The following is a 288,358-nucleotide window of genomic DNA, read 5'->3' on the forward strand; positions in this document are numbered from 1 at the left end:
TATAATTTTTGTTCATGTTTTTTGTTAATTTTCTAAACACATAGTTTTAGGGCATTTTGAACACAAAATCTGTAAAATATATATATGTATAAAGAAAATTGTAGTATTTTTTGTTAAGGCGGCTTCTTTTGTTTTCGACATAAACTTATTGGCCTGATTTTTATTAAATTATATTTTTTTACCAAATTATGCATATTTTTATGAAAGCAAATAGATGATGACTGATTGTTTTTTGCTAACAATGGAACAGTTTGCTAAATTACTTTAGCTGCTGTTTAAAATTAATGAATTGTTTGTTGGAATAAAGGATGAGGGTATTTTCTAATTATTACTCTGTGAATCAAATTAACGAAATTGTGAAATTAACTCGAAAAAGTTAATAATTTTATGTAAACGAAAATATACAGTGATATAAAATAAAAGAAACACTGTGCTACAAATTAAAAAAAATAATTTGGTGGCAATACAAAGTACTATTTTTAATTTTATTAAATTTTTTCTATTGCAGGTATGGAAAATTGAAAATTTTAAATAGTAATATGTACTTAAGTACTTTTGAAGTACTAAACTAATTTAATAACTAGACTATAGGCTAAAGTATAGACCAGACTAGACTATAGAATATACTTTATAGACCAGTCTATAGGTTACTCTATATATTATACTATATACTAAACTATTGACTAGACTGTAGATTAGACTATTGACTAGACTATAAACTAGAATATAGACTAGAATATAGAATAGACTATAGACAAAACTAGAGACTAGACTATATACTTTTCTACTGAATACTACATAGAGTACTTATCAAAATTTATAAGTCAGAACAAGTAATAGTTCTTAAATACCTACCATCAAATTATATGCGGTGAAAGGAAAGTTCCCTTTTAAATAAACTCTGATAGTTTTGAATCTATGCTTTTGTTAGTTTCACAACAATTTTCTCATTTATAAGATTAATGTTTACTTTTTTATCATAAGTATATCGATATAAATATGAACATCAGGATAATACTTTTTATGAGTTCCTAAGTCAATTATGGACCGAGCTCTTCTGAATTAAAAATATTAGTTTTTAAAACAAATTTGTTTTTGTTCAATTTTTATAACCATAAACTGTTTTTTGTAAGAATTTGGTAGGAAGATTTCCTCTTCTTTAAATATTGTTTCTATCCAATTTCAATACTGAACTCGTATTTTTAAGCCAGTAAAGTCATTTTATGAATGGGACCTTAAATGAGTGTCATCATAAAATTTGGTAGAGAGATTTTGGTTCGTACGAAACTTGTTTACGCAGAATTTGATCGTTATATTCGTATTTTTAAGACAGTAATAGCGTTAAAGTCATATTTTGAAGGGGACCTTATCATAAAATCATCATAAATGGTAGAGCAATTTTGATTGCTATAAAACTTGTTTATGTCGAATTTCATCGCTATGAGCTTAACGCTCAATTTATTAAACAGTTATGACTGTTAAAACTATTTTCCGGGGGGCCTTTTGTATGGAAGCTAAACGATATTGCACATTTTCAATACCAAACAACTTGCAGTAATAATATAAAATTGTGGAAAATTTCAGCCCTCTAGCTTTTCCCGTTCAGACTCTATCGTGTTTTCAACAGACGGGCGGATGGCTGGATCGTCTTAGAATCTAATGAGGATCCAGAATATATATGTATATTTCGATGTGTTAAAAATAGAATGAATAAACAATATTTTCAGCGAAATTTAACGATTTTACACCCAAATTATCTGACAACCAGCGTTGCCATAATTTTTTTTTCAAAAACTTCAAATTTAGAGAAAAAAAACTGATTTTCAACTGAAAAAACTGCCAAAAAATTTATAATTCAGTTCATATATTTTTTTATTAAAACATAACAAAACATAACAAAAAATAACAAAAAATAACAAAAAATAACAAAAAAATAACAAAAAATAACAAAAAAATAACAAAAAATAACAAAACAAATGAAATTAAATACATATAATAAAAAATATAAATATAATTCAGTTTTATAAAAAGTATTTGAAATAACATGCATTTTCGTAAATTGAGTTTATTTCTCCTGGCACTTAATACTAATTAGATTTGTACATTTCTTTGGTAAATTTGATTGCCATTTCTTTTGATTGCACGAAATTGCTGCAATTACTGTTATTTTTTTAAGAAAATCTTTAGTTCTTAAAATGCCACACAGTGTTGGCACTTCTAATCTGTTCCTAGTTTTATTTTTATTAATATTAATTTGTGAAAAAATTCTTTCAACATTAGCAGTTGCAACAGGTACTGACAAAATTGCATATACCAGTTTTTTTAAATTAGGAAAAGCTTTAGTTCCGTCGCCACGTTTTGTTTTAAATATGACTTCCCAAAAGGTTTCAATATTTTCTTCTTCTAATAAACCCAAGTCTTCAAAATTAATGTGCAGTAGTTCACGCCACTCATCATCTGTTTCTTGAATGTAGTTCATTTCTACTACATTTGGCACAAAACTACATAATTTAAAAATACTTTTATTGTTATTTTTCACAATATTAGCAGGTGCTATGACCTCAACGCATTCTAAAAAATCATTTTCAAAATCAAACTTTTTTAAGAGTGAATTGCAAAGCTCAACGTAAAATTGTAAGCAATGATTTCTGAAGTCCTTTTCGCGTTCCTCAGATAATTTAGTTAGAGCTAAGGAAACTTCCGCACCTAAATAAATATCCTTTGGATCTTTTAAAAATGTGGAATTGTTAATATCAATCTTTTTAAATTTCTTAAAACATATATATTCTTCCTTTACTATACATTCAAAAATTTTTCCGTATAAACGGTTTATTGTACTATTTAATAAATGTATTTTTGGGCTTTCGTTTTGAAATAGACGGTTTAGTTTGTTAATATCACTTAATATAAATTTTAAAAATAGTAAATATAATTCAAATTCTGGATTATGTAAATAATTTATTATTCTTTGTGTAGAATCAAACTTTTCTACGTCTTCGTGTAAAAAAAATAGTTTTAAGACTTCTAATCTGCTCAAAATCTGATTTACAGTAGCTTCGAGCGATAGCCAACGCGTTTGGGAAGGGTGCAACATTTTTCTGGGATTATAATCCAGCAACACTTGTAATTCTGAAAATAATTCAACTCGTTTGGGACTATTTTGAATAAAATTGTATATATCCCTCGCACCACCTTCAATATATTTCGGTAAAAAATTACATGCTGAATTTGCGCAAAGAGCGAACGAGTGGCAAATACATTTAAATATAATTAAATGTGGACAATCTTTTTTCAGCAGTGTAGCAACAGAATGGTTACCACCAGTCATTACATTGGCACCATCCGCAGCAAAACCTATTAAGTTTGTTTTATAATTTATATTATTATTTTTGAAAATATTTACTATTTCTTCATAAATCCCTTTGGCGGTACAATTACGCACTTTAACCAAATCAAAAAAAAAGTCACAAATTTTTTCTTTATATTCAACTCTTACGACTAGAGATAACAACTTAGTAGTTGATACGTCCGTTGATTCATCGACGCACAAAGAAAACATTTTTGCACGTAGTATACTACAGAGTTCTTCTTGGTGAGTCTCGCCTATAACGTTTTTCACTATAGATGTTGTCTTTGTTCTAGCACATTTTGTTTTCTTTACGAGCGCCGAATCCTCAATAGTTTCTTGGAGTAAAGGAACTAGATGATCCATTGCCGAAAATGGAACATTATGTTCTGCGCAGAACGCTGCTAAATGGAGTTCAATATTTGATATTTTGGCACTATACTTTACTGAATCGCTTAGTGATACCTTAGAACTTTTTTGAATTTGTACAGCTGTTGTTCTTTCAACATGTTTAGATGTCAAAGCATGAGCCTTTAAATCTGACACTCCAGCTAATGCTTTTAGCTCACAACAACAAACTTTACAGTACGCCAAATTATTATCGCTTCTCCTGATCCACGATTTAAACATTTCTTGCTCCTCCCACGATTTATTGTAACCACTCAATTTTCGTTTTCGATTTTTACTTGAGCGAGGTGGGGATTCTGCAATATGTATCACATCTGCCCGCAAATTTTCAGTTTCTTTATCTAGTAAATTAATGCTTGTTATTTAATGTACCTACATATAAAAATAACAGTTTTCTTACCATTTCTTACTAAATATTTATCCATATTAGTGGTAAGTTAAAGAAAAATATTTTGTGAGTTGCATATGCAGAAGAAACCTTAGTATTACTTTGTGAACTAAACTAACAAACTATAATAGCAAACTCCATATAGAGAAACATAACTTTCTTAGACATAAAAATGTGGGAATTCCCTCTTTCTTTGTGATCAGTGGTGCAAAAAATAGTATGTATATGATAATTACATTGTCGCATTAAAAAAGTATGAGTAAAATTATGGCTTTAGAAATTGGAATTAAAAAATTTAAAGGTAAAAACTGCAAAATCTGCATAATTTACAGAAAAACTTACTTTTTTAAACAAAAAACTTTAAAACTTTCAATGCTTAGAAAAACTGCAAAATGCAGATAAATCTGCACATTTGGCAACGCTGCTGACAACTATTGTCGTAAAAATCATATTGTGGAAATTACAAACTCACAATACATATGTATATCCTGCTCAAAAAATGAATGGTATAAAAATAAAATACTGAAATGTATACTTCAATGTCGGGACGGCGCGAACGCCATTCCCGGCTACCAAAAATTTTACGCACGAGTTATTCACATTAGGAATAATCGCGGAGGTCAACTCAATCGTAAAGTGCAATGATCAAGCCTCACTCCGGGGGAACCGCCTTCATGATCACGGTTAACCCCTACGCCAGGTAAGTATGCTTTTCTCATCTCAACTAATACCAAGAATTATAGAAACATAGATTGCGCATTCAGCATGTAAAAAAATGTTCGTTCTGCGCATGTACGTCATATCAGCCTAGAACTTGAGAAAAAATAAAAGCAAAACATAAACAAAGTGACATTTTTGGAAAATAAAAAATATTTCGATACAAATAAAATACATATTTTTAAATTTTAAAAATATTTATTTAACAATTAATGTACATCAATGTTTTAGTTTAATGTTTTATTGATCTTGCGTTTTCTTTGTTTGGAAAATTCAGAAATTTCGTGGTTTAGGGTTCTAATTTTAAAATACATACGAGCACGAAAGAAAAGTTTTTTAATTTTTTCGCTACAATCTATATTTTGAGCCAACTCCATGTGTTTTTTTAAAAAGCCTTCAGTGATAAGCAAGCCCTCGTTGTTTGTTGATTGAAAAATAGTGTGAAGTGCTTGTATCTTACACATCATTTCTTCAGTTGGTTTTGATAAGCCCCCTTCACTGAGGTGATCGATCCATGTATAAGGTTGAACTTGCAATTCATTTCTTGGCACAGAAATATTTGATTCTTGATCTTTCAACCTATGGCATATGTAACCAGCTAGGTTTTCTAAGCCATCATACGCCAAATCATCTAATTCTTCCGCCTCAACGTTTTCTTTGTCATTATGTGGGGGATTTATTTGGCTAAATATAATTCCTATAATATATGTACATTAATGAAGCCCATTGCAGTTTCCTAATTATTTAAAATATAAAATATATTTACCAGTAAGCGACTTTTGCGTTCTTTCCAAATCGGGTGTGTCGTCGACCTCAACGTTTGCTGCATTGGACATTACACCATCGTTGCGACCAAGTACATATGACCTTAAACGGTATCTGAACTCTTCTTGGTCGGGGTGATCATGCAAACCACCTTTAGATCGAATTATACCAAAAAAGTTTTCGAGTACGTCTTGATTAAGGCGATAGGTCAAAACATATTCACAATTATGCTTTGTTTTTAAACTCGTATAGAGACCCTTTAAGGCATTATTTGACTGTATAATACCTATAATTTAAAAAACAAACTTAAAAGATTAAGTGGTACAATGTAAGATGACGTTTTACCCTTTTGAAAAGGAAGTAATGACTTTCTACCCACAGCTCGCATGTTCTTCATCAAGTTTGTCATTTCATCAAGAATTCGGTTTTGTTCTTCAATTGCTAAACCATATGCATGACAACGGGTTCTAGCATCCGCTCTCGGTACTCTTACGTTCATAGTGTCAAACCAATCGTTAGTCTAAGTAAATATAATTCACAATTTCAAACTATTATCTAATTATTTAGGACTTTTACCACTTTAAAAAGCTGATGGCATTCACTCCAATTAAGCCCATCTAAAAATCCATGACTAGCAGCCCGTGTTATAGATTGAGCAACTGTATGTGAAAATAATTTTGTTGCCAATTTAACTTTCTGTCGCTGGGCTCCTGTTACATTTAAATTTGCTACGGATATTTTGTGCGTTATATTTACATCTCCTGATGACACCTCCAAAAGCTTTGTAATTATATCCTTTTGAACAATTTTCTGATCGACAATAAAGCCACTGTCAATAAAATGGTTGCGCAATAGTTTTATCATATGCGGAACATCCGCAAATGAAAAAACTTGTTCATTTTCAAACAAAAACCTGAACATAAATACAAATGGTGATTTAAATTGTTAATTAAGAGTGTTTTGTTTTACCATGGGGCCTCTTCAGTTACTCCAAGTTCATTTAGTAGCGCTCTGTTTCCACCACCCAGATCAGAAACCATTGCAACAACTGTGTACCCACATGATTTTAGCTCCTCTAGAATTTCAAACAAAATAGTTTTAGTCATTTGACAGTCAAAATTATAAAAAATCGGCTGTTTCCATTTGGAAATGAGTCCTGAAAATTAAAAAAGGCAATGAAAACATTAATTTAAACATTTTGTAATTTTAATTTACCTCTGACCATAGCTACTTGAGCATAGCTAACTGGACCCAATGTAGTATCTGTTGATTTGTTATAACAGTATGACTTTTTAATTTTCATCTCACCAAAACTTAACACGCAAAGTTTTTGAATGTCAGACATATGATTTGACTTTGATAAAACTTTAAAAACTGGTTTTAGCAATCCTTTATTTAAATCTACTTTCTGCGCCTAGCTTTGTAAAGTACGAACTGACGGAAGAGGAAAATGTTTGCGGTATAAAAGTTTGTATAGCTTTGCACTTGCGGCGTACAACGTTATTGACTGCGTTATATCTTCTTCAGTCCATAATTGTCTTTTCATGCCATTCTTTAGTTTTGCTATTTGTCCGCGAGTAAATATTACTGAAAGTTTTTGCTCTATATTTTCAAGCTCGTAATTTGTTTTTTTTATCTGAGTTTTCAACTCTTCAACGTCCTTTTGGTGTAATTGTTTTAGTACCAAAATTTCTTGGTGATGACTGCTTATTTGTGTGTTATTATCGCTTTTTAAAAGTTTGTTTTCATTCCGAAGATTTTGTCTTTAAATTAAAAAGTCATTGTCTATAAATTTTGAATGAATACTAACGCTACTTACACCTCGGTCCTTAAATTTTTAAGTTCTTCCATACATAAATATGGTTGAATATTTTCGGAACCAATGTCTTCAATAATTGTTTTAAAATTCCCGTGTTTTTGGACGTCATCGGTGATATTTTCTTTTTGTTCTATATTTTTAATGCAATTATATTCTTGGAGAATTAAAGCTACCATCTTTTTGTTTTCTTGTTGTTCAATTATTGATAATTGTTCTTCGCCTAGTTCTTTATTTTCAAATGGGGCATGTTTTATGGATGGAACAGTACCGGGTTTTAAAAGTCTCCTTTTAGCGAACCCTTGGGTTAATGCATATTTTTATAAATATTTTTTTTAATCAATGTTATATACCAACCCATTTCGTACTGCAACCTATTTTCCACATCTTCATCTTTAAAATGTAGCATGCATACGTATGATGTTTTGGGATTTATTTGTTTCTCACGGTCACAAAAACTTACCCATTGCTTCTGAATGGAAGCGTCCGTCGGAAATAAAAAAAAAACTAATTTCGCACGCCTTGGAGTTGTTGGTGCTTTTGCAATTTTTCACAGCGCATTTCATATTTAAAGTATTTTATTTTTACAAAATTTTGTAACGTTTTTAAAATTTTTAAAATTTTTTTTTAGACGTCAATCACTTTATTTGCTGATGTGACGTAGCACATCGAACACCTGTTGATTTAAACCAAAAAAACCTGCGCAATGCGTAATCTATATTTTTATAATTCTTGAACTAATACTACTTATACAATTTTTAGCATTAACTAAATGAGAATTATAAAAATAAAAATAAGAAGAAAAAAATAAGGGTAAGTTTACACTAAATATTACACCGACATATACATCAGGGGTTACTTTAAGCACCACCGTGTTTTTTCAAATGTTTGTTATTTGAGGGTAGTTTTTTTTTTCTTTGTCATTTTGAAATGTTTGGTAAATTATGTACGTAGTACGTATTATAGCTATGACTGGCATGTTTAATGCAGATTTATTAAAAAATAACGAATATTTGTTTCTTTTCTGCTTAATTTTATATAATTATATAAATGCGAGTAACAAATAATTTTTTTATTTGCAATTAATTGAAGTAATCATGATTGAAATTCTTAAGTGTCACACATGAAATCCAAAGAACATGACAACATTTTAAACAAAACTTGTTCATTACAAATGCTTGAAGCTTTAAGATTAATTTTGATTTTAATAATGTTTCAAATCAATCAAATAGTATAATTTTTTTAGCGCATTTGTCTATTAAGTGTTAATTTTACGAAGAATAAAAACCAAAACGAATATTATTATAAAGTTTAATGGATATGATGACCTTGATCAAAAGAACTCTAACAATGAGTAAAATTTTTATTATTGTTTGCAAAAAATTCTATAGTTTTGAATTTCATTAAAGAGGGGATTTATTTGCAGAACAGACAGATGCTGCTATATTTATACAAATAATAATTAATCTTAATACTTTACTTCAAACATTTCTTAAATTGAATGTAATTAAATACTTTTTAGAGTTTGTGTTCCAAATCTTTTGTTTCCTTTTTTTTTGTCTATTTAATCCATGGTATGTGTCTTAAGTCTTTTGTTTTGCAATGCAAAATATTTTTGTGAAATTTAATATTTTATTTATTATTTATTTAATGTTCTAAATTTTACATTGAAGATGAGTTGTGGATATCAGTTTTTGTTCCTTTTTACACATTGAAATTTTTTCAAAGTTATTTTAGTTTTTGAAATACACTTTTTCATTTTTGAAAATATATGTATACGTGCAAATTTAACCATAAATAGCGCCAAATATAACAGTAAAAGTATGTAAAATATTTGATCACACAATATTATAAAACCCAAAATTACTTCCAAAGTATTTAAGGTTGCCTTATGGTCATCTAGCCACAAATCGTTTTTTTGCTGAGGAACTATGGATATTAAGTTATTTTAATTACAATAAGTTATTCTCGGCTTTGCCAGTTATTTTACTTACTTTTGAAGCTGGCTAACTCTATGGTGGAATTGGCCTCAATATTTAAACAGCTAAACACCTCATCCCAGTGGCCTTGGGAGGACAATTCTTTCAATGATTTACAAGTATGTGCCATAGTTTGTTGTTTTTTTTTTTTTTGTTATGTTTAGAAAATTTAAAGAAATTAAAAAATTATATATTTTGACAACTACATACATGTAGGGTTACACACATTCCTGTTTGATGTTAAAAATTTTGTTCTTTCGAAATCATTTAAAGTAATCGTTAATCATTTTATTTACAATATTTTTATATATTTTATTTAAATTACGTCATCTGGACAAATCAGTTAAAACATTTTATTGTTTAAAAATTATATTATTTTTTATTGTTTACAGAATTAATTATTAATTTTTATATGACTCTGGGTTAAGTGAACTTTAGTTATTTGTATTTTTATTTGATGTAAGATAAATTACTCCTACACTACAACATTTGAAGAGTGATTTTCTTACAAAATGATTTATTTATCAAACAAAGAAAATGTTGTCATAAAAAGTTGAACACACATTGTTAAATACAAATTGTTCTCACTTAAGACAGACAATCAAAGTCAAACCACTAATGACATTTTTTAAAACTAATTTTAGAATTTTTTTAAATTAAAACCATACAAAAATTAAAAAACTTCAATTATATTAAAAAAATTCATCTATTATTTAATATGTATGACATTTAAAAAGTTTTTATCGGTGGTTCGTTAAACAAAGTCGTAATTGACTAAAGTCAGTTTCCATTACAAATAGTAACGGTTTTCGAGAATGTTTAGCAACGACACAAACCATTTGAAATATACAACTAAAACAGTGTTGTACAATTTAGTACTACATTAATAATATAGTAAGGTAAATTTTATTATTGTTATTTTAATTGTATTAAGAATTGTCCACTTCTGCTTTAAAACTTCAACAAAATTTTAAAAGTAAGTTAATAAGGAAAAATATCTGCCTCTTAAAATAATAAAAATAATACTAAAATACTACTCATTAAAACCAATTAATCAAAAGAAATTACAACACTGCAATGAAAAATTAAACACAACCCTGTTGTTGTCAAAACAGCTGCAGTCGTGTTTATATTTTCATCTCTCTCTCTGTCTCTCTCTGAATGCTATTTATCTCTCTTTACACTAGACCAGTACTAACTGAAAATACTAAATATTCCTCTTGCAAAAAAAAAAAAACGTTCAGTTTATTATTTTCCGTCGTTCGATTTTGTATTGAAAAATTTTACGAAACGTGTGTGAGGTTTTCTAAATAGAAAATAATTATAAAACGAAATTAGCACTGAAGTGAAATCATTTAAATACTTGTGTCAATGTCTATGTGTTTTTTACATATAAAAGGAAAAAAATACCAAATTTAAAATAAATTATAATAAAAAGCACGCAAAACGAAAGTATTTTTCAAAGGAAATTCACATCACAGCAAAAAAGCCAAAGTAATAATAATTCAATAAAAATATGTTAATACGAATGAAATCATTAAACTAGTGCTGGTACCAAGAATGAAAATAAAGTGGAATTGTTGATAAATAAGTGTTAAATTAAATTCATAAACAACAGGTTTTTAAAAAAAATTATTTCACAAATAACACAGACGGGCAGAATTTATTTCAGTCAAAGATTTGGATTGTTGTTCGGGTCGTGTCTGTTGTTTACTTAACTGTCATTCACTCTGAAATAGGAATTGTTTGTCCTGTTAACGGGAGATTGTGCAAATAACAACAAGAGGAAAATAATAATAAATACACTGGCCAAAATAAATTGACAAAATTAGAAAAACAACATTATTTTGTCTGTGTGTACACAAGATGCCAAAGAAAAACAAAGTTGCATAATCTAATATATTTCTTAATAACGATGACGTCAATTTCAAAGTTTGTTTAATTTTTTTGGAAATTATTCTTTTTATATTTCAATCTTCTTACGTGTTTGTAAATTGTATCTTTAAAAATATTTATACTTTTGTTTATTACTTTACGAAAAGCGCCTGCGTAATTGGGTCAATTTTATGATTTAGTGTAGAAATAGAATAAAATACGTTTTTCTTAATGAATGACGTCATTTTGCTAAATTATGTTTTCTTTGAGATCATCATTGTTCAATACACAATAAAAAAAACTACAATAATTCCTCTAAAACGTTTTAAGCAGATGTAGTGCTATTCTTTTTATTTTATATTTTTTGTTGAAAATCAAACGGTTTTAGTAATTCTTTTTTATTTCACACCTTTTCATTATTTTTCTTATAATTGTGGTTTCTTTTTAATTAGTTAGCATTAGTTAGCACAATGTGATGATGAGCATCGTTAAACAGATACAAATATACTTGTGCTGTGTTGACATACATATATAAAGCTTTTATCTACTTCATTTTAGCGATTTTTTTTTTTTTTTTTTTGGTAATCATGTTTGAACGTTTTTTAGCTTATTTAGCTCAATAAGGAAGTTTTCCGAAATCTCTATACCCCATTAAGTCTAATATTAATTATCCAGAAGGAAGAAATTGTTAACCAGAAACAAAGTTACAATGCCCCTGTAAAGGACAGTCATAACCCGAAATGATAGGTAAAATCACTGGTTCCACAAATATTTAAATATGATATGGTTAAGAATATCAATATTTTGGATAAATCTTGCTCTGCTATCCTTGAAACATTAAAAAAGTGTATTATGATATTTATCGTTTATTTCGGACTAAGTCAAAAATTAATTATCATTGTTCTGTATCGCATTGACTATGATGGCCTCATCAAAGTCATTTTCAAAGTTCATTATCTATTGATGGCCAAACCTAAGTCTCTCAGAGAAATTTGAACTGTTTTCAAACTTTTAAAATCCAGTAGAATTCTAACATTCTCGAAATTTCTTCCAATTCTTTCAAGTTAACAGCATTGACAAATAGAAAACTTTATTTTTTATTTATTTATATTTTTTTGTATATTTCTACTCCATTCAATTCTCTTAGGTATCATTTATTATCATTTAGGCTGACTTCCAAAACGTACCAATACAAAGTTTGAATACAATTTTATTGCGGTATTTATATCTAGTACACATGTAAAGTTTCAAAACATTGCAACGATGCTTTGTTTATTTTCACGTTCTAAAATATAGAAGATGCAAAGTATTGTTTTTAGTAAATCAGCTGTTTGTGTAGTTTTAGCAAATAAGTTCAACAAGCATCAACTTTAAAACTGATGCTCTGATTGCCATATCGCTGCGTTTCTAATACTTGTCGATGACGTTTTGAAACAGTATGCATTGTCAATATTTTGTACTGCGGCGTTATGAAACACTATACTTTGTTCGTACACAAAGCAACTGACGTTTTGGAAGTCAGCCTTACTCTTCATGGCATTGCCTTCATTCTCTTGATTGTTTTTATTGTTATTTATGTATGACTCTTTGTTCGTTTGTTTTCGTAAAGTTGCTATTGATTCCACAATCAAAGTATCTCGGTTGGTTTTTGCCAATTTTGGCATGTTGCCTTTATCAAACAACGAGTTTTTATATTTTCTAACTTCAGAACACATATTTTTTATCGTTAAACATAAATAGGAAATCATATTTTACACAAGAAAAGAATCAGTGCCATTTTGCAAAGTAGATGGAGAAAATTATTGTGGGTTGATATTTAGGAAAGTGAGAATATTTTATAAATTCTTTAAACATTCATTAACGATGTAGGTTTTATTAGTGAGTGTAAGTTTGTTTTGATTTAATATTTTTAAGCTTATACAAAAGAATTCTGATTTAAAAGGTTAATTTTTAAATAGTTGAAATGCTTGTTCATATCTGTTAGTTCGCATTTTACATTAGATGTAGGTATAATTTAATGACTTTATGAGTCGATTTTGCTGTGTCCGAGCGTATGTAAGTCCGTTATTACTCAATTACTTTTGAAGATCAAAATTCACTTATAAACGCTAATATCACTATGAAATTCTGCATAAATAACATTAATGTACGGTCAGTTGCAGAATAATCCTCACTAAATTCCGTTAAAGCTGTTTTTCGGGGGTCTATGGGGTCTACCTAAAAACGTGGACCGATATTACTCATTTTCAATACCAAAGAAACCTTATTTAGCTTCTCCTGTATGGTCCCTGTCGCTATTTCAACAGACAGACGGACGGACATGGCTTGATCGTCTTAGATTTTAATATGGACACAGAATTATATACTTTTGTGGGTCCATGACCAATAATTCGATGTGTTACTACAAACGGAATGACAAAAACAATATACCCCCCATCTTTTTTGATGGTGGGTATAAAAACGTACATTTTATATAAGAAATAATGAATGCATACATACATATATTTCGATAAACAGTCCGGGAGATTATTTATATCTGAATCAATCTGCAATAATTACGAAATATTTTTATTCATAATTTCGTTGGCTCAATTAATTTAATTCGGAGAATTTTTTCTTTTAACAGCTTTGTGTTATGACTTTTCCAATAACATGATCATTTAATTACTCCGTTCCCATTTTATGTATTTAGTTAATTACGTTATTAACTAAATATAATTTCATACTATTTTACAAACAAATGATGTAAAATATAGTATTGTTGTTTGTATTTCTTAGAAATTATCATTATTTATGATGAAAATTGATTGCACAAATGAATACATACCATCAGGCAGTTTATAGACACTTGAAATATCTACATATGTATATAACGAAATACAACTTGAATATCTACATATTTGACTTATTTTGACTTTTAAACAGGGATGTGATATATAAATAATATTAATTCATATTATTTATGCATAAAGGTACAATGTATGTATACGACATTAATCTACATACTAAATGTAACTATTGAATTTTATATTAACCCAGCTGTTTTAAAAGTGACAAATACATAGAAACTTTGCCCCCAATTAAAGTAGATTATATTTTATAGAATAGTTATAACAAAACTTGCAGTAATGCAATTACAAAGAGAAAAAGGCTCAATTAGTTGTTCCTTCGATGGCATTACCCATATTATATTTTCCAACTAAAAATATTATGTATTTTGAACGTTATTTGGTGGTAGTTTTCTTATTAGTTAACAAATTCAACGTTGCGGAACTAGTTCAATGAACTACAGGGTATATACGAAATTTGTCCGATATGTGTTTATATAGACACAAAAATAAAAGTACTTTTACAACTACATAGTACTTATATACAAATGCTATGTATGTATTTGTTATAAGGTTTATAGGTATATGTACAAATAAAATAATTAAGTAATGTAATATGTACAATAAATGTAAATTACATTAAAGAAGTGGTATACTTTTCGCGACACAGACTACAAACCGCAAACAGTTTTATTAAACTATGTATATATGTATAAACAAGTAAGAAAGTATAGTCGGTCATGTTCGAGCATATAATACTCTACACCAGTTTTGAAGTATTTATAATGTTTTTTTGATACAATGATTTCAATGTTTATCAAATGGGCAATTTTATGTCAAGTGACCCAACTCAAAAAATCGAGTTTGATGAAATTTGCACCAAGGCCAGACACATATTTTCAGCTCTATCGGTCAAGCATTGCCGGACTTAGAGGGGATCAAAGTTGGACATTTTTGTCCTACAGGGTTTTATTCAAATGAGTTTAACTTCTCACCTATTGGTCCTAGCAAAGGAGTTCAGATAGCTATTTCTTCACTTTTTCAAAAAAATAATATTTTTTTTTCAATTTAGGCCCTTTTTGCTCAAAACAAAGATTATACAATTATCCCATATAAATGGGATGCGGGTGGAATATCTATCAAAAAAATATTTCTTAACTCAAGAATGAGATTTTTTCAATATATGGCTCAATAAGAATAGCTTAGATAATTTCCTTTAAGGTCTTTGTGCTTACTTAGTGGGGACCCAAATTTGAGTCTGGCATACTATCCAATACTTATAACCTTGGTATAAATTTCATCCAAATGGGTCACTTGACACTTGATCTCTATCACAGAAGTAGTAGCAATTTAATAAAATTAATACTTGCAATTGTCATATTCGTTTAAATTATTCATAATTTATAAACTAGTATTATTAAATGTATTAATCATATTATTTCTTATAAATGTATTAATCATATACATAATTTCTAAAGAAAAGTAAGAAAATTACTCAATAGTTTTCCTTTCAATTTACATGATTAAATATGTAAATATTTTATTTGTCTTTAATATCGATTTTTTGCATTCATAGTTTCAAGCGTTCAAACACCTTTTGTACTAAATACTTAGTTATAATAATAATAATATACTGTTATTAATAAAAAATAACGAAACTATTGCCAGTAATTCCAAAGTTGAACAAAGTTGGTTTTGTAAATAACAAAAAATGCATAATGCATATATGAATGTATGAATGTATATAAAATATATTTATAAATAGGTACAATTTTATTGTATTAATGCTTCTACAATATAAACAAAAATTAAATATATTATTTTAAATCGCAATTGGTTTCATTTGTGTTGTTAGAAAACAACGATATAACACCGGTTGTGAATTGCACACTTATTAGCCCCATATTCATAAATGCTTAATAAAGTTATTGATGGTTTATTGTAGGAATTTTGTATGATAATTGTGATTGCATATTTAATATTTGTAACTAATTTATTAAATTAATGAAATTGTTTGGCAAAATGAAAAAATTTATGATATTTATTATTGAAAAATACTTCGTTGTTATTTTGTCATATAATCTGTAATCAGTATATTTTATTAATTAATTTTTTCGCTTTTATCTCTTCGGTATTCCCATACAGTTGTCTTTGTTTCAAAACAAAATTCGAGATTCAGTACAAAACACGAAATTATTTATTGTTATAATCAGGGCAGCGATTTTCATGCTAATGATATATATTTTCCAGATTCATTTAAATGCTTCTTTAATTGAATTTATTATTTACATATAAGACGAAGGATGTACATTTTTAAATTAAAAGCATTTTTCCATATTTTAATTTTTAAATTCAAATAAATATAAATTTTGTACTTTTACTCAATATCGGTCCATTATTTCACCTAGCCCCGATACAACTGGACCGCCCAAATAGGGCTTTTGACCACATAATAATGTTAACGTTATAGTATCTCTAAAAAATGGCAAAACTTAATTTTAAGTCTAAATACTGCCGATGTTCGAAATGATCGGGCCTCATCAAATGATTTGAATGTACACAATTTACTAACAAACACTACTATTAAGATGAAAAGGATTGGACCACTTTTTGTCCTGGCCCCCATATAAATTCTATTTCAAAAAGCCAGTTTTTATACACTACAACACTATAAAAGAGAGGGTACTATTCGTTTGTGCTGATGTTTGTAACACTCAAAATATTTGTCCTATATCCATCTTAAGCTATTTCCGTCTGTGTGTCGTGTAAACCTTGTGCGCTCGCTACAGGTGGCTGTAGGGCAAATATTTTTTGGAAATACAAACATCAGCACAAACGCATAATACGCTCCTCACTATAGTTATGTGGGGTGTATAAAATGTACTAGTTTTAACACACTTTTTAAAAGATTTAAACTGGTTTACAATTCATGTTTTTAATTTCTTAGATTTTTTATATTTTTCTTAAAAGTACAATAAAATTTTTTGTTTACGTTACAAAATGTAAGAATTAAATTAAAAAAGCAGCAAAACAAAATTTATAAACATTTTAATCTAATTATTATTAGAAAAATTAGTTTTTTTTTTCAAAATAAATTTAAAAATTTGCTGTAATTTTATTATTTTAGATGTGTGAGTTATTTTATTGTTTGTCATTTAATTTAACATTTTTGTTTATTTCTTAAATGATTTAAAAATATACATAGCTCTCTGCTCTCTAACAAAAATTAAACATAATTTTGCAAGGTTTTTTTACAAAAATTATTTTAATTTTTAGCTTGTATAATAAATCAGTTTTATTTTTCTATTTTAAATAATTTTATTAAAAAGACCTTGTAACAGAGCAAAAATAAAAGTGAAGATGAGAAGAAAAGGTCAAAGTTTTAAATATAATAAACATAATTTTGGTTTTTGTAAATTTTGTAATAAAAATAAAAAAAGATAGAATACAATTTTTCTTTTAAAAATATGTACTCTCTCACCTTCTCTTCTATGTAGCAGGGGTGGATATGCTTAAAGAGCAAAATTGTACACTTTGAAGATTGATAGCCCTAAGTCATTAAAACAATTTGGCTCTTTATAAAAAGAAATTTCATATACATATCTACATATTGATAATTATGGGCCAAATGTTTCTGAAATTCAGAGTAAAAAATGCGATATTTTGAGTTAAAACACGTACAAGTGTAATGAATTGTTTACACTTTTCTCTTTTTCACTTGAAAACTCTCTCATCTTGATTTTAAATGCTCATCATTTAAATTTTTTTATTTATTAATTATCATACGAAAAATTGTATTTCATTAATTTGTACATTAATGATGTCATTTTTTGTGAGACGATAAGAATTTTTTTAAAAAAATCTTAATTCTTTGTTAATTTTTAAATGTATTAAACATTTCTAATGTTCATTTGTTTTACAACATTTATTGTAATTGACATTAAATTATTTGCGTGACAAATTTAACTGAACTGGTTGTTTTTGTTTATTTGGTATAAAATAATTATTACAAAGTACATGTTGGAAGTAGTAGTTGTATATTTTGAATTTAAAATTGCCATTTTAACATCGATTTGAAAATTAAAATTTTTTGATAAGTATTTACATGAAAATTCCGTTAGTATTTCCATAAACAAAAGCGTTTGTTTAAAACTTGTAATTTCTATAAATATTTACATTAGTTGAGTAAAATATTAGACATTCTTCTAAACATTTCCTAAAAACATACATATATGTATGTGGCAATTGAGATTTTTACACAATATGTAAATATTTTTGTCTTAACTTTCACATTTTAAAATAATTAACAACAAAAAACACCCAGAACACTAAATAAATCAAATTCAATTAAATTTAAATTTTCTGCAAACATACATATAAAAATCAAATAAAATTGAATGAAAGCCTTGAGTTCCATGCCATCATAAGAGGTTTTCGTACAAAAAAGTCAAAGTTTTTTAAATAGGTAACATTCGATGGGAAAATTTGTTTGTTTTTCGATTTGAAATCTTTTTGAAATCTACACAAAAAAATGGACGTACATTAGGCTGGCCCCTAAATATAATGCTGAAGTTCCCGCCTAAACTGAAAATTTAGTTTATTTTAAGGTATAATTTCTATTTTTTTTTTTTTGTTCTGACGTCATATTCGGTGAGCTGGATCAATGAATAAAAAGGTCCGTTTGAAGGTTTTTATGTGGGAACATCAGTACCTTATTTTTTATGAATACAAATGGGGCGACCCTAATATACATAAATAAAATCTTCATTGTACAGATATAAAATTGGACGTCTTCTACATTAAATGTTTTTAAATGACTCATCAGGTGAATGTGTTGAATGTACTCGTCTCGTAGCATCCATCAGATGGCCACAGTTGGAAAATACATAAAAGATAGGGTTTCTATAAGGACAGACAATTATCGAGATTTTTTTAAATCCCTGAATTTATTTTCGGTACTGTAATTGTTTAACCAACATTTAATTGCCTCTCTACCAGTCACCAATTGGTCCTATGTTGGTACTTTTAAATTAAAAAAAATAGTTCTATATAAATCAATAGAATTTAGATTTATTTCCCTAGTGCTAGTGAAAATTAATTATTAAATATATATCAACAAATAAACTTTTCTAGGGGATTAAAACTATCCAAAAAATTGGACACCCTAAAAGATATTGATTCATAGAGATTCAAGCATACGTGTACTGGTTATATTCGTAGGAATATTTAGATACAAACATTCAGATACAAATTTAATTTTTATGCGAAATTCTATTTTTATTTGGTCAACAACGCGTCCAACATGTTTATTTTAGTTTTTTAGCTGTGAGATGTTTTTTGTTCTTGTTTTGCCCAATACAAATCTTAAATGTGTTAATAGTATGAGTGTGTGATTGTTTATTTAAAAAAATAATTAAATAACAAAAATAAAATGAATTTTTTTTGCATTCAGCATCCCAAAAACACAAACAAAAATTTATTAGAGAAATAAATCAATTCATTTATTTTTGTTTCATTTGAGGAAGTTTGATCCTTTAAATTTGCTTGAACTCAAAACCTAATTCTATTTCATGTAGATTTTCATTTTCTTTAAAATGTATTCAAATACACGCTTTTACTTTTTGTATTTTATCAATTGTATAAATTTTAATTAATTCCAAGTGGTACTCTAAATTATTACATATCAGGGTCATTGCAGGAATTATTTTTGCATGACTGTGACATCATATTTCAAAGGAATTATACACATGCACTGTGTCATAAATTGTTTTAAAAAAATTTAATTTTACTAGTGCGCGAGCCAAAAAAATGTTAAAAAAGTCATAAATAGTGAGTGTGAATATTTCTTTTTACATTTACAAATATGCAGCAATAACGAATTTTAGTTGCACTTTTCTTATGATTTTTATACCCAACCCTCAAAAATGGGGAATGGAATGTGAATATCGGTCTAATAGTCTTAATAGAATTGTCCTCCAGGAATACAGGAATAAATATTCAGTGGATTACATGGCAGTCGTAATAAAATTTGGCACCAACTTATAAAACAGTATAGTGAACATTGACCCTAGCCTCCATATAAACTCCCCTTCAGAAAAAGAGTTCTCAAACATGTTAAAATTATATTTCAGAAGTATCGGTTCTTAATTAACCCTACCCTTGCTCATATTTTCGTTATTTATGGACCGATTTTGTTATATTATAGAGTTATAAAAATTTGGATTCCTAAGATATCTGGGGAAGGGGAAAATTGATTTCAACATACATATGGATATATGGACAGACGGACATTTGAAAACAAACTCAACTAAAAAAGGAGATTTGTGTAGACGGACAGACGAATATTGCTAAATCGACTTCGATATCTATAAAAATTCAGAACACATATGAATATGCACCTACCTTATAACTTCCTAAAATAAAATTTTAGAACTTATGAACTAAATGGAAAACGTTCACCTTCTCGCGAAGGGTATTAAAACTGAATGTAACTTATTCATTTAAGCTTAAAGGTGCAGAGTTTTAAAAATGACAGAAATCAATTCAAGTGGTCGTATAAAAAACTTGAATCTTGTTTTTTTTGTGCTGTTGTGTGTGAAATGTTTTCAGTATTCCTTAACATCTTTTATTTAGTACATTTTGCAATTACAAAAGTACACATTTAACTTTCTCTTAAAGCAAAAAAATGAAAAATAACATAAAATCCAACAGCTACAGCACTCAATACTTATAAGAGGGTGTCATTGTCATGCAGATGTCGCAAAAAAATACTAGTACATACACTCATAGATACTCACTTACACTTACATAAATAAATGCGTCAATATTATATAAGAGTATTTGTTGCTAGCCATTGTATTAACTAGGTTCCCTGCAATTTCGAAATGAGTAACTTTCATTATTCTACTGGTCAGGAGGAAACAACAAAGCTTAAAAGGCTTTGCAGAAAACAAATAAATAACTCTATAATCATTGAAAAACAAAATATAAGATAAAAATCTTGTTTAATGCAAAAGACAATTGGAGCACCAGTCAAATGCATTATTTATATACATATGGGTAACTAGTGTTATAAGTAGTTCCTAATGATTCACAAATTCTCCATTGCACAACTTAATACATGTAATGCAGGTTTTCCATATAGTTGTCAAAGTTTTAGTATGTATTTAAAATTTTTACATCATGTTGTTTTCTTTAAAGAAGTAGGAGAGAAGGAGCAACAATTTTTTTTATATAAAACTAAATGACTTTTACTTGTTTTGGCGTCATAGTAAAAACAACTAAAACTCATGCATTTTCAACAAACACTGTTAGTTTTTCCATTATTCTTTCTGTTACTGTTGTTAGGAAACCACGTAGTTTGTATTTTTTTGCACTTCGTGTTTCGATAAAAAATAAAAAAGTAAACTGAGAATAGAAACAAAAAGGAGAGATATAATGGAGACAAAACTTGATACTTCCGTTTTGATTTTTTGTGTTCTATCATTACATTTTCGTTCTATGTTGGAGTGAGTCTGTGGAACTAAAAAATCATTACAACCTACAGTTAAGCTAGAACAACAATTCCTGTCTTTACTTTTATATTATTTATAGGTATGCCAAAGTTTCAAATAAAAAACCGCCCATACTTAAGTTAACCACCTTAAATTTGTTTGCGCTTAAATATAACTACAAAACATTTTAGAGATATTAAACAATGTACTTCCATACTTCAATATTAGTCACCCCATGTATTAAGTTTCTTTAAAAAAAAGTTGTAAAAAGGCAACTTTAACTTATTTTAAATGGTTACATTTTATAAAAATGGACTTTCCACATTTGGTCGCTAAATTAAAGATATGTACATTAGAGTGTCCCGAGGAACTGCTTTTTAAGAATCTCATATAGAAATACCTCTCGATCGATGCGTATTAATGTACTGGGGGAACTGGTTTTCGTACATCTGTCACAGATATTCACTGCATGCTTCAAATTGACATATACACCACTTAAATGATCGCATACCAGACACAGAAAATGTCGGAAACTTTGAAACGCTGATCGCAGATAGAATGTTTTGTTCAAGCGGAACATTAAAGCAAATACCAGTAGAAATTCGTTGTTACACGGATGGCTCTAAATTGGAGGACAAATTGGGCCTGAGATTCTATATTGAAGGTCCAGAAACAGAAATATACCACCGCTTACCTCAACATAACACAAGCTTCCAGGCAGAAGTCCGAGCAATAACGGAATGTGTAAATTGGATTAGAATAAATATGGCGCCCACAGCACTTAATATATTTACCGACAGTCGATTAGGGCGATATCAGGTGATAGAATTAAATCTAAGACCGTATTAGATAGTAAGAAAGCTTTAACTTAATACTCTCCCAGAGGTAAGGTTTACATCATATGATTACTAGACCACTCGGGAGTAGTTGGCAACGAAAGGGCCAATGTAATAGCTTTAAAGGGAAGGGAGCTCGATGTAGTTAACCTGACAAACGCAAAACCACCTGATTACGTGAAAAATTATTATAAAATAAAGTACTTTTGGTCCACAAAATGGTTTTTAGTGGGTTTGAGAGGCATATTTTTTGGGCACCTCCAATGTACATAACTATTATATGTTTATAGTTATTTCTTATTGCACCCATGCGAATATTTAAATAATTTTTTTATAGCTGTCTGAATATAAATTATTTAGATGATTTAAGTGGTTTTATTTAAAACAGACATTAATGATAATAACACAACTCAAAGTTGGATCACTTCAAGAGTCCCACATATCGAAACATTTATAACATCTTTATTTTCTTTTATCAGGCGTTATTTAATACCGATTCAATGCACCCTTTTAATAATATTTTTTCCGTCAGAGTGTGTTATATCAGTCTTTATGAACACGTAACACAAATGTCAAGATATCCTTTTTTATGGTCGCCGTAAACATGATGTTATATATGTACTATTAACTACATATTTCTTTCTTCTGACACCATTAAGCTTTTCCCACATTATGGTAGCAAAAGTTTAATTAATTTATTATGTATATTTTCTAATATGTATGTGGAAATAATATCATTCTATTATTTTGATGCAATTTCATTTGAAACTTGGTTCATTATATACATATGTATGTACATATGTCCACATTAGTTCATTGATTTTCTATTGAAATTTTTTTTATTTATCTATATAAATATTCTTTAATGTTAAGATTTAAAATCTTAACAGATAAATCTTGTTTATATTTCCATAAATACAATGTATTTTATATCCACAGACATTCATTTCCATTAATATTTCATACATTTCATTTAAAAAACAACCACATTTTCATTAAAATAACCTTTCCTTTCAACTTCTCTATTTTCTCCATTTATTTGCAGGCACAAAGTGAAAAGACTAAAATAAAAAGAATATTGCATTTACTGAGAAGTAAAATCGCATACCCGGTGTATTCCCTTGTCCCCAGCATACACACATAAACATAGAATAAAAGAAAACAATATATTCCATACGCAACGTTGCACAAGCTTCTAACAGATTTTTAATAAAAACTACAATAGCTGCAACATAAAATACGAGTACGCACAGGAACAAGCATAGAATAGAAATATAAGGAGAAATAAATTAATAAAAAGCCTTAAAGCACAATGAGTAAAGCAACGGGACCTTCACCACCACAATACACGTATGTGCCACCACCCTCGGCACCACCATCTTATCAGGAAGCTGTAGGTGGTGTTAAACCAGTGGGTCCTTTCACACCCGTCGCTGCACCCACACATGCTGCTGCTACCACAAATGCCCATATTGTTACCACAGTTGTGCCAATTGGTCGCACGGCTACACATATGATCTGTCCATCATGTCATGCTGAAATCGAAACAACAACACGTACTGAACCTGGAATGATTGCATACTTATCGGGCTTTGTAATTGCATTATTAGGGTAAGTTAAATGGAAGAAGAATGTCTTATTATACTACTCCCAAATTGTGTGTTGAGCAGTGATTGAGTTCAGGAATGATATTACATTTCTTCCATTACAGTTGCTGGTTGGGTTGCTGTCTGATTCCCTGTTGTATTGATGACTGCATGGATGTTCATCACACATGCCCTAATTGCAAGGCATACTTGGGACGTTACCGACGATAAACAATTTACAACTACTGGGTCATCGAATATTAAAAACATACACAAACACACACATATACAACCACTTAGATTACGCTTAGAATGTTTAAACAGAAGAATATTTTAAAATATGTCTTCAAAAATAATAAACCAGAATGGAATGAATACTTTGAATATTATTGGTGAAACAACTTTTAAAGTCGTTTATTTTCAATTAATTACGAAATAAAATTTATATATTGCAAATATCTTGATAAAATACATGAAAAATTTACAAAAATAATAAACGATATTTTTGCTTAAAATTTACAATTCTGAAATAAAGTTTCTTTGGTTAACGAAAAATATTGCTCAAAATTTCTTTTTTTATTTGGATTTGAAATAATTTATTTTTATGTTTGTTAACTATTTATTAATAACGCTTTAATATAACATACTTTAGGCATATTTTAATTTCTTTAATTAATTATAAAACCAACTTGGATTTGACAAAAAAAAAAACATCACTTAATTGCCTAAAACTATGCTATGCTACATTATTATAAAGCACATCTATCTACACTTCCACAAACACTATTTTATGTTTGGCTTTTTCAAAGTAATCCAATTTAAAAAATGCTTACAATTTATACAATTTGTCGATGTTGTTTATATTATGTTAAATATTTTGCAGTACATAATATAGTTAACATAATTACTTTAATTAAATTATATATTGCTTTCTTTTTTGTTTTTATTTGGGCTCCCGTTTTTATTATTATATACAATGATGTAATTATTATAAATTAATTAATATACGATAAACAAACTGATTATTACATACAACATAAAAACTTTGTAATGTAAAATTAATTTAAAAATTCTATATACTATGAAATTATTTCGTAAATAAATGTAAAATTTTTATGTAATCATATTTTTTATTTGCCTTGTGTAATGAATAAAATTTTAAGGCCGTAAGGAAATGCGACATAGGACAAAATTTGTAACTGAATTTTTTACTAGTCCCCCTAGATCAAGTTATATTCGATAAATTTTGAAAGCTGTTCAAATAGTCTCTAAATCATTAAAAATCTGAAAAAAATAGAAAACACAATTTTAGTTTTTTAGATTAATTTTGAACTTGAAAATATTTGAATTAATTTAAAAATATTCATAATAAGTAGTTCAGTTAGTTTCAGAATGTAAGCTTTTAAAGTTATCGCTCATAAATTTCAGAAGGGTGTACATAACTAAAAATTACTACCGTACCCGTTCCTAATCCAAAATTAAATTAGAAATTAGCTAAATAAAATGATAAATTGTGAACAGCTTAATAAAAATTTAGATTAGGTTGATAGGAGGTTGTATACTACATCGAATATGAAGAAATATATCTAGACCACTATCCGGCCTGTTGTGCGCTTCTTTCCATTAAAAATATTTAATGGTAAAAACAAAAACCTAATATAGCGATCAATGAAGATATTATTGTCCGCTGTTCAGAAACTCAGTTATATCCGGAATAATATCACTCCCAATATAATTGGGTCTAATTTTGACAATGACATAGAAAGTGATCCAGAGTTTAACAGTTCTATTCACGTGCTCTACATACGTCTAAATCCGCACGTCTCCCCATATGATATTTGTTGTTCTACCGACCGTTTCATTATTTCAAGAGGCCTTCTGGGATTATTTAAACTGTACTTCGGGGGCTCACTTGTATGGGGGTTAGGTGAAAGCTCATTTTCTATACCAAAGTAACCTTATTAATAGAGAATATTTAGGAAAAATTTCAGCTCCCTAGATCTTTTTGTTCGGTGCTTTCAACAGACAGACATGTATCTTAGAATTTAGTAAGGACCCAGACCGATTTTTCGATGTGTTACAAACGTATTTTTTAATAGTGGGTATAAAAGTATACACACTTTGATATTCTATACGAACATACATAATATGTATGAATCTCGTGGAAACGTAATGTTGAGAGTCGAATGATGTAGGCACTATGTGCCTTCTATATATGTAAGAATATCTTGGGAAGAGATGGGGTCTTAAACCAGGGAGTGAAATCATTCTTCCTTATGTAAGTACACTCAATATAAGGAAATGGTAATTCTAAGGCTACCACAATGGGCCACAAGTTCCCGCAAACTTGCGAGCAATCCACGTAACCTAACTATAGTTCTAAAAAGTGGATACAAGTGGATACTTGGATTCTGTTCCTAATTCACTTACATATATTCGTACTGAATATAGAAGTGTGGCTATATAAGGGTAAATTAAAAATTCTAAATATGGCAGGATAATCTTATGTTCAACTACCCTGCCAGCAACTCAACTAACTTTAAATACATTAAAAGCCGACTTTTTCATCAACTAGTTATGGTTGATTCTTGGATTATTTTTAATGGAGCCAACTGACTATTTTAACATGGCGATGTCATACGCAGTAGTCAATTGTCCGACTCTGCATGACTTTTCAACTAGCTTAAAGTTAGTTACTAAAAAAAATAGCTTAAAGGTAACTCTTTATTAACTAACTTAAAGTTAGTTGCAGAAAAGTCAAGTAATAGTTTTCTTTTGTATTCCCTACTGTATTAATTAATTACATTTTAATTAAATTTATTTAAAATTTAACTTCTAGTTATCTAAATTTCATTTCGCTTTAATACAAGTTATGGTATTAGTTCGTTAAAATTAATAGACATCAGTTTTCTGATGGGGAACTAATAATAACACCGGTATCCATAAAATTATGAATGATTTGTTCATTATTTCCATGATTCCCATTGATCCAAATCTAAAATAAATTTTAAAATGTTATGTGTAATGTTAACTGTTAATGTATTATATTTACAGTATTAATCAGCAGAATTTAGGGACCGAGTTTTGAAATATGTAACCTTTTACAATTAATTTTTCCAATTTACTGACTCTAATTTCACAACGTATGCAAGAAAATGACAGAAATGTAAAACAAAATTCCAAATAATAAAGAAACATAAGAAAACATGTCGAAACAAACTGCTCTCCAGACAATTTTGGGGTACTCCCGCATTATATGATAGTTAGCTACAAGCTTTAAAAGTCGGTTGTTTAGGTTAATAAATACCAAATTTTGAAACATTTCTGCATTACATTGTTGTTCGTTTATAGTCAGTCTACTAAAGTTAACAAATAAAATCATAATAACAGAGAAAACATGTTGAAATACAATTAATTCTCTCCAGATAATTTTGAGGCACTTCTGCATTACATTATAGTAAGCTTGTAGTTAGTATTTAAAAGTCGGTTCTTTACTTTGCCAAATACAAAATTTCGGGACAGCTCTGCATTACATTGTAGTTAGCTTATAGTCAGTCTGTAAAAGTAAACTAGAAGTGAATTTTTCTCGTAGTCGACTACAAAATTGCTGGCAGGGTACATACACAAACCGCACTCGGTCACATGTTGAGTAATTTTTGTCACACAGTGTTATATGTATAAAATAGAGTTATAAAAATTAAATATTTGCCACAAGTTTTAATTTTTAACAGAGTTTTAACTTAATTACACTTTGGGAAAGTGCGCGAAAAAACGATGACAATGGTGTTGCCGAAAATCAATTAAGTTGAATTTGGGTTCTATAATCGACTTTTAAATTATGGAAGAAAAAAGTAGAAAAATCGATTATGCAAATAAAAGTCAAAAAAAAAATCAAAAAAGGCAAAAAATCCAAAATTTTACGTATTTTTCCAACAAGTTAAATTATTTTTATTTAGTTGAATTGATTCACAATAAAAATATTAACACAATGGTAACACCCATTTTATCAAAACATTGTTATCGATAGTTGTGTTTACAATCCATTTGTCATCACTAATTGCAATTAATAAAATTGGAAATTATTCTAAGAGAATTTGTATTATTTTAAATGAATGCAACGAATATATACATACGTACATTTTGATTAATTTAACAAAATTAAATTATTGCACTAAAATTACATTAAAATATAATAAACGGTGAGGATTATAATTTAATTTTACATATTGCGACTTAAAATATTTGTTTACCAACAACTTTAAGACATGTCGTCGGACGATGTGGAAATCATTGGGGATAATGAAGAAATTATAGAAATAAGCGATGACAACGAAGTGGAGGATTCAAAAGATGTTATAGTTATAAATTTTGTGGAAGAAGATACTTCTGCAGAGGATAAATCAAACATTTGCATTGTAATTAAAGATGAACAAGAAGAAATACCGGTAATTATACCAAGTAACTCTGAAAATGCTGTTGCCAATTTGAAAGATCCAGGTGCAGAAGTTGTAAATTTAGATTATTGTTCTACTGAATCTGCAAATAATAATAAAATTCGACAAAAACGTAAAAATAAACGCAAACGGCGTTGTCAAGGACCTGGGGAAAATAGTAATAAAACAACTCACATTGCTGAAGGAGGGATCCAAGAATGTAACAAAGTATTAAAATCGAGCTTTACAACCGAGAATACTAATAACATACTAAATACCTCAATGCAGGAAAAAAACTCAGAAGTTTGTAATAATAAAGGCTTAAATAACATCACCCAAAATGAAAAGGAACCAACAAACTATAGTATTTCAAGCATAGCTTCTTCCACAACTGCAATTAGACAAAAACGATCTAATAACTATGATTTTTCAAAACTTAAATGGCTTAAACCTTTGAAAAATATTTCAAGTCCACCTCACTTGCAAATCGTTATAATTGATAGAAGTCACCCTAATTGGAGAATTACAAATGACAAATGGCTCATGTTAGAAAAGCGTTTACTTGAAGCTCTTAATTGTGAAATGTTACGAACAAATGATTCCAGCATTGGTCTCTTTGATGGCGCTAAATGGATGAGAGGCATAAAAATTGTGGGATGCCATAACAAAAACGCATTCAATTTCATTACAAAATTTATACTTAACTTGGATAAGTTATGGCATGGAGCAAAACTTGATGTGTTTCCTATAACTCAAATTAGCCGTCATACAGTTAAAGTTTATATACCTCCGCCAACGTTAGAAACTCAAGTAATGTTGTCCTTAATGCGATTACAAAATGCATCACTCTGCTGTGAAGATTGGGAAGTACTTAGAGAACGAGAAAGAGGAAATGACGGTGGTGTAGACATTTGGTTTAGTATTAATGATGAATCATTTACAGATTTATGCAGATTAAGAGGCGAAATTAAATATGGTATAAATCGTATTTTTTTCAAGCCTTCAGATTAATTTAAAAGAATTAATAAAAATTCCTTATTTTTGGAAGATCATTCACATGACTGCAAAATCAAGATCTAGATATGTAAATTATGTACATACCTACCTATATTAAATATTTCCTACAACATAAGCTTAAAATTTTAAACTGAACTTATTTTGTATATTTATATACATATATGTATGTATTTATCTATTTAAAACTCATTTAATGATATTTTGTATATCTACCTATTTTATATACACATGGGTATTTGAAGATCTTTTCTGTTATATTTTTGAATAATTTTTTAATTAAAATTTTGCCCTAATACTTGATTTGATAGATTTAAGAAGTTTTTTTTTTATTTTGAAAAAAGAAATTCAAATTGTACTGGTTAATTTTTTAAGAAGCAATTGTAAATCTTATATAAATATTGAAAGTTTACATCAAAATCTTTAAATTTACTAAAAATGCGTTTTTTGTATATCATAATTTTTAGGGTTGCCACTTTATATGTATGTAAATTTCCATAACTCGGAAACTGAAGGAAAGCGAAAAAAAATTTTACACATTCATGCTCACAAGAGAAGGTCTTTCCGAATATATATGAATATTAAATATATTCAAATATCTGCAGAATTGGTACTCTTAATTTATGTCAAGAAAAAATGTCGTTCCTATGTTTTGCACGAGCAAAAGAACGTTAATTTGTTAAAAATTATAAATACCTTTTTAAAATACATAGGTATTATGTATGTATATGTAAGTAATGATAAAGGAAAGCATGTAGGGTGTTTATGTTATTACAGGTATTTTTGAGATTTTGAATATTTTTTGCATAACGAAACACGAAATACTTAAACTTTTTTATTTGGACATCCATTTAGTGTTTCGTTTCTTTTAGTAAGAAAAAATACTACTCTACTATTGTTTTGTTTGTAATTCTCCTATAAACTCGCATTCGTAAACAAAAACATTAAATTGTATAGCACAACACAAGGGCAAAACACAAACAACAACAATTAACTTACGACGTCTGGCAAAAATAAAGCAGAATTGACTAGCGCTGGTTTGTTTTTATTAAAAACTTTGTTGTCTTTTCTCTTCTATTCTACTATTCCAACAATTTTTTATTTTCTTTTGGATGTTCTTTATACACATATGACACCACTACACGCACAACGTAAATGAGAGTGAGAAAATTGAGATAAGAAATTGAATAAATAATAAAAAAGGAAAGAAAATATTATTAAAATAAAGATTAGAAGAATTTTTCATTTTGACAAGTTAACAAGTTAAATGAAGGTGTACAAAAAATATTTCAAAAAAATTCGTATTAAAAATCAAAATAATTTAATTAAATAAAATTATACCTACCTATTCAAAATTAAATTAAACAAGTGTTGTAGTAAAAATTATTTTTTTATGATTTTATTTTGAGTGTTAGTGAATTAAAGAATATTAAAATAGAAATATTTTACCCACAAAAAACCAAAAAATAAGAAAAAAAGTTGCAATAAAAATGGTATTACGTTCGGGCATTATTTTACCATTTCAATTTCGAGACACCAAAAAATTATTAATGATTGGAGTGCCTGAAGAGAATCGCGATTTAAGCATTTGGGACTTGAAAAATGTCGGTGAGTGGTGAATAGATTGTTTTTTTAATCAAATTAAGTAAATTAAAACGTAAATTCCTTCTACAATCCAATTGCAAATGTTTTCCTGTTTAGCCCGTCGTACCGCTCTTCTTTCCTTATCATAATCATATATATACCGTCCATCTATACTTTTTACACCATGCCCCATAATAATAAAATTTTTCTTTAGACTTGGGCAATTCAAGTGTGTATTCAGTGCTATTAATTTTTACTGTCTTCATTTTGGTTCTGTATTTGTGTATGTCTGTCCGTCCACTCGTCGGTCTATTCTATAGTAGTTTAGTTGTTTTGTATTTTAGTTTGTTCGTTTTCAATGTTGTCAATTAGAGAGAATTACTCATGGTTTTTATTAATGATAATTTAGTTAAAAAATTTTATGTATTTTTTACCCAATATATTGAAATATATGAGCATACCAAGCGTCTGAGCATAATTTTGCTGTCAGTCTGTCGATATTAGGTACAGGTTGCAATTTTCAATATAATTTGATTAAATTTGGCATATAACGCGCATTTATAAAATTGGTATAAAGTTTAAAAAAACCCCGAATTTTGGTTTATACTAAAAACCAAAATTCGAGTTTTTCTAAAACCCTTTTTTCTCGAAACGGCATTTTTTGGATGCCAAAGTCTTGTATTAATTTAGGCCAAGGAAGTAGCCATATTCTGTTACGTTTCTATATCTAGTCCCTCACCCACACCGGCCTTACTACTCTCAGCGGTAGCATTCTCTGAGGTATATTCTTAACCCTAACTTGGACCGAGGCCCAAGCTACTAGCCTATTTAAAATCGGTACATTTTTATATACAATGGACCCCGTCTGGTGCTTTTGAGTTCATAATTATGTTTTTATTTTTATTTATTTATTTGTCCATTGCAATACAATTACAAATTATGTATGTATATACTAATCTAATTTACCGAGCAGGTTGATGATGACCATACGATCGTTGTAGTGTAGCACATCAGAGTTTCTGGTGGGAATCCAACCCACAGCCTCCAGACTGACAGGCTAGCATACTTCCAACTAGCCTACCGGAGAACCCATTTTCATTTTTATAAAAGCTGCGGTTTCTCGTAATTATTGTCTCCCATTCTACATTAGTTCCCATATCTTATTTTACTGTGAACACCATGTAAACCGTTCTTTATAAAATCAGTTTTTTCATTAGTGGTGGTCCGACTCTACTTTCTTTCTTGTTGCTATTGAATTTTAGTGGGGAAATTGACTTTACAATTTACAAGCTTTCAAGATTTGCATGCGTTTACCTGACAAGAATCTAGATCGTCTCAAAATTGTATAAACACTTAGGGCCTTTTATTCATAACAATTTCTCAAAGGTTAGAATATGTACATACATATACTACATATGTATGTAGGTATTTAGTATGTGTTGCAAACGGAATAAAAATCAATGTACCCCAATAAAAATCGAAATTCAAATTTAAACTAAATTCAATTCTAAAAACTTTTAAAACCTATGGTCGATTTAAATTTAGGCGTTTTTGAAAGCAATTTTAAGTGTTGTCACCACCGTTTTTGTATTGTTTTACCCGCGTTTTTATTATTTTTATATTTCGTTAGTCTGTCAAAGTTTATTATTGTCTGAGTGTGTTGTTTTTTTGCTTCTATTTTTAACTTTTTATTTTTAAGCTTCTATATTAGTGCTGCTTCTACTACTACTACTACTATCGCAACCACTACGGCTGCTATCTTTTCTCTATGTGTGTACATTTCTCGTTCTTTTTATTTTTGTTGTTTCTATCTCTTGCTCTTCTTCTATTTCATATATTGTACCTTGTGTTCGTTCGCTGTCTATTGTAAACACCGTCACAAACATTCACATGCACGTACACACATGTTTCTTGTATTATTATTTTGTATTTTTGTTGTTATTCGAGTTATTTGTACTTTTTGTAGAATAAAAAAACTGTTGATGTTGTGGGTTGTTGTTGTATTTATTAAATTTTTAACAATTTGTATTTTTTGTTGTTTTTACAGTACGTGCTGCTTTTGGTATTTACAATTTTGAGTTTCGCAACAAAAAGATTGGTTTCAATATACCCGATGAACTACTGTTGCAGTATTTAGCACAGCGTCACGATTTAACTAATTTCGTTATAGAAATTGGACAGGGTAAGTTTTTTATTAAAAAATTAAAAATATAAACATATGTATGTGGTCTAGTTTCTTATTAATGTTTTTATCAATTTACAATGCGTTTTAGAAGCCGGTAAATGATGTAAGATATTTATTTCAAAGAATTAGGTACACAAATTTTATTATTATAGGTACCTATTTACCAATATAATTCAGTTTAATATTAGAAAATGTGTTTATAAAAACTTTTTAATTCAAAATTTAAAGATGTGAATTGTAAACTGTTGATTTTCAAAAACAATAATAACAACACATACCTACATAGTACATGTAGTTTTGTCAATGGGTATAATTGTTCACCACAAATGTATTAAAAATGTATAAATACGACATTATCTTATCATAATTGTAATGAATTATTTATTGCTCACAAGGATATTTAGGTACCTACATAGGGTTATTACTAAGTACAGTACGTCAGGCAATCATGCTGCAACAACGATAACCGATCAGTTATATAGTATTTAATAAATACGTATGTCCTACATACTGTGAGCCCCAAAGAAAGTGTACACCAATTTTAGATCTATAGAAGTTTGTTACAGTACAGTTATTAATAATAAATAAAATTTTTATTGCAGTTTAGAAGACTTACATATGTACATACAGTGTCTCTCATAATTATTCGAATTTGGGTAAACTATAAAAAGAAACCAAATTTAATAATATATTTTGTGTGCAAAATAAATAAATTAATTTGTTATATTGTCTAGATAGTCCTTATGTTTGATATCACACTTTTTAAAACTTGAAAAATTTGTATTGACTTAAATTAATTGTGCTTTTTTAAAAAAAGTCCATGAAATTGCCTCACTAAAGTATACGAATTTTTCCTGTATTTCATATTTGATCATATTATACGCAACACAAATTTTAGAATCGAATGGTTTTTATGCGTAATATTGTTTTAAGGGGTTACTATCCACGGAAAGGATATATTTTTGGCCCATTTGGTCCACAATTTTGGGGAATTTGTACCCTTTTTTCATGTAATATCATTAAAATAGCGATTTTTGGCCATAATTGTAATTTTTTCTCCTTTTTTCCAGAGATAAAACAAAAATTTGATATTGGGACTTAAAAGACCCCTTGGGGTATCTAAAAATAATATCTTTTGTTACAAGAATCTGTATTTAAACGTTCCAAGATAAATTATTCGGATCATTCTTCTTTCGCTAATTCAATATATTGGAACTTAAGTCCATTTTTATAATACTAGGATCAACTATTTTCGGGGAAAGTTTTCTGGTATATATTCTTTTAGATATCAGCTTTTATACATTTTAAGTTTTCAATGTGTTGTGGAAGTGTACAACTCCAAAACATGCCTCGAAGAAACACCATTCAAAACAGTAAAATAATTATTTTTATATACCAATGGCCTCCATGCTGCATGGCACGATATCATTATGATCTAACTCAAAAATGTTGATATGTGTTTAAATATTATTTACTATGATCAAATTAAAATCAAAATTTTGGACTTACAGTGTTATTGTAACGGGCAACATAAGCGTGAAAGTTACGAGTAGTAAAAACTGAAATCTACTATATAGGATGACGTTTTGTTAAGGCATGTTTTGGGGTTGTATACCGCTATAATATATTGAAAATTTAAAATATATTAGTGCCAATATGTACATGAATATACACTAGACAACTTTGTCGGAAAATATCGTCCCTAGAGGTACGAAAAGGGACTTATGATCCAGATAATTCAATTAGAAACTGCAAAACGATAGCAAAAATACATCTTGGAACGTTTAAGTACAGATTCTTATAACAAAAAATATTATTTTTAGATTCCCTATGGGTTCTATTAAATTCCAGTATTAAATTTTGGTTTTATCTCTGGAAAAAGGGTGAAAACATTACAAATATAGCCAAAAATCGCCATTTTAATGATATTACATGAAAAGAGGGTACAAATCCCCCAAAATTGTGGACCAAATGGGTCAAAAATATATCCATGCGGTTGATAGTAACCCCTTAAACCCATATTAAGCATAAAACCATGCGATTCTAAAATGTGTGTATCGTATAATATGATCAAATATGAAATACAGGAAAAATTCGCATACTTTTGTGAAGTAGTTTCATGGACTTTTTTTAAAAAAAGCACAACTAATTTAAGTAAATGTAAAGTTTTCAAGTTTTAAGGGGCGTGATATCAAAACTAAGGACTATCTAGACAATATAACAAATTAATTTATTTATTTCCCACACAAAATATATTATTAAATTTGGTTTCTTTTCATAGTTTACCTAAAATCGAATACTTATGAGAGACACTGTATATAAAACGAATTTAACTGTGAACAAACAGCTACCCAAAGTGAAACACAGTCTTATATTATACGTACATACAGTGTCTCTCATAAGTATTCGAATTTATGTAAACTATGAAAAGAAACCAAATTTAATAATATATTTTGTGTGGAAAATAAATAAATTAATTTGTTATATTGTCTAGATAGTCCTTAGTTTTGATATCACGCCCCTTAAAAATTGGAAACTTTACATTTACTTAAATTAGTTGTGCTTTTTTAAAAAAAGTCCATGAAACTACTTCACAAAAGTATGCGAATTTTTCCTGTATTTCATATTTGATCATATTATACGATACACAAATTTTAGAATCGCATGGTTTTATGCTTAATATGGCTTTAAGGGGTTACTATCAACCGAATGGATATATTTTTGACCCATTTGGTCCACAATTTTGGGGGATTTGTACCCTCTTTTCATTTTTGGCTATATTTGTAATGTTTTCACCCTTTTTCCAGAAATAAAACTAAAATTTAATATTGGAATTTAATAGAACCCATAGGGTATCTAAAAATAATATTTTTTGTTATAAGGATCTGTACTTAAACGTTCCAAGATGTATTTTTGGTATCGCTTTTCAGTTTCTAATTGAATTATCTGGATCATAAGTCCCTTTTCGTACCTCTAGGGACGATATTTTTCGACAAAGTTGTCTAGTGTATATTCATGTACATATTGGCACTAATGTATTTTAAATTTTCAATATACATATTATAGCGGTATACAACCCCAAAACATGCCTTAACAAAACGTCATCCTATATAGTAGATTTCAGTTTTTACTACTCGTAACTTTCACGCTTATGTTGCCCGTTACAATAACACTGTAAGTCCTAAATTTTGGTTTCAATTTGATCATAGTAAATAATATTTAAACACATATCAACATTTTTGATGTGATCATAATGATATCGTGCCATGCAGCATGGAGTCCAGTGGTATATAAAAATAATGATTTTACTATTTTGAATGGTGTTTCTTCGAGGCATGTTTCGGAGTTGTACACTTTCACAACACATTGAAAACTTAAAATGTATAAAAGCTGATATCTAAAAGAATATATACCAGAAAACTTTTCCCGAAAATAGTTGATCCTAGTATTAAAAAAATGGACTTAAGTTCCAATATATTTAATTAGCGAAAGAAGAATGATCCGAATAATTTATCTTGGAACGTTTAAATACAGATTCTTGTAACAAAAGATATTATTTTTAGATACCCCAAAGGGTCTTTTAAGTCCCAATATCAAATTTTTGTTTTATCTCTGGAAAAAAGGAGAAAAATTTACAATTATGGCCAAAAATCGCTATTTTAATGATATTACATGAAAAGAGGGTACAAATTCCGCAAAATTGTGGACCAAATGCGCCAAAAATATATCCTTTCCGTGGATAGTAACCCCTTAAAACAATATTACGCATAAAAACCATTCGATTCTAAAATTTGTGTTGCGTATAATATGATCAAATATGAAATACAGGAAAAATTCGTATACTTTTATGAGGCAATTTCATGGACTTTTTTTTAAAAAAGCACAATTAATTTAAATCAATGCAAATTTTTCAAGTTTTAAAAAGCGTGATATCAAACATAAGGACTATCTAGACAATATAACAAATTAATTTATTTATTTTGCACACAAAATATATTATTAAACCAAATTTAATTTTTTATAGTTTACCCAAATTCGAATAATTATGAGAGACACTGTAGGTATCTAAATGTTTTCTAAACATAATGCTGATTTTAGGAGTTCGTTGAATAGGTAGGTATATCGGGGAAATGCTTAAATCTCTTTGAAAGAAAGTACTTAGGCTAGCAATGTTTTTTGCAGTTTTATACAGATTTTGCTACCCAAGTACCGAATGGTCAGGAATAGTCACTGAACAATTAAAAAATTATAGAAAAATGCGTATGATGTCACACGGTTGGGAATTATCGTTAACCAGGATGACTAAAATGGCTTCCTAATGTTGAAGAACAGCAAAAATCTTAAGGACTGAAGACCAATTCCCTGAATTATCAAAAAATATAACTGTTAAACCAGGGAACCTATAACAGTAAAACCATTTCAATTCTAAGATTATTTTAATAAATACTCTACATATATATGAGATTACCTCTTAAGAAACCTTACTTTCATATCAAAAATAAGTCAACGAATCTGGATAAAATTTACAAAAATGGGTTCAAATTCTGATCATTACTTCTGCAGATATACCTATTTTATTAAGAAGCAAAGCAATATACAAATATTTGGACCATTTAATTAATGTTTTATCAACAATTACACTATAACACAAGTTTTTAGACAAATAAAATAACTGGACACTTTCTTTTGACGCTCGCTCTACATTCCGAAAGTTCTCCAAAAAAATTATGACATGCAAGCAATTAGACTCATATGGTAACGTTAACTGGTGCCGCAACGGCTCCAAAGTTTTGAGGAACAATTACAACGCCAATTTTTTAGTTTTAAAATTTTATTTAAGGGGAATCGTAGTTTTCACAGAATAAGCATTTCAGAAAGATATAAAACTCAAAAAATGGTTGAAAAAATAATATTGTTGTACATACATATGTAGTATGTAGGTATTTACAGCTGTTCCTTTTAAGACAACGATAACTTGTTATCAGTTTTTGTCAAAAAAGTTTAATTTTTAAACGACCTTTTCAAAATTCCAATTTTAGTTGTTTTATGAACAAATATATTGGAAGATTTTATTGGGATTTAAAGACAAAAGATAGGGGAATGAAACAATAAAAAAATCAATACATCTTATAGTTTACCAGTGGAAAATAGAATTTTTTGTAATAATTTTATGTAATATTTCAAATACGTTTAATTATTTACTGTAGTACATTTAAAAAAAATATTTTCAGGGAATTATATATTAGTTATCTAATATAAAATATATTTTCCAACTTTTCGAAAGAAGTGTTATATGGGTGCAAGGATAACTAACTATGGGTCTATCATAAATTTTTCGTATAGGGATTTATGTAGGATATTAGTGTTTATAAGTAAATTATTTACCTTCATTTTCTGAAGAGGGCTTAGTATGAGGAGCGAGGTCATTTGTACTTATATAAAACTAAGTTGAGCTGATTTTTGCCGAGGCACTACTATATTAATTTTTTTATTGCACTAGGGTCAAATAAGGCCCGATTATTACAGTATCAATTATAATAATATAAAACTAAGTTGTGCGTTATTCTGAGGATGCGGTTGTGATGTTACAAACATCAGCACAAACGCATAATAACATTGTAATCGTGTATTTAAAACTTCAGAGTTAACGTTACCATATCAGTATGTTTATTTTTTTGCATGACATAGTTTTACAACCCACAGAAGAATTCTGGACCGTCGGACAATGCCCAATATGGGCATTTTCAAAATGTCGAACGCGAAATTACTAACAAACCATTTTTGTTAAATTTATCTTTTTACTTTAATTTTTTATTCGTAAACGATTTATTCATAATAATAAAATTAATCACTGTGGCGTGTTAGCTCTAACTATTTTTTATGTTCGGACCTTATGTATGTTATTGGTAAAAGCGCTAATTTCTGTTTAGACACTTACGGGAATAATATTCTTACCGAATTGAGTATAAATCTCTGTTGGTATAAAAAGTTCAAACATTTTAACGCTTTAAATAAATTGCCACTCGTGGCCCGAGCATGTAAAATAAAGAAACCCAGTAATGTAACAAAAACTCATTTGGAAGGTTTAAGTCAAACAACAGGTACCTATTGAAATTTGTACGTAATGCGTATCACGCAATTAATGGAACTAAGCTTTAATTAAATTGTTTAAACTTTAATTCAATATTGAAAGATGTTAAAACGCAGTATTGAAAATGTGTATAAAATTTTTAATAAAAATATTTGTTACAATTATGATGTTCTCTTTACTAAATAGAAAACTCAATATTTGTGCGCCAATATACAAAAAAGTTTATAAGAATCATCGAAGGACTTACACAAAATAATTAAAAAAGAATAACTACCATAAAACAAAAATATTTCGATGTTTTCTTTAAGTCCGTCCATCCCGTTTAATTATTGCTTGTAAGTCTAGAAGTTTATATTGTCTATTAAAACGCAGCATTTTAAAATGCTTTTTCTTACAGGTAACGATGACGCCATGCTTAAGGAGCAACTCAACTATGAACCGTCATGTTCACAGAAACTCATTGTACCTTTGCCTCAAAAATCAAATGAGTCAACATCGAATATGGATTCGCCTCTAACTGCAACGCAAATGCAACAAATGTATGCAACCAACAATAGCGTGGGCACAATAATGAGCAGAACACGCTCCCCCTTGGATGTGGTAGAAAATCACTCGGAACATTCGAGTAATTTAGAAACGGCACACAAGATTCGTGTGTCGCAGGTGTATAATGAAAATACGCCTGAATCGCTGACACAATCAATCGATCCTATGGATATAATACCGAAGGCTGAGCAGGAGGAAACGGAAATGATGGATTCGAGAGATTTGCGTTACGAAAGGCATCAAGATGTAATGCAACAACAAATGCAGCATCATCAACAACATCAGCAGGAACATCAGCAACAACAACAGCAGCAGCAACATGAACAACAACAGCAGCAACAACATGAGCAACATCCACATCAGCAGCAACAACAAGCTCAACACCAACAGCAGCAGCCACAACAGCAACCGTTACATCATCAGCAATTAGCGCAACATTTTGTTACCAACTATACACATCATAGCATGATTGCACCACAAAATAATACCTCAATATCAGCAGCTTCCCCACCACCTCCAACGCCTCTAAATCAGACTGTAGCTGTAATGCAACCAGCGGTTGCAAATATTCAACATTCAACACCCACCTCTCAGTCACAATATTCGCCGTCAATGATGAATCGCTTTCGAAGTAGGTTTGGATTTACTTGTTCTCTCTTTACAAATAATAATTTTTCATTCCATTTACTTTTAGGACGTGGTGAACGTATGTCCAAAGACCAAAAAGAGTTATATGTGAAATTTTTCGAAGACAATCCTTGCATGTTGACCCAGCGACGCAACGATGTTATTCTGGAGCCCTTGTGGAATAAATTGGCCAATTTATTAAATAGTGTTCCCCAGGGAGCCGTAAAAAACGTAGAAGAATGGAAACAGGTTACTAAAGAAGAATTGTTTTTTTTTATATAAATATTAATCTCTCAATGCCTTTTAAGACCTTTGATGCTTGGCGTTATCGTGTTTTCATGTATACCCGCTACAATTCTAAACTTGCTGGTGCTGCCGCCCAAAATCCCAAAAACTACAAACCTTTAACACCCACCGATCAGCGAGCCTACGCCATGTGGACGAGCCATAAGAGTACTGCACCTCAGGACTTCGAAAAAATGGAAATGTTTCCTAGCCTCGATGAGTCCCAGCCTGATTACGATTACTGATTCAAATTTAAATCGTTAAAAGAACTCTAAGTTCATTTATCTTGCAAAGCGTTTATGTTGAAACGTTAAAACACCACTTATTTAGAGAAGAAAAAAGTCATATTTTTATAATATCCTTTAGTAAATTACTTTATAGATTTACTTTAAAAAATGCACTTTGTTAATGAAAGTGAAATAAATTTGTAAATTGTACATAAATAAAATACAAAATGTACTTAAATAATTTCTGTATTAAATTAACATTGAAGTTTAGGTCAGATCTCTGTACAGAAAATATTAATCAAATAAAATGTTATTTGTAAAAATATAAACAATAATTTCAAATAATTGTAAAAGAAATTTCGATTTCCGATATATTTAATGCTGAATGTGTTTCGGAAATAATGAATCATAGGAGAAATAACGATTTTTTAGAGTCTTTTTTAGTTTTTTTTTTAGGCTATAATTTGTTTGTAAGTATTCTTTGTAATTAATTTTCTTTAATTCCCATTTCTAGTTTTTGATCCTTGTAAAGACAACTATCACGCTTTAATATCAAATTGTTTTTCCTGCCGCTGCGGTTCTACCCAAAAGCAAGCTCTAGATTTACACGAACCATCAAAAACTACAGCAACAAACACTGCCAACAATGGTCAACCACAGTCACAGCAACAACAACAGCAACTGCATAAACTTCACCAACAACAACTACAACAATACCCACAACAATCGAGCAGTGCTTCCAATTCACAACATTCACAAAACAATGATGATCCACCACCATTAAAAATACGCATTACCAATGTAAATACACTGCCGCCTTCGAGTACAATGTCAGTAGACAACACCACTGAAACAGAACAAATTGAAATTGAACCCAAAATAGATTACGATGAAGTATCATCACCGCCTCCAGTAACTCACTCTGCACTAGCACAACAACAGCAATTCGAACAAGAGCATCAACAGCAACAACTGCATCATCAGCAGCAGCAACAACAACACCAGCAACACCATCAGTCTGCTCTGCACGAATCACAAACTGCCCAAGCCACAACGACGGCCTTATCATTAAGTTCATCAACGTCTGCTTTGAATTTGCACAATAATCCTGATACCGATGAGGAAACTTCGTACATGGAAAGAGAATTACAAGAACAAGAATTGCATTTAGAACGTATGCATGAGTATTTTATGCAACAACAGCAACAGCATTTACAACAACAACAGCAGCAGCATCAACAACATCAGCCACATATAGATGCTCTAATGCAAGAGTCATCCTCCTCAAATAGCTTAAGACGTAAGTTGGTTGCAATTTTTTCATTTTTGTTTTTGTGATGAATTTAAATGCATTAACTTTGTGCTTTATCAATTATTTTCCAATTCCCTCTTAAGAACGTAAAGAACGCATGTCAAAAAAGCAAAAAGAAGTTTATGTGAACTTTTTGGAACAGCATCCTGTTATAAACGAACATAGACGTAATGATCCAGCTTTAAATCGTTATTGGATTAAATTAGCTGACATATTGAATTCCGTACCTCAGGGAGCTGTTAAACACGTAGCTGAATGGAAGCAAGTGAGTAGTATTGTTTTGTACGTGTGTGTGTGTGTGAATTTGTATTTTTTTTATACTATTACAAAAAGAAGATATTAAATTTTGGTATATTTACAGAAAATAAAATTTGAGTAGGAAAATTATTTTAGACATTCATTCCGGTACTCAAATTTTAATGTAATTAGTTGTTTTTTTTTTCTGATTAATTTTGACTATTTTTAACAAAAATTTAATAAATGAAGCATTCGTTGTAAATGATATAACTAAGTAAAATTTGTTTTTGTTATTTTATTGAAACTAGACAATTTATTAATTTTGTTTATTTATTATTGTAGACTTTTGATAATTGGCGTTATCGAGTCTTTCTCTATGCTCGCTACAATTCAAAAATATCCGGGGAGGAGGCTCTCAATCCCAAGTGTTTTAAGCCCTTAACACTGACCGACAAGCGAGCCTACAATATATGGATACGTAATCCAGATACAGCACCGCCCGATTTAGAACAAATGCGCAATGTTTTCATGAATCTGGAAGAAGCTCAACCTGAATGAATCGCTTTAAAATTAATAAAAACAAAACTATCGTGCTATATATTATATAATTGAACGCCATTTTTTCTTGTGCTAATATCACTATAATTATTATAAAATTACTATATATACTATTACTACTATAGTTGTTGTCTGTTTAGTCATGTAGTTAATATATTTTGTGTGTTATTTTATTATATTTATAATTTGTTTTAAATAATGTATAATGCTCAATAGTTGTTAAGATGCTTTTTTGTTTTATATACATATATTTATAAAGTTGAACAAAAAAACAAACATTTATGTTTAATAATCTGTACATATGAATTATTTTATTTGTTTTTGTAAATAAATGGAAATTATTTAAAAAAGAAATTTAATATAATTTATTAAATGAATTGTAAAACTGGTTCAAATTACAACCGTAACCAAAATTGATTCACAAAATTTCTTCAATTTTACCAAAATTTAAAAAACAGCATAGCATATGCTTGGAAATTCTGTAGCCTATGGTTGGAATTTCTGATGTATCTGATATACATGGATGAAAAACTAATCTTCTAAATAATGGGAGTTAGGATAAAATATGGGCCGATCGTCACAAAATTTAGAGTCAAATATTAGTTACGCTGAATTTCATCGCGATATTAATGTTTATAAGTCAATTATGGACATTTAAAGTGTTTTCTAAAGGTAAGGGCGCTAGGTGAAATAATGGACCGATGTTAGACATTTTCAATAGGTTTTGTCTTTGGGCCAATTCAGAAAGTGATTTTGAGTCGATCGGTATACTTTAAGGTGGGCGTAGGATCAAACGTATAAAATACCCTCCCTACTATGGTGGTGTTTGCAGTAGTTTGATACTTACTGACATTGTTCCAAATACTTTTATTTTTTGTCTAAATAATACACGAGTTAACATACATATTTCTTCATATACATGTATACATATTTCATTTTTTTTATTTTATATTTTTTTTTTCATTCACAACATTTTCACATAATTATTTTCATAATTTATTTCTTTAAAATATTTATAATTTGTTTTCTGTCATTTTCTCAATAATTTTTAATGAAATGTGTTTTAATTGTTAATTTAGCAAATCTTGCCAGTTTGCCCGTTTTATTGCATGATTTATTTGTGTTGTATTTTGTTAATTTGTATTTTATTATTTTTATTTTAGTATATGTATATAAATTTTATAGTTTATACACATTTTATGTATTTTATTTGTATTACTGTTTGTTTATTTAATCCTTTTTACAATAAATATTATTTTTTATTTGTTTGAGTTTAATTGCATGCATTCTTTTGTGTTTTCTGTTATTGTTGTTATGATTTTATAACTGTATTTTTTTTATTAGATTACTGTTTTTATTTCTGTTGTTTTTTATTTAAATCCTAAAATGTTGTTTTGTTTTTTATTAATTGTTTGTTGTATTCTTTGTATAAAAATGTTTTTAACTAAAAACTTAATACTTTTGTTATATTCACTGGTTTTTGTTATTGTTAAATTAATTTAAATAAATTAAAATGAACGTAAATTTTGTTTTAAAAAATATTGTTGTTATATGCTTATAGCTTAATAATAATTTTTATCCGTTTTTTTTATTACAAAATATACAAATGACTTAATTGTTTAACTATAATATTATTATTATTTATAATCTAAATAATTTCCGTATATGTATATTTGTTTTATATTACTTTCATGGTTTAATGTTAACATGGTTTTTCAATTATTTTGTTTTATTTGCTTCAATTGAATGATTTATTGTATTAATTAGTATAAAGTTGTTTGTTTAATATATTTTTTATTTATTCCATTTGTTTAACTACAGTTTAAGTTCGTTTCATTTTTTACTTGTTAAATTTTCTTTTATCTATTGTAACAACTTTTTTATTTAAAAAACATCTTTTAATTGATTTCGTTTTGTGTGTGTATGTTTAATTGTTAAGTAAAATGTTGTTTGTGTTCTAATTAAACATTTTTTGTTTTTTTTTTCCATTTCAATTTTCATAATTTTTTAACGTCTTTAGTATTTAAGGAAAATCAAGCATACTATTGCTTTTGTTCAAATAAGCTTTTTTCAAGACAATAAAAACAATAAAAATTATTAATTTTGTAAACAATTGAAATCCTTTAAAGGGACAGACTGAACATTTGTTAAAATATGTTTCAATTCCGTAATTATTATTTCTTCTGTTCGATTTTGTCAAGATTACTTATGTTAATTCACAAAAAAATTAACAATTTTGTTTTTAAAACAAGATTGAAGTTTTTAATAAAGAATTTGATTAAAATATTAAGAAAAGTTAATAGTTGTATACATACAAATCTCAATTTAAATTTATTCTTTCCAAAAGACATTTTCTGTTATTGTTTTTTGAAGAAGTAAAATGCGATAATAATTAAACATTCGATTGGAATGGAATTCTTTGATAGGCCTGTACAAATGCGTATTGTTGTTTTTATTAATTATGGAATAGTTTTAAAATTGATTAAAAGAACACAATGTTTCTTAAATAAATAATATTATTTGGAAAAATCAATTTAATAGACAACTGTAAACTAAAAATATTTAAGATTTGTTTCCAATATTTAAACAATTTTACTGAAAAGATTTACCTAGATGTCTCTCAGAAATTTTAAAGTTTTTTAATAATAAATATTAATTAATTTTCGTATAAAATCTATTGAAGGCTGTTAAACTTTTTCCGGTTTAAGAGAATTCCAGTTCTCTGACATTTACTTGCCTACAAATGAACTATACACTGGTCATTTCTTTCAAATGGAACTTAAAATGACTTAAGGAAATGTGCAAAAACAATAAATAATATTTTGAAATATAAAATTATATAAAAAAGTATTTTTTTAAATAACAACAAATATTTTGAAATAAAAAATCTCTTTGTTTTAATAAAAAAAATTATCTAAATTTAAAAAAGGGTTCTTAATTATAACTAGCCTTAAAATTTATAAAACTAATTACTATTACATGCAATAAAATTAAAAACAATTTATTTAAAAATTAATTTAAAAAACTATATAATAAAATTAATATTAATAAAAAAAAAATACGAATTCCTGAATATATTTTCTATTTAACATCATACATAATCAAAATAATTTGTAATTTATCATGTTTTTTTCTTTTATTCTTTCATTTAAATAATTTTACCAATTAGCGGTGGTCACAATTCACATCATCACAAAACAAAGTAATTATTTTGATTTTGAATCAAACTTTAACCTTATCTCTAATTACACAACTCACCAAACATTCCGTCCTTTACACACGCCTAAATACATACTTAAACTTTAAAACCAATGTTGGCTGGTGAGGAGGGCGATGATGGTGTTTTAACTAAACAAGCCTGCGATGTATTTGCTAAAGCTGCATCGTCTAAACTATCTAAATCTAATGCTGTGTCAATCATGGTGGTGTCGTGTAGAATACGCAAACGATTCGAACTCAAATCGTTGGTCGAAGACATTTGCAGTTTGACATTGTCCGTTGTGGAAGCGCTACATGTGCTATTCGAAGCTAAAGCCGTTGATTTGTTGGGCGTTTGCAAAACATCGGGCACAATCGAGTTAAAGGCAAGACGTGTGCTAAATTTACTTTTATCATTTTTTGGTTGGGCTACAAAAGAGGCTGAAACAGGATCATCCAAATCCAGATCATCACACAACAAAGTTGAGGGCAAGTCTAAGGGATTACTACTAATAGATGACACAAGACCCGCATGGGCTGATGAGGACTTGCTCCTGGAGGTAGCAAACGTAGTAGAGTTGTTGGAAGTGGTAGTGGTCGGTGTATTGACAGTGGTGCTGGTAGAATGTGTATGAGGATTAGATCTTTCATCGATTAAATTGGAATATACATGAAGATTCGACGTGTCTTGTTGTTGTTCTTTGTTGTTGGCAACATTACCAGATGTTGCTGCAACATTTGGTATGTTGCTGTACATGTTCTCCGTTTGCGATATTGATTTGGGAAGATTCTCCGTTAGCGGCGTTCCCATCATGGCAGCTGCCAATAAATTTGAGCCACTGGCCGATAGGGAAGGCATTTCTGCGAGTGGGGAAGTAGCTGGAGTGGTATTATTCGATTGTGATGTATCCAGATCACCATTGAATAAATTGTTATAACTATCTGATAGATTATGGCGTTCGCGCGCTTTATTTGTAGCCGCTATGGCAGCGACAGCAGCCACCACTTCGGTGGTACCCACCACCACAACTTCTTCATCGTCTAATGTTTCCGTACTTAAGGCTAAGTTATTGGTATTACCCAATTCTACATCATCTAGTTCATCGCCCGAACTACCATCGCCCAGTCTGTGCTTATGATGTCTAAAGCGCCGCGACTGATTAATGCCCTGGAATTGCTGATGTGCCGGTGTATCCATTTGGGATAATGGTATCTCATTATCTACCAAATGGGCTAAACTATTGGAATTACCTATAGGAGAATCGAATAGAAGAGAGAAAAAGAAAAAGTAAACAATTGAATTAGTAAAGTGTTTCTTTAAAATATGTTTCTATAACTAAGATTTAAGGTTGGATTTTGTTAAAATGTAACGCAACACTTTTTAAAATAATTGTATTGAGATATATTAGAAATTATGTACATGTGTATGTATATTTCAACATTTCTCATACAAGTTATTTACATTTAAATGCGTTCCATTTAATAAAATAATACTAATATTAATTGAAAATTATTTACATGAAAAACTAGCATTCCAATTATTTGTGTTTATAAAGAAAATAGGAACAAAATAATAAAATAACAAAGTAAAAGAAATTTGAATAAGCTGTAAATAAAATCAATACAAAATTAAACTTAAAAACTAAACTAGAAAAACAAATAGAGTACAAAAAAGCGGCAACTTAATATTTCAAATTGAGGCGGACACGGTTGCATATATCAAGGAATTGTTTTTTGCCAAATTAGATGTTTAATTATTTCTTTAGAAGCCTTGAATTATGCCACCGTGTTTACAAAGTTATTTATAAATAAATTTCGATAAAATCTTATAAATATGTAGCAGTTTTCGTACTGAAATTGTATGCAGCAAATAAAATAAAAAATTAATAAAATTTCGTTAAAAAAATTATATGTATACGCTCGCAAAGTAAATTACAATTTAAAAAAATATATTTTTTTTCATTGACATAAAATAGTTAATTACTTTAGAACAAATTTAGAAATTGTGAATTTAAATATTTATCTACTTGCAATAATTTCTATATAATTTTTTACATCCTCATTCAAAAACTTTGAGAACGTTCTTCAATTCCAAGTAGGGGTTCAACTAATTCAGGGGCTTAAATTAATAAAAAAAGAGGTAGAAGTCAAACAAAGAATAGAAAGAAAAAATACGAAGTATTAAAGTTTATAAGAAAATAGTTGAGATTTGAAAAAAAAAATAGCCGAAATGTAGAGGAAATACGATCATGTATTCAGTTTTGAGTATTGAAATAAAGTAATTAGAATAGCTTTTTCACAAAAAAAAAAAATTTAGAAACATTTAATAGTGGGTTTTGAAAATTTATTTTGAAATTATAAAAAGTTTTTTCAATGCTCCAAAATACCGAATGTTATTGTTAAATTTCATTATTTTGACAGGTTTATGATTTGACGTGCGAAACTACAAAAAATATGTTTTTTTGTTTATTCAAGTCATTAACTTAAGGTGCGTTTACACCTATCAAAAATTTATTGAAAATGACGTGACCCTTTAAAATCGATATTTTGATTTCTTTTAAATATCACTTTGAAATATCTTTATTATTTGTTTCGACATTATTAGCAATTACAAATATCAGGTAATATAAAAAAAGTACCTTAAAAAGCAATATACAAACGAGGACAATATTAAGGAGCGTGACAAAAGGTTTAATTACTTTATTTCCTTTTCAAACTCAAAACTAATCTTGAAATATTGAAAATGACATGAATTCAGAATACAATGAAATATATGTTTGGAAATGATTTAATTATATTTCTCATAATATGTGAACGTATTTAAAATGAAACGCGATAAGATAAATGACGAATTCTAAGTAAATGTCTGTATGTTCTTTCAATTTATATAAGTTTTAATTTAAATAATCTATAACAAAAACAAATGCAAAACTAAGTTTGAAATAAATTAAAAATATTAAGCAAAATTTAAAATTAAGTATTAAAAAAACGTGAAGCATTTGCTTAAAATTAAACTGAAATAACAGAAGAAGTTTGCCAAAAATACTTATTAAATGCAAACGAAATTTTAAAACGTGAATTAGAATTTTTACAAAGAAAAACATAATCAAAAGTTTAACATTTATTACAAAAACAAATTAACAAAAAAGAAAATCGTTTGAAGTTAAAGTATAAAGTAAATATTTCATATTTTGTAGAAAAACATAAAGAAACAATTTCGATATTTTTATTTTTACAAAGAACTGCTTTTAAACAATTCAATTAATTTTTGTTTAGTTTTTTAACTCACCGTTATAAAATTCTCAAAAATAACGTGTTTTTATTTTTAAACCGCTCAAAAATTTCACATTTTTATTTTGTTAATGAAGCATAAGTAAGAGTTAAAGAAAATTTAAATACGTTTTGGTTTTTAGAAATTCATTATGTCAAAAATAAAATTGTAAGAATAGAACGAAATTAAATTAAAAAAACAAACGTAATCGGCTAAAGACCGATTATGAAAAGTTTATACTATACACCATAGATTATTTGCGGAATTTATTATAACAGTTTTAGGAATCGAATTCTTGAAAATCCATTAAAAATACTTTACAGCTCTAAAGCGATGATCATCAAAGTAGTTTTGTTTATTGCAGAATGGCATATTTAGGAAGTCATTTGTTCACTTAAAATATGAGTTTTTGAAATTATTATTTATTATATTATTTATTAGATAGTCAGAATTGATCTCCAATAGCCGCCACAGAATCTAGTAAAATGTTTTACAACAAATCTGAAAACTATGGTGTAGAGCATAATAATTTAAAGCAGATGTTAAATTAAAATTTATAAGAAATATAATTAAAAAGAAGTTCAAGAAAAGGGTTTTTTTAAGAAGAATAAATAGAAGAGCTCTCCGTAAGAAAATTAAAACGAAAGGTTTGTAATAAATTTTAAATATAAAATCTTAATAATAAACAAGTTGCTAATAAAATTAAATGGCTAAATAAATATACCATAAATAAATAATTCAAATTATTAACTTAAAAAAATAATAATAAAGGTAAATAAATAAATTAACAAACTCTCTAATACTAAAGACGTAATAAATATATGATTGTAGTATGTAAACGCATGTATGTGTTTATGTATAGAAAATGTTTAAATCCTTTGTTCTTTTGTTTAATTTATATAATATTTAGTGTTTAATTCAGTGATTTGAAATATGTAGTTGTTGTTTCTGTTTTAAGATTATTTAAGATTTTAGTATTTTTATGTTCTTTATGGTTTGTTTGAAGCTTCAGCAACATCCATTTTGTTCCAGTACAGTTTGGTAATAAATCTATATATATATATTATTAATTTCTGTTTTGTTTTGTTGGTTTAAAAATATTACGAATGACAACAATTTGTTAATTTATTTATATTATTATTATTTCTATATTATTTAATAATAATTTTAATAATAATATTAATATATAAATACGTATAATTTCTTATTTACTTTAACATGTTTTGGTTTGGTTTTTATTGTTTTACTTTTAAATATTAATCTTTGTTTTCTTTTTTAACACTTAATAACTATTTCAAATATTTTAGTTTGTTTAATTGTTTATTATTTCATAATAATATATAATATGTATACATATTTTTTAAAAATTATTATTATTTGTGTAAAGGAACTTAAATATGAGTTTTTTTATACTTTTTTAAAATATCTTTATTGGTTTTGTTAAATTTTTTGGTTTATAACTGCAAAATAATTTTCTTCGTTTATAAGTATGTATTTTATTAATTTTATTAATTATTTGTTGTTCTCAATAAGTGTGTTTTGTATTTAAAATGGCAGTTTTTAGCTATTATTTTCTTATTGTTTATTACTAGTTCCAATACAATTTCTATTATAATTTATTTAATTAACTGTATAATTTCGTTTTCGATTTCTATTTTGTTTCGTTAAATTATTAAAATTTGTTTAGTCGTGTTATATAAACTCTATTTTTTTGTTTTGTTTTTCTTTTAACCATTTCAAATTGAAACCTCATATAAAAAAGTTACAAAATTTTCATTGTTTAACTAAATTTTGTTTTTGTTTTTTAAAAAAGTATTTTTTGTTATATTTTTTTCGTAAAAAACACAAATAATTTTTATATATTTTATATACTCCTTTTTATCTTTGTTTTTAACATAAATTATTAAATACCAATAATGAAGCACAGCTCTAAATAAAGTTTTTGAAGTAGGCAATTCCTTTCAGGTATGTTCACACTTATTAAATACTTGATAAAAAGTAACCTCTATTTTTATATATTTTTGATCTTGCCATGATTTTTGTCGAAATAAATACATAGTTATGGGTAATTTCATGTCCATTGGTAGTTTCATGTTCATGTCCAAATTTTCAGCTTCTTGACCGATAGAGCTGAAAATTTGTGTCTGGCTTACTACCCAATAGTACTAGTTGGGTCACTTGACATGAAATTGCCCATAACTATGTATTTATTTCGACAAAAATCATGGCAAGATCAAAAATATATAAAAATAGAGGTTACTTTTTATCAAGTATTTAATAAGTGTGTTTTCTTCATCAAATATTTGATAATGTTAACATACCTTAAGTCAACAAAATGTTCATATGAATTAAGTTCTTGCATTAGCTTTTGGAACGCTTTTTATGCAATCTATAGTCAAAATTCAATTCTTTTCAACATTTAATGTGTTAAATACTTCTGTTCTTAGTTTGATTAAGCCATTGCAATATAGAGCTGTGCTTTTTTATTCTTCTTGTTATACATATGTATACTTCTTAATATATTCTTTAAATATATATTAAATATAAACTATATTCGTTTTAGGAAGCGCTTTTGTATATCAACAAATTATTATACACATAAATTAATATCATACTTTGTTTCTTAAATTTCTTCGAATTTAATAAGTATTTGATTTTCGATTAAAGAAAATACGTTGTGAGTAAAGAGTTGTTGTTGGTTAGTAAAGTAGTTTTTAGTTGTTGTCACGTTCTTAGGACTTGGAGGTGGCGGTGTTGAATAATTTTTATTTTTTTTACATAAAACTTGTAATATCTTGGAAAATCAATGAACAGAAAAAAAAAACATAAAAAGTTTTTGGAATAAATAATTAATAATCAAATTTAAAATATAAATATACAATAAATCACTCGACTGGTAATATTTAGGAAAATGGAAATGCATCCATTTCGTTTTGGTATATTACCAATTAAGTGCTTTATATTTTGTTAGTTTGTTAAAGGATACTAGTATAAACACTGTGCTAGAGTAATGAAAAATTTAAATGAACCATTTACGGAAATAAAAAAAATAATTCAAGGTGTAAGAAGGTGGAGTAGGGGGTCTAACTACAAGCAAAATATTTAATTATTGGGGGGTTTTGTTAGTTGGTTAGTTTTATGGAAAGGAATATAGAGGTCTATATATACGTAATATACATAAATTTATACATAGTAGTAAAGTACTTGTACTTGAGAGAATTGGACTTGGGGGGAATAAATAAAAATTTTCTTGAACGAATAAAGCAAGCAAGTTTATATTTAAAGTAGGATCTGAAGTAATCCTTAATCCTTGACAGAAGGTTTCTGTTAAAAAGTTTCTACTTTTAAGTTTTAATGGGGATTCAAAATATAAAAAAACATTACAAAAATATCCAAAATTTTGAAGCAAATGTCTGATCAATACGTTCAAAGCATTTAAGATTCTTTATAGATTTTTTTTTTAACTAATTGAATCTTATAAAACGAAATACATAAACTCTTTTTAAGTTTAACGTTATGAATATTTATTGCAAAATGATATATTTTATTATGTATTTTACTTAAAAAGCATTTCAAATTAAATACATATTTATAACTCGTCTTTTTTTAATTAAACAAATAAATAAAATAAGTTAACAAAATTCATAATAATAAATTTTTCATACTTGAGGCATAAAAAGAATTCGAGTTTTAAATACATACATACATACATATTTATTTATGTATAAGGTATAAAAATATTAAAACTTGCTTTTCCAGAAAAAGTTTCATAAAACTGTGAAATAAAAATCACTCCAGTGTCACACCAACTGCTATGTAATGAATTCAAATCTTTATCAGAATCATAATATTAAACTAAACTATATTGTTTTTAAAAATATAAAAAAAAACTATTTTGTAAATTAAAACTTAATTTAATATTTCATTGTCGATTGTTAATTGAATTCATTAAGTAGCAGCAGTTTGATATTGATTGGTTTTCAAATATTCTATAATCTTTAAGTTTATTCAAGCAATACTGACGTAATAGGATCAAACTATTTTAGAACATCAATTTTAGCCCTGTTTTTCAATTTTCAGCCAATACAAAGGAATGTGGTTTATTTAAGCAAAATGGGATGAATTAGTAGTTACATACAATATCGAATTTTAGTTTCTAAAATATTTAGCAATATTTTGAAATAATATATTTTAGAAATCGCTGCTTTTAAGTTGAAGATTTACTTCTTAATTTGGAAAGTTTTTAGAAATTTCAAATTAGTTTTCTTGCAGTCTTATTTCATTAGATACATAATTATTTAGTTGAATAGTATAAATAATTTTATAAATATTTTCTTTAGATATTTAAAATATTATGAACACAAACAATTAATTCCTAACTATTTGTTTAAATGATTCTCCATAATATAGTTTTTTTTTCCATTTCGCCATTTCGTAAACTCTATTCCTCTTCTGATTAATTTTTGGCATTTCAATAACGAATTGTTTATCAAATTCGATTTGTTTTTAGAGTTTAGGTTTTAATTTGAAATTTAAAATTTATAACAAAGGCAACAGCAATAATAATAACAACAGAGATAGAAGATGTAGAAGAACTATTTTCATTAGACCCAGAATAGTAGTTATGGATTTCGTACTATGACGAATCGCTACCTGCTGCATCTTCTATAATTGAATTAAGATCAATATTGAATGAATATTCATAAAGATTTGAATAACGATCACGCTCTTTCCATGGTGATCGATGATTCATATAAAGATTTCGTTTACTAACACGAAATATTTGACTGTCTTTGATCGATTGATCGTCATCGCATGGCTCACCGCCACCACCAAAGTCACATTCGCGAATGGTCAGCCGGTTCGTGGGCGATTTCAGTTCGAACAGGACCTCCTGATGTTTGTAACGAGGGCGCATGGGCAGGGGTTGATAACCGGGAAGGGTGACCTTTTGTGAGTCGACCGATTGCGTAGACTGACGACGCATGCCACGCCCCTTGTTAAAGGGATAGCTGAGGAAAATGTTCGAGCTATTCGAACTGTGTTGCGGCGAATAGTATTTGTAGTCGGGGGCAGGCGGTTGAGGCGGGCCTGAGGTCTGCATGGTCGTCAGTGTTGTGGTACTGGCCGTGGGTGCTGCAGAGGCTTGCAATTGCAGTGTAGAAGGACGTTTTGGTTGTTGCAAAGAAACGCCTGTCGCCGACACAGGCGTTATGGCAGGCAGAGCTGAAGACGAGCCCATTAATGAGGCCGTCTGCTGTTGATGGAGCTGATGATGAGAGGGATGATGGTGATGCAACAGCGGAAGTGGCGAGTTGCGCGTATCGAACGACGGTGAAAGAGGTAAGTGTAGTGAACGCTTTAGATTTAGTCTATACGTCGAGGCAGCTGGCGAGTGCACCAACGAGGGTGTGGCTAATGCACTTGGTGTTGTTGACATTTGTTCAGGGTGTAACTGAAGCTCTTGTTGTTTTTGATATTTATTATTAAATTGATGAGCAGGTGGTAAAAGTGTTTGTAGTGAACATTTTTGATGTTGATGTTTTTGTTTTTTATGATGGTGTTTTTTGCGTGACTTACCATTTTGTAAATTGTCATAGCTGCGCGGCCTGTAAACGCCGCCAGCCGTAGCACTAGCATCCATGGCCGATGATGAGGTATTGGACTGCATATTTTAGTTTTGTTTGTTTTTCAAAAATTGTCAAGATCAACAAATGAATTTGTTGTGAGAAAATAAAACAAAACCAATATCACACCCACATGGCGAGAAGAATGGAGAGAATTTTATAAATAGAGTAGAGTGAGGATCATGTTTGAGTTTACAGTGTTTGATTTGGTTTATTTTATTGGATTGGAGATGATTGGATTGGAGATCAGAATCAAAAATGTAGTAATTATTGTTGTTGTTGTTTGAAGTGGTGGTGGTAGCATGAAGAATTTGATGAGTGTTGTGAGTTTGTTTAATTTGATTTGATCATTTTGTTACCAGAAATAAACAAGAAAAGAATAAACAAAGTGCATTATTAGAAGTAATTGGTTAAAGAAAAAACAAGTGCCTTAAATCTAATAAAATTTAAAATCGATCAAATTACACCGAGAGTTTTGAAATTTAAAAGAATTTATTTAGGAAAAAATCTATTAAAAGCATTAGCAATTAAGATGAAAATCTTACCTCATCATAGTATCTAGATTTTAAATCGGAGCCACCTATACTAATGCCACCGCCGGCTCCTGTTATAATAGGCTGAGAGGTAATCATGGCACCACTTCCCACATGAGTGGCACTTATCACATCACTAAGAGGATGACGAGGACTTGAATGTTGTTGCATTTGAAAAATGTATTCTTCCGTAGCAATACCACGTCTTTAAATATTAAAATTAGGTTTAAGAAAATAATACATTTCACTTATTTTGTTTTGACACTACTAACCGATCTATTAAGGAAGGTGTCATGGGTCCACATAATATATGACAACAATTTAAACATATATTCCCTCTAGAATATGGATTTAAATTACGTTGTCCACCTTTGGAAGAAAATGAACCTTTGAGCTGTAGTATTATAAAAAATATTATTTTAATATGAATTATAAAGAGTAAAGTTAATATTATACATCTTCATTTGTTGTTTGATCGCTGGTAGTTAAATATGTATGAAATCCCGCTAAACCGATCACAGACCAGATGGAAAAGAAACATATAAACACTACAACCACGGTGAATGGCGCCTTCTTTATAACTTCAAATACTTCCTGTTCAGTTTTCATTACTAAAAAATACAAAACCAAATATAAATAAAAAACAGGCCAACAAAATTTTAAAAAAGTCGAAACCCAAGGACCAAATTATAATTTTCTAATGAATTAAGCAGCGTTCAATCCGAAAGTCGATAGGTTAGGCTTTTAGATGACATAATAAATTTCATAAATAAAGGTGCTATAAAAGAGCGTAGGATCTGTTATAGCGTCTCAAATATGATCGAACATCGATTTTTTTAACTTTATCTTTTGAGTCACGATTCGGATTCAGCGTAGCTCAATTTTTAGAAAAGTATACTTTGCTCTCTGGGTTAAAAATTTGTTAGACTGTGTAATTATAATAATGTATTTTCTTTTTTTAAGACTATTTTGAATATAGTCATAATGAAATGCAATACTTACATAATACTAAATGCGTCACAGAGCATGAAAATATGAATACAGCTAAAAAAGCCAAAGAGACTAGAAACAAATAAAAGAAGCGATAATTACGTTTGCCCACACAATTTCCAACCTGAAAGAAAGTTGAAAAAATACACTGTAACAAAGTTTTAGGATCATTATGAAATGGTTATAATACATTAATAGAAATGTTAAATATGATTTAAAAATTCTACAAAAAAATAACATTTCTTTTTAAAGATCAAAGATTGGTCAGTCACTACGGTGAGGTACGACCGAAATTTGTTTATATACCTAATACAGCTGTATATACCTTAAATTTTTCCTAACTATCTTCATTATGTCTTAGTTTTAGTGTAGAAATTTTTGCAAGGCCAAGTTTTTATTTAAATTTAACGACAACATGTTCATTTTTTTGTGTAGGACCATTTTGTGAACAATATCTTTTTCGCATACTTAAAAAATACATAAATTCCAAAAGTCTTTTCCATTTCATTTATACCAGGGGCTATAATAACTAATGTATATGTGTGTGTTTAAGTGTATGAAGATGAAGAGATCTGTATAAAATATGAAAAATGCAATATATACTTAGATTTTACATACATAATAATTTTATATACAAAATTTGTAAAGTACATATGTTGGCACAGTAACTAGGCAAGTAAATTCTTGCTACTAACCACAACATAAAAAATATAAACACATTCCTATGTATCTAAATATATAAATTATTTTAAAAAGGGGAAAATTGTCAACACCTTAGGACTTTAGACAGCAAATTTTCTTTATACAAATTTTATTCGTATGTATATTGCTTATTTCGTTTTAAACTTATATTTCAATGGCAATTGCAAGAATAGTGGACCTGTTTTTTAGGGTCCCAACGATTTGGGTTCTCGGTGTAATTTTTTAAATCAATCGTCATTAAATTCGGAATGATTTTGTTTCTAAGTATAAAAATTTTTATAGAAAGATTTTCGTAGCTATAAAAGTTTCTTATATCAAATTTCATAACTGTACACGTATTTATAAGCCTAGGGTCAATTATGGACCGATGTACATAACATTTGGTTAAGAGATTTTGGCTTGCAAGGAATTTACTTGAGTCGAATTTCATTGCTATACTCGTATTTTTAAGCCAGTAATGAGCGTTAAAGTAATTTTCTGAAGGGGACCTCATATATGGGGTAAGGTCAATTATGGACCGATCAAAATTTGGTAGGGAGACTTTTGCTCATATGAAACTTATACATGTCGAATTTCATCGCTAAACTCGATCTTTTAAAATAGATATGCCCGTTTTCAATGGTTCCACTTGTATGGGGGCTATCCGAAAATGTGGAACGATATCGCCCATTTTCCAATAACAAACAAACCTTACCTGTAGAGAATATTTGTGGAAAATTTCAACCCTCTACTTCATTCCGTTCGCACTCTATCGTGCTTTCAACAGGCAGACAGACGGATGGACACGGTTAGATCGTTTTAGAAAGAACCAGAATATATAAACTTTTTTGGGTCCATGACCAATATATCGATGTGTTACAAACGGAATGACAAAATTAATGATCAATCAATCTGTTTTAATGGTGGGTATAAAAACTTCATCTTCATTTGTTCATTTCAAGTGAAAAGTTTTACATTTTGAAATTGTACTGTTTTTATTAACGACACCTGTACGTATACGTGTTAATGATTTATTGATATAACAAATATTAAGTATACGCCTAATATAGAGAACCACTTGAAATATTTTTTAACACGTAAGAAATCGATTTTAAGTGTTTTACGATTTTGATCTTGATTATAAAGTTTTTTTGATTTTATAGGTTCACAATTTTTGCTCCTTATGACAAGAGCTACAACATTGTCTCAGAGAGTAAATTTCTTTTTGGCTTCATAGTCTAAAAATATATATGTATATATTTATAAAATTGTAGGTCCTTTTGTAAAATTTGTTTTATATATGACCGGTTTTGTCTATTTTTCAAGTTCTGCATAGAAAACGGTTTTGTAGGAAACACATTGGTCGTAATTTTTTTAAATTAAACTATTTTAACATGAAAAATCATGACTCTGCTCATTTTATTATTATTTTTTTTAATTCTGTAATAATTTCTATATTTAAAATTCTTCTAGAGTATGTAATTGAAGATTTTAGTGATAGTTAAAGGACTGTAAAATAACCAGTAGTTTTTATTTTGTCTAAGTTTATAATGTTCTATTTTAGATGAAATGCATTTGCGCTAACGGACGGATTCTAAATCTGATTCGAGATAATTGTAAGGCTAATATCCTCATGAGTTAAAAGCAATATACACTCCTCATGAGTATTTTCAAAATATACATTTAATGAAAGGATTAAGTCTCTACCAAAATAGCACTGGTAAAGCCTACTCCATTGAGGAAAGGGTAAGTACTTATAGGAACACATAGACACACACATACTTATGTAAGTAGCCTCACTTGAAAAAACGGAAGCTGATAAAAAATGAACTCAGAAATGAATTCACTTCATACATTAAAAAAAAGTGGTATTAGTAGTAGTCGTAGTAGGGCTAGTACCCCAATATGAGTATATAACTAAGAAGTATCTAGATAGGTAAATGTGTGTTTATTTTACTAAATATACATATATGTACGTAAGTTTGTATATTTGTATTTTTATATACTGCAAAATAGTAGATATGACTAAATTTGAATGTGTGAGTGTATTTCAACATTCTACATTCATTCTATGGCATTGCACTGTGTAATATTTAATTTTTTTCCAAAGATTTTTTTCTTTTATAATTTCTCTATATATTTTTTTTCTTTAAGTTTATTTTTATAAAAATCTTTTTGTTGCAGTTTACAATTCAATGTAGGTTGAGCGTCTTGTTTGCTATTTTTTATTCTTGTACTTTGTATGTTTGTTTTTTTCTAATTTAGTTTCTCTATACAAACGCAACACTTTCACTTTAACACTTTCTCTGAAGGTCGATCATTTTATTTGAAAGGATTTTATTTTTTTATTATAATGAAAAAATATGTAGATGATAAAAGCGAGAAGAATGAAAAATAATCATAAAAAGTTTTATTTAGAAATAAAAAAGGCATGTTGCTGCCTGCCATTAGTATTATGTAAAATTTATTCATTCATTTTATTTGTGTTTTTTCATTTTGTATTTCTTTTCTTGGTATTTTTATTTTTTTGTATTTGTTTTTTTTTCACACAACTAATTATCCTTAAGAGAAAATGTTAATGATGTCTAACGTTGTGTGTGATATTTCTTTTATTGTTTGTTGCTCCTTTATACACGTCCTTTTTTCTTTTTTTGTTCGCAAGATGTTGATGAAATCAGACGTATATTTTCAACAATTAGGATTTGTAAAGTAGAAAAAAAAAACAAATTTTGTTGCACTATGGGTCGGTTGGAAAATAATATATTTCAAAGACCATGTCTAAAATTTAATAGAATAATCTCAAAAATCTTAGTTTGATTAAGATCACATGCGAATGAATGGATATCGTTAAATACTGAGTGCCCAATTTCAGCCTATTCGGGAACTATGGAAACTGCTTAAACAAATCAGTAAAAAGTTTGGACCTAAACCAACATTCCAATTAGAATAAAAGGTTGTAAAAATCACAAGCTCATTTCCTCTTGTCATCTACTTTTCACATTTAAGCAGCACAAACCCATGGTGAATTTAAATGAATAAACAGCAGAATCAACAAACGCATACACTCGCATAATGATGTTATACTTACGCACACAAAGGTGTTGCTAACAATTATGTTGTTGATGCTGTTGATGATGAGTTAAGAATAATGATGTTATTGTTATTCATGTTTAATTATTGCCCCTTGTTGTTGTTATTATTATTCCGACTGCTGCTGCTGTTGTTGATTTTTTATACCGTTATTATTATTTCATTTTTATTTACCTCCCAACAATTAACTGTTATTGGGAATAAGAACGGTTTGCGTCTGACTGTGTGAGTTTATTTTCATGCGAATGTATTATATGTATGGATGTGTGTGTGTGTGTGTGCATAACAGCAAATGGAAATTGTTGCTGTTGTTGCTGCTGATGTTAACCAGAGGCTTAAAGGCGTAAACACCTGTGGATAAAACGTTGCTTAATTGTGGACTCAATGAAAGGCACTTTCATTCAAATATTAAAAAGGATGTAACACTTTGAAATGCTTTTGTTTTTATTTTCACATTCGCATTCACTTTCAGTTTCGTTTTTATATTCTATAAGTAACAGAAGGCAACAACACCCAGGGGATGACCCACAAATCGTGTTTAAAAAGTTTTTTTTTTTATTTTTTATTATTATTTTTTGTTCAAGTATTGGAAATGTATTTATTTTTGTTTTATACTCGTACTTGTATAATAAAGTTGTTAAAAGGTAAAATAGGTCAGTGTTTTATGTATAAAATTAGTTTTAACGTTTCAAATTGTTAGCGTTATAATTAATAAAGGTTCAACTTTTTTATGCTGAATTCATTAAGATATTTTTATTTTGTTTTTTTAAATCTTTCGGTTCAGCTTTTTTATGCTGAGTTCATTCAGATACATATTTTAATTTTTTTAATCTTTGTTGTTAATTTGAGAACTTTTTTATAAGTTTTAAAAAATTTACATATAAAATTACAATTACACCTAAAGGAGTTAATTTTTCATCTTAAGTTTTTTTAGTGTTTGTCAATATTTGAATAAAAGATTCGGAGTTTAACAACATAAATAATGAAATGGAATATTTATTGTAAAATTGTATGCATGTATGTAAGTGAAGAGGATCTTATCCAAAGAAATCACTTTCTGCATAAATTAAGACATTTCCGCCTGTTTAGTTCTGTCCATCAAGGAATAAAGAAAATATTATAAATTAAGACAGCCTTCTACCGATAATCTCATTATAATTATCAGCTTAGGTACTTAAAAAATATTGGTTCATTTTTCACCTAAAACGGATATTTGCGGATAAACAGATAAAGGAATTTAAATTTGAATACTATTTTTTGTTTGTTTCACGAATACGACTACAAAATGAAAATTCAATATTTTTAAGCATTTTTATTATTACATTGGAAAATAATACTAATATGTATATTTAACTTACCCATGGACAGTGATGATCAAAACGATCCACACAATTGTCACACAAACTACAATGTGATGCTCTGGGTGGCCTAAAAATTTTACAAGTAAAACAATATTTCAGTTTTACTGTTTGACCTTTAACAAGGACTTCTTTTGTACGTGGTGGCGGTCGATATGTGGGGCTATTTAAAGAATTTGGCACTTCTGCAAAAAATATAATAGAACAAACAACAAAATAAATAAAAAAATAAATATGTTGGAATTATACAGAAAATACAATAATACAATTCAACAAAATAAAAAAAATTGGTAAATACTCGTACAAAACAATTGAAATTTTATATAAAACTTACATGTAACAAAATATAAATAAGGCCGGAAATAAAAATATAAAATCACCAGCATATTTTTTGTTTGTTTAATGAATGTAGGTGTTTTAACTATAAATTCATAATAACATGTTCAGTGGTATTGTACAATACTTACCAATTTGTTTTTCTATGTAGGCGGCCTCATCATATGAGGCACGTGGTATAACACCAGGATCTGTGAAGGTCGTGCGTAGCAAGGAACTCATGGTAAAAAAGTATAAAATAGCACCAACAATTGGTATAATGGGATTGATACGTGTGGCCAAAAAAGGACAACTGCAAAATAAATAAACAATTTAAATGTAAACATTTTATTTCTCTAGATAAATAAATTCCATGAAATTTTAAAATAAATTTTATTTAATTAAATGTGGCATACATTTTTGCATTGGTCTTCTTTTCCCTAATAGTTTACATGAAAAATATGAAGAAAAAAAAAGATGAAAAATCTAAAAACTCACATAAAATATTTATATGAAGTCTTAAGGGATTCTTGGTTCTAGAAAAAATATACACACATACACAGTCCCATTATCCTCTTCACTCGCTTTCGCTCTATTAAAAACATTAAATGTCTCAAAGGTCGTACTGTTCGTTTTATTTTGTTGCTGATGCCACTGTGTTACTGTTGTTGCGGTTCTTCTATACACTGGGATTCACTATTATTAACTTAAAAAATGCGTCCTTTTTTCAATTTACATACATGCGAACGAGGTCAGTATCAAAAGTTTTTTTGAAAGCATTATTATTAATTAAGAGCTTTATATTTCAATGCCGAATCTTAATAAAATTTTTAAGAAGTTAAAAATTGCTACTGGAAAAGGAACATATGTATTTAAAAAATAAAGGAATAACTCATTCTACAATTGCCCTCGTATATATTCACTTTCATGTATAGTACAAATAATAAACTTTTCCAAAAAAGAAACAAAAAAATTATAAAATTGAAGTGGTAGTAGTGGCATACTACCACATGTATTACTTGCCACAAAACATTATGAACTGCATTACTCATCTAGGCATTAATATGTGTATATGTTTGCAATTGTGTGTATTTCTACATACATATGCACACATACACATCTATTTATCTATGAATGCATATACTTACATACATATCTATGTACATACATATATATGTGTTATAAAGTTTGAGTATGAGAGTGTATTTTTCGTTGTTATTATTTATTCATAAAATGTTTAACATAGATTACAAACCAGCAGCATTTTGTAGCCGCAAGTGGCATGTCCTTTTATTGTTTGAGAAACAAACAAAAAAATACATTCAAACACATACATACATGCATAGGAACATGCAACCAACATTTCAACTGCACTCTCTAGTTGCTGTGAACTGCACAATGGGAAGCATACTCACAAAATATAAAGGAAATACAAATATGTTTTTGATAATTTTCAATATTTTATACAAACACCGTGTTAAACAAAATTAACATAAAATTTAAAAAAAAAATGTTATAAAAAAGTATTTAATTCATAAAAAGAATACATAGTTTCTTAATCATTCGTCCCATTGTCTTATTCTTCATATATAATGGAAATAGTCAGGGATGGTGTTTATGTTAAAGGGAAATGTCTTTAACATTAACATACGTAGTAAGTGTGTATGACGATGATAATGGTACTTGGAAAGTTCATGGTGTTTATATTCAAATGTACATATTCTTTACCACCATCACCAAGTGTCGTCTATTGTACTGGGCCCAGCTCAACACTGGCAAATTCAACATGCGTTTCTTGTCATGTGTTTAGTTTGTAGTTATGCGAATATGAAGTCTATTCTTTCTGTTTATTTTTGTTGGATTTAAATTTTTTGAATGGGAAAAATTGAAAGGGTGATAAACATCGGGGATTTTTTGTGAGTTAGTTTTTAAGGTTTTTTCTATTAGAAACGACAATGAAATTTTGAAATTTTCATATTTGTTTGGCATTTATGTATGCAAATGATTTTTTTTATTTATAAAATATTTACAACTTCAGCATGTTAAGGATTTATGAAAGTACCCTACTTGCAAATACATATAATGATATTTGAAATGTCCTTTTAATGCTGTTGAATATGATTGTTACGATTTATATTGCTAGAGTTAATAGTAAATATATAATACTGTTCTTAGCTAAAATAATAAAAAAAAAGTTAATTTTATTTTAATAAAGAAAAAATTTCCATAGTATTCTTGGGAGATTAGTTTATTAATCTAATGAAATTTACTTTTCTTAATACATTATTTATACAAAAATAATTTTAAATTTCACAAAACATTACTCAAAGAACAATCTAGTGATTCTTTCTTCATAGATGATCAATGAAAAATACGATATGTTTATTTGTATACAAAATGATTTCTCTTAAAAATCTATTCCAGATGTGAGCACATTGATAACAATTTCGCAAACAACATAATTAGACCAAGCTTATCAGCAACAATCATAGTAGTATGTTAGCTATTTTTAGTATTTGTAACGATTATTATTGGGATTATTTGAAAATTTTCTTCTAAAAGAAATAGTTCTAAGCGATTTTATTTATGTAGAGTATTAGAGCAATTTTTCAAAGTACGTATCTTTGAAATATTTACATGACTATGTAAAATCAAATGTATTTATGTATTTCAAAACAAATGTAAGTGAAGGGTATTTTTTCGTTATCTTTTTTTATGATAGTTTTTCTATTCCATGTATATTTAACAATACGTATACTGTAAGTATAAAAAATAAAGCGTTTTAGTTTTTTGTTTGTGATAGTTGGGTTTCATTTTTATGACTCAATTCCTTTTAAATACATTCCATTCCATTCAATGTATAAAACAGTTTTGAACATTTCAAAAACAAATAAGAATCTTTTTTGATGTTTATTATAGGGGAGAGTATCTGTATATTTATGTATGTAAGTGCGTTCATTTTGCATTGAATTGAATTGCAATCTGTAAGCCTAAATAGTAACGTACATATTCATTCGTATTCGCATTATTATTATTATTCTTCAGGGTTTATGTCACACATAATAATGTTTTTAGATTCTTTATAAGTTTTGTTTTTTTTTTATTGTTTTATATTTCTTTTGTCCCTTCATTGGGGGATACAAAAACTATAAAATTACAATGGATGGGTATATGTGCAACTATTTATGTGTGTGTTTGTGTCTAAAAAAACTATTGTATTTATGTGTAAATGATGGCTTTTCTGTTGCTGCTGCTGTTGTCGTTGTATTATATTCATAATTATATATTTGCTTAGATTTCATTATGAATTTTCATCACCATCAGCAAAATCTACAAAAAAAAGCTAACAAAAAGGGTCCAACACATCTTTTGTGAACATTTCTAACACATTTTCTATATAACATTCAATTTTAGTTATTTGAATTAGTTATTGGGCGGGTAAGCAAATAAATTCGTATAAAATTGGGTCATGTGAAATTGAAAATTGTCTTTAACAAAGATTTGAAAATATATTAAAATTAGTTACGCAAACTCAGGTTACTTAAACTTAACAAATATAATACGCTTAACATTAAATAGATTAGCGCATAATATATAGTAGATCTCACTACAACTCATGATAAATTTAGATAAAAAGATGAAGATTTATAAACATAAACTTCCATTAGACTGGTTGTCTAACATTTAATTCGACTAATTTAAAAGGCCGATTTCAGTTGGACAAATACTTTACATTTATATATTTAATTAATCATTTTACTATTTAATAAGTATTCTAAATGTAGAGAAATTGCTGAGAGACTATATCAAATTTTTTTTTTGATTTGGGCATTAATGTATTAAGTTAAAGATAAGACTTTTTCCCCTATTTAACAGAAATATTATAAAATGAACACAAAAGCAGAACAATATTTAATACATATTAGGATGGACCTCATATTTGATTATTTTCGATGCTACACAAGTAAGAAATTATAATGAGATCACTATTGATTTTCGTGGCCTAGGATGGTAGCTATCTATGTTCTAAAATGGGGGACAGTCAATATTAAAGTTAGTTAGTGACAGAAGTTTTAAGAATTTGATAGAATAACTAACTAATTTCTAAAAAGTCTAGAGTCAATTCCGGACCTATCGTCATACATAATTTTATCGAAGAGCATATCAATGCTAATATTTAGAAGTGAACTATGAATATGAAAGCACTTTTCTGAAATGGATCTTAAATAGGTATTCGTTCAATTATGGACCGATAAATATTTAAATCTGTAGTATCACTTCTTACCTATATAAATACCGAACTTTTTGCTCAAAAATTTATTAACGACTACCCTAATATAATGAAGTAAGAACTATTCTTTAGTTGTTTTTAAAAGATTTACATATGAAATTTTGCCTAACGTAAACTTAAGGTCTGATAAAAAACAACAACAACAAAATTTGCATTAGTTTTCAATGAATAAAATATCCTCAAAGGACTTGTTGAGTACTTTGTACTCCTACTTATGAACGACACGTCATATAAATACTCGTATGTATGTGTTCTAGTATAATTCTAAATGTTCTTTTCTCGAAAAAACAAAATCCGATTTCATAAAAAAGAGAGTAAATGTAGCTTGTACATACATACATATATGAGCCCAGATGTGTGCATGTGTTTTGTACATACTCCGGGCAACTTTTTGCAAACAATGTTCAAATACTGTTGCTTTTATTTAGAAGCGGATGCAACCCACATAAGCAACAGCAACAACTACAACAACATCTTTGTAATTTAGAAACAAAACACAAAGGCATCTTCACCAGCAGCAATAACAGTAGTAAAAGGAATAACAGGAATTGCTGCAACGGTGGCAAAGTTTGCAAACAAAATGGAAAAAAAGATCTACTTGGAACTGTTTATTCAAAGCGTTACTTACACACAATTTGTGTTGTATCGATGCTGCTGCAGACGATATGATGTATGTACAATATGATGATGGAGACGATGATTTAGTTTGTGTAATGGAAAGTAATTTTAAAAATATATCTTTATATCCGAAAGATTGAACAACTAAATGAATGAATGAGCGATAGTAACACGAACCAGAAATTGAACATTGTACATACATACATACATACATACATACATCAGCTTGTTTTCAACTCACCAGCCAGACAGACAGCACGTGTTTGTAAGCGAGTGTCTGCTGCTACTGCTGCTGTGTCTTTGAAATCATTGAAACTTCCCTTTTGTTTCGCATATCAAAAGTTTGTTTGACAACAACTTTTGTGAGTTTGAAAAATTGTTGCAAAATAGTCGAATAAAAATCAAAATAAAAAACAAGTAAGTAAGTATTCGTACGTACAATGTATTAAGTGATTTAAAAACTTTTATACTGAACTTTTAGAAAAAGTTCATGCAATTTTAAGAACATTTTCAGACTAGAATATACATGTGCTCTTGGAAATTTTTGTAAAAAGTTTTATTTTGTTATTTTTTTTTGTTTTTGTCGTTTTTTTTTTTTTAAATAGAAATTAAAAAAAGCATTCATGACTGTTTTTTATAAGAGATTTTTAAAAAGCCATTAAAAACTACATCATATTGAATAGTTTTCAATTATTGGTAAAACTTGTCCATATAAAAAGCAACAATTTCGTTTTTATAATAACTGTCTCCTTATATACTGAAAGAAATTGTTTGTTATAAAAATATGTATAATCAATATTAGTTGTGTTTTGTTGCTAACGTTCAAAGGCAATTTCATATAAATTTAAAATTTATAAACGTTAGGAGTTAACGTGTAAAATTATACAAGTTAATTTTAACGTTGATAAAAGTGCTACCAATTCAAAAATAAAAATACAAATATTATTGTGTTTATGTCAAACAATAAAAAAATATTTTAAAATAAAATTTAAATCAAAGAAAATTACCAAATAAAAAAACCTTTTCAAGAAATTGTAAATAATTTCAAGATTTAGCAGATTTCTTCTGTGGAGTGATGCCAAGTCAGGTAATGTTCGTTTTGTTGCTAACTTTAAGCGTTAACACTCATTGATAGCAACAAAACACAACTATTGTAGAATAGTGACAAAAAACTTTATTTTATAAATAAGAAAAATATTGAAAAAGTAATTAAAATAAATATTTATGAGAATATTGTGTGAAGATTGCACTTTATGTTGAGATTTTTAATTAAACTTGGCCATCCAGTAATTCTTTAGCGGTAAAAGAAAAATTCTTTAAAAATACATTTACATTTATATAACATGTGTCGAACATTTTAATGGGTTAGGTGTAGTTATGGTGGGAACTATGTACCCATACTTTACTTTTGCTAAGTTCTATAACGATATATTCAGTAGAAACATTTGTACGGGGCTAAACTAAAATATTCACTGTCAAATGACTTTGTCAATAGAGAATATTTGAGAAAATTTTCAATCCTTTATTTATCCTGTTTAACACCTATCCTGCCTTCAATTGATGGACATTACTAATTATTCGATAACTCTATGAAAAATTAGTTTGCAGTATATTTAATTAAATCAGAAAAATATATCTTTATTTTAAAAAAGCAGCGTTAATCGTCCATGTGAAATTTGAATGCTGTTTTCCGTCCTTTTAAAATCCTTTTAAAACCCTTGCTCTTACATGAACCCAAAAAGTATGACACACTCAACAAAATAAAGTTTGTATGTAAATCCCTTAAATAAATGAATATTCAAGACAATATAAATACATGAATATATACATATTTTTTCGATACTTACTCAAATGCAAAAAATAACGCACTTGTGCCCGTTATAAGAATACACGTTAAATAAAATACTCCCGTATGAGGAGCAGACATTAACAAGCCATCACAATAAAATTTATTACGTCCGGCAAATAGTTCCCATTTGCGTGTGACGCGTGTATTTGGTGCCATGTTACAGCAGCAGCAACAAAATAAATTCATTTAAGCCTTAACGAAACAATGTTGTTGTTTTTATTGTGTTGTTGTTGATGATGATGATGACGACGTTGGCCAGGACGAGGGTGAAATGGCAATTGCGTTTATCGTTGGCGAGTTAAATGTTCGTTTGTTTTAGTTGTTGTCGTAGTTGTTGATGATGACGACAACAACGATGGCGATAATAAAGTTGCAATAATCAGCAAGAGATGGGGAGAAAGTGTGAATCAGCAGGCAGTCAGACAGACAGATAGACGAAAAAACAAAACAAAATAAAATAAATGTTGGTTTTTTTATTTTTGTATAATTCTTGTTGTAATAGTTGTAGTTGTCGATTTCGTTATTCGTTGTTGTGCGATGTTTGTTAATGATGAAATTGTTGAGTGTATTCTAGTAGTTGTAAGTGTGCGTGGTGCATGTGTTTGTTGATGTTGTATGCGTACGTATGCCTGCGTAAGTGGGTGAGAGTGAGGTTAAGTGTGTGTGTTTGTGTAATTGTTTATGAAGCGTATCCAACTTTTTGTATCCTTGCATACACACCCATACATACAAACAAACGAACAAACAATGAATAATTGTTGGCGTTAAAATGATGTTGTTGAATACACGAAGACTGACGATTACTTTTGCTGAATTGTTGTTTGCTTGACTGCCCGGCTGACTGGTTGGCTGGTTTGTTGCTCAGTTGACAAGCAGACAAACTGACTGGCTTGATATTGCTTTAGTAAATGATAGTTGCTGTTGTTGTTGATGATGATGACGAAAAAGGGTGTTGGGTTGTTTACTTTACGATTACTCGCTTTCTCTCTCAAACACACACATTTATACAAAAATGAAGTATACACATGCAGGCAGGCGGTACACACAGGCTGATTGTTAGTGTTGTTGATGATGTTGTTTAAATTGTGGTTTAATCTTAAGGTTTTATAGGGTGTAGATTCCTGCTGTTATTATCGTTGTTATTGTTGCTTGTTTTGGTAGGAGTGTTGATGCTGTTGTTACTAATAATGTATCTTATTCTTCTTTCTACTCTTCCTCTACTTTCTGCTGTCTGTTGTGGTGTTGCTGGTGTTGTTATTATTGTTATCGCATGTCCAGTTTAACATACACTCTTACATCCATGCAAAATTAAATGAAATTCCTAGAAAAATTATTTTTCAAAAAATGGTTTTATACTTTTTTTCTTTTACGGATTTTAATTTTATTATTGTTGTTCTTTACTGTCTAATTTTAATTGTTGTTACTAGTGTAGAGGGATAAAGTTTATTTTATGTTTTTAATTCAATTTTCAGAAAAGGAATGGGTTCATGTAAAACCTGGATTGATATAAATTTAAAAGAATTTTATTTTTTTTACTAAAAAACTGAAAACTTAGTGAGAATTTGGTTTTTAGTATAAAATCTGCCAACTTTTTGTTGCAAAATTGTCTTTATTAAAAAACACTCAAGATTTTCAAAATTCTAAATTTTATAGAAACATTTTAATTTCAATAAAAATCTAGATTTAGATTTTTTTTTGTTTGTTTTTCCTTTCAAATCCAGATTTATCATGAACACATTTCTATTACTTTATCGTTTTATGCTGGTTAAATTCACCACATTTCTCATTTGTTGCGTTCTCAAACATTTAGCGAAAGTTGTTGTATGGTTGTCGTTGTTGTTGCTATACTCTATGATAAATATATACGTATGTTGATGAGAATCAGTTGCATGTCTATGAACTTCAGTGGACTATATAGTGAGTGGTGGTACGTCACTTGTTACGTACTGAATGAACGAACGAACGAACTAACAACCCGACACTTTTAACATCAAATTTGGCTAATTTTTTGTTAGCTAAAGTATGTTGTTTGGTTGTGTAGTAGTGTATGTGTCTGTGAATGACTGTGATTGAGTTAGTAAATGAATGAGTCAATGTGTTTTATTATTTTGTTTTTTTTCCTCTATTGCTTTCTATATGTTTGTATGTGAGTAATTTTGAATGGATGTGTTTGTCAGTGATTGTTTCGTGGTTTTGGTAGATCTGAATGAAATTTTTATAAAAAATTTAAAAGTAATGTTTTAATTTTGGTCAGTCGTTTTGTTTCCTTTTTTATTTTGTTAATGTTGTTTTTATGTTATTTCTTTTTTCTTTTTGTTGCTGTTATTGTTCACAATTAAATTTGTTATTTCGGATTAATCGTAAAAAAATTGTTATTGTTTTATTTTTAATGTTTTTTGTTTGTTCGTTTTTAATTTAAAGAAAAAAAGTAAAGAAGGAAACAATCAGGAAATAAAATATTTTTGTTGTAATTTCTAATGCTATCGTTGTTGTTGCTGTTGCAGCAGCTGTTGTTCCTTTTGCATATTATAGATTTTTGTTAAAATTTTCTCTTCAATTTCTTGTTCGCTGAATTTATTATTGTTATTTTTATTCTTATTATTGTTGTTGCTACTGTTATGTTTACGATTATTATTTTTATGTCGCAGTAACATTATGAAATTTCTGTTGTTCTTTTATTTTTTATTTCTCAATATTTGTAATAATGTTCTACGTTTTTAAATGTGTTTATTTTTTTGTTCTCTTATTGCTATTGTTGTTGTTGCTGTTTTTGTTGTTATTATTTGTTTATTGCTTTTTATTAAGTTGTGCTTCCAACTCCATTTTAATCTGCATATTTTTGGTTCGTCTACTTCCTTCTCCTGTTTGAAAAGCTTTCTTTGTTTATTATTGTTGTAAGGATTTGTACACAGACATTGTTGATATTGTTGGTGTTGTATAGTTCTTCCTTTTCTGGTGTTGTCGTTGTTTTTTTTTTTTTTTTTCAAGAAAATCATGTAAATCCTTTGTTTATTGTTTATTTACATTGTATAAAGTAGAAAATAATATGAGAAAACCTAAAAAGAAAAAAGAGAAAAAAAAACGAAATAGAAATTATTGAAATATTTGTAAATGTTATGTAAACAATAAATAGCAGATTGAAATGAATTTTTTAGTCAAATGGAAATCAATTCTATTGGATTTCGATTGAAGGCATGTTTGCAATATACATAGATACTGTAAAAAGTTAAAATTTATCGTTATATGACAAAATGCTTTCAATAGTCAGTAAATAACACTGAAATTTTAACTAAAAAATTGTATAATACAACTGTTTCAACTCTTCCATATATGTATGTACATTGGATGTTTTAGGGGAAAATATATAAAAATATTTGTGGAAATTTAGTTTTTGATGAAGATTATGCAAAAGTATATAAAATGAGTCCCGTGGTAAGTATGATTAATATGTTAATCATACGTAATGTTGTACTCTACCATAATTTTCTTATCTATACAAAATTATTTATAATTGGGCAATTTCCTGTCAAATGACCCAACTTTTAAAATCGATGTCTTCCGATTTGGATGAAATTTGCACTAAGGTATAGGGATAGTAGGTCAGACACAAATTTCCAGCTTGATCGGTCAAGAACTGCCGGCTTTAGAGGGGGTCATAGTCGGATATTTTGTTCATACAGGGTTTTATTCAAATGAGTGTAACTTTTCAACTATTGGCCCTAGAAAAAATTGTCTAAAGTAGTTCAGATAGCTATTTATAAATCCGACAATTCTTGATCGAAAGAGCTGAAAATTTGTGTCTGAACTACTATCCAATAGTACAGAGTTGGGTCACTTGACATGTAATTGATCATTTATTTAAAACTAAACATTTAAGATAATTTTTGAATTGAAAATATTTTTGGATGAAAGTAAGTTGCAAAAAGGAAAATGTAATTCATGTTTTAGCTAGACAATTTTGTCCTTTAATTAAATGTTGCAAAACATTATAATCTTTTAGAAAATTCCCAAGCTACTTGATACTTTATACAGTATGAGATGCTTAAATGAAATTATAATAGAGAGTAAAGTTTTTGCTTATTAAGTTTTCACTCATGTGAGCATTTAAGGAATAGACGATAATAAATGAGAATTTAATGCGCTGTAGTTAGGTAGTTATAAAAGTACAATTAATTGATAATTTTTTGCAGCATTTATTAGTGATAATAAGTATGTATTATATACTAAGAATATCATCGAATCTTAACACTGATCTTAATTTTTTCTAAATAGGAACCGATTTTAAAGTAGAATGTCTATAAACATTTTCATTGCTGAAATAAATATTTTTCATAAAACCTTAGTGTTCTACAAATATTACAAGTTTTTTCTTTAAATTATTTAAATTGAATTTTTGCCTAAAAAGTTTCAACAACATTTTCTACCGTTAAATGCAAAACTTTTTAGATCTGTTTTTCACATAAAAACTCAAGGACTTCACAAAAAATCCACTGCAAACGCTAGTACTAGAAAAAGTTTAAAAGTAAAACAAAACAAAGGAAAAAAATGTTAAACTGTCTTTTTAAGTTTAACGAAAATAAATTGCAATTTAAGATCCTCCTCCATTCTCTTATGTAAATAATAAATTGTCCATACTTGTATTGTACTCGTAGAGAACAGGAAATGGGAAAAAATACCATAAATATAGTAAAATATGTTTTTATGTTTGCAGTGGTGTATATTTAATATAGATATGTATATGGATGAGTTTGTTTGTATGAATTTAAACACATATGTTCGTTTTAACATGCTCTTTTTACCATGGAAAAAAAATATAACAACAAACCAACCAGAACACAAAAACATGATGACATATTATAGCTTTTGGCAATTCTTATGGAAATTGATAAGAAATACGAGATAAGAGTAAGATAAGACAACAATTTTCCTTTAAATGGTTGATAAAAAAAGAGGAAACAAACACTTTCATACATTTGTAACACATACATATGTATATAACAGTGTTGCCCATACACACACTGTTACACATTCATTTGTATTGGTAAAGCAGCAGAGAACAAAATGTAACCCAAAATAAAACTGTACTAATAAAATGACTGCATACTAAAAAGTATATTCTAACTGTCAAATTGATATTATGGATTTTGACAGACAGCGTACATTAAAGTTCATATATAAAAAACTATCAGCTGTGCTCTCTCATTCACCTACATAAATTCGGCTTTCTCAAAATTTTGTTGTTGTATTTCTGTGTGGATTTTAAAAAAGTTGCGTACAGATCTTACTTCGACAAATGCTGATCAGCAACTGAGTTGATTTTGTTTTGCAAGTTGAGAGATAATCAACTAGCACATGCTCAAATAAGAAAATACACAAGTAAGCTTATAGTGTAGGTGAGTCAACGCAACGTCAGCAGAATATTCTTGCCCTATCTCGCGTGATAGGGAATAGTGATTTTGGGCACCATTGGTATATAAACATATTGGTAAACATATTAAATAAATTTAAATATTAAATCATACAATATGTAACTACAGTAACAATTAAAACACATATCAAAGATATTGTACATATGAACAATTTATTATTTAAACAATAAACTATCTTTAGTTTGTCGGTCATACTCGTTGGTGTAGTAGTATGGTTATTCGAATAGAAATTATTCGAAAAATCGAGGAAAAAAATATTTGTTCCAGCTTATAAAATTGTTTTCACTTTAAAATGAATAATAAGTAGAACTATATTTATCGAATAATCGAACAATGGGAAATGGCAAAATTTAAATTTATTCTTCTAAAAAAACTGCAATATCCTAGAATGTTAAAATACTAGGTATTTCTATTAACTATAAGTATGTAAAATGTGGTTGCATTGAATGTGAAAAAATCGACCTTGAACCTTTTTATACACACCATCAAAAAAGATGGGAGTATATTGATTTTATCATTCCATTTATAACACATCGAAATATTGGCCGTAGACCCACAAAAGTACATATATTCATGGTCCTTATTATATTCTAAGATGATCTAGCCATGTCCGTCCGTCTGGCTGTTGAAAACACTATAGAGTCCAAACAAAACAAGCTAGAAAGCTGAAATTTTGCCAAAATATTTTTAGTTGATCCAGTTTGTTTGAAAATATGCAACAAAATGGGCAACATCAGTCGACGATTTAACCTAGCTCCCATATTAGGCCCTTTTCAGAAAATGACTATATCGCTCGTAACTAGCTTAAAAAAGTATGTATAGCGTTGAAATTCGACATAAACGAAAAGTTTTTGTCAAAGTTTATGAGGATCGAAACATAACTGAACCTACCTCTAATATAGTCATCCCAGAAGATGACTTTAAAGCTAAACAAAATTTTATACCCTTCACCTTCGTGAGAAGGGTATATACATATAAGATTGTCATTCCTTTTGTAATTTCTATAATATAATTTTCCAAACCTATAAATTTTTATAAATTGCAGAGTCGATTTAGTCATGTTCGTCTGTCTGTCCGTGTGTTTGTTGAAATCAGTAAAATTAAGCATGTAGAGCCTGGAATAAGTGAGAGCCTATAAGATACTTTTTCGTTTGAGTTTCTATAAAATTGAACCTGGAAACATTATAGAGCCCGGAGTAAGTGAGAACCTATAGAAGGGGAATTTTCGGAACTTTTTCCTTTTTCAAAAGGTACTTTTAGAATCTCTTTTTCATATAAAACCTAGAACAATAGAATTAAACACACAGGATCCTGATTGAATGAAAGTCAATAAAAGGAAACTTTGTGGTACTTTTTCGTTTTGCAGTTGGTATTTTTTGATTTTTTGTAATGAAATTCGTACTGACTGTACGTATATAAGATTCGGCCCTGCCGAATATAGAACACTTACTAGTTATCTTCAAACTATGGATTAAAAAGGGCTCATTGGAAATTTTTTATATTTAGAAGTACTTACATATTTCACTGTTCGTTAGTATGACTGTTTGCGGGTTTGTTTTTTTAATATAAATATCATTTTCTGTGAATTGTAGGATAAAATAAAGACAAATAAAAGTAACGCCTTCTTATTTATATTAAACATTTATCTATCATATAAAACCATAAAACATATTAAAAACATACTCATACACATACATATATATACTTAAAGTTATTTGTTCACAGTTTGTGTACACAATACGAATATACATAAATGCAAATACACGTATACTAACACACATGCATATGAATATACAATTAAATAAATGACTCATGTGTTAATGTCTGTATATATGAATGAGTGTTTCATTTCTATTCCTATTGAGTGGAAGTAGTAGTATGAAAGTTTTTCTACTTCCGTTGTTTGTCGAAAGAAATTTCAATTTTATTTACTACCGACATCTGCAATGGCAATTATACTTGTGTATGTGTATTTATAGAATGACTCTCTTTTAAACACGCATCTATTATGAGTCAGTGTTGGATAAGTCTAAATATTTAGAATTTTTATTGAGTCATTTGCCATATTGTTAAAATTTAGTAAATCCTATAAATTTCTGTTTAATAGAAAAGCAAAGAAAAGAACTTTTCGTGGCATTTTCGGATATTTCCTAGTTTAGAGAGTCATTAACCTAAGTCATTTATGTAATTAATTACTTAATAGATCTAGAACGGCCAAAATGTTAAAAGGAGAAATTAGGATTTAAAATTTCCATTACCTACAATTCATCAATTTGCAACAATAAAAATTATTCTTATGGCAAAAACAATGAAATTCACTCCTTTAAAGAACATTTCTACATGCTATAGAAAGCAATTTTTAATATGTATGTAAATAAAACGTGCATTCATATAAATAAACGCGTGCTTTTAAGTATCCGAATAGATGTAAGTATCATATAAATATAAATTTCTATATCTATTAATTTCATCCTTTTAACAATCAACTGCACATTTAAGAAGCCAACCAAACAGCCATCCATTTATTCAAGCATTTACGCACCACATACTTCAAGCCATACACCCACCCACAAATAAAATTAGTTCTTTATTTACAACAGAAATAGAAATATTTATATTTATTTTTCAGTTTCATATTTTTGTTTTTAGCATTTGTTTGAAGTGGAGTTCTATACTTGAGTATTTGGCCCCTTACACTTGTAAATCGTAGTAGAACAATCATAACCAAATGTTGTGTTCATTTGAGTTGTGTTCTGTTCTGTTACGAGCATTTTGGCTTTTTTGGTTGCTTGTATGTATGTAAATATGTCGGACTGTTTATTCGTTCGTGTGTTTGCCTGGGGTTTGTTGGGCTGTTGTAGTTGTTGTTTATTTGTTGATGATGGTTGGCTATTTATTATTCAATGCTTGCATTTTGTGGTTTTAATTGGCACTTGAATGGGTTTTAATGTAGTTAAATAGCTTGTTGTCATTTAATGATATTTACTGACACTACTATTATTATTGTTCTACAACAACAACAACAACCAAACGGCAGCAACTAGCAACTGATATTGCCACATCTGCTTTGATACGACGGACCAAAACGATAACAACAATAAACTGTCATTTCGTTGTAACTGTAACTGATTCTCTTTCAGTTTAATGGATGTGTTATTTTATTACTTCCTATTTAAACTCTATTTCTCATACCATTTCAATTCCGAACTCCCTTATAATCACTCTCATACTTTTGTATACATTTCTTACGTCTCATCTCTTCTCACTATTGCTCTACTTTAGTTATTTAAACAATTGAACCATATAATGACTTTGTTATTGTCAGTGTGTGTATAATATATGTATGTATGTGTGAGTGTGTATTGTTGTTGTGTAAATTGTGTGTGTATGAATATGAATATGTGTGATTTATTGAAATGTAATAAGTTTTATTACTATTGTTTTTTCGTTGTTGTTTTTGATTTTAATAGTTAATGCAGATGTGTTAAGTTGTCACAAATTAGTTTTAATTACTCATAATGTTTAAACAACAATCTGTAAAATATATTTTATTTTTCATGAGGAAATTATTTAAACAATTGTGGTATTTTTCGTTATAGTTTGGGTATAAATGAAAAAAAAAATAATAATAATAATAATTGCAATTGATGGGTATGTTTATTATACTTTGTATTTGAACAGTTCCAAAATGGTCAATATTGGTTGAACAAAATCAAAGTTATGGATTACTAAATTTTGTACATTGTTAATAAAAAAAACCGCAGTGCAAATGAACCAATAGTTTTGTTTGAAATCTTTCCCTTAAATATAAAAAATATATAATCTTTAAAATATATTAAAATAAAATAAATATAGTTAATTCTCATGTATTTCCCCCCGCTTAGTTCAAAAAAACACTATGAAAATTTCCGGTTAGCTCTAGTTTCCGAGATATTGCATTTTTATATAATCAAATGCGAAATACCTAGGAATTAGCTATTATTATTTAAAAGTATTTTCTGTATAGTGTAGTAAAATTAATAAAATTATTTACTTTTACTTTCGAACAAGCAGACCGATGGCGTATGTGAATTTAATGAGAAATTAAATATTACACATACGCACAGATGTCATACAATAACATATTAACAACTTAAAGGCAAATCTTTAATATGCATACAGTAGCTTAAGTTAGCTTAAACAACTGAGTAAATAATAATAATAATAAACATATTTGGAGGAATATCTCTAGAATGTACTGAACACGAGAAAAATAAAAAATTTAAAAGGTCCTCAGTTTCCTACCTGAAAATCTTAATATCAATACAATATGTTAAAAAAATGTTTTGCAATCTTTTCGAAATGGGTCTAAAAAACTCGGAAATTTTGAGCTTATCGCGGGAAAAATAATTAATATTTTTTAAAATAAGTTTAAGTATAAATGATTTAATAAAGTAAATAAATCGTATGTTATAAATAGGTAGTAATATTAAATAATAAACAGCCTTAAATAAAATTCACACAAAATTAAATTAAATCAACACAACAACCAAAGAAGACAATAAAGCTAAATGTGTAAATTACTTTAACGTGCTTCCAAAAATCATTTTGTGATCCAAGAAAACTCTACAAAAATTTTAACATTATTTTTCCCATAATCAGCTCGAAATTACGGAAGTTTTGAGACAGATTTCAAAAATATCGAAGATATTTAATTTTTCAAAAATTATACTAAGGTCAGGATTTTCAATCGCTGGTAGGGAACTAACAAAAAAAAAAAAATTTTATTTTTCTCATTAATATGATGATGTATTCCTATATGAAATTCTTAAAAAAGCTGATTCTCGGGACACTCTAATATACATATGTATGATAACAATAATACTTACTAAAGTCACTTCAAGCCTCATTTACTTAACAAAGAGCGAAGCAAAAAGATTATAAAATTAAAGTGAAAAATATTTCTTATTATCGCTGTTAACTATTTCACAAAAGCATATAACCTAGTTTAAAAATCATATACATATATATGTAAATACGCAAAGCCAAAACGATTGGGAACATTTTCCGGCTCTATTACTTGACCGATTTTCTTGATTCTTTTTTTGATGAATGTAGATTCGGGAGCCTCACTGCAGAATCTATATATGATAAAAATCGGTTCAGTATTTTCGGAAATATAAGCGTTTAAAATTTCTACCAATACACAATCACACAAACATGTGCTTGAATTAAAAAATAGAAAACAAAATAAGAAAGCAAAACAACACTGTTTTTTTTTTTTTCATTGTAGAAAAAAGAGAGGAGATTGTAAAAACATGTTACTTCTCTGTTGATGGTTTATTTTTGTATTTTGCAATGATATTTTTTATTGTTGTTTTTAATAAGATTTTTGTAAACTAATATGTATACAGACAGGCTTAGGCAAAGCGAAAATATGATTTTATTGTTTTTTATTTTTTAAAAGTGTAAAGTGATAAATTGTGAATGTAATAATTATATTATTGATGTAAGATACAAGAGGACGATGATGTTTGATCTGGGAAAACATTGCTTGGACAACAATTCTACATAAATGTTAGTTTTTATTGATTTTAATGATGGACAAAAACAAAGCCTGTTAAAATATAAGTAGGATAGTTTGTTGGTCATGTCGGTACATGATACACCGTAATAAATGAATCAGTATATCTCTAATACGTAAGTTTAGCACAGTGAGGATTTGATGATATTCTTCTTTTTCGGATTATTCTAACCAATTAGGAAAAAGGCGGTTATAGAAATAGAAGTGTAAAGTGAAAACTGTACTTTGTATAGGCGATGGTTACTTATATGTTTTATAAAAATAGAAAAATATTGAAAGGGGTTAAATACCAATCATGTCTTCTGGGTTGATAGCTGCTCTTACTTAAGGTGGTATTAGAGTAAAATACATGTCGTCTAATACCTCCTTTAGCAATTTATCGCTATTAAACTTACATACATATATTAATATAAGGCTGGAATTTATAGTTTATTAACGTTTTCTTTCAAACATTTCTTATGAAGTACTTAAATAATTATGAAAAATTAAATAATACCTAAATCATGGACAAACTCTTTTAGTAAAGAGGCGTTAAAGTCTTATTCTCCAGATATAAGAATTTGCAAAATCTCTCTTGCCTATGCACTTCTATGCGAAAGCTAATAAAATGCCAATTAAAAGGTCTTCGCTTAAAGGCCTATGAGTAGTACAGCCTCATAGAATATCTACTATTAAATTCTATTAAAAAACATTTAAATTTAAGCCAAATAAGTAGTAAGTCAGCTGAAAGAAGTCTTTATCGAGTGTTATAAGGGAGAATTTATACAACATAAACCTGAAGGATGGACTTTTTATACTAAAGACAGCAAAATTTATTTATTTCTTATAGAGATAATATATACTATATACATATATCCCTGTTCCAAATGCCCATTCCGATCTAAAATGGAGTTATTTTAGTAAAGATATTTATTAAAACTTAAAAAAAACAATATTTTAAAACATCCCACTTTACAAATTGAAAGTGGTTTTATTCCAAAAAAGGTCTTTTTACTTTATTAAAAAAACAAAAACCCGGAAATAATTCCACTTTTGATCGGAATGAAATCCTTTTACAGTCCTGATAGCAATAATTGAAAAATTGAATTTTAAATGAAATTTTGTTAGATCGTAATTTGCAATGTACTTTTGAAGGACTACTTCAAGTCTACCTTCTGCGGAAAAACATAGTTACAAAAGATGAAAACACAGAAGATATGTTGAATTTTGGTTATTAAAATCTATGTCCAGTTTTGAAAAAAAAGCTAATAGGATTCTGTGCGCTCTTGAGAATATTAATCTATTTTTGTTTTTGTTATCTGTCAGCTATAAAAACCAAAAAATAAATTTGGATAGTTTCATAAACAAATAATGATTTTTCGAATTCAATTGTTACAGCCCTATTGAAAATATTTTTAGCGGTTTGTACATTTATGTAGGGGATAATAAATCGAAAGAAGAAATGTTCGTTAATTTTTCTTTTAAAAAAATCAAATACCTATTTTTGAAAAATATGTCGCATAAATAATTTAAGAACTTAGATTTTAAACTTCATTCAGAATTTTAACCAAAATTTATCACAGTTTCTAAAAGAATATGTTGATCAAAGCAAGTTTTACACTTTGATGATAGCAATAGGAATATTTTTTTTTTTGAACTATAAAAGTAGGGATTTATTTTGCAGCATAAGTATGCAATCTTTCCTTCAATGAGAATATAAAAATCATAAATTTTATTCAACGTTTCGTTACACATACAAACAAACAAGTGTTTGTGAGTTCACATGTCCAAGTGTAAACACGTGTATGATGATGATGTTGTGAAGTGAGTAAGTGTGAATGTATGATTATTTATGCAAATTGTTTTGATTGAAAACGAAAACACACAAACTCATACATATACACATTAATACACATGTAAATGCATGTCTATGATGTTCGTGTGTGTGACTGTGTTTGAGTACATTTTACTTATGTAGTGTTATCCTTGTGTCATCCTCCCATTTAATAATAAAACACAATTATTTGAATTGTATTGCAGTGATTTAATATTGTGCAATTAATAACTTTTAATGTCCAGAACATTTTATTTATATTATTCATTCAGCACGTACGAAATTTATTAAAAAAAAATTAATATTTCTGGCATGACATTTATGGACATGTAAGAAATGTTATAGAAACACCAACAGTCTATTATAGGAGAACATGTACAAATGATTTAATAAAGTAAATAAATCGTATGTTATAAATAGGTAGTAATATTAAATAATAAACAGCCTTAAATAAAATTCACACAAAATTAAATTAAAGCAACACAACAACTAAAGAAGACAATATGTTCCTTAAAAGTCATAAAGCTAAAAGTGTAAATTGCTTTTCTTAGTTGAATTTCTCAACTGTGTTGCTATTAAAATTGAAGATTTTATTAATAATTCACTTAATCTTTAAATCTTCCCGCTCGGTTTAACTTATACAAGACAATTTATTAATACTAAACTAAAGTATTATGACTATTCGTTGGAAAATATTGTGTCTTATTAAAATCTCTCTCCCAAAAGTACTCAAAATATTATCAAAAATTATCAAGTTAAAAACTGAGTGGGTTTTATTTAGAACATAAAAATGTTATAAAGACTTTAACACCGTGAATACTAAAAGTTCACAGTAACTTCATAAACAAAGAAAAATAAAACCGTACCGAACCAGAAATAAGTTTTTGCCATTGTTGGTGATAATCCTAAAAGTATGCTATAAAATCTGTTAAACAAAACGTCCTTCAATGTGTGCTTTAACAAACAAAATGATAACAAATGCTTTTTATTTTCATGTCGGAGTTTTTTTTTTCATTCATTCTTTCTGAGACAAAAACTTTGCAGACGTATTTTATTTTAGTGTTTCTTTTTTTTTGTTTTTATTCTAAAGCATGAGTATGTTAAAATCGAATGCGTTTATTGGATTAAATATTTCTTTATTAAATAGTTTCAGCTTTGGTTAGTTCATTTTACTTTATTAAATATTTAAGAATGTATGTGTATATGAACAAAATATGTGGCAGTATTTTATAAAGTTTATCAGTTAAACTTTTTTGTTGGAATTCAACAACAAGTTCTTTATTATGAAATGGTTTTTTGTCCTGTTAAATAAACCTCATAATTAGTAATAATATTTTTAATATTTTGTAATTTGCTTACAGTAGAAGTTTGGCCTTTTAATTATTATATTATTATGTAGTTAAATTTTTTGATAGATGAGAAATTTTATTATTATTAAATTGATTACATGAAATTTAAAGCACTTTTAATTGAATTCTTTTAAAAAGTGTTTAACAAAAAATTAAAATATGTAGATTAGGTTTTAAATATGGAATTCAATTATAACAGGTCATTATAAAATGTTAACAGAAAATAAACTATAATTGGAGGAAATCGAGGTAGTTAACTGCTTGCGAACAGACAAGTAGAGTCGAAGTCAAGGAGTATTCGATTTTAAGTTTTGAAAATTATCCCCTCAAATCTTCCAGGGCGGCGCCATGAAGGCTCAAAGTGGAGTACCTTAAACATGTAAAATTTTTAAATTGTAATGTATATTATGTAAGTCTTTATTACAATCTAGACTGTCGTATTTCTAATAACAAAATATTCAAAATTGTCCTAATTTATTTAATATCGAATTTCTTTGTGTAATGTATGATTAAACCAGCGTTTACAAAGCTGAAGTACTCCACCAAATTGTATTTCTTTTACTTTTTATCAATAATATTTCATATTGGACTCTTCGTCTTAATTCACTCCATAATAGGGTACTGAATCAGTGTGTTTACACCTAATATTTTAGTAGAAAGAATATATTTATCAACAAATTTTAAATTTGATTTTACTTAAACTTAATTTGAGGTTACTTTGAACATTAAAAGTAATGGTTAGAAAACTGTAAACAAATTTTATAATATAAAATTTATATGCTTAAACTTTTTATAGTTGAAACGAATTAAAATATAATAAAATTAAGGCAGAACAAGAAGTATTAAAAAATATTACTCATACGCATAGTAATCAGAATTAAATAAGGTATGACCACGAAACAGAATCTACCTTTCAAACTTAGAATAAAATAAAGAAATTAAAACGTATGACGAAACACTTGAAAATTTGAACATAAGGTATACTGAACTGGGACTGGATATAAAATTCTTCAATATTCATAAACGCTTAATAAAGTGGTTGATGGTTTATTGTACGAATTTTGTATGGAAAAAGTGTGTAATATACCTAAAATAAATGATTAATATCATTATGAATACGGGGGTTATTATTTACCACAAATGAGGTAATATACTAGGTGATGATGAAAACAATTTAATAAGGGCAAAAATGTGTTAGGAAGCGATCAAAGTAAGTGGCAAGGAATTTAATATAAAACATTGTGACGAAATGTTTGAAAAATTTACACTAGTTTTACTCTGAATGCAATTATGCAAGAACGCATCATATACAACTAAGCCCCCCGGGGCATGTTTCCTTGATGATAGATCCCATCTTGGTGTATTGCAATCCCGGGGTAAAGAGGTGCTGTGGCTGTGGTTTAAACCCAAATTCGCGGAAAGAGAATGTTGGTTTAAGGGCTGATATACCCTATATATAATGCGTTGGCTAATTCTCTTTTCAAATGACACAGGTCTGTGTACAAAGGAGCATATGCTGGATTCCTGAACCCAATCGGTATTTCTTACCGGTCGTGTAGTAGGGGGCCGGTATATGCTGGTGAATTGGTTAGCGTTCAGTAGTTGCCTGCCATTCCGTAGAAAAATCTTAATTATCATGGGAATGGAACTGATGCAAAAATTGGTGAAAGATTGGAAAATTCTACATATATTGAAGATTAGTACTAATTTAGTATGCCTTTTTACGCATCGGGGAAGTTTCTCGGTGCTGTTGCCACTTCAACAGGATATATTGAATCATGCTAACGACTATTTGTCGGGGCAATTATTGGGTTCAGTTGACTTTGGAAATTCCTACATCCTTTGTTTAAGCTCGGTATTGGGCTACCAAATACGTCTCTGTTGCGCTGTTGCCAAACCAACAGAAACCATCTCAGTAGTGTGGTTGGGCGACTTTAAGAGGTCCAGGAATGCACTGGGGTGAATCTTTGTTTGTAGGGACAGAGCATTCCTCATAACATCAATGGGTTTTTTCACCTGATGTTGGTTCCGCCCCTTCTATTGACTCTAACCAGTGATTGCCTTTTCCTTTGTCGGGGTTAGATTGAGCAATTATTGGGTTCAGTGGACTTTGGAAATTTCTACATCCTTTGTTTAAGCTTGGTATTGGGCTACCAAATACGTCTCTGTTGCGCTGTTGCCAAACCAACAAAAACCATCTCAGATGATGAGAATGTTTGTAGGGACAGAGCATTCCTCATAACATCAATGGGTTTTTTTACCTGATGTTGGTTCCGCCCCTTCTATTGACTCTAACCAGTGATTGCCTTTTCCTTTGTCGGGGTTAGATTGAGCTTGCTCATGACACCTGTCCTTCCCCAACGGAGCTACTATGGCAAAAGATTAGATAACTCGAGTGCAAAGTGTTTGTACATGGACCGGCTTAGCCATGTAGATAAATTGTCACCTGATTTCTTCATTGAAGAATTCAGGGGCGATGGTAGACCGTCTTAAGGCTACCCAGTGGATGAAAAAGACAACCATGAAATAAAGCCTTCAGGGCAGGTGTTCACGTAAAGCTCTTCGACATTCGCATACAAGTAAATTAACTTGAAATACTTTACATTTTTTCGTGGACAGGTCTTTTTTAAATGGTAAAAACAAGTTATTTAATAGAATTAAATAAACTACAACCATATAAGATTCTTTTAATTTTCAGTCTTTTACATGTTTTTGAAATTATTATTTGTTTCCTTTTCGTTGGCTTCCTTTTCATATATACAAATTTATTTTATGTTTTTTTATTACTAAAACTCTGAAAACAGATTTATTACATTTTGCATTTGTACATAAATACAGGTCTTCTCTTCATGTTTCTATTATTTAAACAATAAAATTTTATTTATTTAAGATTTCTTTAATAGCATAAATTTCTGGTTAAATGAATTTTTTTAAACACACATAAAACTCAAATTAAGTTGGTGTAAAATTCAGAAATTTTGATATAAAAGAAATATTTATGGTTTCGTTCAATAGAACATAACAATAAAAAACAAATTTTGATTGTAAAAATTACTTCAGTCAATGTCTTACGAAAAACGTAAAATTATTTTTCTGACTTTTTTACCATCATCCCGTTAGCGTATGAGAGTTTTGTGAGCGAATTAAATATAACGCATACGTTTTGTATTACACTTAATAAATGTTGTTTAGATACTTAAGGCGTTGCATTATAAGCATTTGCCTTAACACTAAATAAATTAATAAATCATTTAGCTAATATGTTTTGGCTTTTTATCTTAATAATTTTGCACACAATTTTATAAATAGGATTTAGCTCTTTAAGTTATTTTAAAGCAAATAATTTATGATGAAATGTTATGAACTAAAAAGTTTTAAGAAGATAATTTCTATAATATTAATTAAATAGTTTGTTCATTTAATGCTCTTAATAGGCTTTATAGCTAGGCTATAAGCATTAAAAGAGCATTGACCAATAAGCCGTAGGGATTTTATTTTATATACATTTTTGTTAAAGATAAATAATTAAAATCATATACATATGTTTGTATGTTCATTAAAATTTCTTTATCTTTATGATCCATATGAAACATCAAAGAAAGGTAAATATAAAAGCTAGTTTTCGTTTCGTTAGTATAAGCAAATAAATTATGAAAAGTATCATTAACCAAAAAGCATGGTTGTGTTTGTCTCAATATATTGCTGGGAAATGTTAGCCCTATCACTTTTTTCTTCTTTTCAAAGTTTTACTTAAAACTTTAACTTTTTCCTTTTGTTATCTAACAAACAAACTCTTAAAGTGTCTAAGTATTTTTGAGCCCATATTTAAGATAAATGATTTTTTTTACATTATAGCGTAATATTCCCTTTAATGTGTAACTACTAGGGTGATCAAATATTCGACATTTTTCAAAAATTGGGTTTCGAGTACATATATTTAAAATTTGAATAAAAAATATAATATATATAAAATAATTACATGAGAATATATACGGAAAATATATACAGGAAATATATAATTGTAAAAGCAAACCAAGGTTTTACAACCAGTGAAAAACCGAGTCGATCACCCTAATAAATACACACGCAAGATATTTTTTTTTTACTTAATACTTCAAACTATTGAGTAGAGATATTAAAAATTCTCTTTTATTGCTGATTTTTCTTAATGGCTGAAGAAAATGTAAGTGCTAGATACATACATCACTTACAAGATGTTGACATTGTCATTGTAATTTTCGCACCAACAACAGAAAGAAAGAAACCACCTACAACATTATTATCTATCTATGTGCAGCATCCGCACATACATTCAGACATATGTATGTATATAAATATGAGGACACACACGTACATACATATAACTGTATGATACTTAAACAAATATATCTCTTCTAAGTATAAGTACACTAAAATGTTTGTGTGAGAGAGTTTTTTTCTGATAATAGTCTACTTCTAGGTTTTTTTTTCGCTTACACTTGAGAGATTGAAATTTTGCACGAAAACTTAACTAAATATGAGCAAGTAGTTGTTAAATATACTTTTTCTATGCTTTGCTTATTTGTTTGTTGCCTCTTCATCTGCTGCTTCATCATCGTTCTCGTCGTCATGTTTGAATTGTCATATTTCTTGTTCAGCTTGTAAAGTGTAGGTTGTATGAGTTTTTGTTGTTGTTTTTGTTGCATGTGTTTGGTATGATGTAAGTATTTCTTGTATTTGACAATTCCATGTAGCAGCCAAAAATACAAATAGAGATTTATTATATGATTTCGTGTATTTTTATCTTCAATTTTTGAAAAATAACCAAAACAGCAAACAAGTTTGTGAGCCAAAAAAAAAAAAAAAAAAGAAAATCATTTTCGTTTTTCAAGATATAGATCTATGGCTGTGCGTAGGTAAAGGTAAATGAATAGCAAATAAAATTTTTAAAATTGGTTGGCAGAAATTTAAAAAATATATGTATATAAATAACGAAATTGGTTTAAATAAATAATTTCCCAAAATTTATTGTTATAAAAGATTTTTTGTAAATACCACGACCTCCTGACCTTTATCAACAGTATGATCAATATTAAATTACTCATACGTAGGATTATTATTATAAAATTTGTATTTCCTAAAATTTTAAACTTGCAAGGCATAATATGAGGTTTAAATGTCTTACTTAACAGACTGTAATGTTCAAATATTTTTTTCTGAAAACCTTCGAAGACTATTAAAACGTATAAACCCTCATAAAATAAACAATAAACGAATACAACTTTTTGCATAGATCCCAACTTCTTCCTTCCTAATTTATTAGTCATTTATTGTTGATTAAAACATTGTTATTCCTCTTAGTTTTTTTTTTTTTGTCATACAAATTCAATACAATTCCATTCCATTTCATTTATTTAACCCTCATTTCTTATCAATTGTTTTTATATGTGCATCATTTAGAAAAACACAAACAAAAATAAAAAGAAAATTATTGCTTTGCTTGCACAACGAAAACTTTTTTAACCAAGTCCCATAATAAACAAAAAAAAAAAAAAAAAAAAATAGGAAAGAATACTCATACCCTTAAACATGTGATATGTTTATGGCGTAAGTAAATACTTTGGAACACTCAAACCTTAATACACATATATCCGTTTGAAATTGTGTGTAAAGTTTTGGATACCTTTTCATCTAAAAATACCCAATTTATGAGATTGTACACACTTAAAGAAAACAAGCCATTTATTTCAACATATTTTTATTTACAATATCCGCACATTTATGTTTTAAGCATATTTTTTAAAGTTTTCCAGAAAAGTTTTCTTCGTTGCAGTTAGATGTGTAACAAACCACCAACCAACAAATTTTAGCCCGTGGCAAGTAACACTTGTTTAGTTAATGTAAAAATATACAACTGTAAGGCTGCCACCTGTAGAAAGATTTTAAGATTTTCAACAACAATTACAAAACTTTACAAAACAACTTAAATTATACTCGTAGATTTCTCCAGAAATAAGAAATAAAAATGAGTTTTATTCTTTCTTTTCAGTTGAGTAAAGTAACTTTTTTATTATTATTTAGAAGTGTTGTTAGTTTATTAGAATTTGCTTTATAATGAAGTCTTATTTGCTGGTTAGTCAGTAAAAAAACTTAAAAACTTATTTAAATGTAATTTTTTTTTAAATTTTCTCATTATTTATTTGTTCAATTAAGTACATCAAATTTAGCATTCAACTTTGCATTAAACAAATAAATATCCCTTAATGAAAAATCTTTATTTGTTCCAATCATTGCAGTTATTTAATTATTTTCTATATGACTCACAGTGCGTATGCTTAATTTTAGATAATTGAACAATTAAATATAAATCATACGCCCTTCTATAATTTTTTATACAAACACTTTCAAGAAATTGTGAAATTATATAAATTACAATAATTTGCCAAATAAGAAAACAAACAAAAATAATATTACCCTTAAATTTCCATCTATAATGACCTTCAACTTCAACCACAGTTCATTTAATATAGAAAATTTTCCAAAGTGTATAAAATATTTTTTATAATATTTCTATAAAATACCAGCCAAAATGACCTTTTCTCTTATTTCTTTTATTTGTGTCCTTTTTACGCCATGATACAAGGATAAACTATTTTATATCTGCAAAAATATAAAAAAACAAAAGGAAAACAAACTTTACTACTAATTTGGGGTCATTGAACAATTTGATTATTTTTCATGCTATTTTCAGAAGTTCTTTGCCTCGTTTATTGCAAAAGGAAATTTCCCCACTAAAATTATTATTCGTAACATTTATGGGTAATAACAGTTTTTTTTGGCATAATTTTGATGCAATGAAGTATATTTCCTCGTTATATACTGTTACTGGCAATTATGGAACATAAAAATTTTAATTATTTCAGTTTTCCAAAAAAATCACTACACTGGTGAAAAAAGTAAAATTTGGCAAATTTAAGCTATTAAAGCAAATAACAATAATTTCGAAATGAAGCTATGAAAATTGATGTAAAAGTTAAAATAAAATATGCTTTAACTTTATGTATTGTTTTATTTAAGTTTACAATTTTCATAACTTTTTGACTTTAAAGTTGACTTTTCTACAACAAATAAGAAAACTTCTTGCATATTGTTTGATTATTTGATGCACAAAGTCAGCTATCGACCATCAGCCGGCAAAGTAACAAAAAAAAAAAAAAAAAACGAGACAAAATAAATGCAAACAAGTTTTATATTGTTTGCATACTTTAAGGATTGTCTTGATAGTTTATTTTGTTTTTCCTTTACAGTATGCAGTATGGAATATGCATATTATTTTATTGCATACTTTATGGTTTAACGCTTTAAGGAGAATATAAGTATTTTTCTTGTTTTTCTTACTTTGTTTTTAGTATTTGTTTGCCAACAAATAAAATAAAAACAATATACATTATGAAGCAAACAGAGAAGGAAAATAAAAAAAAATGCTTAAATTTTTATAAACTTTGTAAATATTTTAAAACAATTTTATAGCATTTTCTTGTTATATTTATCCATATAATTTGCCTTTCTGACTTATTTTACTATTTGTTTGCAGCTCGCTCCATCTCAATTTATATTTTTTAGATTTTATTTGTTTTTGTTGTTTCGTATGAAAAAAATATTGTTCAATTTTTATGGTCTGTAGCATAAAAATGATTTAATTGGCAAATTTTATTTGTATATTCATTGTAAATAACAATAATATTTTAGTATTTCTTTCAATTTGTTTGCCTTTGCCTTCAATGTAAATAAATAGTATGAAATTGTACTGCATATCTTAAGAATTGTTTAGTTGATATTTTAAATTCAATAGCATACCTTGGATGGCTTACCGGAATGAATAAATAAATATTTATAGGATTTCTTTGTAATATATACTTACAATATAGTATTATTACAATAAAGAATAATGTTGAATTTTTTTTTACAAAAATAAAATGTTAATTGAAGTTAAATTTACTTTTGTTGGATTTTGGCAAAACAATTTGATTGTTATTGATTTTTTGTGGTTTTCAAAATGTTTTTGGTTAAAATGGCAATCAGTATTCTAACAATAAGTTATTGTTAATAATTAAATAAGTTTACTTAAGATAATTTTTAAATCCTAAATCGTAGAGGAATTAAATTGAAAATGATGATTTTTAGAAAAGTAGGAAATAAAAAACCATTTTTTTTTTCTCAAAACAAGTATGAGTTCTGTATTCAGCTATGCCGAATCAAAATTACCCTTCACAGTTAACAAGTATTTTGTAATTTAAAAATATTACTTTTAGAGGTTGTCTCGGATTTTTACTAAATATCCGCTACTATCTACCGATTTTTGCTAATTTTTAATAGGAAATTTCTCGAAAGCATGTCCGATAAACGAAATGACAAACTTATATGTATATACCCTTCTCACGATGGTTCATAAGTAACGGAGATATGAGCAAAATTCCAAAACAACCTATAACAAGTGAGAGTCTTATATTAGGCTGTGCCGAATCTCATATACCCACCATCAAAGGAATGATAATCTATACACATCATGGTGATATTTGGAAGATGGCTTGGGTTAGTTATGGACCGAACTCTTTTGAATTAACAAAATATTTGTTTTTGGAAACGAAATATTTTTCTTAAATTTTTAAACCGAGGGGCGGTAGGGACAATTATCGACCGATTTATACTTATAATACTTATTTCTTTCGAATTTCATCGCTCTACTCGTATTTTTAATTCAAGAGCGGGGTCAAATACTACCAAATAATACCAATACTAATAAAATTTCATCGCTTTACTCATATTTTTAAATAACAAAACTCGTATTTTAGTAAGCCAAACCCTTTCCTGAATGGAACCTTATATAGGAGCTGAGTCAGTTATTCATCAATTCTCATTAAATTCGGAATGAAGAATTATGTTCTTATGTATAAACTATTTTATGTCGATTTTCTGAATCCTCTAAATCAAATTTTCTGAAGAGGACCATATATGTATGAGGGGTATGGTCAATTATTGACCGATCCTCATAACATTTTGAAGATCGATTTTGGTTCATATAAAACTTGTTTACATCGAATATCACCGCTGTAGTCGCATTTTTATGCCAGTAATTAGCGTTAAAGTCATTTTCTCAAGGGGAGCTTATATGAGGAGGTAGGGTGAGTTACCGACACAGGGCCAATTATGGACCAATTCTCATAAAAGTCAGTAGAGAGGTTTTGGCTCGTAAGAAACTTACTTATGTCGAATTTCATAACTCTACATATATCATCATATCATATGCCAGCAATCATCATATGGGTAGTAGGGTCATTTATGAACCGAGCCTCAAAAAAGTCAGTAGAGAGGTTTTGGCTCATAAGAAACTTACGTATGTCAAATTTAAAACAGTTATGCCTGTTAAAGCTCTTACCGCTCGGACTCTATCGTCTTAGAATTTAATAAGGATCCAGAATATATACTTTAGTGGATCTATCGATGTGTTACAAACGGAATGACAAAATCAATAAAGCCCCCATCTTTTTTGACGGTGGGATTAAACTTTTGTTGATGTTTTTGTGTTGTATTTTATTACTTCAAATTATTTCAAATCAATATTTGAAATTTTTCCAATGACTGAATAATTACTTTATTTTAAAATGATGTCATTGTAATTAAATACATATTAGAAAATGCAATTAAATTTATAACATAATAAAAACACCGTTTACTCTATCAAAATACCAGAGTTTATAATTTTAAACAACTTCAATACAATTATCCATTACAGTTGCAGGTGTTAGAATATATTCGTAATAGTTTTCCAAACACACATTTTTAACAATGACAATAATAGATAAATATGTATATTTAAAATGTTATTTGTCTATGACAATGATTATTTATTTATCCCATTTTAACACTTTTATTTATTACATTTTCACTTTATGTTAAACACAATATTTATTCCAATCAATTGAACATTAATTTTCTATTATTTGTAATATTTCAATTTACACCAATTCAAAAAGTCACACACTCCCATTTACACTAATACATTTGAGAAAAGAAAAAAATCTAGACAATTGATTGATTTTTTTTGGCTGAAGTAAAACGAGAAAATCAAACTAATCTTTCATTTTAGAAATTTTTATTGCAGATGTGAGTGCATGACAATTGTTATCTGTAATAGAAAATTGATGTATTTTATTTTGATGTATTTTATTTTTTTTTGTTTGTATTGTTGATGTTACAAATGCCAAGTAATGCATACAAAATTTATAGAAATAAAGGAATAACTTGGTAGACAGTGGTTAGTATGTAAGAAATGAAGACGTTATGTATTTTAACCACTAAATATATTGCTATCCTTTTAACAAAATAAATTTATTTATATATTTTTAACGTCCGCCTTACTGTATGCAACACTATTGTTGCACACATATTACCCTCATGCTTATGCAATGTCATATTCATAAAACTCTCTAGCACACAAGAGATTGACTGACACGCATACAATATAATCAAATATAAATATTATTATGACACCATAATATTCTTAATAATAATCATGATAAATACGATAAGGATGATGAGAAAATATGTTGTTGAAAAAATTATAAAAAAAATTTCATATGAATCCCAATGTATACGTATGCACTTACTCTCACACAAGCATAAAAAAGAACAATTTATGTTTATCAACAATGACATGTATGTACATTAGTGTGGCCCCGTTTGTATGGAAAAAATAAGTTACTGATGTTCCCGTCGAAAATGAAAGCTTGGTTCATTCAAAGATACAAAATGTTTGTCCTTGGGTCAATATTTGGTAAACTTCCTTTTATAAGGGGTTTTCAATTTTTTTATATTTCACGAAACCTTTCCAAGGACCTTTTTATCCTTTAGTTCATTTTCATTTTCGACGGGAACATCAGCAATTTCCATTTTGGGGCCACCCTAATGCACATACATATGTATGTGAGTCGGTACAGTTAAATAATGCAGAGATTTTTAAGATAAAATACAGACGCAATATAAACACAAACTTAATAATAACTCTAATGTACAGTTTTTGTCAAAAACAAATATATTAAACAGAGGTTAAACTAACGTAAACAATATTAGTAAAAACCACAAAATATAAAGTTGTTTAACATGCATTCATTGATGAAGATTTTTGTTCGGTTTAAACACAACATGTGTTCATTTAAATTTATTTTTTCACCACATAAACTATTATGTCAGTTCATGTTTATACAAACATCTATTTTTAAGGACAAACAAGTTAGTTGGTTTTAGCAAAAGCTACGGTGAGCATCAACTAGTTTCACCAAATACAACATCACACCTTCATTCTATAAATAAAATAACAATAATAATAACAACTCTTTCTTTTATTTCATTAATTCAAAAACTCACTCACTTAGACTTTTTCTAAATCCTCTCAACATCTCACATTTGCAATCATTTTGATTAGGGTGGTCGCTTTTTTATTTGCTAATATTTTATACTAAGATGTTAATATTTTTAATATTGAATCAAATTGATTTTTATATGATTTATTATATATAATTATCGGCATATATTTGTATTATCCTACAATTTTAGAGCTTAGGAACTTTAATTGTGCCATCCTAATGTACATAAATGTACTACTCTTTCAACTTGTTTAATTGTATTCTATCTATTTGTGAATGTGTATTTGTGAGTATAAGTGCGATTGTATAGGTTGCAAATATTTTGTTGTTTAAAACTGCAACTGTTAAAACATAAAACAACTACAAATACTGAAAAAATATATTCCACTAGAGAATACAAACAAGTAGGAAAATATTTGCGGTCATTAACGACCATATAATACCCTGCACCAAAGGTCTAGCATGGGACCGGGTGCTATAATGGTCCTTTCCTCACAATTAATTCTTAAATACATAATTAATCAGATTTCATCTTCATATTCACATTTTTATTAGATTTATTTTTAGGGAGCCTTATAAGAGGGTTACAATCAACTATGGGTTCACAGAAAAAAATATGCACAATTTTTTTCTTAACAATCGTTTGCTTAAATTTAATTTCGATTTTTATAAATATTTTTATTTGGGTTTATAACGAATTTGTTTGATGTTCACACAGAAGGAAAATATTTTCTAACAAACACTTTATTGAAATAAATTTAATTTTCAGTAAATATTTTTACTGATTCAATAAATGTTTTTGTTTGAGTTTTATTTTTATGTCAGCATATGGAATACAAAAATAAAACCAGTTTTGGAATGTACTAAAATGAAATGATATAATTCTTATTTGGTTTATAACATTTAATGTATAAGTGTTTCAGTTTTCACAGTACAAAATAATAGTTTCTAGAATTAGAAACGTTTTCTTAAAAATGTTGAAAGTATATATGTATTTTTTTTACTACTTTTATTTTTAAATATTTTTTGTAAAATTTTTGTTAAAACTTAGTATATATTTTTAAACAAAATTTTTATAGATTCAATAAAAAATTTTGCTTATTATTATTGCCAAAATACAATAAATAATTTAACTGTTTCAGATAACCTATTTGCTTGAATTTCAGTACAAATACTAATAACTTGTGTTATTGTTTCAGTAAAATAATTGTTTGGAAATGTTGCGATTATTTATTAATGTTTTTCGTAAATAGTACATTATTTTAATAAGAAAAATCCTGAAATTTTTTCAATAAAGAATTTACGAATTTGAGTACTTGATTTTACGAATTTCGTGATAGGTCCTATTTTAGTAAAAAAAATACTTGACTTTATGAATTTTTTGTTTGATTTTGAATTCCATTTTTTTCTGTGTTGATCTTCAAATTTGATTACAATACTAATATTTGTCAATTATTAAAGTTAAGCTGATTTTATATGGGGTCTAGAGTTATTGTAAACCTAGTTTCACCAAACATTACTTCTGGTTCGTACTATAGGATGTGAACCGAGAATGTGCATAAGTTTGATGTATGTAGAACCTAAAACAAAACTTTGGCTTCGAAACAAAAAATAAATTTTCTTTTATTTGCAAATAAATTAAGGCGACCAAGACTAAGTCTGTAGAATTCATAGTAAAGAGATGTCAAAAATTCACTAAATAACATAATTTCCATTTTATAGAGCACCACAAAAAATGAAAGTATATTCTCCAAAAATTATAAATCTTGACAAATGGGTAAAATAACTGAACCTGTAGTACTGTATTCATAATTTCGTTCATCTGGCCACCTTTTTATAAAAATCGAAAGCCTACTTTGACTTTGTTTCACGAAATGTTGTATGTAAAAATATGAGTTGTTTTCTATGTTTTCACAGATGCTTCAATTGTTATTTTGTTTTAACAAGTTTTACAAAAAAAAAAAAGTTTTTTTCAAATACAAGTACTTTAGTTTAAAATACGTATAAATAGTTAGGGTGCCAATAGGCAGTAATACAACACAAAAACATATCTATTTAGGTATATATTTAAAAACAAAATATTTTCCAAATTAAAATAATCAAAACACAAATATAGTGTAGAATAAAATATGCAACAATATGCATGCTTTTCAATTTAAATTATATGGAAATATTTTACAAAATAAAATGAAATTCAATTCAATTCCAAAGAGTTAATGTAGGCCAAAAATTTTTATAAATATGTATGTATACAAACGTACACACGTACACAATGAGTAGGCAACTAAATTGTTTTAGGCATTTTTCAATTTAGCACTTAAAATATGCTTTAGTAAGCAGCAATATGCCCAATAATATGCAGTAAAATTTTAATACTATTAATGCAAATTGCATGTTCGTAGAATTACTTTTTTATTTGTTGTTAATTGAATTGTAAAACTATTTATTTAATTGAATTTTCAATAAATCTTAAAATAGAACATTTAATTAGTTTATTTGATTAGTCTTTAAATACATAGATAAAGGGATTAAATGCTTTTATTTTGAAAAAGAAAATCTTTTATATTAAAAGCATTTAGTTTCGCGCATTTTTATTTGTTATTGTAAAAACTTTGATTACTTGAAAACAAATTACTTTGAAAATTGTCCTTTCACTTCAGTCAGTCAATGCCTTGAACTGAAAACATTGCTCTTACTAACAATTAAGCAATTAAACCATCTCAAAAGTATGCTACATAGCAAGTCAGAATGTCTTTGATAGGAAAACTATTTCAGAACTTATACAAAAGCATAAAAAACAATACATCTACAGAGTTATGGTTGTAAGCAGTAGTAAGGATAGTATTGTAATAGAAGTCAAAGTATGGTCTTTGCTTTTGATAAGTGTCTATTGTTAAAAGCTTATGACAAAAATATAAGAAAAACGAAGACCTAACAAAAACAATAAATATAATACTTAAAAAGGCGCTAGAACAATAAAAAATTTATGACCAAAAGTATGCAACAGAAAACACAGTTAAAACTGCCAAACGAGGAATTAGAACAAAAACCCACAAAAGAAATATTAAAAAATAGAAAAATTTAAGGGGTTAAAAATAAAAGATAAAAAGCAAAACTCTATCTAGATGCAAACTACATGCATTTAAACCAAAACACAAAGAAAACATACAGCCAGTGACAGAGAGAGAGAGAGAAACTTATAGATAGGAAGAGAGTAAAGGGGCACTTTTAACAACTTGATGGGCATTGTACTTTTTTGCAAGTTTACATTATAAAACATCAAAGAAAAAAAACATTCATACATTCTCATGAACATATGTGTTTGTGTGTATTATTATTTCAAGGCACACGTGTACAAGGAATTCATAACAATGATTATGTTGCAATAGATTAGGCGGATTTTTTATATGTAGATAATAAAGCAGGCATTTCGGCGCATACAATTTCATAGCAGATTCTCTACATATTTGTTTTTAATTAAAACTAAATTTAAAATAATACGAAAACGAAAGTTTGACCATGTAGAAAATCGATTAAGAGCAAGGGAACCTACACATACATATTTATATTAAATTGTTCTTAAATTATTAAATTTAAAAATAAAATGCAGAACGTTAAAAGTATAATAAGTCTGATCTGACTGCTTTTTTAAATAATATTTTAATTACATTCCAATCTATATATGTATATAAAAGAGTAGCGTTACTGACTGACTGATTCATCATCGCACAGCCCAAACGGCTGAACCAAGAATCATGAAATTTTGACAGTAGATGTGTTTTTGGTTATGTAGATCCACTAAGGAGGGATTTTTGGAAATTTGTACATTTATGGGAAAAAACGTGAAAACGCTTTTCTTAATTATCTAACACAAAATTAGTGATAGAAGAAAAATTGTAAGTGCACCTGTATCTGCTCTTAAAATAAGCAGATGGGTGTCTGGTTCTTTTTTGAAATTCGTACTTTTAAGGGGTGAAAATGTGTAAGAAAGGTGATTTTGGTACCTTTTTGGCCCTTTATAACTTTTTAACTAATTAACATAATAAAATTTTTATAAATATTTTGGATACATCTCTCCACAATTCAGTCCTTTTTGGGTCAAAAAGGGAGAAAACTGTATTTATGGTACTTTTTTTTAGCACATTAAGAAAACTTTTTCGGTTTATTGAATTATTCCTATTAAATAACGGACTAACTCTGTAATATTTAATGTAATAAAATTTTTGCTATTTCATAGGGGAAAAAAAGTACCAAAAAGGGAAAAAAACGGGAAATTTAATTTCATTCAAACTCATTGGGCCAGTTTTTATAAAATTTGAAAAAGTAGTTTATTTACTCACACAAAATAAGCTGTTGGTATATTATTTTGGAATTCGAGTACTAAGGCCTCTATAGGATCAAATTGGAGTAAATTGTTTGGTACTTCTTGAAAGCACAATTTTTCTGGAACAAATTAATGCAGATTTGATTCGTTTGAGTTTTATCTGTGATATATATATAAGTGGGAACTCTTAGGTACTTTTCCATTCTTCAAATAGTTAACCGGAACACATGACACACGCTCCTTATTAAATGAGAATTTATTGAGAGAGATTTTTGTACTTTTTCGTTTTTCAGATGGTACTTTTTGATATTTTTACGATATTTATAGATATTGAAAATAAAATTTAAAATGTTGGGACCTTAGTGAATGAGAATCTACTGAAAGGGACTTTTGGTAATTTTCATTTATCAAATTATATTTTTGAATTATATATGATATTAAACACAGAAACATATTTTTTTTTGATTAAATGAGGTATTTTATAGTACTTTATAGCTTCTTATTGAATGCGAATTTATTCACGTGATATTGAACGTAAAAAAACTGAAACATTAAAACAACTTTTTAATCAATTTAAATTTTCTATAAAAGTAAACAAAATTTTGTATGAATTTAATTTATGTTAGGGTAGCGAAGCACCCAGGGTATGCTAGTTATTTTATAATTGGTAATTGACATTTGATACAATTATTTCGATGTTATGTTAACTTTAACTTTGAAAATTAACCTGTTTGTGTATCAATCAATAATAAAATTAATTTCAATTACAGCTTTCTAATAAAGTGACTTACCTAAAAAAGAATAAAAAGAAAATTACATTAGTCCAAAATACAATAGCCAAATTTACTTAAATATATAATATAAAAATTAAATAAATTGTTTTAAATTTTCCCACAAACCCTTAATCATAATTCTAATGATTTTCTTCTAATAATATAAATTGCTCATTTTAAAATCATTTTTCTGCTTATCTATCGTCTTTGTGCATATTTTTTTTATTAAATTGTTATTATTGTTCTTAAGAAAAACTCTTGTTTTCTTTGTCAATTTTCTTGAACAATAAAGCTAATTTTATTATGATTTTTTTTTTTAGTTTTATTTTCCTAAGAAAAGACAATTTTGTGCAAAAAAAATCTACATAAAAATATTAGAAAAAATAACTCTTTCAAGTCATTACCAACAAATTGCATACTTTCAGGCATTGGCATGGAAATAAAGAGGGAAAAATAAAATTTAATTTATTATTATGAATAATGTGAGCACAAGAGAAACAAAGACACTAAAGACAGAAAGAGAGGTAGGGAGATAGAAAAATATACAGACAGATAGATGGTCGTTAAGTCAAACAATTCATTCAACATAACCAGATAACCATAACATTCAATTGTTACAAGTATAAATGGTGGAATATTTTATGGTGTTAACCCATTAAGGGGAAATTTTAAATTGAATTCGCAATATTCCGTTATCCTAATATATTAAGGTAAAGTTTCATAATTACATTGGGTATGATAAATTTTGTATGTCCTGTGATATTTTTAATTAATGTCAAAACCATTAATTTCCCCTCCTATTTTTAAAAAATTTCCTACTTCCCCCTAAAGGATTAATTCATTCACTTGTTATTGTTGTTTATTTCCCTTAACTGTTTTGTAATATAACAAACAAATTTCAAATAATTTTTTTTACAACTACAAATACAATTTTACAATACATATCTGTGCACAAATATATATTATTCTTTTACACTTAAGTCTTATGACTAGATTTTCATCATGTCTTCACGTTAAATGGACACGGATTGAAATGGCATCACAAGGCGTGGGAGCGAGTATAGAACAAGTGAGGAGCGGTGGAAAAAAACGAATTAAGGTTTAGACAAGTGCAATTTTATTGGACTTAAGCCAAATGTATACAAGAAAATGATACGAAGTGAAGGAAATGTTAAAAAATATATATTTATAAGAATATAAATGAGGAAAGAGGAATGAAATGTCATAGCATAATTTAAGGCGCTTCGATTAAACAAAAGGGTGCTAATTTTTTTTTAGCACACCAGAGTGCCGTTGTGTTTTTGTTCATTTGTATTTACAAAAAGAACACAGAGCATTTAATAGTGCAACAATTTAATAGAAATCTACTGGAAACAGTTTAATGAGGGATAAAAGAAAAGAACTTGAAACTTAGATCAAATGAAAAGAACAGAAACTGTGTTAAATGTTGAATGTTTCATTATGAATAGACTAGATAAGATGTGTAAGTTGGAGTGGCAAAAATTTTATAGTTTTTAAATTTTAAAGCATGTGGGACATACTTGATGCTTATTGAGTTTAAAATGTGGACTTATGGACGGATATTATTAAACTGATAGAAAAAAGAAAATTTCTCAGCATGGCTAGCATGAACAGCGTAAACCCTGACTATTTTCTGGACATTTAGTCGAAATCCAAGTTAACATTGCGTAGAATAACTTCATTTGCAGGAAAGACTGCTTTTATCACAATCAAAAAACTATCTCTATGACTGCGCAATATAGAATATCAGTAAATGTTTGGCCAATTGAAATAATTTGGCTTTCAGGATAATACAATTTGCTTTGTATAGACCAGTAATTTGTATAGTCTAGTCCAGCGGTTCCCACCGTTTTTTACTTCGCGGACCCCTTGAGGAATTTATTTAATTTCACGGACCCCCATACATATTTTGATATCTTATTGTTATAAATAATTGTTCATCCGAAAATTGTTTTAGTCCTGGTCCATAAACCCTATAAAATATTCCCGTTCATTGAGAATATTTAGTATTTCGGAAATGTTTTCAATTGCATGGTTTTAAATATAGAATGACTTCTAACACGATGTTTAATTTTATGATCGTGATAGCTTTCATGTTCATTTCTCGTCAAGGTAGCGAAAAGGTTTCTTTATCAAGTATTGCCGACATGTGCTTAAAGAGTCATGTTTCCAAATTTTTTTGCGATTGCATAGGAGTGAGTTGAGTATGTAAGCTAAGTTTTCGGGAAAATATGTGACTTCTTCGATGTTGTTGCGAAATGCGTTACCCACATAAAATATGATCTGAACTCTTTGCGAATGTACTGTGAATTTGGATCTTAAATTTGAATTTTAAAATACCTACGAATTATTTCACGGCGTGGTTTTGACTATTTACGCAAAACGCAATGAATTTTCTGATGTTAAAATAAAAATCAATAATAAAAAACACAAATAATTTTTAAACCATAAGGCACAAATAAAAATCAGGCAATGATTTTTATTTTTTGAAATTAATTAAAACTCATTATGCGATATTTACCCTTAAAACACATTAAAAATGATCGGGTTTAAACAGAGATTAATAGAAAATTGGTAAAATTTCTTTACCACTGATATCATCAACCAAATTTGCAGAAATTAGATTCGAAAATTGGAAAATTAATATTTTTTAAGTGATTTTTATTCTTTGCTTTGAAAAATAAAAATCATTGATTGATTTCTATTTTTTGTTTGAATAAATAAAAATTACTGAATGAGTATTATTAGAAACAACATAAATATTTTTTTATTGAAACAAATAGAATAAAAATCAAAAATAATTTTTATTTTCAATTTTTATTATAAAAATCAAGAAAAAAAGTTTATTGAAGAAATCGATTAAAAAAGGTCTGGGAAATATTTTGGTACATTCAAAACATTTCTAGGACGATTCTTCATACTGATTTTTTTAAGCAAAAATTTCATAGATAATAATTATTTTCTGTCTCTGATAAAAACATTTATTTCGATACATATACATTTATAAAAATTACAAATCACGTACTACTTTACTTTATAAAAGTAAAACAATAAATTTGTAGGGCCTAGCTTCATCCTGATAAACGACCGAAACAATAAAATTCAAAAAGTCACCAACAAATCTGGGATTATTGAATAAAAATTGTGTATTTTAGTATTTACGAAAAAATTGGAGATATTTTTAATGTTTTCTAACATATAGAGAATATTTTTTATTCATGATTTTTTTCGTTCGTCTTCGCGGACCCCCTAGGATTTTGCTACGGACCACTAGGGGTCCGCGGACCCCCTTTTGGGAACCGTTGGTCTAGTCTTTTGAATAACCTTTTAGTTAGCCTGTTGATTGGATTTTATTTTCCTATCCCTTGTATTAAATTAGTATTTTTTAAACATTTGGATGTTAGTTTGTTTAATTTGTTTACATTTCCCCTACTTTTTCTGTAGGTGTATACATATACTAATTAAGAAGTTTCATAACATCTTACTCAGTAAAAAAAACAAAAGTAATTAAATTTTATGATCGACCTTAGTAAAATTAGTCAAGACTTTAGTGCCACTAAATTCTTATATCCATTCCCATATGAGTACATATTATTTTTTGTTTGGTGTGCAATGAAAATCAACCTCAGCAAAATGCTGGAAAATTCGTCAATTCAGCTAAATTAAATATGTACCATCAAAGGCAAAAGGAAACACATGTAGAAGGGGAAGACGTACAAATAACGATGTCAAATTAAGTGAGTGCGAAGTAGAAAAAAAAAACTATAAAAATAAAATTATTTTACGGTAAAATAAACATATTCCCATTAACAACAGCAGCAAAACTACAACATCCTTTGAATGAAAGCACCTACAAACACGCGTAATGTGGGTGTAAATGTGCGTTTTGTGTTTTTATAAACAAGCAAACAATAAAAGTATGTTACGATGCATGAAACAAACTCACATACACTGAATATAAACAAACATTCATATTCATTCATAAAAAAATATTCAATGCCAAACAAACAAAAAATATAAGAATATTCTTACCACTGTTATGGCTAAAACAACAACTACTAAGTTTTCCATATAAAAATTGTCTTGTGTATTTTCTGTGTTTTCAATAAAAGAATGAAGAAAAAAACAAAAGCTAAAAAATGAAAACAGAAGAATGAAACAGAAAAAGAAAAGCGTTCATATGCTTTGGCAGTTTTTGTGACACTTGTGTGGTTGGTTTTACAATCATTCTTACAGACGCAAACAAACTATAAAAGTCACATAAACACTCACACCTAACTACAAATAATGTATGTTTTTTAAAATAAAAACTCAACAAAACGTTAGATTGTGTGAGTGGATGAATATCAGCATGAAGCTCATCATCAAAGCCAACTGTTGTGAGATTTTATATTGCAGAACTTTTACTATAAAAATGTATGTTTTTTCCTATATATGTGTGTATTCTATATTGTTACATGATGTCTGTATATTTTAAACACTCACACACTTTAAAATCTTGAAAACACGCTAACACCAACCAAACATACATACATATGCACATGTTAAACACCTATGCACTTTTTATAATGTCATCAGCAACACTAGTGTAACTTTTGCCACTAACAAAATTACAACGTAAACAGCGACCGACCGTACAACTGCAACAACCCTATATTATACTATATGTATGCATGTATATTACAACAAAATGCACATGCAACAGAGAACAGATCGTAAAATTCATCTTGTCGTTCGCTGTGTGTTAAAAAAAACGTTCTCATGTGCTTACATGCACACATACACATGTACCTGTGAGTTTTTTTTCTCCGCTTTTGGTTTAACAACAGTGTAATTTTATACTGCAATATGCATTATTATTATAAAACATTCATAAAATTTTATGTTATTATAAGGTAAATTGTTGTACGAGTGAGTGAATACTCCTCTCAAATACAGATATACATACATACATACATTCAAACCCATCAACTTTCACTTGTTTGTGAAAATGAGTATCTTAACAGCATAGTTTTGTGAGCAGTATAAAAGTGAGTTGAATGTAGTTTCTTTTTTGCAGTATAATTTAAGGAGGTATTTAAATTTAATATTTACTGCATAACGTTTTCTTATTTTTTATTTACATTTCAAAATTCATTGATAAATTTATTTTAAAAACATGCTAAGTGTGCTGTAATAAAAAGTTTATTGAAAGTATGAATAATAATAATAATAAAGCGAAATCAATTTTATTATTTTAAAAATATAGGTTAAGTATTTAAACGTATGTAGCTGATATAGTAGTAAGAACTTTAGTTACAAGTGAAAGTACAAAATATGAAAAAAATGGTTTTGTTATGTGATTTTTTAATTGATACACTTTCTTTTGGGAATACTGGTTTTGATAAAAAAATAAATTTGTGGGCCGTAGGGGATGTTGGATATTAAGCAACAGTCTGATTGGGCCCAGTACCTATCTTTATTCATCCCTCATCTCAAGTGGTCACAGACCACTTCGTTTTGTCGCCTAGATAAGCTCTTCCCAGACCCTTTGAAAGATTGAACCAACCCGTGCTTAAGATCCAAATAGATTGTAGTTAATATAAATATTATTAATGTAATAAAATTGTAATATTTGCCAATATTTTGTTAACTTTTGTATCGACTAATCATCAATCAATGAACCATCCAATGGACTAGTCAATAGACTAATTTATAGACTAGTCTTCGGATTATTTAATAGACTAGACTATTTAGTCGATAAACTAGTCTAGTCAAAACATTAGTCCATAAATTAGACTAGTCCATACACTGATAAAACCGCCGACATGCAATTTGATACTTTTTACTCTTAAAAGTACTATTTTTGGAAAAAGTTTTTAAATTTAAAAAAACTTAAACTTTTCATTCTTGATTTTAAGACTTATTAAATTTAAAAACTATTAAACTTTCTCAACACCATTTATTTCCCCACTAATGCCCCAATATTGATACATTTATTGAAAACGTTAAATAATATTAACCTGATTTGTCTGTAAGCTTCCAAAGAGGAAAAAAAATCAATTGAATTGCAAAAAATTTTTTATTTTATTTATTGTGGTCAACAACCTGACAGCAGCATACAATTACAAAAACAAAAAAACATACATATATCTATGTTTATAAATAGATTGTTGTTACTTTTTGCTGGTTTTGTTGTATAAATGTATCTATGAATATGTCGGTATACAGTGTTAAAATCCTGTTTGACAAATGGTTTTGATTTTACACACAAAAAAGTTCGCAAAATATGTAGCATACTCAGAAAGAAGAACAGCAGGAATAAAAATCCTTTATAGAATATAAAAATAAAGTTAAAATGTAATAGACTGGCTTTTGACAAAAAAAAAAAAAAAAAAAAAAATAGCTATTTATATTTTGTCATTTCAAAAAAAGTTTTTATAGAGTACACTGAATGTATGAATGTCTGCATGATTTTGTGAGTGTGTCAGTACTTTTACCAAATAGTCTGGGTCATTGTATACGTGTTTTTTATTGTAACAGTTTGTAAAGATTTTTATTATTCTCTTTTTTCCTTTGTGTGAGAAAAAAATACACACGTATTTTGTTATAATTATGTTTGACATTGTTTAGTTTTTATTTTCTTTTCCTTTTGCTCTCAAAAAACGAATAGACAGAAACACACACTCTCTTTAACACATTCTCTACATACATAATCTTACAAGTACAAATGGATCCTTAATGTATTTAAAGCATTATGGAGTGAAGTATATTTGTGTTCACTACACCAATAAGGGTCATCCAATTTGACTTAGAAAATTGTTTTGCTACAAGAATATTCTCTAGGAGCATGGCAGACAGTCTATAAATGTCAGTAAAATTTTAACAAGATCGATTCATAATTGTTCTTATCAAAGGCCCTTCAACAAAAAGCACTTAAACGTTAACGAAATAGAGTATCTCTATGTTCGTTTATGTCAAACTATAACTCTTTTACTTGTTTTTTCTTTTTTTTGGTTTTTTGGTTGATGTTTTTGCAGCATCAAATTATATATAAATCCTAAATAAATATTGACTTTTAAAATACTTTAAATGTTAAATAAGGATGGCCAATAAACAAAGTTTTGTGGTATTTAAATATTAAAGGACATACAAAAGGAAGTTAACAAACAATTATACACAGCCAGACAAACACACACACTAACTCACTCATACACAAACAAAAACACATTTTGTAGAATAAATATTTAAAGAAAATGTTTAGTAAATAAAGTGACCTATTTTTCTTTGACATAAAGGAGACAAACGTAATTATGTGGGTGAAATTTTAGAATTTTTAAGGGTTCAAAGTTTTTGAAAGATCTTAACAAACAAAGATTTGCTTAATTACCTACAGCAAAAAATAAAACGTTTATTTTATTAATTAAGGAGTTTTTAACCAATATTTTAAAACGAATATTTTGAAATAGCTTATATTTAAAATGTCAAATTATTAAAGAGATAAAGACTTAATCAAGTATAGACTTCTCGAAGCTAGAATGCTAACAACTTTATCTGATAAATATTTGTCCGGTTAGTTAAAGTTTTGCTCAGTATTTAATGATTACAAGAATAAAAAAATTAAATTTATTCAACCATAAAATGATTTACACAAGAAATGTGGAGAAAAAATTGCATTCAAAACAAATTAATGAGTTAAAATAACAACTTTTTTCCAAAAAGAAACACTTTATTTTTAATTCAACAAAGAAATTTACACCATTAATAATAAACCAGAGGAACTGGCAAAGGACGTAACAAACTTAAGGGATAAAAGAATTGAAAATAATGAACAACAATAAAGAATTATTACCTTTTTTTTAAAACACAAGAAGGACATTTTCACACATACTGCAACAGCAATGAAAAATTACTTTAACTTGCTTTATGTTAAAGATATTTCAATGAATGTTTTGTTTGATAAAAAACTTAAAAATTAGCTGATACCTTTTATGATATTTCAGTAGTTCGAAAATGACTACACACTTTAAAACCTCTGATTTGCAACAACTTGTAGCAACAATTTATGTATACATATGCATACATATGTATGTATGTGGATGCTTACAACACTACAGTTGCAATATTTAAATGGTATTTAAAGTAAAATTAACTATGAAAATACTCACTTTATATAATGAACATGAAGAAAGAAAAAACGTATAAGAAAACATCAGGAACTGATGGAAATTATACCAACAACGACAACAGCAACAAGAAAACTTTAATTTACTTTATAAATAATGAAGAAGTTAAAGATGAAGGAAACAATGCAGAAAAAATATGGTGATTGTGGTCATTCCGTAAAACCGTATTATGGGAATATTGGAATATTTAAAACCAACTAAAAGGAATGCAAACTTAAAACGATACTCATGAAATTAAGACAAATGTTAACGAGTATTGAGTGCAAAATGCGAGGGAAGTTTAAAAAATCTACATTTATTAAAATCCTTTATACCGAAACAACATTTCTATCTTTTCTCATAAAAATTGTGACAAAAATATTTTATTAATTATCAATTATCCCACGTTTAAATAATTTTTATTTTAAATTTAAATAAAACTGCAAGGTTTAACTTAAGGGCATGAGTGTAAATTTTTTAAATAGCTTGTGTATATTTACAGCATAGGTATGTATATGTGTCTACCAAGAACCGAATTACAAATAAAATCACTTCACTTGCAATTGCTGCCTATGACAATGTTGTCTATGAAAAAAATTAACCACTGTAACCTTCTAAACCAAGTTGTTTATTCATAGTCCCGATTTAGAACCGCTTCGTTTTAGAATATATTACCTTTTTGTATGACAATAGTTTTGTAAAATCCCTTCGATTCTCTAAATGAAAAATCGGAAAATCCATCCATCACTATCTGCAGGGTATAGCTATAAGTACAAAAGTTCAGATGTGGTAATAAAACCACAGAGGCACATAAACACACTTGCACTCACACACGCAAACATACATTACCATATGATATCTAATAAAGATGTATGGGTTTGATAATAATGTGACCTATTTCGAAAGTTTAAATCAATATTGGTTAGTTTCGAGTACACAGGTAAAATTAACAAAAGCTTATGGCAAAAATACATGAACAAAAAAATGAGAAAATAGTTTTCTAACTATTATAAAATTGCCAAACTATTTAAAACTACAAATTTAATTTTAAAAGCACGAACATTTTCACCAAATTTTATTTTTTCAGTTCGATGCTAAAATAAACCTAAACTAAAAATTTAGTACAAACTCATCATTTTCTTGCATGGTCATCAAAAAAAGTGTCAGCGTAAATTTGTTTGCATTTGCGAACAAAAACATGACAATGAAGTTTCATTATTAACAATTAAATTTTACTACAGCGGTTGGGGGTAGAGATGGAAGGAGGGGGGTTTAATACACAAAGTTTACTTTACGTTAAGGATTATAACTTGAAAACATAACAACAAAAAATCCACAAAGCAACTTGAAAAAACAAGAATATGAAAATAAAAACAAAGAGAGAAATACAACGAAAGTGGACACTAAAAGTTGAAAGTAAACACAACAAAACGGAAAGACAAACAAAAAATAACAAACATTGCAATACTCAACAACAGCAATGAAAATATACACTACGAATAGTAAACAACAGCAGCAAAAATAAAACAAAATATCTACAACAACATCAACAAAAAAGGGTGAAACAAAAAACAAAATTCATTCTGAATATAAATGAGATTTTCCTCTTGTTTTTGTTGCCTGCCAATGCTGTATATTTCTTTTATTTTGGTTCAAACCACCACACACTCAAACAAACAAAAATTTGCCACAGTTTTGCCTCTTTTGAAAAAAAGTACTGTATTAGGTACTTTTCCTAAGTCAATTTGGATCAAGTAATAAAAAGGTCCTTTCTTAGAATAATGTTTCAATAACATCCGTTGTCAAAGTATATACGAATAGTTGTCAAATTACAACAAAAATATAAAAATTTATGTCGTTATCAAATCAATATAAAAATAATAAATAATACATAACGTTGTTAAATCATAAACGCAGAGTCGATCTACGACTGGTTGTGGCTAACTATGCAAATTTTAGTTTAGTTTTTTATAACATTTATTTATTGTCATTTTGATGACAACAATGCGTTAATGCAATAACAATGATACGTTGTCAAAACTACAACGGTGGTTGTTAAAACTATAACTGCTTGTTATTTAAATTTTATACTCATCCGTTGTATAAATGTTAACAAACGTGGTAAGCTCACTTTTGATAAAGTATTGTATGAATTTCGGTACTTTTCTACCGGGTTTTTCCCTCAGTGTACTAATCCCTTCTACTTATATATGGCTAATTTGTGAACCTAGTTTAATTTGGAGAGTTTGTCCATTTTCAACCTACACTTTTAAGCAACAGTTAAAAGTTAGGAAAATTACCTACCCATAGTACTAAACATCTAAGCCTTATTATGCCAAAACGAAAAAGACGTACAAAAGTACAATTTTCCCGTCTAGAATAAAAAATTGTTGCAAATCTGATTGAAATTCATAGACAAAACAACAACCGAAACTAATATAAGAGATAGAGAATAAGAATGGTGGAAAAAAGAGTTAAATTCATTTACTCACACAAACACAAGTGTAGCATACGTATGTATTTATGTACATTAGAGTGTCCCGCTGACCACTTTTTTCTAAGAATACCTCTCAAACGAGAAAAATAAAAAAAAAATTTTTTGAGAAGGGCTTCAGTTCCCTACCAGCGATTTTCAGTGCAATATGCCAACAAAAATCCTGCAATCTTTTCGATAAAATTCGAAAATAATATGTCTCTTAAATCTACTAAATCTCATTTTGTGCACCAAAAATACTCTAAAAAAATTTAAAATTATTTTTGAGAACCATTTCTAAAAGATTTAAGAAGTTTTAAAATCGTTTTGCGAACCGGAAATACTCTGAAATTATTTTTCTCGCTATAAATACAAAATAACTGAATTGAATTGAGACCCGTTTTTGAAAGTTTGCAGACATGTTTTTTAATATATTGTACTCAGATCAGAATTTTCAATAAAAAAAAATATTTTTTATTTTTCTCGCATTCTTACAAAAAAAGTGGTCCACGGGACACCCTAATGTACATATTTATATATAAAACAAATAAGTAGAGTATGACACAAGTTCACGTAAATGAGCATATACCGCATGTTGGTTTGTTGCAAAATCATACATTTATAGCAACAAATATATGTACGTTTTAATATGAATCCTATGTATGTGTATGTGTAGCAAATGCATAGTTTCCTATGAAATACTATACGTAAACGTTGAGGCCGTCTTTCGTAGTATTACTATACAACATAAAATCTAGTAACCTAGATCCCCGAAAAATGTATGTCATACACAATTTACAGAATTCAGGTTGCAAACAAACAACAAAAACCTTTGTAGCAGCAGCAGCAATAGCAACGAAAACATCTACGACTGCAATAATAATAAAAAAATGCTTGAGAGTAGAAGCAGAAAAATTTTGTTTTTTCTTTCTGGTAAAAATTAAAAGAGAAAACTATTTCTTCAACATTACTAAATGACAATAAAAATTTAAGCAACAAAATTGTTTGCATAGTTTATTCGCATTTTTGTTGTACTTTAAAAAGTTTCTTTTAATTAAACACAGAAATACAGCATATGTATGCGGGTTTAATTTAAACATTAAATTGAAGCATACTTTTGGGCATTTGGTGTGTTGCTACATGTGTATAATGATGTATTGAATTGAAATATTCTGATTTTAGGTAAAGTTTAAGTAATAAATTTTAATAATTATAAATATAGGGTTATTAACCTTTTGATACTTATATTTTCGAATTCCCAAAAATCCCTCCTTAATGAAAGCTATATTATAAGATTGTGAATATTTAAAGAGCTTTTCTTATAAAAAATTTTATTTTCAACGTAAAACTACTAAGTGAATCACAGTATTTGCTAAGTAGACAATATTAAACAAATCCTTAATTTATTAAAAAAATACTTAAGTTTGGTAAAGTAAAATATATGGATAAAACTATATTGTGTTTTCTGTGAGTGTGGCAAAGCTGTTTAAGAAATGAGGAAAAATAAATTGATTGTTTGAAATTGTAATCCTTTCAACGAACTTCCAAAAAAACCGATACAAGAAGTATAAAAACAAACAAAATATAATAATCATAATTGAACATAAATTTTTAGAAAAACAACAACAATAAAAACTAGGTTAATATCAAATAGAAAAAAACAAACAAAAGTAAGTACAACTTGTATAAAAAAGAACAAGATGAAGATAAAATATGAATGAATGAAGAAAATAAAGCCACAATAAGATTTACTCACACACATTATACACAAATGCATACACACTCCAACAAATCTAATAAGAGTTGTAAGAATTATTGGCAAAAAACTACACACAATGACAGAATGAAATACGTTCGAGAAAAAAATCAGTTATTGAATTAATAACACCCGCATACAAACAAATAGATAAAGGAATAGAAAGGATATTTATACATAAACACATGTTTAGAAGAAGAATCACAGCCCTGCAATGCTTAGAACTATTTCCGTGTTGTGTTGTTTTTCATTAAATTTAAATATGGACTAAATTTTATGTTGATGGCGGAAAGTGTAAGGAGACACATATATGACACTCTATAAATGGTATTGAGTCATGATAAGATCTTATAATCGCCAGCTATTTACATTTTCAAAATCTAAATTAAACATTATAACTAGTAGCTTTTTTAGTTTACTATTTTTTGGATTTTTTAAGTTTTTTATAAGTGCAGGGCATTTTAAGATTTCGAGAAAGAGGAAAAAATATTGTAGGTGTGTATGTATGAAGTTATATGTATAAAACACTAGTCATAAATCTAAAATGAGTTTGACATGCACACAAATTTTTGGGAGGGCAGCCCCTTAAGTTTTAAAAATTGCAACAAAGAATTATTTCAAATTTAAAGGGTTTGATTATATTCTAAAAACCGCCAAACCACTATTTAAACCACTTTCAATAGTTGTCGGGAATTCGGTTTTATTTTATGTGTGTGTTGTAAAAGTGTAGAAGGATTTGGTATCATCGATTAGTTTGAAGCAAGCATTGAGCGAAAAATGTGACCAGACATGAAACCGTACTCTTCGCATATGTGCAAAAACCATTAAGATAACATTTGTTACGATGTTTTGACTCATACGTCCACGTCTATACCCGTCGGACTACTGTTTGTTTCGATCGATGCACAATGATCTTACTGTAATACGCATCAGCTTAGAACAGTACATTCGAAATCCACTAGATTAAAAAAATAATCATTTCCCATGACAATATTTACAGATTTACTTATTTTAAGAAAGGAGTTTTTAGAATTTGGTTCAAGACATTTTAAGGAGCTTATTTTATTAATTCAACTACCCGATAATTGTGTTGCGTTTCCTTTGCCTACAATAAGTAAATAAACTTCCGATTTACACCCTCGTACACTTATATTCATAAAAGAGTATTATTGTATTAAACTCATACACTGAAAAGTACTAGAGTTAGGAATACAAGTGTAAAAAGTCAAGTAAAACACAAACTATTTAATATTTACAGGAAGGAAACCAAGTTAAAATTGTAGCTGCAGATGAATACAAGTATAAAGTAAGCAGCAACAGCAAAGGCCAGAGCAGCAGCAGCAGCAACAACAACAATACTATTGCTATTGGTAAATAGTAGTTGTAAACATCTTCTTATTGTTTCTGTTGTTGCTGTTGGCGAATGTGTTCAATAAAGATCATTGAACCAGTAACCCATACTTAGTATTGTATTCATACTACACATACAAGTATACAACCATACACACACATGAATTCTTACAACATACTTATAATATTGTAATATTGGTTGGTATAAAGTTACTAACCGCATTATTGAAATTTTATTTTCCAGGATGTTGTCCTGTTCTACTATCTATCTTCCTACTTACAATATACATATGTAGTTGTTTTTGTTGCCGCTGCAGCTGCTATTATCAATAGATTTTTGTTCTATGTCTATGGGCTTTGGCTTCATCGTTTCTTTAGTTCCAAGTATTTGTTTGTTGTCTTTAAATTATTTTACACAAAATACAGAGTATCAACAACATCAACAAGACTTTTGTATCCAGCTTTTCCCCCTATTTTCAGATGATGACAACAACTATTTCTTTTGCTTCTTCCTTTACAACTACAACTATCGTACCACTACTACTTAACATGGATTTTCTTCTATTCTTTTTTTTTGTATTTTTTTCTATTTGGTTTACGAGTATTTCGTTTTTTATACTGTCGTATCGATAAAATATTGTTGAAAACAATAGACATTTTTTATTTGTGTTTTACCATAAACAGATTTAAATCTTCTTAGGTTGTTTGGTTCAAAGACAGTGAATGAATATAAATCAGGATGTTTACAATTACAGACAGAGGTGGGCAGAAAAAATAGAATACCCAGCAAGGGATGATGTAGGAAAACTATTACTGAATTATTGGTGTGTCTTGTAAATTTAAGGTTAAATTCTTAAGTGGATTAAATTTTTCATATACATAAGTTAAAAACAAATTTATGCATTCGAATAATTTAGCTTAAGGAAATTAATTTTTATCAGATAATTTTCCAGAAACATGTAAAATATTTATGGGTCAAGAATTTTTCGTCATACTTTTGGTTAATATATTTTGATTAGTATTTTCAAAATATCATTGGAACATCCTTTAAAAAAATATTATTTTCATCGCTTATAGTCCCCAAATTATAGTACAAATTACTCTATCTTAGTATTTTGTAGTAAAAACTTCAATCAAATTAAGTACTCAGATTTTCCATTATGAAGTTTATAAATGTGTTTATTTTTAAAAGAATTAAAATATAAAAAATAAAATTTTAATTGGAGAAATAAAATCTTTAGTCACCATCTAAACTAAATTATATAAAATCTATTTATTTAAAACCATATTAAATATTGCCTTTAATCTACTATTTTCAGCACAAATATTTAATTTTGTCTTTTAAAATCTAAATAGAATTGAAACTCATATTATATTTATAGTTATTTATATTATCTTTTCCAGTAACATCTCTTATAAGTCATAAATATGAATAATAGGATTTTCATCATAAATATATTTATGACACGTATACTTAAACAAATTTATAAATTTAATATTAAAATTTATTCAGTTTTTTCTCTGGAATATTTTTTTGGTTAGATGTGATTTACTAATACAAACAAATTTGATGCTTTTAAGATCATCTCATGTTAAAATGTATGCTTTAGTTTTTTTTTTTTTGCTTTTTGGAGAACTAAAAAACATGTTAAAAATATTGTTTATCACTCAAAGTTTTTGTGTGCATGTTAATGTGGGTGTCTGTATGTGTTCTTTTACAGTCTTCTACCAATAGTTCAGTTGTGTTGAACTTTTGTTAGAAGTCCTTTATAATATATTTACTCATACTTACTCATACTTACTCATAAGAGTTTGTATGTTTCAGAGTTGCATGTGTGTATGTGTTGTTATTAAGTCAAATCACGTTGTCACTTTTTGCATTCAACTTTTTTTTGTGTGAATGTATGTATGTAGGTTCTTTTTAGTTTTTATTTAATAAATGATGCTTTGTTTAACACATACTTAACCCACAAAACAAGAAAATGAGTAAAGAAGTTAAGTAGGAAAGAGAGAAGAGAGAGTGAAAAAGGTAACCAACCGGATGACAACCCTAAACATACATTCGGAAACGGGAAAACACTCACACGCACACATACATATTTTCTACGGTTTGACACTGCTGCTGGAATTGTTAAAACTACTACAACGACAGACGGACGGACGGACAGACAACAACACTAGTCATTCATTCACTTTATTACATTTTTGCGGCAAAAGCGTATACGATTTAGTAAAGAGAAGGAAAAGCTTTTTTGTATTTCTTTTTTACTTTTTTTGGATTTAATGTGTCTTGTAAAAACATCATGTAATACCTGTGTTTTTTTACGTACAAAGTGGGTAAATTTAGGAGTTAATTGATTAATTCAAATTAAAAGAATCTTATCTTATAAACCCACCATCAAATCATGTGCCGTATATTTCAAGTGAATTTTGGAAAATGGTCTTATACTATATTATTTATTACCACAACTTGCTCGTTTTTCTAAATTTTACTGCAAGAATTTGACACTTTTTTCTAAATTTTAAGACCGATTATAAAATTTGACCGATAAAACATATTTATGTCGAATTTCGTTGTTGTATTGAAATTTTGAAGCATGTTGTGGACGATATAGTAATTTTTTGAAGTGTACCTTATATGGGAGGTAGATTCCTTATAAAATTAGGTGTGGTGATTTAAGTTCCCAAAAAAACTTTTTTATGTAGAGTTATGTTGCTGGCATTTGAAGCAAGTTATGAGCGTTTTACTCATTTTTGAAGGGGACCTTGTATGGAGGGTAGGGTCAATTATTGGCCGATTTAGGTTATATAAAACATGTATATGTCAAACTGATATACTGGAATTTTGTAGCAAGTTATGAGCGTTAAAGTCATTTTCTAAGAGGGGCCTTACATGGGGCTAGGGTCAATTATAGACCGATCCTTATAAAATTCTACAGACAGTTTCTAGTTCCGATAAAACTTGCTTATATCGAATTTTGTTGCTTTACTGGGAGTTTGAAGCAAGTTATGAGCGTTTAAATTATTTTTATGTATGGGGGTATGGTCAATTATTGGCCGATCCTCATAAAATTTGACAGAGAGATTTTAGTTTATATTAAACATGTATATGTCGAATTTCGTTGCTATACTAAAATTTTGTAGCAAGTTATGAGCATTAAAGTCATTTTCTGAGAGGGGCCTTATATGGAGGGTAGGGTCAATTATGATCCGATCTTTATAAAATTAAGCAAAGAGATTTAAGTTCCCATAAATTTCCCATTTCGTTGCTATAATGGAATTTTGAAAGAAGTTATGAGCGTTATAGGTTTTTTTGAAGGGGACCTTATAAGGGGGCTAGGTGAAACTGATTTTCAATACTAAACGAACTGCATCCACTAAAAATATTTATGTAAAATTTTTAGCTCTCTAGCTCGTTCCTTTTGGAATCTATCGTGTTTCAATAGACAGACGGACATGGCTAGATTGTCATAGAATCTAATAAGGGCCCAGAATATATACTATTGTGGGTCTTAGACCAATATTTCGATGTGTTTCAAACAAAACCAACATACCCCTTCTTTTTTGATGGTGGGTATAAATAAATTTAAATCATGGAATAGATCAACTATTAAACAGCTTATTTGGAGCTCAAACATAGCCTTAAGTTTGAGCAATCATTACTAATTATATATACTGATAACCCTCGATTTACGCGGTTTGTTGGGGCCAAAGATAATGCGCTTAATCGAAAACACTTAAAATTGGATTAAAACTTAATATAAAATCTTATTTTGGGACCAAACATTTTGCATATAGCTTAAATCGTAATATGAATCAAATGTAAATTGAAAGCCCTGCCGGGTATTTTAAGATTTTTTTAAATCCTGCTCTTCAACTACCTTAACAATGCACCCTACTTCCTTCATATTTATGTAAAGCCAAATCTAGTAGGAGTTTTTGAATAAAGATGATGTTGTAAAAAAGGGAACAAAAAAAAAACAAAGTAGACAAAAACCAAAAAGGACGAATTAGATGCGAAGCATGTGTGTGGTAGTAGTTTAAGTATGTATGTTTTAGTTTTATGCTCATTTTAAAAACATTTTATTTTATAAAGGAGGATGAAAGTTGATTGTAGAACATGTCTAATGTTAATTTCTAAGGAAATGCTGTCTTAGAATTGGTTTTTGATATGATTGATGATTGTACGAAAACATCAAAGTCAAACACACACTTGTAACGTACACAATCTGGAAAAAGGGAAAGAAATATTTAATGAAAAACTAATGATCTAACTTTGCATATTTGTTTGTTTAGTATTTTGAATAATTGGTACAAGTTGCAAGAGAACTAAAGTAAATAATGATTTGTCATAAAATTATAATTAATGAAAAACTCTCTTTTCTAAATCATTTCACTTCGAGAACATTTTCGTAAGATTTTTTAATTAGACAGTATATAAACTTTTAGCTGAAATTACTGAAAATCTGACTTTTTACTTTAATATGTTTTAAATACATAAATTTAATTGAAATTAATTTGCATAAAATATATGCAAATAATAATACTTTATAATTATATTTGTATAATAATATTAAAAAACTAATTACCTTTCTAGCAGCTTTTGTTCATATGGCAATTACAGCTCAACAAAACAAATTGAAATATCTGCAAAAAAAATGAACAAAAGAGGGGAAAAAACGAATTAAAATTTACAAAAAATATTTAAGCGGATAAAATTAAATTAATATTTAAATAAGTTCTGTTTTTGTTTTTGTGTAAATTCTAATCTGAAAAAAGACTCACATTTGATATTAAAAATATAAATTCAATTTTAATTTTTATCCTCGGGGGAGGTTAAAAAATGCTTAACAAAACGTCATTTATACACGAATGGGCCTTAAATGAATTAATTCATGTAATTTATTACTATTTACTAAAAACTTAAAGAAAGCTAGTTTTTTCAACAGTTTTAATGGAACATTTTACGATAAATTTTTTATAGAAACTTTTTACAATAATTTTTCTATAGAAAATTATCAGTTTCAGTAGAAAACTTTTTATAACCAATTTTCTATAAAAAAAATATATAAAGATCAATTTTCTATAGAAAAGTTTTCATGATGAATTTTCTATAATGAACCCACAAGATCAGTTTTCATAAAAAGCCTTCACGATAAGTTTTGTGAAATAAAACAGTATAATTATTTTTGTGGAATAAACTTTGTATTAGCTTACTGAGTAAAAACGTCTCGTGATCAGTTGAGAATCAACTATAGAAATATTTTTGATTATATTTTTAGAAATTTTATTTATTTACTAGCCAAAGTTTTAAAATTCAAGAACTAATACTTTTTTAGAACTGTCAATATAAGTTATATTTTGTAGGATACATTCGTATATGTAAATATATGGGATTATAAATATAAAAATATGACTTTTTTCATATGTGTATGTATTAATAACTTTGACTTTATTTAAAACCACAGACCATAGATTAATGCCATAATTAAAACACTTGTGAACTAACGGATACAAATTTTGAATTGAAATAAATGGTGGGGTTGTTCAGATGAGAAATAGAAATCCGCAAACACACATTCATGCAGTCACTTTAAATACAAACACATGTACAATACAAACAAACATATAAAATAAAACCTTATTTGTTCTAAGTAGTGTATAGAAAACTGTAAAAAATTTATGAATTTGCACAAACATACGAAGTATGTATATTTGAATATTGAAATAACCTGGTGGTTTCGAGTTTGGTGGCAAAAGTGCTGCAAATAATGGCAGCAGTGGAACTACAATGTTATTGAAAATTATATAGAAACAAAAACAAAATCACATAGGAATAGAAAAAAAAAAAAAACAAAAGCTGGAAAGGAGAAAGGGAAAACTAAAGCAAACTAACTGACTGTATCAAAAAGTGGAAAGTATGGAGAAAAATTAAAAACTATATAAAACGCGCTTTTGTATTAAACAAACTACTAGAACTAACAAAACTTTACTGACATAATTTCAATAGAGTTTGCACAAGTTTTCTAAGCGCAAAAAAAAATAAAACACACAAACCAACAATTTCTATCGTGTGACATAAATTCTAAAGATACTTTGGTTTTAGCAAATTGCATTTGCTTAAATATGACTGAAATATTTAACGAAAATCTCAATAATAAGTTTTGCAAACAAGAAAATATCGAAAATTCGTGGAAACACCAACACAACACACAGCTGGGAGGAGTCAGCTACAGATACTAAATTTAAAATTTGGGTTAATTGATATTTGATAAAGAAACATTATTAATCAAGTCAAAGACAAAAGGAAATTTCGCAAAATATCAGGATTCAATAAATTCTATGCAAACATCATATGCCCAGGTAGTAAAAAAAATAAAATTAAAACTTTTAACCACAATTTCGGTTAAATTATTTTAAAATTTAATTTATTTAGGCCAAAAATTTTTGGTAGTAAATATTATAGAACTTGTCAAAATCATATAAATTAAATTTTCCCCCCAAAAAAAACTATAAACTCATTATCGTCTGAGTTGGGATCTACATTAGGGTAATTAATTTTATAAATTCCACATAGAGTATAAAAAAGTACATAGAAAGAGTCAAGTGAAAATTTGTGTCTGGCCTATTATCCCATAGTACTAACATTGGTGCAAATTTCATCCAAATCGGAAGACATCGATTTTTAAAGTTGGGTGGTCACTTGACACTATCTGAACTTCTTTGGACAATTTTTGCTAGGACCAATAGGTGAAAAGTTACACTCATTTGAATAAAACCCTGTATGAGCAACATGTCCAACTTTGTCTCTAAGTCCGGCAGTTCTTGACCGATAGAGCTGAAAATTTGTGTCTGACCTACTATCTAATAGTACTAACTTTAGCGCAAATTTCGTCAAAATTTGAGTTGGGTCAGTTGACACGAAATTTATACTCTTCACACTCGTTTGTAAATTTCTATATTATAATTTTCGGCCCCTATAGAGTAATTATATATTTCGAGTCCTTATACATAGATAGCGGAGTTTATTAAGCTATGTCCGTCTGTGTGTTCTGCACTGCCGAATTTCCAGTAAATTTGTTTTGAATGGTTTTAGAAAATCGATTTGCCACAGAAGGTTTTTGCACCAAAATGTCCCGAATAAAATGTTTTAGTTAACAGAATACTTCTGGCTACCACGTAGTGATAGGGTATAATTTTGCTTATAACCCTAATACATATACATTCCTACACAAACTTTGTATATATATGTATACATTGGCGTATATATATGTATACATTGGCATGGCCCCTTTTGTGTGAAGAAGAAATAATGTACTGAAGTTCTCAACGAAAATGAAACTTTAGTTCATTCTAAGAAGATACCGTTTCTCAAAATGTTTGTATTTTTTAAAGATTTCTTTTTAAATATTTCGCACAATGAAATAGTATAAAAGCGCCTTCTAACTACCAAATTTTCTTTGCAAGAAATACGTACAAAATCATGAAAACCTCAAAAAAGGACCTTTTTATCCTTCTGAAAAATGGTATCTTAGAATTAAGTAAATTTTCAATTTATGCGGGAACATCAGCAACATCCAAAAAAGGAGCTTTTTATCATTCTGAGAAATTGTATCTTAGAATTAACAAAACATAAGCAACTTTAATTTTGGGACCACCTTAATGTACATACATTCAAAAATTGTGCAAAATATAATAAATGGTAGAGCGGTCTAACTTTATAACATTTTACTTTAGTGTGTTGTATAATTCTAGGCGAATATTTTAAATGTACCTAAAATTGTTGCAAATTTGATTTAGTTTCCAAATTCATAGCATATTTGATCATTACTAGTTATTAACAATATAAGTATGTACATTAGAGTGGGTCGGTCTCTATGGACAAAAAAAAAAGTTGTGTCAGTCACCCCCTAGGATTAAAGATATGTTAATAACATTTCCAAAAATATAAAATATATTTTTTTGCCAAGCCTAGAAATACCGCCCTTTTTGTTTTTTATATATAACGTCGCCATTTTAAGTCTGATCGTAACATATGATATATCAATATTTATGGCTTGACTGTAGCTATATTTCACTCTTAGAAAATTTTTTAATTCGACGTCATATTCTATGCGTGACTTCTGATATCTCGGATCCTTCCCCAAAATCGAAAATTGTGGCTTTACTGGAATAAAGTACATTGAATTATATGAACTATTAGCTTTTAAAATGCTCACTTTTATGCATAAACACCTATTTTATAGATATTTTAAAATGTTCAAGTATTTATCAACCGTTCCCATAACAAACAATTAATTTGCCAGGAAAAACAGTCGACATTTTTTTTAAATGAACTATATATAACAGAAATCCGTTTTATTGTTTCAGTTACAAACCATTTCAGATCCTACTTCCTTTCAAAATAGCAGAAAGTTAACTATGTATGTACTATATATCAATACAGCAATATAGTGGTTTTGCTATGTCCGTCCGGCTGTCCATCCATTTAAACCTTGTAATCAAACTACAAGTCGCAATTTTCCAGATAATTTGATGAAAATAGGCTCAAATATTTCACTTTACCAAAGGACGAAATTGTTTGAAAATGGATTAAATCGGAGCTCTTAATTGTGGCTTGTCGTTATTTCCCTCTTAAACACTTCCATTATGATGAAATTCTGCATATCTAACTCCTATATGAACATAAATCCCTCCACCAAATTTTGATAGGATCGATCTATAATTGATCCTAGCTCCCATATATAGGCTCTTTCAGAAAATTAGTTTTCATCAATAAATTGCTTAAAAAGTAATGGACAAATTTCAATATAAATGCTTTATTAAAAACTGGTATCTCATAACTGGTATCATATGGTCGGCCATTCCCGACTAATATTTTTTTATTAGTTTTTATTTCAAGAACTTCTTTAAAAATATATAACTATTTAAGAAAAGTTAATCTATCATTAAATAAATTTATTACATTTTATAAAAATTAGTATAAACATTTTTGAAAATTGTAGAAATATTTTTATAAAGTATAAGTATTTAATTTTGCATAGATTTTTATAAAATAAAATGTTTAGTTTTTATATACCTACGTGATTTTGTTATTAATTAATAAAATTAAATGCCGAATAAAATTATCTTCCTTGTGTTAAGATTAGGGCAGAATGAAATTTGTGTATTGTAAATTAATTTAAAAAAATAGTTTTCGACCATATCCCTAGCAAATTAATTGTTTGTAGTTAGAACTATACAGGTATTTTTAAATACCTGTAAAATAGGTGATTATGCGTAAAAGTGAGCATTTTAAAAGCTAATAGTTCATATAATTCAATGTACTTTATTCCAGTATAGCCACAATTATAGATTTTGGGGAAGGATCCGAGATATCAGAAGTCGCGCATAGAATATGACGTCGAAGTAAAAAATTTTCTAAGAGTGAAATATAGCTACAGTCAAGCCATAAATATTGATATATCATATGTTACGATCAGACTTAAAATGGCGACGTTATATATAAAAAACAAAAAGGGCGGTATTTCTAGGCGTGGCAAAAAAATATATTTTATATTTTCGGAAATGTTATTAACATATCTTTAATCGTAGGGGGTGACTGACTCAACTTTTTTTTTCGACCCACCCTAATGTACATACTCTCAAATATTTCAATAGAAATATGTATTTGTATTTTGGAAAATTATGCGCGTATAAATATATATACATAAATATTTTGTAAAATTAATTCATTGAAGAATTTAGTGATAACAGCACTGTAGGGGTTTTTAATAAATTTATGCATAACAAATTAAGGTATAAATGTTTAGCATATTTAAGGGATTTAGCTTATTTTGTGTGTATGAAAGGTTTCTAATGCAGTATTTAGTAGTCAATGAATTTCCATACCCTGCATTAAGCGTGCGGGATATAGTGATTTTGTCATTCCGTTTGTAACTCATAGAAATATTGGCCTCTGATTACAATAATATATAAGCTGGCTCTTCATTAAATTCTAAGTCAATTTAGTCATGTCTGACTACTGTCTATTGATTGATAGAACCCAAGGGAGAGAGCTATAGTACTGGGTCTTTATTAATTTCTAAACGGTTCCAACCATGTCCGTCTATCTATCTTCTGTCAATCGGAAATAGTAAGAGGTTTGAAATTTTAAATAAATATCCATACAAGTTACCACCGGACATGACCCGATATTAATATAAAATTAAAGAAACATGATACATAAGTTCTAAGAAATTAATCGAATCTAATTCTGTAGACTTCAATTTATAATTGATACCTAATCCCCGCCCATAACAGCTCCTCTTCCGAAAATCAAACTGATATTTGCAAAAATAATGCGAAGCAGAAATTTTGCTTTTAAGTGGCACATGAAAGAAACGTTAAAAAATTAATATATTTCAATATTAAAGAGGCTGCTTCCGTATTAAACTTTTTCTAACAAAAACTTTAATAATAACTTTTTCCAACTAAAATGTTTATTGAAATTATTATATTTTTGCAAAATAAATCATATTAAATTTAGATCTCTAAGTATCATTACTATCAACAATTAATAATAATATAATCAAATAACCAATTGATGTTATTATTAACCTAATATGGGAATACACTTTTATAAAAATTATTTAAAAAATATTATTTAGTTTAAAACATAAAATTTGTTTTATTATTTCGTTTCTATTTACGAAATCAATTATTATTTTGCAGCAAATTGTGGGAAAACAGTTATTGTCATTTTAAATAAGTTTTCATGTGAAATCAATTAAACTATAACATTTTATGACACATGTATTTTACATAAATTTGACATAAAAACGCTATCAACATATAAATAAAAGTTGAAATAAAACAGCAATATGTATAAATATATAGAAAAAAAGTGTTAAGAAAAAAATAATAAAAATCAAATTTTTATTATATTCACAACTTTTAATTACTTACCACATAAAAAACACACTGATACACTCTACTACACATACAAATAATAAAAATATTAAAAAAAATTGAGAACAAAATATCAATAACATTGCGACAGGGAAAAGTGGACAAAAGGACACTTTTTTAAACCATAAAGTACAAAAATTGTTAACATTTTCTGCAATTAGTTTGCTTTTAAAATTTAATAGTAAGCTTACATTTCGCAGTTTTAAAAGTATAATTTATCAAAGATATGTACATTTTTTAATGTACAGATGTATATAATGGAAAAAGTACCATATTCTCATTATTCAGTACAAATTAGACTTTTCAATCCTGAACAGCATTAGCAACTAATGAAAAACGCAAAAAAGCAAAAGTAGCAGTAGCAATAAAAGAAAATTAAAAATCATACATTCATATGAAAATGAATTTTATGAAGTATGTATACGAACAAACAAACAAATAAATAGATGTATCACTATTATATGCACTGTCTTCAACACAAACACATGCATATGTATGTGTATATACTCCTGTTTGATTGGATGTGAATACGACTACTGCATATAACCAATTTGGATGATGGTCCGATTGGCACAACAACAAAAAAATATGAAATATTTGATACATGGTAAAACAACAAGAACAGCAAAAAAAATTATAAAATGAAAAACGATGGCAAATAAACACTAACACAAACAAACACACCCACATACATTCATAGAAACATACACACATACAGTATAATACAAACAGGCAGTTGGACAGACAAAATACTGAAATAAAGTAAATTGCAGAAAAAATAAGCAAAATACTCAATATGTTTGTTAAAAAAATATTTACATAACGAACCACAAAAAAAAAGTAAAAACTAAGTAAATACATATTACATACTTACATATAAAAACAAATACATATACACTAAATACATATTCTCACTTACACACATACGTATGCATACATACACTAATCCAAACATCAACAACCAACCAACGAACCAAAAACTGAAAGGATTCTTGTAAAAATTTAAATAAAAATGTATAATGAACATGAAAGTGTCGATCATCATCATGATGATGATTTTTTCAATATTTCTTTTTTTCCTTTTGATTGAGATAAATCAAAAGGAAACCCACTAAAATCAATCCAACAACAAAATAACACATTTTATCAAGTCGATGATGATGAAAATATTACAAATATTGTATGTTGCAACAAGCAAATATTAAGTTGAATGACATACAGAGAAAAATAAACTGAGTTATGAGGCAACTGTTATAACCAAAATGGACAAAACGAAAGGAGAAAAGTGAAAACGACTTTCTACCAGAAAATGATTGAAAATGCTTTTAATTTAATCAAACTGCAATTAGGTTAAAAGTCATTTTAACAAAAAAAAAAAAACTCCTTTAGAGTTTTTCTTTGAATTTTATTATGCTGCATCAACCACGTCAAAGCCAGTCAGCCATTTAGTTAGCCATCTAGTTGCAAAAAGCTATTTTGTGGCCAAAAATTAGTAGTGCCATGAAAAGAAACGTCTGTTTTTTTTATTATTTGTAGAAGAAACCTTAATTTACTTTCCACGCTTTTTAAGGGTTTCCTTGAAAATTGTTTCTTAAATATTTATTAAGATTTTATGCAAGAGTCTTGAAACATTTTTAAGAAGCTCCTTTTGTTTTTGATCCTTTTAAACTTTAAGAAAAGCGACATAATGTGACACTTGATAGTATTGAGAAATTTGTCCATAAAAATTAAATTTTTTGTTTCGAGTATTCTTGGTTTTATAAAATTTTACTGAAGTTTGAAAATTTCAAAATATAAGAGTAAATTTTTCCCCCAAAAAAAGTAAGAATGTATATTCGGGCATGGCCGGTCATATGATACTCTACACCAGTAGCAGTATAAAAAAAATTTAATTATTTTACAATTTACTTTATAAACAATAAAGTAGTTTCCTGTCCTAATTCCGAAATATTAAAAAAATTATTGTCAAAAAAGTTTGGGACGATTTCAAACTCTTTCAATAAGCTTCGTCCGTGAGACAAATTTCATCAAATTACACAAGGTTTACATGAACACACAGACTGGCAGTCTGAGTGAATGGCTTGTATTCTTTTCAAGTGACGTCATAAAAGATTTCCTATTGTTTTAAATTCTAGTGTACGCTACATCACTAGACTTGTCTATAGGATTGTAACACTAGTTACTAGTAAAGTGACACTTGACTAGCCTCTGGTATACACACACTAGACTAGTGTGTAGTATAGACACAGACGGACAGACATAGTTTAATCGACTCAGAAAGTGATTCTTGTATATTAAGGTGGCCCCAAAATTGATGTTGCTGGCTTTCTCGCCAAAAATTAAAAGATGTGATTCTAAGACAATATTTCTCAGGATTTTTGTCCTGACGTTAATATCATGAAAACCTTTAATATAGCTCACCAAATATTGACGCCAGGACAAAAACTTTGAGAAACCATATTCATAAGGAAATTGTCCATTCTCTTAATAATAATAAAATCAAAATTTAAATATAAGTATTAGTTTTACCGATAAATAGGAAATTTATGATTTCGTTACAGCTTTTCCCTATCCTTTCGTTAACTTAATTTCGTAGTATATAAACTTAAGCCACCATTAGCCATATCATAGATTATGGCATTGACCGATTATACCAACATTTTCTTTTCATTATACAATTCAGTTTTTTTTTTCGTTGTTGTATTCAAGTGCACTAGGTTTTAAGTAGCTTTTAGCTACAACAAAATAAATAACTATTAAAAGTACCTAATTGGTATAATCGGTTCAAACGAAAGCAAAAAATTTACAACAAAAAAAACACAAAGAACTATATGAACTTTATTTTACTAGCTTTTTGTTCTACAACGATTCTTACTAAAGGGTACTCGTATCACATTATTGGTGGCATGGTCTGGTTTGGTGCTCTCTTTTTCCATTTTCAGTCCTCTTGCTCACTCAACAAATAGTTTAACAATTCTTTTTAATAATAAGCTAAAGAGGATAATATTGTAGATTTTACACTTGTGTGCTTGAAAAAAAAGTAGTACTGGAAAATAAAATAATAAAAATTCAAACAAAAAAAACTTTACTATTCTCCCTTTTATGTTTAATACACACACAAATTTAAACATTTGTGTTTTATATAAACTGAGGTTGAAATTTTATAATTCTTTTATTTGTGGTGTGCGAAAGAGTGTGTTTCCTTTTTTTCAATTTTATTCTGTGCATAAATAATTGAATAAAAGGAAACGCACTTCAACAAATCTCTTGTTACGTACTTAACAAATCTATACTAAATTGAACACAAAAGAGGTCTAACAAAAACAACAACTACAGCAACTACATGTACTAGTACAACTAGTACAATACCAACCAGAGTAGCTAGATCAAGACCTAAAAAAGTTATTTCTTTTTTTATATTTTTGCTTCATTTCCTTCGTATTGGAGAAGGAGTAGAATATAAAAGAACAACAAAAACAATTTACACATACAAAAAAAAAAAAAAAATAAACGCAAACACATTTACACAATGCCCTTACACATCTGTAGACATTTACACACAATCGTATTCATACGCACATACATAGATATGTATGAAGGTACCCGTATTTGAATATTAGACATGACCTGTTCAATCCTATCAACATAAGAATCGATATAGAATGACGTTTTTCGTAAATTTTTGAAAACTTTAAATCAGCTCCAGTTCCTGCAATTATATTTCATTCGTAAAATCTTGTGATGACTTCAATTTTCCATTACAAATAGATTTTTGTCTGAAAACTTACTAAAATTAAATCTGTTTCTCCAATTGAGAGAATAGCAAAATTATGTAATCAATTTAGTTTTCCATCTTAAATTAACCTCCCAATGAGAAATTTTTATTTCTCATAAAAACCCAAAAAAAAATATAGGAAATTATAAAATCCTGCGATCACTTAATTGCCCATCTAATATCGAATTTTGTGTGAAAAAACTACAATCTAGAATAAACATATATTCTGCGGTTATTTCAATTTTGTGTGTAATCTAAAAATCTTGTGAATACTTCAGTTTTCCTTTAAAATAGATTTTTGTTTGAAAAACTTAAAATTAACTCTAGTTTCTTATATAAGACTCTAATCGAGAAAATAGCGAAAATCTATGATCACTTCAGTTTTCCATCAAAAGTCTATTCTTGTGTGAAAAATCTAAATTTTAAACATGTATGAATGTATAGTTGGGCATTGCCGACCATATGATACACTACACCAGAAGTATTTAAATAATAAAGCATTTAATTTGATTTTGCACTAATTCCGGAATTGCTGATATAAAAAGAGAGGGCTCATATTGAGGTGAGGGTAAATATGGGCCTATCCTTATAACATTTTTTAGAGGAATTTACGTCTACATCAAAGTTATTTATGTAGAATTTCATCGTGTTATTAGTGTTTATAAGTGAATTTTGACCTTCAAGTCATTTTCTGAAGGGGAGTTTGTATGTGAGCTGGGGTCAAATGAGGCTCAATCATTACAAAAATCGGCAATGTTAATTAAACATCTATAAAACTAAATTTTGCCGATTTTTGTTGACATATTTGAACATTTAACATAATTATGAGCTTAAAAGCCCTATTCAGGGGGTACGATTGTATAGGGACTAGGCGAAATAATGGATCGATTTCAATAGCGTTCGTCCTTGGGTCTAAAGAATTAAATTATTTAAGAAAAAAATGTCCCTAACAAGAAGAGCAGGTTTATTGTAATGTCTAGATATGCTGAAACAATATTTCGAAATTAAATGAACCATATTGGCTGTAGTTAAATGAAACATTTACAATCACACACAATTCAACAACACACACACTCAAGCTCTCTTACAGATACTTACACTAATACCACAGTAAACATATATGTATGTATAACTGGCATAATTTACATATTAATAGTATTATTCGTATTTGTAATACTTAGTATTGTCGTTGTTATTGTTTTTGTTGTCTTATATTCTTGATCGGGTTTTTCCTTTTTCACATCCTCTTTTGTGTTTCTACTGGAAAAATCGTGGTCAGACATTTAGGCATTTCTGGCATCCTTTAGACAAGATGTTCAATGAAATGCTTTTGTTTAAGGAATATTGGAATTGTAAATGTGTGCGTGTGTTCACCACATATTTTGGGTAAAATATGTTCGTTATAGATATTGTTAACACGCCTTTATAGTTTAACATTTTGTAAATTACAATAAATGTAGTTTAGTAATTTTTCAACCCAGTTAGCTATCTCAAGAAGGCGGGAGAAAAATAAAACAATAACATTTTTAGAACAGAGTTGTCAAATAAGTAGTTAAGTTTTAAGGAGTTAAACTAGGAAACCAAAAAAAATGTTAGAAAAATTTATGATTTTAAAAAACGTTGATTATAGATAGGGAATGCGAGATTGAGAACTATTAATGTTAGTGTAAAGTACTATCCTTTTATACTAATTGTAACAGTTTTATCTGTAGGGTTTCGATTTTCCCAAAATTATTTCCTTTTTGCGTTTTTGAACATATTTGAAACATTTTTCCTAAAGATTCCATTCGATAGGTCATAAGAACTTTAACAATTACTACGTAAATTACTGTTATACATTCCTAGTGATAAGCCTAACCAAAATAATTCTTTTATTAACCATGTTTGAAACAAATAAAATAATTAATTTATGTTACCGCACAAGTCAATTTGTATTAAATATATACACATTAACACATACAAACATATTGTTACTAATTTACCAAAACAAAATATGTATAAACTTTATATTATGTAGAAAATTACTTTAAGTAACAATTTTATTACGTAATTTTATTTGTAGAATATATTAAAGAAGTTAACCAACCAACTATTACAGTAGTAATTTTACACATACTCACACACAGACAATCACTTCACACAGGACATTTCAAACATATGCAGACTTAACCCGACTCATACATCATCATGTGGGCGTTAAATAATGCGTATAATTTACAATCATATTGATTGGAGTCTTGTAAATTGTACAATATTGTGTACATATTATATTTATGTAAGAGTAAGCGTATATGAGCTGGTGCTAGTGTGTGTATAGTTGTTTGATATAGTATGTATGTAAGTAGTTAGTAGTAATTTTAATTGATCACTTAAGGTTTACAAAATGTTTTCATTTATTCAACCATCCACAAACACTCTCTCTTTATCACATAGCCACACACATCTTTGACACAGAGCATAAATGAAGAATTTTGTACGTTTGGTACTTTCTATGAGGTATGCAAAAGTACGAAAGTAAAGTATTAACTATTTTATAACTATTTAAAAAAAAGCTGAAGGGAACTTTGTATAGGGCCTAGATTTGTATAAAACTAAGTTTTGCTGATTTGAGATACTAGAACATTTAACATAATAATGCGCTAAAAAGCCCTTCGGGGGTACGGTTGTATGGGGGCTAGGTGAAATAATGGACCTATTTTGATCATTCCCAATAGGATAAAGAAGAGGATGTGCCAAATTTCATTAGATTGAAAATTGTGACCTGTAGCGTGTGCACAAGATTTACATGGACACAGAGACAGACGGGCGGATATAGCTAAATCGACTTAGAAGGTGATTTTGAGATGATTTATGCAAATTTTTAAATTACAAAATTTACAAAAATTACATAAAAAGAATATTCAGAATATTATTCATAAAATGAATTTTTTTTTAAAATTTGCTGTAAAGAGAAAATATGTCAAAAAATGTTACAGAATAAATTTTGTATAAAAAGGACCTTTATTTTTTACTAAAAATTTACTAAAAATCATAAATTCCAAAAAAAAGTACCATTAGCACCTTGTTGTCATTATCTCATCACTGCTACTGTTGTAGTAATTTGAAATCTCCTTTAACTTTAAGTTTAATTTCATCTTGTGATTCAGATTCGATTACGAATTTCTCTACTGATTGGTTTATTTGTCGTTCTTAATATTTGTTTGCGGATTGTGCAAAAGGTTGTTGTGCTGTATTTTGGAATTTCTTGTTGTTGTTGTTGTTTCAGCTGCTACTGTTGGTTGTAATGTTGCTGGTTGGTTGGTTTATCGACCTTCACACCGCACAAATACATCCGTTTAACTTCTCCAGACTTTATTTTTAGGTAAAATGATGTGAATTGTTTGTGGTTCCTATTTGAGACTTCTTACAGTTCGAGAGGGCAAACGGCAATTCTTTTTTTTTTTATTAAACATACTTCACTTACTTACTTATTTACTTACGTCTTTGTAATTCTTATATTAATAGTAGGTTTGTCTGCGAGAGAGAGTAAATATCGTTTACGTTTACAAAGAAATCAATATGTATGTATATATGTGGGTATGTGCGACGGACTATAAGTAGGTGTATGTGTGTGTGAGTACAATTTATATTGTAAATTGATGCCTGTTGTTATGCAGGCGGAAAATTATTTTATAGCTGATTGGTTTTCTTATTTAACGATTTAATGAATTATAAACATAAATCAAGATTTAAGAATTTAATTGAAAATCAGACAATTAGAAATGAAAACTACAGAAAAGAGATATATTAAAGAAATTAAACATTAACAATTAACAAGAATGTAAAAAAATTCCTTTTGTACTACTATTAAAATATTAATTTGTTAATTATTACGTTTCACTATGTATGTTTCATTTATGTCGAAGTTATCCTCTATTTTGTGCAATCCTTGAAATTAAAAAAAATCTAATTTCTATTTATTATTCTTTCTTTCATTTTTAAATTAAAAAGGGTGTATTTAAATCCCTCTAACAATTTGAACTCATTTCTAACAAAAACAACAACAGTATATCTCTAATGGCTTTCAAATTACAAAAATTACACCTGTTCAAAATATTCTTCAAATGTTGTTTTAGATCAAGGATTTTAATAAAACCTCCTCCTTAAATTCTTTGTTTTCTTGTCATTGTTGAGAAATTTATATGCAAATTTAAAACTCTGGTATTATTTTTACAACATCTCTAACCTCCTCTTCATTTTGCAAGCAAATTTTTAATTTCCCTTTCATTTCAAGGACAATAAAAACAATTCTCAACTCTCAGTTCGAACTAGTGGTGTTGCTGCAGCATTGAACCATACTTTCAAACATGAATAGTTTCTGCACTTTTTTCTGCTTTATTTTGCTCTGCCCAAAAACAGAATGTTCCTTAACAAAAGAAATCAGCATGAGGTGACATCCTAACAATTGTAATCACAAATTTTATAAAAAAGACCTAAAAACTTAGAGAAAACAACGAACTTAATGTGCAAAACTGACATTCTTGAATTATGAGCGAAGAAGAACTGCAAAATAAAAACTACGAGTACAAGGAAAAAAATGTCTTACAGTCGCAACATTTAATTCCCACAGCAAAATTCCAAATGAATTTGAATGAATGAACAGAAACAAATAATCAACAGCTACAAACATTCATTTGGAATGTAGAAACTGACAAATGAAGGAGTAAATGAAGGTCATTAGTGAATTATGAATGAACGAATACAAATATTGATAATGACGAATGAACAATTACTAATTGGGTTTTATTTTTGCACTGAGTGAACAAAAAAAAAATGGAAAAAAGAAAACATTGAAATGTGTCAAATAATTTACTTAAGGGAGAATTGAAAATGAAATGACACGAATACGAAATAATAAAAAACCCAGTGGAGTTTTTCGAAATAGTGAATTTTGAATAATTTAATTTTTAAAGAATTTAAATAGAGAAAAGTAAATACATACAAAGCTTTTGAAAAGAGTTTGAGCGCGAACAAAATTTATTAGAAAACGAAGTAATCTACAGAAATTTGTCGATCGTTGACAAAATATAAAGACAATTTTTTTGCCTTTTTCCAGATGTTTAGAAAATTTCATAATTAATTTAGATAAAATACTAATCGATATTTAATATGTTTTCATATTTCTATCATCTGGCACAAGTTAGTATCACTGACGGCTATTTTTTAATAAACAACAACAACAACAACTTAAGCCGAATCCATAAACTTGACAAAAAAAACTTATTCAGAAATCAAATATAAACACTTTTCCTAAAACTTTTTATTTCATCTTTTTCAATTCAAAACTTTTTTTTGCAAATAATTGGAAACATGAAGAATGAAAATAAACTTCCACAATTGCAAGACTCAATAAAATTTCCAAATAAAACAAAGCGCAGTCGAAGCAAGTAATGACTGACAGTCAACCAATCCAAATAAAATTTTTTTTTGCAAAAAAGAAAATAAATATGTAATAGAAAAATAAAAAAACGGAAAAAACAAAGTCAGTTAAAGATGACAACCACAGCAACAAAGACATGTAGGAAAAAAAAACAAACAACAACAAAAAAGAAATGACTAGAAAGACATGCAACGACATCGACAACATTGCAATTGTTCGATTCATTTCCACTTGAAAAAGTCATACAAATAGTACATAAACTAAAGACTCACACATACATATACTTATACTTACAAGTCTTACAAATCATTTTTTGGAAAAATGCATATTAACCCGATAGATTTGAGGGATATCAACTTTAATCATCTTTTGGAACACTGTTTAGAATTTTCTAATAAATATAAAATTGGAAAGTGGATTGGTGGAAAAATTGTCTTGTACTTTGTTGAACTTAGAACTTGCTCCACAAACTGTAAGGTTTATATTACAAAAATTGTTCACATTTACAAAACTACAATACAAATATAAAACTAAACGAAACGAAAGAATGTAATGATGTACAAAATACAACCATTAAATAACAACATGCAATACGAACAGCATGATGATGATGACGACGATGATGTTTGATGTAGTAAATTTAAGTGCAAGTGTAGATATTTGTTATTCTAATGCCCTACTAGTAATAAAACGTTCCAGTTAGTTGTTGAAAGTGTTAAAAAAACTTTATATTAAAGCCCTTATAAACCTTTTCTTTGGACTAAACTATGAACTCGACTATGAACAAGTATATAAACCATGTAATGGACTAAGCTATGGTTTAAAATATGGACTAGTACATGGTCTAGTATATGGTCTAGTCTATGGACTATTATATGGAATAAACTATGGACTAATTCATGTATTGGTGTATGTACTAGACTATAATAAATATTCTTAACGGAATACAAATTACAAGTTTTAAGTGGTCAAGCTATTTTATATTAATTAATAGACATTACAATACTATTTCTATACAACGCACCTTGTAACTAGTAATTCCAGCAAAAAATGTCGAAGTACTTCCAGAAGAATTACATTTAGATATTTAGATTTTGTGGAAGTGATGTTTAATGACTCCCAAAGAAACGAAACTAATTCAATTTTTTTTTAAACTGAAGATATATTTTTTTGTACTGACATTTTTTAAGTTAAAAAATTTGATTTTTGGGGCTTTATGTCAAATGTTACACACATTCCTTTATTTATGTTAATAAAATTTAAGTCAAATTAGCTGTATTCTATAATACTACAATTTCACTAAATAATGAAATAAAAAGAACATAAAAAATACTTCTTGAGAATGACTACTTCACTACTTCTGAGTGAATTTAAAATCAAATAAAATCAATACTTCTGCTGGTCTTTTTCTGTACTTTCCTGAAGTAAATTCTACCTCTTTTTCGCTTCTTTTTAAGTTCTTTTTTACTCGGAATGATTAAAAAGTAACGTAATATTAAAATATTGTTTTGGCCGGGAAAGGATTTTCTCCCTTTTTAAATATACATATTTTCACTTAACTGTTTACACGTTTTAAGAATATATGTACCTTTAACACTTGTTTTCAAAGATAAAGAGATGACGTTTAGCTAGTTAATAAAATCCCTTATGGAATGACAAAACGATGTTGTAAAAATTCCCCTAGCTACCAACTGCACAACTTCTAAATAAATTACACATAATGATTGTCATAAAACATTGACAGCGCTATTGAAGCATAATAAAAACCTCCTAAAAAATAAATAAATCACAACAATTTACTATCTAAAGATTTCAATAACACAAGTATGACTTTCTAACCCTAAAACGCTACTTCTGGGCTACGCTCCCGGACAATAGTTGCTGGTTCTTTTTTTGTTTCTGATTTCCTTGGCGAAATTAAAAGTTGTCATAAGGGTTTTTTTTTTTCTCCCACAATAAAATGTAGTTGCTTTTTATTTTCTATCTGTCAGATAATTGTCTTTCTCTTTGTCTGTCCGTCTGTCTGCCGTTTGCTGTTCTCTTGCCTTATTTTCTGCAGTTCCTCCATTTAGCTCTATGAAAATGTCATTTTCTTAACTTTTGCCTTCTTTAGTTCTATAGTTTTACTTAAGGGGGTTTTATTCTCTTAGTTATAGCGTCGTCTTCTTTCTGTTCTATTATTTGAAATTTCTTTAGGACTCAGTCGGCAACTGTTATGAACATTTAGTTCATATTTTAGTACTTATTGTATGAATTTTGCTGCACTGAAAGAAATGAAATGATTTAAGAAATACACAAATTTTATTGAAGCATTTATTTGGTAAATAAATAACAACACTAATGGATTTAAAGTTTTTAAATAACTCTATATTTTGCAACGGAGATAGTTTACAGAAAGAGCTTTGATAAAAACCATTCATATATTTAGATAAAAAGTCAAAGATGAGAGCATTCTTTCAAATATATTTGATGTTAAAAGGCTTTTTGTAGGATTCGATCAGTATGGCTGTCATAGGACTTTTTATCAACATGTTTAAGACGAGAGCGAGCAATCCTTTAAATACTTTTTTGGTCCAACTCTAACTTCAAAAAGTATTTTGTTTCTTTATGATTTCTTTCAGTGTACTAACTACTAATACTACAAGTATTGTATAGCATGTTCTTTTATTATTTCCTTCAAGTTGTGTTGTTGTATTAAGTAGATATTTTTGTTTTGGGATTTCAATTCAATTTTTTACTATTTCATTGCTTCAGTACTAGTGTATATGTATTGTACGTGTATGTATGTATATAGTATAGTAGTTTTCATTTCATTTTATACTGTTAAAATTTCCGTAATAGTTGTACAAGAAATCTAAAACTGTCATTTATGGTTTATTTACTGCAACTGCACAAAAAACCAACAACCAAATAAACAAACAACAAAACGTGAACAATAACAACAAAATGAAAAGCCAAGAAGTACAAACTGTAAGAAGCAGCAGATGACTGCATGCAACTTACTACTTAATTTGAGGGGTAATAAAACTATTTTCCAATACTCCAGGTGGTATTTTTTTTGTAAGTTGAAAAAAAAAACATGATTACAATTGTTTTAAATAGAATGAATGTTTTTTTTGTTCTTATTTTGGATTCTTTTTGAACTTAAATAATGTAAAAAGCATTTGTATATTTGAGTATTTCTGTATGTATTTCTATGCCAATGACAAGTCAATGTAACAAATACTTAAGCCAATTAAATTGCCTGAAAGTAATTTTCATTTAATAAAAATGTATAGTGCTTGTGAAAGAAAGAAAATTAAATTAGAATTTCTTAATTTATGAGTACTAGAACTGTAAGGATTTTGGTAAAGAAATAAAAATTAAAATTTTCTTTTTCTTTATGATTTTGTTGCCCAATTTTTTTATTTTTTTACTTTTTGATTTCCAAATGTTAAGTTTTTTAAAGAAGTTTAATTTAGAGCAGTGGTTGACACACAAAGGCAACAGGTACCATTGTCTATGCTGTAACATTTAGTTTTTCATGATCCATAGATTTATTAATTCCAATGCACATTTGACAGTTAACTTAACCAATAGACGGAAGCAGTTTTTGAATATTTGATCTATTTAAAGCAGTCATTGAAATTGGTCATATTGTACTAGAAGTCTCTCTATTTGTTTTAAGAACAATTTGATATAATTTCAATAAACAATCTTAAGTGAAGTATATAAATCTGCAGTTCTTCCAAAATTAACTACAATGACCTTACTCGCAGTACAATATAAAATTCGCAAATTGAACTAATATATTCCCAAACTCAAACATCCCAGCTGTACGTCACCATATCTGTTTGCCTTTTTAAAAAGGATTTGTTTTGACTCATCCATTTAATCGTCTAACATTTACAATTCATGTTATTTCTAGTGACTAAATGCCTAATACCTGTAAATGTATTTATATACACTTGGCTTTAAATACAGTAAGAGTAACTGTGTGTGTATGTTGTCTATTGTCTAATAACATTTCGACCAATATCTGCTTATAAATGATGATTTTACAATTTAAACGCCATTTACCAACTATTAGTTTGACATTTACACGTAAACCTTTAACATTTGCGTGATTTCCATAACCATTTCCGTTTTTCATTTTTCTTGCTTCATTTTTTGTTTCCATTTTAAGCATGTTTTCCTATTTTACGAACAAAACCACTATAAATCTGTGTTGTAAAATATGTATGTAGTCGTAGTCTTCGCTTATGTATGTTTGCTTTTATCCTCTTAAGCTTTTGGTTGAACAAAAAAACGAAAAACGAAAAAGGAACGAATAAACCCATGAATGTATGTATAAAAAAGCCACGTTTAAATCTACAAAAAAGTTTGAGCACAATTCTCTACTTTTTCTTTCCTTCTTTAGTTTCATAGCACGATATTTTGACCAATATTTTTGATTTAAAATGGCTTTTATCCTTTTTACACCAGCAGCCGCACTCATTGCTCTTGAACACGGAAAATAAATGCTAAATGGTGGTGGAGGGGAGAGCTCTTGATTTAAAGTAGATGTAGATGCATGAAACTATAAGTGGCAGCTATAATATAATGTCATCGTTATTGTCGACATTAGTCATAAGTGACCGACAATAACGACATCAACTACAAATGACACAAACGACACTAACAACAAGGGCAAATATGGACGCGAGAGGACGAGGTGGAGAAAATGAACGAGATGCGCCATCAGTGATACCACCACACAACAATCACCATTACAATCACACAATGCTATTTGGCGCCTGTTTTCTGTCATCAACTTGATTTGCATTTAAGAGCTTTTTTAACGCGAATAAAAAATATGTTTCAACTACGTGAGCCATTTTCTATCCTTCCACTTCCCCTTTCAACCTTCCTTAACATCCTATTTTTCATACTTATTTTCTCTGTTAGCCTTTTTTTCTTTTTTTCTATTTTTCTAGTGCTGTGGGAAAAAATCTTCAGGTTCAGGTGCTGTTCTATTCTTTGGAACAAATGAGCATGTTATTCTTTTATTCTGTGGGGCTGTACGTCCGTCCATTTGTCTGTGTCTGTCTTTCTATAATTTAGTTTTCAATTCGTGTTGAGTTTTAATAATATTTCCTTTTTCATGCTTATAGATCACACACTAACACACATAACCTTCTACCCTGTAAGACAGTATAATTTGTCTGCTTTAAAGTAAAAACAGGAAAAGAAAAAATATATAACCCTCTGATTTAGTTTTGCATAAAACATCAATATGTTTTATTTTTTTATTTTTTATTATTATTTCCCACAAGTAAAATGGAATTAAAGTTTTTCTTGTCTTTGGAGTGATGTGAAGTTACTGTTGTTGAGTGTGGTATTAAGGGAAATGTCTTTGAAGTATTTTTCAGTATGATTTTTTTATACAAAATTTATTTTTCTGTTTTCTTCGTTTAAATTTCTTGTAATATTACTTATATTATTCACAGTTAAGTCAAAGCAGATACATAGACTGAAAGACTGACTGTGACTGGCAGTCAGAGTCATGTGGAATATTGCATTTAAAATAATCTTACTAGGAACGAATGCACACAAAAAGACAAATACAATAATTTCAATATTTGCACAAAATGAACAATAAAATAAGAGCAATTTTTTAGATGTATTTGATATTTGTTAAGATACACCTATTGGTCCTAGCAAAATGTGCCCAAAGGAGTTCAGATAGTTATTTCTTCATTCTCTCAAAAAAAAAAAAAAAAAAAAATATTTAATCTGGCCTACTATCCCATAGTACTAATCTTGGTGCAAATTTCATCCAAATCGGAAGACATCGATTTTTAAAGTTGGATCACTTGACACGAAATATTCCAAATGTACATTGCAGAATTGCGTTATTTGCTAAAAATGTCATAGTATGTCACGCCCACTTTTTGTTATTATTGGAAATTTATTTGCAATAGAAACAAATTTACATTAAATTTGACCTACTGGTAAGTCTAGCCTCAGAATGCACTGTAGGCTATATGTACATTAGGGTTATAACCAAGGAAACCAAAATATGCAAATGCATGTTTTTTGTGGTGCGTCGTATGGACTCATGGATAAGATATTTACACGTTTCAGACCAATTTAAGAATTTTGGCATCGATTTGTTAGAGCATATTTTTGCATATTTTACCCATAAGAGCATAATTTTGCATGATTTTACTTTTTTAGCATATTTAAGGCATATTTTCGAGTTTTTAGAGCATATTTTACTCTTTTAGTGCATATTTTGATGTTTTCTCTTTTTTTCGTTTTTGTACATTTTCAAAACTTTATTTAAAAAAAAATAAAATTTTATTTTTAATTTTTTAGCCTATTTTACAATTTAAAAAAAAAAATTCGTTTGTACAACTTAAAAACTGCAAAAAATACATTACTCTACTGTTATAGTTTTTTGTTCAATAAAGCATTACATTTTAAATCAGACATAAAACCGATTACTTTTGATTTCATGAGACCAATCCATTTTTATAGTTTAAAAAACTAATTATTGGAATTTATGACAACACCGATTAAAATGTCAGTTTAGAAGCTATGAATACAATTGGAAGAAATGTGTCAAACTTTGTCGTTTGAAATATGATTTTTGGGGTCCAAATGGTTTTATGTTATTTATTGGTTATCTGAACGTAAAACGGAATTCTATTAAACTAGTTCTTCAAACTATGAGATGAATTAATTATAAAAAATCTTGTAGGATGAAATATGACACTAAACATTTATTATTTCATTACAATTTCTGTCTTTTTGAGCTTTTCAATGTTAAAAAATAATGAAAAATTTTATTTTTAGAGCATATTTTTTAAATGTTAAGAGTATATTTTGAGTTTTTTACGGCATATTTAAAGCGCTTAAAACACTCTTTTTAGAGCATGTTTTCGGTTTCCCTGGTTATAACCAAAATTAGGCCCTATCACTACGTGGTAGAGTTTTAATAACAAAAACCTTTTTCTGGGTCATTTTAGTGCAAAAATCTATTTCAAACCCTTTACAAACAAATTTACGTGCATTTTTAATAGTATAATCTATATGTTTGTTTACTAAAATTGTAAGAGGGATTGACCGCAGCCCCAATCTTTGCTTTTTCATCATGTAAATCTCGTAGGTCCATTAATGACTCTTGTTTCTATCTTAAATTTCCGATTTAATAATTTCACCATTAAATCTAACTAAAGATTTCACTTAAATATTACCAGAAATATAAAGTAGTACAGCAAATGGTCTGACTAAATTATTTATATACCTCACATGTGGTTTTAAAGTTAAATGAAGAAAAAAATTGACTTTAGCAGGAAAATATTCTAAAAAAATATAAAAGTCAGTAGCAGGAAAGTATAAATGAAGCATTAAAGCACATGTGTGCATATTTTTTTCTTTCTCAATGTGCAAAAATATATAAATTATTTTCACCTTTTATCGGAAGCGCAATACATTTAACTCGTAAGAGCGTTTAGAAAACTATCAGAAGGTGCTTTGGGAAAGGAAAAATTTCATAATAAACTAATAACTGTAGAGCAAAAAACACTACACACATGTAGCTAAAGCCAAAGGACTTTAAATACATGCACTCCCAAATAAAAAGGTTTTATAAATCACAGGTAAACATATATACATACATACTCAGACATAATATTCCTTTGAAAAACGTTACCAATATTTTTATGCATTGGTTTCCAAATACTACTTAGCTTTACCTTACTCACACATATTCATACTCTATAAAGTGGACATTAGTTAACAGAGTTATTGCACCCAAAACGGAAATATATTTAATGGCTGCTAATAATATAAATACAATTTCTCGTTCAGATATCCATACATACATATCTACATTAATTATTACTTAAGTATATATACATATAAACACGAAATATAAGTTAATTTTGTAACTATTACAAACAACATACAACATTTAGCTAATCAGCATCATCATCATCATCAACAGTATCTATCTACTACTCCTCGTGAACATTTTCTTTATAATTTTATTTTCCTTATAATCTTTATATTTTCTAGCATAAACATTATTTTAAAACACTGTATATTATTTCCTTAACTAAGTAGCTAAAAAAATAATACTCGTTCACCATCAAAGGAAGAAGCGGAAGATGTTACTTAAATAAGTATTTCTGCAGTAGTAGTATTTTGAACTGGTTTAATCCCTAAGCGAGTTACACAAACAACTACTTCATACATATATTTTTAAAACGGAAATTGTAGTTAGTACTTTAATGCACACACACATGCAAACCTTTGCCTTAAATAGGAATACATATATATATAAACATGGACTCGTAAACTTCTTACATACTTATGTATATACACAGGATTCAGTTAGTGTCATATGTGTATCTGTATATTAGGACGGTATCACTTATATGGAGCCGATTTTTGTAGAGATGCAAGAACAGTGCGTGACCCAAGTTAAAGGACTACAACAGAACAAAGGCGAGCCCATGAATATGAAAAAGCTAATACCAATGTTTATATAAGTTTTGAAGTGTGGATTTTTATGTAGTAAAATAATTGAGATATATGTAATTTAGTTCGGCACTAATATATTAAATTTTTTTTAACGAAAATATTATCCAACGTTTATTCAATTTCTCGCGCCTCTCTCATGAAAACGAAATGGACGTAGCAATTTGTTAGCTACCAAAAAAATTATCCAAATTCAAAAGATACAGTTTTTTTTATTTTGTCCACCAAGATTTTTGATTTGGAACCACACTGGTACGGTTGTATGGGGGCTAAACTGACTATAAACATTCGTCCTTGAGTCAAAAGAATACGACTTTGCGCCAAATTTCATCAAATTATCTTGAAAATTGCGACCTGTAGTGTTCGCACAGGGTTTACATGGACAGTTCTAGTTCAGTTCTAGTTCAGTTCTAGTTTAGTTCTAGTTCAGTTCTAGTTCAGTTCTAGTTCAGTTCTAGTTCAGTTCTAGTTCAGTTCTAGTTCAGTTCTAGTTCAGTTCTAGTTCAGTTCTAGTTCAGTTCTAGTTCAGTTCTAGTTCAGTTCTAGTTCAGTTCTAGTTCAGTATTATCCAACGTTTATTCAATTTCTCGCGCCTCTCTCATGAAAACGAAATGGACGTAGCAATTTCTTAGCTCAGTTCAGTGTTTTGATAAAAGCTCTTTTAAAAATGCCTTAGAATTCGATTTTCACTAAATTATTGACTTTTTATTAAAACTACTTATGATAAAATATTAATAGAAAAGTTAAGAACTTTTATATGGCATCTGAATATTTAAATTTTAGGGAACCATCCTAAAGTAAGATATATGTGTGTGTGTTTATTAGTGGGTGTTAAATATTATTCAGTATTTTAAACTAAATTACACTCATACACACTTACGAATACAGTTAGAGAGTAGATAAGTATGCGTGTTTATCTATCTATGAAATATGTCATTACAGTAAAGTGAAAAAGTAAAATACCAAATAGAAAAAAAGTATAAAATTAAAAAGAAATGAATAGTCAAGTCTAGATTTTGTAAAATATATTTAAGCAAAATAAAAGGGATCTGATTTTATATCTTGTTTCGTGTTGGACTTGTTTATATACATATCTTATATTAAAAATCTGATCACTGTAAAATTAGCGAAAATTTAAAATTTAGATAATAATATAAAATTTTTCTGCAAAATATTGGTCTTAAAATCGAAATAATTTTTAAATCGCACTGTAAAAATAATATATTTGTCTGTCTTTTAAAACTACACATACACCTACAAACACATTAATGCATTTAATATGTTTAAATATACGTGTGTAACATTTAAAAGAGAGAGTGTGTGTTAATACGTACTCATAATTAGTGGTCGTTAGTAGTAGTGAAGTGGCTTGTTCTATAATAAATTTTTAATCTGTAACATTTAACCATTTTTTCTCTTCTTTTGCTTTTTTCCTACTCCTTTAACTCTTTGTATATTTCTTGTTTAATGGTGGTATTTTTTTATCAACAATTTATTTGTAGTACCTACTATGTACAATTGTATAGAGGAGAGTTGGTGAAATTTTAGTAAATCTTGTGCTGAAAGGATTAAATTTTTTCTATTTTATTTTCATTAAAAAAAATGAATTAAAGCAAAAAAAAAAAAACTTCAGTTCAGATGTAATAAAGGAACTAATTATATGCGTAATTATTACAACATTTTCATAAAATGTTTTAAATATTAAAAAAAATCTAGTAGATAAGAAGAAGAAAAAAACAAATAAAAATGTTGTTGAGTTGTGTGAGAGAGTGTAACTTGAGGTAATATAGCATTGCAGTAAAAAATAAATAAAAATAATATTTTTTATAAACAAGTAAAAGAGAACTTTTAAAATGTGTTAATATCATTACGAGGCGGTAGCGGCAAAAAAAATAATAAATGTTGAATGTAAAAGTGCGGTTATTTGATAAATTTGTGTAGGGTTTTTTATTTTAAGTTACTGGTAAATAAAACAGTAAAAATCTGTATTCAAAGTTAAACTATTTAAAACGAGATTGTGGAGAAAACTTTTAAAACCACAAAAGGGAGGTTTGAAATTTATAGCCCCTCAGATTGTGTGTGTGTGTTTTAAGTAATTTAATAGTTTTAGTTTGTTAAACTATGAATATGAGCAATTATATACACATTTAACGGAAATTAATGGCATAAATCAGTTAAAAAGTGTATAAAGAGTAGTAATGCTATTTAGTTTTGTTCTAATTTTTGGTTAATGAAATTTTAATATTGTTTTATTATCATACTATTACTATATCGTAAAAAATAACAGATTTGTTAGAATATAAAATAAAATTTTGGACGTTAGTTAGTTTAAGAGGCGGATATATTTTACTTCGGGCCTGCTGTGCGCTCCTGTAGAGTCTCTGCTGGAAATTGAACCCAAGGCCTTCGGAGGCACCCATTTTTTATATGTATACTTCAGCAATATATGATAGAAACATTTCGTTTTATAAAAATTCCATTACTTAATGATTGTACTTACCAATTTAATTAAATTATACTGTTATTTGCGACAGACCATTGAAGAAAAAATATTCTGAAATTAAAAATAAAGCGTTTAGAAGCGTATACTTAATATTTACAAAATATCAAAATTTTAAGGCTAACTTTTAAAGGTATTTTTACTTTAAATTCAAACCATTCGGAATTAAGGTGAAATTCAATATAAATGCTTCATTATTAAAAAATAAATTACATTTTAAATATGTATTTTAAACTGGTGTAGGGTATCATATGGTCGGCCATGCCCGCCGAAAGTAATTCTTACTTATTTTTTTAATTAGAACGAGTAGGAAACTATAAAAGCCTTATTCGGGGCTTCCGGTTTTAAGGGGGCTAGGTGAAATAATGGACCGATTGAAACGATTTTCAATAGCGTTCGTACTTGGACCAAAAGAAGCGCACGTTCCAAATTTCATCAAATTATCTCACAGACTGACAGACGGACAGACATAGCTTAATCGACTCAGGAAGCTATTCTGTATAATATATATATATATATATGTATATGTATATATATATATATATATATATATATATATATATATATATATATATATATATATATATAACGTATAATAATCTCCCCACTATAGTGGTGTATGGTATAAAAATCTTCTTTTTAAAACAAATCTACAGAAAACAACCCTTAATACAAACAAAAAAATATTTACCTTAATACCTTTAATTACTCTAAAACATTTGCACAAAGTTAATATTTGTGCTAGTAACAGATTTTATTTAATGAACACCTCGCAATTATCAAAATTACAAAATCATTTCTATTCAAAACTAAATAAGCGTTTACAAGCAAGCAACTAAGAATAAAATATTCTTAAAACGGAATTTAAATAAACAAATTTTGCCAACAGGAAAATTAAGCACAACTTTTTATTTAAATAAGAACAAGAAGACAAAAAAATGCAAATAAAACACAAGCGAGCAAAATGAAAAAAATGAGAAAAACAATTAAATTTCTAGTTACTTGAAAATGTTTGCGGAAAATTAAAAGGAAATGAAATACAGCTTAAAATGAAACTACCGGAAAGTGAAACAGAATCCTACGAAATAAAATGGAAAAACACGCAAAAATATATAGAAAATAATACAAATAAATTTCTACATTCATTCGTACACACTGAAGAAAAATCAAAAACATCTAGAATATGAAACCACACCTAATAGTCAGCATATTGCAGTATTAAAATTAACAAAAAGACACACAATAATACACAACACACATAGACAGACATAGATAGATAGAAACTGGCATCTGAGAATTTGGGGACCATAGAATATTAGTTATACAGGACGACCAGTAGACTACTTCCACTACTACGACGATTACTACTATTTGTTTGAAATGGCTTTGTGTGTAAGCCAGTGTATTAGTAATACACGTTCGTTGGAACAGCAACAGCAGTTTGTGGTTCTAAGATTTCCCGCCAAACCGTAACAGTATTGTATGACTCAATATGATGATAGCTGGGCTGGTTGAAACAAAGAAATTTAAAACACTGGCAAAAATATGTAATAAAATTAAATATTTTTTTATTAGAATTCTTATTGCAGAGCAAACTATGTATTTCTAACAAAATTTACACATTGTTTTAGTATTTCAATATTATAATAATTAAAACATAACGATCATATTTTTAAAACAATTTCTTTATTTTCTATAGAAAATATTTTTATAATTACTTTAAATTTTTTCCACTGTGTAGTTTTGAATAAATTATAATTTTATACTACTTGTACCTACTACAGCAAAAAAAAAAAAAACAATAACAACATGTACATATTTATTTTCACTGTCAAAGTTTTGTAAAAATATAAGATTTCAAGCTGGAATTAATGTGTTTTTAGATGTGTGGACGGACGAACAAACGAATGAATATGAAGCGAAAGAAGCTAGAAAATGTTTTACATTTAATTATGCTTAGAAAGAATGAACCCACCAACGAAAAAATACCGACTGAAAGACTAACCAACCATCCAACAAACCAAGAGTAGCAAGCAACAACACTTGTTTAATGAGGAAAACTGAGAAAAGCTACAACAACAAAGAATATCTTAGTACAGTTACAGAGGTTCTTAAAGAGTTGGACCAAAAATACTGCTAAAAATTTTCTATTATTTTTCCACAAATTACTAAACTGTAGCACTTCACTATTAGTCAAACAATGCAAGGAATATCTGTCAAGGCATGGTCGCATGACTGATATTACCCATTTTAGGATCCTCGTGCATAGGGACTTTTATAGAAATGAATAGGCAGATGAGCAGGCCAACAAGAGATCTGCTCTGTATATCTCTAACGCTATTTCAGTTGCAACTCCATTAGGTCTTATCAAAAGCAGTGTTCAGATTCTCTCTTCAAAAGGCTGAAAAAGGTGGAATTCTTCTTTCAATGAGAAACGTACAACACATCTTATAACCCGAAATAGACGTGATATATCGAGGTTGATATCAGTAATAACTGGACAAGTCGACTTGGGATCCTCTTCAATGAATACTGTCACAGTTATAAAGACAGGTAAAAGGAAGAAACGGCCTTTCATCTTCTATGCCGTCCGAACTTGGTGAGATAAACTTAATGACCTTTTGCGATTTCTCACGACTACAGGCTGGATCTATAATACTACGCAAAACTACATCTGACGAGTAGAGTGGTCCTGTCAAAACAGAGTCACTTCGATGCTACTCTTGGTGTTATGGCAATATCGCGGGGAAAAGAGGTGCTATGATCTGAGAATGGACCTGCTGTAAGGTGGTGAACGATCGGGAAAGACTCCTCTGCCCGACAGGAGACTAGTTCTGATTTAGTAGACCTTTTACTTCAGGGAAGTTCTCGGTGCTTCATGCTACGCGACTTATGGTTGAGAGCTGCCACTCAACTTGTCGGGGGTTCGAATAGGCTTTGGAAATTCCTTCATCCTTTATCACATTATCTGACATACAGAGGGATCCAGATTTATTGGCTGGGTATTTCGAACTATCAAATACGTCGCTAGGTGCTGTTGCCGAATCAAGAGTGCCATCTCGGTAGTGTGCGGGCTTTAAAAGGTTTAGGTATGCACTGGAATGGGTCATTAGTTGATGGGGATTTCATTTAAAATAATGCAATCTTTCATGACATCATAAGGATCACCTTCCAGTATACCGGAAGATTGCATTCACCTGATGTTGGGATTGTATCCCCTTCTATTGACTTTAGACCAGTGATTGCTTTTTCCTTGTCGGGGTTTACATTGGAATTGATCCCATACTGACTTTCATTCCGCAACGGGGCTAATATGGCAAGAGATTATATAGCTCGACTACTTCGGCAAAGTGCTTGTACATGTACCGACACAGCTATGCACAAAAATTACCACCTGAGTTCTTTATAGAAGAATTCAGGGGCGCGTGGTAGACCGTCCCAAGTCTACTCAGTGGGTGAAAAAGACCACCGTGAAATAAGGCCGTCAAGGCAGGTGTTCACGTTAAGCACTTAGACATCTTGTCCGCATGTAGTGAACTACCACGATAACCAACCAACCGTTTTCCATCGCTGGAAGGGAACTTAGGACCTTGTGTTCAGTATTCCTACAGGATATTCTTAAAAAGGCTGTTCCTTGGCTGTAATGTTAATATGTATATTCTGAATTCTTAAGTATTAGCAAAATCGCGTTTAGGTTTCTCTACTCAAAGGTTAATCGTCTATACATTTCTGTAGTAATCTAGCAACTCTACCGAAAGTGACTGGCTAAAAATTGTACTTAGATCAATCTGTAGACCTAAAATCCTATCGACGAAGATGATCTCTTAAAACAATATTTTAAGTCTCTCTGCCCATTTTGTAACTGAAGTATGACTGTAGTATATTTGTTACGTTGAGCTGCTGATTTTGCGGTTTGACGTTTTTTTTTTTTTTTGCTTAATGTTCTCTTGCATTAAATAAGTGTGTGTTCTTTTGAAAGAAAAATAAAATAATAAAACAACAAAAATAATAACATCTAAAAGTTTTTTATAGCTGTTGTTATCGTTGTTTTTATAAAAAAAAACAATAGCAAGTTGCAACAAATAAAATAATGATTCACTTACTCTCCCCCTCTTGCCATTGCATTGCAATTCTCATATTTCTAATTCTGTTGGTTTTTCTAAATAAATTAATAAATTTGCATGTCTCTAATTTTCACTTACAACAATACTTTTAAATACAAATTGTTAGAGAAAAAAGCAAAAGCGTGGGTTGTTTTATTTTATATTTTAACATTTTACAAAGTTATGTTGCAGTTAGTTTAAAAAAGCAAAAATATTTAAGAAAAACATTAAATTAAAATTTTATATTGTTTTTTTTTTCGGTTTATAATCTCAAATGCACGCAAATGTTTGTTTTTGTACCATTTACATTTCTCTATTATTGTTATTGTGAAAGGAAGAGTTGTGAAAGGGGGACGTTTAGATTTGCTGACTTTTTGTTTTCTATTGTTGTTATTTAAAATTCATACATAAATAATTGTTTTGCTATTGTTTTAATGTTGTTGTTGCTGTTGCTGGCATTCAACATAATTGTAGCCAAAGTGTTAAAAAATGGTTACTAAATAAACCTACACTGACGCTCACTTCACTCTCTATTTCTCACCCACGTTACCACAAATATAATGTTTATTCCCATAATTTAAAATGAAATTTATTTAAATATTTAATTATGTTAAAACAATGTAAAGAAAACCAAATAACAAAATAAAAGCAAAATTATAAATAATGATGGACTGTGTGAAATGTGAAAAATTCGTTTTGCCAGATATGTATTTACGTTTGTAGGTTTTCAAATATTTAGGTCACTGTGTTACTGAACAATTTTAAAATTTCTATTTTAAATATTATACAGTTTTTATAAGATTTTTTGCGCTTTTTTATATTTCTCTGCATTGCAAGAATTAATGCAAGCATTAATCAACTAAGTCGATTTTATATAAAAAGAACTAACTATACAGTAAAGTAATTTTCTTTTATTAAATTTTACAAAATTATATATGTATGTTTAATATTAACTATGCATGTTTAATAATAACTATGCGATTTGAGAACATTTGTACATTTATGTATATATTACCCCTAAGAATTTCCTTTCACTGAAAATACTTCAAACTAAGTTAGTTTTTCAAAGAGATATGAAATGGCGTAAAATCTGTCTTGTTTTTATTATTTATTTCCTTCAAAATTTTTTAGTTAGTTAGTTAGTTAGTTAGTTAGTTAGTTAGTTAGTTAGTTAGTTAGTTAGTTAGTTAGTTAGTTAGTTAGTTAGTTAGTTAGTTAGTTAGTTAGTTAGTTAGTTAGTTAGTTAGTTAGTTAGTTAGTTAGTTATGTTTTGTTTTTAGAATAAATTTTGTATAAAAATTTGTCTTATACAAATACATAAATTGTTATGAATAAGGCCCTCAGTATTTAGCAATTATATTAAAATGAATCAATGATTTATAATTTAGTACTAATTAATTTTAACACATTTTGTTAAAAATAGATAATGTCAATAATTATTTATAAAACACCAACTCAAAAACAAACAGATTCAATTAAATTCCTATTTTTTATTACTTAAAAATAATACATTAAATTCTCGCTTTTTATTTTAATACGCATATTAAATATTTAACAGGTTTATTAATATAAAAACCATAAAAAATGCTTAATTATTTATTGTCAAAATTATCTTGATCTCTAAAAATGTTTGAAAGCTCTTTGTCATTATTTACATACGAATACACAAACTCATTTACTTAATTAATTGTTTAATCATAATTAAGCCTCTTTAAATTATTATGAGACATCAGGCAGGAGAATACGACAGTTACACAGTTGAATCTTGTTGAATATTTTAATTCATTTTTAACAACTTTTTTGGATTCCTTCACAAGCATCCTTGTTTATTATTTTTTTTGGTTTTTGTATATAATATAAGTACCTTTAAGTAGGTCTCCTTGTTCGTTCGTTTTTTTTTTTTTTTTTTTGGTTTTGTTGCATTCATTTGTCAACAATTATACTTTAGAATCCCTAAAGTATCATTTTGGAAAATGAAGTATCTCAATTTGATTCTACGGGTTTGCTTTACTTAATTTTTTTTTAATTTTTTGTTTGAAAAAACACAAGTATTTATGTTGTAATGAAAAATGAAAAGATTCTTGTTTAAAAGACTTGAATATTTTTGTGTTGTAAAGAATAAATGTTGTTGAAGAGTTGTTGCAGAGTCACAAAGGGGTTGCAACAAGCCGCAGTGGTTTCATAAAGTAGGCCAATATTGGTGAACACAGAGTACTAGAGCATGACGAAAGCGTATTTAAAAGTTAAATTTTTGTTTTGTGTAAAAAAAGAAACAACAAGAAATGTGCAATTTTTAAGGTATAAAGTGTTTTTTAATTATAGAAATGTAGTGGCGAATACAAATTGTGGCCACTTTGCTGTTAGAACTCCTAGATAAAGGAATTTTTGATTGTTGATCCATTAAAAGACTTTTTATAACAACAGTCTTTATTCACCTGCAGTAGACTTTATTCATATACAGATCACCACAAATCATAGCAACGTTTATGGTCATAACACACACAGATTTCATTCCAGTAGATTTTGTTTCCTTTTAACATACCTCATCATAAAAAAAAAAAAAGAAAAAAACTTTCTCCAATTATTTAAACTTTAAGCATTTTTAACATTGCCAACTACCAAAAATCTTAATGTTCTTTCTTTGTTAACTAAGTTAGAAAACAAAGTGCCATTAATTACAAATTTATCTGGTACTCATCATGAGTTAATTTCATTTAAACTAAATTCATATGGAAAACTCTGTTAGAGGAAGTGCACAGGAGACAGGAGGATAACAAACTGTATTCTTACGCTACTTTATACAGTCATCAAACAATGTTTTAAGTTTTCTTTAAAGTATTTCTTGATATGAATTTTTGTTCATTTCAGTTTTCAGATTTTTTCGCTGCAATCCTATATGTGTTGTAAGAAAAGACGTAAAAGCAGAAGTTTGGCGGAAAAATCTTAACAAACTTTTTTTGTTTCAACACAACATAAAGTTTTCTTCTACGCTTTTCTTATTCACAACTTTGACTGTTGTTATTTTTTTTTTGTTTTGTTAAGCTGTTTAAAGTTCATATAGATTTGACTATTTTTTCTGGAACAAAAACTTCCAGTTTCCTCAGGATCTTAATAATTCACGAGCACATTTTCATGTTTTACTTACATTTTTTCGTTTTGGAAAAAAGCAAGAAAATTGTGAATTACTTGAAAAGAAGGAAAAATTACACCTTTAAACTTAAACAATCATGTGCAATTTTTCTTTCCTTAAGAAATGACAAGCAGGTTAAAGGTTTCGTTATTCTCATTTTTTTTTTTTGCTCATTTCATACTTATTTAGGCGGATATAAATTGTGAAGTAACACACTACAAAAAAAATCTACCTGGGCTAGAAGAAAAAACTGAAAACTTTATAAAATGTTACTTTAAGTTAACTTGGCAAACAGATGAAAATCTATTTGTATTTATAAGATTTTAACAGTAAACGTAGACAACGATAAATGATGAACTTAGACGAAACAAAATGTAAAAAAAAATCCTAAATAAAATTTACACAGCATTATTATTATTTTTTATGTTAAAAAATAAGAAAAATAAACAGTAAATTCTTTATAAACATTCAGCCAGTCAGCATGAATGATGATGGATTAAATTTTGTAAAGTTTGATTTGGTAAATGGAATGTAATCAAATGTTACGCTTACGTGTCTTTTGAAAACTCACAGCCAGACACGCAGTCAGTTTGTCAATAAGGTTCATTATTTAGAGGGAATTATGAAACAGTTTATTTAGAAAGTTTTGAATATTTTAAGTCTGTTATTAGATTATAAAAAGATTAACTGAAATTATAGCTATTTTTAAGATTTAATACCATTTTTTCACAAATTTTTTATTATAAAAAAGGCATTAAATTTTTCATGTGTTACTTAAAAATATTGTTAACATTTTAATTTTATTTACACAAGATGAGTGATTAAATTACTTTGATCATATTTGCATGAAATTTTAATCAAATAATTTTAAACTCGTAACGAATTCTTATTGTCGTTTAAACACACAAACACTTTTTGACAAATTGAATTATGTTATGTTTGTGTTTAACCCAACAAACATTTAATAATCTATTAAAGTAAAAGCATTTTAAATATCATGAACCCATTTCAATCAAAATCAATGGATCTTGTGGTATTAATCAGCGCAGAATAAGATTCTAAACCTTTAGCTTAAATTGGCAGCAGGACCAATATATTTGATTGTAACAAACATTAGTACAAACTCATAATAGTCTTCTCAATAGAGTGTTGGAGAGTGTATGGTTTCAATATCAATGAAACAGCATACCAACAATACATACATACATAAATATGTATGTAAGTAAATACTCCAAAGCATTAATAACATCCTTACATATTGGGTACGTATGATTAATAAAAAAATAAATAAAAAAATATTATAAAAAATCACTCATACGCAAAGCTTTCCTTTTATTTCAAAATTATTTATCAGAAGAGATAAATGTGTAAATACTCTTACATGTAGATTTTTGTTAACAACGCAAACATACATATTAAACTCAATTTTATTTTTCTCTTTTATTCAAATAAGACAAAGAAATATAACGAAATTCCCTAAATACATTGTTTGTTTAAGAGATGTTACAACAATAACAGAAAAAAATATGAACAAATAGCAAGAAAAAAAAAACAATTGAATTTTTTTAACAAAAATGGATTGTAAATGGAAATATTTACCGAGTACGTGAATTTATAAGAAAATTAAGCTACAAAATCTTCAAAAAAAAAAGTGAAAAATAAACCTACATATGAGTTCATTCAAAGATTTTTTAAATGTTAAAAGAATGATCTAAAGAACTAAAGGAATATGAATCTTCAAATGTGTGTGTATTCGCATTCCCCTAACGATTCAAAAACCTACTCACCCTGACATAGAGATGCACACACACACACACCCATAAATACAATGATTCATATAAAAATGGAAGCTAATGTTTGCTTAAAAATTTTTTGATATGCACACAACAACTTTGTTGTATTGTATCTTTGTATATTTATACCATACACCACTATAGTGGGGAGGGTATTATGCGTTTGTGCTGATGTTTGTAACACCCAAAAATATTGTTCCTAAACCCGGCTTAAAAACAGTTTCTGTGTCTATTAAGCTATGTCCGTCAGTATGTCTGTCTATCCGTCTTTGTCTCCATTTAAAGCTTGTGCGCACGCTACAGGTTATAATATCAAAGATAATTTGATGTTATATCTTTCCTTGCCCCAAGGACGGACGCTATTGAAAATGCTTAAAATCGGTCCATAATTTAAAAATTCCAAATGGATCCTTTACTTTCTATTTTACCAAACTCGGCAATTCAAATCAAATGAAATTTTACAATATCATCTGGGAAACTGTGTTGCACTAAACGAGTGTTACAAGGTTTTATTTCTTTTGTAAATTCTTTCAGAAAAAAAAAAATAAAACATGAAATAAGAAATAAGAAACAGTTGTATTGCCCAGATCTACACAAAATGTTTTAAATAAAAGGTATTTTGTAACATTTGTAGCAACTTAACTCAACTGAAAGATGTTCAGCGTTTGTGTGTAACATACTGATATGCATACATTCAACAAACTCGTACACACATACGAATATACACATTTGCACACGTGGGGAATAAAGTAGGTGCCAACGTTCAAACACTTTCAAAAGTTTTTAAAGTTTTTTTTTAGCTTAATCGAAGCCGCTACCCATGTATAAGAATCTACATTATACATTATTGGGTCGAAAAATGGTAAATGAGAGCCTTAGATCAGTATCATGTTTAAATATACATTCTATTTTGAAAATTTGATATAAGTTTAATTTCATCTCATTAAACGAAATACCAGTTTTTAATTTTGTCACTCCATAGTATATTTAGAATAAAAAAAATATATAAAAACGGCTATTTTTCTAACCACAAGTGTATATGTTGTTCTCTTTATATTGTTCATGTTGTATGTATTTGTATTTGTTGTAAATGTACAAATGTATATGTTAGAATTTTGGTGTATTAACATGTTTAAACATTATTTACCTTGACTAAACAAGATATTTTTCTGTTCTGGAATATAAATAAATAGTAAAAGGAAAGAAAGGAATTTCCTTTTTACAACAATGTTTCAATGTAAAGTCTGTGTGCAAGTTGTAACTTTCAAAGGATTGGCATTTTTATCTGCTTGTGTATATGTATGTGTGTGTTTAAGTTTATTTAACTCCACTACAAAATGCTTTGATTAGGTTGTCGTCGTTTTATAAAATACCATTCCTTATTTTTATTCTAACTTTCATGTTTTATATTTATTTTCAAATTTACAAACTTATTACGAAACTTAGAATGTTGCTTGTTTTTACTGTAGTTTTTGAAAATGTTGTCAAAAGGACAGAAGATTTTATGTTGAACGTTTTCTATTTTTATAGTTAATCGTTTAAAATTTGTTTAGAAATACCGCTCGTAAATAAATAAACAGGGAAAGAATTCAAAGTCGGTCAACTTTAAAGTTAAAACTAAATACAAGTGTTAAAACCTTAATTGAGCTCATTGTGAAAACTAATTTTTACAAAAGGAATTTCTTAATGTCTTTTTCACATACTCTTATCTAAGAATGTTAATAAACCGTAATAATTGGCCCATTAAACCAGACAATGTGGTTTGAATATTTAAAATGTTAACATAGATTTTCTTGATAAATAAGAAATAAAAACCAGCCAATAAATTTTGAGAAAAAAAATTAAAAAAGCACGAGTAGAATGCAAATGAATGACCTATATATAGATTAAACTTCTTTATATCTTTGAAAGATTTTTTCCTAATTTATTAAGTAAAATGTTTGTAAGTAGATCTTTCCATGAATATTATAATGTTATTATATATTATAAGATTTTTAAAGTTTTATAAAAATATTATCTAATGTATTAAAAATTGTAAATGTCAACATGAAAAAATTTAATAAAATTTCCATACACCATCCAAAAATCGCCTCAATAAAGAGGCCTAGAAAGTGAATTGAAATTAAGAATCATTTTTTCTCTCCTAATTGTTAAAATAATCATTGTAATATCAATGTAAATATGAGATTATCTATATTTAAAAATTAATTAAATGTTTATTAATGAATAAAAAACGGCTTTTAATCGTCTTGTCAATGCCTCTTATAATAATTCATTTTAAAAAGAATTTTAAATGTAATTTATTTACTATGTATTTACGTGTTTATATTATTTAAAAGCTAAAAAAAAATAAATTAATTTATTAAATTCCAAAAAAAGTATATATTTTTTCTCTCCTTGCAACCGTAACAGATAATTGTGTTTTTGTATTGAATAACAATTAATTACTAACCACCTGTGCGTATAAATGTGTCCTAGATTCTGTTGTTGATGCTTTTTATCTACCAATATTGTGCAGCATCTGATTGCAGTATTAATCATACGCTGTGGTGGTGTCAACCATTGATTGGGCTTAATAACAACAAAAACAAAATACTTTCACTGCTCTCACAGCGATACTAGACTATTATTTAGCACAACATGTTGCCTGAGTAGATTTTTTTTTTTTTGTAAATCAGCTCATTTGTTTTCTTGTTTTCTGTTTTTTTTTTTTTGTTATTGCTGCTGTTCCTGTTATTATTGTCGTTTTAGTAAAATAAATTATAAATCAACCGGAAATTAAATTAATAAATATTTATCGTTAAATGGATACAAACATACAAACAGCCATGAAAATGTGAATAGCAAAGTTTTTAATTTTATATTTAGTAAAAATTGTATGTTTTAAATTAGAGTAAAATTTATTTTTTTAATTTAAATTCACATAATTCGCTATTTCTGTTATCATGGCTTTTTATTATTTAAATCATAAATACCTCAACAAATTACAGCTTATAGATAAGGCCAAAGGGAATTAATTTCATTTAATTTTTTTTATTTATAATTCAACAAAAAAAAAACTTTATTTAAATTAATTATTACTTCAGTTAATTTAAATAATTGAACAAACAAATTAATAAATTCACAATTATAAACCATTTTTTTAAACAGAGTATAACAAAATTATAAATTATATTTTAAAAGCTTAGGATGTTATTCGTTAAAATCATTTATCAGGCAATTGTTTGATTAAGTTAGTTCAGCAGACATCGCCAGAGACATTAAAATTAAAAGTTTTATATAATTTAAAAGGATTTTGAATGCGAATTCTGCAATGAGGCCAATTTGTAGTAGACTGTAGACTAATCTAGTGTACAGTTTAATGACTTCACATTGATCTAGTCCAACGGTTCCCAAAAGGGGGTCCGCGGACCCCTAGTGGTCCGTAGCAAAATCCTAGGGGGTCCGCGAAGACGAACGAAAAAAATCATGAATAAAAAATATTCTCTATATGTTACAAAATATTAAAAATATCTCCAAATTTTTCATAAATACTAAAATACACAATTTTTATTCAATAATCCCAGATTTGTTGGTGACTCTTTGAATTTTATTGTTTCGGTCGTTTATCAGGATGAAGCTAGGCGCTACAAATTTATTGTTTCACTTTTATAAAGTAAAGTATTACGTGATTTGTAATTTTTATAAATATATATGTATCGAAATAAATGTTTTTATAGCAGACGGATAATGATTTGCCTTAGAATTAAATACTGATACTGGTATCCCGGAATATGAAGTTAGGTCACATTTCATAATATTTTTTTAAATTGTAAGCAAAAGTGTTAATCTAGTTAATTTTAAATATAAATATTCCATTCCAACGTGATACACAGATTTTAACTTCATTTTGTTGTCCAATATTATTAAATCAACATCAGAAAATTCATAGCGTAAATAGTCAAAACCACGCAGTAAAATAATTCGTAGGTATTTTAAAATTCAAATTTAAGATCCAAATTCACAGTACATTCGCAAAGAGTTCAGGTCATATTTTATGTGGGTAATGCATTCCGCAACAACATCGAAGAAGTCTAACTTTCACATATTTTCCCGAAAACTTAGCTTACATACTCAGCTCACTCCTATGCAATCGCAAAAAAATTTAGAAACATGACTCTTTAAGCACATGTCGACAATATTTGTTAAAGAAACCTTTTCTCTACCTTGACGAGAAATGAACATGAAAGCTCTCACGATCATAAAATTAAACATCATGTTAGAAGTCATTCTATATTTAAAACCATGAAATTGAAAACATCTCCGAAATACTAAATGTTCTCAATGTACGGGAATATTTTATAGGGTTTATGGACCAGGACTAAGACAATTTTCGGACGAACAATTACACAGTGATACAGCAAAAAAATGCAGGGGTTCTCATATACCAATTCCATTTCGTTATAGTCCATAGAGTAGGAATTTATTTTTAATTTTTCCCGATCACTTCGTTTAGTTCCTTTTTAAGAGCAAAAGTTGTGAAAAAGAGCTATTTTTGAAGTTTTAACTTTAAAAAAATATATGTTTGGTAGTTTGCAACCGATTTTCAAATTGGATATTTTGTTTTAACGATACAAGTGTTGTCTTTCAACCCAAAAAAATAAATCCAAAATTTATGATTAATGTCTTGGTTACGGCCATTTAAGTAAAAAAACTCACACTTTTTTCACAATTTTTAATTTTCATACTGCTCTACGTTGGCCATGAAGCAGTAACTTTAGCTTTTATTACATTTGAAAAAAGGCACATTAAGTTGGGTTTCCAATGATGGTCAATTTATGATAATCGATGAAAAAGGTTATGAGTTGTGCTAAGTTTTATAAAAATATAGCATATTTCTTCCATACAAAAACGTTCATGTTTCTGGTTTTCTTTGTAACAAGTTTAAAAAATGTTTATAAACATTTTTATACAAAAATTAATTTGTATGGAGAAAACCAAAAATTCGAGAAACATGCTATTAGAAAAATTGGCATAAATCATCCAGTTTTTCATAGATTTTTATGAAATAACAAGTTTTAGAAACCTTCCTTTATGTGATTCTTCAGGAAAGTAATAAAAGATGAACTCACTGCCTCATGGTCAAAGTAGAGCATGATGAAAATGAAAGTGTGAGTTTTTTTACTTAAACGACCGTAACTCAGACATTTGACCATAAATTTTGGATTTCTTTTTTTGGATTAAAAGACACTTGTATCATTAAAAAAAAATATCGGATTTGAAAATCGGATGAAAACTACTAAACTTATGATTTTTCAAATTTAAAACTTCAAAAATGGCTCTTTTTCGCATCTTTTGCTCTTAAAAAGTAAGTTAACGAAGTGATAGGGGAAAACTAAAAATATATTCGTACTCTATGGACTATAACGAAATACAATTGGTATATGAGAACGCCTGCATTTTATTTTTCTTCACTTTTGTATCACAGTGTTATTTATAACAATAAGATATCAAAATATGTATGGGGGTCCGTGAAATTAAATAAATTCCTCAAGGGGTCCGCGAAGTAAAAAATGGTGGGAACCGCTGATCTAGTCCATATACCGGCGTATAGAGAGGCAGATAAAAAATTCACCACTACACTCACACTGTTGGCATTTTTTCAATGAAATTGCACTAAAAAAAATATTTGGTCATTTTTAATTTTGAAGATTAAATTGCATTACTGTAAAATGCTAATATTTATTAACAAAATGTAATCAATGTACATAAGAATAATAATTTCATCAGATAGAAACAACATTTCAAATTAAAATGTACAAAAAAGTATTAAATATGAATGATCTTATTAACTTTCATTGTTATGCATTCTAGAAAATTATTTAGGGTGTATGTTGTTTTTGTAAATTATGCTCTTGTTTTTGCAAGTTGTTTTTGTTTTTTTAAGTTGTGTTTGCAATTTCTTTAACAAAGCGACATCAGCCTGCTTTGTTGAATGCTGTCAAGCAACTAAATAAAATATTTGTATTTTTGATGCTCTTGTTTAGAAGTTCGTCTGCGATCGTGTTGTGTACATGTAATTTGCCGAAAATATTTGTCAGAACAATACTAGCGCCGACGTCTGATCTAGTCCATTATCTTGTGTATGGACAAGTCTTCGAAGTAGTATATTGACAGCTATACGGACTAGTCTATTCTCTATTCTCTCTACTCACCACTATAGTGGTGTAGGGTATACAAAAACCCACCCACTATAAATTATACCAATCAGCTCAGAATCACTTTCTGAGTCGATTTAGCTATGTCCGTCCGTGTGTCCATGTAAACATTGTGCGCACTCTATAGGTCGCAATTTTCAAGATAATTTGATGAAATTTGGCACAAACTCTTCTTTGACCCAAAGACGAATTTTATTGAAAATGTTTAAAATAGGACCATTATTTCACGTAGCCCCCATACAATCTTACCACCCGAGTAGGGATTTTAATTTCACAATTATGTTAATGTTCTAGTATTTCAACAAAAAATGGTAAAACTTAGTTTTATAAAAATCTAAAACATAATGCCGGTTTTCGTAATGATCGAACCTCATTTAACCATAGCCCCCATACAAAGTCCCCTTCAGAAAATTACTTGAAGGTCAAAATTCACTTATAAACACTAATATAATGATGAAATTATGCATAAATAACTTTAATGTAGACGTCAATTCCTCTTCCAAATTTTATAAGAATAGGCCCCCGTATAACCTCACTTTCAGAAAATGACTTTTCAACAAACTATACATTCTCACTAGTTGAAATTCCAAATTTTCCTAAAATGAGTTTTTATTTTTTAATTGACAAGAAGGAAAATATGTATATAACGTTATTTATTCCTCTGCCATAAACTTAACACATCCCATTTAATTACTCTATAAAAACAAATATTGATACTGTAAAAGATTTAATAATAAATTAATGTTATTGACTTTTTTTATTTTGTAACAAAATTAAATCACTAGCTGTTTACTAACACACAGTTTGTTTTAAAAGTTTTGGTGTTATTTATTCATTTTATTTATATTATTTGCTTTTTTCGAAGCAAAACTCTTCATATACACTCGCATGAGTCTATATGCAGTTTTAGCAGACACTGACACACATAAACATACGTATAAGTCTACATGCACAAGCATGTCTATTTTTTATATACATATATATGTGAATGTATGCATGTGTGTGTGTGTGTTTCTATAGCACGGTCAATAGAAATTCCGGTATTAGGAAGCTACTTCAATTATCTTTTAGTTATTTTATTCCATTTTTTTCTCATATGTATGAATTTTTGTTGTTGCAGCTACACATCCTTTCTATGACTTTCATCCTTTTAACTTAAAATAACACGTATTGTAGCATTTTATATCAACAGCATCCATTAAATGAAAATAAATAAAAAAATTTTGAAAGAAGAAATAAAAACTAAAAATTTTGTAATATACCAGAGGAAAGATTTTGTGCTAAAAGCGAATTGTGTAGCGAGACGTATTGAACATGATTGACATATATCGCCTCTGTATCTATGTCTGTGTATTTGTGAGTAGTTATTTTTGTTAGTGTAGTAGTAGCAGCAGCATGTTAACATCAAATGACAACAAAATGTATTACGAGTTTGAAAGTATATTGACATGAAGATTGTACTGACAGAGATAAAAACTAAATGGAGAAAAAAATCGAAAAAGAAAATCTGGAAAAGACAATGACATCACTAATAATAACAGCAACAACACCAGGTCACTTTTTGTAGTAGACTTATTGACATATTAACCAAAACATGCAGAAATACGATGACAACAATTGTTTGATTTAAGATAAACCAAATAAGTTGTTGGTTAAATTAATTTATTTAGAAAAAAATACATACATATGTAGGGATTTTTAATATAATTTATTTTGTTTATAAATTTTTGAAGCAATAATAAATCATTCTCATATAATTAAAGAATTTAAGTCAATCAACAATTTTCACTTTTTCGAATTTTATTTACTTCAATTCTGGTGTTTAGCATTTTGACTAAATTTTTAGAAATGTAATTTATTCCAACACTTTTCAACGCGTCCATGTACTCCCAGGGTAATTACAAAAAAATAAGTTACAAATTTATTTAAACACCTAATATGTATGCATTACTCACAAAACTTTGTCGACATTATGTAAATTACACACACTTTTTCATCTGTTTTAATTCAATTTCAAGTTAAATGAACTTAAAATATTCCAAAAGCGGAAGGAAACGTAGCACGAAAAAATTCAACTGACTGTGTAACCCCAGTACGTATGATTAATACCATTCATACAATTTGCCTTTAAACACCATCGCCACAAAACTCATACAACCCGTTGGACGTTTTGCAACAACAAAAAACTGAATAACGATAAAAACAAATTGTAAAGTTTTCTATGGAGTCATGGTTTGATTATCCCTTTTTACCCGCAATCACCTGACCCTACTTGCAACAATTTGTAATTTCAAACGCAATAAAAAATGTACTTAACCTGTGACCAGTGACCATTAAATGGAAAAAATAAAAGAAAATGTTAAAATGGGAAAAAAATTAAAAGAATTAAATAAATGACTTAAAACCATCAGTTAAAATGTTCTTATGTACTCACACGCATTCTCCTTCTGAATACAAGGGAAGAATGAAAGATAGAGAGAGTATCGGAGTCATTATCGTGATTGCCAAGTGTGGCCCAAGAAAATAGTATGTGTGAACTATAAATTACAACAACAATGAAAAGGCAAAAAAATGTGTTTTTTTATTAAAATCCCCTCTTAGGAATTCAGGCACTTGAGTAGATGTTTTTGTTTTTGCGCGGTTCTTGTGTTTTTTTTTACCTTTTTATTTTAAAAGTTAAAACACTATGAAATCCCTGGCAGCAACCCAACTAACTTTAAATGCATTAAAAGCCGACTTTTTCATCAACAAGTTATGGTTGATTCTTGGATTATTTTTAATGGAGCCAACTGACTATTTTAACATGGCGATGTCCTACGCAGTAGTCAATTGTCCGACTCTGCATGAGTTTTCAACTAGCTTAAAGTTAGTTACTAAAAAATTAGCTTAAAGGTAACTCTTTATTAACTAACTTAAAGTTAGTTGCAGAAAAGTCAAGTAATAGTTTTCTTTTGTATTCCCTACTGTATTAATTAATTACATTTTAATTAAATATATTTAAAATTTAACTACTAGTTATCTAAATTAAATTTCGCTTTAATAAAAGTTATGATATTAGTTCGTTAAAATTAATAGACATCAGTTTTCTGCAGGGGAACTAATAATAACACCGGTATCCATAAAATTATGAATGATTTGTTCATTATTTCCATGATTCCCATTGATCCAAATCTAAAATAAATTTTAAAATGTTATGTGTAATGTTAACTATTAATGTATTATATTTACAGTATTAATCAGCAGAATTTAGAATTTAGGGACCGAGTTTTGAAATATTTAACCTTTTATAATTAATTTTTCCAATTTTCTGACTCTAATTTCACAACGTATACAAGAAAATGACAAAAATGTAAAACAAAATTCCAAACAATAAAGAAACATGAGAAAACATGTCGAAACAAAATGCTCTCCAGATAATTTTGGGGTACTCCCGCATTATATGATAGTTAGTTTGTAGCTAGTCTTTAAAAGTCGGTTGTTTACCTTAATAAATACCAAATTTTGGAACATTTCTGCATTACATTGTTGTTCGTTTATAGTCAGTCTACTAAAGTTAACAAATAAAATCATAATAATAGAGAAACAAGAGAAAACATGTTGAAATACAATTAATTCTCTCCAGATAATTTTGAGGCACTTCTGCATTAAATTATAGTTAGCTTGTAGTTAGTATTTAAAAGTCGGTTCTTTACGTTGCCAAATACAAAATTTCGGGACAGCTCTGCATTACATTGTACTTAGCTTATAGTCAGTCTGTAAAAGTAAACTAGAAGTGAATTTTTCTCGGAGTCGACTACAAAATTGCTGGCAGGGATACTACTTTATTGGTTTGAATTTACTGTGTTTGAGTGTGAATGCACGAAGGTAAATTGAAAATTGTTTAAAAGCACATTTTGAAAGCTTAATGCTCTAACTAACTAACTAACTAACTAACTAACTAACTAACTAACTAACTAACTAACTAACTAACTAACTAACTAACTAACTAACTAACTAACTAACTAACTAACTAACTAACTAACTAACTAACTAACTAACTAACTAACTAACTAACTAACTAACTAACTAACTAACTAACTAACTAACTAACTAACTAACTAACTAACTAACTAACTAACTAACTAACTAACTAACTAACTAACTAACTAACTAACTAACTAACTAACTAACTAACTAACTAACTAACTAACTAACTAACTAACTAACTAACTAACTAACTAACTAACTAACTAACTAACTAACTAACTAACTAACTAACTAACTAACTAACTAACTAACTAACTAACTAACTAACTAACTAACTAACTAACTAACTAACTAACTAACTAACTAACTAACTAACTAACTAACTAAGGTCCTCTTACGTCTAATCTCGTATTCCCGATTTAAACGGAGAGTTTCGCGAGCAAAAAACAAACAACGGGATATAAGAAAGATTTAGAGTTTATTTTATTTACAATAGTCTATGAGTGTAAGTTCATATAATTTGTATTGTGTTGGTGTCGGTGTTGGAATTGTTTTGTTGCAGTTTTTTACCTCTTCGTTGCGTGATTTATAACAATTGGTTTGAATACTGTTTGTTATTGCCGTTGCTGCTGCTACTGCTGTATCTGCAGATGCTACGATTTGTAGAATTGCTACATCGACTATTGCCTGCAATGACCTGCCACAAAATGCTGAAAAATTATTGTTGCTCGAGCATCGTTGCATGTGGTATTATTTAGTTTTTATTGGGAATATTTTTTCGTAGATTTCGTAGCTCATTCGCTTTCTCTCTTTCGGGGTGTATATTTGTTTGCTTGTTGTGTTTTGCATTTTGTATTATTGTTGTTTTGTCGTTGTTGAACCACACCACTAACAAAACAAATAAAAAATATACTCATATAACATACTCTAACCAAAAAAAATCCATACTATTGCTTTAACTTACAAGTAGACAAATGCGCACTCATACATACATAACAATTTATAGGGACATTTTAACTTTATTGTTTATTTCATTTCACACAAACTTCTTTTTATAACAAACAGTTTTTCATTCTTTCTTTCGCAAAAAAATTTGAAACAGTTTAATATTGTTAAACCCCCAAAAAGGAAATCGTATTGTATTTCCCCTCTTTTTCTTTTCCCTTCTCTTTCCACATTTTCATGAATATTTACGCGTTTAAAGTACATACTTTAGCTTGTGGAGAATGAAAATAAAAAAATGCAATTTATTCCGTGAAATGGAAGTAAATTCGTGTAACACATGTTTTATTTCCTAAAAAACGCATTTCCGTTGAAAAAATGCTAGAGTAGTAGAAGTGCATTTTTAGCATATTTTTTTTTTTTTTTTTTTTTTGAAAACACACATACACATGTATGTATTTTATTTTGTATAGAGAGGTACAGTGGTGCATTAATTTGTATGTGGTTAGGTTATGGATGATAAATTAAACAGTATTATTTTTTAAGGATACAAATTTTCAGTTTTAATCTAAGAAAATAAATCGAAAATTTATGGTCAAATGTCTGAGTTACGGTTGCTTAAGTAAAAAAAAAACTTAAATGATCTACTTTGGCCATGAGGCAGTAAGTTCATCTTTTCTTTTTGTTGATAATATTTAGAGGGAAATGCAGTTCAGTTCTTAAAAATCCTTATATTTATTTAATAAAAATTTACCTTGGAATAACCGTAAGTTTATATAAATTACCTGTAAAGAAAAGAAATTAAAAACAATTAGTATTTTAACATTTACACAAAGCAAATATGTATAACTACAAAGAAGCAGCGAAAACTAAAACGTTAACATAAACCAATCTGATACCACTTAAAATTTGCCAATTTAACTAAAATAAATTTCAGCCCAATATATCAATTCCCTAGTGTATTTCTTATTAGACCATTTTAAAAATACACTAATGAGCTATTTAGTTTTGTTGAACAAATATTTCCTCTAGGATTTCCTTTACCACCATGACCAACCCACTTTGCCTTCATGAAATCCCTTGTTGGAATAATGTTTAAAAATTAAATGAAACAACTCAAATAAAATAACCTTCTTCACATTTCAATTCAGTTTGAAAAGGATGAGACACATGTCATTTATAGTGTCTTCTCTAATTCTTCTTCTTTTTTTTGTAAGACTTTCAATACCACAGTGCATTGTGTATTTTTTTCATCATACAAGTTGTCTAAAAACTTTTAGTTTATAGTCATTGAATTACAACATCATTCCTCTTTATGTATGTATGTGAGTGCATAAGCGTTTTTTTCTATTTTTTTCAACATTTCATTTTGAATGAATCAAGTATGCATTACACATTTGGTTTTTCCGGGTAAAGTTTTCAATTTTTTTCTTACAATTTTTTTTTTAAATATGTCTGAGCAATTTTTGTAAAGCAGAAAAAAAACATGTCTTTAGTTTTTCCATACAGCTCTCAAGCCAACTGTGATGCTGCTCTTGTCTTGATGTCTAACTAATAAAACTGATTTGATTTAACATTTTACAAACACACGTATACACTCAGTTAGGAAAACTTTTACAGGATGACGATGATGAACATTTTTCGAGGATGATTGACTTATTTTCCACCTTGTCACTTGCATTTCAGGGAAGAGAGGCTTGAAAAAATCCAGCAAAAAAAACTAAATTTCTTCGAAATAAAGATTTTATAAGAAAAAAATCTCATTAGAGATTTTACACACAAATTTACAGCAAAAAAATGCTGGAAAATAAACTAACGCCGTGTAGGCCTTTTGTTGAATTTGAAAGTTAGGAGAGAGAAAGAGAGGGAGAGAGTATAACAGGATGTTGCATGCATATTTCATTAGAGCATATAGTTTTTTACTCAATGTTAAGGGGAATTTTGTGGCAGCTACAAAAAAAAGATTTTAACAAACTGTGTGTGTTTAATTATAAAATTTTCATAATTTACTGAATAAGAAAAAAATTAAGATTTTTTGATTCAGATTTTTCTACTTTCGTGTTTAAGTTTGTCTAGTGAAAAGGATGTTGTTCATTAGCATGTATTCTTTTACTTGTATGCTGGTATGAATTACCGGCATTTTATGGAAAAAAAAGTATTAGAAAAAAAGGATTTGAATACAAGGTATTTAAATGGGAGTAGTTATGTAACTAAGTAAAGTCGTAAATGTATTTTTAAGGCTATGTTAATATCACTGACGATTTTTACACTAAACTCATATATGCGTGGAAAACGATTAATACTTAACAAGATCCATATTTGGAAACGGAAAGCTATTTTTTAAATTTTGTATAAAAACGACTGAATGCCTGTGTTTAGCATAAGAAAATTGAATTTAAAATGTAGTAGAAGCTATACCTGATCAGACAGTAGCTATTATGTAGTAGTAGTTAAATGTTATTTATTTAATTAAAGTTGTTAATTTAATTGCGAAGTGAACTTAAGAAATTGAGCAATTATGAAGATTTCAAATTAATATTAAAAACTTTATGTTTTCACTAAAGTTATCAAACTTCGGAATAATATAATTCCACATAAATAACAGATCTTTTTGCAATACCATAAAGTTACTAAAATTTACTTACTTTATATTTACTATATATATACATTAGAGTGTCCCGAGGAACAGCGTTTTTGAGAATCTGATGTCGGAATAACTCTCAATAAAAAATATTTATTTTTTTGAAATGGTCCTCAGTTCGATACCAGCGATTGAAATTCCTGACTTCAGTATAATATCCCCAATTTTTTCAAATGGATCTCAAAAATTAGCTAATTTTAAAAAATAATTTAAAAGTATTTTTGGTCCACAAAATGACTTTTTGGGGGGGTTATGAGGCATATTTTTTCGCTTTTTATCGAAAAAATGTTGACATTTGCTTTTGTCAATTTCATTTACATAAATAATGTGCCCTTTATAATGTACAAAAGGTCGCATTTCGGAGCAAAAATTTTAAATACATTCCAGCGATAAGCTGAAAATAACAGAATTTTGAGACCTATTCCGGAAAGATTGTTGAAATTTTTTTCTAACCATTTGGCTCTTTTCAACTTTTTTTATTTCCCTCGTATTTTGTACATTTATACGCATCGTTCGAGAGGTATTCCTATAGAAAAGTGGTCCACCCTAACGTATATGTATATTGTGTTGCATTGCAAAATCAACAAACCAAAAAACAAACAAAAAACAATATGTTCTCTTAAGAATTATTAACATCGACTGAACCTTAAGGCTGACAGGGAAGCAGTTTAGGGGAAGAGGTTTACTGCGTAAATGTGCACACATGTGTTATTAATACTCAAATAAGTCTTAAGATATCAACTTTTTCTTTATTCTCTACAGGTAAATACATGGTTTAATAAAAACGAATTTTTTGTGATTCAGAGCAACAAAAATAATGAAGAAAATTAAATTTTGTTGCAAAACGAAAAATTAAAGATTTATTTTAAAAACAAAAACATACATATGGTTGCACCATAAAAAAGTTATTAATTATATTATCAAAAAATCAGTCTATTTAAATTGGCAACATTACAATTTGTTGCATTTTAAATGAAATTTTTGCTATCGTGGTATTTATAATGACATCCATAAAATAACTGGCTCTAGTAAGTACCAACATTCATAGATATTTTATAATTTTCCAAACAAATGCTGCAACTAATCAACAAACTATCAATCATTATAAATGACGTATTATCAATATATAAATGAATGGAAGTAATATATTATGAAAGAAACGGTAAAAGCTAAATGTGTTAATAAGCAAAGATGACTGTTGTGCACACTACATTTATTTATTCTTATTATTGTATTGGCCCAGATATCTTTCGGTCCAACATTTTGTCATCTTTCATACATATTCAAGACTTTGGATTATAAATGACAGTATTATATACAAATAAAACTAATTTCAATATCACATAGTGAAACGAAATATACTATTCATGATTGTAGTAGTTTTATAAGTTTCCATTTTACTTCATATTTGTATAACTTAAGCCTTTTCCAAGAATGACTCTTTTTCCCTCTAAAGTTGTTTGGGAAAAACCTTTTCAACCTTTTCATGTAGTAGTATGCACTAATTATATTCAAATATTTATAATATTTTATACATCATCGTGATACTGTTTAACTAAACAATTAGTTTATTGATAATTTTAACAAATAACTATTAAGTAGGAAACAAACAATCATCGTCATCATTATAATAATCGCTTTTATAATCGTAATCGTGGGCATGTGTTTGAACTTTATCGTACGTTTATCGTCTATAAATTAAACAATGTTGACAGCAGAGTATTTAACCCTTGACAGATAAACGCCCCAAAACAACGACAGCGATAATCGTTGAAAAAATAAATAAATATAAAAGCGTTTTAATAATATAAACAAAAATGAATATTTTATGCTAAAATAAATGTGTATATTTTAGTACAGAGAACATACATATTTTAAATAAAGTAAACAGCAGTTTAAAACAATTTCATATATGAATTTCGTAGAAAGTACATACATATATAACACTCAAACACAGAAATAATTATAAAATATAGGCAAATAATTATATTAGATATGTTCTACTAAATAATCAAGTATAAAAATTATTTTCAATAAATTTTATTCATAACTTTAATACAAATGAATATTTATACACACAAAAACAATTGTAAAATTTAGCTAAAATATTAGCTAAATTACAATTGGGGCAGCTGTCGGCAAAACACAATTATTTTAAGTTTAACCAAGAGATAGGATTCGTATTATGCAATATACCGACGACTCAATTTTTCATCATTCAGGCTCTTACTGGTAATTCATCCCCTATTACGAGCCGAATTACACGATTCACCATATAAAATTCACGTGAAAATCAAGTTGCCGTCAAAACATAGCATTACATTTTATACCTTATATCTGGGGCCTTCAATAGATTGTTTTCAATTTCATAGGCGGAAATTGCTAAATCGATTTCGCTATCTATTAGGATACAGAATGTATAGGATATGACAAACTTTGTTGGATAGGAACATTTCGAACATATTATACCCATCGGACCAATCATAAAGATATTTTAATATGTTTCCAGAAATTTATTTTCTTTATACCGAAATAGTTGATTAATTTTACTTAAAGAGATTTACGAAACAAGGTTTATTGGGAGCTGTAAGCAAAACTGGAACGATCATAAATAGCTATAATACGACATAGCATTTTCTGAATGATTATATCATACGTTCAAATGTGAATCGATTAATAGTTCTGTTTCTAATTACAGAAAACTTATTTCGAAGTGCCGCATTTGTGCAGGAGCATTTCCTTCCCATTGTTTTTTATGGCCGTCAGTAGTTGCGGTTCCAATTGTAATCGCATATATTACCTTTTATATGTTTGCGTGATGTGTTTTTGTCTGATTATTATTCATACAATTAAATTTTTTGTAGTTTTTTTTTTCATTTAAAATAATTGAAAATGTTTCCCTTGTTTAAGGTTTTTTTCTTAAAAAAATAACATTTTAACAATGTTTACTTTCATTGTGTTATCGTATTAACACCCTACTTTTTTACTTGTTGTTGTTTTTACAATTTTTGTTAAAATTTTTTGTAATTTGCAATTCAATTGAGATAGAAAGACAAAGAAAAGTGAAAATATATACCTACTCTTATGAATTTTATTTCGGTTATAAATACTAAATACAAACATATAAATTCTATCTTATCTATGAATATTATGGGTGTTAAAGATAAAAAATCAGGTATTTTGATTATTAAAAAAAATATATTTAGTTATTAACATTTACTAATTATCAGTACGTGTATAAATTTAATTTGATTTTAAACATCATTAAGTAAGTTTTGAGTCATTCTATAATAATTTTAGGGAAACTTTATTAACAATTGTGAGAATATGAAAATGTTAGAGTAAATATATTCAAATGAAATATTTCACAGATAATTTTAATATAACTACGTAAAAGTGCTAATATGAATAACTAATAATGAGGCTATCATGCAAAAAATTCAAATTAAACTATATAACTTTTTATTTTTTTTTTCTTTCATTTAAAGTTTATAATTTAATCAGTTTTAAATTACTTTAAATTTACAGCTTTATTAGACAGACATGACATCATCACTAAACGAAATCACTGAATCACATCATGAACTCAATTTTAAAGATTAACAAATCAATTAAATCAAGAAACGATAAAAATAAACAAAACTTTCATCACTTACAAAGGATATTAAAAATTTCCTACAGATTTTCTTGTTAAATTGTATGTATTTATTCCGGCATCATTTTTTAACTCAATTAAAAAGTAAAACTACACAGACACAGACAACAACAATTCTTTAGCAAAAGTTTTCAACAGAAATAAATACATAAGAACAAAAAACATCAAATAGCACACATATTATTTCAAGGAATAAAACAGGAAAATAAGTTGTCAACTTTGCCACTGACACCACTACCACTCCACCACAATTCAAACATTTTTTCCCCAAGTTCTTTTTGGTCTTTCAAAGTTTCAATCACTTTATAAACAAAGATACATATGCATATATATTTGTGTATGTATGTGTGTTGCATCTGTGAATAAACATATGTTTATGTATGTATTAGTGGTATGTAGTACTCTCGTACGTGCTTCAATATAAAAATATTGTATTTGCAATGGACTGCTGCAGTTTCTGACCAGCCACTGCAATATGGAAGACAATACAGAATTCATTTTTGTTTTGCATCCTTCATCTGTTTACATATGTTTTTGTATGTCACTCGAAAATACAAATAAAAAAATCAAAACAAAACAGAAGCGAACTGAACTAAACTGACCGCATCAATGAATTCGTTCGACTGCGATCGAGGGACTGCATGAATACCAATATTTTGATTTGGTTTTAAAGGGTTTGTGGGTTGATTTCAATGTAAACAAACTTACTACTATGACATACATACATACATTCATATGCAAAAATTTAAATGCGATTTCAAAGTCACAAACACCAAACAAATATGTTGATGCATTCCTGTACTACCCAGCAAAATCTTACATTGTAAAGTAATGAGTTAAAAAGCTAAAAAGGAGCTTTTCGCTACTTATTCATTAACATTTTAACTCATTATTTTATCACGGTGATGACATTGGAGGGAAATACTTAACTAGCTCGAGCTATATATGTATGTCATTATAAGAATACTTAAAAGTAATGCAGACGGTAATGTAAGTACAAGTCATTACCTAGTTTTTGCTGGGTATGTATGTGGATTGTTTATACATTTATGTATTTATGTGTTTTAGTTCTGTGTTACTTTACACACAGTTAAGTTTTGCATATTGGCAAATATTTCTTTTAACTTTTAAACAAAAATATTTATTTTTAAATTCCAATATTAATACGAATTTATTAACGAAAAAGAAAAATCGATTTTTTGATAAAAAATTAGGAATAGAATTACAAAATACGTGATCGAGCAGAAATGATAATTTTCGTGTTGTATACGAACAAGAAATCTAGTTCATTTTTTAATTTCTATATCGAAATGAGTTTTCAATTTGAACGATTATTCGATCTGTATACGGTAATTTGAACCCATATTTCTTACGAAATATTTGTATTTTGATGATGGGAAATAATATCGTTCCCACGATTTTTTGATACAACTTCGAAGAAAATCTAGTAATACACATTCCGTTGTTGCATGGTGTTCTACATAGAGTTATGATTGGAACATTGAAAACCCAGCAAGCGAAATAATGGTTTCTGGGTTTTCGATTAAGACTCCTAACAGCAGTACCCCGCGGGGATTTGCTGTAATGTTCTGCTTGACTACAACTTCCTTCATTTTCCAATTAAAGTTGCTTTTAACATGTACATACATTGAAAGATATACAGATATAGGATCAATCATATATCCAAATAGCAAATTGCTTAAAAAATATTTTGACCTGCACTCTTATGAATCTCGTATTGTTATCGAACTTAACAATTCTATCCTGAACTAAACAAAGTTGAATGCAGGGGCAGACAAACAAATGAACGAACAAAAAGAACGATACACATCAAGTGCACAACATGATGACTTCATTTCAGTAGTCATTGTGGCGGCAAAACAATTTTGTGTTTTATTGGCCACCAGGATCATATATTTGATTCAAATTTGTTTTCATTTTCATTTGCTAACGAAATTACTGAAATCAAGCAATTTTTTATTGTCGTCCCTCTAGTCTTCTCTATTTTCAAAATCTATATATAGTAGAAACCTATAAGTACGTTTGTTCATACATACATGCATATATGTCAGATTGTCTGTTGCTTTAAAGAGTGGGATTAAAATTGCAAAAATATACAAGAGAAATGGTAAAAAAAACGATGTTTCGGATTTTTTTTTTGTAATCGAAAGTTTACTGAGCCATCAAACGTTACCAAACTGATTTAAATGTTGTTGCATTTAGCTGCTGTCTGACTGGAACACTATTGCTAAAGTCATCCATTATGGGCGAGCGTATGCTTTTAGTTTGAACGTAAACACTGACGTTAACGTTATTTGCTAATAGTATGAAATTGCGAAAACAAAACAAAAATACATTTGCAATTCAACCAGTGAATGACAAAACAGCAACTATCGGCAAATCTTAATTTTCTTCTAAAATTAGACTTTGTTTAGAAATTTATGAAAAATAATTGTAATTTATTTTATAAAAAGTAGTAAAAAGTAAAAAAATAAAATCATTTGAGAAACAGTTTAAGCTGTTCTAAAGACTTTAATTTGACGCTGAAGGTGAAATATAGTTTGATGGCACAATTTTGGTTGCCACTGTACTCGACCTAACCTCATCCGTATATTCTTACTTACATATCTAAGGTTTCTTTTAGCTGAACCTCAAAATCATTTTGTCTAACAGTTTTGTATTTTGGTGTGTTGCACCAAAAACTCAAAAATAAAAGTACAAATGCAGCAAAAAAGCTAAAATAGAGAAAAAATGTTGCATATTTAATGGATTTGTCTAATCTAACGAGAATGTGAACTGTTTCATAGATGAATGAAAGAGAGGAATGCATGGACTGGCGAATATTTTTTGTTTTGTTAAGTGTTTATTTGTTTGTTTTTTATCTCTATTTTCGTCCTATTATTCTTTATTTTTTTGGTTTCTAAGCTTTGCACACAATACAAAATGCAATTGATTTTTAGTTGATTTTTCTTCTAATTTTGTGCAATTTGTGGAAATATTCTCACCTCGTGCACATTGTTAACAAATTTTAAGTCCAAACTTTTAGTTTAGAAACTGAACTCAACTATCAATGAAATACAGTGTTAAAAAATTTAAAGGATAAAGGTGTGAAGGTATGTTTGCCATCTATCTGTCTGTCTGTTTAGTTAGTTTATTCAACAACATTGAATTAAAATTGATTTGTAGTACAGCACCACAGACATACAGACAGACACAGTTTAAATGCGATTTGTTAGTTGAAATGTTAGCACAAACAAACAATTAATTGAAATCTCACTAATTGCTAACTTTTGTTTCGAAAAACCATTGATTTATAATGTTTAAGAGTTTATGTAAAGGCTCTAATATTTATAACATTTTACTTGAGATAGGAGTTAAATAATAAAAAAAAATGATTGTTTTAGCAATTTATCAAAATCTTCTTATTTTTACTTTTGAGAGTTTTATTTATTTTCTATTCAAGGACCAATATTTTTATCTATTATTCTCCACATAATTAGAAAAATAAATGTATAATATAAAAAGAAACATTTTTTGTTCTTAAAATGGGCTGGCAATGTCATCGTTATTCTATGAGTGTAAATATAGGAAGATTTTTTAACAGCAAATCGAAAAAAATGCTTCCTCCGTAACATGTACAATCTTTAACCCGATTTTCTTAAATAATCTACCAGTATTTCTATATGCATGACATTCTTATTAGAATTCCTTGTCTGTTTATACATAATTCAAAACAATTTCGTTATTATATTATGGAGTAATATATGATGTAATGATTTGTGTGTGACATTTTATTTATATGCTGGTAACGTGATGTTATCTATAATAGCATAATAGTAGATATATTTATGTATGTAACACAAAGTTGTATAATTTTTGTTTCTATCTACAAAACGAATTCCTTAAAATGCAATAATACTATATTATGTGTTTTTTTCATTTTATGTTTTTCATTTCATGATAATGACAAATGTTTGATTTCAACGCGAGGTACTACAGAGACTGGAGTTAGTAAATATATTTTTTTATTATGTTTGCAACATCCTTAAACAATAAACATTTATTAAAAATTTGTCCATTCACCATTGATGGCAAAAATTCAGTGTACTTAATAAACGATCTAAATTTTGAAACAGTTTTAACTTCTTGTAGAAAAACTACTTTTTAGGATTAAAAGCAGTAATTTACTTTTTGGCTTCTTTATCTAGTTTATCTACTGGTTATTAACCAGTGGTTAGTCTATAGAGTGATTTATGGTTCAGTCAATGGGTAGGTATATTTACAAGTCTATGGAATACTAAAATTATTTATTAAAAAGTACAATCATGGTATATCGTTGGTTACAGCAACAATAAAGTACAAGAGGACAGAATTTTCCATCCCTGATCTAAAATTAAACATCTAACCCAATAGAAACTCGGTAATGACTTATACTTATACAACCACTTATTTTTCAATGAATACTACATACCATTACTATTAAGTACTCTTATAATGACTTACATATAATTACATAAGTAAGTGCTTTATTTTAAGATTTTTTGTTTATTTGATCTTTCGCTCAAAATTTTAAAATTGTTAGATAGGTCAGTTAGCGTTTAAGGTGACGATATGTTCATAGCTCAATTGGCTAAACCTCTAGCCCAAAACCATGTCTATATGACAACTTTTAGTCGTTTGGATGAGTCAAAATATATCCATTCGCCTTTTTTAAACTGCTAAGAAGAGTACATTCGCAACGTCATATGCCACATCGATGGCACTGTTACTTTTTTTAGTAAAAACTACTTAAAACACTTTTGGTAAGCATTTATTATTAGTACGTAGTACACGCACATAAAAACGTGTAGTAATAACAATTCGCGTTTTCCAAGCAAATAAAGAAAAGTAAGTAAAATTCATGCTGGCAAAAAGGGGGAAAATAAAATAAAAAATCGTATAAATAATTTGTTACATAAATAAATATAACATTTGAAATAAAAACTGTTATGAATCACTGACAAATAGGTATTTTACAGTTGGTTATAAAAATAACTAAACACATTACTTATCTACATAAAAAAAAATAAGCAAGGAAAGCAAAATGGAATTGAACTATAAAAAATGTATATTATTTATTATTAAAGTTTGAAAGAAATCATAACTAGCCCAAAGTTGTAAATAACTTAAAATTATGAAAAAGTATTCAAACCAATTTTTTGGTAAAGTTTAAAAACATTTCATTTTACCGAAAATATCAAAAACTCACACCATTTTGGTGCTTTCCCTATAGTCCCACTGAACTCTTAAACACATAAAAAAAGAAGAAACTTTAAAAAAACCAACACTACTGGGTAACAACATAAAACGTATTAGCTTTAATAACAAACAATGTGGCTGAAAATACACCACTGCCACTAACAAAAACAACAGCAACAACAAGAATAGTGGGAGGAACTTGTACATATGTGTACCAAAAGGTAAATTGGCAAAAACTAAAGGTTACAACATGTATTAGAAACACTAGAGAAAAACATTCAAAAAGAAAGCAAAACACGCCAGGAATAATAGGACAAAAAATTTTAAAACTACTACAAAGACAACAACACAAAATAACGTAAAACAAAACATTAAAGACAATACAAAAACAACAACATCAATGGCTATAATGCATATTATATTGGATAAGGTCTTTTATAACAACAACAAAGTGTTTACCTAAGGAAGCACACGACTGACTACAAAAACAAAAGTTGAGGTATTAAAATCAAACTGTTGGTTTATGTCAATGTATGTTTAGTAAAAAAGCTTAAACATTTTTTACAAAGTAAGCAAAACAACAACAACGATCGAAGCAAAAAAGTGTGGAAAACGTATAGCTTAAAGAGCAACAACAAGAACAAAGAGAAAAGTTGTTAGGGTAAGTTAAATTTTATTAGTGCAATATCTAAAGCTATTTGGGGTTAAACTCGTATTACAAAATACTCATACGCACACAGTCACTTACAAACATTCTTAGGCAGGAGTACAAATATCTATAAAACACAAAGATACAAACGTTGTAACGTAAATGCGTAAATGTGTGCCAGTAATTGCTGTTTTACTTCTTCGTTTTTTTGCTTTTGTTCTTTTTTTCAAGTATTCCATGGTAATTATCGAGGGAAAGAGGAGTGAGTATAAGTGAAAGATATTTCAACAAATTAGTTGATTGCCACGTGATTGTTGCTCTACTCAACTCTGCCACTGCTTGTGCTACTGGTGCTTTATTAAGTGTGCTTACATCCAGCAACATCAGCGAAAATAACAATAACAAACAACATCACTCGCAATTCAATTGACCTTGTGGTTATTATGGCTATTAGCATGTGTATCTTTTGTTTTTGTTTTTCATTATTACGATTTTTTCATTTGTTTTGTTTTTTTGTTTTCTGATATTAAGAAGAGAAAAAATCACTTCAAGTGTATTTGTAAATTGATTGGAATACAGTAAGCTGTAAGTATTAGTGTGTAATTGTGATATAAGTGTAAATGAACAAGTTTTTACTTAAAATTTGTAGCGTGTTTAAAGACGAAATAAAAATACACCCTACTTTAGCAAAGTCAATAGAATGCATGTATATACAATGTCAAATCATTTATCTGTAGTCAGATTAACGCTCAATGGTGACCTGAAAGAAATCGAAGTAAAATTGATCCAAAATGATTTCATCAATACATTTGCATTAAATATTGTTGTTAGGCTTTGACTAAACTGTATACCCTTATTTATTAGAGATTTTCAATGCAATCATATATGAACGGACTATCTACGTCATAATTACAGGAGGCTTTGAGTATATATGACCGTTTCAAAGAATGAAAACGGGACAAGCATTTTCTGGGAAATGGCGTTGTAAACAACTCAATGTACACACATTTTTAAAAAAATCGATTACACTTTGGGACAATTCATTAAACAAACGATGATCTATAGAAATCAGAAAATGTAAACAATTTGAAAAAACTTTTAAAAAGAATTGGAAAAAATAGGCTTGTTATTAGTAACGACTTTAAATTCGTTGTGAACATAATATACATAAGTCGGACTAATGGGCAAATCCTAAACTAAACTAATGTTGAAAACCATTGCTAAAATTGTTGAATATTTTGCTGAGAAGGTAATCAAATAAATTGAATTGTAAAAATCCTTCAAAATAACTAAAACTTCAAAGGTATATACCTAATTATGTTTTCAATAAGAAACAATGATCGAAATCTAAATGTTACAAAATAATTGACAAATACAGCAATTGTTAGATTATAATAGCGCACAAACATCATAAAATACAATAAATAACGTAAGTAAGTAATTACTGAAAAAAGGTTGAAATTAACAGATATAAAATTCCTCCACAAAAAATGGAATAAAAATAACATTTACGTTTATATTAAACAAATATTTATTAAGTAGAAAAAGAGATTGCGTCTTAAGTTTGACTAAGAATTAATTTAAATATAAATATGTATACATGACAATACTTAAACAGCCCTAGGTTTTTAACTTATAGCCCTAAACTATTTAAGTCTAAGGGTTTAAATGACAAAAATAGTTATTTAAATATGAAAGAGTGGTTTGAAATATTTGTATTGAAATACTTAAGCATTTAAACCTAAACAAATTTATAGATTGAATTAATTGAGTAAGAACAAAAACAGTTGAAATAAATAAAAAATCAACAATAAACGCCATGACAAACACAGCCGGTTTTTTGTTTATAAATTAAAATTTAAACCTACGCCAAAGCAATTGAAATAATCCACAAATACAACAGAATCGCTAAGCGATGACTACTAATAAATAGTATTAAGATTTATAATAAATTATAGAAAGTTCTATTTAAAATTTATTTAAAGAATATTATTCACAGTATGTCATAGCATTTCAAAATTATATGTACTAGGAAACAAAACCTCAAGATATTAATCTACACTTACAGCCCCAAAGCCACAATTTACAGCAAAGAATTTTTTGTTTTATTTACGCTTACAGCCTGTAGCACCAACTGTAATTTGCCTCCAACGTTCGCTCATTATATTTCCAAGTTATAATTATAATTTTAAAAATAAGGTAAAGGCAAAGTATTAAATCGCGCCTTAAATAAAATGTAAATGTTAATTTAATTCATAATATTATTCTTTGGATTAGAAGTTGCTTTTTTTTCTTTTTCGCCTTTTTTATAATAAACTTATTATTTAACTTTTCTTTAGAAGAATTAATAACTAAAAGTAAAAAATTCTCACGTTTTTGGCATAAGGCAAAACCAAATGGAAATGTCTACACAAACGCACAGAAAAAGTTTCTTTAAATGGAAAAATATATTTTTGTGTTGATAATTAAAAAATGGTTGATGGTGGAGCTTAGCGGCGTTAGGGAAAGAGGGAGATCTATAAATCCCCTTTAAGAATTTCATGTTAACAAACAATAAACAAACAGCGGAACTGTGGCGGCAATAAAAGAGACAACGACAACGCAATGGTGGGTTTTTGAAATGGTATTCCATTAAATAAATATAAAATTTAATAAGTTTTAATTTAACTTACTTAAGCGATGTTATAACAACTGACACTACTATTTTTTACACACACACATGAACTGAAAAATATGTATAATAAATTGCGAAATACTTTCACTATATTCAAACATACAAAAATCTCAAAAAGAAACAAGTATAAGTACATATGTATTTATGTATATAGCGACACAAAATATTATTTAACTACGTAATCCACTGACAGTTGTCAATATTTGTTTATTTAAGGCAGAAGTTAATTAATAATTCTAAATGTGTATTGATGAAAATGAAAGCATTTTTTTGTTAAAAAAGAATCAAAAGAAATTACTAATGCTCAAGTTATGTACAATGTACCTACATGCTTTGAAATTATGTTAACAATTGTAAATTATTTCACGAATTTGCAAATGTTACTGGGGCGCAAATTCCATTTTATACGAGTTTCCATTTATTGTAGAACTTTTACACAACAAAAGCAACATGCAACAATTAAGTTAAATACCCTCTTATTAGACATGAAATTATGATGAGAAATGAGAATACATAGTTTGGGCTGGCAATGGGGCATTAGAAAGTTCTACAATGGATTTAATGAAAGAAATGCTTAAAGTTCGTTTTAATTAACTTTAAGAATGCATACATTATATTTATACTTTCTTTATTATTACAATATTTTAAATCTTATTATTCTTATTTTAGTTAGCGCACATTAACAGAGACGTAGAAAAAATATTTGGTTGGACTAGGTTATTATTTATCTATTGTCGCAAACATATTTTATTTATGTGGTTCAGGCAAACAAATATACACACTTGAAGCAATCATACAACAGGAAAGAATATTTAAGTAGATCTTTTGTGATAGTGCAATGTAATATTTTGAGCAAAAAACGTCTAGGGGAAAATAGAGAAAGTTTTGATAAACATTGCTCCTAAAGGCATCAAACATTGAAGTTGTCTATGAAAAGTAACCACCCTAGTGTTGGTTAAAACTTAAAAAAACTCATAATATTTTTGAATAATATATTTTTGAACAAAAGGCAAATGCTTGTGAAGTTCAATCGCAATCATCATTTTTTTAAATTTGTAACCTTGTTCAGCGAGATAGAAATTCAAATCACCTTAAAAAGTTTAAACACACACTTATGTACCTATGTATGTATGTAAAACTATTCCTAAAAACCCACGTTTAAGTAAATGTGTCTGCAAAATACTTCTTTTTTCGTTTCATCACTTTTCGAACAATTATTACATTATTTTCAGCATTAAAATGAAAACGTTAATATGTAAAATATTTCGAAAAGCATTTAGCCAAAATAGACAATTCAATTTTATATTCATTGCAAAAAAAAAAAAAAAAATAAATTCATAAAAATTAATTTTATGTACTTTACATAATTAAGTTAAAAATTGATTTCAGTTCAAAAGCCACTTTAGCACCAGCAGCAAGTAACACTACTACTGCTGGAACACAACCAACACACAAACTCAAAAACACTCAAACTCATCCAGCGTCAAGTCTCATCACAAAAATTGTGGAAAAAATATGAAATAGATTGAATAAAAAAGTAATAACGCAAAAATTGTATAAAGTTTAGTCAAGTATGCTTGACCCTGATTAGCTGCTTCATTGAACTAATTTAAGTTAAAATACAATTTTTAACTTGATGACTCTAATGCCAGCGTCAATATGATAAAAACGACTGAATGAAAAAAGTTACATGCAAAAACTTAAACCAAAGAAAAAATACTCGGTTAAAAAGTAATTATTCATTAAATTATGAATTTTACAAAAAAAGACAACGATAAAAAATATTTACATAAAAATTGTATTTAATTTAAAATAGTTATGATTTTAAATGTTTATATTTTTTAGGAAAAAAGTTAAATTGTTGTTTTTATTTATCACACCATTTATTATTTATTTATTTAAATGTGCAAATATTTATTTTCAAAAAAAAACTTTAAACTTGTATTTTATGATTAAAACAGACTGGGAGAGCAAAAACACAAAATTTTTAAATAAATTATAAAAAACGAAACAACAGCAAAAAAAAAACAAGACATGTCTGCCTTCAACCACTATTCAGACAAAAAAATATAATAAAAAATAATGCATGTATTTAACATTTTAAAAAGAGAATTAAATGATGAAATGCTAAAAGAAAAAAATTAACAGATATAAATTTAAACAATCGTGAGTTGTTAATATTTGGAAGATGAATTTTGAATTTCTTTTGCAAGGCAGACAGGTTCTTACAATAAAAAATGTTTGTGCGCCAGAGTACTTCGACGCGAAAAAGCTTTACATAAGGTGATAAGGTTCTTGCGGTTCCTAGGGGCAGCAAAACCTTTATGTCCTTCGTAAAAAGTATAAAAGACGACCAAACATTCACTGACTCGGAATGCGATCAACCACTGCTCGATGGAGTATCAGTAACTGTGCCAAGTATATTCTTCCGAGCGCATGCCATTAAAAGGTTTTTAACTGATCTCAACATTAATGTCACCTGGACCAGATGGCAGTGCCCTTCGACGCTAGCTCGTCCATTAGCTAATCTTTTCAGCATTCAGCTTTGAAGGTTGCTAATGTAACGCCAATTCCTAAAAAGTGAAATTATCGCCCAATAGCAAATTGTTCTGTACTTTCTAAAGTTATGGAAAGTATGGTGTTCCAAATGGTAGAGTTCAACAATTTACTTAACGACCGCCAGAATGGCTTACGTACAGGTCGCTCTACGGGAGGAAGACCTGCTAGCCTTCCATTCGAAGAAATGGTGTCATTACATTCACCATTTTGGCGAAAGAAAAGTGATATGTAGCACTATACGAGTTGTTATATATGGGATCTCAACAAACGAGTTCAAGATTAGTTCAGGGGTACAGCAAGGCTCCGTTCTTTCCCCTACTCTATTTCTTATTTCCATAAACGAATTCGTATGTCAAACTTCCTACTCTATCTACTCTTTTGCCGATGACAGCACTATCTGCCATTCATATTCATTCAGTTAAAGGCCAAGACCTTTAGAGATTAGGGCAATGAAGCAAAATATGAATGAATCGCTAAATCGCGACATGATAACAATCTCTGAATGGGGTCGTATTAATAGAGCCGATTTTAACAATATTTTAACGATAAGCGCATGGCAGCTAACGTTGTTTCATTTATATTTATGGGTGATGTAAATATAAAGGAATCAGAAACTCTTGATGTTATGGGCACGAAAATACAGTGCGATGTGGACTAAAGCATTCAAGTGCCTTGGTATTTTGAAACGTTGTAAGGCTTACTTCACTCCATCTAATCTCCTTACTATTTACAGAGGGCGAAGTTTCTTATCGGTCGCAACGTTCACTGTTCTATCGATATTACAATGGAGTGTGTTCCAGATAACCGTTTATTTTTCTTGACTTTCGTCACTTGTGGTCGACTGTCCAGTGGACAGAACAACACATTACAGAGAGAATTCATTCTTCAGAAGTATTCCCTGCAAATTGATTTAAGAAGATTTAAAACAAATGTCCCCAAACACTACTCACTCTATACCCCTCCCTATTTTCCTAGTTCAACATAGTGTTGGTACAAGACAAAAAAATAAATTTTTTCTACATATGTATTTACTCCATGATCAATATTTCGATATCGTAACTTAATAAAAATTTACACTTTTCACCTGCATTTTTACTAAATTAGAATAGTAAATACAATATCACAAATACCATAAAAGCTAAACAAATCTAGTGCAGTTCGTCTATTCAATAAGTAAATCAAACTGCTCACTGGGAAATAATTGGTCACTACTAACTGACTACTGCACTCAGTGTGACAATTATGCGAAGTTTTCAATGCTGATGTAAGTGTTGAAGACGACAAAGAGAGACAATATATAACAACAACAAAACATGCAACCGACAGACCAACTGACAATAGTAAAAGTAATTTATGCAAAACGTTTGTCCCAAAAATGTTTCCTACATTGAATAATAGGTCATGGCACCTTTTTCATTGTTTTATTTTGTCATTTTAGCTTTTTTCACTTGTTTAAAAAACTTTAAAATTTTATTCATAACAAAAACACATAAACACCTTTTATATTGATTTATAAACAAAATTAGATAAAAAAGAAAAGAAAAATAAATACGAAATTCACTAAATAAGTAAATAAATAAACAAACAAAATAAAATGTTTATTTAAATATCGAGTATAAATAATAATAAATTTTATCTGTACTGACCTGTTATTATATATTTTAGTTTTGTTGGTGTGTTGTTGTAGTTGTTTTTTTTAATTCCTGTCTGATTCTTCTTTTTTATTTTGTTTTTATTTTTATTTTTTCTTCTTTATAGGTCTGTTGTCGCGTGAATGACACTGCACTCTGCTTTGTTGCTGCTGCTACTTTTGCTACTGCTGCTGCTACTCTTGTTCTTTATGTTAATGTTGCTGTTGTTGCAGTTGTTGTTGTTATTAAACTATACTAGTAAACTAAATGCACAATGACACTAAAGCAACAAAACCAACGACAGACAACAACATGAGCACACGTTTATATAAAATTAAAAAAAATCACAAAACAACAACAACAAAATAAAACGAACGAACTTATAAATGACAAATGGCAGAAGCACAAAAAAATGTGCAAAAGGAAAAACTTAAAAAAGCAACACAATAAAAATTATGAAAAATGCAATGTAGGCCTAACAAAATAAAGATTTTTTTAAATTGTTTCTTTTACACTTTGAAAATTCTTCTACTATTGCAATTCTCTAGCATGTTAATCACACACTATTTATTTTTGCTCATTTTGCTAAATTTCAATTATTTTAAACACTATTATTTCAATTTATTTTTTATGGTTATTTCTTTTTATAATTAATTTTTCGTAGATTTACCTTTTACACAACCAACAAACAAAAAAATCTCACACAAAAATAACTAAACAATAAAATTAAACCGAAAAAATTAACAAAAAAAACAGAAACAAAAATTTATAATGATGACTCGTTTTTACGGTTTCTTCTTTTAACCAACAACGACGTTTACTACAAAAAACAAGATACGAGTGCGACGTCCGTCAAACGTTTACGTTCAGCGCGACCGAGATATTTGTTGTTGTAGAATTAAAAAAAATAAACTTTAGCTTGCTGGATTGCATGCGTTTTTGATTAAGTTACTGTATGTAGGAGCGTATGTGAGGAGCATGTGTTTGTATGTCTGCTGCGATATAGTTGTAGTAGTAGTGGGAGCATTTATTATTTTGTTTCATAGCGGTTTTTATTATTAAATCACTTCTATTTTTCTTCCTCTTTTTCAATTGCTTTAATTTGTTACATTTATTACTATTATTTAGTATTTTGTATTTATATCATCGCAGCACTTAAACTTCTCTCACATTATTTCCTTATAAGAATATGAAAATTTCTATTATTATTTAATCTGTGTTAATGATTTTCTTAGTTTTTTGTTTCTTTATTTTAGTGTTTATTCCGTTCACTTATTAGTCAGACGTCTTAACAACACGGCACCGCACAACTAAATAAAATGACAACACACTAAATGAATTTTTAGTTACGTTGGGGTACGTTCAGTCTGGAGTATTTAGTTAGTTGCTCTTTCGTTCTCATTTAATACAATTGGAATAAAGATGCCAGATGTATAGCTTTTGTGAAAAAGACATTAAGTCCAATTGGAATTTCATTTGGATTCTTATTAAACTTAAGTAAAAAGCATTTTATGAATTAAATTCTGATTGAAATCTTAATAAACGTTTTAATTGTAAAATGAATAAGAACATGATATTAATAAACGTAACGATTATTAGACCCATGCGATTTTGTATAAAGTACAAAAAAATGTTTTTGTTATCCCACATTAAATTATACTTCGTTCTATTTTATAATATTTCTTCCAAATAAATAAAATTATTTTTTCATTACAAGTTTTTATTATGTTAGTTCATTAGTGTGGCTAAAAATGTGTAATGTGTGAAAACTTTTGTTAAGCTTTTTAATAATTTCAAAATTGTTTAAAAACGTTGCTCGAAAATTCGCACTTACATACATACATACATTTGAGAAATTTCATTAAAGCGAAAACACGACTGACAACATAAACACCCTTAAAACTTTAACATTTTTTAAGATAATTCAACAAAATTCTACAAAATTCAGGTTTTAGTATATTTTTACATGTACTCTATATTCCCTCATTTTAACAGCATATTTTGGAAAACAAAGTTCCTACCTATGATTTAAAACCGGGTATTAATATAGAATGATTTACTAAGCACCTTTTTAATAACTTTAATAGTCGTTTTTGCATAATATAGTAAATTAACTTTTAAAATTTTCTGTAAATGATTAATTTTTTTCAGTGCATGTTTTTGTTAGTGGTATATATTTTCTTTTTATCTCTTTAAAGTCATTTTCCACATACAGTAAAATGCTTTTAATTTGAAGTAATATTTCAAATTAACCGAATTGCAATTATGAACCGTTATTTTAAGTTTTAAGTATACCAACAATGTGGTAGCTTTACAAAACGCTAAAGAACTGTATAAATACAAACATAAAGACTGTATAAAACAAATCATCACTACATAGTTGTATTTTGTCAGTAAAATGTTTTTCTCAGTTTTTGTTTTGTTCAACACATTCGTAGCCAGATGTTTATTAAAAAAAATAAAAGAAAATTCTAAGGAAAATCCACATATGTACAATATAAAAGTGAAGAAAAACGACATACATACATAAGATAACAAGTAAAACAACAGAAGGAAAAAAGAAAAAGGCTTTTCTATAACAATGAACATTTTATTCGTGTAGAAGAGTACGCATAACATTAGAACAGCCCGTATTGAAGAAAATATTTTAATTAGAGTAGATTTTTTCACAAATTGTATACGTTTTACCAAAAATTAATACCAGATAAAGAAATGGCACAACAAGATGTTGTTAATGAGGTAAGTAAAATCTGGCTTCGATTATGTTTTAATAAGATTTAAATTAAAAAATTTTCCCTAGATTAAGCAAAATGTACAAGAAAAATTTGCTGAACTAAAATCGGCTGTAATGATGCGTGAAAAATTGTTGCTACGACAACTCGAAGTGATAAATACAACCAGAAAACAACAATTGCAGTCCGGAAAACGAGAGAAGGATATTGATTCTAACATAGAATTCCTATGTGACAATGAACACGAGCTGCTGGCAGCCATTCGCAACTTTGGACGCTATCAGTTGACCAACTTGAACTTGGCCCTGCAGGATGTTTACTTGAAAAACGAAGACTACATTAAACCCTCCGATGATCATGAGACCATGTTCAAAGGTCTAAATCAAAGTGGTGAAGAGGGGGAATTAGGTATAGAAGATGAGGAGAGCAGAGAGAGTATTGTGGTAGATTTTTCTCGCCACAAAAGTCTTATGGAACACAATGCCAAGCTTATGAATGAAAGCATTATAAATATAACATTGAAAGAGGCCAAAGAACTGATAAAACAGGCTAAACTTAAAAGAGAACAACCAGTACCCCCTCTAAATTTGGAAGAATTAGACGATGAAGTTGAATCTTCTATTGCCGACGTGGTATCCAGTCTCGAACAAGGTTCTTTGGAGCAGCACTCGGAATTGTTGTCGAACAACAAATATTCTCAAACTCAACAGCAATCAACAAAACAAAAAAGATTTAAACCAAAAATTACCATTAATAATTGCAATGGCACTATTAATTTAAGGAATATAGCCTCTTTAACTATAAACTGCACAACAGAGGACAATGTCCAGGCGCAAATACCGGTACGCTATCCAAATCAAGAGGATGAAGAAGAGGAAGAAGCCTCATCATCTACTAACAAGGCTAAATCTAAGTCCTCACAAAAATCAAAGACTTTGATGGAATCCCTGGTCTCTTCTAGTTCCAATACTGAATGCACTTCACCCTCATCCACCAGTAACAGTAACACACCCAACAGTTTATCCAACTATTCCAGCAACAATAGTTCACGTTCTCAATCTACCAAAAAGCCGAAATCCAAAAAATCTCACGTAAAGCCCGAAAAATCTCACAACATGGAAAATAAACCACTTAGAAATCCCAATAATCCAGAATCTCAAGACAACGTAGTCGAATCTTCCTCTTCGTCGATGGCCAATGAAGTGACTTGTGACTTTTACAATCGTCTTTTGAATGAAATTAAAAAATCGATTAATCAACAGCAAAGAGTTCGCTCAAAATGTACTTCAAGCTCAGTCCATTCACAAGCTACACAACAAAATGCAGACTCTTCTACCAGTTTTAATGAGTACTTGGGAGAAGATCCACAAGGCAGACGTTTGGTTTTGAAAAATTTCGAAAATCTTAAAATCATTTTAGAAGCACACAGCAGTGGCGATGAGGAATCATTTCATCCTGTGCAAATCGAACAATGGCTGGCAGAGATTATATCAGATACCGATTTGGAACCCATGCAGAATACCGACATTTTAGAACATTCCAAAATCTACAATGAAGAAACACAAGAAACTTAAATACTCTTCGCATACAGCAGCACGCAACAAAGTATTTCCCCTTTTTTAAAATTTTATTTATATTTTGTACTTAAGTTTTAAGAATTACTAATAATTTAAGACTGTCCATTGAAAGTTCATTTAGATGTGTGTTTAAATTGAATTTAATTTTATTATCTCAGTATTTGCATTTTCGAATATAATCGAATTCGAACGTAAAACGTGTTCTATTTTATATTAATGTCTCATTTAAAATTCCATTTTATTGTTTATTTTAACAATTTAATTAATTCTCCTTGCTTTTTTACATGAAAACGATTCCTTAAATAAAGCATCACATTTCAGAATTTTATGTAAAAAACATACTTTATTTTGCATGCATTTAAATTCAATTTATTTACAGATGTTTTTAGTTCGTTTTTTTTTTTATTTTAATATAAAACAATTTTTATCCAAGTATGTACTTAAGTTTCACTTAGATATTGTATACACTGTTCTAATGTTTGTACAAAACTTAAAACTAATAAAATACCTAGTTAACAAAAATTGTGTTGTTTTTTTTAGAAGAAATGAGTTGAAAATATACATACATATGTATGTACATATGGTATGTTTTGAAAATAAACTGACTTTTGAACAATCATTTACGAAACTAAAGATGGCGTTTATAAGACTGATTTTTAGAAATTTGAAATTTATTGGTTTGACCTCCAGAATTTTGTAAATTAATTTCACTTTTACAGATAGCAGAGCTGTCCTCGAATATGATATAAGCATTTTCAATAGTCCCTAAATAGCTGCAGATTTATTCACTAAACTTGTTAATACTAATTAACAAGTTTAATAATAATTTAAAAAATACTATATGTATCTATTTGCTTTAACCTTTTAAATGATTCATTTACAAAAAACGAAAGTTATAACATGATTCAAACTCACGTACTGATAAATTTTAATACTAAAATAATACTTCTTGACATGTTTTCGAATAAAACACAAACAATTTGCAAACTTTCCTTAAAGTATTTAATGAATATGTATTTAAACAAACAAATGCTAATGAAGTGCAAGACCTTTTTATAAAAAATTCAAACAGTAATAAAAAACGTTTTTTAAACAATTCTATAGAAAGATTTAATGTGCTTGATAAATGTAGAAATAATATCACGAAAAAGCTGCTGAAATGTTGAATAATTCCTATTGCGGCAAAATATAACCCAACAAACATATTACATCAATCACGAATTCGTGTATTAAATTATTAAATAATGAAAGCATTTTCGAAATAAGGATTAAACCTTCAAGACTGAAGATGATATACAAAATTTAAAGTAATTATTCTAAAATATGCAATTTTTTAAACAACTCTACACATTGATATTGAAAAATCTCATATCAAAATAATAATAATGTTTACTGGGTGACTGAAACAAATTAAATTTTAATTAAAATTATTTGTAGTTTTAGCAAATTAGATTATTTACACATACAAACACTAACGCAACGCAACTCTATTGCTAAAAATATCATTTTTGAAGAACACAAATATTTTAACAATGTTCCAAACAAATTATTTTGATAACATTTTCAAAATCGCATAATGCACTAACATTTTTCGTTTATTTGTATACAACAATTGGGCACTTGCAGATAATAATTGCTGATTAGGGTTTAATTCCACAATAGACTATATTTTTGCCTTTAAGTTTTTGTATAACAATTAATTTATACAAACTTATAACGATGACATGCAAATAATAGGTGAAATAGTTTTGTATTTATTAAAAAAAATAAAAGATGACGAAATTTTGTTAATGGTTGTAATGTACATACAAACAGATGTACATATGTATGTATGTATATTTTATTATTGTCTATAATTAATGGTCTAAAATATAAATTGCATAATAAAATTAAGTTATTTTTTTCGTCTTGTTTGTAGAAAAAAGTTAAAAGTCGTTTAAAACTTTAAGATAGGCAATTTTATATCAAAAAGAAAAAAATCTAACAAAATTTAAAATTGTTTTAAAATAACAAGATTTCCATTAACATAAGTTAACGAGAAAAATTAACTTTTGTAAACAAATTTTAAACTAAAAGGAAATAGTTTTATTGCACTCATGCTAGAAATTTTTCTATGGACCCTTTTTAAAAAACTTTAACTTTTTCCTCAAAACAAGTGAAGCGATTTGTATGTCTTAGTTCAACTTAATTAACTTAATAAGTACACTTAATTTAAATTTAATTAACCACCTTTTTTAACATCATCCCCCTCATCTGCCACTTTTACCAACCATCATTTCTCTTCTTCCAAAATGTCTAAAATTTGTGGTGTAAAATAGGTGATTATGCAATCGGCTCCGGCACGTCTAAAGCCTTTCATGGATTCCATTAAAGCTTGCTTCAAATCAAAGGCACCATGTTCAGCAGCATAATATAACATGGCATATTCACCCGATACTTGATACACGTACAAAGGATGACTAGGGTAAGTGTCTTTAGTTTGTCTTAAAATGTCCAAATAAGGCATGCCTGGTTTGACCATCAACATATCGGCTCCCTCTACAACATCACGTTGTACAGCACGCATGGCCAAACCCTTAGAGCCACTGGGCAGTTGATAACATCTGCGATCACCAAAAGCCGGAGCCGACTGAGCTGCATCTCTGAAGGGTCCATAGAAATTGGAAGCGAATTTCGCCGAGTAGGAGAGTAAGGAAACACGATTTTCCAAATTGTTGGCAATTAGTCCCTCTTTGATTGCTTTAATGCGGTTATCCATCATATCGGAGGGAGCCACTATATGGGCACCAGCTTTGCCATATGCTACAGCTACTTCCGCTAAACGTTTAATGCTTTCGGCATTCTTTAGGCCGCCCTCATCCAAAATGCCGCAGTGACCATGTGACATATAGGGACACAGACATACATCGCAAGCTATTAAGAGATTAGGGAACCATTGTCTAAGCAAAGGTAAGGCCTTGACAACAGGATTTTCTTTGGAATCGGCATGTGTGGCGTGTTCATCTTTCATTGCGCAATCGACTACACCAAAAAGTAAAACAGAACTTAAGCCCTTAGCAACCAAAGGAGTCAAATGATCTCTCAGAACATTAACACCCATTCTAGCCTGTCCGGGCATACTGGCAATGGGTTGGAAACTGTCATCATCACATACCAAAAACACCGGATACATTAAATTGTGGGGAGTAATCTCACAACCGGATTCCTGCAGCAAACGCAAAGTAGGATGATGGATACCACTGTGTAATTTCTTGTCCATTTTGTGTAGATTTATTTAGTTAATGCTAAAAAGTGGGGATTTCTGTAGCAAATGGTTAAATTATACTTTCAACTCAGTTTTAATTTAGTTTTTTCTTTTTTTTTTAATATTGATTAAGTAATAAAATTTTAGTTTCAGCTTTTTATGTTTCTTGTTTTTGTATTTTGTGCACTTTTACGCTTGTTCCGACTCTCTGCTTCGCACACCCGTTCCTCTGACAGTCTACTTTTGCTTTTCGCGTGTTTTTAATGAACGTACTCTGGTCGCGTTGGTCTACTGAATACTTTAGTTTTTTTGAGAGTTCTCTTACAAAAATTGTTTATTGAATGAATGCGTGCTGGCGATTAGTGTTTGTATTAAAATGATAGAAAATACCCAACAGTTCCACTACCTGCCTGCCGTTTTTTTATCAGCAACTTTCCCTCATTTTTTCTACGAATTCACATGCTAAAGATTTGTTTCTCTGTTGATTATTATACCCTACATCACTTTAGTGAGGAGGGTAATTGGGTATGCGCTGATGTTTGTAACGCACAAGAATATTTATCCTAAAGTATACCAATCGGCTTAGAATCATTTTCTGAGTCGATTTAGCTATGTCCGTCCATTTAAGCCTTGTAATCGCAATTTTGAAGACAATTCAATGAAATTTGCAACATGATCTATTGTTCCAGGGATGAAGACTATTGAAAATAGTTAATATCGGTCCATTATTTCACGTAGCCACCATACAACTGAAACTCACGAATAGGGCTTTTCAGCACATAATTATGTTTAATATACATACTCGTATCTCGACAAAAAGCTAAGTTTTATACTTGCGTTGTTTTATACTTGCGTTGATGATCCTGCCGAATAATAAGTTACATGTCCACAATTCGCATAAAAGGGCTAATGTCACTATCAAATTCAGGATAAATACATTTTATGTAAATGTAAATTCATCTACCAAATTTTATGGGGATTGGTCCACATATCCCCCAGTCCCGATATAAAGCCAATTTCAGAAAATTAGTTTTTCATCAATAAATTGTTTAAATATATCAGAGCCATTTTGCTTAAATGCTTTATTATGAAAAATAAACTCTATTCTCTTAACTGGTGTAGGGTATTTTATGGCCGGCCATGTCCGATTATAATTTCTTACTTGTTTTTTCGTTCTCTTTGGACTCACAGATACAAAGCGTGTATTTGGATTGGTTGTTTCTGTAGTAGTGAGTAGCACGTTGTATTTGGTGGTGAATTTGAAAAATCCACCTTGTTTAGTGGAATGGTTGGTCATCGACTTACGAAACACTCTACAGTTATTGGCGGTGAAATCACTCTTACTAACTGACAGTTTTTTTGGGCTTTGCAATGCAATATAACAGGGTTCAGCAATAAAAAAGAGATTATTATAGACGAAGGAATGATATGCCTTTTTCCCAGAATACAGAGTCCCATATTTAGATGGTTAGAAAATAGGTTCAACAATTGACTAGAGAAATTCAAATGTTTTGGAAATTTGAACGAATTTTTTTACATCTTTTTCATCATAAAATAAATACTGGTCTGCCAGTATTATACAAACTTTCTTAAAAAAGAAATGGCTGAAATAAAAGTCGAGATTAGAATTAACCAACTATGTATTTGAAGTTTCCAACCTAGAAATCTTTCAGAAATAATGTATGAATATCACAGCAAAACGATATTCAAATAAAAAGATTTGCATTTTTTTTAATTGATTTCTAATAAAAATCGAATTTTCAATTTTATTCACTTTCATTACAGTTATAAACACCTTATAACAATTCTAAAAGAAAAACAAAATACTTTTTTGCGTACGACTATTTTATTTAATTATTGTATTGTATTCTTAAATATTGTTTCACAATTTTTGTTTAATATGACTTAAAAGCGATTAAAACACAGTAAGTTTAAAAAGTAAATTTAATTTGTAATTTTTTTCCACTAACAGGAACACAGAAAATTAATCATTAATAATATGTTATATGGTAAATAAGTACACACAGCTACTGAGACAAACTAAAAAAAAAAGAAAATCTAACAATATAAATAAATTGCATTGCAACCAAAAAATATAAATAAATATTAACAACTCCTTTTTATCATCATTTTTACTTACTTTTTTAATGTTTCTTTAATTTTTAACTAAAGGAACTAAAACCTAAAAACAAAATTTTAATTTATTCTTTTTTGAAAATTAACACAAGTCACATGATTTTATGCGCTTATACAACTTTTTTTATGAAAAATTAGGGCGGGTAACAGAATAAAACTTAAGTTAACTAAATGCTAACTTAAAATAATTAAATGTTGGTCTTAAATATTTGGTATGGTTTTTGTTATTGTTGAAATGAATAGAAAATGAAGTAGAAGAAGTGGCGGCAAGTTGATTTAACCAAAAACAAAGTGACTAAGATACTGATGTGTGATAGAGGAAACGTTTATTGGAAGTTTGATGAATGTTCAAAAGACATTCTTTGTCAGTTGAAAAGCTCTTAGGGTGGATGATACGTTCGTGTTCAAAGGAAGCCTTTTTCATTGGTAAAATATGTTGTTGCTGTTGTTGTAAGTTTAGTCGTCGCTGCAAATTAGCCTTTGTCAGACCATTACCTCGTCAAGCCAAGGAAACTTGATAGAAAAGCCATTCTTCCATAAACGAGGGCACAAATGCCTTCGAGGTGGTAAACTTAACTTTGGGTTTCAAGAGACCCAATTGTTCTTCAAACAATTCCAACGACTCCAAACAGCTGGTACCATTGCCATGGGTTAAATATTTACCATCTGGCTTCAAGATTTTAAACGAATGTTCCAAAATTGTGCGTATAAAATCCCAACATTCACCAATGGGGGCACCTGATATGGGTATATCGGTCAAATCACCAAAAACGTAATCGAATTTACGACCTTCGCCAATGAACTTCTTCATGTATTCAACACAATCGCCGACAATAATCTCATAGTTGTCGCCCTTGCGTTTCTCCAAAACATCACCACAAATACTGTTTAAATACTTGTTGCAGGCCTGCATCACCAATTCATCAATTTCAAGCATAACAACAAATTTTGGTTTCTCTTTGAGCAACTCATAGAGAAGAGCTCCATCGCCGCCACCTAAAATGCAAATTTCTTTGCCTTCATAGTTTTCAACGCCACGACCCATTAGGGTTTCGGTGTAGATTAAGTCGGATTCAGCAATATCTGGAAGGAATAAAAAATAGAAAATATGCAAACTATTCCTCCAAACAGAAATTGCATTCATACTTACTTTGCAACTCATCCAAAATCAACATGTTGCCCAAGGTTTTCGAGTGTAGAATTTGGATCTTTTGGAATGGTGAACGAGCCTCATAAACCAAAGAATCAATATCGTATTCAATGATACGTTCATCTAGAAATACAAAAGTGTTAATGTACCACAGAAAATAATGATGTATTTTGTTCATAAAATTTCATTTTCTTAATTATGATGTACATAATTATCGCTTATATTAAGTATGTATGAATTTGTTAATTTAAATGCATGGATGTATATGATGATGGTGGCAGATTAAGATGATACATTGAAAACAATTAAATAGTGCGCTCTAACTATTAAAATGTTGTTTTTTTTATTATATTTACAAAATATATGAATGTATGTATGTATGTATTTCGTATACGTTTTTATTATTTTTTGTTGTTAAACCAACACTTGAATTAGAATTACACTTACATACACATGAGCTGGCAATTTAATACACTTAAGGATATTAGAATATAAAAAAACTACAACAAAAAAGATTTGCCACTTAGTTCATTTGAAAAAAAAAAAATATATATTTTAAAGGATTTAAAGTATTTTAATATTCATGCTTTGCTAGATAACAAAAAATTTAAAAAATGTAGGAAAATATAAAAGGAATGAAATATAGCAAGACAATGATAAAATTATGTTTATTCCTATTAAAAGACAAGAAGATTGTTTTGTTTAAAATTGTATAGATATATATTAATAAAATTAAAGCGAAGAGGAGTTAAACTATTAAGCCCGATTCTATAAAACGAAGAACAATTTTAAATCTATATTTTGAGAATGGAAGAAATGTAGTGTAGACCTTCTATGTTGCGTACTACATTTTCCTTATTTTCTTTAACTGAAATGTTTTTGAAAAAATCTACTTTTTTAATAGAAAATTCTTATTTTCTTTTAAAATCCGATTATTTATCAAAAATTCGACTTTCAATTCTAATCAATATTTCGACTTTTCAAAGAAAATTTCACTTTTTGCCAAACATTTAATCAAAAATTCATCTTTTAATAAAAAAGAAAATTAATTTTTACATGAGAGAAAGACTGAGCTCTTATCAAAAACCGAAGCATTAAGAAATTATCTAGCGTTGGAAAAATTTGTTTTGTCATAAATTTTCTTGACATAACTTCCAACTTGAAACTGGACTTAAAACTGGAATGTTACATATAAAATAAATTAAAAACACAGTATCTTACAGAAGATTAGATGGACTAATAAAAATCGCATTTAATTTTCTTTCCTCTTTGAATTGTTTGTATAAAAATGCTCATCAAAAGTTGTGGATATTTTTTTAAAAAGGTCAGTTATAAATTCTACACAAAAATTCTGCCAAAAATTATGTATAAAATAAAAGCAATAAAAAATAACATTAAAGCAAATTTGAAGCCAACAAAAAACGCAAAGAAAAATTATAAACAATTAAATCAAATATAAAATAGTTAAAAACCCATATTAAGCCACAATTAAAAGCGTGATATAGAAATAGTTTAGTGTGAATATTAGAAAAACTGAATAATAATTAAAACCCATAATATTTAAGAAAGTTAGTATAAAGCAAAGAGATAATAATAGGCCTGTTCAATAACTAAAAGTTCTAATACTAATAATTACAAATGTTTAAAATTTGTATTGAAATACAAAAAACAATTTGTAATAATATGTAGCAATTTTTAATTATTAAACAGACATAAGTAATAGTTTTAAACACAAATATATAAGAAATTATAAATAATAAAGTTATAATTAAATGATTTTTATTACCTGCAGATGGGAAATATCTAGCAACATCACCACGTTTCAAAGTGGGCAATACTTGTCCAGAATATACTTTCAATTTCTTGGCAATGTTATTTTCAAGACGTTTTGATGACTATATTTGTTTTTTCGATTCGATTTGATTTTTGTTTCATTTTTTTGTTCGATAATTAAATATTGACAATTTAAACAAATATCAATCATTCATTCAATCAATCAAATATCAATAATTGTTGGTGGTAGTGGTGGTGGTGGTTTAAGTGGCAACATGATTTGAATATTTTGTGAACAACAGCGATTTATAAAATAGAAGAGATTGTTTATATTTTGATATGAAATAAAATTAAATGAAAAAAAATTATGTTAAAATGGATTAAATAAATTTTACAGATTTTCTTTTCTTAAAAAAAATAATTTTATAAAAATTTGTAATAAAACTAAAAATGTATAGATTAAGTAAAGTGTAATTGTTGTGTAGAAAAAGTAATAGTTGGAAATAAATACAAAGCATGCATCAAATTTTAACAAAAAGCTCTTTTCTTAAAAAGAAAAAACTATAACGGAAAAAATCAAGGATTAAAAAATTTAAATACTAACATTTTGTTACAAAGTTTTTTATTTATAATTAAATACAATTCCAATTTGTTTGTTGTTTAATTTCAATTTCGTATGAATCAACTATGAGACCAATAGAAGGGGAAGTAATATTGAAAGCTTGATTTTAGGTGTTTTACTTTGAAAGGAAAATATGTAAATGAAATCAGTAGAAATAACTAGCAATGTGTTCATATAAATGTTCAAAAATAAAACTATAAACAATTTCAATGGATTTGTAAAACTTATCGGATGTCTTGTTTTTTATATATCAATATAAAACATTAAACAGGTTTCTGTTTGGTTGATTTGGTTTGTTTCGGATGAGCATATGAACGAACAGTTGATCTAAATGACATTGTTGGCTGTGGTTTGACATTTAAAGAAGAGTAGAAATTATTGCTAACCTGAACTAGTCATGTAAATATCAATATATCCACCACGTTTAATAGGCGGCAAATATTTAGAACGATCTGAATTTAATTTTTGTTGTAATATTAATTCCAATGCACGCATGGTCTGCAATAGTACATTATTTAGACACACACACACACTCATCATTATCATCGTCAACATTAAAATCTTTATTAATATTTGAGTAAAAATCTAATTAAATAAGCAAACTGAAAAGCCAAGAAACTAAAAAAAAACAAAGGAAATCAATAAACAAAAACAAACAAAATAAAAATACAAAATCAAACAGTAGTATGTATGTAGATCATGATTTAGATAATTATATATATCATTTATTATTTCAGTACAACGAGCATTAATGGTATTTTTTTGTAGTGAAAAACAAGTGAAATTTTATTTCGCTTATAGCTTTTGCATGCTTTTGATTGTATTTGAAATAAAATACACACCGAAAGTTCATTATACTTAATTAGAGGATTTATTCTAAATTTGTTTAGATGACAACCACCAGCAATAGTAAAATAATAAATGTTTGAAGAGCGTTATCCCATGTGTCTTTCTTTGGTTTAATTTCAAAATATGATTCTAATTTTAAGTTCTTGTTTTCTTTCTATTTGATTTTTATATTTTATTATTAAACTACTAATGTGCTGTCGTTGCCTGCAGTCTCTTTATAAAAGGGAAATGTGTATAAATTTTGCCAAAAATATTTAATCTTTTTTTAGTCTCAAACAAATATGTATAATATTTAACTAAAAACTGAAAGTCTTTTGTTTGTTTTAATAAATAAGGGAAGGAAAATAAAGCAAGTTATTGCATATTAATAAATAGCAAACAAACAAACCCTTTGTTTTGTTTCAAGGTCACAAAATAAAACATTTTTTGGCTTAAATTTATATTTTTTAATTTTAATAAACATGTGCTAATAATAAATAATAAAATTGCAAGAAACGTTTGTTTTATTGTTTTATAAACACCCGTTACAAATATATTTCTTGAAATATGCTATTGCAACTTTTTGAATTTTGGAGTATTAATGTATTACCAGTGTCAAAGATCTGCTTCCGGAAAATTCTTTAAAAGAATTACTTACAACAATGTTCTAGAATTATGGCAACATAATCTTTACGAAGGGACATCACTAGTTTCATAGATGCTATTCAAAATTTTGAAGTTGTTCTGTTTGCACTCTATCTATAACTAGCTTTTTTTACAACAAATTCCTATATTTTCCATTTTAACTTAAGTTAAATTCAAACTTCAACCTTGGCTCATTCAAAAACTAAATAAGCAAGTTTTGAATAAAGCCGGCCGGCTATTTTGGTTCAGTATTTTATCAAAATAATCTTTGGAAATAAACAAAACTATATAATTAAAAAATCATTAAACTTGAATATAAAATAAAAATAAGAATAAAAAAAGCAAATAACAAACCTTCTTTTTAAAATTTTCCAAACAGTTTGATATTTACTTTAAATTTTATGATTCTAATTAGATTTTAAAGGTGGGATATAAAATATATGGTTGTCTTTCTGCGATAAGATTATAGATTAAAATAAAACTTGAAAAATCTCTTAAAAATGGATATAAAACTTCCTATGAAAGAATAACACCTAGTTATCGCAAAATGGGGAACAAAATTTTAGAATTAACTTCACATTTCCCGGGACTAGTAGAAAATCCAATACAAGAAAATAAACAATTACAAGTTTAATAACAAATTATTGACAACAATGTGGAAAAAGACTAAAAACAAAAATGAATAATGTAAAACCATTTAGAGCACATGTCTCTAAACAAAAATAACAATAATAAGAAACACAAACAAAATCAATGACCGGCTAGAAGTGGAGAAAAGAAACCAAAAGAGAGCTGACTAAAGCAAATACAATACATCAAAAACAACAGCAGCAACAACGGCAAACGAAATGATATAATACTCCCCAGTTAGAGGCAAAAAGTACAATAATAATGGTTGGTGTATAATGTTGTTGAGAGCACCCATGTGCATAAAATGTGAAACGGTTTGTTGGTGTCTTAACAATAATGAACTTGACACCCTTTGGAGGACCAAGCTAAACCCCCATAAGTACAGCATTGCAACTCCTCCCACCGCCCTCTTGTCCAACAAATTGAAGGAAATACAGCAAGGTTAAACGAACACACAATGGAATGGAAGAAAATTCTCAGACAAACGCAAGAGGAGAAGAAAAAAATCAATTTTTGATAATGAAAACTTAAATTAAACGAAACAATTTGTTAAATTAAAAATAACTTACATGCTTTTTGTTAAATTAAAAAAATAATTAACTAAAAATAAAATAATTTAATAACAGAAAGAGAAGACTTTTCTTACATCAAAAGACATCAATTGTTCTTTTCCTTCTTCCAAGTAATATTCCACATTGATGGTTACCAAACCTTGGGGGAAGATACGCAATGTAACAAATGTTTCATTGTTTTCAGCCAAAACGGCAAAGTAACCATCATCCATGGGCATTTGATAGGCCATTTCCAGTTGAGGGAAGATGTGCTCCAATTCATGGCGTAACACTTTTGCTATTTCCTGGCGTTCCTTAGCATCTCCAGAACGTTCTTTGTCAACAGTGAAATCAAATAAAATTGTTTGTGCGGCCATATTTGCTTTTGTTTTCTACAACACCTTTTTAATTAATTACTAAAATAAGTTTTCTTTAAATAAAACTTTTTTAACTCTTTCTTTCCCCCAAAAAGAAAAAAGAAAAATTAAAAATCTTCCACACTCTACAGACAACCAACGTGAAATACTGCAAAAATTGAACTGAGCAAATATATGGCGAGAGAACAACAGAGATCTGCGCCGTTTCGACTTGAAGCCGTCTAAGCCTAGCCGCCGAACAAAATTCAAACCGCCGCCAGAAATTTTTCAGCTTTAGACGGCTTGAAATCTTTCGTGATATTTTTGTATAGTTTACTGAATACTTTCATTAATTTTTTGTTTAACTTCTTATAATTATTTAAATATGTATGAAGTTTAAAATGTGACAAAATAATACAAATTAAAGTATGTAATAAGAATTCAGTAAATAAGCAGTTTTAGTATTAGGTTTATTCTTTTTAATAGTAAGTCCTTCAAAAAAATATTTGCCATCTGTTAGTAAATATTAAAATAAAACAAATTTATTTTTTTAACATTGTTTTGAGTTTGATTTATGATATTTTTTTGGATTTAATAAATCCAAATAGGATTTACTTCTTTTAACTTCAGAACCACCATTTTTAACTATTATTATATATTCTTGGACCTTATTATTAGCATACATAATGTTTTTTTTTTACAGATAATGATGATCAAAACAAAATTTCATCCTCCAATTATGAATTAAATAAATCTTTTTATCCTAATTAATTCTCATATAAATATGAAAAGTATGTAGTAATATTCATTAAAATTTTTTAAAAAACATTTGAAAATGTCTTTTTCGGAAAATTTAGCCGGTTCTTACACTTTAAACCGTATTCGAAACCGGCTTTTTTGAAAATCCAATTTAGAGAATTATTCGAAACCCGGTTTTAGAAACAACACGATTTTGGAATAGTCTACGTTCATTGTTTTGCGCTTTGAACTGCATTCCCCAATTGCTACAATTATTTACCTTTTGTGCGACTTTTTCCTCAATCTAAAAATCGCCTTTTTGTGTGACATTCCGAACGGTAACGCTGGTAACTATCCTTTTCAAAGTACATACAATACAACTCTTGCAAATAATATAGCGTATCGGTAATGCGGTTTTCGAATCCGGATATTATAATGAAAATGTAAGATGTAAGCAAGCAAAACATATAATAAACGTTTTTATTACTTAACATAACATTTTTTTAAAATGTTCTCTAAGGATTTAAATTCCTTTAAATCCCAAAAATAAAACTGTTTTATTAAAAGATTGTACCATTTTTATAATTAACGTTTTTTTTTGGTTTTCTATTTTCTCTTTCCTTTTTAATTTACAAGAGAATTTTTTATATAGAACTCATATTTAGCTCTCCCTTTTGTAAACAAAAATTATTTTCAAGAGAACTTAAAATCAACGTGCAATTTCTCTAAACAACTAATTGTTTCCCTTAGGGAAAGAAAAGTTATCAAAATGTGTTTGAAAACAAACTGTCAAAATGTGCGAGAGTGGTTGTTCGGTCGATATGACAGACACACAATTTCGTTGGGGTTGTTGTTGAGTTTGTGAAAATACAAAAAGTAGTTGCGGAAAAATTTTCGGTGAGCAAACAGTGAAAATAAATTGGAAGACGAAAAATACTTAATAAAATTCTAGCAAGAAACTACTGTGAACAAAAAAGCTCAAAAGAAACAACAAAACGATTACATATACATAAAGTCAAGGAGAGAATCAACTGAACAAAAAATATATATTGTCGTTAAATTAACAAAAAAATAATCCGAGTTACATAAACAATAAATATAATACTCAAACAAATTTAAGAAAAATATAAAATTTATAAATAGTTTATAGAAAGAGTCATTTAATGCGATATACATATGTAGTTCTAATTAATAAAAATAATGAAAACAAATAACAAATAAAAAATGTAAAATCAATGATAAAATCACAGACAACAGCAAGAACAACAAAAAGAAGAAGAGAATCTTACTGTACCTGAACCTGAACTTGAAGGAAGGAAATACCAAACTGTAAATGTATGTAGTATGTGTGAGTATGACAAGTGTAAATGAATGTGTGTAAAAAATCAGTGTTCTTAAATATTGACAGATGAAACTATAATAAAGTGCGTACTTTGTCATTAATATGTGGGCGTTAAGTGTAAAATTAGTTCACAAAAATATTAAACATTTAAATAAGACAACTAGAACTTATCATCAACGTGACCGTTTTGTCGAAAATAAATAATGACGAAAAAATTCTTTAAATTATTTCAACTTTGGACGTCAGTTGTTTTAAATATTTTTTTATTGTTTTATTATTTATTGGTGGATTCTTTGTGTTTTAATATATATTACTCATGGGTCTTTTCTTGATTTTTCACCCTCTCTGACTTTGTTTTTATGACCGCATTGGCGCCAATTATTAAAATGTACTTTGCTAAAATTCCATGCTCTAAAAACCACCCCCTCGTATGAATCGCCACTTTAAACGCATTTCCTTGTTTCCTTTTTTATGGGTTTTTGTGTTGTGCTTCAATTTTTTTGTTGCTGGAAGTCTAAACTACTTCCACCCAACAACCTAGCAACTGATTTTAAAGCTTTTATTTTATTTCTTTTTGGTTTTGTTTTCAAATAAAAAACGAAGTGTTTTGGCCTCCTTTGGCAGTTGTCAGTGGTGGGTAATAAAATAGTTATGAAAAATTAATTTTGAATATGTTAGCGAGGAGAATTGTTTTTTATGGTTAATTTTAAATTTTTATTAAATACAGATATAGGTCATTTATGTTTTGATTCTTTCGTTAAAAAATGTCTTTTAGAATTTTACAATTTTCTTGTTAATATTAATCGTTTATATCTCCAAAAATAATTTACCAATTAAAATGAAATTTTCGATTTGATTATCCTATAGTCTCCTAATTTTATTCCAATAAATAGATTTTTGATATTTTATGTAGTTTTCTAGGAAATGGCTTCTAACCTTAGTTATTTAGATGTGACAATTAGTTTTGTAGATATTAACGATTAAAACGATGATAATATTATTTAATTTGATATAGTAATTTTACAATAAATGCAGTAACTAAGTAACAAATTCAAATTCTACGGATATCTTTATTAGGAAATAAACCGTAACATTCAGAATGTTTTAAAAACTTTATCATTGCTATATTTTTGATCTTTACTACACATTTACAACTGTATAATAAAATTAGTATGTGTGTTATGTTTACATTTACAGATACATACATACATTCATATATACATTTATATATAGGTAAATATACACAATCAGAGTCCTTTTAAATATAAACTGTTGGTGGGATTGGAATTGTGTTGGTGCAGTCATGTCCAAAAGTGATTCATAATTTCCCTAACAGTGTAATGAAAAATATTATAAACAGTATTTGAGAAAATAAAATTTCAAAATAAAAAATTGGAATTAAATGTTTTTCTGTTTGGATAAAAGATTCTTCAAATCATATATATTAAGAAATTTTATAAAAATTTTAAATAAAAAATTTCTTAACATATTTTTTTCGAATATCAAAATATGAAATTATATATTAGAAAGAATCGATCTTCGATTTCTTTTTATACCCACCCTGATGTACATATATTTATAGGCGAGCATTTCTTTACGGCATACGTTTTGATGATGGGTATTTGAGATTCGGCATAGCCGAATATAACACTCTCACTTGTTTAATTCTTATATTATCAGCTCACATTGGTTTTCTATCTATCGTTAAAATTTTAGATTGGGATTCCAAATATTTTCCGAGATATTAATCAAAAAGTGTTCAAAATATTAAAAATCTTAAACATTTTATATATTTTTAACATTTTCTGGTAAATATAATTCAACAATTTTGTCCATATATCAAAAACTATTTGGAATCCCAATCTAAAATTTTAAACATAGCTAGAAAAACAATGTGGGAAGATAATAACTTATCCTAGTCCCTATATAAGCTCCTCTTCAGGAAAGGATTTTCCTTATTTAAAATAAGATTATAGTGCTGAAATTCGATATAAATAAATTCTATACAAAACAAAACCTATGTACAATAATATTTGAGTATCGATCCCTAATTGACCCTACCCCACATAAAAGGTTTGTAAATTAGTAAGAGCTTAGTCCATAGCTGAGTTAAGCCCTAATCCAAATACCATTCAGTTTTTTTTAGGGGAGCATACCTGGTGGGTACATAAGACTCGGCATATCCGAATATAACACGCTTACTCGTTTTGACTATTTTCGACCGAAAAAGGAAAAGGTCTGATGTGTTAGTTTCTTTGTTTAACTGTGCATGGTCCATCTACTTTTGCTAACTACTGTTACATAGCTTTTTTATCGTTTTCCTTTTATCGAGGGCGTTCTATATATTTTATTGTAAATATTTACAACAAATCTTTGTTTGTTGTATAATATAATACCATATATATATAGATACATATGTATGTATGTACATTGTACAAAAGTACACAAACAAAGGTTTAAAAGAAGAAATTAGTACAATCATACATTTAAAATTCCCAATAAATATTGCAACGTTTTTCTTGGAATATAAAATAATATATAGTACTTGACTTAAAGAATCAAACAATTTAATATTGATTTTATTTTTGAAATAACACATTACAGTGCAAAAGAGTGTTAGACAGTTATACCGCCTGCAGTTTCCTTTCCTTAACGCCTACCGAGATAAACAAAACTTCTGCAATAATTTCATCATCATTAAACAGATGGAATTGTTTTTATATTTATCATATTTTTATTTCCAATTAAAAGAAAATATTTAGACTTAAATCAATCATTAATATTTATTAAGGCTGAATTGTAAAAACAATAGTATTTTTGTATAAAAATATTGTTATTTTATTCTTAATTTTATATGTTTATTAGAAAAATCATGTGATTTGTTAAGAAAAAACATAAAATAAACTCACTTGCATGCAGTTTTATACATTTTCAAAAAGACATTCTTTATAATTAAAAAAAAAAAACACAATTAATTATAGTAAAATTATATTCAGAATGACAAAATATTTGCAAAAACGAAATGTAAATAAACGTCATCAATTTCAACATGATTGTTATACCCAAAAAACAATGCCAACAGATGTTTGCGGCCAGACATTACGAAAATTTGCAAAAACAACAACAAAATATGAATAAAAAATTCCTTAATTCACATGGTTTTTACCCTCAAGACTCAGTATAGAAATAAATCAGATGAATGCAAGAAAAACTATACAGACCAATATAAAAGAAATACAAATTCTAAACAATATAGTATTTAATAGCAGACTTTCTCAAATTGTTATTTCAAAAATTGGAAAATAGTTAAAATTCTTAATTAATCAATTATTGGGCCATTTTCTCCAATAAAATCAATCATAGAAACAGATTCTTGATAAAAATAGTTAAAAAATAGTTTAAATTTTTTCAAACATATTAATTTTAAATTTTACTATTAGCTTAATTTATGGAGACCTGTCAATAAGTAATTAGTCGATAAAGCAGTTTCATTTGCAACGACTAAAATGCAGTTTTTGTGCTATCAATTAAAATTCTCGGTTAACAAATGCGATGTAAAGTTTTTTTGGACGTCGAAAACTATAAAAATTCTTATTAAAAGTTTAGAGAACCCCTGGCATTCACATTGCATATGATCAAATAAGTCTGTATGCGTGTGCCTAATATACATACATATGTACATAATAGAAAAGTCGCCAACAATAAAATTTGAAACGTGTTCAGATTAACGTCCAATTAACATAAGAAAACCCCACAAAAAGAGGCAAAACAGAAAAACAGACTAAACAAAAATATTTCAAAAGTGTAAAAAACACAAAAATATTGTAAATAAACAAAAATACAGTCAAAACTGTCACGCAAATATAGACAACGTTTAAGAAGAACACAAAAAATAATAATAACATTAGAAATCTCAGACCCTGACATTAGAATATTAAAAGTTGTTCATACAGTATCATCATTAGAAGCAACATCTTCGTGATTTAAATTTATATTTTATTAGAAAAAAAGTTGCTCAAAAAAAAAAAAAAAAAAAACTATAATAAATTGCACAGAAAGTATTTGTTGTTAAATATAATAACAAAAACATATTTTAAAATAAGCAATTATAATCTAAAAATATAATCTAAAGAAAAATAATGATGAGTGGCAAATAAATAATAGAAATATTACAGACTTTATTAAATTTATGTGATAAAATCGATATTAAAGTAATTGTATTAAAAGAAATAAAGTTGAAGATGATTAAAAATTATTATGAAATTATGTTTTAAAATAAGCTTAAAATTATCCAATAAATTATTTGGTTATTTAATACTATGTATATGCTATATCATTCATGAACATGTGATTAATCAACAGAGTAATTAATTGAGATCCCGTGCTAATGTGAATAAGATAAATCCAATTAAAATTTCGGTGAATAATAGAAATTGCATTGAAAAATAAGAAACATTACTAGATAATAAATACAAAAATATCTTGAGAACCATTATTAAGATTTATTAAACTATATCACCTTTAATTGATTCTTAAACGTTTCTAACATCATTTCAAAAATGTCTAATACACTTTTATAATTCTGAAATGCAATACGAATATTGTGAAATTCTATTTTAGTTCATTATAAATAAAATTTTAAATAATTTTGATTTAGGGCCTGTTCAGCAGCTCACATATTAGCAGGTGGTGACTACATAAGGAATATTTAAAAATATAATTTTTTTATAAATCCTTATAAACCTTGAATTACTTTTTTTACTTTCAGAAATTGCAAATTTCATAACTACTATGCACAAATAAAATTTGAAACGCACCCATGTTCTGCTGAGTAAGAAAAGTATGCACAAGAACTTTAACTCAAATCTCGCCTAAAGTTATGCTCAAACTTTAAACATTATAAATAAGAACAACTAATTCATAAGAAAAGACAAGCACTCAAAATGCAACGTGGTAGCAGTGACGAACGTATAACCAGTGCTAATTCCAGTCCGCGACATAGCAATAAATATCCTGGTTCGGCATTATTAGGTCTACTCACAAAGCGCTCCACAAAAGTTGAACCCCATCCCGCCGTAGAAGTAGAGCACAATGAAAAACATGTCACCGGCAACAGTCATCAAACGAACAGTGCTAATAATTCCATTAGTCATGACACCTCCTTTGCTAAATGTACACCTGATAAGCAATCACCCCTGATGAGTGATCATAATCATGTGAATCGTCCCAATTTAAGAAGTCAAACATTACCCAATAATGCCACACCCAATGACATGATCAAGGGGACTCATCTCATAGAGAAATCTCAGAGTAGTGGTATTATAAATTTACATCGTAAGGTGAAGGCGGGTAAAAATAAAAATCATATTCATCGTCACAGTACTGATGGTTCGCAAAGTGATGGTGGCATCGCCAGTGGAATTGAAGTCATGCTAAGGAAGACCCCAAAAAATCGTTCACCAAATCATAATCGTTTTAGTCATCAGTTCAGTTTGTGTTGTAAGGCGGAAAAGAAACCTGTTACACCACCGGTAACAGTACGCTATAACTCCATTCCAGATGGTGGTTCAGTTGTGAAGAAAGACAATATGTCATTGAGTTGGAGCACGGCGGATAATACTTCATTATCTATAGGTTCGGGCATCTCTAACCCAACGGCTTGTTTACAACCCCCTTTTGTGGCGGTGCCGGCAGCTGCTTTGACCGAATGTGCCAGTGCTCCGCAGAGTCCGGTAACGGGAAAATCAATGATGTTTCCAAATGTTGACTCTTCTTACGGTTCACCTTCTAATACCTCGCTAAGAAGCAATCAAAGTGATACACCTAATGGTGCTAATAACTCCGCAGGCAGTGGTCCCATACGGCCTATAGCCGTCTCAGCCTGTCGCTCTCGCCTAAGACTTAAACTATATCCTCCTGGTAAGGAATTGCCACCATTTGGTTCAGAATTTCCTGCAGCAGATGAAGGAGCTGTATCTGAAATAAAGAGGGCCACTACACCACAACATATGTCTTCTCCCAACATTGCCAGTCAGTCTGAGATCACGGGTTCTGTGGTGCATGAGCCAGATTCGCAGTCCATTCGCTTTATGTCACATGAAAATATACAAATGCAACGTCAGAGCTCTAGTTCGGGTTTGGCACGTCAGGCTCTTATGGCTGCTCAAGTATTAAGTTTAATACCTACAGATCAAGCAAGAGAGAGGTGAGTTTAAAAGTTATACAATTTATGTTTATATTAATAGATTTATTTTTATTTTAGGAGTTATTTAGATGGACGTTTGGGTTCCTCTTCCTTATTGGGGCCTAGCGAATTAAACAAAGTGATACCCAGCAAGGAAGTGACTATATTTGTGGGTACCTGGAATATGAACGGCCAAAGTCCACCCAAGTCAGTAAAAATAATTTGAAATTATTAATTCTACCTTGAAGAATTTGAATGATAAACTTTTTCTTTTTACCCAGGGAAATGAATGATTTTGTGTTGCCCGCTAATATTGAGCATGTTCCCGATATTGTTGCCATTGGCACTCAGGAATCCAGTCCAGATCGTTTTGAATGGGAAGTCACCATACAAGAAACTCTAGGACCATCACATGTACTCTTCCACTCCACTACATTGGGTACTCTACATTTAGCAGTTTATATGAGAAGAGATTTGATATGGTACTGTTCGGCACCCGAAGATGCCAACATGTCGGTAAGGACTGGATCGGCGTTTCGTACAAAAGGAGCCGTGGCAATTTCCTTTTGCCTTTTTGGTACCTCAATGCTTTTTGTAACCTCGCATTTAACAGCTCATCAACAAAAGGTCAAAGAAAGAGTATCGGATGTTAAGAGAATTATACATGCTCTCGATTTGCCAAAGAATCTTAATTTAAGACATAAAAATAAGGATGTCACACAAAATTTTGACAATGTATTTTGGTGCGGAGATTTAAATTTTCGTTTGGGTGAACCAAGGGAAAAACTTTTAGAATGGATACAGAATACAAAATTTCCCTTACCATCCCACTTGCCACATGGCTATATGCATACCGATCAATTGTCTTCGGTATTGGCAGACGGTGCAGCATTCCGTGGGTTTATGGAGGCTAATATAACATTTCCTCCCACCTATAAGGTATTTTTAATAATTTTAAAATAATGTTTGAATTTAAGAATATTTCAATTACTTTCTCTGTAGTACGATCCTGGTACCCAGCACTTTGATACTTCATCGAAACAACGTGCTCCCGCTTACACCGATCGCATTTTATATAAATATCGACAAGCTCAGGGTTTAATGATGAGACGCCAAAGTGCTATACCCGGTATGCCATCGCCCTCACACCCACTGGTGCAATGTTTATTATACGATTCGGTGCCGTCCATTACCACATCGGACCATAAACCGGTTTGGGCTTTATTTAAGACTGTTATTAGAGCGGGTACAGATTCGTAAGTTGTGAAAGTAATTTTAATATATTTTGTTTTTAGTTATATGTTTTTTCTTATCTGTAGCATTCCATTGGCAGCTGGACTTTTTTGTCGTGATATTTATTTGGAGGGTATGAAACGTAGATTAAATAATCAATATACCGGCTCTTCGGCCGTTTGTTCTATACAATAATTTTTCTTAATTAACGCACAATTTTAATCTCATTATTACTTTGGTTATATAGTTTTGCGATATAGTAAAATATTTTTAAACAAATAGAGGCTTTAATGACGGTATTCTAGATGGGTTCTTATGCAAATATATTTGAAGACAAAAAAAAAACTAAATATATATTTTAGATCAAAATTAGAGTATGTGTTTTAGAATTGAAATCTAAAAAAGGGCTTAAAGCAATATTGTAGATTATTAATAATAAACTAAATTATTTGTATATTTACTAATTTTATAGTTCATGTATTGTATTGCTATTATTTCTTTTTCCAACAAATAAAGTAATATCTTGACCAAATAGACTACTATTAACTATTATTAAAAACCAATAGCTCTTCTGAAACGTATTTCCAAAACATGGCGATGAAAGTTTACAATAATATATATTATTTTCCGATAAATGAAGTCACGTAGTGCTTGCATACTGCCAAATTAATGTACAGTAAAATATTAACCCCCTATATAAATAAACATTTTATTAAAAAAGGGTTTATAAAACAAAATTTGTTATATAAACCTTTTTTAAAATAAAAGTTTGATTATGAATAAGACCTTAAAGCTGTTAAATAAAATAATTATATAGAAATATATTTGCATAAAACCCCATTAATTATAATATATTATAAATTTTCAATAAAAAATATTAAAATTATAAATCATTGTTGTAGATATTAAACCTACATTACTTATCTCTAAAGTGATATCATTTGAAAGTCTGAAAACCAAGCTAAATATAAAAATTCAATTATTTTTATTAAAAAATATATTGAAAATAACGAAACGACTGTATTATTTGGCAATATTTAGCATTAAATTTTGTTAATATTAATTTAAACTATTTTGTATAATTATTTGTTATTTAAGTTTCATATTTATTAACCAATTTCTTAAATGCTTTCAAATGGTATAAATATAATAAATATAGCAATACTTGCATACAAAAAATAAAATTAATTAAATGAAATATTAAAATAAACCTGTAAAATTTAACTATACAACAAAATATTGTGAGTTTCATAAGCAAAGCTTGCCTTAAAAATTACAAAAAAAAAAAAAAAAAATTAAAACAAAATCTTTAATTTTATAGTGCCTCTTTAAAACTAGTCACACACAAATTATCTATGTTATTTACTTTTTAATTAATTTAACTTAGTTTAATTCCCTTTTGGTTTAGAAAACTTTGCCTACAAATCTCTTGCCTAAACAATTATGAAAAACTAAAGCTTTTCTCAAACTTAATGCATAAAGAAATATTAATTTATAAATTATATAAATTAAATGTTAAAAGACATAGTTTAGATTAGTTTAGATTAGGTATTAAGTTAAACAAATTTTAGTGTTAATTATCTTTTTAGAATACATATTATAAATATTAATTAGTCTATCTATATTTACATACATATGAATTAGTCAAATCTATAAAATAATATATTTTTATGACCATTAGTTCCTTTATTTCTTTTTTGATGTTTAAATATTTCCGTTTTTTGTTTAGTTTTAAGAACAAGACAAAAAGCATATTGTTAGTAAAAATATTCTTATAAAAATTTAAATTTGAAATATCATCTAATAAACACAGAAATAATATTTAAACATATTCATTTTTTTGAATGGTATTAAATTTTACAACTTTTAATAATGTTAAGAAAAGTCTAACTGTAATATTTTTTAACAATCAAAACTTAGATCTGTTGTATTTCATTTGCCAAATCATTTTTATTCCATTATTTTCAATTTCTTTTAATACTAAATATATTATAATTTTATTCCCTTTTCCGGGTGTGAAATATCCAGAGGATATCATTAATCAACAACAAGATCACACTTAAACAGTGCACTGTTTTGCCTACAAACACATGCTGTTTGTTGTTAGTTGCTTGTTTTGCTTGTTATTCACACACAAACAGTAAAACTAATTACGCTTTTCTTTTAAGACGTCATTGGTTGCATTGTAACAAAATTAAAAGTTGACATAAACAATTATATTAAAAGTTAATATATTAAGTGTAGTGCATTAAATATTGTTAATAATAAATACAAATAATAGCGTGAAAATAGTGTTAAGTAGTTATTAGTGAAAATATGAAAAAAAGTTAATGACATCAAAGGAGGCTGCCGGCTGCTGCCTGGGTAAGTGCTACATTTTTTTGGTTATTGTTTTATTTATTGTCGTTACAGTATAACACATGAAGGGAAGAAATTCCATTGGTTTTGTAAAGATTTATATGTCTAATGTACTTAAAATAAAATTTAGGAAATTTTGACAGCAATTTCGATAAAGAGCAAAAGTACTATGACACTTATAAAAAAAAAACTTAATGATAGAAGAAAGGCTAAAAGACATTTCGTGCACCAAAAATATTCTAAGAAGAATAAATTAAAAAATGGAGTTTAAGAGTTCGAGAAATTTAATATATATTCATAATTTTTCTAATTTTAGTTTAAAGTTCAGTTTTAGTTCAGTTCTTCATAATTCTTCTAATTTTAGTTTAAATTTCAGTTCTAGTTCAGATTTACTTCAGTTCTAGTTCAGATTTAATTCAGTTCTAGTTCAGATCTAATTCAGTTCTAGTTCAGTTTTAGGTTAGATCTAGTTCAGTTTTAGGTCAGATCTAGTTCAGTTCTAGTTCCGATGTATTTCAGTTCTAATTCAATTTAAAATTTTTCATATAAAAATTGATTTTTGATAAAAAATATGAGTGATCACAGATTTTCACTATATATATAAGCCATGTCCGTCTGATTGTCTGTTGAAATCAATTTTCTGAGTACTGAGATATCTTCGGGATCCAGATCTTCAATAATTCAGTCAGAGATATGAGACAACCTTTGAAAATTTCCTCAAACTATTTTTTGCATGTTTTGATAAAAATTAATATTTTTTAAGGGTATATAATATACATATATAAGGCGAATATAAACTTCTTACTCGTTTATACAAAAATGTATTTTTGATGGAAAATATTAGGTTCTTTATAATTCTTCTTCTTAAAAAAGTATATAAATTTAGATTTTTGATGAAAAATTGAGTGATCACTGATTTTCACTATTTTTTTGATTATAGCGTTATTTAAGAAACTACAGCCAATTCTATGTTTTTCATATAAAAACCGATTTTTGACGGAAAATATAAGTGATTACAGATTTTCACTGTTTTCTTGAGTGTTATTTAAGTTTTTCTGAGTTGATCACACATTTTCACTCCTCTTTTAATTAGAGCGTATTTAAGGAACTACTGCCATTTTCAAGGTCTTCATATAAAAATCGAATTTTAATGGAAAATATCAGTGATCACTTGTTTTCACTATATTCTTGATTGGAGCTTTATTTAAGGATCTACAGCCAATTTTATGTTTTTCATATAAAATCGCCTTTTGATGGAAAATATGATTGATTAGGAGCATTATTTAAGGAACTACAGCCGTTTTTACGTTCTTAATATAAAAAACGAGCGTATTTAAGGAACTGCAGCCGTTTTCAAGTTTTTCGTATAAAATCGAATTTTGATGGAAAATATGAGTGATCACCGGTTTTCACTATATTCTTGATTGAGGCGTTATTTAAGGAACTACAGACAATTTTATGTTTTTCATATAAAAATCGATTTTTGATGGAAAATATAAGTGATTACAGATTTTCACTGTTTTCTTGAGTGTTATTTAAGTTTTTCTGAGTTGATCACACATTTTCACTCCTCTTTTAATTAGAGCGTATTTAAGGAACTACTGCCATTTTCAAGGTCTTCATATAAAAATCGAATTTTAATGGAAAATATCAGTGATCACTTGTTTTCACTATATTCTTGATTGGGGCGTTATTTAAGGAACTACAGCCAATTTTATGTTTTTCATATAAAAATCGATTTTTGATATGAGTTTTCTTGATTGGAGTGTTATTTAAAGAACTACAGCCGTTTTTAAGTTTTTTTTATAATAAAATCGATTTTTGATGGAAAATATGAGTGATCACTTATCACAGATTTTCACTTCTCTTTTGATTGGAGCGTATTTAAGGAACTACAGCCGTTTTCAAGTTTTTTTTATATAAAAATCGAATTTTGATGGAAAATATGAGTGATATTTTCACTGTGTTCTTGATTGGAGTGTTATTTAAGGAACTACAGCCGATTTGATAATTGATCACAGATTTTCTTGAAAAAATTGAAACAATTAAAACAATCTTAAGTATCGTAAACTTTGCGCGGATAGTTTTTTATCGCTCGTATAGAAGTTATAACCTAATCAAGTTGCACGATAGAATAGGATGTATATAATTTGGTGTTATTAAAAGTTATCAAAATTTCCTAAAACTTATTAAAACGTTTAAGGAAATTTTCAATTTTATTTATACTTTAATGATAAAAAGACTCAAACATTAATTTATTATTTTACTTGAAATAGAATAATAGAAAATAATGAAGCAACAATTTTCATAATATAATAAAAAATTGTTGCATATGATCACTCAAGCATACACCATGAATATATATGTATGTTTGTACCTATGTATGTGCTGTTTATATGTTTTTATTCCCAACAAACATTTTGGTTAACATAATGTAATCTTAAAGAATAATTTGATAAACATTTAAAGATTAATATCCTTTTAATTTTTTTAGAAAAAAAATAACTATAAAAAATCTAATGCCAGGGAAACACGTCGTTAAAATTTTGTAATAATAATATGTGAATACAAGGCCAGAGAGTGTAAACCTCACAAGAAGCTAGTACTATACAATTTACAAGCTTGTTATTGTTATTATTAATATAAATATGAAATTTAGATCTTAATATAGATTTAAGGATCACATTACTGTAAATGTCCTAATTTTTTAAATATTCTTCACTGTGTTGGTTATTTGAAAAAAATAATAAAATAGATGCATAAAAGTGTTACCAACACAAATTGTTATTTGTATATACAAAGTATAGAAATATATGTATGTACTACACATTTACATATAAACACACATTATGATGAAAATAATGGCTCAAACTACTGCATTCCGTTTTGAGAGGAAGAAGACAAAATAAAAAAAGCCAAAAGAGAGTCATAAAGTTACATTAACACGTATGACTAAACAAAAGTTATTAATATTCAGCACACGGGTAAAATATTCCAGAAAAAAGGAAACATCAACAAAAGGTTACTTACTATTAAAGAAATAGAAAAATAAGACAACTGAAAAGGAAATAAAAGTACAATGAAGAAATGAAGATAATTTATATTTATGAAAATTGCGCTCACTTGAAGCTAAACAGTTGCAAGTCAAAATTTTTAATTTTCGAAATTTATAACAGATGTTGCCAATATATACGTCTATATTATAAGGATTTAAATATATTATAAGTTATTTAACTATACATTCTAATAATATCTAATTTAAGTGAACATTTAAATTTTTGAGTTGAGACTTTCAGGAACTAAGGACATAAACGCAAGGCATTTATGTATATACAGCCACATATACATACGTATATATGTATGTACGTTTGTATATTTTTTATGTGCAAGAAAACTAACTACATATGTTAAAAATGCGTTAACAGTGAAGTAAAAAAATCTTAGAATGTTTTACAGTATGCAATTTTTTCTTGCTTGGCAAAAAATTTTAATTTATATATAGTTTCCGGTTTTTATACATTTTATTTTATATATTAAAATGTGTATAAATGAGATTTATTTGTTTTTAAAATATAATAATTTTGGTTTCATAATATATTTGAGTGTGTATGAAATTACTGAAGCATTAGGTTTGCATGGTTTTTTTATTTTGTTGAAAAAAGAAAAGTTTTTTTCACACCATTTAATAGACAGAGCGTATGAGTGATATTAATATTAAAAGTTTCATATTAGTTTCAGTTTGTTCTATTGTGAATATGAATTTATGCTTAATTTTTTAAATGTGAATATTTTTAAGTTCTTATATCTTTTATAAATTACTGGAAATAAAGAATATTAGAATCAGTTCTAGTTCAGTTCTAGTTCAGTTCTAGTTCAGTTCTAGTTCAGTTCTAGTTCAGTTCTAGTTCAGTTCTAGTTCAGTTCTAGTTCAGTTCTAGTTCAGTTCTAGTTCAGTTCTAGTTCAGTTCTAGTTCAGTTCTAGTTCAGTTCTAGTTCAGTTCTAGTTCAGTTCTAGTTCAGTTCTAGTTCAGTTCTAGTTCAGTTCTAGTTCAGTTCTAGTTCAGTTCTAGTTCAGTTCTAGTTCAGTTCTAGTTCAGTTCTAGTTCAGTTCTAGTTCAGTTCTAGTTCAGTTCTAGTTCAGTTCTAGTTCAGTTCTAGTTCAGTTCTAGTTCAGTTCTAGTTCAGTTCTAGTTCAGTTCTAGTTCAGTTCTAGTTCAGTTCTAGTTCAGTTCTAGTTCAGTTCTAGTTCAGTTCTAGTTCAGTTCTAGTTCAGTTCTAGTTCAGTTCTAGTTCAGTTCTAGTTCAGTTCTAGTTCAGTTCTAGTTCAGTTCTAGTTCAGTTCTAGTTCAGTTCTAGTTCAGTTCTAGTTCAGTTCTAGTTCAGTTCTAGTTCAGTTCTAGTTCAGTTCTAGTTCAGTTCTAGTTCAGTTCTAGTTCAGTTCTAGTTCAGTTCTAGTTCAGTTCTAGTTCAGTTCTAGTTCAGTTCTAGTTCAGTTCTAGTTCAGTTCTAGTTCAGTTCTAGTTCAGTTCTAGTTCAGTTAGTTCAGTTCTAGTTCAGTTCTAGTTCAGTTCTAGTTCAGTTCTAGTTCAGTTCTAGTTCAGTTCTAGTTCAGTTCTAGTTCAGTTCTAGTTCAGTTCTAGTTCAGTTCTAGTTCAGTTCTAGTTCAGTTCTAGTTCAGTTCTAATTCAATTCTAGTTCAGTTCTAGTTCAGTTCTAGTTCAGTTCTAGTTCAGTTCTAGTTCAGTTCTAGTTCAGTTCTAGTTCAGTTCTAGTTCAGTTCTGTTCAGTTCTAGTTCAGTTCTAGTTCAGTTCTAGTTCAGTTCTAGTTTAGTTCTAGTTCAGTTCTAGTTCAGTTCTAGTTCAAGGTTCAGTTCTAGTTCAGTTCTAGTTCAGTTCTAGTTCAGTTCTATTCAGTTCTAGTTCAGTTAGTTCAGTTCTAGTTCAGTTCTAGTTCAGTCTAGTTCAGTTCTAGTTCAGTTCTAGTTCAGTTCTAGTTCAGTTCTAGTTCAGTTCTAGTTCAGTTCTAGTTCAGTTCTAGTTCAGTTCTAGTTCAGTTCTAGTTCAGTTCTAGTTCAGTTCTAGTTCAGTTCTAGTTCAGTTCTAGTTCAGTTCTAGTTCAGTTCTAGTTCAGTTCTAGTTCAGTTCTAGTTCAGTTCTAGTTCAGTTCTAGTTCAGTTCTAGTTCAGTTCTAGTTCAGTTCTAGTTCAGTTCTAGTTCAGTTCTAGTTCAGTTCTAGTTCAGTTCTAGTTCAGTTCTAGTTCAGTTCTAGTTCAGTTCTAGTTCAGTTCTAGTTCAGTTCTAGTTCAGTTCTAGTTCAGTTCTAGTTCAGTTCTAGTTCAGTTCTAGTTCAGTTCTAGTTCAGTTCTAGTTCAGTTCTAGTTCAGTTCTAGTTCAGTTCTAGTTCAGTTCTAGTTCAGTTCTAGTTCAGTTCTAGTTCAGTTCTAATTCAGTTCTAGTTCTAGTTCAGTTCTAGTTCAGTTCTAGTTCAGTTCTAGTTCAGTTCTAGTTCAGTTCTAGTTCAGTTCTAGTTCAGTTCTAGTTCAGTTCTAGTTCAGTTCTAGTTCAGTTCTAGTTTAGTTCTAGTTCAGTTCTAGTTCAGTTCTAGTTCAGTTCTAGTTCTAGTTCAGTTCTAGTTCAGTTCTAGTTCTAGTTCAGTTCTAGTTCAGTTCTAGTTCAGTTCTAGTTCAGTTCTAGTTCAGTTCTAGTTTAGTTCTAGTTCTAGTTCAGTTCTAGTTCAGTTCTAGTTCAGTTCTAGTTCAGTTCTAGTTCAGTTCTAGTTTAGTTCTAGTTCAGTTCTAGTTCAGTTCTAGTTCAGTTCTAGTTCAGTTCTAGTTCAGTTCTAGTTCAGTTCTAGTTCAGTTCTAGTTCAGTTCTAGTTCAGTTCTAGTTCAGTTCTAGTTCAGTTCTAGTTTAGTTCTAGTTCTAGTTCAGTTCTAGTTCAGTTCTAGTTCTAGTTCTAGTTCAGTTCTAGTTCTAGTTCTAGTTCAGTTCTAGTACAGTTCTAGTTCAGTTCTAGTTCAGTTCTAGTTCAGTTCTAGTTCAGTTCTAGTTCAGTTCTAGTTCAGTTCTAGTTCAGTTCTAGTTCAGTTCTAGTTCAGTTCTAGTTCAGTTCTAGTTCAGTTCTAGTTCAGTTCTAGTTCAGTTCTAGTTCAGTTCTGGTTCAGTTCTAGTTCAGTTCTAGTTCAGTTCTAGTTCAGTTCTAGTTCAGTTCTAGTTCAGTTCTAGTTCAGTTCTAGTTCATTCTAGTTCAGTTCTAGTTCAGTTCTAGTTCAGTTCTAGTTCAGTTTTAGTTCAGTTCTAGTTCAGTTCTAGTTTCTAGTTTCAGTTCTAGTTCAGTTCTAGTTCAGTTCTAGTTCAGTTCTATTTTCTAGTTCAGTTCTAGTTCAGTTTCTAGTTCAGTTCTAGTTCAGTTCTAGTTCAGTTCTAGTTCAGTTCTAGTTCAGTTCTGTTCAGTTCTAGTTCAGTTCTAGTTCAGTTCTAGTTCAGTTCTAGTTCAGTTCTAGTTCAGTTCTAGTTCAGTTCTAGTTCAGTTCTAGTTCAGTTCTAGTTCAGTTCTAGTTCAGTTCTAGTTCAGTTCTAGTTCAGTTCTAGTTCAGTTCTAGTTCAGTTCTAGTTCAGTTCTAGTTCAGTTCTAGTTCAGTTCTAGTTCAGTTCTAGTTCAGTTCTAGTTCAGTTCTAGTTCAGTTCTAGTTCAGTTCTAGTTCAGTTCTAGTTCAGTTCTAGTTCAGTTCAGTTCAGTTCTAGTTCAGTTCTAGTTCAGTTCTAGTTCAGTTCTAGTTCAGTTCTAGTTCAGTTCTAATTCAGTTCTAGTTCTAGTTCAGTTCTAGTTCAGTTCTAGTTCAGTTCTAGTTCAGTTCTAGTTCAGTTCTAGTTCACTTCTAGTTCAGTTCTAGTTCAGTTCTAGTTCAGTTCTAGTTCAGTTCTAGTTCAGTTCTAGTTCAGTTCTAGTTCAGTTCTAGTTCAGTTCTAGTTCAGTTCTAGTTCAGTTCTAGTTCAGTTCTAGTTCAGTTCTAGTTCAGTTCTAGTACAGTTCTAGTTCAGTTCGTTCTAGTTCAGTTCTAGTTCAGTTCTGTTCAGTTCTAGTTCAGTTCTAGTTCAGTTCTAGTTCAGTTCTAGTTCAGTTCTAGTTCAGTTCTGGTTCAGTTCTAGTCAGTTCTAGTTCAGTTCTAGTTCAGTTCTAGTTCAGTTCTAGTTCAGTTCTAGTCAGTCTAGTTCAGTGTCTAGTCAGTTCTAGTTCAGTTCTAGTTCAGTTCTAGTTCAGTTCTAGTTCAGTTCTAGTTCAGTTCTAGTTCAGTTCTAGTTCAGTTCTAGTTCAGGTTCTTAGTTCAGTTCTAGTTCAGTTCTAGTTCAGTTCTAGTCAGTTCTAGTTCAGTTCTAGTTCAGTTCTAGTTCAGTTCTAGTTCAGTTTCTAGTTCAGTTCTAGTTCAGTTCTAGTTCAGTCTAGTTCAGTTCTAGTTCAGTTCAGTTTCCGTTCTAGTTCAGTTCTAGTCAGTTCTATGTTCAGTTCTAGTTCAGTTCTAGTTCAGTTCTAGTTCAGTTCTAGTTCAGTTTAGTTCAGTTCTAGTTCGTTCTAGTTCAGTTATAGTTCAGTTCTAGTTCAGTTCTAGTTCAGTTCTAGTTCAGTTCTAGTTCAGTTCTAGTTCAGTTTCTAGTCAGTTCTAGTTCAGTTCTAGTTCAGTTCTAGTTCAGTTCTAGTTCAGTTCTAGTTCAGTTCTAGTTCAGTTCTAGTTCAGTTCTAGTTCAGTTCTAGTTCAGTTCTAGTTCAGTTCTAGTTCAGTTCTAGTTCAGTTCTAGTTCAGTTCTAGTTCAGTTCTAGTTCAGTTCTAGTTCAGTTCTAGTTCTAGTTCAGTTCTAGTTCAGTTCTAGTTCAGTTCTAGTTCTAGTTCAGTTCTAGTTCAGTTCTAGTTCAGTTCTAGTTCAGTTCTAGTTCAGTTCTAGTTCAGTTCTAGTTCAGTTCTAGTTCAGTTCTAGTTCAGTTCTAGTTCAGTTTCTAGTTCAGTTCTAGTTCAGTTCGTTCAGTTCTAGTTCAGTTCTAGTTCAGTTCTAGTTCAGTTCTAGTTCAGTTCTAGTTCAGTTCTAGTTCAGTTCTAGTTCAGTTCTAGTTCAGTTCTAGTTCAGTTCTAGTTCAGTTCTAGTTCAGTTCTAGTTCAGTTCTAGTTCAGTTCTAGTTCAGTTCTAGTTCAGTTCTCAGTTCAGTTCATTCTAGTTCAGTTCTAGTTCAGTTCTAGTTCCAGTTTCTAGTTCAGTTCTAGTTCAGTTCTAGTTCAGTTCTAGTTCAGTTCTAGTTCAGTTCTAGTTCAGTTCTAGTTCAGTTCTATTTCGTTCAGTATAGTTCAGTCTCTAGTTCAGTTCTAGTTCATTTCTAGTCAGTTCTAGTTCAGTTCTAGTTCAGTTATAGTTCAGTTTCTAGTTCAGTTCTAGTTTCAGTTCTAGTTCAGTTCTAGTTCAGTTCTAGTTCAGTTCTAGTTCAGTTCTAGTTCATTCAGTCAGTTCTAGTTCAGTTCTGTTCAGTTCTAGTTCAGTTCTAGGTTCAGTTCTAGTTCAGTTCTAGTTCAGTTCTAGTTCAGTTCTAGTTCAGTTCTAGTTCAGTTCTAGTCAGTTCTAGTTCAGTTCTAGTTCAGTTCTAGTTCAGATTCTAGTTCAGTTCTAGTTCAGTTCTAGTTCAGTTCTAGTTCAGTTCTAGTTCAGTTCTAGTTCAGTTCTAGTTCAGTTCTAGTTCAGTTCTAGTTCAGTTCTAGTTCAGTTCTAGTTCAGTCTAGTTCGTTCTAGTTCAGTTTCGTTCAGTTCTAGTTCTAGTTCAGTTCTAGTTCAGTTCTAGTTCAGTTCTAGTTCAGTTCTAGTTCAGTTCTAGTTCAGTTCTAGTTCAGTTCTAGTTCAGTTCTAGTTCAGTTCTAGTTCAGTTCTAGTTCAGTTCTAGTTCAGTTCTAGTTCAGTTCTAGTTCAGTTCTAGTTCAGTTCTAGTTCAGTTCTAGTTCAGTTCTAGTTCAGTTCTAGTTCAGTTCTAGTTCAGTTCTAGTTCAGTTCTAGTTCAGTTCTAGTTCAGTTCTAGTTCAGTTCTAGTTCAGTTCTAGTTCAGTTCTAGTTCAGTTCTAGTTCAGTTCTAGTTCTAGTTCAGTTCTAGTTCTAGTTCAGTTCTAGTTCTAGTTCAGTTCTAGTTCTAGTTCAGTTCTAGTTCTAGTTCAGTTCTAGTTCTAGTTCAGTTCTAGTTCTAGTTCAGTTCTAGTACAGTTCTAGTTCAGTTCTAGTTCAGTTCTAGTTCTAGTTCAGTTCTAGTTCAGTTCTAGTTCAGTTCTAGTCAGTTCTAGTTCAGTTCTAGTTCAGTTCTAGTTCAGTTCTAGTTCAGTTCTTCAGTTCTAGTTCAGTTCTAGTTCTAGTTCTAGTTCTAGTTCAGTTCTAGTTCAGTTCTAGTTCAGTTCTAGTTCAGTTCTAGTTCAGTTCTAGTTCAGTTCTAGTTCAGTTCTAGTTCAGTTCTAGTTCAGTTCTAGTTCAGTTCTAGTTCAGTTCTAGTTCAGTTCTAGTTCAGTTCTAGTTCAGTTCTAGTTCAGTTTTAGTTCAGTTCTAGTTCAGTTCTAGTTCAGTTCTAGTTCAGTTCTAGTTCAGTTCTAGTTCAGTTCTAGTTCAGTTCTAGTTTAGTTCTAATTCTAATTCAGTTCCAGTTCAGTTCTAGTTCAGTTCTAGATTAGTTCTTCATTTCACATACCAACATACATATATTGTAGGTTATTTAAAAAGGCATACAAAATGAGCAACTGTGTATCTCCCAATGGACTAAAACAGTTGCAGATGACGTGCTGGTGATGAGTCCGTTAAACACAATATGGCATTTAAAATATTTCCCAGCAGTTTTACATTGAATCGAAGGTTCTCTTTAAAGATTTTTTTTTTTCCAATTTGACGTGATACTTTTGTAATGAAAAATGGAAGACAGATATCACTTCAGTGTTCCCAACTATTGTATGCATTGTAGCTTGTAGTTAGTCACAAAATTATTGCATATTCAATTTTCAAGTTGTATTCAATGATAAGCGTGAATATTATCTGTGGATATTATACTCCTACAACTAGTTGCATAGCAAACTCTAAGTATGTAGTATATAATATCACTAGTTCGGTACAGTTATTGAGAACTACAGGGTACGTTTTTGACGTCCAATGACTATCAAATATAAAAATAGAAAAAAAGAGTTTTTTTTTAATACATGCATATGTATATGCATGGACAATGCGATGGTTAATTTAAGGAAAAATAAAAGTTTTGTAATATATTTCAAACTTTTTGTTTGATGGCTGTGAAATTTTGGAGATTTTGTTTTTTGTTGGCTGAACGCATATAATTATCACGAAAAATTTTTAAAAGCCACACAAAAGTATGAGTTGGAAGCATTTTATTAAATTTCTAATGAAAACCGCAAAACTATTAAATTCAATAAAATGTTCACACATTTTTCAAGAACAGGCCAATTCACATGTGTCACATACACACATTGTATTATGTAGCAACAATAAAAGCCATTTTAAGCAACATCTCTGCTTAAATGACTGTAGTTGCATGTACCACATCACGGCCATAAAAGTAATAAAAGTACGTGTCTTGACAAAAATGAAGTAGCACAACCAAAATAACAAACCGTACAAAGTGAACAAAATAGTTAAAATCATCACAATTTTATGAAATCATAATCTCATACTCTACCAAATATTAGAACGTTGCCAGTCGTTGATGTCACATGTCACGCAACAATGAAAATACATGAATTTTCCCATATCTTTTTTTTTTTTAAATCAAAAAAAAAAAAACTAGTGAGCGATTCTTGGCATCCTTTTTTGTCTGTTAATACAAACATTCAAGTAAAAGATATGATTATTGCATGCGTATTTAAATATAATCATAATAGAGGACAAAAAAAAGATATTATACTGATAGTATGCATGAATGTCTTCATTTTGTATGATTTGCACACTTTCATTTCTTTCATACATGTCTCTTCTGTAAAAAATCCGCCCAAACCAAGACAACTATTAAAGGAGTCACACATTTCATATTCAATTCCTTTTCTCACTAAACTGTTTATAAAATCAGTTGTGCATATTTCTTAGAAATGTGTTCAAATGTGTCTCCATGGCAGCTGTAAATTTTAATGAAAACACAATTTCGCGTGAATATAAGAAAAAATAATAATATAATTTTATTATTACAATAAGAAATTCTATTCAGGAAGAAATATGCAAAGCAAGCAGAATATTTATTTGTTTAAATAAGGACAAAGTAGATACATTATTTTTGTCTGTTATTCAAAATAATATTAATGTTAAAAAGATTATTTTAATCATCTTAGAATATTTTTATTCGAATAATAATGCAATATTAGCAACTATAATTTAGCAACTATAAATTAAGTATTACGTTGTTACTTTCAAGAAATAGTTCAAACTTAGAGCGAAAATTTGTTTTGAAAATCTGATATTGTTGTAGATCACTTCAACCAGAGCCGCCAGCTAATTGTCATAATAGAACTGAACAAGAACTGAACTAGAACTGAACTAGAACTGAACTAGAACTGAACTAGAACTGAACTAGAACTGAACTAGAACTGAACTAGAACTGAACTAGAACTGAACTAGAACTGAACTAGAACTGAACTAGAACTGAACTAGAACTGAACTAGAACTGAACTAGAACTGAACTAGAACTGAACTAGAACTAAACTAGAACTGAACTAGAACTGAACTAGAACTGAACTAGAACTGAACTAGAACTGAACTAGAACTGAACTAGAACTGAACTAGAACTGAACTAGAACTGAACTAGAACTGAACTAGAACTGAACTAGAACTGAACTAGAACTGAACTAGAACTGAACTAGAACTGAACTAGAACTGAACTAGAACTGAACTAGAAGTGAACTAGAACTGAACTAGAACTGAACTAGAACTGAACTAGAACTAAACGTAAACTAGAATAAATTTCCAATATACAAACATACATACATACAGTTAAAGATTTTAATATCATCCTCCAAAGCAAGCGTTGGTTTTATTTAAAATATGTTTTAAATATTTAATTAAAAATACGAAATTTAAATATTATCATTATTTTCATTCTTTAACTAAAAAAGAAACAATTTGTTATCTATTTTAGATAGTTGTTTTTTTTTTTAATTTATACACTTGCTATGAAAAGAAAGAGAACAAATGTTACCACTTCAATGCTTCTAATATTGTTGTTATTTTACATTTTCTTGTAAATTGTTGTAGTAATTTCTATAGATTTGAAATTTGTATACAAAAAGTGTATTGACTACAAAAGTGTTTGTATTCGTACTTATTGTAGTTTAGAAAAAGCCAATTACTTTCAGTTCTATGAGGCAATTTTTTCAATAAACTTACAGACATACATACAACAAGTATTCTATTTACATTTATGTACTACAAATACACTTTCAAAAGATTATGACTGACTTAACGTACCCAGTTGACCAAAATGTCTAAAATGACGTTCTATTCTATATCTATATTAACAGTGTTGATGGCAAGATGTTAAAATAAATTATAAAAAATGTATATTAGTTTCACACATGCATATATACATATGTACATATAGAGGAAGTCTTAAAGGTGTTGTCAATTGGGTAGGTGTGAATGAAACTGTGTGTGATATTGTAAAGATACAAATGATACTTTTAGTAGAAATACTTGTGTACGTTTTATCAGTAGTACGACTACTTACAACTCGTAATAATAACATGTGCCTTAAGACTATTTTGTATTCAAAAACAGTTTTTAAAACAAACATTGACGCATATTTTACTCGTCCTGCTGCTCCTTTCTGTTCATTTACAAAAAGAACAAAACAAACTTACAAATACTTTCAAATATTGTTCTCCATACACTTTTGAATTTCAAACTCATATCTTTTAGTTTCATACTGACATACATACACCAACCAGTACACATTATCATTTGGCACTATGGGACGTTAATGTATGCATCAAAGGAAAGATTTACAAGATACAAATTTCAGTTATAATTACAAGTAATCGTAAATGGTAAAAAACTGAAATTACAACATAATGTAAATCAAAATGTAATTGGCATCCACAATGTCTGATTTCTAATCGTAGTTCAAATAATTTACTTAAGTTTGGGAGATTTTTTCTTATTATATAAACAGGTAATATGTATAACAAAAGGAAGAGTGTTAGATCCTCCCAATCCTCCAATTTAATCCAAGACCAGTTTATTTTACAAATCATACTAATTTGATTTTAATTCTTTACATATGAACTCAAACAAAGACATAGTTCCATAGTGCAATCGTTTAAATATATGGTTTGGTTTTGATAAAATCAACAATAACATTCAATAAAATCTCAGCTCAATAACAACATCTCACACACTTGCAGTTCTATTGATATACACATACATACATACAATATAAAGTACTCATTTTGAATATGATTGTTGTTTGGTTGTTGGTTGGTTACTTGTTACAAAATCCTTGATACTGTTATTCGTGCAACGAGTATAGCTTCATTTAGTCCTCTATTCTTCCATAATGGTAGAACAACAGCAGTACGAACAACAACTACATCAACATCGGCATCAATATGATCAAATATGAGGTTTTTATTAAATTCTAAAGTGTGTTTTTGGCTTTTTCATAACTGTGCACTTATAAACTCAAAAACGAAGCAACCAATCGTCAGACATAATACAGACAGACGGTAGTATTTATGTTTGTGTGTATAAGTGGACATGGAAGCTCTTCATAAACTCATAATCTTTGATATAAAATTTCTGTAAATATTCATATGAATATTGTTTGGGTAGTTTGTTCATTTGTTTGTTTTGCAACGTGTTGAAATTAGCATTTATGAAAGTACCTAACTTTTTTTTTAATATACAAACATTTATTTTCGATTTTTGGCTGGAATGTGTCGTTGTATCTTTTGGGCGCAGAAGCTTTTACATAAGTAGTTGTCTTTAAATGGTAATTTTATACAATTTTTTGTGTATGAAATGAGTTTAAAATAATAAGTTTAGTTTTTATGCAATATGTTAAATAAATTAAAATTTCTACGGTCATAGTTTTAGTTAAATTATTTGTTTTTAATGACTAACGATTGTATTCACAAAAAAAATTATTTAAAGTACATAACCCAGCGAAAACTTACATTAAAAAAAGTTTTATAGGAGAAAAAATAGTTTGTAAAATTTTATGAGGATCGGTCTATAATTGACCCTACCCTCCATATAAAGAATTGATGTATATTACATCAATTTTCTGATGATCGGTCCATAATTACTCTAACTCTCATAACTGACTTAAAAAACATGTATAGCGGCGAACAAGTTTTATAAGAACTAAAATCTCTCTGTAAAATTGTATGGGGATCGGCCCATAATTGGCCCAACCCCTATACAAAGTCCCCCTCATGATTTACTGCAAAATTTTAATATAACAACGATATTCAATATAAACAAGTATTGTGTGAACTAAAATCTCTGAATAAAATTTATGAGGATCGGTCAATAATTGACCCTACTGCCCATATATAAGTCCTCTTTACAAACATTTTATTACGTTCAGAACTAGTTTAAAAATAATATAAATATAACTGTGAAATTCTACACGTTAAATTTTATAAGAATCGGTCCATAATTTGCAACAATCCCTATACAAAGTCTGTCTCAGAAAATGACTTTAACGCCCATAACTTGCTTCAAAATGGCAGTATAGCAACAAACATCGACAAAGTATAGCAACGAAATTAAAATTTTATAATTTTAACACATATCCAGTTTTTTTACATATGTATGTATGCAGGCAAATGGAATGGTACAGAAAACGGACATTATACAGGACGGATTTTAGGAACATTGGCATAAAGATGTCCTCCATATATTCTCATATATAACTTAATGATATAAATATAAAAGTATTAGTCCCGAAAATTTCATTTTGTCTTAATATCCTACATTTTCAACAAAAAGCCGTTTGTAATCCCAAGACTGCAGTATTTAATTCAATAACTCTTCTTGAAATTATCCTGGCGTTTGATGTGAATATTTTCAACATCATTTAAATTTTTTTCCAATTCAAATTTTTTGTGAAATACATTTTCCAAGAAGTTTTTTTCTTTGTATTCCTTTGTACTTTTTTCTGACTACTCAGTACATACACTCGTTTAGCTTTTTTTCCTTATTTTTTTTAATAAATAACAACTTAAGTAGCTGCGATTTTTTCTTCTTTTTTTTGTTCATAACTTTTTTCTTCAGCGGATGCTATTGTCAACAATTCAACTTGACTTGAATTTGTATGATGAAAAAAAAAAAATGAAATAAATTGAATGAGTGGAAAAAAATTGCTGAGAAAAAGAAGAAAAGTTACCTTGACAACAACTGGTTGGTTAGCGAGCGCTAAAATGAAAAAAAAGAAAATATGTAAAAAAAGTATTTATATGCTGAAGATATAGAAAAAAATTAAAGATGATATCCTTCTAAAAGGCTGTGAAGGATATACAACATATAATTTTGTGCAAATCAACAAAGCATAAAAGGACCACTTAAGAAACATCTACAACAACAGCAGTAACATCAGTAGCAGCAACAAGCATTTTTCTTTGAAGCTTAAACTGGGTAATATTATCATAAAGAAGGCGCGAAAGCGAAGACAATTTTCTAACAATGATCTAATAAGGGAATGTATGCCATGCAAATGTATTAATTTAAACACATACATATTTATGTGTACAATCGCCATTGATAATGATATTTAAACTGGTAACCATTTTAATATTCAAATCGGAGCAAAAAGTGTATAAAATTACCCCATCCTATGGCAGGTTAGACTATAAATAATTAGAACTAATTCCGGATCCTAACCCAAAAGAACAATATACTGGATTATTTTTAAAGAAGCATTATAACTTTAGTTTACCTTCCCCTTTACAGGCGCAAGGACCCCACAGAATTCTGACTACGCTTTAGTATGAGGGTGTTTGAATATACACCTTTTCAGCTTTATATTATTTTATGATATTTTCTCATTTTTTTTGTTCGTTTCTCTATATCAAACGCTTCTGTATATCAAACGTACATATTTTTTAAAACATTTTTTTGATTTACTTGTTAGTAAAGTATGAAATTTATTTTATATTTTATTTTATTTTTTTCCAACGTAATATTCCATTTCTTTCAGTTGTTTTTGTATTTTTGTTATGCGACGAGTATATTCGCGAAATGCAATAAAAACATTTTTTACATCGTCGTAACTTAAACACAGATTTCTTTTATACTTTAGTACTCGTATTAAGAATACAACATTTCTTTTCTTTTTCGTTTTTTTTCATGAGTTCTTTATTTTTTATGATTTATACACACATACTAAAATGCACGAAGGAGGAATTGAAAGGTCCTTTGAAAAATATACTTAAGGAACTTTTCTGTTTAGTTGTCGAATATTACATCTATCGCACTTCAGTGGGATTCGTTGATTTCATTGCAACACAAAGACAACTTTATATATACGATCGGACACGTAATCTGAAAGTCTAAGCAGTCGACATAAAATCTCTGTTATATTTTCTTCATTCTTCGCAATATCCTAGTCTAAAGTTTAAATACCCATAATATGTAACAAAATATGGAAAAAACGTTAATTTTTCAATATTTAGAACAGTACACTTCAATCTCTGATTGAGCTGCTCTGAATCCAAATCTGGCCTTCTTCATCACATTTTGGATTTAAGATTTTCGATCCTTTTTGAGACGTTAGAATAGCGCCAAAACTACTTTATTTATAAACTTCAGGACATCATATGGCAAATCCCATATATGATGGAGAAATTATGAGGCCGGATTAAGCGCGGCTCAGTCCTTTAGAAAAGTATATATTACAAATTTTGCACCTATCATTATCGATTGAAATTGTTCCTGGTCGAAAAAAGCTAAGTGCCAAATTTCTTAAAATTAACTTGGAAATTGCCACAGCCAACTAGATAGATGGACGTAACGACGGTGGGCCGTCTTATTTCTAAGCCGTTTAGTATTTTTAAAGTTCAAAGACCAATATTGTTTATGCTATGCTTCCCTCTATAATGGTGTACGTTTGACAGTTTCTTTCTTTGATTTTAAAAGATTTTTTTCAAATCCACCTCGTATATATGCCTATGTGTGTGATTGTGTGTGTGTGTATGCCTGTTTATGTTAAATATCATGTAAAAAATCAGACTTAAGCCTTGTCTTGTCTTTGCATCAGAATTATACTGTAACGGCAACAAAAACATCAAACAGCAGTAACTCCAACAGTATCCAACAATACCTCATACACAACATCATAAGAAATGATGCAAAAGATGGAATTAAAGAAAGAGTCTCAAGTATCTTTACGAAAAATATTTTTTAATACATGCATTAAAATACAAAAAAAAACGAAAGATAGAAAAAAAATTACAAAATATTCTTGTTACTTGGTGTAGCAAGTACCATACAATGGGGCAAGAAAGTGATAAAACGTACGACTTTACCCACTATGTTGTAAGTAGTACGTAATGCTTATTGTATTTTAAGTTAAGAAACAATTTTTTTTCATAGTTTTTCTTACTCGTTTATACTACTTGTACTTAAATATGATAAAATAATAAAAAACATTCCAGAGAGAAATTACACACAAAAGTAAACATATCTGATAAACATAAAACCTTTGTTGGTTTTCTTTTTGTTAAAATAAAAATATGTTTATTTAAACAAGTTTTTAATATTTGTTTTATAATTTTAAGTGAAATAAAGAATAGACCTTGAAATGCTAGAAATAAAATGATTAGTAAAAATAAAATTTGTGCCAATTGATTCAAACGATCTAATAATAGGCTATTGGAACATTTTGTAGTCTATTTTAAAATAATTTGTCAAACAAATTATCGAATAATTTTGATTAAATTTTGTAATTAATCTTACAAAAATTAGTATATCATCATGTTAAACTAACATGTTCTGCCAAAAAGAAGCTGATCAAAAGTAAAACTGGTTCCTATAACTAGTGAAGGGACTCATTTACTTTCTAGGGGATTTATATTTTCTTAATTATTAATTTTACACATCAATTCCAAGAAATCACAAAAATTACAAATACATACATATTTACTAACAACTCCCCCTCCCAATTCATTGCACAAAAACACACCACTGGATGTTAAACAAATAATAATGGTCATTCCCATTGAGGTATAATAAAATTCCCACAAGTACTGGCAAATTGTATCAATTCGTTTGTGTTTTGTATGTGAAAATCAATTCCAAAATAAATAAAAATCAACAACAATAATAATGTTTGAGCTCTTTGTTTCCTGCAATGGAGTAGTACGTGGGTATACATTGGGATATAAAGGGGATTTCATTAAGAACGTTGCTATTCATTCTTACCATGGAAAGATTCAAGAACTTAAAATTATGAAAATTTTTGATTAAAGTTTTCGTTACGCATATTTCGACAACGAAACCGAGCAATTTAAATGGAACCGATTGTACTCTCATTTGAAATACATACATATACAGTATTTTCTGTAACTAACATACAAGTCTTTTAATTGAGAAAATAGTAATAAGTCGTTCTTAATGGAAAACCCTATGGTTATTGTTGTTTTAACGTACATACATACATATGTACTTGTGACCATAAATTTGGGTGAATGTGTGTTTGTATGTGATTGTGAAAAAAATTGGCATTTTGTGTAAAATTTTCCAAAAATTGCAATGTTATTTTAATGTCATTTGCCACATCCATTTATTTGTGTGTATGAGGAGAGTATCTCATCCATAAAAAGGCAACAATTGACTGACATATTGTTTATACATACATACATATGAGCATATTGTCAATAAATACAATATTGTCTGTCGTCAATAAAAATAATAAAATATTGAATTTTAAGGTTTGTACGAGTATTTGTTTATGTGTTCTTTTGTTTTTATATCATTGAGTGTGATTGAGATTGTATTTTTGTTTATTTAACTAAAATCGGGGCTTTAAGCCTAAATAAATAAAAAATGCAAAATATTAGGGCAGACAAGAAGATTGCTAAAAGTCGTGTGACTTTTATAAATCACTTTTAGTTTTATTTACATTCATTTTCACTTTATATGTACCAAAATTGTAGTCTGGCAATGGTTATGATAACCTAATATGAGGGCTCAATTGATAGGATTGATTTAATTAATGGTTTTCATGTACCGAAACTATTTTAAATAAAATTAATAGAATTTTAAACTTTTTTGTATATTAATAAAATAATTTGGAATGTGCGACAATTTAGTAATTTTTGGTAGAAGAGGTCATCTATAGACCGGACATATCGCTCATTTACTACAAGACTGTCATAATCAAAAATGTTTGAATGTTTAATGACATTTTACTATTTTTTTAAATAGTAACATGGTAGAGGGAGTTACGTTCATTTCAGTTATTTCATTCATTAAAGTTATTTATACAGAATTTTATCATGATACTTGTGTTTATAAGTGAATTATTGACCTTTGGGGACTTTGTATGGGTCTAAGCTCAAATGAGATCCGACTATTCCGAAAATCTGCAGTATCATTATTGTTGAGACCTTAACATAATTATGAGCTACAAAATCCTATTCTGGGGCTCCGGCTGTATGGGGGCTAGGTGAAATAATAGGCCGATTTAGATTATTTACAAAAGAAGTGTACATGCCAGATTTTTTCAAATTATCTTGAAAATTTGCGACCTGTAGCGTGCGCACATGGTTTAAATGAACAGACTGACGGATGGACGGACATGGTATATTAAATTTTCAATTAAATATGTACATATACATATGTATGCATATGTCATATAATTTTGCTACCCAGCAAAAAATAATTGATGTCATACTTTACAAACGACATCTTAATCACATCTAAAAATGCGATTGCATACTTTTCGCTTTTATAAACCAAACATATACACTATCGGACAAAATAAAGTGCAAAAGTACTCATGTTATATTCTTTCAGCGAAAAATCTGTTAAATGATTACTGAATATGGAATTTTTTAAAATTCATTTAGTTTATATGCAATGCTACAAAAATTACAATAAAACAAAATCATTCCACCTAAAATTTTTCTGTATAACATCCAAAATTAAAGTAAATTCACCTTTTTGTCGGACAAAATAAAGTGTAAATTTTATATATCATTATTTAAATTTTTTGTATATCAAAATTTTTTATCTATTTTGGTTTCGATTTGAATATCTGGATCTACTTAAGCCATTTTTTTTAATTTTTTTACCATTATTATTCGCAATCGCCTTCCCTTCCCCTTGCTTTCCCCCATACGATTATTTTCAAATGAAATCCGTTTTTGTTCGCTATTTCAGCAGAATTTTTTATCAATTGTGGTCAAAAATTAATCTATTGGATTTAGGGCGATGGTCTGAGTAGGTCATTCCAATTTTTCAGTGTTTTTTTTCTTACAGTAATGTTTTTAACCTTTGTCGTGTGTTTGAAGTCATAAATCTGTTGAGGCATTAAGTGTCCCAAATCCATTTTTACGGCATTTATTTAAAAAAAAAAATTATTAAATACGCTCGTGAATTGCTCAATTGTTATTGTTTACTCCATCTTCACTAAGATTCCCGCTCCTAAGGTTGAATAATGTACCAATACCGATAGCCCCCCACCATAATGTTTAAAACCTGGGGTATTGTTTTTAAAATATTGTATATTGAAGGGTTTAACTCACACTGATTGTCGACATTTTAAAATTTTCGGTACAAATTAGGACTCATCTGACTATCTACGCAAATTTGAGGTAAAAAATACAAAATTAAATACTAAAACCGAAAAAAAATTTCCATGCTTTTAAATGTGTTGGTGAAAGATTGAACGTATGGGTCAGTTGACTCTTCGTATGTGTTTAATTTTTAATGTTAGCTGTGGGGAACCTAGGGGAAATTTATTCAAAAAGCTCTAGTGAACACTATGTGAGCATATTACAGTCAAATCTTAAGATCAGTGCCTTCGAAATGGACTTGGGCAACTTTATATCTCGGAAAGATAATAAGCTTAAGCGCTTGATAAAGTTAAAAAATAGCATTACTGTAGGAAATAACACTGAAAACTTAAATAAGTTGCTCAGAGCACCGCCCTAAATCCAATAGATTAATTTTGGACCACAATTGATCAAAAAATTCCGATGAAATAGTGATCAAAAACGGATTTCTTTTGAAAATAATCATATGCGAAAAGCAAGGGGAAGGAAAGGCGATTGCGAATAACAATGGTGAACAAAATTACCAAAATGGCTTAAGTAGATCCAGATATTCAAATCAGAACCAAAATAGATAAAAAATTTTGATATACAAGAAATTTAAATAATGATATATAAAATTTACACTTTATTTTGTCCGACAAAAAAATTGAATTTACTTTTATTTTAGAAGTTTTACAGAAAAATTGTAATTACGATAATTTAGTTTTATTGTTATTATTGTAGCGTTGTATATTAACTAAATGATTTTGAAAAAAATATCCGTATTCAATAATCATTTAACCGATTTTTCGATGAAAGAATATAGCATGAGTACTTTTGCACTTTATTTTGTCCGATAGTGTACTTACAAATTAAAACACAGTTAAAAATGAGAAAAGAGTTGTAGAAAAGTCACTACAAACAACATATTCGAAGTACTTCAAATTTTGATGAAATTTACATAAGCGTTTAATTGAAAGAATGTGGTTTATTTTTGACATACAAATATCGGATTTTTACAGCTTCTAAAGATAAGATTAGATGTAGTTCAAAGTTGTCAAAAATGAACAACATCCCTCCAATGACACGCTAATGTAAAATTCATAGGTTTTTCACCTGAATTTGAAGCACTTCGGGTTACTAGTTGTGATGAAAATTCTACATCTTTTTCCAAACTTTTTTTGCTGGGTAAAATCGTTTTACATCCATACTTACTTCAATTTTTTGTTTCGGTAATACGCCTATTGTGGTAGTTTATTACTGATTTACTTTGAACTACTTTTCTTTTCTACAGTGTTATGTTTTTAAATTTTACCCAATATAATGCATCACATTAAACGTGTTTAAAAACACGTGTTTTCTAAAGACCATTCCACCACCATTTCACTAAAACATTTTATGGAAACCGAAATTGTAAAGGCTATAGTCAGTTTTCTTTTTTATTTATTTGTCCAAATGCAAGTGTTCAACCACAATTTGGAATAAAATGTAATTAATTATATAATTTACACACTAAAAAAGCCGTCACATTAAATGTCAACTAAACAAACAACGACAACCCTTAACAAGTGCCAAACTTCCAGGAGAAGGGAAGAAAGCGGAGAAGTGATTATGATGACAGGGTTTAAACTTGTGGGCTTAGTTTAGTCAAATAAAATAAAAAAAAATAATTATCAATAAATATAAGAAAACGGAAAAAGTAAAAAAAATAAAAAAGTTAAATATAAGAAATCTGTTAAACAATGGTTTCTATTTGCTGGCCAATCACCACTTTCATAATAATGCAACCACACTACTTTGCAATAATACATATTAAGTGTCCTTGAAAATACTTTGCGGATTTCTTGGTAAACTGAAGTTTTTTCTGTAGTTACAATTAATTATTTTTAATTTACAATTAATTATTTCTATATGAATGCAAATCATTGGGTGTTTTCGAGTTCCTCCCACTTTGTACCAGTTATAAATTTATCTCATATTTCTTTATTATGTTGTTTAATGTTTTTATTTACTTTTCTTTTTAAAAGATGTAAAAGAATTAATTCGTTAGTTAGGAGATTTGGAATAGAATAAATTATTAATAATTTAATAAAAAATAAATAATATGTCGGTCCATAATTAGCAGTAGCCCCTTCAGAAAATATCATTAACTTTCACTACTGACTAAAAAATACAAATACAGCGATGACATGTATAAACTAAAATATCTTTATAAAATTTTATGATGATGGGTCCGTAATTGATCCTACCGCCCATATAAAGTCCCCTTCAGAAAATGTCTTTAACACTTATTGCTGGTTTAAAAACACCAGTAGAGCGACGAAATTCGACATAAATAAGTTTTTATGAGAATCGGTCTATAACTGACCCTAACCCCAAATAATTTTCCCTTCAAAAAATGTTCATAACTGATTTAAAAATATCAATATGAGTGAAATATGACATAATAGAGTTTTTATCAACCTAAATCTCTCTACCGAATTTTATGACTATTGGTCTATAGTTAACTCAAGCCTCAATTTAATCCCCTACAGAGAATGATTTTAACGCTCATATCTTGTTTAAAAATGCCAATATAGCTACGAAATTTGACCCATAATTGAGCACACCCACATCTTTACTGACTTGATAATACCAGTATAGCGATGAAATTCGACATAACCAAAATTTGCAAGAACGAAAATCTTTTCTATGAGGATCGGAGCATAATTCACCAACAACCCATATGAGGTGCTCTACAAAGAATGACTTTAACGCTCATAACAGGCTTCAAAATGTAGGTACAATGATAAAGTTCGACACAAAAAAGTTTTTTAGGAACCGAAACCTATATTTATGAAAACTTAATTATTTCTTACAGAAAATCAGTTTACAACTAATAAATCACTCCAAAAGTTTAACATTTTGACAGAGTTCTAAAATAGTAATTACTTCTTTAAACTTCAATTCAATTGAAAGCCCTAATCCGAAAATCAACCTGATGTTCATATTAATCTAATGATCAAAGATAGGGCCACCTTCCGAAATTTACTTAATCTTTACGGTATATAATTTGATGGTGGGTATATATGATTCGGCATAGTCAAGTGGTTCATAGTGTGTTATATACCAAAATTTTCCATTTTTGTCTTAAAATATTTAAAATTTAGTTTAGAGTAAAATCGAAAACTTTTTCAACACTCGGGGAAAAAGTGATATGTGTGAAATGAGTAGGGCCGATTTGAAATGTTCAAAAATATTGAAACCATAGTATGTATAGTCCAAACGTTTTTTTTTTTATTTATTATAATTATTTTTTTTAATTACATATCTTTGTTAAAATGAGGATAATATCACACTAGCATTATCTTCAATGATAATCTGGATTTTTAATTCGTGTCGTTTAAGCTGCCTACACACTATGAGAGAAGTCGTTAGATTTTTATTTCATACTGCCAAAACAAAATAAAATGAAAATTGGTATGATTATAAAAAAAATCAAATAGAAAATATATTTTGTTTTTACACTATCAGATTTGAAATAAAATGAAACTTCAATTTAAAAAATTGAAAGAAAAACCGTAAATTTTCATTTTGTTTCTGAATTGAAATTTGTTTCTGTTTTTATTTTTTTTTTGTTTAAATAAAAATAAAACTCAAATAAAATGAAAAAATCCAATCGTTTTGAAATATTTCAAAAAATTTTAAAAAATCATACGATTTTCAATTTTCCATCCGTATTTTCAGTAAGTTTTATTACATTTTGAAACTACACTGTAATATTTTTCATTTTATTTGAAAATTTTGAAATGTCGTTTTATTGAATATTATAGTGTGTAGCCGGCTTTAGTAAACAAAGAAATATATTTCTAAGAACTGAAAAAAACACTTGCATAACAAACTTTTAGAAATAACAAAAGTATGTACTTATATGGTCCATTGTTCTGTAGCAGCAAAATTTGTTACATAATAAAGATTTTCTTTTTCCTTAAACATAAGTACGGTTAGCATTTATACATCCACCTTTATACTAATCGTTTTAGTGGCATAGTTAATTGTAAAATTGCTGTAACAAATGTGACACATATTGTGACAAATTACCCTTAAAGATGTTAAAATGTATGGACATATGTGTGTACATAATGTTTCACAAAAAGGATAATGAGTAAAACTAAAATAGATATTGGAGAGATTGGTCTTGTTAAAGAATTAGCAAAAATCTTTTAATGATTTCATGTACGTTTTGTTGCCAAAAATCATTAAATTTTAGAGAGTTTCATTTTAAGTTAAAATATGCATATATGAACATAAATACAAATATATTCATGAATTTGTATGTGTATTTGTGTATTTGAGTAAAATGTGCATGTATTGAAGCATTCAAATTCATTGAATTCCTTTAACTTTTTCAACTTTAGCACCCAAGTCAATGTTTAACAATACATGAACGATATGTACAGCATTTTCGCTTCAATAGCATTCACAAAATATTTGGGGAGTTTGTTCGCTCGATAATCTCTTTCTCTAACATTGTGTAAAATGTATGAATGTGTGTTGAGTGTGACATTATGTCAAACATTAGATATTCTACCATTAATACTTCTACTTTTCTTGCTACCGATATCGATGTCTCTTGGTAACAACAACAGCAGCAGCAACAACAATATGCTAGTATGAGACACAAGTGTTTGTGATGTTATTCGGCCATTGTTTGCATGCAATGTGACATAAAAACAACAATTGTCGCCTTTTAGAACAATGCATGACGAAATAAGATTTTACGCATTTTTAAGTAAAACGTTTTATGTTCCCTGTTTTTTTATGTTTTTTTCTCTTTCTTTTGTGCCTTTTAGTCCCTGTCTAAAACATGTGCTTTTGTGTGTGCATATTGGAGTCAACCCCTGTTAAAAAGCCATGAAAGTTTTTCATTTCATACTTGTATTCGTACACATTACATATCATCCTTCGTCCTTTCAGTTGGCAAATGTTTCTAATTTGCCACATTTTGTAAATGTGATGCCTGCCCCCTTGTTTATGTCAACTGAGTGGAACAAATTTCGTTTGACTGCACCTGCAAACATGTTTAAACATTTTAAAGACTTGTTTTCATTTAATTTTTGTTCGTCCTTTTTTGAATTGATATTTTTTTGTTGTAATACGAGAAAGTTTCAGCAATGTTTTTTGTTAGAAAAATTAAAATGCATGTTTCCAAATTTAACTGCTACATTTTGCAATAGTTTTATAGATCTAGCTTTTCTTCATAGTGCATATTTTCAATCCTAAGAGACACATACTCAAATTCTTGAAAAGTAAGATTTAAACAGATTTATTATTTGTTATTACATTTTACTCCTAACTCAGAAACACTTCCACAGAATTGGTTCGTCCTAGGAAGGGCGGTGAATAGTCACCGCTCTTGGATAACTACCAACTTTTGATGTTTTTGAAGTGCTTTATATTATTTTTAAAGAATCTAAAATTTTAGAATCCTTTATGTTTAATTAATTTAAAATAAGATAAGTGCTTTTAATTTTCATATATTATTTTCTTTTATTTCTTGATTTTTCTTTCTTTAGTTTTTTTTTCAATCGATTTTCTAAATTATTAACACTTAAACTGTGGCAAACATAAAATTTATTTTGTTTTTCTTTTTACAAATACTAATTTTGATTTTTGTTCTTGTTGTTTTTGTTTTTTGTGGCTGTTAATTATTAAAGTTAAGTGCAACTTAAAACTACTTAAAATTCTAAAAATTACTTAATTATCATTAATATCTTTATTCACTAAACTACTCATACCAACTCCACCACCACCTCCGCTACCAGCATCACTATAGGCCAATTCTTCAGGTCGAAAATAGGAATTTTGCATACTGTACAAACGATCAATGGGATTGATCATGGGAGTTTGTGAAAAAGGCCCCATTAATTGTTGGAATGTGGAATAGCTGAGACCCAAGATGGTATTCAAAATGGGTTCATTGGTTTTATTGCAGTTTTCTGTAATACAAAGTAAATTTTTAACAAAATTGTATTTTATATTAAATTCCCAATCGCCATTTACCTTTATTAGTTTCTATACAATTAAACGGAGCATTTTCATTTTCATCTTTAATGCAATTCCTTAGTTTGGCCATGGTATCCGCTGTATTTGCTGTGGCAAATGGTGAATCCATTAAAGATTCATTATCACTCTGTGCCTCATCTTTTATCTTTGTCATGTTGCTGTTGTCGGACTCTTGTGAATCCTGGGAATCGCTATTGCCTTTAGTGTGACCTTCTTGTTTGGCTTTCTTTTGTATTTTCTTCACTTTGGCTCTTTGATTTTGAAACCAAACCTTAATGAAATTGAAATTAAACAAATAATTAATTTGCATTACTTGTTGAGTGTAATACAAGTCTGTGTGTTTTACCTGTACAATTCTTAGACTTAAGCCTGTTTCCTTGGCTAGATTTTCTCTGACTTTACGACAAGGTTTAGGCGATACTTCAAATGATGCCTTGAAAGCTCTTCTCTGTTGTGTGTTTAATATTGTACGCGGTCTCTTGGGCCCTCTACGACCATCCAGCTTTGGCGCAAACAAATCATCGCCATAGAAATCTGTGTCGAAGGGAGAAAATTTATTAAGAAATTTATATTTTGTTGATTTCTGTTTGCTTTAATTTAAATATCACATTCCTGCTTGAAAAAGAAGCCCTTTTACGCAATTTATTCTGTTGCCTTTGTTGCTCTTAAACAAATTTATTATTTTGCAGAGGAAGAGCGTATAAAGCAAAGAATTGTTAATAGCGGTTGGTGTTGTGTTATTACTTACCGTATCCTTGCAACATTTCCACTTCTTTCTCGTAATCGAAACGACAAAACAATTGGCCCTGCTTTACAACATACTGTTCGCCCTTCTTGAGTATGGCACCGCATACAACACACGCAAAACATTTCAAATGGAAAACATTTTCAAGTGTCCTCATCACCAGCTCATCAGCAGCAATTTTATGACCGCAACCAAGGCAACGATTTCGCAAAAAAAGTCTGTTGGCAAAAGAGAATAAATATTAAAAAAAAAAAAAACTCTATTTGCATTTCTATGTACTTTTGTTTATTTATTATGATGTAAGGTTTTGTTATTAAGGAGTAGGTTTGAAATGCTAGTAGTTAGGCCATTTTAAATATTTACATTGAAATCAATATCAATTTAAGGAAAGATGCTTTGAATTTTATTGCAAAATTTATTGAAATTCACTTGAATACGAATTTTCAAGTCATTTTCAGAAGGGGACTTTGTGTAGGGGCTAGGATCAGATGAGAAATTACGAAAATCGGCAGTATCATTTAGACTTCTATAAAACTAAGTTTTGCCGATTTTTGGAGAGATACTAAAATATAATTATGAGCCCAGAAGCCCAATTCGAGGGGCACGGTTGTATGGGGGCTAGGCGATATATTAGACCGATTTAAACCATTTTAATAGGCTTCGTTATTGAGTCAAAAGAAGAGTATGTAAAAAATATTATTACATACTATATTGAAAATTGCGACCTGTAGCGTAATACACAAGGTTTGCATGGACACTAGAGGTGTCCAAAAAGTATCGATTTTGCTTTCTTTTTGTTCATTAGTGTCTAAAACCAACTGGTGTAAAATTTTAGCCAAACGGGAACCCATGCCGGAAATCGATTGAAAAGTGTAAAATTGGGTAAATAATATACAAATTAAGACCCATCTGATCAAAATCGATATTTTTTGAACCCCTCTAATGGTCACACGGAAGGACAGAGAGACAGACGGACGGACAGAAAGTGATTCTTAGCCGATTGAAACTTTAAGGTGGATGTAGGACCAATGCTTTTGGATGTTACAAACATCAGCATAAACTCATTATTATAGTGGTGTAGGATATAATCATTATACCCGATGGGATCAATTGTATGTTAATCTCATTGAAACAATAGTAGATCATACAATTAATGTCCAGCAAATTTAAGTATTTAAAATCTTTGAAGTACAATTTATAATCTAACGTACAAATCGCCTTTGGCAATATAAATAGGATATTAAACCATTGATATCCTCTGTTACTCATACCAATAACAATAAAATTACAAACATTCTCCTAAACTACACACAAACACATTCCATTTAATAAAAACTTACCTTTCGTAGTCGATGCGACAATAGAGTTTACCATCGCGGGCGAAACAGGAATGCACCAAATGCAACGAACATGTTGCACACTTAAGGCAGCTCTCGTGGAATGAAGTGTCAACGACACGCATTATATAACGATCACAAATTGGTTGGCAACAATAACCGCAGGCGAGCGATGAGGACATTGAGGTGTTCGACATGGACGATGGTGTTGAGCAGGCATTCGAAGACAATGACAATGGCAACGATGACAAAGCTGAAGCCGACAACGGACACAGTGAATCAATGATGTGTGTGGAAGGATGCGAATGAAGATGAGAATGAGAATGGGGATGTTGATGTGTGTGAGAACAGGCTGCTGCTGAATTCAATTGCTGCTGTAACAAGTGCTGCTGTAAAGCTAAAGCTGTTTCAATTGCATTGTTATTGTTACTATTATTGTGGCAATTGTTTATGTTATTGCTATTGCTGTTGTTATTGTTGTTAATGTTGTTACTGTTTAAATTGCATTCGGTTAATGTCAAACGGTTGGCTGAACATTGTAAAATATTTAAGGCTTGTTGGTGTTGTTGATGTAAAGACAATTGAAGTTGATGTTGTTGTTGCAATGATGGTGGCCCTGGTCCACAAGGATTTGTTGATGATTTGTTATCACTTGCTGTATTACTATTGTTGTTTGTAGTTGTTTGACTACAGTTGCTATTGTGGTTGTTACAACTTCCGTTGACAAGTGTCGTTCCTGTCAATGACTGTTGCTGTTGTCCATTATTTGATGTACTTGTTGGCATTGTTGTTGTATTACTGTTGTTTGTCATATTGTCATTAAGAGCTTCCTGACTGCTGCCATGGCTGCTGTTACTGTTGTTACTGACATTAGAGGCACCACCACAACTACTGCTGCCATTACTATTACCATGACCATTAGTTGAGGAGAGACATTGACTACCATTGACTTGTGTTGCAGACAATTGAGTGGAATTTGCCGTTGTCGTTTGTTGAGGCGTAATTGGTGAAGAGGTGCTCTTGTTCGTGACACTGTTGCTAGTAGCACTTGTAACTGTGTTGTTGTTGTTATTATTGTTTGAGGCGGAAGTATTTGCTGTAGATGTTGTTAACATTCTTTCATTTCCGTTCATGGCCATTAAAGAGTTGTTGTGTGTATTTTGATGCTGCTGCTGTTGATGTTGGTGATGATGTAGCAAGATGTGTTGTTGTGTTACTGTTGCCTGACATGGTTTAATATCTAAAGGAACTATAAAACAAGATACAATTTTAGATTTCTGTTTGGTCTAAAGTTTTTTATAATAAAATAGTTTTTATCTGGCTGTGTCCCTGCCAATTGTAACAACTTTCAGTTGTGTGTTTATGTAAATAGTAAAGTTTTACTCAATTTTACTGTTTTTGTGGTTTTGTTCAGGATTTGTTTTTGTGGCCTTGTTATTGTTTTAACATCTACAATGTAACACTCAGTGCGTTTTTGCCTGTTTTTTATCTGTGAAATAGTTTGTTGGTTGGTCAGTTGGTTGTATTCGGTCAGTTGTTGCCCATTTAACTGGATTGTACTTTAGTAAATTTGTGGTTTTGTAATTATTGAAATAACTGTATATTTATTTACACATATTTTTTGTGTTATGTTGCAACTCGACTATTTCGTTTGACCCAAACCCAAGCGGTGCGCATTGTGAGGATTCAATTTTGTATTGAACAGAAGCGTTTTGTAAAAAACTATATGAGGGAAAAGTATTCGTCTATTTGAAATCCTTATGAACTCAAGTACAATATCCATATACTGTTTTTTTCTTTTCTTTACATTGTCAATTCGTCGACCAAATTTCAGATTAACAGAGAATATTTGGGAAAATATTTATTCATTTCAACTAATTTTAAACCGAAAAACGTTTTAAAAATATTATTGGGGAAAAATTTAAATTTTACAAAAAAAGTTTAGAATATTAGTATCTACTTTTCCCGACTCCTTCTCAAAAAGTATTGACTTCTGTAACTCTGAACTTATGACTATCCCTATTGAGTTTAAAACATTTTACGTTTATTATTATTGTTGTTGGTGTGTATTTGGTTACATTTGGTATTTAATGTATTTGTCCACAGTTGCTGGTCGGTCATGTTTCAATGGCTGCCTGGACTGATGTTTGACTATTTTCGTCAGTTGGTTTATTTGGTGGCTGGTTGACTGGCTGCTCATCTATGACCATCTATGACCACTACTTCTACAACAACTGATGTAACTACTGCCACAGTAAATGTTTGTGTGTTTGTAAATGTAGGAGCACTTGTATAATGTTGTCTCAATTTATTGGTTTAAATGAAATTATTTAACCACATTTTCATGGTGTTTTTAAATAATTTCATTTTTTTTTTTCATTGCATTAAATATTTCAGTTTGTTTTTTTAATATATTTTTTTTTAAATAAAACTGCACTAACATATTGAAATACACGCACATTATTAATTGTATGTAAGTGTGTTTAAGGGAAAAATGATGAATAAATACATGGAATTGTTGTGAAAGGGAGAGAAGAAGTTCTATGAAATATTTCCAATGCAACATTATAAATATCGCAATTATTAATGAACAGTATTAAAAAAAGTAAATATGTAATGACAAATTATAAAATATTTCCGGTTTTAAAATATTAAATTTTTTCGAAAAGCTTCTTTAACTAGTATTGGTATGATATGACATGACCTAACTGGTATTAGGCGTTCGAGAAGAGAGACATAAGAAAAATTAAAAAAGATTATTAGAACTAGAATCTGCATCTATCCCCAAAGAATTAGACACTGAAATGTTCTATTCTACATATCTAGAGGTCGAAGGGTTTGTTTTTGTACCAGAGCGCACAATAAGTCCAATAGTGGCCTAAGTGGAATTCCTCGTATCATATATAACTTTAATCCTCCTTTCAAACTAACTAATTAACTTTCTTCTTAAATAGCAAAATCGATTTAACAATTCACTTAACTAAAAATAACCTAAATGTTCAATAGGTAAAATGCTTATAAGTTCTCAGCTAAATTTGAACATATTGTACTTATGGACGAATATAAATGATTTGTTTATCAAAAATTTGACTTCTCTTCAGCTTAAATACTTTATCAAAATTTCAATTGTGTTAAATAAATCCGATTAAAGTGAAATCTATACGAAAACAATATACAACAAGAAGAACAATAACAAATATTACTATCTGACCTGACTCATTGTAATGTGCGCTGAAAGCTGAAATAAATATCCTGAAATCCTTAAGCATATGTTTATGCTTAAAGACCGAAAGTAAAATAAAACAAAGCAAAAAAAAAAAAATAACCAAATATTTTTGTCCATATTACAATTAGGGGTTGCAGTTTCTTTGCTTGTATATGACTGTGTTTATACTTATTTATTATACAATGATTTCATTTTTTTCAAATCCTAAATTCTTTTATAATTTAGTTATAAGCAAATCTGTTTAAACAGGGATGATGTAGATTACGACTTCAATGCGTTAAACAAGGGAACCCCTTTTTAAAGCATTAACAGACATCTTACATTGAAATTGTATGGGTTTGTTTGAATGTATTTTGGAAAATTTTCTGGCAATTCATTCAATTCACTATACGCTCGTTCGTTCATTCATTCGTTCGCTTGTTCGTCCTTAAACACATTAGTTTCTAATTAGTAAACAAAACGTTTCATCCGTTTATATTCTTTCGCTTCAATAGCATAGAATTGTTCTTGTGCTATTGAACTACAAGGAAAGCAACAACAATGTTGTTTAAAATATTTCCTTTTCTACTTTGGCCGGGTGGTGTTTCTTCTCTGAACAAGTGTAAATCTTTTGTTATCATGCCAAGTCATGTATTTTTTCAACTTTGGCCAAATCATTCATGGAACATTTGTTCTTTTTTCTAGATTTTCGAAATTCGTCCATAGATTTTGTTCATTGTTGAAATGCCCTTTTGATTTAAACATTTTATAGCTGCCTGCTACATTTGCTACTGCCACAGATTGTGCATGAGTGTACGAGTGAGTGTCTGTAGTATCTGTGGGGCTGTGTAGTGTAACAGGTGTAGTTTGCATGTTATTGCCATCTCTAATCAGATTATCACTTACATTTTCTTGCATAGGAAAATATTTTTGTGTGGATCTCGACAATAGCTCTGCGTGTTACTTTTATCTGCTTATAAATAGTTTATTTTTTTATATGAAACAAAAATTGAATTTAAATACAGTGTTGGCGAGTGTTATTCATAATCTATAAAGGATTGACTTCTGTCAAGATTTTTCTATTGTCTGTCTATATGGGTTTATTTTAATATTACACTTTGATGCTTTGATGTTTGTATTTTCTATAAGAACTTGTAAGCCTTTAAAAGACGCATATAATTATAAACAAACACTTTCCTCTCTGAAAGTATTGATGTGATGTCCAGCAGTCGCAATTTTTAATATTTATCACTTAAATTTCCTAAACATAAACCGTTCTTCCGGAAAAAACTTAAGCAATTTCTTATTAATTTCTTTAAAACTCCCATACTTTTATACCCTACACCACTTTAGTGCGGTATATTGGGTTTCTGCTCAAAGGATTTCAATTTGCTTAAGTCGATTAAGCCATCACCGTTCATGATGGCTTAATCCTGCAAGGGTAAACATTTCTAACGAAATGCTTAAAATCGATCCATTGTTTCACCTAGCTTTTGAGCCCATAATTATATTATATTTTAGTTTTATATGAGCTTTGATGACCCCAATGAATTTCGTAATGATCGGCTATAATTTGAATCTAGACCCCCTTTCGACAATTACTTGAATATTCAAAAATCACTAATATCGCGATGAAATTCAGCATAAATAAATTTTATGTAAACATAAATCGATACACCAAATTGTATGGGTATCGGTCTCTTTTAGAAATTTAGTTTTTCGTCAATAAATTGCTTTAATGTATTGGAACTAACATAAAACTCAACATTACAGCTTTATTATCAAAAATAAATCACATTTTATAAACACAACTGGTGAAGGGTATCATGTGGTCGGCCAGGCCTGACACTTTCTTAATCGGGGGAAAATATCGGTTCCATACCAATTTCTATTGTATTTCAGACATCTTCAAAGTTTCTAATTTTATTTAAAATTCCTAATTCTATCAGGGGAGCTATAGGCGGAAAAGCTTTTCCCAAAGACAGAATCCATATCGAAACGGTCAGAAAACTGCTATTTTCGGATTGAAATTTTCGATTTTATGAAAATTATTACACATATAATGATGTAAAAGTGTTCCCCAAATCATTGATTTCTTCATCGGAAAACCGCCCAGTCCAAAAATATCGCGCTTTAAAATTGAAAACAAGTAATAATTTATAGTCGGGCATGGCCGACCATATGATACCCTACACCTGTGATTATGTTACAAATTATGATTTTTTTTTTTTTTTTTTTAATAATAAAGTATTTAATTTCATATTTAACTTTTAATTCAGAAATATGTTAACTATTTGTTTAAAAAAAGGGATTTTCTAAAAGAGGGGTTATATGCGGTTATAAATTTTGGTAAAGGAATTTACGCCTACATCAGTTATTTTTGCAGAATATCATCGGGATATTAGTGTTTATAAGTGAATTTTGACCAACAAGTCATTTTCTGAAGAGGACTTAGTATGGGGGGATAGGGTCGAATGAGGCCCGATCATTACAAAAATCAGCAATATCATTAACATATAACATATTTATGTGCTCAAAAGTCCTATTCGTGGGGACGGGAGCTTTACGAAATAATGGACCGATTTAACTATTTGGCACATACTCTTCTTTTGACCCAAGGACGAAGACTATTGTCCTTGGGTCAAAAGAAGAGTATGTGCCAAATTTCATCTAATTGCGAATTACATGTACACATTGATGGACAGACTGATAGACAGACATAGCTAAATAGACTCAGAAAGTGATTCTGAGCCGATTGGTATATATTTTAAGGTTGGTGTAGGACCAATATTTTTGGGTGTTAGAAACATCAGCACAAACGCATCAACATATTCTCATTTCGTGTTCTCATTTAACAGGGTGATAATAAAATACCTTAGATTTCATGATTCACTTAACAATAAATAACAATAAAGCGATCAAATTCTCGACGGACAAGTTTCATATGATCAGAATTATCTTTATCGTTTTATAATTGGCCCTGTCTCCTAATAATCAATCTTACAGGAAATCAGTTTATTGGCAAAAAATAATAAAAAAAATTATTGTACTAAGATTAAGTTTTACAAAACTGATAAAGACATAAAATTTCTTTACCAAATTTTGAGGATTCGTCCATAATTGACCCTAACCTTCATATAAGGTTCCCTTCAGAAAATTACTTTAACGCTTATTACTGCCTTAAAAACATTAGTATAGAGATGAAATTCGGCATAGATAAGTTTCTTATGAGCTAAAATCTTTCTGCCGAATTTTATGAGAATGGGTCCATAATTAACCCTCTACCTAAAGTCCCCCTTAGAAAATGACTTTAATGCTAATTACTGGCTTAAAAATAGGAGTATACATATCGATGAAATTCTACACAAATAAGTTTAATACGAGCCAAAATCTATCTACCATATTTTATGACGATCAGCTAAAAATTAACCCTTCAGATAATTACGTTAACTTTTATTACTGGCTTAAAAATAAGAGTATAGCGATAAAATTCGACATGAGTAAGTTTCTCAGTAGCAAATTTTACAAGGATCGGCCCATAATTGACCCTACCCTCATAAAAAGCCCCTTCAGAAAATCAATTTAACTCTAATTACTGTCATAAAAATGACTGAATTAAAAATACGAGTACAGCGATAAAATTCGAAACCAATACGTGTTATATGAACCGAAATCTATCTAAAAAATTTTACGACAATCGATTTATAATATGCTCATAGCTCAATATTTTGTTAATTCGAAAGAGCACTGTCCATAATTGCCTTAAGCCCTTTTCCAAATATCACACTGATGTTTATAGGGGAACATTCCTTTTCAGTTATGGCCTATTATTAAAAACCGATTCAGAATTTATGATAACGATTAATGCCGGCTTATTTGATATTTAATAACCGACGGCTTATCTTCTTTAAAAAGTTTTCTACAAGCCGCCGGTATTTCCATTAATTTTAGATTCGCTGTTAAAATATAATACTTACACATGCCCATTGGTATGGGATGATGTTCTTCTATCATTTTGATTTTCCGATTTGGGAATTTCCAAAATAAACTATATTCGTTGGCCAACAAACACTCACAGTTATTTTTAAATTTTGCAATAACTTTAAAATATAAAGTCCTTTAAATAGTTTTAAAACTTTTTAAAAATTTTTTATTTAAACATATACAGAGTCTTATGTCTATGCATATAGAGTCTTTTTACATTTTGTATCTTTAAAACAAAAATTTCTTTTACAAAGTATTTTATTTTCTTTGGTATTTTTTTTTTTTTCATTTATGTGTTAAGAACCGTTTTCTTTTGACCAACACATACATTCACACACAGACTTAGCCACTTTGTGTGAGTCTAAATATTTCCTTATTTTTTCTGTTTAAAATGGCGATTTTTGGCTTTAAAGTACTCGCCCGTGTTTTGTGTGTAACGCAATGCTTGACTGATTACGGACCTCTGGCACTAATGAAATTTGTAAAAATATATTTGGAACTCAACTTGGCTGGTAGTTAGATAAAAAGGATATTTTTGTTGCTCATAGGGGAAATCCTGTTGAAAATATATTTCTAGTAATTGGCTAAAATTGAGAGGTTTTACAAAGCAGCATTTCCTTTATGAAAATTTGTTGTGAAAACAAAAACAAAGGATCCATATTTACTTTGGCCATGCAAAATAGAGAAGATGGCCGCGTAGCTTTCAAAATGAGTGTAATTCTAAATGAATTTCCCCTGTATTTTGGGGAGTCTACTTGTGGCATAAAGGGATATTCCATAGAAAAAAGGGCACATGCGCTTTGCTAATGTGAAAATCAAATTTAAAACTAAATAAGGGAGCTTTTCTATTTCTTGCTATTCGCGAAGAAAATATACAATAGATATTTGTTATCACACAATAAAATGTGAATTCAATAAAAAGTATTTAAATCGACAAAAATACTGGTTCAGAAAATACAGGTGAATATTTAAAATGTTTATTTTTAGTTTTTAATGGCAAACGGGATTTTTCAGGACCTTTTAAAGAAGTCAGCTGTAATTGACATTATTTTACTTAATCATTTTACACGTTAATCCTTTTTATATCCGCGTACTTGTGGTTCTTACAGTTTTATTTCCTTCTTCATCTACCGCTGTTCTTACTGCGTCTTCATTCATTATGACAGCGTATGATGCTGGTGTGTGTACGAATATCTTTTTAACAGCTGATAATTTAGTCCCTGTCGACAACGAATTGTAATCGTAGTCGTTGTAGTAAATGTTAATGACTTCGTAAAACACGTTTTTATAACATGTTTTGTTGTTCATCCTTTAAACCCTTTGCTGCCCTACGTCTTCCGTTTCCTATTTGCTTAAAGTGTTAATGGTTGTTCAGTTTTAGTTTTGTTTTAAAGCTTCATTTATTTTCAATTTTATTTCCTCTTTTCTATAAACAGACAGAGACTTCTTTCACCTTTTTCTTGTACACATGTCTTCCTTATCTTATAGACACTCATACATACACCCACCCACATACATATATTAAAGTCTATTAAATTAAGTTAAAATGTAATCGAGGTTTCTATAGCTTTAAAACATTCTTTAGCAGACTTTCTTTCGTCCTTTGAAATATTTTTGCACTAGAATGAGTTTGAATGTGAGTAAGCGTATCTGTATGTGTGTTTGTGTGCATTTTATAATGTCTACTCTGGGTCTAGTGAAAATTTAAACACAGACAGACAAACTCACGTAAATGTATGTATATACTTATAAGTATCGGTGTAGTGTTTATGAACCATCTTTTTCGAGTTACACCGACACCAATGCAAACATATTTGGAATTTGTAATAGATAGACAGACGAACAGACATTCATATTTTACCTCAATGTGTCTTGCTTGTTTTTGTTTGGGTTCAAAATATGAGTGTGTGAAAAATTCTTTGCAAATACGCGCTTTCATTTACTAGGCTTTCTTGTGTCCAAATACTTTGTTAAATGTGTCTTGTCTTCTTCCTGGGCCAGGTGTTTGTAAGATGTTTTTGTTCGTTTTCTGGTGTTGATTTCAAAATTTTGTTAAGTTTAACGTTAATGTTGATTATGTTGTTTTTAATAATTATGTTAATTATAAGTTTTTTTAATGTTTAAAGTTTTTGAACTTTAATTTATTCATTTGTTATTTAAATATTGAATGGAAATATGCTAATGGGAAATACATACATAAAATGGTAATTGCCAGAAAATTGACATTTAGTCTGTATAAAAAATTGTTTCAATAGACCACTCTATAGTCTGGATTATAGACCAGTCTATTATCTATTATTAATAAGTATATGTATCTATGTCTATGTCTATTATTAATAAGTATATGTAGTATTGACCAGTCAATAGTCTGGAATATAGACCAGTTTATGATATGGAGTATAATGCAGTCTATGTTCTGGAATAGAGACCAGTCTGAATCAGGAATAAAGACAAGTCCGTTTATTGTACTATAGTCTGTATTATGGATCATTCTATAGTCTGGAGTATAGACCAGTAAATAGTTTGGACCAGTCTATGGTCTGGAATATAGACCAGTTTATAGTCTGGACCATAGATCAGTCTATAGATTAACTCGACTATAGACCAATTAGTAGTTCGGTATAGACTGGTCTGTAGTCTGAACTGGACTATTGACCAGTCTGTAGACTGGACTACAGACCAGTATGTAATCTGTACAATAGAACGGACTATAGTTCAAACTCTAGGTCTGTTTTGGCAAAAAACAATGAAATATTATGTGTAACGTCTTCCAATCGAAACTATTATCTATGTACATTAGTGTTTGGAGCATAATATTTGTTGTGTTAAATAATTCAATGAATAAGTTGTTTCACATAACAATTTGTAGCGATTTAATGTCATACGTACAAAGTTTTTATTTGTTTTTTTTTTATATCAAACTCTCACCATTTGAACTGTCATTTAATACGAAATGTTTATTTACTTTTTTATCCTTGATATTTGTATCTAAACTTGTAGATATTAAATGCACAGATTTCTATGTTTCTATGCGTGTTTATTTTATAAGTATGTGTGTACACACACACTTGGTGGTCCGACAAATGATCCTAAGAATACATAGACAATATTTTTTGCACATCGTACATACATGTAAAATCATAAGGATACATACATCCATAAATGGATGTACGTACGTATTATTATTTTTTTTTTATAAATTTTTGTTTATTTTTTGTATGTATGTCCTCAATGCGTACTTTAGCAAAAATTCATTTGATAGAGAGGGTCACTTTTTGTTCGTATACTATAGAATTCTGTGAACGTATTTTTCATTCCACATATCAGTAATATACATAAATGTTTTTTGCCAACTATGCGTACAAAAAAAGGGGATAATAACCCAAAATCCTAAAATACATTTAATGCGTACGCTCGTATGAGCCTTAAATAAAATTATTTACCTTAAGGCCTAATAAAAGTTTATGGATGAAATGGGAAAAAAATTTATATTTTTAGTTGATATATGCACCCACATTTTTTATACATAAATAAACAGGCCTTAACCCATGGCAAATAAAGTGGGTTATAATTTGTTCGTTAGGGAACTAGAATATTTTTCTATCTCGGGTTGGATAAAATGTATATTGCTTATGAAATAAGTTCTTAAGGAAATGTCATAAGTTTGTATCCAGTTTACATTATTTCAACAAATGAAAGCATGTCAAAGCAAATAGAGCGAACATATAGATTAAATTTACACAACAAAATTTGCAAATATTTAAACAATAGAATTGAAAAAAAACTTACAACATTTATTAGGTTGAGTAAGTTTATGTCTATGTTTAAATTTTAGTGTTTAAATATTGATTTTAAACATGCTGAGTTTAAAAATTCACATTAAAAAGAATATCATGATTTAAACAAACTCTTTAAAGAAAATTTGTTATAGAGTTTTGGGAATTTAATGCTGAATTTCATATTCCCTCGATACTGTATTATTCTTATTGCAACATGACAGACCAACCGAACAACCACCCGGCCACAAATCACTACAAATGTGTCGGAACCATAAAAAAATTGTGAATGAAAGAATGAAGATGGACGAACATAAAGAAAAGTAGTAAAATATATAACAAGTTGATGTATATTTATGTATTTGTAACGGACATTACATCCTTCTTACGATAGCATCCTTTTTAAGGTGCTGGCGTTTTGCTTATATGTGTTTGTATTTCAGGATTTCTTTAAGTATTTAATAACAATAACGCAGAAGACCAACTACGTTTTGAAAGATTTTGGACATATAATACAATATTGTAATAAAAATAAAAAATATACATAAAAAGACCAAAAATGAGAGACATAAACAACAAATCTACTAATTCCAGTCATAGTATAACAAGCTCATAAAATATTTGGTATATAAATATCCCCCGGTTGGGGTTAAGGAAAATCATACAGCATAAATCTATTTTATAGAAAAAATGTTTGCTAAAGTATAAACTGCAATTTTTGAACTATAGTTTTAGTTCACTTCTAGTTCTGTTCTAGTTCAGTTCTAGTTCAGTTCTAGTTCAGTTCTAGTTCAGTTCTAGTTCAGTTCTAGTTCAGTTCTAGTTCAGTTCTAGTTCAGTTCTAGTTCAGTTCTAGTTCAGTTCTAGTTCAGTTCTAGTTCAGTTCTAGTTCAGTTCTAGTTCAGTTCTAGTTCAGTTCTAGTTCAGTTCTAGTTCAGTTCTAGTTCAGTTCTAGTTCAGTTCTAGTTCAGTTCTAGTTCAGTTCTAGTTCAGTTCTAGTTCAGTTCTAGTTCAGTTCTAGTTCAGTTCTAGTTCAGTTCTAGTTCAGTTCTAGTTCAGTTCTAGTTCAGTTCTAGTTCAGTTCTAGTTCAGTTCTAGTTCAGTTCTAGTTCAGTTCTAGTTAGTTTCTAGTTCAGTTCTAGTTCAGTTCTAGTTCAGTTCTAGTTCAGTTCTAGTTCAGTTCTAGTTCAGTTCTAGTTCAGTTCTAGTCAGTTCTAGTTCAGTTCTAGTTCAGTTCTAGTTCAGTTCTAGTTCAGTTCTAGTTCAGTTCTAGTTCAGTTCTAGTTCAGTTCTAGTTCAGTTCTAGTTCAGTTCTAGTTCAGTTCTAGTTCAGTTCTAGTTCAGTTCTAGTATTCTAGTTCAGTTCTAGTTCAGTTCTAGTTCAGTTCTAGTTCAGTTCTAGTTCAGTTCTAGTTCAGTTCTAGTTCAGTTCTAGTTCAGTCTAGTCAGTTCTAGTTCAGTTCTAGTTCAGTTCTAGTTCAGTTCTAGTTCAGTTCTAGTTCGTTCTAGTTCAGTTCTAGTTCAGTTCTAGTTCAGTTCTAGTTCAGTTCTAGTTCAGTTCTAGTTTCAGTTCTAGTTCAGTTCTAGTTCAGTTCTAGTTCAGTTCTCAGTTCTAGTTCAGTTCTAGTTCAGTTCTAGTTCAGTTCTAGTTCAGTTCTAGTTCAGTTCTAGTTCAGTTCTAGTTCAGTTCTAGTTCAGTTCTAGTTCAGTTCTAGTTCAGTTCTAGTTCAGTTCTAGTTCAGTTCTAGTTCAGTTCTAGTTCAGTTCTAGTTCAGTTCTAGTTCAGTTCTAGTTCAGTTCTAGTTCAGTTCTAGTTCAGTTCTAGTTCAGTTCTAGTTCAGTTCTAGTTCAGTTCTAGTTCAGTTCTAGTTCAGTTCTAGTTCAGTTCTAGTTCAGTTCTAGTTCAGTTCTAGTTCAGTTCTAGTTCAGTTCTAGTTCAGTTCTAGTTCAGTTCTAGTTCAGTTCTAGTTCAGTTCTAGTTCAGTTCTAGTTCAGTTCTAGTTCAGTTCTAGTTCAGTTCTAGTTCAGTTCTAGTTCAGTTCTAGTTCAGTTCTAGTTCAGTTCTAGTTCAGTTCTAGTTCAGTTCTAGTTCAGTTCTAGTTCAGTTCTAGTTCAGTTCTAGTTCAGTTCAGTTCTAGTTCAGTTCTAGTTCAGTTCTAGTTCAGTTCTAGTTCAGTTCTAGTTCAGTTCTAGTTCAGTTCTAGTTCAGTTCTAGTTCAGTTCTAGTTCAGTTCTAGTTCAGTTCTAGTTCAGTTCTAGTTCAGTTCTAGTTCAGTTCTAGTTCAGTTCTAGTTCAGTTCTAGTTCAGTTCTAGTTCAGTTCTAGTTCTTCTAGTTCAGTTCTAGTTCAGTTCTAGTTCAGTTCTAGTTCAGTTCTAGTTCAGTTCTAGTTCAGTTCTAGTTCAGTTCTAGTTCAGTTCTAGTTCAGTTCTAGTTCAGTTCTAGTTCAGTTCTAGTTCAGTTCTAGTTCAGTTCTAGTTCAGTTCTAGTTCAGTTCTAGTTCAGTTCTAGTTCAGTTCTAGTTCAGTTCTAGTTCAGTTCTAGTTCAGTTCTAGTTCAGTTCTAGTTCAGTTCTAGTTCAGTTCTAGTTCAGTTATTGCAGCAAAGATTAAATCTTAAAAAATATTGAAAATTATAAGTGATTTTTTGGTCAGCTTTATATCAATCAAAAATCAAATTTAACAAAAATTTTGCATCAAAAATTCTGAGTATAATTAAACAGAAGTTAGAAGTTCTAGAGGAAAATTATAATTTTGCATGAGAAATAAATGTTGCGATTTTCTTTTAAACATGAGGCAACATCGTTTGTTATTTCATTGGGCTAAATTTCAATATATTTTAATATTTTCGTCGCCATTCTAATTTTTCCTTTGGAGAAAATTTCTGTTTACTTGTAAACTCATTAGAAAATATGATCATAAAGACTCTTTAATTACTTGACTTTGAAATTTGTTCTGCACATCTACCTCTGTGGCAGTTTGTTTAACAGGATGTTGTGAGCGTATGATTGAGGTCGAGTAGAAGGAACTCACAAATTTACTTCAAACAAACAAACATAAAATAATTTGTTAAAAAATGCTCATTCGCGAAAGTGTAGTTGAAACAAAAACAATTGTCTAAACTGAAATGAAGTGAAATATTTAAAAATTTTAATGTGTCTTTAAAAAGTTTTCATTCAATTGTAGTAAAAAATGTTTTTAAGATTAATTTGGGTCATTGGGCTAAATTAAAGGAAAAGTGTTGTTGTCTTCTTGTTTTTGTTGGCGTTGTTGTTCAACACCAACAGTAATTTGTCTGTCTGGTGACTGTCTATCTGTGAGTTGAGTACATATGTATGTGCAGAAGTGTGTGTGTTTTTGTATTTCTCGGGAAATGATGATGATACTGCTGACGACGATGATGATGATGGGCGGCTGGCGGGAAAAGGCAGAATGATGTTGTTAATGATGGCGTTCTTATTATTATTGTTGTAGTTGTTGTTAGTGTTGGATGAAATTTGTTTTTAGTAGTGTGTGTTTGTTGTTGTCGCTGGTGGGGTTGGGGGTTTGTTAATTAAGTGCAACATGTGGTATTAAGTAATTTACATGTTGAAACATTCACTATTTATATGCACGCGAACTATACACTTTTACATAGACAGCGTATGTGTGTGTTAAAGGAATAGTGTACTAAATGAAAAAGTCATTGTCTGTTATTTAAGGTCAAATCAATAATTTTACACTTAATGAAAATTTTGAAAGATTTCAAGACAAGTTTATTAATTTTCATCAAAGTGTTGATTACTTTATGGTTGTATGTATATTTGTTATGTAGCATAAAAATAGTGTTGAGATTAAATGATTTGTGGCACACGATAATGATTTGTGTTGCAATTACATGAATGTCATTCGTTCATTTATTAAATGGATAAAAATACATTTTTATGTTGTGGATTTTAACCAGTAATGAAAAATTCCGTAGATTTTCCAAAATTAATTTTTTTTCGAATTATATTGCTAATTTGAGCAATTATTTTTCATTTCACTCTATAACTATGTTTTTTTTTTAATTTTCTTATAATTTCTTACAATTCAAACAATTTGAGTAAACACACACACTTTTAATTTAAATAGGGTTTTGATAATTCACTAATGAATTAAATTATATAAATATTAAAGCAACTTAGTTGTGAATTTACCAATTAAAGTCCTTAAAGTTAAATGTATAGTTAAAATTTCAATAAGAGACTTTTAAAGACACTTTTTTTATAGACAAACACAGTTATACTGTCTATTAATGACGTTTAACACCAAAAAGTAATTGATTCACAGTTAATGGCAAAATATAAAATCTATTTACGATTACAACATCTATTCAGATGACAATGATCCATAGTACAATGTAAATGTTTTACAACTGCAAAATACACATACACACACATAAAAAACGCACATATTTACCATCCAACAGTTTTAAAAGGAGACATGCATATCGTCACTTATTGGTACCAAGTAACGTAGAGAAGTAGTCAATCACATTTTAAATGTGCCTCAGTAACGTTTAAAAGGTTACTTAACCCACCAGAAGATTCTATTTTTTATTTGTAATTGAAGTTAAATGTTACATCTAATCACACATCAATACTGACCCGGGAATAGCAGCAAATGGATAGATGAAATCACAGCCGTCACGAACTGCAGGGATGTTTAGAGACCAATATACTCTACACATGAAAAAACGCATTAAAATGAAAGACTAAGAGAAACATCGCCTACATGGAATGGGAAGAAAGAAAGACTGGAAATAAAAACACACTTTGAAATGTCTATAAAATGATAAACATTTAAGATTTTACATTTAACACATTTACAAACACAGACAAAAGCAAACGTAAGTATGTAAATGAATTTTGGTGTGTGTGTAAAACTGTTTGGAGGATTTGGTAAAACACCACAGGAGATGGTTTACGAATAAAAAAAAAACAAATTCCTAAAAAAACTAAGCTTTATAGCAACATTAGTAGTGTGGGTGTACTACATTCTATAAAATGCCAAACATTCACTCATTCATTCTGTCACTCATTCGTACACTCAGTCAGGCAACAAGCCATACAGCCAGACTGGCAGGCAAGCAGCCATCAAGCTAACTCGCCATCATTCAATATGGCGTCAAAACGTCACAATCCACAACATCCTCAATGTGTGTTTGAGGCAACGACGACAATAACAACAACAACAAGATGTGCTTGCCGTTATAGCTGTGTTGCACGAACATTTCAAAGTAGAAATAAAGACAGTGTAAAAGTCTTTTATGTGCGGCAGTGTGTTAATATTGGGGAAGGGGGATGTTAGAAGGATATGAGTTCTAGACCAAACCTTCAACCCCAATTTGGTGAGCCAACATAAAGGCACACACCACACACATATCCTCCTCCAAATATACACTGCCTGCCAACTAAAGTTTCACTGATACAACGTCAAGTCGATTTTGGTGGAGAAAAACATGTTTTAGCTTCTTCCATGAAATTCGGAATTAAATGTTTTTCTAGTTTTATAAATAATTTTACACTGTAAGTTTTTGAAATGGAAAAGCTATTAAAGATCTTGGAAGTAGCTTTCGGTAAGACTCTGGAATACCCTTAAAGAAGGTTGGATGGTTATCGTGGTAGTTTACTACGCTCGAACAGTCAAGTAGATTCGAAGGGATTCCATTTTGACAGGACCTCTGCACTGACAGGATTACAGTTATCAACCTCGCCTATTTTTATCAATCCCGCCTATTTTGGGTTATAAGGTATTGTGTGCGTTTTTCATTGAAAGAAGGCCACAAAATCTTGGCCCCTATTTTCAGCCTTTTAAACGGCGTTGGAGATATTAATAATTTTGTAATCTAATATCGAAGAGAATCCAAATGTGGATTTTTATTGAATACCCTCCACCTATCAATTGATATTTTAGATCTATCATTAATGAGTGTAATGTCTAATATTTCCTCCCACCCATTGTAATTGTCCGTACTTGGAAAAATGATCGGGATTTATTTATGGGTAATTAAGGTTCAGGATACCATAAGTTTGTTTTTGGGGTGCATTTTGTCAGAACTGGGACTTCTATTAAATTTATCAAGAAACAAATTCTATTTGATAGATCTTTAAAAATTGACTTATCAGATTATTCAATCACAGGTGTAAATTCTACTTAGAAAACGATGTTGATTTGAGAAATATCAGAGGGTTAAAAAAGTCAAGCATATTAGAGAAAATTCACAAATTATTCCGAAGGACAATGTTTGCTACATTCAAATATGATTAAAATTTAGTATATAATAAACTACTCCAACAGTGTAAATAAATTCAGTTACAATATTAGACAGATAAACCATAATTCTTTACGTGTAGTTGACTTTTTGATTCTTAATAGAACGAATAACTGACTGAACGAACCAATGAAGGAATGAATGAAAGAATGAATCGCTTTTGTGTGTATGTAGTACTCTTTAGTTTAGTCAGAGTGGGGGATTTGTGTGTTTTTGTTTGTTGTGCAAAGACTCATAATCTTTGGAGCTTAATGTGCTGATGACTTGCTGTGTTGTGATGTGCTGCGCTGTGTGTTTGTGTGCCATGGGATTTAATAGGGATTCTCGGCTTCATACTTTAACTTACATTTCATCAGTTTGTAGTCTTTCGTATCATGGCTGCTGATGTTGTTTGTTTTGTGTTATTTTTTTTTTTTCTTTTTGATAATTTCATGTTCATTTTACGGAATTACTGTGTTTAAATTCTGGTTGTTGGATGCTGTACAATGTGCTGAGTTGGGGTTTTTATGCTTGGTCGGATTTTCTACACTTTTGTTGGTTACTTTGCAGCGCATAAAGGAACATCTTTGGAGACGGGCCAGGAATGGGAAGCATATTCGTATTCCATCACGTACAATGAACATAAAGTAGGGATAAGATTTTTGTTGTTTTTGGCAAAATGTGTTGGTATGTATAAGTGAGTGTGTTTGTTAAATGTTACAATCATATTTCTCGGAATTACTTTGGTAGATACAGTTCTGGGATAGCATTCGTTCTTAAAGCTTCAAGTTGCTCTCTAGCACATTTTTGTGTTGAAAATCATCAGTTTTTTTTGTTGATTTGAGTATGTATGTATGTCTGTATGTAGAGTTATTGTAATTGTTTTGTTGTTTATTATTCCTGCTAAAATACTTCTAACTGTAGGGTAGTGTCCTTGGAGCTGCTGCCCCTTTTGCCAAATTCAATGAATATTGTTTGTTTTAAATGTGGGACTCCAGTGGTTTGGCCTTTTAAGTTTTTGTTTTCTCTCTTTGTATTTCTCTATTGATATTTTAAAGTTTATTTTTGCAAAACATTTATTTTCTATTGTTGATATTAGTTGTTGTACCAAAAGTATTGCTGTGGGTTTACTCTTGTTTCTTATTGTATTTAATATCATGAATCCACCCATTTATTTCGATGTAAACATCAGGAGTTTTATTATCTTTATTGAGGCTACAAAAATGAGCTTAATATTTTTTGGAATATTTGTCATTTATATGAATATATAAATAAAATTATATGCAATAAATTAGTTTTATTCAGGTTGAAAATTTTTAGTCAATTTATGTAAGAAATATTGAAAGACGGAATTATGTTAGTTAGTTAGTTAGTTAGTTAGTTAGTTAGTTAGTTAATTAGTTAGTTAGTTAGTAAGTTAGTTAGTTAGTTAGTTAGTTAGTTAGTTAGTTAGTTAGTTAGTTAGTTAGTTAGTTAGTTAGTTAGTTAGTAGTTAGTTAGTTAGTTAGTTAGTTAGTTAGTTAGTTAGTTAGTTAGTTAGTTAGTTAGTTAGTTAGTTAGTTAGTTAGTTAGTTAGTTAGTTAGTTAGTTAGTTAGTTAGTTAGTAGTTAGTTAGTTAGTTAGTTAGTAGTTAGTTAGTTAGTTAGTTAGTTAGTAAGTTAGTTAGTTAGTTAGTTAGTTAGTTAGTTAGTTAGTTAGTTAGTAGTTAGTTAGTTAGTTAGTTAGTTAGTTAGTTAGTTAGTTAGTTAGTTAGTTAGTTAGTAGTTAGTTAGTTAGTTAGTTAGTTAGTTAGTTAGTTAGTTAGTTAGTTAGTTAGTTAGTTAGTTAGTTAGTTAGTTAGTTAGTTAGTTAGTTAGTTAGTTAGTTAGTTAGTTAGTTAGTTAGTTAGTTAGTTAGTTAGTTAGTTAGTTAGTTAGTTAGTTAGTTAGTTAGTTAGTTAGTTAGTTAGTTAGTTAGTTAGTTAGTTAGTTAGTTAGTTAGTTAGTTAGTTAGTTAGTTAGTTAGTTAGTTAGTTAGTTAGTTAGTTAGTTAGTTAGTTAGTTAGTTAGTTAGTTAGTTAGTTAGTTAGTTAGTTAGTTAGTTAGTTAGTTAGTTAGTTAGTTAGTTAGTTAGTTAGTTAGTTAGTTAGTTAGTTAGTTAGTAGTTAGTTAGTTAGTTAGTTAGTTAGTTAGTTAGTTAGTTAGTTAGTTAGTTAGTTCGTTCGTTCGTTCGTTCGTTCGTTCGTTCGTTTAGAGTTGCAATTAACATCAATAGATTTTTACTTTCATATAAATATTATTAACTATAACATAAAGCGAAACAAGAAAATCTTACGCAACATTTAAACCGTATGTGCTTGATTTCCTTATAGAATCCAAAAAGGGTTACAAAGAGTTCAAATCATTAAAATGATGATGATGAGTTGATGTGGATGCTGTTTGTACATATACAAAGTATTGTTGGAATATTTCAAGTATTTTTATACCTAAAGTCAAATGAGACGCCTGGTAAACATTATTTGTAAATACTAAGATGCCACTCATTTACATTAAATTCTAAGTTTTCTCTCTTCCTCTCACTCACCTCAACATACATTCATACATACATGTGCGATTCATGTAAATACTAACACAAAAACATCATACACTCCTTTAGCAAGGATTAAGAACGTTTTAAAACGTATCCTTTATTATTTAACTGTTCTGAGTGACTCTGTGTACACAGATCCATAGGTAAAGAGAATTGGTTGAGTTGATTACAGGCATGTGTGTTTCACAGTTGTAGTGCCGCTATAGTGTTTGCTTTAAAGTAAATAATGAAGAAAGTCAAATCATATTTCGTTATGATGACACCTAATCGTCTAAAAATTACACACGTCTATTATATTTAATATATGCATTCGTATGTAAATCTGTATTTGAAAAATTTACATAAGTATTTATAAAGATTTTAACATTTTTGTTGGTGGTAATGACTGGATAAAGTTGACTTAGTGCGGTATTTTATTTTCTTCTTAAAGTCTTATTTTTTTCATTTACCTGTTTAGTGCGCATTTGGTTACTTAAGATTCATTTCTTTTAATTTATCTTAAAGCTCATTTACATTTCAAATGACATTTTGTATTTTTTCTTAACCACTTCATAAAGTCCATACTTCAAATGTCACTGGCTCACTAAAAAACAACAAATGTTTAGCACTGTTTCTAAACAGAATTTCAAAAATTTTAAACATCGATTTAGAAATTTGTATTTAATAGAGATGATAATTTCACGTGGGTGTGGCACATCCCATGCCAACTTAATATGAAAAACAAAAATTTATTTTGGATGCTATAATTGCTTATAGCAATTAGTATCTATACAGTAAAATATGGATGAATTAAAATTATATATTGTATTATTTTTATTGTTTTTATAATAACTATGATTTTTTTAAATTTTATTGTAGTAAGAGAAGGAGATTAATACTAAAAACTTTCTTTCCTTTCTCTTGCAGGAAATGGTGTTGTCTTTCAAGTACAAAAGTGTAAGTACGTTTGTTATGCTAATAAATTAATATAAATTCAAATTTTTTTAGCTGTTAGAATTTTTTATATTTTATTTCTTTTTCTAAGAAGTTTTTATGTTTTTTTGTTGTTACTTTTGTTGCTACTGTCATATTGACGTGCCAAATGTCACCACATTTATTATACAACTACAAAGAGTGGGAGAACTGAACAAGGGAACTATGTATGTATATGTATGTATGTATGTATGTATGTATATAAAAGTGGAAAAGGTTGACTGGTTTGGGTAAAAGCAAAATATTAATAAAACTCTAGCAAATTATGCATTTCGTTGCCAAGAAAAAATCTCAGTTTCTATTATAAAACCAAAAGGTCTACATTTTCTTTTTTAAATAGACTTGTATAACTTTTTATTTGTAAATATTGTATAAGTGTATAAGTACATACAAACGTACATACTTTATAAATGTAAACGGTCACAAGTGTTAAAGCAGTTCTAGAAAATGAATATTCATTTTTTGCTTGAAGTCTACTGATTAAAATTTTTTCTCTTTGGCTAAAAATAATTTTAGTAGAATTTGTCTTAAATGTCTTATCATTTATTGCTTAATTTATGTATTTTGTGTATTAAATAAAAAAATTAAATACAACTCACATTAAAAGGGACTACGAAATAAAAATCCTTAATCACATCGTCATAAAAATCTTAAATAAAAAGCTACTGATAAAAAACAAAATAAGTAAAAGATACATTTGAGCCATAACTATAAACCGATAATACCATCAACACTAGGAAATATGTATGTATAAATAGTAGGGCGATCGACTCGATTTTTTAACCGGTTTTTAAACCGGTTTTTTCTGCTTTACCAGTGTCGGTTTTTTCTTAATGTTGATTTTTCGAATATCGAATAACCCGTTTTTTCACTTTTTAAAAACCGATTTCGAATACTTTTATCTGCTTTGTATTCAAAGATTATTTAAATTAAATTTTTAAGTAAATAACAATACAGCCCGTCTAAATTTTAAAAATATTCGAGTCGAGGAACTAGTGTATATTTTTCTAAAGCTCCTTTGGTTAAACTTTTTTGATTTTCCTAATTAATTAAAAAAATTTATTTGTAAAATTGATAACTGTTTGATAAAATTTTATCAATCTTAAGATTATATTCCAATTACAATAATTAATTTACGGCTGAAATTTTATGGAAGTGTTGGAATGCCTATGAAAATTTCCTAAACAGGGCTTTTAAAATAAGCTAGGATTACATAGTACCTTATGTTTAACAGAAGTGTCTCACTTTTTCCTTATTTTTTTATATTAAAGAATTAATGTAAATCAGACGACTAGATCTAAAGTTATAATCTTTTAAACTGTTAAAAAATCATTTTGGGCCATGTTTTATTAATCAAATTTAAACATAAACATTATGTTTTTCAAATTAAAATATATTTTTTATTTATAATGAAAAACCGGTTAACCGGTTTTTTCTGAATTTGGAAAATATCAACCGGTTTTTTTTAAACGTCAACTATTCGAACTATTCGGAAACCGGTTTTTGGAAATGTCGAATAATCGATCACCCTAATAACTAGCTATACCCAGTGTGCTTTGCTACCCTAAAGCAATATAAATAAAAAACCCACTTAATGATTTTGAAGATTCTAACTACAATAGTATTCCAGATATACAATTTGTTTAAATTCGCCCAATTTTTTCTATGAAGAATTGGGAAAAGGGGAAGAGGGGCCCGGAGAGACGAAAGGGGAGGGAAGGAGGAGGAAGAAGGAGGAGGGGCGGGCCGGGCGAACCAACGAAAGAACGCTAACGAAACGAACGAACGAACGAACGAACGAAAAAAGAAACGAACGAAAACGAACGAACGAAAGAACGAACGAACGAAGAACGAACGAACGAACGAAGAGAACGAACAACGAACGAACGAACGAACGAACGAACGAACGACGAACGAACGAACGAAAGAACGAACGAACGAACGAACGAACGAACGAACGAACGAACGACGAAAGAACGAACGAACGAAAAAAGAAAGAAAAGAACGAACGAACGAAAGAACGAGAAGAACGAAACGAACAACGAACAACAACGAACGAACGAACGAACGAAACGAACGAAGAAACGAACGAACGAACGAAACGAACGAACGAAAGAACGAAAGAACGAAAGAAAGAAACGAAAGAAAGAAAGAAAGAACGAACGAAAACGAAACGAACGAACGAACGAAAAGAACGAAAGAAAGAACGAACGAACGAAGAACGAACGAACGAACGAAACGAACGAAAGAACGAACGAAAGAACGAACGAACGAACGAAACGAACGTAACGAACGAACGAACGAACGAAAAGAACGAACGAACGAGACGAACGAAAGAACGAACGACAGAACAAGAATCGAAGAGAAACGGAACGAACGAACGAACGACGAACGAAACGAAACGAACGAAGAACGAACGAAAGAACAACGAACGAACGAACGAACGAAACGAAACGAACGACTGAACAACGAACGAACGAAACGAACGAAACAAACGAACGAAATGAACGAACGAAGCACGAACGAACGAACGAACGAACGAACGAACGAACGAAAGAAGAAAACTGAACGAAAGCGAACGAACGAACGATTACGAACAACGAAACGAAACGAAGAACGAACGAAACGACAACGAACGAACTAACTAACGAAACTCAACTAACTAACGAACTAACTAACGACACGAAACTAACTAAATAACTAACTAACGAACTAACAACGTAACTCAACTAACGTAAACTAACTAACGTAACTAACAAAACGAACTAACTAACTAACTAACTAACTAACTGACACTAACTACTAACTAACTAACTCATAACTAACTAACTTTTGAAATAACCCTCGTTAACATAAACTTTCCATTACTTAATCTCAGTCCATAAACAATGTCATGAAAGCACCAGTTACTTTTGTCGCTTTTGCATTTATGAGCGAAACATATTCTTGCAACACACGCTGTACAAATAAACATTGCGACAAACAAAATGTGAATGAAAGAGAAAATTATCAGTAAAAAGCATCACTTTTCAAAATCGTTTTGCATTTTATTTTTAATGTTGCACATTTACGTTTCGGTTTAGTGTAATTTTACACAGCTGGATTTACTCCTAAACGACTGTTGCTTCAGAAATATAAAAAGAAATCATATCGTAAATTTATGTTTAATGTCATGCATCGGTATGCGCATACGTATGTAGTGTAGTGATGCAAATATAAAGATTGTAATGACTTTGTTTATACCCTTTGACTCCAAATCAAATCATATAACTTTCAGTTATTAAATAGTAAACATTTTGTGGAGATTCGGTTGATATTAAGATTTTGTAGAAGATTTGAAATTTAAAAAAGTTTGAAAATTACTTAAACATTCATAAACATTGAGTATTTAACAAAAAGCCATGTTGTGGAAAATGAGACTAACCAATTATATAGGAAAATAATTAATTGTTAAGGCAGTACTCAATATGACACACAACTTTTATTTAAATGTTGCTTTGAACTATGTAATGTGCTGTATGTTTTTCCCTAGTTTACTGATCCTTCATTTTTGAATTATAACAACAGCTGTTAAAGATAATAATTTAAGAATTATTTTGTAAGTTGCAAAATTTAACATCATCAAGATGATTAGATTAGAAATGTTCGCAATTTTTCACTTCAAAAAATTAAAAATTAAGCGGAAAATTGTTTACACAAAATTTAAAGATTAACTGCTGCTTCTTTCCCTACAACAACAACAATGGGGCAGGAAAAAAATAGTCGAAGGAAAAAATATTTAAAATTCCTTTTAATCGTTCGTTAAATAGCAAAATATTTGCAACCATTAAAAACTCATTTTTTGCTGCCTTGTTTGTTGCCTGTCTTTGCTTTTTGTGTTTGGTGTAGCCCAAAAAAATCCTTAACATAAATTTCTTATTCACATACTTACATTCAAATGCGTGCAAGAGTTTGGATGTATGAATATGTGTGCGTGGGGTTTTGAGCATTATGTTATTTATACCCTGCAGTCAATGGAACTAGTTATGAGTATACGAATATATAGTGTTTAGTTATTTCAAGTGACGAATTCTACATTCATCGTTGGCTTATTTTTATGTGAATAGTAATGTAAGCGAGCAAATAGTATATTTAATTTACAACTCAAAAGTAATTGGTCAGCGTTCGACAACAAATTGTTGGTTTTAAAACTGCAGGATTCAATCAGCCAGCCATTCATTCATACAATCCATCGGTTCGGTTCGTGCATTCATTCAATTCTTTCTTTTTCGTACTGATACATACTGCCACCCTCATTATATACACTTAATGTCGAAATATGTAAGACAACCCAGCAAAGACATTTAAAAAGATACTATTTTTCCAAAGCAATTAACAGCTAATATCGTTTATTTGTTCAGAAATCTTCCACATAAAGTATCACAAAATTGTTAGAAAATTAAAATTGTATCTCATCAACAAAATTGTTTGCTGGGTTATCTATTTAACCTTCCTCATAGTTTATTGATATAGGCAACATTAAAAAAAATCTCCACAAAAAAGTCAGAAAATTTAGCTGAAAATCCTTAAGTTAAATAGCGTTTAAACAACGATTTGTAAATTGTTAACGATCGTTATCTAAAAATGTTTAACAAATTGTTTTATTTTTTATTCTAACAAAAAGAAATCCACTTTTTATTTTTTCTTCTGTTTAAAATGTTTGATTTTGTTTGTTTCTTGTATTTTTCTGGCCCTAAGGGATGTTTAAACATGTATTGTAGTTTGTTAATCTTTTGCCAGTATTTAAAAAAATATAGCGTTTGTGTGTGGGTCCTTGTTTTTCAGGGAACCCTTTTGAGTAGCAAGTTTTTTTTTATTTGAGAAAAAAAAAAGATAAAGAATTTTAACATTTTTTTTGCAATTCATTTTAAAAACGATTTTTTATGTTGAATTAAGTACATATACATACATATACGTATATTTATGCATGTATGTAAATGTTGTACTTGTGCTTCATATCAGCATGTCCTTTTTATGTATAAATGTATGATGGCATGTTTGTTTTTAGTTTGATGAGTTTATTTTCTAAATATTTGCAGACAAGTCAAAGAAAAAAAATGAGAGAACATTTAACAAATTCCTTTTTAACCCATTTTTTAGGTTCTTCAAACTTTTTTCAATTTTAAAGTAAATTAAAGCTCATTTGTTTAAGTGGACTGCGCTATTTAAATATCATTAAAACATTTTGTTTATATTCAGTATAAACTCGATTACAGATTTTGAAAAATCATTAGTGATCGCAGCTCTCGAGCAAAATCAAAACCAGATATGAAAAATAAATTTTTGAAAGAAAATATAGTGGGGATGGTATTATGCGTTTGTGCTGATGTTTGTATGGCACAAAAATATTGGTTCTACACCCACCTTAAAGTATACTGATTCGACAGCTTGGCCTGCGCAAGCTACAGGCCACAATTTTCAAGATATTTTTATAAAATTTGGACCATATTTTTGATTTCAAAATGAACATATTTTTCAATTTAAATGCGTTTTAACGAAGTTAGAGCCAAGTCTACACCAAAATTATTATTTATACATATGTATGTATGTATATGGGAGAAATCAAATCTAAAATTTAGATGTCAATAAATGTCAAAATGTTACCCGAATATTGAACTTAAACTTTTATTGTAAAACATATGCATGTATTAAGGACACGCGTCCTATTAAGCGTGCAACCACACACTTACAAAGAAAAAAACACCAATTGACAATAGACACACTGATACTCATGCATCATTTATATATGATTTTACACAAACAACTCCCTTTTAATGTTTTGTACACTTTGTAACTTTTATGAGGCATCTTTTTTTATATTTTTATTTAATGGACGGATGAATGGCTGTATAAATGAATGAAACGGTTGGTTGACTGATTGAATAAATGGCTGGGATACTCAGGCTTCTTTCTGGGTTTTGTTGTTGGTTGTTTTCTTTTTAATGTGAAATTTACCATTAAATAACCACATTTGTGTCAACAATATGTTGAGTTTATATTGTAAAATATGTATAAAAATACCAAGTATGTAAGTGAGAATGTAAAAGAGTTTATAATATCATGTGAGTATGTGTCATCAATAAAAGATTAAATATTGAATGCATAAAAAACAAACGCCCAACAAAATAAACGCCATTTTCATGTTAAAGACCCCCCGAGATTATTAAATCGTAAAGTTTTAAATGTTTGAGATTTGAGGAGCCTAAGGAGGAATACTACTGACTGCTATCAATGATGGGCATTGTTTAAATTGTAGATTAAAACAAACGGGATCTTTGTTAAATTTGTTGTGCTTTAATTTTTTTATGAAATTTAAACATTTTGTTATAATTTATAAGAAAAAAATTGAGTGAAGAAAAAAAACTTTGTCTAATTTAAGAATTATATTTTACTAGAAGGCAAAATCAAATTTTATCACGTTTTTATGTTATAACCACGTGACGCCCTTGTTTGCTTTAGTTTTTTCTATAGGTTGCTTCAAAATTTTACATTTTTTTTCGAAATGTTCAATGTTTGAAGTCGCTATCTTGTCTTCTTTTTTGTAAGGAAACAACTAAACGAATAAATATGATGAAAACGAAACTAATTATACCCTACAATCCACATAAATGTAAGGTAATTGACAAAAGAATGGTGTTTTGGGGTGAGGCTTCATTGGTTCATCAGTTAAAAGTAAATGGATATATTCTTGCTTTTCAGCTTCTCTGATTTGCACATGAAATTTGGAATAAATTCCCTTACCAGAGAACTAAAATCTAAGGATTTTTGTTCTTAAATCGGGGTTTTGATTTACATATGTTCTAATTTTCATTTAGTGTTTTTCGTTTAAAGCAGTTGTATAGTAGTAAGTAGACTAGTGTTTTTTTTTTTACAATTTTTAAAGTGTAAAGAAAATCTGTTCGATAAAGTTTATTCTGTTTTATATTTTTGAGCAAGTTTTTATTTAGAACATTCTTTTCAGCTTATACATAAAAGCACTTGGCTTTTTATTCTTTTCGTATCGTCCTTTGTTTCAGAAACATTTAAGATATTAGCAGGTGCCACTATAACTTGACAATTTTCTTTTGAAAACAATTCAAATGAAAATGAATGACAGTGATATGGATACAGTCAAAAATATTTTGATTGAAATATTTAGGGATTTTTAAAGAAAATATACTGATGTATTTCTTTAAGAAATACATTTGTATATTTTTTTTAGTAAAATATACACATTCCACCTTAATAATGATGAAAGTTATGCATTTGTACTTTATATTAATCCCGGTATATTCAAAGTTATCAATGGTTTGAAATAGTTTATAAATACGGTTCTAAAACTTTTATTTGCAGATTATATGTACATGAAACTAAATTAACACCCAGCAGTGCGGTCGGACAGTCCCGAACTACCTATTTAACCCCGCACTTAGGGTTACTCCTAGACACCGACTGTCCAAGTGACTATCTATTTTAACATGTGCTTGTCCTACAAGGAAGTCAATCGTCACTCCATAGATCACGAAGAGACAGACAAATAGCTTAAGTTTGTTTTTAACTGTCCCCTCTCTCGCTTACAAAGGGGACTCTAAAGTGACGATTATCTTCAACCGCCAGGTGGTTAGACGTTAGTGGAAATAACAGTATTTTTCGGATGCATTGACTCTTTGTCGAACTGTTGGGTAAATTTAAACACATACATATGTATGTGTATGTATGTATTTTCCTAAAACTGAATATGTACATCGAAATAAACTGAAGCAGACTAAACCAACCGTTACATTCCATAAACCAATTCAAACAATTCATATTTCTTTGCATATACTATTTGTTGTTGCTGCTGTCTTAGTTTTGTTTGTACTCAAGCTGCTGCCATTTACAAATGTTACGCGCGTAAATACAAGACCTTCATATTTTTGCCTTTATTTTTTTTCCGTTCTCCTGTATGTTTCTGCTTGCCCTTCTTGTGTTGTGGGTGGAGGGGAGATTTTTAACTATAAACATGACCAAATTTATTGATGGACAAAAACAAATGGTTGTTTTTACTACTACTACGAGTTCAAGGGAAACGTTACCAAATAAAAGAAGGTATACAATTTTCAGCACATCTTTTTTTTTGGGGGGGTTGTTGTTGCAGAGGTAAAAGTTCAATATTATTTAATTTCTTGGTTTTTCTCCCTGTATTTTGTTGTTGTTTTTTGTTTTTATTTTGGTATTTTTTGGCGTCAGCTTGTAAGCGTAACCGTGTTTATGTCATTTATACTTTAATTTATTCCTTATTTTTGGGTCCTTGTTTGAGATTTTTACTGCTTTTACTTATTTGCAAGTAACATTTTTAAATAACAAATTTGTTTTTCTGGTCTTAGGTTTTTTATTTAAATTTCATTTATTTAAGTTTTACTTTAAAGTATTTAAATGAAGCAAATAGAAAATTTTAATATTTTAAAAAATTCCGGTTGAGACGGTTGCAAAATTTGTTTCCACTGATATCTAAAAGCTTAATATACTTTTAGGAATATTAAGTATATACTTTTTACGATGATGAGTAGTATTTTGTATCGAACCAAAATATGTAAACAAGCATTGCCGGATATGTCCGACCATATGATACCCTTCTAAATCCGGCTTCTCAAAATTAAGTTTTTTCTTGATATATGGACTATTTATTTATATCACTATTTTATTATATCATTATGATTATGAACATTGTGTTTTATAAAGTTCATGGGTATTATGACAGACAGACGGACAGAGAGACATAACAAAAACTGACTCTCTGCAGACTGGTTAACTTAAAGGTGGACCATTATTTTAGATTAAAAAAGGCGTAATAACCTCCACACTACAGTGGTGTAGGGTGGACATTATGGTCTACCAACCCGCTCAGAATCATTTCCTGATTCGATTTTACAATGTCTGATCGGACGGATTTCAGTTGTATAGTTGGAAAATAAAATTCTCTACTGAAAAACATCAAAATTTTAAAATTTGATGATTTAACTTCATCAAATAAAACTTTTTGCAAAAATCCCAAAATTCTCTATAAATTTATAGAGTTTAATAATTCTAAAATGAAAACCATAGTTTAAAGTGCATTTAAAATTTATTGTTGTCGTTGTTGTGTGTGTTTTTATATCCATGTTTTAGTTTTTTTTTACATCCTCATATTATTTTAATCGATTGTTTATAGCTGATGCTTGCAAATTATATGTGTTGTTTTTACTGTTGTGTGCTGAGTTCTGTTGTTGCTGATGTTGTTTTGTTGCAGCAACATATTTGAGTCCATTAAAAATGCGTTTAACATGTTTTCTGTGGTTTTATGGTTAAATTGTAAAATCGAAATAAAATACAAACAAGTCACACAAAAACACTTATGTATGTACATTGGATACATGTATGCAACAAATAAACATACATACACATACATGCAAAAAGAAAAATGAGAGGAAAAACAAGTAAAGAAGAACCTACACAAAGTACACTGTACACTGTACTTGTGCCGATATTCATACAAACATAAACATTATTATCCTGGTTGCTGTTAATACCATAGGCGATGACTACTCACTAGTATGGTCATGGACATAAAAAAGAGCATATAAAAATTGCACTGTATGTGTGTGATTATATTTAAGTGAATGTGTGTAAATAACGCATATGCATGTAAACTACTACAGCAGTTTAACATGGAGTCAATGTATCCCTTATGGAGAGCAGTTTTTCCTAAGAAATATACATAAATAGGATACACATTAAAATGTATGTATGTATTAAAATCTATTTGAAATTCAATTGCTAAAATTGAATCAAAATCGAATCAGTTAATTCACCATCAATTTGGAACCATTATACCGAACTACTAGGAAATATATAGCAAACACATACACTCCACAATGCCTTTAACAAAATTCACAATTCAGTATGAGGTTAACAATGTGGTTGTGTCTATAAATGTTTAAAATGTATTGTGTATATGGCTCCCATACACCAGCCATTTTTGTTACATTTACATTCGCTCACACGCTCATGTTTTTTGTAAACATGTATCTGTGTAAGTATGTAAACTTATACGAACTTTGGTAGATTTTTTCTATGGTTGTGTATATTTATTGAACATTTTTGCTTCAATGCATATTTTACAAATTAAATGTTAAAATTACTAACACGCGAATTTATGGCTAAAAAAATAATGGCTAAAACTTCATACTCATACCATGTTCACGCACTTACATATGTATACATACATATATAACAACAGAGAAATATACAGTGTTGTAATATAATATAAAAACAGGATCAGTTTCTCTTGTTTACACGTGTATGAAAAAATAAATTAAAAAGTGTTTATATCATTAGCGTTATAACAATTTAAAGCCCTAAAAGTAACGATTACAAAATTTCTGTAAGAATGTAATTTTTATAAAAAATAGGCTCTTATTAGATCTATCAAAAAACATTGATATAGGTAAACATTTTTTACTTGATTTTACTCGGTATTGATAAGTATTCTGTTACGTTTGAATAGGGTAAGTTCAACGTTTCTCCAGTTATGGGACTAGTTTGTTTACTTCAAAGTAGGGAACTACATGTGGTATGAGTAATATTTCAGATAGTACGTGAAATGATATTAATATTTGTTCTTTTAGTTTTATTCAATTCAATTCGATTTTATTTTTACTTTTCGATTTTACTGTATCATTTATTAATCATTTACTTAAAGAGTGTTCTAATCAAAAAATATACATAAAAGCAAGCAATATTTTCCAATTGCGTAAAATTTTATTATAATAAGCAAAAAATTGTATAAGAAAAAATTAAAAAAAAAATTAATAAGTTAGGACAGTTTTGAAGGAAACGTCCGTTATGTATAATGAGAATCATTGGAAAATGTATGGGTTAAATGTAATCGTTGAATTGTACGAAGTAAGTAGATGTCTATGTGTATGTTCACATCTATATGAAACATTTTTAGTTTTGTTATTGCTGTTGTATTGTTGTTTAACACACAAAAACACAAAAATTTCAATAATTTACGCGAGACTGAAAAATAGCAAATTTTTAGGTTAAAAACATTTAGCTAACGAAACAGAAAAAAATGCATTACAGCAAAAGCCCCTCAATTTGTTCGTACTAATTTTCCATGATTAAATCATAGGAAAATATGTTGTTTTTGTTGCTGTAGCAAATTTGTTATAAATTTTTAACCTTTAGCTCATTTCATGCGGCAGTGACTGTGGCATGTGTAATCACCTCTAAACTCGAGTTTGTTTCTTTTGTTCTTTTTTCTATTTTAATCACAATCAATATGATTTGTACCAGTATGGTCTGATTATAATCCATGAAAGTCAAAACTAGGAAAAAAATATCTTTTATGTATATCCGGCCTTCAATATAGAAACTACAAATGTACACACACACATATGCATGCATTTGTTGTGTTGTATACACAAATGTATGATGTTTACTTTGGTTTTACGGTTAAATGCTTTTTAAATATTACTTTAGCAGAAAATAGTTTGTGTTAACAAAAAACTATATAATTTGCAAACAAATTATCAACGTCATTAGTGCTTACACAAAAATAAAATTTATCAACCTGAATTAATATCGAATGCATATTTATAGATTTTAAATAAATATTTACCACCGTTCACTCGAATAAAAACTACAAGCTTAAATATTAGCTGAACTATGAAATTCTTTGTGATTTATAACTAATTTGATGAATTTAAAAAATATTTATGATTTTTTTTATATAAAACAAAATTGTTTGTTTCATGCATAAATTAACATTATATTTATTAGTAGAACAGCTAAAATTTGTTAGTGTGTATACATACATACTTGCATACACACATACATATTTATATTTTTAAAGTTGTATAGCTTTCATTTTAAATTTAAATAGAAATTTAACTTCAAGAATTGTTCGTAATGTGTAAATATTTTACACATAATTGTAGTTAAACTTTTTGCACTAATGTGATCTAGAGAACAAACAAAAAATTAAATTGTATTGCGAAATTACAAAAAAAAAGAAGAATTTCAAAATAAATGTTTTTACAAATGTTTGAAACCTCATTTAAACCTCCCGCCTTATCCATCGCCTTCATCTACCAACGACAACCACCAACACTCCATCAAACAAAGTCAAGTCATTTATTTTCGTACTTCTCTGGTAATTGTTGCTATTACTGTTGTTGCTCTTGTTAAAAAAAAATACATCAACATTTTTCCGTTAAATTTTTAACAATGTAGTCGACAACTAAATACTTCAAGAGTATTTAGTTTGAAAAAAAAGGAAATGAAAACAGAAACGTATGACTGTGTGTATCTGTGTCAGTTTGTTTTGTATAAATGGATGTGTTTAATGTTTTGTAATTTACCGTTAAGTAGACAAGTATTAATGGTTAACTCCGATGGAATGCGAAACACAATCTACACACTCATTCATGTTCTTGCTACCAAATAATAAAAAGGCAACACATATACATACCCTTACAACATTTATCAACACACATATATGTACATACTTACACGCACATCATCCACACGCATCAAGAAAAATGTTTTTTTTTTTTTTTTTTTTAACAAAAGAAGAGAAAATGTACCAATCAAGGAAGAATCAAACAGGGACACTAAGAACGAATTTGAATTTTCCTACAAATTTATATACAAATACTAAGACATTTACTTAGTCATGGTCTAAGAAATAAATATAGACTAAGCCATAGAGAAAGACTATATATAACAAAAATAATACTTTTTAAGGTTTTAAAGTACTAAACTATTTTTTAGCAAGACAAGATAGGCTATAAATTATACATTAGATTAAATTACAGACTAGACTATAGACTAGACTATAGACTAGACTATAGACTAGACTATAGACTAGACTAGACTAGACTATAGACTAAACTATAGACTAGACTATAGACTAGACTATAGACTAGACTATAGACTAGACTATAGACTAGACTATAGACTAGACTATAGACTAGACTATAGACTAGACTATAGACTAGACTATAGACTAGACTATAGACTAGACTGTAGACTAGACTATATACTAGACTATAGACTACACTATAGACTTGGGCTAAGGCATATACTATGTCAGACATAGACTAAGACACAGAGTAAAGAAATAAACTAAGATGTGGGCTATGACATAGACTGTATACATACATATAAACTTAGACATGGACTGGGCAATATCTAAGGTACAATTCATTATGTAAACTAAACAATAAGACATAGACAAAAAAATATATACATATACTAAGACATGGCTAAGGCATGTACTAATATATAATCTAAGGTATGAATATGAACTTGGATTATGAAGTATATCAAAATATAGGGTAAGACATATACTACGACATGGAGATATGAGATATACCATAAAACAAAGTCATGTTTTTCCCCAAACGTTATGTTACAAACGCCTTAATAAACTAATACTTATTAAATTAAATAGAAAAACGTACATACCCATTGTTTAGAGTAAAGAAAAGAAAGACACAACGAATGGTTGTGTTAAAAAATATATATAAAACAAAATGGCTGCGTTGACGTTTTGTGTTGACGTTTGAAGCATTCCTTTGTTTTTTTTTTATCATTCTTTTTTTATGTTATTTTATGTTATTTCTTCTTTTAATGTATTTTTTCTCGTACTTTTGTAACATGTTAACTGGCATTACTAATTTTATATTCTACTTTTTTTGATTCTTCTTTTTAGGACACTCTACCAAAAGGGAGGTATACTCAGTTTATTAAACTGTAGGAAATTAATATAAATATAGTAAATAATTAAAAGTTATTTATTCCAAAATTTTTAAATCTGAGAGATTTGACATTATACCTTATACTTACATATATGTAGCTCTAAGAAACTATTTTGTCTCACCCTGAAGTAGATTCCCTATTCGTTTTCAACACACTTAAAATATAAACTCATCAAGTTTTTCTATTCTATTTATTGTTGTTGTGCCATTTGTTTATGTGTTTTGTATCCATTATTGTTGTTATTGGGTAATGGAGAAATGTCAAAAAAATTCCAAGAAATATTTTTCTGTTTGAATAGTTAAGCTAAATATTTAACAGAATAAATAAAAAAGAACTGTGCGTGTTTTTCAAGATGCTAAAATAAAAAGAAAAAAATGAAAAAAAACAACATTTAGTAACGAAACGTGCTTTGCATCATTGTCTTCTCCAACTCCCTTATTTGACAGAAAATTGCGCAATTTGACAAAAACGTGATTTGTCAGTACATTGTTATGAAAGATCTTTGAGAAAGTGGAGTAATATGGTGCTGTGAGTGACAGTTACTTTAAACATTCAGCAAATGAAATCATTATTTTAGGTTTTCTTTTTTTTCTATAGTGGAAAGTTGTAGGGAGCATTCTTTAAAGTTTTTAAAAGAAATGAAATTTGTATAATTGCACGAAAATTATTATTCCTTTTTAGAGCTTTAGTAAATATATGCAGTTCAATTAATTATTGAAAATTGTAATAAATGGAATATAAAAAACATTTTATTAGAAGTTAAATTTTAATTGAGCTTAATTTTTTCTCCTGAGAGACCTAAGGCGTATACTTATTAAAAAATTACTTATACTCACTGTTGTGTATACACTCACATGTCTGGCACATTGAATGTTTTATGCATTTTATTATTTTTCCTCAATAACTTTTAAACAAATCATGGAATTTTATCGATTAAGAAAATACAACAAAATATGATCTGAGACGGAAAATAACAATTTGGAAAATAGATAAAACTTAACGGATTGTTGAATTTTATGAGAGCGGTATATACATATGTATAAGTTTGTCATTCCGTTTGTAATTTCTCTATGTTCCGACTCTAAAAATTGTATTCTGGATCCTTATAGATTGATATAGTTATTTTTGGATGTTCCATAGATGTTTAATAAATTACTTTTGAACTTAGGCAAATAAATGTTTATTAAAAGTTGTTTTATGTTTTCATTTATGTTTCTTGTTCTGTTGCAAAATTGTTCTTTTTCTGTTGCATTTAAGTATATGTGATAAAATGGCAATGACTATGACAACGAGAACAAGAATCCATAACATGCATATGAACTCATTTGTTGGTTTGACTAATATGTATATCAACTGATATCGACATTTTACTTGTAATTAACCGCAGAAACATTTATGTTGTATGTAAATATCTGTGTATTTAAGTTTAACAACAAAAAGACTAAAGATGTAAATACGTTTGCATACAAACAAAGATAAAAAAGAACTACATAAACAAGTGAAAGACACACTCATGTACTTTAGGTTGGTCCCATTTGTATGGAGAAAAATAAGGCAATAAGGATATTTTCACTGAATTTAACATTTGTTCATTCTAAGTGTTATATATAAATTAAAAGCTTATGAAGCTTATGCGTATAATGATTTACAATGTATATCAGTCTTTGATATGAAAGCGCCTTTCGAATGTATATTCTCTATCTATGAAAGAAATCACAAAAAAAAGGATCAAATATTGACGTCAGGACAAAAATTTTAAGAAATTGTTACTTCTGTTTTGGAGCGATCTTAATGTACATGTTTGCTTGCTTAACACAGTACAGTAGTCTACCATTACTATTCGTAGTATGTCATTTGATGATCCACACATATCCATCCATCCTTCTATGCATAGTTTAAAAACCAGGATATATGCACATATTTGGTAGATAAACCACATATAGTTTAAAATGCTCGCAGACAAGGCGCCAAACAGTTTTGTCATGCTTTGTGCGTTTGTTGTCGCCATATTGACATTTGGTAAGTATGTTGACACGACATACTCGCACATACATGCATATGTATGTATATTCATTTATTCACATTTAGTTACAACAAACAAAATCATTTTCATTCTCACATGTTCGCATACAAAAGGACATGCACTTAAAGACTTTTGAAGCATCAGCAAAATGCAAAATTTACCAACATAACCAAACACTAGTATGTGAATGGATTTGTGTGCATGTGTGTCTATATATTTACCAGTCAGTATGTAAATTCTGAAGTTTATTCCTCATTGTAAATACACATCCCTGATAGTTTGTATGCATGCATGCATGTGCATGACTATAGATGAATCAGTCCCCAAGAGTTGCCATATAATTTTAGTCTTCTAATTGAATGAATATTTTTTCTATCTCTTTAAAGAAAGTTTTACGTACATATATTTATTTATACCATATTTTGTAAAAATTCTTTACCTTTCTAGGCAGTTCAAGATATGTATATTGATATCTAATATGATTTTCTGTATTGCTGGCATCCCTTTCTTCTGCTGAGTACATTGATGCAATATCTGTTGTACCAAAAAAAAAAAAAAGATGAAAAAAATTAAAACCACAATATTGTTACTGACAACCAGTATTATTAACACAAGTAAAAGTCATCTCCAAACGATTTTTCTCCTCTTTTTGTTGTCCAACCACATACTGCATTGTCATTGGTTTATGCAAATTTTTTCCTCTTCCTTTTTTGCAATTTCTTTTTTTCCCTCAATTTGATGAAAAAAAAAGAGTCTTTATGGTCAAATGTGTTTCTATGAAAAGTTCCTGACTTGGCACATACAAACATATATACATATGTATATACATAGTTAAAACACACAATGATATGTACGTATGCACGCATGCATAAACCAAGAAAAAGGCAAAACTATCAAATAGTTATTTGTACACTCAAAGAATTAAATTGAACTTTGAACTACCCAAGTATCTATTGAAATGCTTACAACTTGTATAGTCAAATGAGTAGTGGTACTTGTATTTGTTTTAGGACCTATTTGCTGTTGTCTTTTTGATGCATGATTGGTTTTGTAACAGAAATTATTTGTTCTTCTTTTGCGAAGATTATTGCTGGTTTTACATATGTGTGAATGTATGTTTAGTTTATTAGTATTATTTTTAAGTTAAAGGAATTTATATTTTTCTGATATTTAAGAAAATATACAAATATTTATTAATCTGCATACTAATTATAATACTCAACAATAAAAAGAAGGATGTTAAATATTTTCTCTCTAATTTGGACTTTTATATAGACTTTTTCATTGAAAATGTACAACTATTGTTCAACAAGTGTATCACGAATACCTTTAATCCCAAAAAGGCATTGAAAAATCCCAAAAATGATTTTTTTAGTTTTTTTCGCTTTTATATCCACCATGGGCGGGTATGGATATTATAGCGAAAATAGTATATTATCGAATCCCTTTCTTCATATATCTTCTCAGAAATTTGATAGATAACTTAAAAAAGAATAAAAGCACTTTTGTTATTAGTCCAATAAAGGAAAAATGTAGAAAATCGGAAAATATTTGGACCCGCTGTTGTCAAAAAAACTGGAGTAGAGTGGGAAGAAATATGATATTTATAATTAAAAAAAATTAACATACACAAGGTGTCTAATTTTGCTGACCCCTGACAACGTCTCTGGTGGGCTTATGATATCCAAATTCAAAACATAAATTCGACAACACTTCCACTTTACGCATGTAAAATTTCATTAGAATTGAGCTAATTAGGTTGGGCTAGGTGAGCTGATTCACTCTGTAGCTACAACATATCTATATTTTTGGAAATTCTCAACGCATTTTATAAATTATCAAACAAATTGTTTAATTTATCTGATTAATAAATTAATTTATTTTGAATTTTGGGTTTACTTATTGATATTAATTGTTTTATGTTTCTAGATATATAATAATATAACTTTTTATGACTAAATTCAATTACACTTTTAATTCCCATCTCTGTAACTAGATTTCATTTTACTCCATTTAATGTAATTTTACACAATCAATCAAATTAATAATAAAAAAACAACAAGGATAAATAGATTCAAAAGGAAAAAAACAATATTGTTTTTTAACTGCATCATGTCATGACTTTAAACTTCCTTCCCCCAGCCAAAGAAACAATAAACACCCCTCATTAAAGAAAAATCACAAATGTAGCAAAAATAAAAATCAACCCCGGAATTTTTAACATTGCTGAAATAGTTAGAGAGCATAAAATTACCTCCTTTCGATGCTGTAAACTGGCCGCCACCAAGTGATGACAGTGTTAATGTACATTATTTTTATTGTTTTTGTAGTTGTTTAAATGTAATCATGTTTTAACGATGACACAATTACAATCTGTATGCGTGACTGATTGTTTGTCATGCAGACAAACAGTTAAAGTTTCGAAAAGTTACAGCAACAAACAGCTTCCTTCGTTGCATTATGTTTTTCTTTTTTTTTTGTGTGTGTGTGTATGTCAATTTGTAAAGCAGGAGGTGTGTCCATGTGTGAGTGAATAAATATCAAAGACAATTTATAGTCAATGACAAAAATTTATATATGGAATTATTATATAGTAAGTATGGATTTGGTTAAATTAGGGGTTTTTGCACCTTGTATACAAATGTATTAATATTTGTCTAGACTTCACTTTATTTACTAGTTGACTTTTCAATTCATTTTATATTCAGATTTCCTATTTGTTCTAAAAAAGTGTAGGAATATTTTTATAAACAACTGTAAATAATTTGTTTTCTATAAAACAATTGTCATCACTATTGAAATACCACAAGTGTAACATGGTGCAAGTGTTGCCTTAAACAAAACATTAAATTCAAAACAAAAAATAAGATGCAACATTAATAGACACAAAAAGACAACATTTTCTATTTTAAAATAACAATTAAAAAAAAACACAAAAAAATACTCTAACCAAGAACACACTACTACTAATTTTTTGTAAAATGTTACATAAATCAAAAACCAATACTCTGATGATGAGCAAAATGTTGGTTTTGATTGATCGCCCAATGGTCTTTTGGTAGTGCAACTAATTAATTTTATGCTTTTGACACATCACATCACTTAGCAAACGGAAGGAAACATTTTTGTTGTTGTTTATGTCAAAAACTCTTTGTGTGTGTAGAATTTGTTGTAAATTCTATTTTTATTGTCGTCGTAAAAACCAATTTGATTTATAATGTTTTAGTTACACCTGTTTTAAAGACCAGTTTATTTTTGAGGCAACAAACGACAAACAATGTTTTTTGGTAAAATGATTTTCATTAAGTATGCTTTGATGACATGACACTGCTTGCTGATGCATGAATTTATTTTGTGGTTTTTAATGAAAATATATAAAATTTTTGTCATCGTTTAACGCATCCTAAATTATATTTTTCAGCGTATATGTTTATTTTAGATTTTCCTAAAAATAACATACACGTATTACATAGTTTATGATATACAGGGTGATGTGTAATAGTTCGAGCAACAATTAGATCTGAATCCCGTAAATCGATATACATTTGATTTAATGCTAGACAATGAACAAATTGTAGGTACTATTGTCTTTCACTCTTTAAAAAATATTTTCCAAATATACATATAAATGTATATATATACTTGTCTATGTATTAAAAATCAACATTTTCCAGTATATATTTGTATGTATATTGTGCAATATTCATTTGTTTGTTTCTTTGTGTGTAGGTGTTACGTTTAATATGTGCGGTTTAAAAAAAAAACTTGATTGTCAACAGTAGTCGTGTTAAGCCGCAACATATTCCTAACTTAAAATGATGACTTCAATGCCACAAAGAGAGCTAAACGACAAAAACAACAACTAAAAACAGCAGCACCAATCCACACACTTTTATCCACTAAGAACCACTAAAAAGTCAACTTTTTTTGTGGTTCACTTCATTTTTCTCATTAAAACCTTTAAAACCGCAAAAAACACAAAAGACAAAACATAAAAACAACAAAAGTGTGTTTGATGTTAATCCCAGTATTTAAATACAATACTATGTACATACATATGTGTGTACCTTTCTGTGAATATTCCTTGTAGGAGTGTATATTTTTAGGTTAGAGAAACCACCATAAAAAAGTTAAGAAATTCAAAAAAATGTTACGCCTTCTTTTACCTACACTCATGCATTCGTCCTAGAAATGAACACTTTAAAATTTAAATTAAATGTTTGTTTTTACTCCTCCTGATCTGGTATATGTATGTTAGGAAGGTGGCACGCAAAACTCATAAAACATTTAACATTTTGTACATGAAAGACATTTTACAAAACAACTCTCATACAAACACACAAATGCTTTTCATATAAACTCTATCATGGCATTTGTCTTTAGATTCTGACAGACCGAGCAACAGAATCCTTTTCAGTAACTTTGTTGTTGTTTGTTTCTTACTAATTTATTCATGACATCATCATTAAAATTTATTCACAAATCGTGTGACTCCGACTCTGACTTTAAGAAATATGTTGTTTTTGCTATTTTATGTTCTTTGTGGTAACCTTTGTGTTGCCAAATAAGCATTTAGTTTCTACACCCTATATTACTATATACATATGTTCTATATTGGGAAGAGTATGTATCATTCTTGTATCATTTACAAAACGTAGATTCTGAAACTGATTAAGTTTTCCGAAGAAGTTAAATACTTAGGAATCATTCATGTCAAGATCCTTAGCTGAAATTCACATATATTCATATATCCAGTCAAAGGATGTTTGGTAGCATATGGGGTCTCAAGCCAAAATTGATTATCTGGACATTTGACATTTTAATAAAGTCCATGTTGATCTACGCCGCTTTGACTTGATGGAACAGATTATAACTCGGGCTTCTCTAGTCTCATTTGTGTCTCTATAACTGGAGCTATGAGAACTTGTTCCAAGTATGCCATTAATCCTCTTTGGCATTTCTCGAGGGTAAGCTATTTTGAAAGCAATACCCGACAAACAAAATGTTTTATAACAATATCAAATCCAAAAATAAACTAGTGCTCAATAAAGGCGATCTCAGAGTACTAACGGGATTACTTACTGAAAATTGTGGACTTAAATTGAATTGAATTTAAAATTGTTTCAGTACTCATTCACATCGAAAAATACTGCACTAGACCAGTAGATAGTCTAGCCCATAGAATAGTCTATATACAGACAAAACTAAGGTTGGTAACCGTTATCATAAAATCGGCCATGCTCGAGTTTTTGTATCTTTTGAAGTTGTTTATATACCGGGAGCATCATGTGGCTTTGATTTTACTTTTTACAGTTGTTATTTTATTTTTAAAGTCAACCTGCTGTTTTAAAGGATCCTATTACTTAGACAGGTGGGTTTGTACATCAAAGGCGCTATTAGAAAAACTAAAACATACTGAACGATTTAGTATTATTAAAGTGCAACTTCTTTCAAATAAAGGCAACACAATTTTTGACGTTTTTGTCTTAACTTCTGTAAACTATTGTTCTCTATTTCTACTGATTTTATTTATTTAACTTTTACTACTAGTAAATTTCTACCCTAACATTAACACATTTTTGTACCCTTCACCTTCGTAAGAATCAAATCAGCAAATTCGGTTCATAAATAAGAAAGATATGAGCAAAAATCTGAGAATTGCATCACAAATTGAGATTTTTCGTTCATGCTCAGACAGAATAATAAACAAGTAACAACAAAACACATAGCCAAACGGTAAATTTTGTTATTGTAATTGATTGTTTATTAAAACAAAGCAAACAAAGAACAACAATTACAAAGAAACGAACCTAGCAACATGAATTAAGCATGTAGGGCCCGGATTAAGTGAGAACCTATGAAAGGGTGCTTTTTTGTTCTTCAAAAGTTACTTTTTAAATTTTCTACCATATTGTACAAAGAAACATTGAATTAAGTGAGCGAGCAAATGTAGAATGGGACTTTTAAGTACTTTTCGACCAAAAAAAAATAAATTTTTGAAGAAAACTATGGGTGATCAAAAAATAAGCTTATTTTTCAATTTAAACGTGTTTTAAGAAAGTTATAAGCGATTTAAAATTTCGACCAAAAAAATCGGTTTTTGATGGAAAATATGGGTGATCACAAAATAAGCTTATTTTTCAATTTAAACGTGTTTTAACAAAGTTATAAGCGATTTAAAATCGGGTTTTGATGGAAAATATGGGTGATCACAAAATAAGCTTATTTTTCAATTTAAACGTGTTTTAACAAAGTTATAAGCGGTTTAAAATTTTGACCAAAAAAACGGTTTTAGAAGGAAAATGTGAGTGATCACAAAATAAGCTTATTTTTCAATTTAACCCTGTTGTAACAAAGATATAAGCGATTTAAAATTTCGACCAAAAAATTGATTTTTGAAGGAAAATACGGGTGATCACAAAATAAGCTTATTTTTCAATTTAAACGTGTTTTAACAAAGTTATAAGCGATTTAAGATTTCGACAAAAAAAATTGATTTTTGAAGGAAAATATGGGTGATCACAAAATAAGCTTATTTTTCAATTTAAACGTGTTTTAACAAAGATATAAGCGACTTAAGATTTCGACCAAATAAAATCGATTTTTGATGGAAAATATGGGTGATCACAAAATAAGCTTATTTTTCAATTTAAACGTGTTTTAACAAAGTTATAAGCGATTTAAAATTTCGACCAAAAAATCGGTCTTTGATGGAAAATATGGGTGATCACAAAATAAGCTTATTTTTCAATTTAAACGTGTTTTAAGGAAGTTATAAGTGATTTAAAATTTCGACCAAAAAAATCGGTTTTTGATGGAAAATATGAGTGATCACAAAATAAGCTTATTTTTCAATTTAAACGCGTTTTAAGGAAGTTATAGGCGATTTAAGATTTCGACCAAAAAAATTGATTTTTGAAGGAAAATACGGGTGATCACAAAATAAGCTTATTTTTCAATTTAAACGTGTTTTAACAAAGTTATAATCGATTTAAGATTTCGATAAAAAAATTGATTTTTGAAGGAAAATATGGGTGATCACAAAATAAGCTTATTTTTCAATTTAAACGTGTTTTAACAAAGATATAAGCGACTTAAGATTTCGACCTAATAAAATCGATTTTTAATGGAAAATATGGGTGATCACAAAATAAGCTTATTTTTAATTTAAACGTGTTTTAACAAAGTTATAAGCGATGTAAAATTTCGACCAAAAAATCGGTTTTTGATGGAAAATATGGGTGATAACAAAATAAGCTTATTTTTCAATTTAAACGTGGTTTAGCAAAGATATAAGCGATTTAAAATTTCGACCAAAAAATCGGTTTTTGATGGAAAATATAAGTGATCACAAAATAAGCTTATTTTTCAATTTAAACGTGTTTTAACAAAGTTATAAGCGATTTAAAATCGGTTTTTGATGGAAAATATGGGTGATCACAAAATAAGCTTATTTTTCAATTTAAACGTGTTTTAAGGAAGTTATAAGCGATTTAAAATTTCGACCAAAAAAATCGGTTTTTGATGGAAAATATGGGTGATCACAAAATAAGCTTATTTTTCAATTTAAACGTGTTTTAACAAAGATATAAGCGATTTAAGATAAAAAATCGATATTTGATATAAAATATGGGAGATCACAAAATAAACTTATTTTTCAATTTAAACGTGTTTTAACAAAGTTATAAGCGATTTAAAATTTCGACCAAAAAATCGGTTTTTGAAGGAAAATATGGGTGATCACAAAATAAACTTATTTTTCAATTTAAACGTGTTTTAACAAAGTTATAAGCGATTTAAAATTTCGACCAAAAAATCGGTTTTTGAAGGAAAATATGGGTGATAACAAAATAAGCTTATTTTTCAATTTAAACGTGTTTTAACAAAGTTATAAGCGATTTAAAATTTCGACCAAAAAATCGGTTTTTGAAGGAAAATATGGGTGATCATAAAATAAGCTTTTTTTTTCAATTTAAACGTGTTTTAACAAAGATATAAGCGATTTAAGATTTCGACCAAAAAAATCGATTTTTTAAGGAAAATATGGGTGATCACAAAATAAGCTTATTTTTCAATTTAAACGTGTTTTAAGGAAGTTATAACCACTTTAAATTTCGACCAAAAAAATCGGTTTTTGATGGAAAATATGGGCGATCACAAAATAAGCTTATTTTTCAATTTAAACGTGTTTTAACAAAGTTATAAGCGGTTTAAAATTTCGACCAAAAAATCGGTTTTAGAAGGAAAATGTGAGTGATCACAAAATAAGCTTATTTTTCAATTTAACCCTGTTTTAACAAATATATAAGCGGTTTAAAATTTCGACCAAAAAATCGGTTTTTGAAGGAAAATATGGGTGATCATAAAATAAGCTTATTTTTCAATTTAAACGTGTTTTAACAAAGTTATAAGCGATTTAAAATTTCGACCAAAAAATCGGTTTTTGAAGGAAAATATGGGTGATCACAAAATAAGCTTATTTTTCAATTTAACCCTGTTTTAACAAATATATAAGCGGTTTAAAATTTCGACCAAAAAATCGGTTTTTGAAGGAAAATATGGGTGATCATAAAATAAGCTTATTTTTCAATTTAAACGTGTTTTAACAAAGTTATAAGCGATTTAAAATTTCGACCAAAAAATCGGTTTTTGAAGGAAAATATGGGTGATCATAAAATAAGCTTTTTTTTCAATTTAAACGTGTTTTAACAAAGATATAAGCGATTTAAGATTTCGACCAAAAAAATCGATTTTTTAAGGAAAATATGGGTGATCACAAAATAAGCTTATTTTTCAATTTAAACGTGTTTTAACAAAGTTATAAGCGATTTAAAATTTCGACCATAAAATCTGTTTTTGAAGGAAAATATGGGTGATCATAAAATAAGCTTTTTTTTCAATTTAAACGTGTTTTAACAAAGATATAAGCGATTTAAGATTTCGGTAAAAAAAATCGATATTTGATGGAAAATATGGGTGATCACAAAATAAGCTTATTTTTCAATTTAAACGTGTTTTAACAAAGTTATAAGCGATTTAAAATTTCGACCAAAAAATCGGTTTTTGAAGGAAAATATGGGTGATCATAAAATAAGCTTATTTTTCAATTTAAACATGGTTAAACAAAGTTATAAGCGATTTAAAATTTCGACCAAAAAATCGGTTTTTGAAGGAAAATATGGGTGATCACAAAATAAACTTATTTTTCAATTTAAACGTGTTTTAACAAAGTTATAAGCGATTTAAGATTTCGATAAAAAAATCGGTTTTTGAAGGAAAATATGGGTGATCACAAAATAAGCTTATTTTTCAACTTAAACATATTTTCCTTCAGAAACCGATTTTTCGGTCGAAATTTTAAATCGCTTATAACTTTGTTAAAATACGTTGAAAATGAAAAATAAGCTTATTTTCTGATCACCCATATTTTCCTTCAGAAACCGATTTTTTAGTCGAAATTTTAAATCGCTTATAACTTCCTTTAAACACATTTAAATTGAAAAATAAGCTTATTTTGTGATCACCCATATTTTTCATCAAAAACCGATTTTCTTATCGAAATCTTAAATCGCTTATAACTTTGTTAAAACACGTTTAAATTGAAAAATAAGCTTATTTTGTGATCACCCATATTTTCCTTCAAAAATCGATTTTTTTATCGAAATCTTAAATCGCTTATAACTTTTTTAAAACACGTTTAAATTGAAAAATAAGCTTATTTTGTGATCACCTATATTTTCCTTCTAAAATCGATTTTTCTATCAAAAACTTAAATCGCTTATAACTTCCTTAAAACACATTTAAATTGAAAAATAAGCTTATTTTGTGATCACCCATATTTTCCTTCAAAAATCGATTTTTTTGGTCGAAATCTTAAATCGCTTATAACTTTGTTAAAACACGTTTAAATTGAAAAATAAGCTTATTTTGTGATCACCCATATTTTCCTTCTAAAATCGATTTTTCTATCAAAAACTTAAATCGCTTATAACTTCCTTAAAACACATTTAAATTGAAAAATAAGCTTATTTTGTGATCACCTATATTTTCCTTCAAAAATCGATTTTTTTTTATCGAAATCTTAAATCGCTTGTAACTTCCTTAAAACACGTTTAAATTGAAAAATAAGCTTATTTTGTGATCACCCGTATTTTCCATCAAAAACCGATTTTTTGGTCGAAATTTTAAATCGCTTATAACTTCCTTAAAACACGTTTAAATTGAAAAATAAGCTTATTTTGTGATCACCCATATTTTCCTTCAAAAATCGATTTTTTTGGTCGAAATCTTAAATCGCTTATATCTCTGTTAAAACACGTTTAAATTGAAAAATAAGCTTATTTTGTGATCACCCATATTTTCCATCAAAAACCGATTTTTTGTCGAAATTTTAAATCGCTTGTAACTTCCTTAAAACACGTTTAAATTGAAAAATAAGCTTATTTTGCGATCACCCATATTTTCCTTCAAAAATCGATTTTTTAATCGAAATCTTAAATCGCTTATAACTTTGTTAAAACAAGTTTGAATTGAAAAATAAGCTTATTTTGTGATCACCCATATTTTCCATCAAAAATCGATTTTTTTTATCGAAATCTTAAATCGCTTATATCTCTGTTAAAACACGTTTAAATTGAAAAATAAGCTTATTTTGTGATCACCCATATTTTCCATCAAAAACCGATTTTTGGTCGAAATTTTAAATCGCTTGTAACTTCCTTAAAACACGTTTAAATTGAAAAATAAGCTTATTTTGCGATCACCCATATTTTCCTTCAAAAATCGATTTTTTAATCGAAATCTTAAATCGCTTATAACTTTGTTAAAACAAGTTTGAATTGAAAAATAAGCTTATTTTCTGATCATCCATATTTTCCTTCAGAAACCGATTTTTTGGTCGAAATTTTAAATCACTTATAACTTTAGTTGTGTTTTGTTGCTAACGTTCAAAGGCAATTTCATATAAATTTAAAATTTATAAAATATAAATTTAAAATACAAATATTAATGTGTTTATGTCAAACAATAAAAAAATATTTTAAAATAAAATTTAAATTAAAAAAAATATCAAATAAAAAAACCT

At 28.7% G+C, this 288,358-nt stretch overlaps 10 protein-coding genes and 1 non-coding gene across 27 annotated transcripts; 5 read left to right on the forward strand and 6 right to left on the reverse strand.

The window, feature by feature from the left end:
* Positions 1-4,683: 4,683 nt before the first annotated feature.
* On the reverse strand, positions 4,684-4,850 carry LOC119608732. The gene has a single exon (XR_005231836.1). It is a non-coding gene; the product is annotated as a U1 spliceosomal RNA (small nuclear RNA).
* Positions 4,851-9,082: 4,232 nt separating this feature from the next.
* LOC119608651 lies at positions 9,083-9,617 on the reverse strand. Its single transcript, XM_037963153.1, has 2 exons — positions 9,435-9,617; positions 9,083-9,369 (listed from the first exon to the last, which is right to left on the reverse strand). The coding sequence occupies exons 1-2, from the start codon at positions 9,547-9,549 to the stop codon at positions 9,128-9,130; spliced, it is 357 nt and encodes a 118-aa protein (XP_037819081.1). The 5' UTR covers positions 9,550-9,617; the 3' UTR covers positions 9,083-9,127.
* Positions 9,618-10,625: 1,008 nt separating this feature from the next.
* Positions 10,626-24,592, forward strand: LOC119608023 (cell death-inducing p53-target protein 1). 2 transcript variants are annotated; one of them, XM_037962245.1, is made up of 3 exons: positions 10,626-10,913; positions 23,497-24,062; positions 24,163-24,592. In XM_037962245.1, exons 2-3 carry the CDS (start codon positions 23,764-23,766, stop codon positions 24,266-24,268), a joined length of 405 nt encoding a protein of 134 aa, XP_037818173.1. In that variant the 5' UTR covers positions 10,626-10,913; positions 23,497-23,763; the 3' UTR covers positions 24,269-24,592. The 2 variants fall into 2 exon arrangements, with proteins under 2 accessions (XP_037818173.1, XP_037818181.1); XM_037962253.1 differs by lacking the exon at positions 10,626-10,913 and adding an exon at positions 11,093-11,351.
* Positions 24,593-28,082: 3,490 nt separating this feature from the next.
* LOC119608016 lies at positions 28,083-29,916 on the forward strand. Its single transcript, XM_037962230.1, has 2 exons — positions 28,083-28,236; positions 28,301-29,916. Exon 2 carries the CDS (start codon positions 28,303-28,305, stop codon positions 29,479-29,481), a length of 1,179 nt encoding a protein of 392 aa, XP_037818158.1. The 5' UTR covers positions 28,083-28,236; positions 28,301-28,302; the 3' UTR covers positions 29,482-29,916.
* Positions 29,917-30,627: 711 nt separating this feature from the next.
* LOC119607998 (putative mediator of RNA polymerase II transcription subunit 26) lies at positions 30,628-43,477 on the forward strand. Of its 3 annotated transcripts, none has more exons than XM_037962219.1 (5): positions 30,628-31,092; positions 33,116-33,250; positions 41,544-42,329; positions 42,434-42,606; positions 42,921-43,477. In XM_037962219.1, the coding sequence occupies exons 1-5, from the start codon at positions 30,975-30,977 to the stop codon at positions 43,134-43,136; spliced, it is 1,428 nt and encodes a 475-aa protein (XP_037818147.1). In that variant the 5' UTR covers positions 30,628-30,974; the 3' UTR covers positions 43,137-43,477. The 3 variants fall into 3 exon arrangements, with proteins under 3 accessions (XP_037818147.1, XP_037818138.1, XP_037818131.1); XM_037962210.1 differs by having other exon boundaries at positions 30,648-31,092; positions 42,425-42,606; XM_037962203.1 differs by lacking the exons at positions 41,544-42,329; positions 42,434-42,606; positions 42,921-43,477 and adding exons at positions 39,742-40,521; positions 40,585-40,766; positions 40,826-41,358 and having other exon boundaries at positions 30,705-31,092.
* A 2,606-nt stretch (positions 43,478-46,083) lies between these two features.
* LOC119608399 (palmitoyltransferase app) lies at positions 46,084-184,997 on the reverse strand. 8 transcript variants are annotated; one of them, XM_037962850.1, is made up of 13 exons: positions 184,355-184,997; positions 183,700-183,964; positions 144,507-144,560; positions 117,944-118,001; positions 70,705-72,013; positions 68,956-70,278; positions 62,352-62,512; positions 61,885-62,069; positions 56,768-56,879; positions 56,222-56,376; positions 56,038-56,159; positions 55,778-55,970; positions 53,255-55,270 (listed from the first exon to the last, which is right to left on the reverse strand). In XM_037962850.1, exons 6-13 carry the CDS (start codon positions 69,141-69,143, stop codon positions 54,242-54,244), a joined length of 2,145 nt encoding a protein of 714 aa, XP_037818778.1. In that variant the 5' UTR covers positions 69,144-70,278; positions 70,705-72,013; positions 117,944-118,001; positions 144,507-144,560; positions 183,700-183,964; positions 184,355-184,997; the 3' UTR covers positions 53,255-54,241. The 8 variants fall into 8 exon arrangements, with proteins under 8 accessions (XP_037818766.1, XP_037818744.1, XP_037818775.1 ...); XM_037962838.1 differs by lacking the exons at positions 117,944-118,001; positions 144,507-144,560; positions 183,700-183,964; positions 184,355-184,997 and adding an exon at positions 46,084-47,585 and having other exon boundaries at positions 55,186-55,270; positions 68,956-69,149; positions 69,678-70,278; positions 70,705-71,308; XM_037962816.1 differs by lacking the exons at positions 117,944-118,001; positions 144,507-144,560; positions 183,700-183,964; positions 184,355-184,997 and adding exons at positions 46,085-47,585; positions 70,359-70,380 and having other exon boundaries at positions 55,186-55,270; positions 70,705-71,308.
* A 1,129-nt stretch (positions 184,998-186,126) lies between these two features.
* LOC119608294 lies at positions 186,127-188,343 on the forward strand. Its single transcript, XM_037962665.1, has 2 exons — positions 186,127-186,423; positions 186,485-188,343. Exons 1-2 carry the CDS (start codon positions 186,397-186,399, stop codon positions 187,988-187,990), a joined length of 1,533 nt encoding a protein of 510 aa, XP_037818593.1. The 5' UTR covers positions 186,127-186,396; the 3' UTR covers positions 187,991-188,343.
* A 1,290-nt stretch (positions 188,344-189,633) lies between these two features.
* On the reverse strand, positions 189,634-191,665 carry LOC119608303 (delta-aminolevulinic acid dehydratase). Its single transcript, XM_037962677.1, has one exon. It carries the CDS (start codon positions 191,250-191,252, stop codon positions 190,266-190,268), a length of 987 nt encoding a protein of 328 aa, XP_037818605.1. The 5' UTR covers positions 191,253-191,665; the 3' UTR covers positions 189,634-190,265.
* Positions 191,666-193,064: 1,399 nt separating this feature from the next.
* On the reverse strand, positions 193,065-200,115 carry LOC119608366 (spermine synthase). 2 transcript variants are annotated; one of them, XM_037962772.1, is made up of 4 exons: positions 199,668-200,115; positions 196,310-196,418; positions 194,524-194,646; positions 193,065-194,456 (listed from the first exon to the last, which is right to left on the reverse strand). In XM_037962772.1, the coding sequence occupies exons 1-4, from the start codon at positions 199,947-199,949 to the stop codon at positions 193,873-193,875; spliced, it is 1,098 nt and encodes a 365-aa protein (XP_037818700.1). In that variant the 5' UTR covers positions 199,950-200,115; the 3' UTR covers positions 193,065-193,872. The 2 variants fall into 2 exon arrangements, with proteins under 2 accessions (XP_037818700.1, XP_037818692.1); XM_037962764.1 differs by lacking the exon at positions 196,310-196,418 and adding an exon at positions 197,305-197,416.
* A 1,429-nt stretch (positions 200,116-201,544) lies between these two features.
* On the forward strand, positions 201,545-209,961 carry LOC119607922 (inositol polyphosphate 5-phosphatase E). Of its 6 annotated transcripts, none has more exons than XM_037962073.1 (6): positions 201,545-202,001; positions 206,777-208,213; positions 208,271-208,399; positions 208,474-209,131; positions 209,195-209,448; positions 209,512-209,961. In XM_037962073.1, exons 2-6 carry the CDS (start codon positions 206,952-206,954, stop codon positions 209,618-209,620), a joined length of 2,412 nt encoding a protein of 803 aa, XP_037818001.1. In that variant the 5' UTR covers positions 201,545-202,001; positions 206,777-206,951; the 3' UTR covers positions 209,621-209,961. The 6 variants fall into 6 exon arrangements, with proteins under 6 accessions (XP_037818001.1, XP_037818013.1, XP_037818042.1 ...); XM_037962085.1 differs by having other exon boundaries at positions 201,558-202,014; positions 209,512-209,758; XM_037962114.1 differs by lacking the exon at positions 201,545-202,001 and adding an exon at positions 205,091-206,066 and having other exon boundaries at positions 209,512-209,758.
* A 28,317-nt stretch (positions 209,962-238,278) lies between these two features.
* On the reverse strand, positions 238,279-248,164 carry LOC119608727 (anaphase-promoting complex subunit cdh1). Its single transcript, XM_037963252.1, has 6 exons — positions 247,852-248,164; positions 240,673-241,918; positions 239,336-239,550; positions 238,934-239,121; positions 238,585-238,858; positions 238,279-238,520 (listed from the first exon to the last, which is right to left on the reverse strand). Exons 1-6 carry the CDS (start codon positions 247,886-247,888, stop codon positions 238,279-238,281), a joined length of 2,202 nt encoding a protein of 733 aa, XP_037819180.1. The 5' UTR covers positions 247,889-248,164.
* Between the last annotated feature and the right edge of the window lie 40,194 nt (positions 248,165-288,358).

This window comes from Lucilia sericata, unplaced genomic scaffold (assembly GCF_015586225.1).
Source record: "Lucilia sericata isolate MDLA Ls3-8-SP2 unplaced genomic scaffold, ASM1558622v1 Contig000021F_arrow, whole genome shotgun sequence".
Classification (NCBI taxonomy): domain Eukaryota; kingdom Metazoa; phylum Arthropoda; class Insecta; order Diptera; family Calliphoridae; genus Lucilia; species Lucilia sericata.

What these genes read in the sequence shown, in the direction of transcription:
- LOC119607922 (XM_037962073.1), top strand. Translation starts at nt 206,952, where the DNA reads ATGCAACGTGGTAGCAGTGACGAACGTATAACCAGTGCTAATTCCAGT. An exon ending in ACAGATCAAGCAAGAGAGAG is followed by an intron (nt 208,214 to 208,270) that starts GTGAGTTTAAAA and finishes TTTTTATTTTAG; the next exon opens with GAGTTATTTAGATGGACGTT. An exon ending in ATTAGAGCGGGTACAGATTC is followed by an intron (nt 209,449 to 209,511) that starts GTAAGTTGTGAA and finishes TCTTATCTGTAG; the next exon opens with CATTCCATTGGCAGCTGGAC.
- LOC119608023 (XM_037962245.1), top strand. Translation starts at nt 23,764, where the DNA reads ATGAGTAAAGCAACGGGACCTTCACCACCACAATACACGTATGTGCCA. An exon ending in TTTGTAATTGCATTATTAGG is followed by an intron (nt 24,063 to 24,162) that starts GTAAGTTAAATG and finishes CTTCCATTACAG; the next exon opens with TTGCTGGTTGGGTTGCTGTC.
- LOC119608294 (XM_037962665.1), top strand. Translation starts at nt 186,397, where the DNA reads ATGGCACAACAAGATGTTGTTAATGAG. An exon ending in AACAAGATGTTGTTAATGAG is followed by an intron (nt 186,424 to 186,484) that starts GTAAGTAAAATC and finishes AATTTTCCCTAG; the next exon opens with ATTAAGCAAAATGTACAAGA.
- LOC119608366 (XM_037962764.1), bottom strand. Translation starts at nt 199,949, where the DNA reads ATGGCCGCACAAACAATTTTATTTGATTTCACTGTTGACAAAGAACGT. An exon ending in TATTTACATGACTAGTTCAG is followed by an intron (nt 194,647 to 197,304) that starts GTTAGCAATAAT and finishes TTGTATTTCTAG; the next exon opens with ATGAACGTATCATTGAATAC. An exon ending in GATTTTGGATGAGTTGCAAA is followed by an intron (nt 194,457 to 194,523) that starts GTAAGTATGAAT and finishes TATTCCTTCCAG; the next exon opens with ATATTGCTGAATCCGACTTA.
- LOC119608399 (XM_037962838.1), bottom strand. Translation starts at nt 69,143, where the DNA reads ATGAATTTATTTTGTTGCTGCTGCTGTAACATGGCACCAAATACACGC. An exon ending in TTGATCATCACTGTCCATGG is followed by an intron (nt 56,880 to 61,884) that starts GTAAGTTAAATA and finishes ACTTTCTTTCAG; the next exon opens with GTTGGAAATTGTGTGGGCAA. An exon ending in CTATGACAATTTACAAAATG is followed by an intron (nt 47,586 to 55,185) that starts GTAAGTCACGCA and finishes ATTCTCCTATAG; the next exon opens with GTAATTCCAATAGTTTAGCC.
- LOC119608303 (XM_037962677.1), bottom strand. Translation starts at nt 191,252, where the DNA reads ATGGACAAGAAATTACACAGTGGTATCCATCATCCTACTTTGCGTTTG.
- LOC119608651 (XM_037963153.1), bottom strand. Translation starts at nt 9,549, where the DNA reads ATGGCACATACTTGTAAATCATTGAAAGAATTGTCCTCCCAAGGCCAC. An exon ending in AGAGTTAGCCAGCTTCAAAA is followed by an intron (nt 9,370 to 9,434) that starts GTAAGTAAAATA and finishes TAATATCCATAG; the next exon opens with TTCCTCAGCAAAAAAACGAT.
- LOC119607998 (XM_037962210.1), top strand. Translation starts at nt 30,975, where the DNA reads ATGGTATTACGTTCGGGCATTATTTTACCATTTCAATTTCGAGACACC. An exon ending in TTGGGACTTGAAAAATGTCG is followed by an intron (nt 31,093 to 33,115) that starts GTGAGTGGTGAA and finishes TTGTTTTTACAG; the next exon opens with TACGTGCTGCTTTTGGTATT. An exon ending in CTCCTCAAATAGCTTAAGAC is followed by an intron (nt 42,330 to 42,424) that starts GTAAGTTGGTTG and finishes TTCCCTCTTAAG; the next exon opens with AACGTAAAGAACGCATGTCA.
- LOC119608016 (XM_037962230.1), top strand. Translation starts at nt 28,303, where the DNA reads ATGTCGTCGGACGATGTGGAAATCATTGGGGATAATGAAGAAATTATA.
- LOC119608727 (XM_037963252.1), bottom strand. Translation starts at nt 247,888, where the DNA reads ATGATAGAAGAACATCATCCCATACCAATGGGCATGT. An exon ending in GGAAATGTTGCAAGGATACG is followed by an intron (nt 239,122 to 239,335) that starts GTAAGTAATAAC and finishes CCTTCGACACAG; the next exon opens with ATTTCTATGGCGATGATTTG. An exon ending in TTGTATAGAAACTAATAAAG is followed by an intron (nt 238,521 to 238,584) that starts GTAAATGGCGAT and finishes TTTGTATTACAG; the next exon opens with AAAACTGCAATAAAACCAAT.